Here is a 263,056-nt window from a genome sequence, read left to right on the forward strand (position 1 = left end):
GCCAACAATCTGACTTAGTGGGAAGAACCGGAGTTTGATCCCTGGATTCCACGGGGTGGCAGAAAAGGAGAAGCTCCAAGAGCTCTCCTCACGTCACTCGTGAACCTGGTGTGGTATAACACAAGACAAAGCAAACTGTAGTATATCATCAACCTGATAGGATATGGAATCGCCCAGAAGAAAACTGGGCACATCTAAAGGGAGATCTTAGCTTGGGTAAACTGTGCACAACATGAAGCCAAGGCTAGGGTCCTGCACAGTACAGCAAGGAGAAGGCTGGCCGAGTGCCAGGTCTCTCTCTGTGGCTGTAATCTGTAGGCCCCTTGCCTCCAAGCCCTCTCTGCTGGGGCACATTGAACCTGGACTGTAAGCCACAACAAACACTTCCTCCTTCTGCTAAGAATTTGACCACAGCAACAAGAAAAGCAAGGAAGCTGTGTGTGTGTGTGTGTGTGTGTGTGTGTGTGTGTGTGTGTGTGCACGCCTTTAATCCCAGCACTCAACAGGCAGATCCCTGTGAGTTCGAGGCCAGCCTGGTCTACAGGGTCTACAGAGTGAGTTCCAGGACAAACAAACAGGGCTACATGGTGAAACCCTACCCAAAAAAGAAGTATTTAGACATCATCAACAACAACAACAACAAAAACACAACTCAAGTTTGAAATGAAATGCAAACAAATGTTTCTCTAAAGCAGATTTATAAAAAGGGATAAAGAGGAGGAGGCGATCACAGAATTGTCTTGCTGAGTGCCTGGAACCCCAGCCTTGAAAAGCAGAGGCAGGAGCTGCAGGGACCCTGAGAGGGCACGAAGATGCGAAAGTGAAGCCTGGGTTTCATGTGGCCCAGGAGAACTGCACACAGCCCATGGAACCACCTGAAACAGGGCTGGTGTTGCAGGCGTCGGGGCAGGAGGGGCAACGCCGTCTAAGCCCTCTACCATCAGACATGGGCTAGAGAATTTGGAGTTTTCCTTGCTGGCTGTGGTCTTGCTTTAGTTCTGTATTTCCTCACCATGTTCATTGTAATCTATATTCTGTGCCATTGTATGTTGGAAGTATGTAATTTGACTTTTTATTTTATGAAGATTACAATTAAGAGATCCTTGAGTCCAAGAAGAGAGTCTTTTTGTTTGTTTGTTTGGTTGCTTTGGCATTTTGAGACAAGAGTTTTTCTGTGTAACAACCTTGGTTGTCTTGGAACTCACTCTCTACACCAGACTGGCCTGAACTCTGAGAGCCGCCTGCCTCAGCATCCCAAACTCTGGGATTAGAGGCATGCACACCATGGCCAACTAGCCTTTCTTGTACACGTTGCTTTGGTCTTGGTGTTTTATCACAGACAGAAAAGTGGTACAATTCCTTTCACCATTGTGATTCCATCTTTTTTTTTTTCTTTTTCTTTTTAAAACAAGGTTTCTCGGTAGTTTTGGAGCCTGTCCTGGATGGAACCAGTTGTTGTAGACCAGGTTGGCCTTGAACTCAGAGATCTACTGTAAGACTTTAAGACAATTCTGAAGCCATTTCTGACAATTCCAAACCCTCTCAGCCTCCATGCCTTGGTGCTTCCCCTCCTCCCCTGGGAACCAAGGACCTAACAGCTACACATGCACATACTCAGTTCCCTGGGAAATGGGGTCAAAATGACCTCTTACCTCATCTGATCTGACAATAGCTCTTCAGTCAAATATTGGTATTAGCCCTTTTCAAATAAGTCAATCATAATGATCAAAGAACAACCCCCTTCACCTTTAAAAGTAGACTGTACCAGCTATTCAAGGTCTCTCGACTTTCCGAATGCTGAGGGACCCTGTCATGACAGAATTAATAAAATCCTCATGCTTTTGCATTGGCTGTGGTATATGAGGTGGTCTCTGGGGGCGACTCCTTCTCAGTATTTGAACACTAGAGTCCAACACTACCTGCCTCTGCCTCTCTGAGTTTGAAAACAACTTGGTCTACAAGTGAGTTCCAGGTCAGGTAGTGCTAAATTGTGAGACCCTGTCTCTCTCTCTCTCTTTTTTTCCCCCGAGACAGGGCTTCTCTGTAGCTTTGGAGCCTGTCCTGGAACTAGCTCTTGTTGACCAGGCTGGCCTCAAACTCACAGAGATCCACCAGCCTCTGCCTCCCGAGTGCTGGGATTAAAGGCGTGTGCCACCACTGCCTGGCACAGTCATTGGTTTAATTGCTAATACTGTTTCCCTCTGAAAACTTGTGAGCTGGGCCTCCACAGACCACACAGCCCTCAGCACTGCTGTCTTCCAAGCCCTTGCTAGGATAGTTCATTAAGATCTCCTTGCAGCATTCAAATGCTTTTTTTATTCCAAATTCCCAAAGTCTTCCACAGTGCTCAAAACATCAAAACAAAAATAGACCTGCCCTTCACAGTAGCAGGCCACTCTGTGGTACCCAGCTGTCTTCCTTTTTAATTACTGTGATAAAATACCACAGCCAAGGGAACCTAGAAAAGAAAGCCGGGGCATGGAGGCAGGAACAGCCAAGAGCACAAGCAGAAGGCAGAGAGAGACAATGGGAATGGTGTGAGGGTTTTAAAACTTCAAAGCCCACCCCTAGTGACACACCTCCTAAAAAAGGCTGACATCCTAATGCTTCCCACACAGCCACCAACTGAGGACCGATTATCTAAATATCTAAGTTTATGGGATCATTCTCATTCAAAACACGGTGGAATCCCAGCACTGAAAAGGCAGAGTCCAGCCTGGCAGTGGTGGCACAGGCCTTTAATCCCAGCACTAGGGAGGCAGAGGCAGGTGGATCTCTGTGAGTTCGAGGCCAGCATGGTCTGCAAGAGCTAGTTCCAGGACTGGATCCAAAGCAACACAGAGAAACCCTGTCTCAAAAACAAAACAAAACAAAAAAACCAAAAAAAGAAAAAGAAAAGAAAAGAAAAGCAGAGTCTGTAGTGACAGTTGTGTTAGGGCTCTCTAGAGGAGCGAAATTTACAGAATAAACAGACATACATACAGAAGAGGGGTTTATTAGAATGGTTTACAAAGCTGCGGCCCAACTAGTTCAACAATGGAAGGCCCAAGAATTCAGTAATTGTTCAGTCTGAGAGGCTGGATGTCTCAGCCGATCTTCAGTGTATGCTGGAATCCCAAGGTAGGCTCTAATGCTAGTGAAGAAATGGACTTGCCAGAGAGAGTGAGGGCCAGCAGGCAAGGAGGAAAATCTCCCTTCTTCTGTGTCCTCCTTTATAGAGGCTGCCAGCAGAAGGTGTGGCCCAGATTAAAGGTGGATCTTCCCACCTCAAAAGATCTTGGTTAAAAGTGGACCTCCCCATCTCAAATGATTTAATCAAAAAAATCCCTCACAGGTGTACCCAGATGTTTGGGTTTTAGTTAATTCCAGAGTCACATTGGGGAGGGGGAGTCATGGTGGGGAGGGAGTCACAGTGGTATAATTTCCTTCCTTCCTTGGCTCTTTTTTTAAAAAAATAAATAAGCCCAATGTGATGGAGCACGCCTTTAAGCCCAGCACTCAGGAGGTAGAGGCAGGCAGAGCAGGCCAGCCTGGTCTACAGAGCTAGTCTCAGGACAGGCTCCAAAGCTACAGAGAAACCCTGTCTTGAAAAACAAAAATAAATAAATAATAGAAAGAAAGAAATTGGACTGCTAAGACAGTGAGATAAGGCCACCTGCACCAAGCCTGAGTGCCTGAAATGGATCCCCAGAGAGAGACTCCTGTCAGCTATCCTGTCGACGATAAATGCAAACACAGTGAAGGAAAGCAGGTTCCTCTGGGACCCTTCCCACTCTCATGAGTGTTTTCTCAGTTCTTAATGAATGTGCATTCACTGTGCTCAAATAAACAAATACCAATCATGTCCTTCTTGCTTTTCAGCTTTTTCTTTGTTTGTTTGCTTTGTTTTTTTCAAGACAGAGTTTCTCTGTAGCTTTGGATTCTGTCCTGGAACTAGCTCTGTAGGCCAGGCTGACCTTGAACTCACAGAGATCTGCTTGCCTCTGCCTCCTGAGAGCTTCACCCTGTCTATTCTGACAGGGCTCGTCTGTTCTCCACTGTCCCCACCATCATCGGCAGGGTATCTGAGTCAATCTGACCTCATCAGACCTCATCGGAGATGCTGCCGGGCTCTGGTGTTTGCAGGGGCCGTGTCCCAGTCCTGTCTCTGCAGTCTGGAGGTCTCCATGTAAACAATTCTTCAGATGTTTAGACGGGGCCCCCAGTCAGAGTTACTCCTTTGCTGCTCTGTCTGCTTCCCAGAGGAAGGGACCGGACATTCTGGCCTGAGGAGGAGTGGAAAGGACAACTGTCCACTGGTGGACAGTTATTAACGGGACTACTGGCCTCAGATGTCCCAGACAGGGCACAAGCCTCATTCCGCTCAGTCCTCACAAAAGCTAGCTCGCACTACTGTTCTTATTCATGGACAGGGAAACTGAGACCCACTAGAGTGACTGCCTCATTTAAAGGTTATTTTTTTATTGAAAAATGTTTTCTTCATACAATATATTCTGAACATAGTGTCCCTTCTCTCATTTCCTCCCAGACCCTCCCTACCTCCCAGCCATCTAACTCCATGATTTCTTTCTTTCTCTCTTTAGAAAAAAACAAACAGGCAAACAAAAACAAAACAATAATAGTAAAAAAGAAATCAGAAGAAACACATACACTATTAAAACACAAACTCAGAAACCATAATATATAAATTAAAAACCAGTAAGGAAAAAAATGCCCAGAGAAATCATTGTGAGGCAAAACAAACAAACAAACAAAAACAAAACAAAAAAAACTCTAAAAATATCATTGAGCTCTTTTTGTGTTGGCTACCTACTTCTGGGCTGGGGCCTGCCCCCTGTGGTTTGTGTATTCAGTAAGACCCTTTGAGTGGTTGACACCTGGGGACAGCCTCTGGGTTAGGGATGGAAGATGCTCATGCCTACTCCCCTCTCAGAGCTAGGATCCCAGCTGGTTGAACCTGCCCTGTGTAGGCCCCGCATAGGCCCCGCGTAGGCCCTGTGCATGCTGCCCGGCTCTCTGAACTCACACATCAGCTCTGCTGTATCTAGATCTTGTTTTCCATGGTCTCCTCCATCCCCTCTGGCTCTTTCTTACACTCTTTCTGCCTCTTCTTCCACAAGTTTCCTAAGCCCTGATGATGTGATGGAGACATCTGGTTTAGGACTGAGTGTTCCAAGATCTCTATTCTCTGCACATTGTCCACTGTGGGTCTCTGTTTTTGTTCCCATCTTCTGTAGGAGGAAGCTTCTCTGCTGACGGCTTAACTGAGTGATCTATGGGTACAGAAGGATGTAGTTAGGAGTTGTTTTGTTACTACATTCTTTTAGCAGAACAGTAGTATTTGGCTTTCTACTAGGCCCGTGGCCTATCTAGTCTCAAGTTCTAGGTCGTCTGAGCAATGACAAGTGTGGGCTTCATCTCTTGGAACTGATCTTAAATCCAATCATAAAGCAGCTAGTTACGTCCACAAGTTTTGTGCTCTGATCACATCAGCTTATCTCGCAGGCAGAAATCACCAGTGTAGATCGAAGGGTTTGTAGTAGGGTTGGTGTTTAAACTTTCTACTCTGGTTCACCTGCCTCTGTCTCCTGCATTTAATTTAATTTCAAATTTTGTTTGCATCTGCACATGTGTGTCCGTGGGGGGGGGGGCGCAGGAAAGGTGTACTATTTTAGAACATTTTATTTTATTTTTATTTGAGACAGTGTTTCCAGTTGTGTAGAACTTAGTCTAATTTCAAATTTTTTAAAAAAAATTTATTTATGTATGTATGTATGTATGTATACAGTATTCTGTCTGCAGGTCAGAAGAGGGCACCAGACCTCATTACAGATGGTTATAAGCCAGCATGTGGTTGCCAGAAATTGAACTCAGGACCTTTGGAAGAGCAGGCAATGCTCTTAACCACTGAGCCATCTCTCCAGCCCTTAATTTCAAATTTTTAAAGAATTTTTTTCTTTGTTTTTTTTGTTTTTCGAGACAAGGTTTCTCTGTAGCTTTGGAACCTGTCCTGGAACTAGCTCTTGTAAACCAAGCTGGCCTCAAACTCACAAAGATCCACCTGCCTCTGCCTCCCGAGTACTGCCTTTAGGTTTTCCAGTTTGGTAGAGTACGGATTTATTTATTTATTTTTTAAAATATTTCTCTATGTGACAACAGCCCGGTATGTTCGAGAACCCACTTTGTGGACCAGGTTGACTTTGAATGCCACCTACTTCTGCCCATCTAGTGCTGGGATTAAAGGTGTGTGCTGGCACTGCCCAACTTCAAACTTTTTTCTTTTTCATGCACATTCGTGTTTTGCCTATGTTTGTGTAAAGGTGTCAGATCCCCTGAAACTGGCTTGACAGGTAGTTATGAGCTGCCATATAAAGTGCTGGGAATTGAACCTGTGTCCTCTGGAAGAGCAGTCAGTGCTCTTAACTGCTAAGCCTTCTCTCCAAGCCCCCAAACTAAAACTACCTTTTTTCCTTTTGAGATAGGGTTTCTCTGAGCAACAGTCCTGGCTGTCCTGGAACTCTGTAGACCAGGCTGACCTCGAACTCACTGAGATCCACCTGCCTCTGTCTCCTCAGTGCTGGGATTAAAGGCCTGCACCACCACCCCTCGGTCAAATTACTTTTCTTAAACAGCCTAGTGGGTACCACCTGCATAGTGGGCTAGGCCTTCCTGCTTCAGATGGCAATGAAGAAAATGCCCTCAAGGCAATTCTTCCCACGAGAATTCCTTTTGCCAGATTTGTGTCAAGTGGATAAAAACTAACCAGCACAGTGGCTTTCGCGCGCGCGTGTGTGTATGTGTGTGAGTGTGCATGGAAGTCAGAGGACAACTTGGGAGAGTCAGTTCTATCCTTCCACCATGTAGGTCCTAGGGCTTGAATTGAGGTAATCGGGTTTAGCAGCGAGGGCCTTTATCCTCTGAGTCATCTCGAGGCCAAATAGATCCGTTGTTTCTGAAAACGTGCTAGTCTGGAACTATCTATGTATTCGAGGATGACCTCGAATTCAAACTCTCCAGAACTCCTGCCTTAGTCTCCCAAATGCTAGAGTTAGGGCTTGTGTCAGCACAAACGCACTAGGACCTCTTGGCCCAAAGGTTTGAGACCAATCGGATGCAGAGTGAGGGCGTGTTCTGCTCACCACCAAACAAGCACCCCCAATTTAAGAGACCCAAATCCTTCTAAAGTGATGATGTAAGGTATAAAGAGAAAGCAGAGCTGGCGTTGAGTCTGGGGAGGCCAGAAGCTAATATCGGAGTACCGCCAGAGCTTTGATGGACACCAACCGATCAGGATCCAACCCAGGACCCATCACTGAGCGGTTTCTTCTACACCAGCCTGAGCAATAGGCGACACGAGCCTTGCACTGGAGTAGGGAGGACAGCAGGTGGTGCCACAGAGGACCCGCAAACCTCCCTGTTTAGTCATCTTAACTTTTGCCTGTAAAAATTGATTCATCATTTCAGGCCTGTCATGTTCCCCATCCCCAACTCCAATGGCTAATAACAGATACGGAGAAGTTTCACAAAATTCTAATCAGTGTTAGTGTGCTTTCTAACAGATTAGGCATTCTCTCGGGCAGCTCCCCTCATTGGGACCCTTCACACAGCATTCCGCGGGTTTGGGGCCGAACATAAGCTCCAGCCAATGAGTTTTGCCGATATGAGAGGTGGGCGGGACCAGCGCTTAAAGGACCCGCATCCTGTAAGTAGAGAAGAGCGTGATACGGATAATGGCGGCCGACGCGGCCATAGCCCTGGCCCTGTGGCTACTCCTGCCAGCAGTAGGAGTGGGAGAGGCGGGGCCGCCGCCCATTCAGGATGGCGAATTCACATTTCTGCTTCCCGCAGGGAGGAAGCAATGTTTTTACCAGTCTGCGCCGGCCAATGCTAGTTTAGAGACAGAGTACCAGGTGAGAAGGTCCGGGGCTCGGGACACCGCGTAGGACAAGGGGGTGTGGCCAGCATGAGGGGCGTGGAGTGGGCGTGGCCGGGATGCCTATAGTCTTGTGGACTAGGGGAGTTCCCAGCTGGAAGCTCTTTGGGTTGGGTTCAAGGGAATTCTCTGGCAGCTAGAGGGTCGGTGACCACTGTATATTTGCAGCTAGGTAGACACCCACCTTGGACTGCTAAAGGGGGTGGCCTGATGAAAGACCTCGCGTGGAACGTTTTAGGGACCAGGAAGGAACCTTGCAGGTGTGGATGTCGGTGCTCAGATAGGCCTGAGTTTCCTAACTATGGTAGTGGTTGAGAACTGACACCTGCATGCTGTCCTATGATCCCCATAGTCTACCCTCCTACCCCAAACAAATATATGGTTTGTTTTGAAGATAGGCTCCTAGTGTTTATATAGGTATTTTCCAGTTCGGTTCAACCCAGGCCTTCTGTGGAAGATAGGCTGGGCTCAAACCTGCCTGTTCCCCAACTCTTACCTGCTCTTCAGGTGATTGGAGGTGCGGGGCTGGATGTGGACTTCACCTTGGAGAGCCCTCAGGGTGTGCTGTTGGTCAGTGAGTCTCGAAAGGCTGATGGGGTGCACACGTGAGTGAAGTCTTGCCCTGTCTTGGTTCAATTACAGCCCTGCAGCTCCCCAGTGGCCTCGGGTTACCATCCTACTGGCTTCACAGACCAGCTGGCTGGTCACTCCAGGGTCACGTCTGTGTCTCATCTGTCTGCCCAGGGTGGAGCCTACTGAGGCTGGGGACTACAGGCTATGCTTTGACAATTCCTTCAGTACCATCTCAGAGAAGCTAGTGTTCTTCGAGCTCATCTTTGACAGTTTCCAGGACGAGGAAGAGGTGGAAGGTTGGGCTGAGGCTGTGGAGCCAGAGGAAATGCTTGATGTCAAAATGGAAGACATCAAAGTGAGTTGAGTGTGGTGGTGCATGCTTGTAATCCCAGCACGCAGGAGGCTGAGGCAGCATTCCATTGAGTTCAAGACCAACCTGGGCTATAGCAAGAACCCATCTCACAAAACCAAAAGGGCTAGGGACAGTTGAGTTGGTAGCTTGATCCCCTAAGATGCATGAAGTTCCTACACCCAGCACTCCATAAACCCAGCGTAGGTTACGCGTGGATACAAGAGGATCACAAATTCAAGGTCACCCTTGACTTGCATATAAAGACCAACATTTGATATAAAAGATCCTATTTTAAAGGCTGGTGAAATGGTTTAGCAGGCAGGCAAAAGCAACTGCCACCAAGCCTAACTACCTGAGACCCACACAGTGGCAGGAGAAAACTGATCCCTGCAAGCTGTCTCAGACCTCTACATTAATACAGCATGTGCACCTTCTGACCCGTAAGAAAAAGGCCTCACCTAAAAACAAACAAGAAAACATCATGGGGAAAAATGGAAAAAAAACTGAAACTGGGTTTCTAGGAGAGGATGTGAGACATGAGACCAGAGAGGCAAATTAACTTGTTGACAGTCACACAGCCAGTGAACAGCATGGGTGAGGATTTGGCTTAGGCAACCTGACCCCGTCCTCTCTGTGCCTTGGCAGGAATCTATAGAGACTATGAGGACCCGGCTGGAACGGAGCATCCAGATGCTGACTCTGCTACGAGCCTTTGAGGCACGTGATCGGAACCTTCAGGAAGACAACCTGGAGCGGGTCAACTTCTGGTCAGCTGCCAATGTGGCTGTGCTGCTGTTGGTGGCCGTCCTGCAGGTCTGCACACTCAAGCGCTTCTTCCACGACAAGCGTCCTGTACCCACGTAGCCCCGGCCACAGAGGATGAGTGAAACAGTGGAGGGCATCAATCAGGCCTGTGTGACTTGTGGAGACCTCCCCAGACTCAGAGAGGACCCCATGTGTATCCATCCTTTCCTGGGTGAGCAGGGAGTGCAAGTGGATTGCAGACCCTTTTGGATGGGGAGGCTCAGCACCAGTGCCTGTTTCTCAGAAGATGAAGTGTTAGGTGCTGCAGTGTGGGGCTATATGGCTCACAGATGCCCTGGTTTCTCCTGAAATCGTGCCTTAGCTTAAGTCTTCCAGCCATCAGAATGGGTCAAGCTGTGCAGCTGCCCCTGGCCCTGACTCCACCCGCAGTGTCTCTGCTTGCTCCTGGGGAGAAGCCTACTTTGCTAGGGTCTGGGAAGGAGACACACCTGCAGAGTTCTTGCCAGGACAATCACTTTTATTTGATAGGAAAGAGCCCTGGCTACTCGGCCCGGTGGGAGCCAGCTGGTTGGGGGAACTGATGACAGTCTCTCTGGGTGCAGTCCCACCAGTCTACCTACGAGCCTCAAGGAACAAAGGGCATCTGTCCTGGGCACTGGGGTCAATAAATTATGGTCAGAAAAATTAATAGTGCCTGATGACTTGGGCTCAGGGACAGCAGCTTGGGACAGACCTAGCCTCAAGCCAGGGCAGCCAGGAAGGCGGGAGGGCACTCCCACGAAGCTCAGAAGAAAGGCCGGGCAGGAGCCGATGGAGGTGGTCGCCTGGCACGAAAGAAAAAGATCATAAAGCAAAGTTGAACCATGTCCCCTATAGAGCTAATGGGGGACCTGGAGTGGGCCTGGCCACAGTGCCGTTCGGGGCAGTGGCTAGAATCTCTGTTTCCTATGAGTACCGTGTGAGGGGTAGAGAGGTGTTCACAAGCAATGACAGGAGACACATGTAAAGGAGTAAGGTGTGGGCAGCTCCGTGACAGGGTGGACAGTCTCCCCCCTGGCCTGGCACAGACACAAAAAGCCCACACACAGCCACCAGTGGGGCTTCCCTTTATTTTAGTTTATTAATAGGATATACAGAGGCAGGCACTTAACAGTGGTCAAACCAAGCAGTGGGGACAGGATCTGCACAGAGGCACCAGGGCCCACCCTGTGGGGATGGGTCAGCTGGGAGCCAGAAGGCCCCTGATGTTTCCCCAGCTCACACAGCCCAAACCACACTGGAGCTGAGGAGAGTGAGGCAGGCCAGAGCTGAGGCGCTCCAGGCCTGAGGAAGGCACAAAGGCACCTCTGGCTGTCGACACTGGGCTGGGCTCAGGTTGTGTGATTAATATGGCCAAAGAAGATATATATATACAACTTGAGCCAGGCAGGTGGCCAGCACTGGGCCTGCTGGGCCTGGCTCACTCCTGAAGAGCCCTTAGGAAAAGTTGGACAGTTTCTGTACCCCAAGAAAGAACAAAGGCTTACAGTCTGTAGAGAAGCCCCTGGTAGAGTTCCCATACACCAGCCTGGATCTTTCTTTCCAGATGGTCCCAAGGACGCAGTTCCTACTGCCAACCAGAGATTTCTCCTCATCCCAAAGTGCAAAGCCCCCATGTCCTGTTGCCTGGGACCCCACCCACCCCCTCACTGTCATGTCCACCAGGCTAGGGAGGAAAGGGTAGGGGTTGCCCACAGGGAGCCTGGTCCCAGCATGGGGGGGGCAGTAGTGGGGCCCAAACCAAAGCTCTCCTGCACTGTGGGTGCACGAGGACCCCCCAGAACTCTGCCCACTGCAGCCTAGTCGAGCAGGGACGGCTCGGCCGGGCGGATAATGGTAGGCCGACTGGGCGCAGCGGGTGCTCTTCTGCTGCAAAGAGAGTAAGACACGGGGAGGTGGAGGGCAGTGAGGACCCCGTCCATCCAGCCCACCCCAGGTGCTCCCAAAGTTGGGGTACCAGGAGGAGTATTACAGGTATTTTCCTGGTATCTCCATGTCACTAGCTGGCGTGGGTAGCACAGGCAAGTTCTGGGCTTTAGGAGGAGCTGGTCTTTCCTTCACCAAGAGGGGTTTGGGGACTGAACTCAGGTCACGAGGCTTGGTAGCAAGCACTTTTACCAGATGTGTCATCTTGCCCAAGGACCTCAGAAATGGAGACCAGAACCTAGCTCACCTGGTATTAGGGGGACATGAAACCTGCTGCTTAGAGGACAGGCCAGGAGCCATGAGGTCAGCTGATCCATTGTCCTATGGCATTGGCTAAGTGGAATTGGCCCCTCTAGGGCTCAGTTTCTCAGCACACAAGCAGCAATGCCTGTACTACTCGATGTCTCGTTGGGGCTACACTGGAAGTCATCAGAACGGAGGCAGTCAAAGTCAACAAAGGAACCCCAGGATGCAGGCTGTGGGCCTTACCTGGGCACTCCTGGAGGGATACCAGGGGGAATCCGTGCTGGCCGAGATGGTATCTGAGGTGGCGCTGAGAAGGGGTCGTTGTTGGCAAACACGTTCTGTGGTCCAGGCCGGGATGGGATGGGGGGCGCTGAGAAGGAGGCTGCAGGCCCCACAGGCACAGGAATCAGGGGAGGCCCTGGTGTGGGACCCCGTACTGCGGGAGGCCGGCCCGGTGGGTGCACGCTGGACACAGGTCGGCGCTGTGGAGTGGGGCTGTGGAGGAGGGAGAGGCTGTAAGCTGGAGGAATGGTATTGTGAGCACCCACTGCAAGCGACTGAGATGAGGGCAGAGGCCCCGGGAGCCACCAGCCTGAGCTACAGCATTCCAAGTTACTGGGATTGCTGTGTCCTGACAGGAAAGCTCTGAGGGAGGTGTGTCCAGACTGCTGTACAGCCCAAGACCCTTCCAGAGCCTCTATCTGTGAGGTACCTGTCTGCCCTGTTCCTGATCCTAGAGACCTCGATCTTCCCAAGTCTGGGCTCTGGTCCTCTTTCTGAAGGATCCAGTGTCCTGAAGTTTCAGTAGGTCCAATGCACTGACATTCCCTTGACTGTGGCTGCTTAGATGTCCCTCTGGCCCATGCTTCCCATCTTGAGGCTATGGAGTCCTAGATTCTATGGGCTAGAGGGCTCTGTTTGCCTTCTAAATCTTCCCCTGTGCCCTTTGCTATGTCTAGGAGAACGACCTCTGTGGTAGCTGTCCCCTGGGCTCCTTGCTCTAGGTTTCTATTTGGATTTAACCCTTGGAGAAACCATTAGAAGCTAAAAGAGGTGGTGGGGAATTAGGATGTTTTCCTCCAAGGATGTGGCTCAGACTGGCCTTCGGAGGCCATGCCTCCCCTAGTGGCTTTAGGCAGGACAGGTTCTCAGGCCTGTGTGTTGTCCCATTTAGCTGTGACCTATCTCCTGATAGGACTGAGGAACAGGAAGGGTGGAGCTTATATGGGCACATTGGGGGACAAACTGCCCTCCAGACCTGTGTCCACTGGTGTTCTGGAGCCAAGTGTCATCAACAGGTGGGGGCACAGGCGTGGATACGGTGCTGGTACTGATGTCCCCAATGATGTTGAGTGCTTCTTTGAGCGCATGGTACATGCGCAGCATGTCGTCCCGACGCTGAGCCTGCTCTGCTGACTCTTCCATGAGGCTACTCTGGTCTGCTGATGAGTACAGGTAGGCCAGCAGCTCATGGTGGATGAAGGCCTTTGTCTGGAGACAATGGTGGCAGAGGTCAGACCCTTACATTAGCCAAAAACTCAGAAGCCTAATGTGACTAGAAAAACATCCATCACAGGCTAAGGTTTAGCCACAGAGACTGCCTAAAATCAACCCTCCAGTGAGAAGTAGGGGCGTGGCTCAGCTGTAGAGCCCCTGCCTAGACTCCCCTAGTGAAGGAGTCGAGGTGCAGCTCAATAATCCAATGCTTGCCTAACATGCACCATGCCTTGGGTTCAATCCCCAACATTACAAAACCAACTAACCAACAACAAAAACAAAACAAAAGTCACCTAAACAAACTTGTTCTAACTTTGAAGGACTTATTTTAAAATATTTTGTTGTTTTCTTTAAAGATTTATTTAATCATGTGTTTCACCTATTATGAGTGCTGTCTTCATGCAGACCAGAAGAAAACCAGATCTCATTACAGAGGCTGTGAGCCACCATGTGGTTGTAGGGAACTGAACTCAGGACCTCTGGAAGAGCAGCCAATGCTCTTAACGGTCGTCTCTCCAGCTCCTAATTTGTTCTGAGATTAATTTTATTTACTTATTTATTTTTTCTTTTGTTTTTTGAGACAGGGTTTCTAATACCTAGGGCTGTCATGGAACTTGCTTTGTAGACCAGGCTGGCCTTGAATCTCAGAGAGATCCACCCACTTCTGCCTCCCAAGTGCTGAGATAATGTTATGTATTATTAGTCTGGTGTGTTTGTGTATGCATCATGGTATGCATGTCAGAGGACAGCTTTGTGGCATTAGTCTGGTGTGGCGTGTGTGTATGTGTGTGATATGTGTATGGGTCATGGTGTACATATCAGAGGACAGCTTTGTGGACTGGCAAGTTCCAGGGCAAGTGCCTTTATCTTCTGAGCCACCTTGCCTGCCTTGGTTTTGGTTTTAGAGACAGGGTCTTAAATAATCAAGAATCCCCTCAAAGTGGCTATGTAGCTGAGGATGAAGCTACATCCCACATCAGAAGCTACATTTTGGTCTTCCGACCTCTACACTCTGGTGTCAGGCTGACAGGTGTACTAAAAAACGCCTGTTTTTTGTGGTGCTGCGGCTGGATCTCCAGCCCACCAAGCCTCAGCTAAGACCTTGGCTAATCTGGAACCTCCCACTTACATTGTTGATCATGAGGTGCATGATGGTCTTTGGCATGAGGTCACGGATGGACTTGTTGATGATGGCCACATAGGAGTCCACCAGGTTCCGGATGGTCTCCACCTGCCGTTCCAGCTGCGGGTCCATGGAGAAGGTGTTCTCTTGTGCTCCATCCTCATTCTCCGCCTGCAAGGGGCACAGAGACGGTGAACACGGCTGAGCAGCTGTAGCTAAGAACTACATGCTCTTGGAACTATGTGCCTACCCTGCTGACAGCCAACCCCCTCTCAAGTGGGTTCCTGACAGTCCTGTTAGAACAGCTGGTCTGTGCTGGGGTACACTGATTAAAGGCAGGCTGGACTCTTTTCCCAGGGGATGGGGACACACACCCAGGATTCTGTAGTGACTTCACCCCAAGGACAGCAGGAAAAAAGACAACAAGATGAGTACCAAGTCCACCTGCCTTTCAGGCCATGTATTCTGCGAAAGAACCTTCTGGACCCTAATGACAAACTGTGCTCACTCTGCCTTGCTTGCTCCAGTGGGTGTCAGCTATGTGTTCTGAGTTATGGTTTGACTAGGGGATGCTAGGGTTCAGGTGTTGGTAGTTTGCGTTGCAGGAGCTGCTGTAATTTTTAAGACTTATTTTCATTTATGTGTATATCAATGTTGGTACGTGTATATGCCATCTGTGTGCAGTGTCCACAGAGGCCAGAAGAGGGTGTCAGATCCCCTGGAACTGGAGTTACAGACAGTTGTAAGCTGTAATGTGGGTGCTGAGAACTGAACGGGTTCTCTGAAAAGTAGCCAGTGCTTTTACCTGCTGAGCCATATTTCTAGAACAGCACTTCACTATATTTGTGAAGCTCTTGAACCTTCAGGAAGTGTGGCTTAGCTGGAGGCTGCATCCCTGGAGACACCTAGCCCTGTCACATCTTCCCATTTCCTGCCTCTGAACCTCAATCACTGCCAGGATAGATAACCTAAGCAAAGCAGCCATGTACTGAGCCAAACTGGGAGCCAAACAGGATACCTCTCCCTTAGCTGTGTTTATCAGGTATTTACTGATTTGTGTCCATCTGTATGTATGTATAGTGAGTATCATCCCTACAAGCTGTTCTTATCTGTGTATGTGGTGGATCCCAACACAGATGTGTCTTTCCTTGACTCATCTTTACTACTTCAAAATTGTCTTTCTGTCTATCTGTCTGTCTGTCTGTCTATCTATCTACTATCTATATATCTATCACTCATGAATGACAGGGTCTCTTTATGCAGCTCTGGCTGTCCTAGAGCTCACTATATAAGCAAGGCTTGTCTTGAACTGGGATTAAAGGTATGCAACAACATGCCAGGACCTGTCTTTTTTTTTTTTTTTTCCTTTTTCCAAGACAGGGTTTTTTCTGTGTAGCTTTGGAGCCTGTCCTGGAACTTGCTCTCCATAGATCAGCCTCAAACTCACAGAGATCCTCCTGCCTCTGCTTCCCAAGTGCTGGGATTAAAGACCTGTGTCACCAACACCTGGCAATTTTTAAATTTTTAAAATTAAATTTTATGCCAGGTGTAGTAGCCCAAGTCTTTAATTCTAGTACTCAGAAGGCAGAGGCAGATAAATCTGTGAGTTCAAGGCCAGTCTGGTCTATGTAGTGAGCTGTGGGCTAGGCTGAGCCACACAGACACCCAGCCTCAAAAAATAAAACAAAACAAAAAATAACAACAAAACCCTCGAAAACTCCACATTTATGTTTTGTACATGTATATATTTGTATGAACATGTGTGTGCTGTGCCATGGCACATGTGTGTAGGTCAGAAAACAACTTGTGGGAATCAGTTCTCCATTATGTGGGTCTTAGGGCTCAAACTTACATCATACAGCTTTGCAGCAAGCACCGTCAGTCCCTTAATCATCTTACTGGCCAACACTTTGAGACAGGAAACTCTCTCTGAATTTGGAGTGCACTGATTTTTCTAGGCTGCCTATTAAGTGGGCTTCAGAGATCCATACACTGTTTTCATCTCAGGTGCCTGTACTGTGCAAGACTGGGGTTACAGGCAAACACACGGCTTGTGTCTGGCTTTCTACTAGGGTTCTGGGGATCCAAACTAAAGTCTTCTTACACAGCAGGTACTTTTCATCTGAGCTATCTTCCTAGTCTCTCACTGCATTAATGATTGATTGGCCTGTTTTTTGAGACAGGTGTGTAGCTCTGGCTGGCCTAGAACTCACTGGGAAGGCCAGAGTTACTTTTTGAGACAAGTCTCTCACCAGGACCAGGGGTACTGATGTGGCAAGGCTAGCAGGCCACTGTGCTGCAGCAGTCCGCCTCTCCCTGCCTCCCCGGCACTAGGAGTGCAAGCATGCACCACCATACTTAGCTGTTGTTTCTGTGAGTTGGAGGGATTGATCTCAGGTCCTTATGCTTGTACTGCAAACCCTGTATCATCTAAGACATTTCCATAGACTCTGGCAGGTATTTTTACCACTGACACTTGTGGCCTAGAAATGACTAGTCCCTTCTCCCAGGCAGCCTCTGGTATGTCATCTATGCAGGGAAGGTAGCTCCTCACCTGGTCCTTCTCTGGGTAGACCCCAGCTCGCAGGAACGAAGCCTTCCAGCTGTCCACATCTTCCTGGGAGTCACAAGCCAGTTCGATTTGTCGTAGGTCCTTGTAGACATTCCTGGAGTGGGCGGTAGAAAGGGACTTGGTTGACCACTAAAAGCAGGGGTCTGGGGGTAGGGTGTGTCTCTGCCTGACCTGGGCATAAAGGTACCATCCCCAGTTTGTTATAGGGCTTCTGGGTGTGTGTGCCATGTATATTATAGCGCACCAAGTACCATAAACACACACACACACACACACACACTATCAGCAGAGCAAGTGAGTATGGCACAGAAGTGTTGATAGCTTGTCACCTACCATGTATACTATAGCGCACCAAGTACCATGAACACACACTGTCATCAGAGCAAGTGGGTATGGCACAGAAGTCACCTATTTATAGGGCTGGGCTTGCTACACAGCCAAACACAGACAAAGCCAGTCTCAGGCTCCTGCGTACTGGGATTAGAGGTGTGTGCCACCATGCCTGTCATTCCAACCTGGTATCTGACTCAGTCATTTTGTCTCTGTGACAGCTGGCTTTAATTATCAACTTGACACAACCTAGAATAGCCTGGGAGTCTCCATAGGGACTGTTTGCAACAGGTCTGCCTGCAGAGCACAAGTTCATTGTTGTGGGAAGACTCAAACTCAGTAGAGTGGCACATGATACCATGCATTCCCTAGGCAGTGGGGAAAAGCCTGGGCCACCAGCAAGGGAAAGGGAATGAGTAAGCATGCAAGCCCTCATCTGTTTCTGATGGGGATGTGGTGTGCCTAGCTGTCTCAGGCTCCTGCTATCCAGATTGCCTCACTTTTTGTCCCCCACTCCACCCCGGTTTTTCAAGACAGGGTTTCTCTGGAGCCCTGGCTGTCCTGAAATTCTATCTGTAGACCAGGCTAGCCTCAAACTCAAGAGATCCATGTGCCTCTGCTCTGGCTTGGAAACTCCCACTGAGGTGTCTGCAGGAAAGACCACAGTAACAATGTCCATCAGAACTTCCAACCACAGCAGAAACAAACTCAACCTGCACTGCCTGATGTGGCAGCCCCAGACAACAGATAGCTGAAAATTCTCAATGATGATGATGATGGTTGTGTGTGTGTGTGTGTCTGTCCATCTGTCCATGCTCGAAGGCCATCTTTATGTCATTCTAGGGAATGAACTTGGGCCACCTCACCAGCTCACTCTCACTGGGGGACTCTGGGTAGGCACTGTCACCGAGCACCATGTCCACCTTCTATCCCTGAACGCTCTCTATACATGAGTGAAACCAGGGCAAGTTAGTAGGTCAGTCTGTGGGCGCGGAGGTGTGCACGGGCAGGTAGAGGCTAGAATCACTTTCTATGCACCTTCCTCTTTGAGACATGGTCTGTTTCGCTGGCCTGACATTTACAGAACCAGGGGTCCTCCTGTTTCTTCCCCCCAGGACTGTGCCAGTCTTCTTCCTGTGAGCGTGTGGGGTTGGACCGGTCCTCACACTTCATCCACTTCAATCGTCTGTATCCATGGTGCTCTGCCCTCATCTCACTACACACAACTACCCCCAGGACAGGACTCTGGAAACCTGTGCACAAGGTTGCCACCAAGATCTCCTGGGACCCGACCCCTGCAGGCTCCTCACCTCTGCTCCGTGTTGAAGATGGCAAACACGTGCTTGTTGGACATGAAACCCTTCTCCACATCCCGGATTTTGAGGTTGTCCAGTGGCAGCATGTACTTCTTCTCTTTCTCCTGAGGAGAGAGGGTAGAAGCCTCACCTGGGCTGACAGGGCAGAACCTTCAATCACCTAAAAGCTACTTTCAACACCTGACTTGATGTGATGAGAGCTGCCACCCCCTTGCTCACTTGAATGTTCCCTCAAAATTCCAGGTCTCATATATGTCCAAGGCCTCTGTCCAGAATGTTCCTGTCCTAACACCCTACATGGCCTCCTCCTTGCCTTCTTAAGGTCTCTCAGCAGAAGAGACCTTAGGGCTGACCCCAGCCCAGCCCACACTACCTGCTGCCACCTGCTGACTCAGCAGCTCCTAGATGGATGCCTGTCAGTTCTGTTCTCCATCTAGAGAACACAAGCAGTGGGCGCTCAAACTGCCCAGTCCTAACTTCATTCCCAGGTGGTCCTCCCACTTGTTGATGAGTAGACAGAACTGACAGTTAGAATCTGGTTCACACCACTGAGTTATGGTGACAATCCCACTCACAGGGAAGGAGTCTGAAGCACTGAGAAGCCACCTCAGGCGGCATACCTGGGAAGCTGATGCCGGGGCACCAGTGCCATAGAAGTATCACTGGCTTTGTGAGTCACCGTCTCTCTTGACTCTATGCTTGGAATCAAGCCCAGGCTTTGCTTTTGTGCATGTCAGGCAAGCACTACCACTGAAGCAAGCACTACCACTACCACTGAAGCCAACTCAAGCTTTTTTTTTTTTTTTAACTGCTGGGCCACTCAGGCAGCCCTCTTCTTTTCATTTCAGACAGGGCTCATTAAATTACCCAGAACCTCTTTAAGTTTCAATCCACCTGTCTCAGCCTCCCAAGTAGCAGCCATGATAGGTCTGTGCCAGCTAGCTTCTTTACAACTCTCAGTCATGTGACCAGCAGCCGTGGCCAAAGTCAAGGCCTTATCAATCTGCTCACAGAACTCTTCCTTTTAGTTCAGAGCAGGAAGCTGGCTGTCCAGGGACACAGCACAGGGGCTCACTGTGCAATCTAAGTAAGGCTGCAGATGAAGTCAGCTCTCTGTGGGGACTTTCTGCACTATTTAGACTTAAAACAAAACAAAAACAAAGTCTCAACATAGCCCAGGCTAGCCTCCAACTTGCTATATAGCTGAGGATGATCTTGAATTCCGGATCCTCCTGCCTCTGCCTCACAAGAGCGGCAATGAGATACAGGCCCAAACCACCAATCACACCCAGGTCATCCAGTACTAGGATGAACCAGGTTCTGTGCACACTAGGCAAAGCTCTAACAACTGAGCCCTAGCCTTAGGCCCTCACCTGGACATCTTCTGTGTGTGTGGTATATGCCCATGATGGGGGAGAAGCGAGATCTTTATGGAGAAGCCAGAAGACACCTACTTCCTTGAGACAACCTTATACTAAACCAGGAGCTAGGATGTCAGCCAGCAAACCCTAGCCATCCACTTGTCTCTGTCTACTACAGTGCTAGGGTGTGATCTCGGGTCCCCATGCTGCAGTGTTATTCTTCTCCACATAGTTAGCCCCCCCGGCTCAACCTAGTCATCTTCTGTGACTCTTTCTCAGGTTTCTGCGCTACCAAAAAACCCCAGAAGAATTTTGGAATACCACCTCTGAACCCGTCAGCAGCTCCAGTGCGAGTGCTTGTGTTAAACCCCACTCTGCCTGTCCAGGCTGAGTGCCTTAGGACAAACTGCTGCTTCTCTGTGCCCCTCTTCCCCACCTGTCCAAGGGCTGCTGAGTCTCACCATGGTGAGGGGAGTACGGTTCTGGCTCCAGGTTTCCTGTTGCTGCTCTGGACCGACTCCCAGTCGGCCTCAGCAGCTCTGACTGACTGACTGGAGCACAGCCAGAGGTCTGACACAGCTGGGGCCGTGTAGGGTGGAACACCCAACATATGCACTACATGCTGGGAGCCCCAAACAGGGAGCGCAGCCTTGAATATAAGAAACAAAGTTGGGAATTTAAGGGTCCCTGAAGGGGCTCCTGTTTCCTGAGGGCTAAGTGCCCTGAGGAACTCTGGCCTACACCCTATGATGTCATGAAGCAGGAAGCTTCCCACGAGCAGGCCAGGGCCAAGTAACTGAGTCACAGACATCCAGGCTGCCACATCTGGAACTGTTTATATATGATTCCGCCCAGGATCTGGAGGCTGTCATCTCACGCGCATGCGCCTGCTCACAGACTGCACACAACTGCACAGGGGCCGCCTTCTGTGGCGCTGGCCATTGACCCCCAAGCCCTTCACCATCCTGTCTTCAGATTTCCTGAAAACCCCAACTTTCTCTAGATCTGAGCCAGTCAACCTGGCCTTGCCACGTCAGAAGAGCCCAGGTGCAAGGATGAATGGAGGACCCCGGAAGACGTGAAGGCTCCTGTCCTGCACGGTGGCCGCTCTGAGCACTGAACTGCCATCCCTGCCATCCCAGTGTTCAGACTAGCTGTTCAGCAGGCTGTGATATGTACAGTAGTCTGCACATTGGTTAGGCTGGGCTTGGGCCAGCAGCAGCAATGGGAAAAGACCACCCGAGGTGAGTACCACCCTCTGTGCTACTGTCTCCACCATGGAAGATACTGGAAGGAAGAAGGTGGGAAATGTAGCCCCAGAATTGAGAGAGCCCTGGGCTGGGGAGGGATGTCCTCTGCTGAACTGAGCCTTTCTCCTTGCTTTCAATTGGCACTATTCTCCGTTTTTTGTTTTTTTATTCCTAAAATAAAGGTGCCATCTGGTCTTTACAGAGGCTTGCCTACAAAATGGTCTGCTTCTCACAGATGGCTGCTACCTGCGATGCCAAGGGCCCTGGATTCCAGCTTGTTTTATCTTCAGCACACACAGGGCTCCTTTTCACTGCTGTTGCTGTGGCTGTGGCTGTGGCCCTGCCACAGGACTGGTTTATAGAAGGCTTGAGTGCACGGTCCTTCCCAGCAAGGGAAAGAAGCTCTCAGTACACATCTTGTCAGTTAGGCCCAGAGCTGGGCTCCTCTGCAATGGCCTCTCCAGGACAGGCCCCTGGAAAAACATACACATACTTCTGGTCTGCCCATCTGTCAGGTTGCTTTTCTTAAGTGCTGGAGCTAGAACCTAGAAACTCAACACTGGGGTGCCTCACCCTGGGGGACACAATCCCTGACAGTTTGATGAGCTACATAGAAAAGCTGGTCAGGTCATGCAACTGGGCTCTCCAGGGAGCACTGTGTAGCCTGGCTTCCCTGAATGTCTTTGAGGCAGGGGTCACCAAGCTCACAGATGCAGGGACAGTTATAGGGATAAATACAATTACAGCAATAAGTGAAATAATCTTAAGAACAGAAAAAGGAGGTTGAAGAGCTAGGTAGTTAGAAGCACAGCCTGCTCTTTCAGAAGTTCGAGTCCCAGCATCCATGAAGCAGCTACCAGCTTTTGTAGTGAGTCCCTGAAGATCCGATGCCCTCCTCTCACCTCTGAGGGCAGAGCATGCACGTGGCAGACAGACAGACACGCAGAACACCACCCATACACATAAAGATGTAAGAATATAAACAAACACAAAATCAAAACAAATCAAAACAAAGCAAAACAAAAATCCCACAAAAAAGCCCTTGGGACCCACAATGTGGCTCAGTGGATAAGCTAGTGGATAAACCAGCTTGTTACCAAGCCTGATAACCTGGGCCTGATCCCTGACCAAAAGAAGCAACCACTCACTACAAGTTGTCCTCTGACCTCCATATGTATGTATACCATGGCACATGCATATCCGCATACACACACACATGCACAATAAATAAATGTAAAACTTAAGAAACAGGGAAGAGGAGGTAAAATCTCACCACCTCAGTCAGCCACAGAGGAGCAACCGGATCTACACCAATGGCCACTGGCAGGAGCCTGCAGTTTTAGAGGCTTTCGATACCCCAGAAATGTCCATGGTAGCTCACTGATAGAGTCCTTCAGGTTCTAGAATCATCCAGAAGTAAGCCTGTGGCCTTATGTGGAAAAGGGAAGCCAGGCATCATCTCCAAACACCCCTGAATAAACACATCTGCCTTGGGTGCAGGAATGGCCTGAACTCAGAGCAGAGGTGTCCCTCAGAGAGCCGCCATGAAATGTCTTTCCCCCAACAGGAACCCTTCCATATTCTGTGACGTGAGGCTATCCACCTTTCAAGGCCTCAGTTTCCTCACCTAGCCATGACAGTGCCAATCTCAAGGTGGTCTTGAGGACTTGTAAAATGGCTCAGTGGGTAAAGGGGCTGGCAGCCAATCCCACCCACCTGAGTCTGATCACCAGACACACATGGTAAGAGAAAGCACAAGTCTTGGAAGTTGCGTTCAGACTTCCATGTCCTCTGGCACAATTGTGCACATACACTCAGATAAATAAATGTAACACATTTAAAGTCTATAAAGAAATAGAGGAACATGCCTTCTGCATGTAGTTTTGTGTGGCCTTACCCAATCTGCAAGCCTGGCACAGGGTGAGACCTTGTGGGCATGCAAGCTTTCTATCTTTTCTTTCTGTTTGTTTTTTGAGACAGGGTTTCTCTTATATAGGCCTGGTTGTCCTGGAACTCTATGTAAGCCTTTAACTGACAGAGATCCTCCTGCCTCTGCCTTTTTTTTTATTCCATTTATGTACATTGATGTTTTTTGCCTGCATAGGGGCGTCAGGTACCCTGGAACTGGAGTTACAGACTATTGTGAGCGGCCACGTGGGTACTAGGAATGGAACCCTGGTCTTCTATAAGAACAGATGGTGCTTGTAGCTGCTCAGTCATCTCTGCAGCCCCCCTGCTTCTGCCTTCTGAGTACTAGGATTAAAGGTGCATGCCACCGTGCCTGGTAAGGCACACAAGCTTTCTGAAACTCCTCCTGCCTTTCAGTTGTCCGGCTGCCCCAGTTGTATCTACTCCAATAAGTCTCCAGAGTGGGTCACCTCCATCTTTGTCCTCCCAAACCTCATAGCAACAACCAGAGAAGCCGGGGGCTCAGTGGGTAGAGTGTCTCCTTCACACATACAAAGCCCTGAACTCCATTCTTGCCTCATAAGCCCAATGTGGTGGTGCATGCCTGTCTTCCCAGCATGGGGAGGTTGAGGCAGGAGGACCATATTGTCACCCTGAGCTACATAGTAAATTCAAATACAGCCTGTGTTCTATTTGTTTTAGTTTTGTTTTGTTTTTTTTAAAAGAAGTCTGGCCTTGCCATTGACAGTACCTATACTATTTCAGGGGCCAGGGTACCAGCTGGCCAGCTTCTAAGAAGGGACAATGAAATATGCAGGAACAGGTTTTCTGTCACATGTGGATCCACCATGCTTAAGTCCCAGCATCCCTTTGGTACACTGATGGTGAAGGGTCCCTCCTATATATGGTAGCTAGAAGACCCTACAGAGGTGACTGCGGATATAAACCACTGGAGTGCATCCTGAGAGCAGGGCCCTGTACGAGACCTGGGACTAGATCGTCCTCAGCTTCCTAACAGAGAACTCAGGGCACGGTCCACCCTCCATAGAGAAGTGTATGCACGGTAAAGTTTCAGGGAAACACGGCTACCTTTGAACTAGTACTGAAGGATGGGGCCGGGAACTCTTGATCCTGAGTGTTGGCATCAGAGGTACGTACCACCACGCCTGGTTCATGTGATGCTGAGTGAGGATGGAACCCAAGGTTTCATGTGCGCTAAGGAGGTATTCTACTGACTGAGCTATCCGATTTCTTTCTCTTTTGTGAAGGTCCTACGTACATTTCTATGTGTAGGCACACATATGTGTGCATATGGAAGCCAGACAACCACTTCAGGTATCATTGCTCAGGTGCTACCCTCTGGCTTTTTGAGACAGGCCTCTCATTTGCCTGGAGTGTGCCGGCAGGCCCTGTGTCTGCCTTACCTGTTGAGTCTATGAGCACATACTGCATAGGTTCTGGGATTGCAGTCAGGTCTTCTGTGGCAGGACAAGCATTTTACCCACTGAACCGTCTGCTCCTGGGCCTTGAGACAGACACTTCCTATGTAACCTGGATAGGTCTGGAAGTTACCACACACCCCAGGCTGCCTGTACTCCTTGCCTGACTGTAATCTCCCTTTCTCAAGTGACTGAGGAACAAATGAGTGCTGGCAAAGGGGAAGTGGTTTTGGAATCACCTCCTTCTCTCACTTTATCAGGTCACCCTTGTCCCCAAATGCTTACCTCCTCATCCTTGTACCAAGACAGGGACTCAGCCGTCAGCACAAACCAGTACTCCTTGGAGCCGCCCTTCATCAAGCTGATATTGTTGATGGTCAGCCAACCCCTGCGGATCACCTGGTGGGAAGGACTCATCTTAGCAGGAAGGACAGCCTTGTTGCCTCGTCCACCCTATGCCCCTCCCCAGAATGGATGGAAGCCTGGTTCTGTGGCAGGGTTACCTCCAGCCCCAAGTCAGATCCTAGCTCCTTATCAACCCATGCAATCCCAGCTGGGAATCAGACAGGCTGCTGGGACAGGGGTGGGGATGGATGGAGATACAGACAAACAGAAAGCAAATCACTAGCCCAGGGATAAAATTGTGAGCTGGGACCCTAGAAGGCCCTCTGGGGTTAGAGTGATTTAAGTGACATGCAAAATGAAATACACATCCTAGGAATGGCAAGGGTCTCGGGCCAGGAGGCTGGGACTAGGTCATGAGCAGTATGAAATTAAGGAACTGCACTTCCTTGGGTCAGACAAAGTAAGCAGAGATGTCTCGATGGAGAACCCACACCACGTGATGGCTGTCACAGAGGTGGCACCCTCACACAAGCTCTTCCATGTGCAGGTAACCAGTGTGGAGAAACAGTCTCGGGAGGACTGCTTCCAGGGACCCTGAAAGGGTCAGCAGACTGGGACCATGTCCCAGCTAACTTCAAGCACAGCGAGTGTACTTTTCAATGCATGACAACTCAGGGGTCTGGGCTGGGTGACACTCCATGGAATGGGCTCATTGGGCCATATCTGTCATCTGGATAGGGAACAGAAGCCACCTTGGGGACTCACCTGACTACTAGGCGCAGGCAGACTGGGGGGGTCACGTTTTCATGTTCCCGTGATCCCTGGGACACGGAGGCACATGTAGGCCTGAGCCCCCCACCTCCTGACCTGGGGATTCTGGGGGATAGCTGGAAGCACGCAGAAGTGGCAACAGAGATGCATGGGACTGAGCAGCAGCAGACGAGCCAGGCTGCAGAGCATATGCTGTGCATAGCCATGGGTAGTTGGGGAGGCTGATGTCAGGACGCCCAGATAGGATGGAGTAGGAGAACCTAAAACAGTCTGGGGCCTGGAGCTGAGGCTTCCCCTTCCTTACCCTATTGGCCTACAAAGCCGCCACACCTAAACAGGACCTGTGTCCACCTACAGTGGGTACATGTGGGCTCCAAGTTGCAGACCATGAAGGCTATAGCAGTCAATAAAGTTTCAGGGACCCCTGCAAACTACTGAAGTCCCTTCTCGGGTTGGGAACAGCATAAGCTGCCACTCGGCATCCCTCATTCTCCCTGGAAGGTCAGGAGACCTCAGACTCCTAGAGTTGCCTGGAGGCCCAGGGAGGGCTTGATGTCCATGCTAGGAACAGAGTGACTGCCTCATACTGACTTATTTCAAAATGCCCTGGGCTCAGCTCTGGAGGTTCAGCATTCCAGAAATACCCTTGACCCCAGACTACCTACGCTGGCTTGTGAGGCTGGCAACCTGTAGCTGTGTTCTGTCTTGCCAGCAATGGGTAGAGACCCTTTCACTTAGAGAAGAGCTTACTGGGCTTAGCCTCAGTCACCATATGTCAACCAAGGGAGAGAAACTGGGCTTAAGCTGCCACTGTACCCCAAGAAAAGTAATCTCACATGGTAGGGTCTCTGTACTCCTGCATTAACAGGTGTGCCATTGTCTCTTGGAGGTCTGGCCCAGCTGCTTCCACTAAGGGTAAGAGCAATCAGAGGGGCTGACTGGGCTTCAGGGCACATGGGCTGACAATAGGTCCCAAGGCACCCTTCCCTTCCAGTCCCCTGCCTGTGCGGACACCCCAGTACAGTCTGAGACAAAATCCCTGCCCTATGAGTAATACAGACTGACTCCAGAAAACTGGAGAAGGCTGTGCCTCCTTATCTCCTAGGCAGACTGGGAACCCAGGTAATATAATAGTTCTACCCAAGGTCTTGGGATGATAAGGAAGCAGGGGAGAGGTGTGGCAACAGGAGAGGCAACTAAGGCTCCCATTTCTGGGGCACCCAATGATTGGTATGCAAGCACACAGAAGAGAGAGGGCCCATCCTGGTGGCTTAGACAACAAGGTGAGCTCAGCAGGAGCCATGATGGTTTCCTCTCTGGGTGAAGATCACCTGGAAGTCCAAGTATGGCTTGGGTACTCAGAGGCTATGACCAGACACGCCCATGGCCCTGTGATTGCACATGGCTTTGTGGTCAGATGAATGGAATTAGGTAGGAACAATGGCTATCTGGGTTAGAGGGGAAAAGCAGTACTTGACTGATTTACTCATGGCCTGAGAATGACCTAGTCCCTGGCCCCTCTTCTCTAACACTGGCCCAGGCTTCAACCTTGACCCAGCCTGCTTTTGCCAGGACCCAAGCCCATCAAGGACCCACCACTGACACAGAACTGGCTCAACCTTTGCAAAGGCTCCAAACCCCAGGAATATCTGCAGAGGGCAGTGGTAGCAGCAGGAGAATATTCTGGAGAAAGGGGCCTGCCAGGGTTAGGGGCCAAGCCGCTCACAGGGAATACTTCCACCTAGAAAATCAGCTCTCAACAGAGCTGGGCCTCACACCCTTCTGACACCCCAGCTCCCAGCCCTTGTGCAAAGGGAAGAAGTTACCCACAGTTAAGATGGCAAATACAATATGTACCAACTGACTGATGGGAACTACCCAGGAACACAGCAACAATTCTGAGCACAGCAAAAATGTGCTGGGATTAATTAGTGATGTCTGTCCCAGGCAATGGATAAGAACAGGGGGAGAGTGGAACTGAACATCCACACTGATCATCCTATCTGCCACGGAGGCAGTAAGCTAGAGGTAATCTAATTATTTATGCCCGTCATGGGTACAGGAGTAGGATAGCACATGGAGAAATTAAAAAATTACAACAATCAGTCACAACAGCTAGAGAACGGGGGAGTTGATGGTATGCATATTAAGAAAGAATGCCAGGACTGATTAGCATTGTCTGCCCCAGGCACACTGTGGAGGAAAATCACAGGAAGAAGTGTTGGATCATTTAGTCATGTCTGCCATAGGTATAGAAAGGGCAAATCTCCACATGTGGTAATAACACAGGCTCTGGTCAGTCAGTGATGTCTGCACAGAAGGCAGAAAGGATAAGGGTGGGCAGTGGCAAGAATGAATTCCAGCAGGATCTGAGCAAAATCTTCCATGGTTAGGAAGCTGAGGGGGGATGGAGGCTATGTGTGAACTGCGTATTTGCCATCTCTGAACTATAGGACACCAGGAAAACCTGTAGGAATCAGCCAGAGAAATGTTCCTCCCAGAAAGCAATTGGGTTAGTATGTTTGTGAGAGCAAAAGATACCCAGGACAAGAGGTCCAGTGACAGCAGTGACATGTGGCTCCCCGGTTAGTTAATTTTTTAGTTGTTTGAGTAGAAGGTGAAGGGTGGACCTCCTTTGCTACTAGATTCTCTAAGTTAGCTACCACACTAAGCAGGTACTTACCAAGATCTCCCCCTTTGAGAATGTAAAGTTAGGGTTGTGGGTCAATCAAGAAAGAATAGGAAGGAGAGAGATGGAAGGGACATGAAGGGACGAAGAAAGAGCGGAAAAAGCACAATGACAGGAGAAAGAAGAGCAGAGGAACAAAAAACAGCAAAAGAAAAAATGACATGCTATTAATTATATTCATGGTGTTAATATTTAATTCATTATCTTCTTCAAAACAAAAAAAGCAACAACATATGTACTACCTATGGCAAGCGCAAAAAAAAAAAGAAAAGAAAATTCAAAACCATGCAATTGTTATATTTCTCCCCAATCTCGCTCTAAATCGTGCAAGATACAACAGCACAGCACCCCACCCTCACCCCAGCCTGACATGGGAAGGGGACTGGGAAACAGTAGCAGAAACTGGACAGAAAAAGCCCAACCAGACATATAATACTGGTATTTATGAAGCCATTCATAAATATACAAGGCCTCTGAAGCTGGGGTAAGATATAAAGGAAACTTGGGGGGTTTCCAGGTATGGATCAAACCACCTCCATCTTTCCTGAGCTGCCTGTGGCATGTTCCACGGCTTCTACCTACCTGATTCGTTCCTGGGGCCAAGAGTTAGGAAACACAATCTGCTTGCATACTCCTCGGGGTGACTGCTACACATTCCCCTACTTTGAGGGTCAACTCTAACTTTTACCTTAGATGTCAGATGAAGTCTCTGGGTGTTGGAATTTGGTCCCAAGGCCCTGTGGGAGCCATAGCCCTAACAGCTGTGTGGACCAGAGGCTGATAGAGTGAGTGGCCACTAAAGTGTCAGTTCCTGTATCAAGTGCTATGATGGGGGCTCAGTGTTTCTGTTCCCAGAAGGGAATGACGGCTGAGGCAGGGGAGCTACCTGATTGGGTATGGCCCTCTTCTTGTTCAGCTGCGTGCTCCTCTGCTGGGCACTGTAACAGAAACAGAAGGCATGTTCAGATGAGATACGGGAGGAAGGCAAACAGAGACCCCAGTAGTCCAGGCTGGGGTGTTTTCCCTAGGAGCACATTGACTCACTAAAGCTGGAGGCAAGGACGTGGCCCCTATATGCAGAGGACACTTAGAGTACATGAAACAAAAATAATGTATTTGCCTAACCCTAGCTTCTAGAACCTTCTCACAGTCACTCTAGAAGCACCAGCTATTTCCCACAAGTCACTGGGAAGTTAAAGCTTCAAAGAGAGGGTAAGATGCAGGGGGAATGGGACAGGGAGCTGGCTCCAGGGCGACCCGAGGCTTCTTCATGTTCTCTTCCAACCCCTGACTACATCAGTCTGGACATGGCTCTCATGATAAACCCTAACTCTGGGGTTCACATTGGCCAAAGAGGCTGGCTAGAAGAGCCTGACTCAAGCCAGAGACGTAGAGGAGGTCTCTGTATGTTTCCTCATCAATAGTCACACTCTCTACCCTCACTTTTTAAAGGGGATTACAGCAGACCAAACGCAAGACCTCATATATGCTGGGCTAGCTCTCCCTCACGGATCCACAGCAATTCTAGCTCCCCTTTCCTCCTCCTTCCCACCCCCCATCTTCTTGACAGGGTCTCACTAAGTAACCCTGGCTGTCCTAAATCTCACTATGTAGACCAGGTTGGCCAGTAACTAATTGAGATCTGCCTGCCTCAACCTCCCAAGTGCTGGGACTGTGCACTATCAGGCTTATGATCTGTCTTGTGTTAGGGCCTCGAGTAGCCCAGGCTGGCCTCAAACCCCACATATAGCCTAGGATGACCTTGACTCCTGGATCCTCTTGCCTTTACCAATCTAGTGTCTCTATACCTAGTTTTTGAGGGACTGGGGATGGACACAGGTCTCTGTGTATGTCGGTCCCTCTAGGCAGGCTATTCTAGTTCCTTCTCTTCACTGGCTTCATTTATGCACTGCTTTAACAATTGTATAATCACCTTTTCAGGTGTTATACAATGGTGTCCTGTCACTTCTCTGTTGTATTTTCTCCTTTTAAAAAAAGAAAGAAAGAAATAAAAAGAATGAAGATCCTGGGAAGAGATGGCACACACCTTTAATCCCAGCACTCAGGAGGCAGAGACTCTGTGAGTTCAAGGACAGCCTGGTCTACAGGGCGAGTTCAAGGACAGCCAGGACTGTTACACAGAAAAACCCTATCTTGAAAAACAAACAACAACAAAAATAACCTCCCCCAACAAAAAAAGATGTGTGTGTGTGCATGCCTGCATGAATTTATGTGCACCACATATGTGCAGGTGCCCCTGAAGGCAGAAGCCAGAGGCACTGATTGGATTCCCTAGAGCTGGAGTTGCAGGTGGCTGTGAGCCACCTGAAGTGGGTGCTGGAAAGAGCCCAGGTCCTCTGGTAGAAGCAGCCAGTGCTCTTGACCACTGTGCCATGTCTCCAGCCCCATCTTACAGCTCTAGCTGGCTGCAGAAGATACCAACAGCAACACGGCTTGCTTCACTCCCCACTGGCTGCTCTGAGACTGCCTACAGTGCAGATCAGCCAGGTCTCAAGTGGCAGTTAAGGGAGTGCAGGCTAGCAATCCCAGCAAGTGGGAAGCTAAGGCGGGCAGAGCACAAATCTGAGCCTAGCCTGGGTTACCTAATGAGGTCAGGTGGCCTACACTGGGAGCCTGGAACCCACAACAAAGTTTTCAGGCAGCTGTTGGACAGGTTGAGTGCATTTGGAAGGGATGGGCTCCTTATTCTAAATTGGTAAGAACTGGAAAACTAAGAACTGATGTAGAATCCCACCCAGTGCTTATCCTAACACTATTACCCCAGGACTTGCTTTATTTTAAAATTTTTCTTCATTTTTTGGGGGAGACATGCTATTGTGAATGTGGAGTTCTAACTAGTCATGTGACTTGTACACCACACACTTTTATCTGCTAAGCCATCTTATTGGCCCTAATTTTTAAATCTTTTTTAAGGGAGGGTCTCTTATGGTCCTGGCTGGTTTCTAACTCAGATATATAGCAAAGGATGACTCTGAACTGGTCACCCTCCTCTACCTCTCTTGTGGTAGGATGATAGGTGTGTGCTATCATGTCCCTTTGATCTGGTGCTGGACTGGCTGCACGCTAAGCAAGTGCTCTACCAAGCAGGCCACATTAGCAGCCCTCAGGGCTTTTCTTCTGGGCCCTGTCTACCATGTTTTGAGGCATTCAGGAGCCTAGGATATGAAGCAAAGGAAGGAGGTGAGACTAAAGCCATTACTCATAGCAAGACTGTCTGGTGACAAGGACCCAGATGTGGCACATCCTAATTGTATTGTGGCTCCCTTAAACAGCAGCACAGACGGTGACACCTTTCCCTGGCCCTAATCATAGATTTAGGGTACCATGGCAAGTAATCTAAATTCTTCTCCTCAGCCTACTTCCTTGGAAGCGTCTCTCCAGGTCCCTCATGCTTTTTGTTGCTATCCTCAACCATCCACTCACTCCCTAGTCTGTGTGCCCTATAGGGACAGGCACTTTGGGGCCTTATCCACTGTCCTCTTCACAAGACCTGGGTGGAGCCCTGACTCAGAGAGTGGCTCTGCTGTAATCCAGGGGCTCCTGGAACATCCCCCACAGACTTGAGACCTCCCAGGGAGGGCACCTCGGGTCACACACCAGGGAAAAAGGCACACAGCAGGCAATACCCACCCTGTGACCAGCTCCTCAGTATAGTAACAGCTGGGTAAGTGGGAAGGCCCCGGAATCCAGAGAAAGAAGTGAAGAGGTCAAAGGAAAAACAGGAGAGATTGTGAGAAGGAACTGTGGATGAAGTGTGAGAAGCAGAGACATTGAGGTGAGGAAACTGGCAACAAAAAATCAGTGGGGCACTTGCTGTCCATGCACAGCTGGGAGAACAAGATTTAAAGAGGCTGCACCCCCAGCACCTGGGTGCAACATACACCAGGGAAGAAATGACCCAGCTAGGGCCCTAGGCTACATGTCATTCATTCACTTACTTCACTCAGCTGCCCCGTGCCCAGCCCACAACAGATGTTTCATCAACTCTGCCTGGAGCACCAACTCACAGTTCAAGCCTTGTTCCTAGAAGGCTCTCTCTGTTAAGAGATCTCCAGAATCCTAAAGTCAGGCCCCAGAGCCACCCTCTGAACTTCCAGGATTCTTGAACATACTGTCCTTGACTGTCTCTGCACAGGAAATTCCTGTGGGCAGGCAAGTGAACTTGGCATGAAAGTACACCAGTAGTATACAGATAAACACAAGGGAGATGGCTTTTGGTGTGTGCTGGTGTCTTATTAACCACAGTTAAGAGAACCTGCATGAGCCACCAGAACACCCCCAGTGGCACTCAAGTCTGCCAGCTGGTCCAGTGCCAGATACCACGCTTGGTTACGTGGTCTATCGCGTAGCCGTGTGCATGCTAGGCAAGTGTGCTAACAATGGAGACGAATTTCCCAGCCCAAGATTCTGGTTTTAAATCTACAGTACGGATGTGGAAAGCAGAGTGTGTGAGGTGCTCTGAATATGGAAAGGCCAGGATTCGGGTGTGTATTGGCCAATGAAAGGTTCTGAGAAGTCTTGCAGGGGTGTGAACCTGGCTGGCTGCCCCCTTCCATAAAAATGACCACAGAACCCCCACTTTGACCCTGAGATATCCACAGATAGACTGCTGGGTGAAGACACTGTGACAGAAGTCATGATTAGCCCCCAAAAGTTTTAAGGCACTCTCAAATGACTCTGCACTTCGCCCAGCATTCCCACCAGCTAGACAGACACTCTGGTGCCGGAGGTGGGAATGGGTGCTGCCCCTGTGTATAAGTACATACTTGGCAAATCCAATGAAGTCTTCATGGTTCGTGTTGATGTAGGACTGCTCAATGTCAATCAGAAGAAGAATCTAGAGGGAAGCAGGGGTGGTTGTGAGTATAGAGTACAGAACAGCAAAGAAGGCAGCACACATACGCACACACACACAAATGCACACACGTGCAAGTGCGCACACACCAGCAGAGGGCAGCAGGCACACTTGCTGCATTCCCACAGCCCTCCTAGGCAGGAGCTCAGTAGGAAGACTGGATCACCAGGACAAGGGTGGGAAGAGCCCCACTGATGCACCTGAGCCAGCTTCCAATCACAATGCACTATGACTTCAGACTCGCCTTTGATCTAATCAGTGCTACTTTCAAATGGAAAAGCGCATGCTTGCTACCAGCACACCTTCATGACAATGTGTATATATTATATTGAACAAAAAATGGCGTGGACTGCACGGTGACCACTGCTGCTGGGCAAAGGTCCAGAATTTCGACATTGCAGATCACCCTTCTCTGCATCTTTTACTTTCACTTTCTTTTTTGAGTTTTTTGAGACAGGGTTTCTCTTGTGTGACAGCCCTAGCTGTCCTGAAAATAGCTCTTGTAAACCAGGCGGGCCTTGACCACACAGATATGTCTCCCATTAAAGGTGTGCACCACTACCGCCTGGCTCTATTTTCATTTTCAATGATTCGTAATATCAATGCATTTCCCTTTAGGAAATTTTGTGCAGGCTTTAGTAAAGGATAGAAATATGTACAATGGTAACCTCTCTATAAATAAAATAATACTTTGGGAAAAAAATCCCCGCCACTGAGGAACCAAGAATTCCATTGGGCCCTCCTAATTAATTTCACCAAGAATAGCAAAGTTTGAGATTTACTAGACAAAGCTGATCCCAGATCCAGAGCCTGAGCCCATGAAGAACAAGAGTTCAGTTAATAAGTATAGAGAACTCAGGATGGTACGGTATGATGGGAAAAGAGTAAGATAGCAGGATCCTTCCTTTTGGGAGCATTGTGAGGGGAGCAGGCCCACATAGTAAGATTAAGAAATTGTAGAACAGTGTCTGGTTCCCAGAAGAAGTCCTTTTCCCAAGGTCAGTAATTTGGATAAGGGTCTCCATTGTGGGAAGCAGAGTTTCTACTTCCTTTCTTTATCTCTGGCAAAAGGAACATATGGCCTTTTCGTTAACATGTGACTGGTGCCAATTGCCAATGTCAATGCTAGATTTCTTAATTCCAGATCTCAAGCCATACCTAAGCTCACATGCCCCCGACAGGGTATAATACTGTGCTCCTCCCCCCAATTAAATGCTGTTGGCAGCCATCTCAATTCACCCTCAGGCCCTGCCCGTTGTGTGTCAGCCCCCCCTCCACTCCATACAGCTGTCTTCTCTGGGACTTGAACTCCCACCCAACATTTACAGCTGCATTCTGAATTTAAGCCAGCCAGGGTAATGCTTTACTCTGTTTTCTTTCTTTCCCTCCCTCCCTCCCTTCCTTTTTTGGTTTTCAAGACAAGGTTTCTCTGAATCGCTCTGGCTGTCCTAGGACTCACTCTGTAGACCAGGCTATCCTTGAACTCAGAGATTCAGAGAGCCACCTGCCTCTACCTCCCAAGTGCTGGGATTAAAAAATGTGCGCCAGCACATCTGGCTCATGCGTAGCTCTATTTTCAACATACTCACATAAAGTTAAAGGTAAGGCTGGGGGCTGGGGGGATGTTGAGTGGATACAAGCTCCTCTAGAGGACCCAGGTTCAAATCCCAGCACCCACAAGGTGGCTCACAATTGTCTATAACTTCAGTTCCAGGTGATCTGATGCCCTCCTCTAGCCTCCACAGGCACCTGACAGGCATGTGGTACACTTAACATGTAGACAAAGTATTCATTCCCATAAAAAAAAAAAAAGGTGGGCTGGGGCTGTGGTTCAGTGGTAGAGTGGTAGGTAGAGCACTTGCCTGGCATGAGGATACAGCCCTGTGTGTGGGATGCTCCTGGTCTTAGTTTGAACAGGCTGAGGTTGCTCCATGGACATCACTCTCTCAGGCAGTGTTCCACCCTAGTTTCCATTAAGAATAGCCAGGCTGTCTGGGGAGAGAGACTCTAGTTCCCCAAAAGGTTACCACTGGCTCCTGGTCAATATGCCTCTAGGTCCTCACTGATAAGCAGGACGAAATACACAGACTTGGGAGGTTGTTGGGAAGGGTTGGGTGTTGTGCACAGAATCCTTGGAGCTGGCTCTGCAAGGCCTGCATGTTGTCATCACACAGCTTAGTGTCCACAGAGGGACAGCAGGGGTGGTGTGCACCAGACAAACAGCAGTAGCCAGAAGTGCTCATGCTCCTGGTGGTGTATTATTTTGACTTTGTTTTCTTTGGAGACCGGGTCTCATGAAGCCCAAGATGGCCTCTAACTAACCATGTAGACAAGAAAGACCTTCAATTCCTGATCCTCTTGTCTCTACCTCCTGAGCGATCTCACATGCACTGTCATGTGGTGCTGTGAGGTGGTTCATGAGGTGCTGGGGATGGGCTGTGGAATAATCTTTTTGTACGCTGTGAAGATGTGTCACTTGGATTGGTTTAATAAAAAGCTGAATGGCCAATAACTAGGCAGGATTTTCAGAGCAGAGATAACGCTGGGAAGAAGGGCAGAGATGGGAAGAGTAGCGAGCCAGAAACTGAAGAAACAGGGCAGCAGCATGAGCAGTACAGAGTAAAAGTAATACAACTACGAGGTAGAAAGTAAATGAATAGAAATGGATTAATTTAATCCTAAGCTAAATTATTAAATTATTAAGCCGAGCTTTCATAATAAATAAGTCTTCATGTCGTGATTAGGAGCTGGAGGAGGACAGAAAACCCACTTACAGCCCAGGGCTTTGTGAATGCTGGACAGGCTGCCCTTGTGTTGTTTCAGGACGTTTTCACTGTGGTTTCACTGTGTAATGTAGTCTGTCTGGCCTCGAACTCTTGACTGTCCTGCTTTAGACTCTTCCTACTGTAATGACGGGTATCTGCACTAAACCCACATCTCCCAGGCCACAGAAGCTAATCTAAGAGTCCCAGTGCTAAATGAAGATTTAAGGATAATTCTTTGTCATCAATGATGAAGGTGTTGCAGGGAAAATCTCACCAGAGTAATAAGCAGACAAAGCAGACACAATATGGATACTTGTACTAGTTTACATTTAAGCACCTGTAATGAGGCCCTATAATTATATTTCTATGTATGAGACCAGCATGGATTGTCTGTTCACCAAGTGCATGCCTGGGGCTTGCTACATCAGAACTAGTATTAGACCTCTGGAACTGGAGTCATTGATGGTTATGAGCCAACATGTGGGTGCTGGGAACAAAATCTGGGTCTTTCTGACCATGTAACCACTGAGGCATCTCTCTAAGCCCTGCACCTGAAGGATTAATGACAGCCTAGGGTATAGAAAGAGATAGCAGAGATTCTGCTGCAGAGGGAGCAGCAAGGCTGCAGGTCCACTTTCCTCCATAGAGTTCTAGTCATCTTCTGGCAGTCAAGGGAAGCCCTAAAAGTGTATAGTATATTCACCATAGAAAATACCCCCAACAACAAGGAAAGTCAACCATGGCCACCACAGAAAACACACGGACCCTACACATTGAGTCAGAGTTGGAAATCAGAGTCCCATGGTGTCTCCCCAAAGCACTGTGGGGAAAGGCCCTGGCAAACAAGAAACCACTTTAGTCTTTAAAAAAAAAAAAAAAAAAAAAGAACAAAGATTTAGTCGCAACACAGAGCAATCTAATCTGTAGCTGGACAAAGACATTAACATCACCTGAACAATCATGGTGGGAGACGGTTCAATCTGTGATGGGGAGGCCAGGACACAGGCTGGGCATGGGGATGGTGGAGACTGATAAATCTTTTTTAGGTGGTAGTGTGGGACACAAATCTCGTGCAGCCCAGACTGGTGGGCTTGAACTCAGTGTGAAGCCAAGGGAAGATGGCACTGAGTTTCTGATCCTCCTGCCTCCAGCTCCCAAGTGGTAGGACGGCAACCGTGCACAATCACAACCTGTTTACAGGGTGCTAGAGATTGAAATTAGGGCTTCACACATGCTAGGCAAGTACTACACCAACAGAGTCATGGTCCAGGCCTCGGAATGCATCTTTGGGGCTGGTAAGATAGTTCAGCAAGAGGCTTGCCTTGGAAGTCTGGTGACCTACATTTGACCCCTCCCCAAACTTCTACATAAAGAGAGAAGGAGCAACACAACTTCTTGGAGATGTCCTCTGGCCTCCACATGCATGTTGTGGAAAACTCATTTGAAATGAATAATTATAATAAAAAAAAAAACCTCACCGAACTATACTCTCAATATTTCCAATACGTGAACATATGTGGAAAAGGAAAGAGTAAATTGGTACATTACCTGGTCCTTGGTTCTCCCCTCTCGCTCCCTGATATAGGTGGTGACGATTCGCTCTGTCTCCTCTCGCAACCGGGGGTAGGAACTGAGCTGGGGGACAAGCAGAAGGGCTGAGCTGGCAAGGTCTTCATGGCCAGGCCAGAGAAAAACAAACCGAGTGCAAGGATGAAACAGGGAAAGAAATGAGGGGCCATTAGGTCCCCACTTTGCTCTTGTCTCCCAGCTTCTCAGCTGAGAGACAAGGGCAGGTCAGTCGGGGCTAGTGGAGTGAAACAGGGGAGAGGGTGGCAGTGCATGCCGAGAGCCGCTTTGCAAAGCCAGCAAACGGAGGTGGAGAGCAGAGCGGCAGAGAAAGTGAGTGACATGCTTTTGTCACCCCGAGGTGCCAGACATCCCCCTCCCGCCCAGCATTAAGTGAAGGCAGGACAAACTGAAGGCCCTCACTGAGCATTCAAATGAGCATGGTGCCCTGCTCCAGGGTAACAGAGACAGCATCTGGGCCATCGAGCTCAGGGAACCCTTTGCTAGAAACTGTCCCCTGATCATTATGAATTTGGCACCCATATGGACAACCTTCAAACCCCCTTCTGGGATACTGAATGATGTGAGCCTCGCGTGTGAGGAAGCCACATCTTCCCCAGTTGGTGAGAGATGCTGCTAATGCACCATAAGGCAGGAACATGCAGGTGTTCATGGTAGGGCAAGGGGGTAGGACTTAGGAGTAGGAACTGCTTCACAAGTGGGACTGTGCTTGGACATGCCAAAGGTAACCCCACTGGCCCCAAAACTGAAAAGGTGGGGCACGTGTGTGGTCTGCCATACAGTGTCTGAGGTGGCAGTTGAGGTGGGGATGGTGACAAGTGTGCCTAGCAGGGGTTCCCTCCAGCAGGACTGTCCAGATGCTCAGGGCTGATGCCAATGAAGAAATGATGAGGTGGGAACTGATGAGGACAGGAGGAGCAAGGCCTGTTACCTTCTCAGCACACTTTTTAATGACCGTGGCTAGCTCCGACACCACCAGGTCAACACACTTCAAACTTGGCTCTTTGAGTTTTACAAGCTGTTTTTTCACGATGGCTTCAAAGGCCATGTCGGGGGTGAAGAGCCCCGTCCTGGGTCATGCGGAGAAGGGCGGGACGAGGTTGAGAGACACCCAGGGGTAGTGCAGGCCACACGCACAAATGCACACACAGGACAAGAGATGGAGAGAGAGAGAAGAAACAAGAATGAGCCAGTTAGTGCATGCGCAGAAAAGCCTACACCCATTATATCTTGGAAGCTGTTGGAATCAACAAGGCCTGGGAGGGCAGAGGGCTGGTCTACTGGACACTGTCATCATAGGGACAGAGGTATGTGAGCACATCTCAAATGGTCACATCTGTGACAATGGCTCCTAGGATGACAGCCAGCAGCCACTCTAGTTTCTGGTTTTTCAAACAGTCCCACGTAGCACATGCTAACCTCCAACTTGCCATACGATTAAGTATGACCTTAAACTTCAGATCTTCCTAATTCCAACTCCTGAGTACTAGGATCACAGATATGAGCCACCATACCTAGTCTATGTAATGCTAAGGATGGAACCCCGAGCTTTGTGCATGCCAGGCAAATACTCTACAAACTCACCCTACCCCTTGCCTGGCTTTTTTGTTTTGTTTTGTTTTTGTCTTGGTTTTTCCTTTTGCTCTGTTTTCCAACTGGAGAAGCTGAGCACACGGGGACTTTGCTCCATAGAACAGGCAGCTCAAACAGAAATTCTTTGCCATTTCAGAGAGCTGGGGATGTTGATCCTGCAAGCAGATGCCCTCTCTTCCCCGCTAAGCACTTCAGCTGCTTGTCAGGAGTATACTGTCCTGAGAAATAACCCTCTCAGAGAAGCCTGGCAGGTTGGTTGGAATGGAGACAGTTGCCCATGAAGAGTAGGATATAGGTCTTCATGACCAGGAAGACTGAGCATAGATTTACCTGGGAGGGGTGGGGATGAAACAAAGACACCACAGGGCACAACAAAAACTGGCAGGGCCAATGAGAAGCCAAAGTAGCTTTGTGAAGCTGAGCACTGAACTCTCATTATACCATCAGTTTTATGTTCTTTCCAGTGCCAGGGGGACAGAGAAGTGGCTTGTTCCAGAGAAGCCAGGCATTTGTCATTTGTCAAGGGAGACAGCAGGGGAATTTCAGGGGTCTTGGCCTCCAAAGCTCAAGCAGAAAGCCCCGATCTGATTCCCTAGCAAGCAGCAAAGCAACACAGCCAGATGATACCCCCATTCCACCATATGCATGCTGGGCTTGGTATCAGGGTCCCAGGAGGCCTGTTACCCTCTAGCTGGTGCTCAGAGCCAGCGTCCCCCCACCCTCTCCTGAGTGGGTCCAGACTGACACATTCCCATCCCTTCAGGATTCTTGGAAATGAGGTAACCTGGGGCCTGATACCAAGCCTGCGGCCCCATGTCCGCGGGTGCGGTACCTTGCTGGTGCATTGCCTAACTGTACTGATAAGCTCCTGGATAACCAGGTCCACGCATTTCAGACAGGGCTCTTTCAGCTTGACCACCTGCTTTTTCACAATGGCCTCGAACGCCAAGTCCGGCGTGAAGAGCCCAGTTCTAAAAAGGTCCGGACCCAGTGGGGAAGCAGGGAAAGATAAGTCAGAGAGAAACAAAGGGCAGTCAGCCACTTTCTAAGCATGGCTAGGTCCCTGATGAGGAAGGCCATTCCATCAAAGCTGGGTTGGGATGGCCAAGAGTCCCTGATTAGGGAGCCCTTATAGTAACCCAAGAATCTTGAGATGCGAGAGAACTGGGTACACTTTATTGATTGTAATTAAGGATGAATACTAAGAGGCTCACAAGTGACCCATGATGAAACAAGATTCGGGTTCCCATGAACACAACTCAATTCTGTTCCCACCCAACCTCTGATTACTACAGATTTCACAGGGAATAAGGTCACACTAATCTACGCATTTCATCTAGAGGACAAAGTAGCTAAGAGACCCAGAATGGTCACACAGAGCCAACACATATACCCTCTCTGTCCTTGGAGACCAAGATGTTCAAATAGTGCTGAAAACTACCTATGAACCTTGTCAAGGCCTCACTACCAGAGACTCAGGAGATTGCGGGGCCCACATGGGTTGAGGGGAGGAGAACATGGGGACTTCCCATGTAACTTGCCTGACTCCATGGATGTTCTTAATAGCATAGCTGATCTCTCGTCGTAGATCTTTCTCATCAAACTCCATCTGAGAGAAGACAAGCAAATACAGGGAATGAATTCCCAGGGTCACATCAAGCATAAGCAGATTCTGGTACAGTTTGTTCTATTTATGACTGTACTTCACAAAGATGACCTAGCAGCTCAATATTAAAAACAACTGAGGGTCAGAGAAATGGCTCAGTAAGTAAGGCTGCCTGCCACTAAGCCAGATGATCTGAGTGTACCCCCAGAATCCATGTAGTGGAAGAACCAATGCCTGAAAGTTGGTTTCTGACCTCCACACACTAAATAAATACAACATCTTACACACACATACACACACAACTGGGTGTATTGGGCTGCAGAGATGGCTCAGCACTCACTGGCTGCTTTTGCAAAGGACCAGCACCCACATAGTGACTTACAGCTATCCATAACTCCAGCTTCATGGGCTTTGGGGCCCTCTTCTGGCTTCTATGGGCTATTACATACGTACATGGTATACTTGCACACATCAGGCAAAACACTCATAAACAAAAGAAAGTCTTTCCAGTCAGCAGACTTAGCCTGCTGGTTACATTCTAGGCTGGTGAGAGATCCTGTCTTGAAAAAGTATGGCTGGACCAGAACTATAGCTCCGTGGTAGAATATTGGCCACAGTTGCATCAACCCCAAATACAAAATAAACTAGATGTGGTAATGCATGCCTTTAATCCTAGCACAGGAGAATCAGAAGGTCATGACTGACTACACAGAGTTTGAGGTCAACTTAGGCTACAATGAGACCTTGCATTAAATAACAAGAGTGATGGCCAGGCAGTGGTAGCACACACCTTTAATTCCAGCATTTAAGAGGCAGAGGCAGGTGAATCTCTGTGAATTCGAGGCCAGCCTAGTCTACAGAGCAAGTTCCAGGACTCCAAAGTGACAGAGAAACACCCCCCTACTCAAAAAAAAGTGATAGCTGGGATGTGTGTGGAGGGGTGGTAGTGTACACCTTTAATCCCAGCACTTGGTAGGGCAAAGATAGGCAAATCTCTGGGATTGAAGCCAGCCTGGTCTACAGATAAGTTCCAGGATAGCCAGGGCTACAAAGAGAAACCCTTTCTTGGAAAAACAAACAAACAAGTGAGTGGCAACTGAAAAATGACACTGGAGGCTGTTCTCTGACCTCCGTACTGGCACATGTGTACCTCTGTATGTGAGACAGTCACTGCCTCAAAGGAAAAGGACACAAATGCATAGTTTGCTTTCCTTTTTTTGTTTTGAGACAGGATCCCCCTAAGTACTCCTGGTTGTCCTGCCTCTGCCTCCCAAGCGCCAGGATTCCTGGCCTTTTTGTTTTGATTTTGTTTCAGGTTTTGAGACCAGGACTCACACAGACATGCAGCTCCTGTAAGCTCTGGTATTACTGGAGTATGCCCAGACCCGCATAGTGGTTATTTGTTGTATGAGAATGTATGTAGGAGGGGTCTGAATTTCACCAAGTATGTGTGGGGTCAGAGGAAACCTCGCAGGAGTTGGTTCTGTTTCCACCTGGACATCAAACTCAGGTCATCAGGTTGAGCAGAAGGTGCCTTTACCTGCTGAGCCATCTTGTTAGCCATCATGTATCCTTTTTCCCCTCATCAGAGTAAGAAACAAACTTTCCTACTGTTCTTCCCAGAGCATCTAAGCTGTGAGATCTTAGAAGACAGAAACCATGGGGAAACGTCTTTCAGGCCATGTTTACTGACAGCAGCCTCCAGCATGATGCAGAGCTCGTGACACCTTGGTTTGCAAGAAAGTTTAAGGCCAACATGGAGAGCAAACATGTCTGGGTGTCTGATGCACCCTCCAGGCTGAGCACTTACCTTTACCAGCTCAAAGGGAAAGCGCTCATGAAAGATGCGATTGATTCGGGCACCCCCAGACAGCTCCAGTGTATCCACTTGATCTCCAGAGCCCTCAATTCGCTTCTCAAAGTCCACTCCAAACTGCTGGACCATCCTTCAAGGAAAGAAAAAGCAAAAGGTCAAGATGGAAGTTTCTGCACAGTCCTGTAATTACATGAGTTGTGAAGCAAACTGTCTTCTTAAGTTACATGTACTTATTGGGGGGAGGCACGCCACAGTGTATGAGTGGAATCACAGAGTACTGTGGGAGTCAGAACTCTGCTTCCACCATGTGAGTCTAGGGGATAGATCTCAGTCTTGGCAGCAAGCATGTTTACCCCCTGAGCCAACCTGTCAGTCTTGTGACTCATTTTCTTGTCTTTCACGTTTTGTTGTTTTTGAATACAAGATCTTGCTGTGGTAAGCCCAGCTGGCCTTGAAGTAAAGACCTTTCTGCCTAGGCCTCCAAAGTGCTAGTATTATAGGTGTATATGCCATCATGTTTGGCTATTTTTTTTCCTTTTAAATACAACTGTTTAGTTGGGTGGTGGTAGCTTACTCCTTTAATCCCAGCACTCAGGAGGCAGAGGTAGGTGGATCTCTGTGAGTTCAAGGCCAGCCTGGTTGGTCTACAAGAGCTGGTTCCAGGACAGGCTCCAAAGCTACAAAGAAACCATGTCCTGAAAAACCAAAAGCAAATAAATAGACAGATAGATAGATAGGTAAGTAGGTAGATAGATAGATAGATACATAAATGTGATTGTTTAACAACCAATGCATACATGGTTCTTTTTCTTTAAGATTTACTTATTTATTATGTATACAGTGTTCTGTCTATATGTATGCCTATATACCAGAAAAGAGCATCAAATTCTGTAATAGGTGATTATGAGCTACCATGTGGTTGCTGAGAATTGAACTCAGGACCCCTGGAAAGAGCAGCCAGTGCTCTTAATGACTAAATCATCTCTCCAGCCCACATGTACATGCCTTTTTGTTTTTTTAAAAAAAAAACAATTTATTTATTTATTTATTGGTATTTTGCCTGCATGTATGCCTGTGTGATGGTGTCAGATCCTCTGGAACTTGAGTTAGACAGTTGTGAAATGCCATGTATGTAGGTGCTGGGAACTGAACCCAGGGTCTTTGGAAGAGCAGCCAATGCTCTTTCCCACTGAGCCATCTCTCCGGCCCCACATATGCATGTTTTTTTAAAAACAAGTAAAACAAGCAGGCGAGGTGGCAAACACCTTTAATCCCAGCATTCAGGAAGCAGAGGCAGGCAGATCTCTCTAAGTTCAAGGTCAGCCTGGTATAACAGAGCTAGTTCCAGGACAGCTAGGGCTGTTACACAGAGAAACCCTGTCTCGAAAAACAAAAACAGAAAACCCGACAAGCCCTGGACACCATCCTGGTTGTTCTCATGAACTCTAATGATCTGTTATTTCCAAGTTTCTAGATGGAATTCTGAGGTTAACAGCTATGCAGCCCCTCCAGACAGGCCAAGGGCATCTGTAGTTTCTACTATCTCTCTACCCTAGTTGCACAGGGCCCCACCCTGGACAGGCTGCAAAAGCTTGAATGGGCTGCACTGCACTGGGAGCCTCAGGATATACAGAGTAGACCAACAGGATGACACACTGTGGAGGTTGGCAACCATAAGAAGTATTATATTGATAGTTTGTGTAATAATATATATATTTAGAGGGGAATGGTGGACAGCAATATGGAATAGTTCAATGAGTAAAGGCACTTGTCATTGAGTCTCTGGGAAGTAAATGATACAAGGAAGGAACTGACTTTTCAATGTCACCCTTGGACCTCCACACTCTGGGCTACAGAATATGCACTCCCTCCAAAAAAAAAAAGGGGGGGGGATAAAAGGGTGCAAATAATCATTTCAGATTCTGATGTTACAGATTGTTTCTAAAGCAGGGCTGGCCTTGAACCCAGAGCTCAACAGCCCTTCTGCCTTCAGCATCCCAAGTGGCTAAGGCGTGTGTGTGTGTGTGTGTGTGTGTGTGTGTGTGTGTGTCAGCCAACACACTCAGTTGATCACAACATATTTGCTTGTTCTCTTGCTTCTTCTTCTTCTTCTTTTAATTAGACAGGGTCTCTTGTAAAACATGCATGCGCATGTGTTTCTAGTGTCTTCCTAAATCCTTTCCAATCTGACAATTTCTCACTGAGCATGATTTGGCTGGACAAGCTGACCAGTGAGCAAAGATCAATCTGTCTCCCCACTCCCCGGTGCTTGCAGTACAAGTGTGTGTTAATGTGTTTGTCTTCTTACATGGATGCTGGAGACCCAAAACTCAGGTCCTTGGGTAACTTTACCAATTTAGCTACCTTTCCAGTCCCTGGCTTCAAACAATTTTTATTTACATGCACATGTGTCTGAGTGAAGACAAAGTGGGCATCAGGTCCCCTGGTGCTACAGTTCTAGATGGTTGTGAGCTACCATCTGGGTGCCCGGAACTGAACTCAGGCCTCTGAAGAAGCAGCAGTACTCTGAATAGTCACGTGTGTGTGTCGCAGTGCACATGTGGAGGACGAACCATCAAAGTGGATTTTCTCCTTCCACTATGTCAATCCTGGGGATGGAGCTGAAGCCAGACTTTGAGGCAGCACTTTAACTTGATGATCCACCATCTCAGCTCAGGAACTTTTGATTTATCTTCCTGCTTCCACCTCCCAAGGGCTGGGATGATGATCTTAACAATATGTCAATTTTGATGTGTCTAACTTACATGCCACAAGCCACAGCCAACTACAGCAATGAATGTAGAACAATACAAAATGATAATTTATTAAAACAATGTGATTTTTCACCTTTTGCTGTAATGCAAGTGCATGACTTCTAAGCATGTACCCTACAATGGCAATGTCATGTTGAAATGTCAAGAGTCTGACCCCCAATCATGGGCAGCTTAGGACAGGGACTGAATGGAGAGCAGAATGAATTGGACAGGCAATGGGGTAAGGCAGGGAGCGGGTACATACTGCAGCAAGGCTTTGGTCTTGCGTGTGGGGTCATCGGGCCGGAAATTTTTGTACTCTTCTACTTCCTTCTCCAAGGACAGAAGCTGGCTCTGTAGTTTGCTGCGCAGGGTTGGCAGTGACTCCCGTATGTGGTTGGTCAGTTGCTGTAGGGAACAGGTAAGTGTCAGACAAGGTAGCCCAGGCCTAGAGGCCAGGAAAGAACACAATTCACTCTCAGCCACAACACCCAGAGCTGTGGGTGCAAGCGAATGAGAGATACAAAACTCTAGACAAAAACATCAGGACATGGACAGAAGCTGGATGGATGGCACAAGGTGCTGCAGAAAGCCCGTAGGCAGATGCCGAATAACATCCAGGGCTATAGATGGTCCAACTGAGACCCAAAGGTATCCTAAGAAGTAGTGGGGGCACAGCTGCAGGGAGATGGGAGGGAGAAGAAGGGACAGAGCAAAAGCACGTCACAGCAGGTGGATTCCCATCAGCAGAGAAGACAAGGATTCTGAAGACACAACGCTAGAGGAGGGGAGTAGAAGAGGTTCCTGCTTGTGCTGAGTTCAAGTCCTGCTGTCCTCAAGGGAAGCTCCGGGCCTCAGGCAGGCCGGGTGTGCACAGCTCTAGTTTTTATAGCACTTCTTTGCCTATTATTGTGGGGGTGGGAAGTGCACATGCCAGGGAGCCTGTGTGGAGTCAGAGGACAGTTTTATGGAGTCCATTGCTTTCTTCTACCTATCTATGACTTTTGGGGATGGAAATCAGGTCCTTAGGTACAAGTGGCAGGTGGCTGTACCTGCTGAGCCACCTGTGGACCATAATCTTGGGCTTACAGAGAGGAGCAGGGACAACCAGTGCCCCACAAAACACCCTTCAGTTCAAGAGGACTGGCCAGTCTACACACCAGGCTCACAAGCAGCCCCAGGGCCTGTGGAGGGTTTTCCTTCCTATCTGTCCTTCCTCACTCTGCCTACGCCCAATGGGCCCCTGCCTACAAGACACACTGCCCAATTCCTGTTCCAGTTGCTCTAAGGATGAGCATCTTGCAGTGATCCCCAGTTGTAGCTAACATGGAATTTATCTGATAGCTTGTTTAGTGATTGGCACAATGGATGTTCTCAAAGGACAACTGCCCTTGTACACAGTGCCTCTGCCCCAGTCCACGCACAACTGAGGGACTTGGCTTGTTTTTTTGATTCAGGCAGACTCTCATTTATCCCAAATAATGTAGCTGAGAGAAGCCCCTGGATTCCTGATCTGAGCTGAGCGCTGGGATTACAGACGCAGAACAACACTGATTTATGTGGTGCTGGAGAAGAAACCCAGGGTTTCCCACATGCTAGGTTGGCACTATACTGCTATGCAACACTCCTAGCCCCTAACAAGTAGATTCCAGATAGGTGTTCTAGCATGGAGCCAGAGCCTAACACCCTCATTGGGGATTCTGATCTCTGCCTCTGTCTGCACTTACCAGTTTTCTGTTTCATGACTGTGAAAAACATGGCAGTCCCTGAAGACTGTTCCCTTTCACACAAATATGTACCCTGTGCTGCAGACATGTGGCCTCACTGACTTCTACCCTAGGAAACAGAAGGAACAGCTATTCTCCTTTGGTGGGTAAGAGGAGGGAAGCATGGGAAAGCTGGGCCAACTACTGCTTGCTCTGAGGCTGGGAAGGGTTTTAGATTCCAATAGTCCACACTGTAGCATCTTCCCACTTAGCTGCAGTCACCAGCCTGGACCGACTGTTACCAACCCCAAGATTGCAGTGGCCTTTTTTTTTCTTTTTTTAATATTTATTTATTTATTCATTATGGATACAATATTCTGTGTGTATGTCTGCAGGCCAGAAGAGGGCACCAGACCTCATTACAGATGGTTGGAAGCCACCATGTGGTTGCTGGGAATTGAACTCAGGACCTTTGGAAAAGCAGGCAGTGCTCTTAACCACTGAGCCATCTCTCCAGCCCCCTGCAGTGGCCTTTAAAACAACAGTGACACTAATAGATTAAAATAGTCACAACACCAGCTCATGACTCACCTGGTCCTCAACAGGCCTGCAATGAAAAACACATAGGATGGGAATAACAAGAAAGAGTGACAGCCTTGTTACTTGCCGGAGCCCGAGAATGGCACAGTCTAGATCCATACTCTTGTACAGTGCAGATTGCCCCACTCTACATGGCAGCCTCAAACCTCGGCTGTACCTGATTCAGGGTCTTCTGTAAGTGTGGGGTACCCATTCGGTCAGCCATGTGCCGGTAGGCTGGGTGAGAAAGGAAGAACTTCCTCTCAGCTGCCAGGGCAGCCCGTATGTCCTTTTTGCCCTCGATGTCTTTCTGGCTGCGGTTAACCACACCAATGTAGCCTAAAGAGAGAAGGTCAAGGCATGCATTACATTAGGAAGGACACAGTGCTGTGCTCCCAGTGTTGACCTGGCTTGGCTTGGGCCAGTAAAAGTTAGAAACAGACTGGCCCCATAAATTACTGACCAAAGAGGGCACAGGATGGCGGAGACCTCACTAAGGATGGAAAACAATGGAAGGTAGCTGGGGAAAGCAACTTGAAATGTGGAAGGAGGTGAAGATGGGCAGAAAAGTCTCCAGACTGAGCTTCAAAGATAACTATGAGGGGCAGAAGGGACAGCTCAACAGGGACAGTCCTGAACAACACTGGAAAGCCCTGGCTCCCACTCCAACACCACAAAATAAAGACAGTTGTGTAGTTACAAGCACTTCCCCCTTGTGCTGGGTAGTGTTTGTCGTTACTAAGAGCTAGAATCATCTGGAAGAGGAACTTTAATTGAGGAACTGACTCTATAAGATTGGCCTGTAGGCATTTTCTTTATTAGTGAGTGCTGCAGGAGTGCCCAGCTCACTTTGAGTAGTGCCACCCCTGAACTGGTGGTCCATGGTGTATTAGAAAGCAGGCTGAAGATGGGTGTGGTGGTGCACGCCTTTAATCCCAGCTCTAGGGATTAAACTAGAGGCAGGCCCTGAGTTCATGGTAGCCTGGTCTACAGAGTGAGTTACAGGACAGCCAGGGCTGCACTACACAGAGAAACCCTATCTCAAAATCACTCCCCACCACACAAAGAAATGGGGCAGAGCAGGTTACTGGGTGAAAGCAAGCCAACAAGCAGCGTTTCTCTGTGGCCTATGCTTCAGTTCCTGACTTCAGGCTCCTTCCATGATGGGCTACAAACTGTAAGCCAAATAAAGCCTTTTTTCTCCAAGTGGCTTCTAGCCATGGTGTCTATCACAGTAACAGAGAGCACACTATGACACTACTTCTCCCAATACCTATGTCAGTGGCTCATGGATGTCTCTAACTTCAGCCTATGGCCTCCAAGAAGGCTGCACATACCCAAACAGTGAGTTTAAAAAGAATTAAATTAAAAATAAAGACATAAAAACATTCCAAAACAAAAACACCATCAACAACAAACCCCTGGAAAACAAGGTAAAGAGAAGATAGCCTATCTTTTCATATTAAAATCCACTACAGACAGCACATGGCTCAGCAGTAAAATGGCTAGCTGCCAGGCCTGATGACCTGAGTTTGACCTCCCAGAATTCATGTGATGGACAAAGAGTTGACTCTAAAATGTTGTCTCCTGACCTCCACACCCAAGTTGTGTCACTTCCCTGCCACAAACATCATGCATACCCCCATAGTTACATGCAAATAATAAATGAAGCAAAACCCACGAGACTCAGGCTTGGTGGCCCCTGACTGAGATGTCTGAGGAGGAAGGTGCTAAGTTAAAGGTGGCCCTGCGTTATGTCGTGATAGTCACTAGGCATGCAGTCCTTAAAAACAAAAACATGTCAAAAATGAAAATTAACAAAAATAAAAAATATATATGCATATGTAAGTGAATAAGCCCAGTGTGGCAGTACATATTAGAATCTCAGCTGAGGCTGAGGCAGGAGGCTCATGGCCAGCCTGTCTCAAACAGCACCAACAAAACAAAGCACTATATATACAGTAACACAAAAAGGATGGGTGCTCAGGGCAACAGTCACACGGCAGCTGTCTGAGTCTGTAAAGTAGGAGGGAAGACGCAGTGGAAGAGTCAGGGTCAGAAGATACCTCTCACAAGTGGAGAGGAAGGGAGAGATGTCATTCTTGGGAAGACAAAGAGAGACAGAGGTCATGTAACTGCCATCATGAAGGAAGAAGAGGATGAGGTCATGAGTCCAAATGCATGGATTCTCAATACAACCAGTGCCTGGAGATGCTGAGCAACCCCTTGGTCTAAGGAGGAGCACTCCCAGTTGTGGAGCAGAGTAACAAGGCCTCACTTCCTCTTTAGTCCTAGCATTCCATCCCTCAGCCTCCACTAGCTAGGGAAGCACTTCTCAGCCCCACTCCAAGGAGCCAAAAAGTTTTCAAAAATGTTCTCAATAATGGAGGTAGGAGGACAAATGGAGTCAGTTCCTCCTTCTACCTTTATGTGAATTCCAAAGTCAGGTCATCAGTGCTTTACCCCAAGCTGTCCTCAAACTCATGATCCGTCCACTTCAGGCTTTTAAATGTAGGACTGACAGGTGTGTGTCCATGCCTGGTTATTCTCCAATGCCTAAACATCACCATCCACATATTGGAAAGTTACGGCTCTAGGGTCCTTCAATAGGCAGAATCAAGCAGTATGAGTCTCTTTGCTGTGTTCTGTTTGTGTAGCTGGAGAATGAACCTTGTTCCTAGCATATGCTGGGCAAGGGCTCTACCACTGAGATTCATTCCTAGAACCTTTTGAAAAAGCATTTTATATTTGTTTGTTTGAGATGAGGTCTCATGCAACCCAGGCTGGCATAGAACTTGCTATGTAGCCAAAAATGACCTGGAATTTCCGACTCACATCTATACCTCCAGAGTGCTGGGATTATAGCATGCACCAAGTCTGGCTGCCTACTTGCTTCCTAAGGTTCCAGAAGACAGCTGTAATTCAGAATCACTGTAGGTCCACCCCAGTCCTGCATACCTCTTCTCAAGGGCAGTAGCTTGTTTTCCAGGACATCCCTGGCATCTGTGCCTTCATCCATCAAGTCCAGCTTGGTGATAACACCGATTGTCCGTAGGCCTGAAAGAGCCCAGAAGTCAGAAGGGGTCACGAGGAAGGGCCCCTGGGGTCCTCTGACGGGCCATGAGATAAGAGACAAGTAAGTTATTGTGTCATTTGCCTGCGTGCCTGTTGGCAGTGTAAAATGACAATTAGAGCTCCAATGACTATCAAGAGGCAAGTGCTTTCTCAATAAACAGTGGCCAAGAATGTAGGTGGGTCACAGCAGAACCAGGGAATCTTCCCCTGCCCATTCCCAACATCACACTTGAACCCGAGCAACTGTTTCCAGGGCTCCTTGTTACCTGGCTCAAGTTCCACTCCAAGGACCACACCAAAGTTTTCACCACGTCTGCCAAAGTTAGTACACCCCACAGCAAAGCGACACCCCCAAATCCACTGTGCTTCTGGGCCCCACCTCTACTCATTAATCCCTGCAGCCAAAATTTTTTAGTTTGGGGTTCTGACCACAATTCATCCAAACAGTTTGTAAGCTGAGCTTCCAGGCCAGGGTAGGGGATGGTGCAACTCCATGGACCATACTTACTTTAGCATTCACAAACCCTAGGTTCCTCCCCAGTGCCAGCTAAGCTGTAGAGTACTTGGCAAGGAGCCTGCAGCTCTTTCCTAAGCACCCAATTATAATGGGCATGTTGGTACACACCTGTAATCTTAGTACTCGGGAGGTAGAGGCAGGAGGATCAAAAGTTTAAGGTCATCTTTAGCTACACAGGGTTTGAAACCAATCTGGACTACACAAGGTCCTGTCTAAGTGAACATGAACAACCTGACACATCAGAAACCCAGCACAGGCTGGGTACACATGTGCACATGTTACCTGTATGTACCACACGACCAAGACACATCAGGAGCCAACAGAGGCCCACAGAGACTGGTATCAGCTTGGAAATAAGAGGTGACTGCATTAGCTGGCACTACTCTGAAAGGGACTGCACCTAAAATATTCACAGAGCTAATAGGGAACAGGTCACACTACAAAAAGAAATGAATGGGAGGGGCCTGTGGCATGGACACCAGTGGAAACATCTGTTGATAAGAACAGATACAGTGAGGATAAGGAGCAGGTAGTTAAACAATGGGGCTTCCACACTGTCACTATAGTATAAAATAGGGCGGGCATGGCGTGAACCTGCAATCCCAACACTTGGGAGCACAGGCAGGTGGCTATCTGATACTGGAACTACCTTGGTCCATATAGTGAAGTCAGGTTAGCCAGAACTACATTCTGAAACCACAACTGAAAAATAAAAAGCACAAAAACCAAAGCAACAACCACAAAACAAGGGCACATTACAGATACACACACAAAAATAATGACAGACTGTCCCACTTTAAGAAATAACAGTTTGCCCAGTGATAATGGAATAGGCCTTTAATCCCAACACTTGGGAGGCAGAGGCAGGTGGTTCTCTGTGAGTTTGAGGTCAGCCTGGTCTACAAAGCAAGTTCCAGAAAAATCAGAGCCGCTACTCAGAGAAGCCCTGTCCTGAAAAACCAAATAAGTAAAAAAAAAAAAAAAAAAACCACACACACACACACAAATAAATAAATAAATGAGGTTTACGTGTAAGAGGAAGTTTGTCCAGGGCTATCTACATGGAAGCGGCGAGCTCTGGGGCTCTGTGGGCTCCTGGCTTTTCCACGGTAACTTTCTTTTCCATAATAACCATGAGTACTTTCAAAGGCAAAAAAAAAAAAAAAAAAAAAAGGAAAAAATAACTAAAGGAGGTCAGTGTGCTCGCAGAAGACACCTCACCATGGTGATGTCCACTTTGCATTGTCTCATTACATTAATACCTTCTTGTGGCCATGCCCATTCTGTGTGTGGACAGTGGGTAACATGACTGACATGTGCTGGAGGCCCCTTAGGAGGACCAGCAAAGCCTTGTACTTTCAGCTCATTCTGTATCCTCACAATCCTCCTCCTTCTCAAAATCCCCACCAGATTGTCCATGCCCTTTTCCCAGGTTTTATTTTCCTTTTTTTTTTTTTTTTTTTTGTTGCGAGAGAGAGAAAGTTCTAATGCAGCCAGGCTTGCTCAAACTCGTATGCAGCAGAAGATAAGCATAAACTCTTGAACCTCCTGCCTCACTTCTGGAGTACTTGTATTGCAGGTGTGCAGCACCACACCAAGTTCATGTAGTGATGGATTCTGTGTACTTGGCAAGCACACCACCAAATGAGCTATAGCCCAGGCCACCCCCAAAATGTTCCCACCTCAACAGGGAAGACTGTACGCTGCAGACAGATGTGTCTGGAATTATAACTGTCCTACGAACGCTGCTGCTAAAGACTGTGTCTTGCTGATTTACATTTTCTATGCCTTTTTAATTTTATTAGATCAACTGTTATTTTTATGAACATAAGTGTGTGGTGTGCACATCTGTCCTGTGCATCATGTGCATGTCTGTTGCCCACAGAGGTCAGAAGAGGGTGTCAGGTTCCCTGGAACTGAAGTCACAGATTGTGGCGAGCCACCATGTGGATGCTGGAAACCAAACTCATGTCCTCTGCAAAAACAGCGAATGTTTTTTTCCTTTCTCTTTTTTAGACAGGGTCTCACTATGTAGCCCTGGATGGCCTTGCACTCACAGGGATCCACCTGCCTCTGCCTATCAAGTTCTAGGTGTGTGTCACCATGCCCAGCAGAAAGTGCTCTTAACAGATGAGCCCTTGGATGGAACCTAGATCCTCATTCATGCTGGGTTGCATCTCCAGTCTGTCCCTAGGCAATTCTACCAGAGAAACAGCTGTAGACTAAAATTCAGACGTTAAAGATCCACCAAAGGTTCATGTGCTAGACTATCTGCCTTTATGAAGTAAGGTCTCCTTGAGGATTTCTGGTCACTGGGGTCCCACATCCCTTTTCTTACTCCGTTCTGTTCCCTGGGTATGAGGTGAGTGGGTTTGCTCCCCATATGCACAATGAAGTGCTGTCTTCTCACAGGCCACCAATCACAACCAGGAACCTCTGAAATGAGCCTAAATGTATGCTCTTTAAAGATGATGCCTATGTCCGGGTGTTGGTTCTACTGGTGGAAAGTTGACTAGCACAGGCAGACACCACCCTCTAGGGCTGGCAGAGTGGACCCCATCAATACTTAACGATGAATGTCTATTTTAAGTGGTGCAAGGGATGCCCACCACACAGGGGAATCCCAGGAGACCTCTTTCTAACACAGTCCTGGGCCAGAAAGAGCACTAGGGAAGGGACCTAGCACTACTAGAGGGAGTTGCTTCCCTGGGGCTGGAGGGTCACCTTGGGGATCCACCTCCTTGGCCAGTTTGAGGGCATCTGAGTTGGCCAAGTCCATGTTGGCTGGAGTGACGGCAAGAATGAGGCTGCTCTCTCGGCTGATAAACTGCAGGATCATATCCTTGATCTGGTACTCGATGTCTGGTGGCTGGTCCCCCACTGGTACCTTAGTGATTCCTGGGAGATCGATGAGGGTCAAGTTCAACACTGAGAGCGAAACCAAAAAGCAAAAGTGGTTAGAGACTGGAAAGGGTTCAGAGCACACACATAGCCCAGCCCTGAAGAGATCCAGTGGACATCAGCAAGTTCCCAGGGGGAGTCATATGTTGGGACCACTCCTAACACTCCTACTAGAACACACTTCTGTGTGTACTTTGCATGTTTGGTGTATCCCCTTATGGGCACATGCATGTGGAGGTCAGTTCACCCACATATTGTTCTCTACCATATTTATTTTTTTTTTAAATTTATTAATTTTACTGAGAGAGAGAGAGAGAGAGAGAGAGAGAGAGAGAGAACACGATGTATACCAAGGTCCATAGATGGAGGTCAGAGAATATGTAGTAGACAGCTCTCTCCTACCACATGGATCCTGGGAACTGAATTTGGTCGTCATGCTTGCCAATAGATACCTTTACCTGGTGAACTATTTTGCTGGTTCCTACACCGTATCTTTTATTCTCCTCATTGGGAAGAGCTACCTAGAGCTACTAACTCAGCTCCACATTATCTGTCCCAGGGTCCTGGTTCCAGAACTAAAGACACACAGACACAATGCTGTGCTGTTCGCTGCTGTGGGAGAACGCAGTCTTCACACTGGAACAGCAAGTCCACTCACTGAGCCATGTCCCTTCTTCTCACACCTTCTCTGTGTTTGAAGCAGAGTCTGGGTGTGAACTTATTATGTTGCTCGGGCCAGGGCTGGAGTTCAGTTGGTAAAGTGCACACCTAGCACCCCCAAAGCCCTGCATGCCATTCCTAGCACCACATAGCCATGTCTGGATGCGTGTGTCTATAATCTTAGCACTGGTGAGATAGGAGCACGAGGATGAGGAATTCAAGGTCATCTGAACCATATAAGGAGGCCAGTCTGGGCTCCTTATGTATTGTTTTAGGAAGGAAGGGAGAAAGGGAGAAAGGGAGGGAGGAAGGAAGAGGAGAGAGAACGGGGCCAGTGAAATAGCTCAGTGGGTAAAGATTACTATCACCAAATCTGATAACCTGAGAGCGATTCCTGGGACTTACGTGGTGGAAGGAGAGATAGACTCCTATAAGTTGTCCTCCAACCTCCACATATGCACCATAAATGTGAGAACACACACACATAGAAAAGAAAATTTGAAGAAATATATTTAAAAACAAAATGAGCCAGGCAGTGGTGCACATCTTTAGTCCCAGCAATCGGAAGGCAGAGGCAAGCAGATGAGTTTGAGGCCACCCTGGTCTACAGAGTGAGTTCCAAGACAGCCAGGGCTACACAGAGGAACTCTGTCTCAAAAAGACCAAAAACAAAAACAAAAAAGGAGTTGAGCAGTTACCAACACTGGCTCTTGAAAAGGACCTGGGTCCAACTTCCAGGACCCACACAGTGGCTCATTAACCACCTGTAATTCCAGTTCCATGGGATATGACACTTTTTTCTACACTAGATGTGTGTGTGTGTGTGTTTGTGTGTATGGTATGTATACAGACATCCAGGCAATATACATATACATAAAGTTAAATTTTAAAAACTTTTACTTTTTACAAAAATTTAGCTACTTTCAGCATCAAATACAAAGTCCTTATGTCTTAGCATACTGAGTGCTGGGGTTACAGGTGTATACACTGCCACGTCTGGCCCATTTTTATTTTAAATGTGGTACTGGAGACCAACTTCATGCTTGCTACACAGTGCCTGACCACAGAGCTCCAATCTCAGTCCTGTGTTTTTGCTTTTGTTTGAGATGGAGTCTTAATATGTTTTCTGGCCCTTGTCTCACAGAACTGAGGTAAAGGCATACGTCCATGCCCACTCCTGACAACCCCTCCCAAGGCTTCCTAGTCATGATGCATCTCTCAGAAGCTCGGGAAGAGGAACAATCCTACTGAATAGGAAAACTATACCGGCTCCCCTGGTCCCCATCCAAGCTACCTACCGTGTGGTGAGTAGACCCGAAGGTTGATGGGCACTGGGGAGATGCCTTTGTTGGTCCCCGTGACCCGGTCAGTCTCTGCTTCGATCTCCTGCCGGACTTCATCGAAGTCTGTAAACTTTTTGGACTTGCAGTGCAAAAACTCCGCATATTCTGACACAGAGATAAGAACAGATGTTCAAGGTGAGAAAGTGGTGGTGTAGTGGGGTGGAGGGTGCCAGGCAGAGAAGAAAGGAAACCACTTCAGTTCCTACAGAAACTTGAGGAACATGGCATTTGTTCTTTCTTTCATTTTATTGAGTTGGCTTATATTTTGAGACAGTCTCACTATGTAGTTCTGGGCTTAAATTCAGACATTTGTCTGTCTTTGCAAGGATTAAAGGTGTGTACTACCAGACTTGCCTCATTCTCCTTTTTTTTTTGTTCTGTTTTTCGAGACAGGGTTTCTCTGTGTCGCCCTGGCTGTCCTGGAACATACTTTGTGTACCAGGCTGGCCTCAAACTCACAGAGATCCATCTGCCTCTGCCTCCCGAGTGCTTGGATTAAAGGTGTGCACCACCACTGCCCGTCATTCTTTTTAAATTCTATTTTTATGTATGAGTACCCATGCACATATGCACGCATGTGTGTGGCAGTTATTCACTAACCTCAGATGTCCTTCCTCGACTGCTCTCCACCTTACTTTTTGAGACAGGGCCACTGAAAGGGGCCCAAGGTTTGTCAATTGGGCTAGGCTGGCCGGCCATGAAACTGCAGCAACCCTTCCTTCCATCTCTACCACTGCAGGGCTGCGGTTATAAGTGTGTACCCAACACCTGACCTTTTACAAGGGTACTGACGACAAACGTAGGTCCTCATATTTTGTGACAAACCCCTCACTGACAGACTTTTTTCTTCTTTTTGATAAAGGGATTTGGTCCCAGGCTAATCTGGAGCTCACTGCAGTTCGGAGAAGGACTGACAGTTGAGATCCATTGCCTCAGGCTCCCAAACGTTGGAAGAGCTGGGTACTGCAGCAGGCACCTGTGATTCTGGCACTTAGGAGACTGAGGAAGGACAATGAGATGAAGGCCAAACTGGGCCACACAGGATGTATTAACAAAACACAAGATAAGCAGGTGTTGTGTTTGGACTACAGGCATCAGCCACTAGGCCGGGGTCTGGATGCCTGATTTTGTCAAGGAAAGGCTGAGGAAGTGTCAACACTCACTCTTAAAGACTGCATGACACACTCTAGGTAATACTGTGGGGTAGCGAGGCACCCTGCAGAGAGGAGCCAGGATGGGTACTGGTGTGGAGCACCTGAGAATGAAAACCAAAATAACTTAGCTGTCCAAATCACAGAACCACAAGGCAAGTGGCCTCAGAGAAGAGCAGCCACAGGGAGCTTGAGACCAGAGGCCTGGGCAGGGAAAAGTCTCCATAGGTAGAGCTGTCTCAGCAGTGCATTTGGCAGAACCCTCAGCAGGCATGCAGGAAGCCTGGGAGACCCCAGCACTTCATAACACAGCATGGTAACAAGGGTCTGTTATCCTGGATCCAGGGATGTGGAGGCAGAGGGTTAGGAACGGGAGCCCAGCCTGGGTTACAAGAGACCCTGCCTTAAGAAAAATAAAGTATGTAATGTAGCCAGAGATGACTCAAAAGTTAAGAGCCCTTGTAGTATAAACATGAGGATGGGAGCACCCACATACCAGCCAGGTGTCCCCACAAATGCCTATAAGCCGCAGCTCCAAAGGGCATCAGGGAGAGGAGGCTCACTGGGGCTTGCTAGCTTCCAGCCTAGCAAAAACAAAACAAGCCCAGAATAGTGGTGCACACCTTTAATTCCAGCACTCAGAAGGAAGGCAGAGGCCAGGAGAATCTCTGTGAGTTCAAGGCAGGCCATTATATTGTTTCAAACAAAACAGAACAAATAAAAGTCAAGCCCCAGAGAAATAGGTGGAGAGGAAAGAAGAGGACACCTGATGTCCTCCTCCTTTAGTCTCCGCACGTGTGCAGGTGCACATCAATACACATGTGCACACTCATGCACACAGATAACACAAACATAATGTTCATTTCACAGACATGCAGAGAAGGCATAGGAGCTCAGAGATGGCACTGAGACTGGGTAGACCAAGTCAAACCACCTGGCAGGGATAGTGACTTTCAAATTCAATGACCTCAGCAGGACCACGTCTGTGTCTAGCATAAATGCTGGCCACCCAAGAGCAGAGCAAGTGAGGGTGTGGGCAGAAGGCTCTGGGACACATTATCAGCTGACCCATTTCCCAAGGGCAGCCTTTCTCTGGCCTTCCAGGGGACAAGCGGAAGCACTCTTCCTGCAGCTGCCACTAAAAATGGATCAGTCACCCAGCCCCCACAAAACATCAGTTCTCTTCCTGATCAGGCAGTCAGCAAGTATGAGATGGTGGCAGGGTAAGGTAGCAGAGACAGGGCCACAGTCGGATCCGGCTCTTCTCCTTTTCTCTCTCCCTGCAGGGTCTTTCTGCCAGTCACCCTTTCCATCTTGGCCTCCTTTACCATCTGCATTATTTGATGGGGCTGGAACCTGCCAGGAGCAGCAGCAGCACCAGGTGCCCAGTGTTTGCTGCAGTTGTTAGCTTAACCAGCCCTGGAGGGCCTCACCTAGGTCTTAGTTCCCTTGATCAGCAAAACAGACGTCCCAAAAAATCTGTGTGAGAACAAGAAGATTGGCAACCAGCATCTCTGCCATTTAGGAAGCAGAGGACCTGAAGGAGCAATGTGGAGAAGTTCTTGGGGGAGAGGGCTCTGTTATCCCCGTTTTAACGCGAGAGAATCCAGAGAAGGTATGACATTCATATACGCCACATAACAACTTTGACATAAATGCCTATTTTAAGTTCATCAGGGCGGCCAACACCTACAGGAGCAGTCCAGTCGCCAAAGGCAGGATCATGAGTTAAAGGCCAGCCTGGGCTACACAGTGAAGACTTGCATAAAAAGAACCTCTCACTGGGTGGTGGTGGTGGTGCACGTCTTTAGTCCCAGCACTCGGGAGGCAGAGGCAGGAGGATCTTTGTGAATTTGAGGCCAGTCTGGTCTACAAGAGGTAGTTCCAGAACAGACTCCAAAGCTACAGAGAAACCCTGTCTCAAAAAACCCAAAAAACCAAAAACCAAACCAAAACAAACAAACAAACAAAAAAAACCTCTCACTGGGCGATGGAGGCGCACACCTTTAATCCTAGCACTTGAAAGGCAGAGGCAGGTGGATCTCAGTGAGTTCGAGGCCAGCATGGTCTACAAAGTGAGTTCCAGGACAGCCAGGACTGTTACACAGAGAAACCCTGTCTTGATAAACCAAAAAAAGAACCTCTCAAGGCTGAGGACTCAGTCAGTGAAATGCTTGCAATGCAAACATGAGGACCTGCATTTGATTCACAGAGCTCACACTAGTAAGACAAGTGTGGTAGTGCACGCCTGTAACCCCAGGGCTGGGGAGACAAAGACAGGCCTCACTGGCCAGTCAGCCTATGTCAAACAGCTAGTCTAAGACAAAGAGAGCCTCAGATAAGTTCCCTGTTAATGCACATGCTCAAATGTTAAATCAAAGAATGTGCTGGATGCCTTAAGGTTGAGCTGCCTTGCCAGTTAGTCCTAAACAGCCTAGGTCACACCTCTAAGCCATTGCCAGCTCTGCCAATCCAGGTACCCACGTTCCCATGGTGACAAAGCCAGTCCTCTGGTCCCTGTGCCAATACTGCAGCATTCTGACAGTCACATACCCACTGGAAGCAGAATGTATTCTCCCAGACCCTTCCCTGCACAAGGCTTTCCCAGTGGCTCTCAGCTGGTTACACAAGTCCCACTTCAGGGTCTGGCGCACGGCAGGGATAAGGGAAGAAACCAAAGGTGGGACTTGGTCAGCAGTCATACTGCTAATCCTGGTGGGCCAGCCAGCCTTCAGATGGTTCTGAACCACCATGTGATGGGAACTGAACTCAGAACTCCGGAAGAGCAGCCAATGCTCTTAATCTCTGAGTCATCTCTCCAGCCCAGGAAGGGGGTTTCTAATGAGCTTCAATCTGCCTAGATAAAGCTATAAACAAGGGCTGGGTGTGGGTCACTACACTCTCCAGCACAGGGTTCTGCTTCCTAAGATGTACGTAGGTATTAGGAGATGGAAGCAGTGAGACTTCACCCACAGTCTGGCAAAAAACGAAGCCATTGTGGCCAGCTCCTGATGCCCAGGACCACTACATCTGCCTACTTTAGATCTAGCATTGGTATGCATGTCTGGACAAGAATACCTGGGAGTTCAGACACACTTTGGAGACCCCTGGATACACCAACAATCAAACAGGATCTGTCAACCTAGAGGATTTGCATGAATGGAAGGCCAGCCTAGGTGAGGTAGTAAGTTCCAGTCTCAAACAAACAAACCAACAGGGCGCTGGAGGTGGCTCAACAGCCAAGAGTGCTGTTCCTGAAAAAGACTGAGTTTGGTTCTCAGCACCACATCAGGTAGCTCACACCTATAATTCCAGCTCCAAAGGATCCAACACCTCTGAATTCTACAGGCATCTACATCCATACACATCCATCCATCTATACACACACAAATGCATGTACACATTTTAAAATAACAAACCTAAAAGAATAAGAGTGGGTTTAGATAAAACTCAGTTTGGTAGAGAGCCTTTTGACCCTAACACTAGAGAGGTAGGGAAAGGAGGATCAGGAGTTCAAGGTCACCTTCAGCTTCTTAGTGAGTAGTGAGGCTGGGCTCAGTGACACACGGCCTCAAAAACAAAACAAGCAAACAAACAGGCTGTGTGCACAAGGCTACTCAGAGCCTGGGGCAGGAGCTCTGCACCTCAGGTCTGGGACAACAGGAACTGCCTCTTGTCTAGGATAGACAGTTACTCTGAAGCAGTCAGTCCAACTAGGCCCCAACTTTTTTAAAAAATTTATTTATTATGTATACAATGTTCTGTCTGTGTATGCCTGAAGACCAGAAGAGGTCACCAGACCTTTTTACAAATGGCTGTGAGCCACCATGTGGTTGCTGGGAATTGAACTCAGGACCTCTGGAAGAGTAGGCAATGCTCTTAACCACTGAGCCATCTCTCCAGCCCCACTAGGCCCCAACTTGAACTGCACCTGCTTCGAGCTGTTTTTTTTCTTAGACCAAGAAGCACCCCAAAGTGCTACCGATGACCACCCAAGCCTTGGTCTTCTACCAGTCTTGCACAGATGGAAGACATGGGTTCAGGAAAGGACCCCCATGGTCAAACAGCCTGGGGAAGGAGGTACTGGGTAAGAAATGGTGGATAGTTCCATGCACTTTCTAGTCCTTAGTCCATGCAGATGGAGCACGGATGAAGGATCCAAGGCCCCAAGAGGGGTGTCAGGCAAGAAAGGACAGCAAAGTATTTCAGCATCTCCCTGCCTCAGTGTATCTCCTGTTCTAGTGAGGAAGAGACACAGGGAGAACACCAACAGCACAGCTGGACATAGTGAGGCACATCTGTAATCTCAGGATGTCGGAGGTAGAGCAAAGAGGATCATAAGTTCAAGACTAGCTTTAGATATAAGCAAATTCAAGGCCAGCCTGGGCTACACGAGATTTGTTCTCAAACAAAACTCAATTTGACTCAAGATAGTACAGTTTTATCTAACAAGGAATCCAGTGGGACATGGTTAAGGGCCAGAGTGGGAACATAGACGTTTGAGGTGCAATGAGGAGGCATGGCTGTCTCCAGGGAGGAAGAGAGGCTGGGCTCTGACAACGTCCTGACATCTCTTTTCTGGCACAGTGATCATAGACCAAAGTCAGGGTGAAGGCTGGGGATGGGATGGGAGTTCTCTCCCACTCCTGTACCCACAGTTTAGCAGGATGATTCTGGGTGAGGGCAGGGTTCACTCATGGGCCACTAGGCTTCCTGAAGCCTGTGGTCCTAGGTAATTTTTAGACAGCATTAGCTACTAGTCATGGCTCAGCAAACCAGCCTGAACAAGAAGCCACAAGGCACTTGGGTGTCTAAAGTTCTGAAGGGGAGGGCCTTAGTCTGGTCTCACGAAGCCTATCTTTAGATTCCTGAACCTCGAAGAGCAGTGGTCACTGGGGTATGGAGAACACGGGTCTGTCCAAATCGCTAGCTCTGCAGCTTGGTTCCCAAGCATCAGTGTGAGGAACTTGATGTCTAGGGCTCGCCTATCCCTCTCCCACCTCTCTACCCACTATTCTATGACCTAGAATGTGCTCCCAGGGACCCTTGCCTAGGATCCGCTCTCTAACCAGCCCAGCTGAGTACAGCAAACGTATGTCTGCAGCATCTACTCGGACAGGGTGGGGAGACGAAGTAGCATGGTGACAACACAACACACCTTGAAAGAAACACAAAGGCTACCTCTCCAATAGACACCAAGGCCCTGCACAGCATGAGCATCTACCTGAAGCAAGGAGACTGGCAATGCCACTTTTAGGCAAAGCGTCAGGGACACTCAAGCTTAGGGGACACAGGATAGGACAATGCTGAGACACACTTGCCCACCCAGAGCAACAGAATTCAGCGATGTCCTCATCTCCTCAAATGTCATCCTGCCACAAACAGTCACACCTAGTAACCTGCTCCAGCCTCCTCTCACGTGCCTGGTCACATCCCTAAGAGCAGCCTCAACAAGGATCTAAATAACCCTCCTGTGGGACCCAGGCAAGAGGTGGGAAAGTTTGGGTTCCCTCCAAGAGGGAGAAAGATCAGGGACTGATCTTACCCTTCACTAAGGTCAGCTCTGGGCAGGTGTCCCCACCTCAATGGTTCCTTTTGTGGGCTTTCCCCCATTCCTACCCAGACCCACAGAGCCTCAGGTTTCCAGTAGACTTTGGCAGCCCAGGAACCTCCATACACACCAGGTCTGTTAGACACCAACACCCCCTCTTCCCTGCACATTCCAATCAGGCCTTGAGGTATGCTGTTCCAGCTATCAGGGAGGCTGCAAATGGAGGATCAAAAGTTCAAGGCTTACCTGGAACAGAGTGAATTTAAAGTCTACCTAGCCCACAAAATGAGAAGCTAAAAAAACACAGTTGGAGGGACTGGGAACATTGCTCAGCAAGGTGCTAAACTAGTTTGCATGAAGGTCCTGGGATCCATTCCCAACACCCCATAAACCAGGTATGGTGGTGCATAATTAAAATCCCAGTACTTGGCAGGCAGGAAGGCCAAGAGCTCAAGATTGTCCCCAGATACAAGTGGAGACCAGCCAGAGCTAGCAAGTCTAAACAAACAAACAAAAGCGGCTAGGGATATAGCTTGGAGCACTTGCCTAGCATACCCAAAGCCTTAGGAGCATTCCCCAGTACCAGAAACACATAAAGTAACTGTCAGCAGCAGTTCCAAGGTCGCTCCTGAAATGCTGCTGTCCATCACCTTCCCTCCCTTCCCAGTATCTTTTCCCTGGGAGCATAGGGTGGTACTCAGTCTCTGGACCAGCCTGTGATAAACTGTGAGTGCTCAATGAACCACTACTGGTGGCAGCCAGACAATCTAGCAATAGCAAGCATAAAACTACAGTGAATGGGCCAGAAGGATGACTCAGCAGGGAAGACACCATCCTGACAACCTGAGCTGGATCCCAGGGACCCACATGGAGGAAGGACAGGACTCCTGCAAAGTTGTCTTCTGATTTCCATGCATGTGAGCACGCACGCGCGCACACACACACACACACACACATACATACACACACACACACACACACACAAAATAAGAAGATGAATACAAAGAAGAGGGCTAGAGAGATGAATCAACAATTAAGAGCATACACTGCTCTTACAGGACCCAAACTTGGTTCTTAGGACCCAGGTAGGGTGGCTTAGGACCACCTGAGCTCCAGGAGATCTGGTGGCTCCAGACCTCTGTTTCCGTATCTGCATTCAGATGTATACACATGATTTAACAAATAAAATAAGGGGCTGAAGAGATGGCTCAGCGGTTAAGAGTACTGGTTCAAGTCCCTGCACCCATACAGTGGTATGTAACTCCTGTTCCAGGGGATCTGATGTCTTCTTTGGACTGCCACAAGGACCAGACACACATGTGAACAAATATATATATGCAGGTGAAATATCCATACAATTAAAAATAAAGATATAAAAAATTTTAAAAAATAAATTAAAACTACAGACTACAGTAAAATTAAGCATGGTGGCTCACCTAGTACTGTCATCCTAGCGCTCAGGTCCAAGAGAGCTGGGGCCAGTCTGGGTACCAGCTGTCCAAACAAGCAACCAACCCTGCAGGTATAAAGCTAGCACTGCTCATCAAGGGCCTGGCACATGATTAACTGGTTTTCCCATTATCTTTACTTTGCAGACAGGGTGCCCACAGAGAAGCCAGCACAGGAACCTGGAAAGGCTTGGCTTCCTTCTCTGCTTACCCAGGCAGGCTTTCTCAGGGTAGCCAGGGACCAGAAGCAGCAACAATGCCAGCTGGTATCCCATGAAAAAATGCAAAATAGGGATTCCTAAGGTGAGGCAGAGCCCTTCAGGAATTGAGAGTAAGTATAGGAAGAGTTGCCTTTCCCAGTATAGCTGACTGGAAGCCTGATCCAAGAGGCAGCAGCCTATCCTGTAGCCTTTAATGAGGCAGAACCCGGAAAGGGGCACTGTGCACCAAATCTCCAGGTCTCAATGGGATAAGGGTAAAGAAAAACAGCAGGCCTTTGGAAGGCAAGGTGTCAGGTCATGAGCATCCCAAGTCAGGGGCCCACCAGAAATGCAGGGAGCCTGGCTATGCCTCAGTTTCCCCAATTGTAAATTTAGTTATAGGGCATGTGGGGGGAAACTGGCAGCATGAGACCATGAACTGGGCCTCAAATGACAGGGCACAATGGTTCTTTTAATTGGGCCTGGTCTGTGACTGCACAGAAAGTATAAGGAAGCAATTAAAAAAAAAAAGATACAGAAAGTAACCATGGCACCTGTGGCCTGGTCCTGGTTGGGGATTCAGGGCTGCAGCTGGGGTGTTCACCGAGGTGTTTGTCAGCTTCCTTGTACATGTGGGACCTTCAATTCCAACCAAGCCCCTATCTGCACCCAGATATGACCCCCACGTAAGACTTGTTTGTTGTTGTTTGGAGACAGGGTCTTGTATACCACAGGGTGATCCTTCTGCCTCTGCCTCCCTAGTGCTGGGATTACAAGTGTGCACCCCCATGCCAGGTTTATATGACGCTGAGGATGGAACCTGGCCTTCCCACATGCTAGGCAAGCTGTCTGTGAACTACGCTGCCTCTGTATCCCTTATTTTACTAATTCATTTTTATTTTATTTTTACTTTTTCTTAGTTTTTGTTTCAAAATTTCTTTTTCTCATACCTGTTTTGGAAAAGATGAGCTGCAGAATGAGAGGCCTCCGGGTGACAATTCCTGATCCACGTGGAAGGAAGTCCCTGGGAGAAGAGAAAGCAGCAGAAGTGACTCACACAGTCCTGCTAGAGAGGCAGGAAGTGTGACCACAGGCAGTGAGCAACTGTCTGTTGCAAACCTCAGCAAACATCAACCCCAGCTGCCCCCGGACCCCCAGCCCTCAGGCTATGGAGGGTCTGTGAAGAAGGCTGAGGACTCAGAGCTGTGTGGACAGTGTTGCTCTAGCACTTCCACTAGGTCTTCTTTGTATTGTATTCAGACAATGTTCCTGTGGCAGAGTCCCAGAAGACTGAAAGAGGATCAAGTTCAAGGTCAGTCTGAACTAAAACCACCAACCACCAACAACCCAGGATGCTGAAGGCTGAGAGGCAGGCAGATGGGATTACACAACAAGATGCTGTCTCAGAATAAAACAAGGGCTGAGAGGTGGCTCAGTTGCTAGAGTGCTTGCCCAGAACACAGGAGACTCTGGGTTGGATTCTCAGCACTGAAAGAAATGGGAATGGTGGCTAAAAGCTTGTACCAGCACACAGGGTGGCAAAAGCATCCTGAGTTAGGTCATCATCAGCATCATCACATAGCTGGTTCAGTTCTTGCTGTCTGGCGAATGGACATCTGTGTGGTCTACCAAGTGGGGATAGAAATGAGTACAGTTGTCCTGGACACCTCATACACACCTGTTACAGGCACATGGCCCAGGCTAAGCTGGTATACAGATGGACTTGAACCTGAACAGGCAGAGCTCTCTTGTGATAAGATCAGGGCAGAGGCTTCCTTTGGAGGAACAGACAGGAAGACACATGACAGAACTTTCTGAGGTGGCAAAAAAAAGTCCTCAATGCTGATCTGTACAGTAGTCAGCAGCTTTTTAAAAAAGTTATCAGAATAATCAGGGTGTGTAGTTAAGATGTATGCTTTACTGTATCTACATTAAATCTCAGAAAAGGTCACCAGCAGGGCATCAGAGGCAGAAGGATCAAAAGTTCATGACCAGCTTGGGCTACATGTGACCATATGGAAAAACAGAACAACTCAGATCTAAAGAATTTGCAGAGCAATACAGGATGGCAGTGCACTTGCATAGTGTGTATGAGACCCAGATTCAGTCCTTTACATAGCACAAAAAGAACTTGGGCTATGTGGCTCCAGAGACCTATGTGGGAATTTTGCAGGGGAGGAGGGGAAAAGCAGTAGGAGGATCAGAATGTCAAGGTCGTCCTTGGCTGTAGTACAGGTGCCAGGCCAGCCTGAGCTACATCAGCTAGGGCTATAGCTCAGGAACACAACACCTGACTAGTATGGGCAGTTAATGAGCTCATCCCCAGAAATGCAATAGAAGGAACTAAAGACAAGAGAGCGCGGTGAAGGCACTTGCCAGCAAGGTTGATGACTGAACACAATGCCTAGGATTGGCATGGAGAAGAAAGCGCCAACTAACAAGTGGCCTTCTGACCTCCACACATGACCACAACACACAGACACACACACACACACACAGATACACATGTGCATAATAAATAAATGAAACGTAACCTGTTAAGTGTTTCACGGAGTAAGTTAAACAAAAGCTTCACAACTCAGCAAGAGGGGCTAGTCAATACCAAGAGCCCATCTAGAGGCTCATGAAGCCAGACACATAAAAGAAAAAGAGCCTTTTATCTTCTCACAAGGAATTTCCTCCTGGGTGGACCAGGTAGGGAGGATTTGTTTTGCTATTAAAGAAAACACAAATGAACTACAACAGAGCCCACGGAGCTGGGTCCACTGACTGTCCTCAGACGTTGCTGACTATGTCACTGGGTGCTGATTTGCAAAAATCGTTATGGTCAGTGTGTTCAAGGTCATGTCTGACTAGATAGTAAGTTATGGATTAGTCTCAGATATCTGAGACTCTGTCTCAAAAGTCCTAAACTAAATCAATTCATTAATGTAGTTAAACACATATCCATAGGTATTGTAGAGCAGCCACTATGGTGTGACAAGTGAGGAAGAGAGCAAGTGCACTTTGCATGGATTCACCAATTTAATAGTGATAAGATCCTGACAGGTTGCTCAATTCCCCCATCTCACAAAACTGAGGGACTCAGAGACTGGGTCCTGCCTAAGGCTGCAATGCATCATCAAAGCCAGCAACTTAAGAATGAATCACATGAGGTCCACCTGAAGATGCTGACCACCAGCTCCCAGAATCTCAGCCCCTATCCCACAATGCAGCATCTCAGTGGGGATCACTGAGGAACACCCTCTGCCTCCAGGACCAGGTCTTACAGTGGGAGCATCTGAGGTGATAAGACACACTGAGGACAATGGTGATATTCCAAACATCAGCCTCTGTCCCAGACAAAGGACATAGAGAGTTTCAAATGATGATATATGGGATACCCTGGCCAAACTCTAGTTCTCACAAGAAAAGCGGCCAACAGGGAGGGCAACAAAGAAGGCAGAGCCCAAGGAGGAAGAGGCTAAGCAGGAGATGGCCAGTCATGTCACAGGCCAGACTGGGAGCTAGCAGCCCAGAACTAATATAATGCTGCTTTCATGAGCCCTGGAACTGAGTGCACAGCATCCAAGCCCCCAAGCTACCCATCTTAAACCCCTCAGGGGTTTGGTCTAGAAAGGTCTACTCAAGATGATTTCCACAGGCCAGTGAAATAGTCAAGTAGGTAAAGGTATCTTCTGTCAAATCTGAAGACCTGAGTTTGATTCCTGGGTTTCACATGGTGAAAGGTCAGAACTGACTCTGGAAGGCCGTCATCTGGCCTCCACTTGCATGCCATGCCAAGAGTACCACCACCACTATCCCACACACAAAATAAATAAGGAAATAAGGAAATAAATGTGCTTTAGATTTTTTTCCTGCTTTCTGGAGTTGGAGTAATTGGCTCAGTGGTTAAAAGCACTGGCTGCTCTCCCAGAGGACCCTGGTTCAATTCCCAGCACCCACATGGCAGCTCACAACCAACTCTAATTCCATTCTTTGGGGATCTGACACCCTCTCTGATCTTAAGCACCAGGCATATAGGTCATCAGTACACAAACACACATGCCAGCAAAACACATATACACATTAAAAAAAAATCTTAAAAAAAGAAAAGTGTTCCCTGCACAGAGCAGCAGAACACACCCAACAGGCCTGCTAAGCAGTTCTACCACAAAGGCCAACTGTCCACAGCTGGCAATGGAGATGGCCTCTAGCTTCATCTAGTTCTTCCTTCCCCAGGTCACCTGCCTCCCAAGGCATGAGTCCTTTTCTTTGCTGTTGCTATGACATTTCCTGTGTGCTCTGGCTGCCCTAGCATCCCAGTTTCTCACTTAGCTAGTTCTGTGCTACGTGACTTGGGTTCACTTTCAGGTCTGGGTTTCCTGGTCAGTAAAACTCTGCCAACTGTGGGGGATGGCAACAAAATATATGGAGATGGGAAGACTCCGGCTCAAAGCCACCCACACCTCCATATCTAAGCACAGGTATCAGTTCCCCAGGCCAGGTTTCACTTTTCTGTGTCTCTAGGCCTGGTACAGTGATAGCACATGATCAGTTTAGTGTAAAGGGTGACATTTCTCACTGCCAAATGGAGCTGTTCCCCTTCTGTTTCCTTCCTTTCTTTCTTTTTTTTTCTCTTTTGGCACAGGGACTCTTGTAGCCCAGGCTTGCCTTGAACTCCTGATTGTCTTGTCTCTACTTCCCAAGTGCTGGGATTACAGATATGCACCACCAATGCCTGGTTTATGTGGTACTGATGAACCCCAAGGCTTTCTGCATGGTAGACCAGCCCTCTGACTGAGCCACAACCCAACACCTCAACCCCACATTTATTTCTAAACACAGACCTCCAAAATGCTCCCTACAAAAGTGTTCACTCACAGCTGCCAATCCAGTCCTGGTCTCCAGACTATCTAGGTCCCCCAGTGGCCCTCTGAACCCTTGACCTTCGCAGGAGTTGTTCTTTCTGCCAGGAAACCCTTCCCTAGGGAACTGCCTACCTATCAATGGTCAGAGGCTACAGCTTGAGTCCATCCTTCCTTCCCACTGCTGCCAGGTCAGCCTCAGAGGCCAGAGCTGCATTTGGTCAGGTAAACAGCAGCCTGAACACAGTCTCTCAAGCAGCAGCTATAATCCAGTGTGTTGAGGAGACAGAAGGTATATGGGCTCTTGGGTCAAATGTCTCTGTTGACTGGTTCCCTGTGCTATAAAAGGCCATCCCCTGTTCACAGGACTAGTGACAGGATCATTGTGAAGGCTTCTCCCCCTCCAGTCTGTCGTAGGATGAAAGGGCTCCTGGGTGGGGTCAGGGAAGCGGTAGCACAATGGCAGGCTTATTTACCTTTTTCTGGAGAGAGACCTTGGCTTCACCCTGAGTGGAGAGGGTGGGGACAGCTTGTGAACCAACAACTGAAGGCTAGGTCTCCAGGCCTTCTAGGGGAAGGAGACCCGGCACAGCAGGAAAGGTGAGCCCTCACCAACAATTGAGTAGCCTGGTTTCTGGCAGGATGGAGGCAAAGGCCCTGGATGGAGACCCCTTCCTCATCACCCTCATTCCCAAAATCTCAGAGCCTAAAGTTACTAGATTAGAGGTCACACCGGATCAGATCCACTTTCTGTCCCTCGGCAAGCTGATTAGGGCCTGGGGAGTTGGGAGGAGTAGTGTTTCCCTCAGACTCAGACCTTCTCGGTGGCCCACTAAGCTCTGCATAACCTGCTCCTATCAGCTCCTGCCCCTCCCTGTCAACACAGACCTGCAAGCTCCCTTGTCACTGGCCAGGCCCCACTTCTTCCTGTAGCACTCCCAGACCCGACTGATGACTCCTATCTAAGCTGTTTCCTCCCTGCCTTCCTGTCTGTCCCTTACTGTGCTCCCATCTCAGCAGCAGCCACACCAAGGCTGGACCCAAACTTAGCTCTCTCTCTCTCCCCAATCTCCCCGACCAGAGTCTGGCACACAACAAGTACACTATCAGGGTGGGATCAAGGGCCGACTCAGCCATTTCACAGAACAGGACACTGAGCTCAGGTGGAGGGGGTGGCAACCTGGCACCTGTTTGGCCTTGTGAGCTCAGGCCTGGTACTGCTCACCTCCCAGCTTCTGCCCAGCAGTCCCTCCCTAGTCAGGAATCCAGCAGAACCCAGTTCAGTCCCACCCTTGGCACTCAGGCCTAGTGTCACCTGCTCCTGGTCATATCTGAGGGCCAGTTTGGGCGAGGATCAAGAGCAGGAAATAGGGTGACTTGGTGGCTACAGCTGTGGGACTTGTCAGTCTGTGGATTACTTTTAGAACCTTTCTGGACATCTAGAGAGAGTTGGGTGACCTCTTATGGCCTCAGTTTCTTTGTTGGTTAAGTAGGTAAGACACCTGCCTCAGAAGAGGGAGAGTCAGTTACAAAGTTCTCACCATAGTATCCCACAATACAGCATTCTTGGCTTGGTCAGTAATGTGTCTAGCACACAATCTGAGGAAGGACCCAAGTGTGGGACCCCAGCACCTACACAAGCTAAGCAATGGTTTACATCTGCAATCTCAGCACTTGGGAGGCAGGGAGAGAAAGATCCCTGGCTTACTGGCCAAGCAGTCTGATAAACTCCAGGTTCAACAAAAGAACCTAGTCTCAAAAATATGGCAATAGCTATCCACTATCAGTTTCTGGTATGCACACCCGCACACGTGACAGCAATGGTCTACACAGGCAAAGTAAGGGGTAACCTTAATCACTACTCCTTTCGTAACTTTCAGGGGCTGTCATGCCATCACGCAACCATCGCCCTCCCACCCTTCACTTATTCCCTCTTTCTTCCACAGTGAAGGCCTCTCAGAGGAAACCAGCAAATTTCTGCCTCAGGGCCTCTGTTTGTCCTCACACAGTAACCTTTCTTATGACAACTCTGGCTGCCTCTGCACACTGAGGGTTAGATGCGATGTCCCCTTTTCAGAGAGCTCTAGCTGCTTCCTGGTGAGTTTACACCCACCCTGCACTGCCTGTTTTCGTTTTCCTCACAGAGATGTCCTTACTAGCTTGCACTTTCTGGTTCATCTACTTCTCAAATGAGCGGTTCCAGCTGGAACATGAACACCTCCAGGGCAGGTAGGCGATGGGGCCTACACCCATCAGACACTGAGAGAGGGCAGAGACCCCACAGTCAGAAACCAGTCACTGCCTACATGAGTTAATAAGGACAGATGCCAACACCTGCCCAAGAGAACATCATTAAAGACCTAAATGTCCAACCAGCAGGGAATGGACTAAGTCAACTTTGGCAACTGTTCTGAGAAGCAGTCCAGGGCCAGGTGCCCTCCAGAGTGCAAACACAGTGCGGGCTTTTTACAGAGGAAAGCTGCACTATATGGAGGAAACCTGCGTCATATTTAGGAAGTTTTGTTGTTGATGTTTGTTTTCTTTGTCTTGAGGTAGGATCTCATATAGCCCAGGCTGGCTCTGAAGCCTCTGGGTAGCTGAGTATGATCCTCCTGCCTCTTCAAGTGCTAGAATCACAGGCATGCACCACTATGCCTGGCTTGTAGATGGAGCCCAGGGATTTGTACATGTCAGGCAAACACTTTAACCACTAAGCCCTAGCCCCAATCAGGGGGTTTCATCCGTTTGTATCTTTCTGCACAGAGGCAACTGGCTTGATAGAGGTCATCCATGGATTGGGAATAGCAAAGTATCTGTTTCCCTGGGTGTGGTGACCCTCATGTGATCCCAGTACTCATTGGTAGCAGGCGGATCTGGAGTTCAGATCATCCTCAGGTACATAGTAAGCTCTAGGCTAGCCTGGACTCATGAGACTCCGGCTAAACAAGAACAAATGAGAAATCCAAGAGTGGCGGTAAACGTATGAAATTCTAGAACTCAGGAGCAGGATTACTGTTAGTGAGACCAGTCTGGGCTCCATGAGACTTTCTCACGAACAAAGCGAAAGAAAATAAAACAAAACAAAAGTATGTTTCAGTCTCCAGGTGATATGAATTCCAGGCAACAGGTAAATATTTAACCTGTCACCATCCAGTTGTATGGAATAGCCGAATAACATTACCCAGAGTGACAGGGAAGCTGCTTGAATCACGGAACCATGGGTCTCATCTCCACCCTTCCAGGCCCTCTGATGGCCCAGAACTACTGGTGGAAGAGTTGTGGCCCTGCCCTGGCCTGCTGTGTGTCAGCTAAGTGCCCTCAGCAGAGGACTCTTTCATATCCTGGGTGTTGTGTAAAACAGGGTGAGGTGAGGATTGAGACAATGACCCCAAGTCTATACAGCCTCAGCATGACAGATGCCTGGCAACATATGGATTCCCACCTCTGTGGGCCCAACTGTTCCCTAGGAAGGAAGAAAAGGCACACAGCCTTCAATCTACCAGAACATTCCAGAACCATCCTTCTTACAAGCTGATCCCTTTTGCAGACCCCTCCTCTGGCAGCTCAGCCTCCCATGACCCAACAGTGTCTCTGGATCTTTTTCCTTCAGCAACAGCCATATAGCCTTCTCCCAGCTCCAAAGTAGCCTGTCAGCTCCACAAGGACCAGGAAGATTGTCTGCTGTGTTCAGCACCATGTCCCAGCAGTGCCTGCCACTTGGTGAGCAAAGTGTTTCCCTGAGTTCCATCCCCAGAACTGCATAGAACAGATAGGGTGGACATGTACGCCCCAGCACTAAGAGTTGAAGGCAGGAAGATAAGAGGTACAAGGTCATCCTTGGCTACGTACTGAGGTTGAGGCCAGCCTGAGCTACATGAGACCATTTCAAAAACAAACAAACAAATCACCCCCTGTTAATAAACAGCCTGTGCAAAACATATATACCCCACAGGAGCTGGGCTGACTGTGGGAAGGCAGTCTTGCTGTGCTACCACGGGGCTCTCCTGTCCCCAGTTGGTCTTTTGGTTGTTTAAGGGTATCCAAATGTAGCTCTAGCGGACCTTAACTCCTAATCAATCCCCCTGCCTTGGTATCCTGAGTGGTGGAATTCTATGTTTTCTCACTCACATTTGGTAGATGTGGAAACCAGGTATGCGGGGGTAAAGTAACTCAGACCAAGGCCACACAGGTAAAAGTGACACTTCTGACTGCTGAGGTGCCTACCTAAGTAGCAGCGATCCTGCTCGCAGCACACCTGGGAGCCAGAATGAAAAGAAACCAGAACTCTGAACACAGGAAGAATGGGGCTACTGCAGGCAGAGTCTGTACCCTGACAGCTGAGCCACCGCCACACTAGCACAAGGACATCAGTGTCCCAGTTCTCCATCTGTAAATGGGGTCCTAATACTTAGTCAAGCCCTGAGGCAGAAGCAGGCAGAGGAGGCACAGGAACTGGGTGCTATCACAAAGGCCATGATGTGGGGGAACCATAAGAACCACACAAGCAGCACAGACCCTTCTCCTCAGCACCCCTGTGAGGACACTAGCAGAGACCTTCCGTCATGTGAGGCAACACATTCCTAAATCCACTTCCTCAGGCACTGATCCCTCAGCACAGCGCTCATACAAGCCTGGTGACCCTCAGGCTCTGTCAGGAGAATGACCCCTAGAAACAGAAGTCCATGCAAGATAACGATGGGAAGTAATACAGAGTCAAGGAATACTGTGTGCTGACAGAGAAGAATGGGGCAGAGGAATTAGGTTATTCTATAGGTGTGGATGTCAACACCCCACTTTATTCAGCTTGTGTGTGGGCAATGTGCATGCATATGCCATCTGTGTGGGTGCACATGTTACGTCAACATTCGGAATCAAGGCTGATATCAGTCTTCCTCCATCACCCTTCACCTTATTCTCTGAGGCACTGTCTCTTGGAAACCCAGAGCTGTAGTTCAGCTAAACCAGTTAGCTTACTCCAGGGCTTCCTGTCCCTGCCTCCCTCCTGATGGAAGCAGACCACCACACCTACAGCTTTTTAAGTGAGTTCTGGCGATGCTTTCAGTAATTACACAAATGGCAAGAAAGGGTCCCTGTATTCCAGGGGCTTAAGGGCAAAAATACTGGAATTTCCAGACTAGCCTGGGTTTATATAGAAACAGCCTATCAAAAGAAATCTGGGTGGGGGGTTGGGCGGAGAGGTAGGTCCTCAAATAAGAGCACTGACTGTTCTTGCAGAGGACCCTGGGTTGGTCTCTAGCACGCACAAGAAATATCACTCTAGCTCAACCCAGCACTCTATTGGTCTCCCCAGACACAGGCATGCATGTGGCATATACACATAGATGCAGGCAAAACACACACATAAAATTAAGAAAAGTCTTTGTGGTTTTGTTTATTGAGACAGAGATTTTCTGTATTGTCCTGACTGTCCTTGAACTCCCTCACTTGCCTCTGCTTCCTGAGTGTTGGGATTAAAGGTATGCACCACCACTGCTCAGTTTAATCTTTAAAAAAAGAAAAAGAAAGAAAGAAACAGAAGAGGCTATGCAGGTTGTCGCAAACCTTTTCTACTAGCACCAGAAAGCAGAGGCAGAAGGATCTCTACGAGTTTAAGGCCAGTGATCTACATAGTAAATTCCTACCAAGATGACATAGTGAGATCCTGCCACTCGCCCAACCAAAAGGAAAGAAAAATAAGTGAAAGATGAGCAAGAAAACAGAAAACATTTAGAGTAAATACTACCAAGAAGCAACAAGGTGGGAAGAAAGACTTGTGCACATATCCACCTGGCAACAGTGAGGCCTATACTCTCTAGGGGTTTTGTCTATCTACTTTTCCTCCTTTTCCTTCATGGTGGGCTACAACTCAAGGCTAAACTAGTGCTTTCCCACTCAGCCATCTTCCCAACTCGAGTATATACAGAACAACCTTCAAGAGACTGCAGGTTTGGCCATGGCAGAGAATAGCAAAGACTGGAAGCAAGGAACGTATGCCCCCAAACTTCAGCAGAAAGTAATAATTCACAAGAGGGAATTGGCGAATTATCAATATTACGTGGACACCAGCCACTGTGTGCCTGCAGTCTGTAGAGAGGGACCCAGTGATAAAAGGCAAACTGCTGGGTGGTGGTGGCGCACACCTTTAATCCTAGCAATCAAGAGACAGAGGCAGGTGGATCTCTGAGTTTAAGGCCAACCTGGTCTACAAAGCACGTTCCAGGACAGCCAAAGCTGCACAGAGAAACTGTCTTGGCAGGGGTAGCGGATGGGGCAAACCAAAGCTTCAAGAAATGGGGTTCCATGGGTAGAATGTTCCCCTGGGATGCAGAAGTCCTGCTGTCTCCAGCACCACATAAACCAAGCATGGTGGTACACACCTGGCATCCCAGCACGGGGGAGGTAGAAGCAGGAGAAGCAGGAATTCAAGATTTTCTATACAGTGAATTTGTGGCTAACATGTTTTTTTAAAAAAAAAAGTGAGGGGAGGAGAGGAAAAGGAAAGAACCAAGACTTCCCAAGGGGCAGGGGAGGGGGGACTCAAATGACTAATATTTGGAATAAATGTAGGGAGATCAAGACTAACCAAAAAAACAAACAAACAAATAAATAAAAAAGAATGAGGGGCTGTCAAGATGTCTCTGCAGGTAAAGGTACTTGCTGTATAAGCCTGAAGACCTGGGTTTGATCCCCAGAGCCCATGTAAAGATAGAGTAAAGCTGACTCCAAAGTTGCCCTCTGACCTCTATGTGCATAACACACACACACACACACACACACACACACACACACACACACAATAATGAATGAATTAACAATTAATATTTGTAAAATTTTTTATTTTTAAGATAGGGTCTCATTCTGTAGGCCTGGCTAGCCTAGAAATATTGACTAGGCTCATCAAGAACTCACAGAGATCCACCTGCCTCTGCCTTCTGAGTGTTGGGATTAAAGGTCTGCACCATCACACCCAGCTAAGATTGGTTTATTTTTATTTTATGTGTGTGTGTGTTTGCCTGCATGCATGCACCGTATGTACAGAGGCTGGATGAGAGCATCAGATCCCCTGGAACTGGAGTTACAAAGGATTGCGAGCTGAGGATGTGGTGCTGGGAACTGAATCCAAGTCCTCTGCAAACAACAAATGCTGTTAACCACTGAGACTGAGACGTCTCTCCAATTCCATGAAACAATACTTTTTGTTTTTCAAGATAGGGTTTCTCTGTAGCTTTGGATCCTGTCCTGGAACTGTCTTGTAGACCAGGCTAGCCTGGAACTCACAGAGATTCACCTCCCTCTGCCTCCCAAGTGCTGGGATTAAAGGAGTGTGCCACCACCGCCTGGCTGAAATACTATTTTTAAAGGACTATTTTTTTTTTAAATCCTTCTGACTTTTTTTTAAAACATTTATTTATTTATTACATACACAATATTCTGTCTGTATGTATGTCTGCAGGCCAGAAGAGGGCACCAGACCCCATTACAGATGGTTGTGAGCCACCATGTGGTTGCTGGGAATTGAACTCAGGACCTTTGGAAGAGCAGGCAATGCTCTTAACCTCTGAGCCATCTCTCCAGTCCTAAAGGACTATTTTTTAAATACTATTTTTAAAAGAGAACACTATGAAAGAAATTGAAAACCTTGGAGGAAATGGGAAAAAAATTTGAAATAAACTAAATGGCTGAAAGTAGTAAAATCTCTTGAGACTTCAAAGGAAGAAAGAATCTGAATTAGTTCTCAAAAATATTCCCCAAAAGACATCCCAGAGCCAACAACTTCATGATGAATTCTAAGAAACACTGAAAGGGAATGAACACTAATTCTTCAAAGATTCTTTCAAGGAAGGGAGGAGGAACACTTCTGAGCTCATTCTGCAAGGGCAGCACTATACTGCTCAGCAAGTCAGACAGCAGCAGCAGAAAGTTCCCCTCCTCCTAGAAGCTGGGAGAATAAATGCAGGTTCAGCCCGATGCTGGCCAGGGAGGCCCTTGCCACATTACAGGCTTCTGCTACTCGACTGCCCTTGGCGGCAAGCAGAGCTAGATGTTAGACCTATTGTTGAAGACATCACACACTGGACTGAGCGCTATTCCCTGTTGACTAGTGGCAGGTATTACGTGCTGAGAGCAGGGCCATGGTGACGCATGCCTTTAATCCCAGCTTCTGGAAGCAGAGGCAGGTGGATCTCTGTGTGAGGCCAGCCTGGTCTATATAGTGAGGTCCTAGATAGTCAGGGCTACACAGAGAAACCCTATCTCAAAAAAAACAAAAACAAAACAAACCCCAGTACAGTTTTGGGATGAGGAAAATGGCTCAATGATTAAGAGCACTGGCTGCTCTGCCAGAAGACCTGGCAGCTCACAATAACAGTCTGCAACTCCAGTTCTAGGGGATCTGGCACTCTCACAAGGATAAGCATGCAGATAAAATACCAATGCACAAAAAAATAAAAATAAATAAATCCTTTAAAAAAAAGTGCTGAGAAAATCATCAGTGGTCCTACCCAGCTGTGCCTACAAGCTACAGTAACAACCTGGCTGGGAAGATATATTCACTGGTGCAGCAATGTTATCAGGATTATTATTCATGCCTGTCTCTGTAGTACTAGCCAAAAACTGGTAGCTAGAGAGGTCCAGGATTTGGGAGAGCACCTACTACAGGTTTTGGTTTTGTTGTTGTTTTCTTAACAGGTCTCTATATGTAGTTCTGGCTGTCCTGGAACTGTCACTGTAGACTGGGCTGGCTATGAACTCAGAGATCTCCAGCCTCTGTGTCTCAAGTGCTGGAATTAAAAACATGCACCGCCATGCTACTACTGTTGTTTAACTGTCAAACTGGACTTAAAAATAACCATCAATCAGTGCTGCTCTTGGTCTCCATCAGAGAAGCCTGCCTCTGCAGTGGGGTCGGCAGCACTTCGTGTAGAGATAGATACACAAGGGGTCAAAGTGGAGAGTGACTGAGGGTGCTCACACCAGACCTAAATAGGACAACTACAGCAGTGCCTCCAAAGATCCAGAAACATCTGGAAGCAGGAACAAAAAAATGTTAAGAAGCCAGGCATATGCCTCTAATTCCAGCACTCATAGGCAGAAGCAGTTAGATCTCTGTGAGTCTGAGGCCTATGTAGGGAGTTCCAGAATAGCCAAGGGTACATAGAGAGAATCCGCTTCAAAAAAAAAACAAGAACACACTCATAAGTGGATTCTAACCATAATTGAAGGTCTTTGAGCCTATTATTCGTGATCCTAGAGAAGCTAAATAAGAAGATGAACCTGATGAAGATTATTTAGCTATCCGCCAGAAGGTAGGAAATAGACAAGAGTCCCAGATCCTTCATCTGGCGATGGATGGAGATAGAGACAGAGACCCACATTGGAGCACCGGACTGAGCCCCCCAAGGTCCAAATGAGGAGCAGAAGGAGGAAGAAAATGAAAAAGTAAATCAGGACTGCGCGGGATGCGATCACCCACTGATACAAGGGGACTGATCTAATGAGCGTTCACCAAGGCCAGTTGGACTGGGACTGAACGAGGACGTTATCCAACCAGATTCTCTGAATGTGGCCGGATTCTCTGAATGTGGCTGGCCCGGAGTCTTTCTGAAAAGCCATTGACAATGACACTGGGACTTGTTTCCTCTGCATATACTGGATTTTGGGGATCCAGTCTGTTTGGATACTCACCTTCCTGGACCTGGAGGGAGGGGGGAGGAACTTGAACTTCCCACAGGGCAGGAAACCCTGACTGCCCTTAGGGACAAAGAGGGAGGAGGAGAGGGAGTGGGGGGAGTGGGAGGGTGTTATGAGGAGGGGCGGAAATGGAAACTTTTATAATTTAATAAAATTACTTTCTAAAAAAAAAAAAAAAACAAGAACAAGCTTGGTGTGGTAGTACAAGTCTTTAATCTGACCTACAGAGGGAGTTCAAGGACAGCCAGGACTACACAGAGAAACCCTGCCTTGAAAAACTAAGAATTAGGGTTGGAGAGATGGCTCAGCGGTTAAGAGTACTGACGTTTGTCCAGAGGTCCTGAGTTTAATTCCAGCAACCACATGGCAATCACAACCATCTAAAATGGAGTCTAATGCCCTCTTCTGGCATGCAAGCACACATGCAAACAGAAGATACACACATACAGATACACACAGACATACACACACACACAGAACAAATAAAAAGTAAATAAATACATAAAAAATAAAATAAAGATTTTAAAAATCAGAGAGCAAAAAGTGATAAGAGGCAGTGTCTTCTGGACAGGATGGAGTTGCAGTTACTGGCTCAATTCCTGCACAGGTTGCAGCCTGCCAACATCGCATTATACACGGAGGAGGGGACTCATAAGGCCCCACCCCTCACTGAGGGACTACAGGCAAGGAAAGGGTCCTAGGGTGCATTATCATGTGCAGTAAATAACCCAATACACTCATGCCTTTGCAAGCAACCATAGCTAAACAAGACTAGTGGGAGGGACCTGAAAAGGGCATCAGTGGGAGGGGTAGTGTGAAGATGAAGGGAAAGCAAAGAAAACTGCCTCAGCTACCCTCCCCCTTTTATTTCTTCCCTGAGACAGAGTCTCTCTACATACCTATAGCTCATTATGAGAATCAGGCTGGCCTTGAACTCACAAAGATCTGCCTGTCTTTGCCTCTGCAGTGCTGGCATTAAAGACGTGCACCACTATGTCCAGCTCTTAGCTACTTTTCTATTGCCATGACAAAACACCATGAGAAAGGTTAAGTTTTTATGGGGCTGGAGAAATGGCTTGGCAGTTAAGAGTACTGGCTGCTCTTCTAGAGGACCCTGGTTCAATTCCCAACTATCTATAACTCCAATTCTAGGGGACCTGGCACCCTCATACAGACAAATATACAGGCAAAACACCAATGCACATAAAATAAAAACAAATTATTTTTTTTTAAAAAAAGCAGCATTTAATCTGGGACTCACAGTACCAGAGGTAATGGAGTCCATGACCATCACGGTGGGAACATGGCAGCTGGCAGGCAGCCAGAGCACTGGATCAGTATATCTGATGTAGGCTGCAAGCTTCCATCTGATCTACAAGCAAGAGGCAGAGAATGAGGCAGAGAGAACTAACTGGGAAGAGTGTGGGCTTTTGAAACCTCAAAGACCACCCTCAGTGTTCTGAGCAAGAAGACAGATATGCAAAGTTTAACAAAAGTTCTATTTTATTAAAATGACAGTCATCACTCAAATTCAAACTCTAAACTCCCAATCCTGGTTGTTCACTGGTGTGACATATCTTAGCTGAAGGTCAGGTTCAGCCTCTAACAACAGTTTCTGATTTGAGGGTCAGGATCCTGGTGGAGACTCTCCAGCCTCAGGAGAGATCAAAGCGGTGTCTCTTCAGATGTGCAGAGCAGAGCTTTGCTCTTGGTCTTTGTTTATATACTGTACTGCGGGTGTCATGGGGTTCTAGGCCTGTGTCTGGTTATCTTGAGTGAGTGATGTCACTGTTCTGGCTCTCAGGGGCAGGTCTGGGTGTAGTGGAGCTCCTGACTAAGCTATTTTTACAATGCCAGTGACTCAACTCTTACAATAAAGCCACACCTCCCAATCCTTCTAGAACAGTTCCATAAACTGGGGACCAAGTATTTAAAAAATGAGCCTATGGGGGAGAGGGCATTCTCATTCAAACACCACAACAATCAAGCATTCAGTATATACACGAATGAAATTGCTGAAGTATTTTTTTTTAAAAAGCATCACTAGAAAACAAAGATAAAGCTGGACACAGAAATGCTCCCCTGTAAGACCAGTGCTCAGGATGCTGAGGAATGGCAATCTAAGTGCCATGTGGCTAACCTAGGTACAAAGGAGAGGCTTATGAGGCCCCTGTTCACAACCTATGGAGCTACTGGCTGAAGAGGCTGCTGGGGAACCAAGGGTCATTTTCCTTTAGACATGTGGCCACTGTTAGTTAGGCCGCCCATGCTCCAGTAGATGGCCCCTCACACACCTATGCACATGTGGGCCATACTAACTGGACTCAGCAAGTCATTAAAGAAAGAAGACATGAAGCTTGGAGAGGAAAGTGTTCCAGTGTTGCAGGGAAGTTAGAGGAAGTAGGTGTGAATACAATTAAAACATGTTGTATGGCCTAGCATGGTAGCACAAATCTTTAATTCCAGCTCTGGGAATGAGGCAAAAGCAGGGGCAATCTGTGAGTTTGAGGCCAGCCTGGTCTACATACTGAGCTTCAAGCCAACAGGGCTACACAATGAGATCCTGTCTCAAAATAAATAAATAAATAAAATATTTAAGGGCTGGCACTGTGGCTCTGTTGGTAGAGTGCTTGGCTGGAATGCAAGAAACCCTAGGTTCCATTCCTGGCACCAGATAAAATAGGGTGCAGTAGTGATACTTGTCACCTTAGCACTGGAATTAGAGGCCAGGCTGAACTATATGATAAGATCCTGTCTCAAAAACCAAAACGGAGGCAAGTGGTGCACACCCCTAATCCCAGCACTCAGAAGGCAGAGGTAGGCGGACCTCTGAGTTCAAGACCAGCACAGTGTACAGAGTGAATTCCAGGACAGCCAGGACTACACAGAAAAAGAAACTGTCTCCAACAATAGCCACCAAAAACCAAAACAAAACAAATCAGAAAGGAGAGCTGGAGCTTAGTACAAGAATGCTTGCCTAACAGGCATGAGGGTCAATCCTTAGCACAAACAAACAAACAAATCCATGCCCTGGAATTTGGTATGGCTTGGAGAAATGGTGATTCCTGAAACCATTAGGAAAGAATCCCAACATACCACTCCTGGGAGTACAGATCAATACACCAGAGACACCTTGCACCTTGGTTTATGGTAGCAGCCACCACAATTTGGTTATGAGATGAGCCAAGGAGTCCATGCACGGGGTGGATGGGTGACAAGCTATCTACACACAAGTTGAATTCTCGGTCATGCTCCTGCCTCAATGGCCCTACCCCAGCACTGGGTTTTGTCTACAAGGCAGAACCATTCATTCTCTTATAGGTACATGGGGGGATGGGAGTTGCTTTCAGGCTCTGGCTTAACTGTCTTTCTGGAAAGTGTGTCACAGGCCTTGTGATCCACTGGTTTTAAGTGGCCACTAGAGGTTTTTATGGATTCAGACTGTGAAACCATTTCCATTAATTTCAGGAGATTTTAATCTTCCCCAAGCTCCTTGTCCACCAAGTATTCACCCCCACACACACACCCCCGACACCTCTATAACCACTAGTCTATTTTCTGTCTCTGGGAGCTAGCCTGCTCTGGACTGTTCTTCCAAGTGGATTTATGTACCATTTGTGCCTGGTTTCTCATGTCTCTCTTTCCCTTACATTTTTTTGGTGGGTTTTTGCTGTTGTCTGCTTTTACGGTTTTTGAAAAGGTCTTTACACGATCCTGTGTTCTGAGAGGGCATCTTCACACATGTGTGTACTGGACCTTGGTTATACCCCCTCCTGGTCCTCTTCTATTAGTTGGTCACTCCTCTAAACTTTTATTGGTTTATATTTTCATGTCATACACACATACATGACTTTATGTCTCTGTATAAACTCTAGGACCATAGCTGGTGCTGGTGGAGAGCTGGCAGACCATTTACCCAGCACAGAGGAGCCCTGGGTTCTATCCTCAGCACCCCATAAAGCAGATGTGGTTGATACTGGGTCATCCTAGCACTGGGGAAGTAGAGGCAGGAAGATCAGAAGTTTAAGGCTAGCCTCCTCTACGTTTGAGGCCTGTGAGGGCAAACATGAGACGCTGTTTCAATAAAAAAAAACAAAAACCTCACTATTGCCAACACTAACACCTCAGGAAGGCCTGGGTCTGCCCATCCTCATTTGCCTGCCTGAAGTCTTGTCCTCTTGTGATCCTAAAGTCCTCACCTCCTTTTGCTGTGTGTGGCTGCAGTGTCTCACTGTGACCCAGCTATACAAAACACTAAGCATGTTGGTTTGGACCAACTGGGTGGGGTCCAGGTCACAGTGTGGCAAAGAGCAGGCCTATCTCCTTTGAATGGTGACTAAAGCATAGGTGGATATAAAGTGACACAGGGCGTGGGCCAGGCAGGTGCACATCCAGGAAGAGAAGCCTTAGGTCAAACAAGCAGGGTGTATAAGTGCTTCCAAACCAAAATGCCAAGTGGACAGAATGACTAGGTGGTGACACAGTAGCAGAGTGTCGGGGGAATGCTCTGGAGGGACCAGCAGTGGTCAAGGGAGTGCAGACAGCATGTCCAAAGATCCTGAGATGGGTTCGTCAAGTTGAGGAACATCAAGGCAATAAAGGAGGGACTATGAGATGGCTCAACAGGTAAAGGTGCTTGCAGCAAAGTCTGAAGACCTGACTTCAATACAGAGGAAGGAGAGAATCAACTCCTGCAAGTTATCCTCTGACCACCACCACACCACACGCACACACGCACACACACACACGCACGCACGCACGCACGCACGCACGCACGTATGCACTTACCTCAAGTTTTTATGAATGGATGTGGTGGCTCACACCTTTAATCCCAAAACTTGGAGGACAGGCATGTGGATCTCTATAAGTAGTTTTAGGCCAGCCTGGTGTACATACAGCAAACTCCAGAACAGCCAGAGCTACCCTGTCTCACAATACAAAACAACAACAACAGGGTTTTAAAAACAAATAGAGACTGGAAAGAAGAGTCAGAGTCCGGCGCCCAGCGGGCTCACAGCACCCGTCACTCTAGCTCCAGGAAGGTCCAACACTGCGTTCGTGGGCACCTGCATTCCACTCTCAGGTATATAAACAAAAATATATAAATAAGCCAGGCACAGTGCTATAAATCTTTACTCCCAGCACTTAGCATTCTCTGGGAACTCAAGGCCAGCCTGGTCTACAAGGTGAGTTCTAGGACAGCCAGGGCTCAGAACAAAGTAAAACAAGTGACCTTGAAAGAGCAGCTGTGGAAGTTCCTGGGGGGAGGGGGGACACAACAAGGGGACACCCAGTTAGTTCCTTGTATCTGTAGCTTCCATTTTTGCAGATTCAACCAACTACTTGAAAAACACAATCACATCTATAGTGAACAAGTACTGCCGTTTTCTGAGTGGCTCTTTCCCAAGCAATACACTTAGCCCATCTCCAGCATTCCTGGTCCCAGTGCTGGAGCACAGGCCTATGCACCACATGGCCCAGGGAGGCAGGCTCCTCCTATGGGGGCGGGGTAGCCAAATGAACAAGGGTAAGACAGCAGGCAGTGAGGGACCTGGACAGCTAATGGAACAACACGGCAATCAAAACTAACAGGAGGCTGGGGTGCACAGTCAGGAGAATCCCCAGAAGATCAGGGGTCACCTGGCCTGTCATACACAGCCAGAACCCACACCTGGGACTATCCTCTGACACCTCCATTCACAAACACATGCACACATAAACATAAACATGAATAAAGTAAAACCATGCCCTAGCAGAGGCTCCCTTGGTCAAGTGCTTGCCTGGCACACATGGAGTCCTGAGCTCTGTCCTCAGCACCACACAAACAAGGTGTGCGGTGGTGCTTGTCATCCTAGCACTTGGGAGGTAGAGGAAGGAGGGTCAGGAGAGGAGCAGTGAGTCTGATAGGATAGTACATTGCTCCAAAAAGATCAAAGTAAACACCAAATAACAGGTCTTCATAAACAGAATCAGTCTTTCTTTACTTTTTGGTTGTGGTGTGTGCTAAGGATGGATTCTCGTCCATGCTTGACGAGGACCCCATCACTCCATCACTGAGTTTTTATTTTTTTAGTTTGGTAGAAATCCACAACATAGCTGGGGGTGGAGGCCCACAGCTTTAATCCTCAGCTGACATTGAGGCTAGACTGGTCTACATATTAAGTTCTAGGACAGCCAGAGTTGCTTAGTGAGGCCTTGACTGAAATAAACAGGAGGTGGTGGACACCTTTAATCCCAGCACTTGGAGGCAGAGGCAGACGTATCTCTGTGAGTTTGAGGCCAGCCTGGGCTACAGAGTGAGTGCTAGGACAGGCTTCAGAACTACAGAGAAACCCTGTCTCAATAAAACCAAAGACGAAAACATAAATAAACAAATAAAGCCGCTGGTAGTAGTGTGTACCCTTAATTCCCAGCACTCAGGAGGCAGAGGCAGGTGGATCTCTGAGTTCAAGATCAGCCTGGGGCAAAGAGTTCCAGACAGTCAAGGCTACACAGAGAACGCCTGTTCCAAAAAATAAATAAATAAACCGATCCACAAGCTAACTGTAAAACAGACATTTAGAGCTGGGCATGGTGCTACACCTCTGATACCAGCATGCACCAAGCTTAGCAGAAGTGGCTCCTATTCCAGGTCAGTGTGAGCAAAAAGCAAGAGTCTCAAAACAACAAACAGAAACAAATAAAATTATTATTTAAAGGACCTAGAGCATCCAAAACAATTGAGAAAAAGAACAAAGAGTGCTCACAGTGTCTGACTTCAACACTGAGCTGAGAGCTGCAGTCATACAAACAAATAGATGTGGCTTGGGTAGATGTGGGAACCACTGGGCAGTGCTCCAGCAGCAAACATAAAAGACCATGGCCATCTGACAAAGGCCATCCAATGCAAGAGAAAACTGAACACCAAAAACAGCTCACAACTTACACTTTATAATCTATGTAAAAAGGCAACAGACAGCTAGGAAATGTGCTTCAACAGTAGAGGGCCTATTTAGAAACCCCAAGGAGTGGCTGGAGGTGTGGCTCAGTACTGAATCCCTCCCTGCCTACAGTAGTTTCCCTCTATGCCCTAATCAAAGGGATGGAAAACTTAATCAGCAGGAGGGCACTTGCCTGGAATCTATCAGTGAGAAACTAGGGGTATTATTTAATGGTGGAACTCCTGCCTAGAATCTCGCACCCACCCCCAGTGAGGTGGTAGAGCCCATGCCTGGCTTGTATGAGGACATGAGTTGCATCCCTGGTCCCAAGTGCATAGAGTCCGCATGTGTTCCTGCCTGTAATCCCAGTATTTGTGGCGAAGAGAGAGCGAGCCCTGGAACACATACTCAGGCCAGTTGGATTGGATTAGGATGTGGACAGGCCACGTTTAACTCAAAGATTCTTCCACAGTACTTAGGGAGACACTTGATACCAGACTCTGGCCTACAAACACAAGCACATACACACAAACTCACACACATGCGTCACACACATGAAACCTTTAGGGTCTGGATACTTACAAAGTACAGAAAAACAAAACAGTGACTTTCAAGTAGGGAAATGTGGCAGATGCCATGCTCAACAGGAGGCCACAGCCATCTCCCTGGTAACATGTCTTGCTGACTGACATCATGAAGCCCTAGAGGATGGATAAAGGGAACCTAAATAATTTTCTTACCCAAAATGACGGAACTCACAGTTTACTGTGAGAAAAACCTAGATAACCGGAATAAGTTACTGTTGCTCACTCTCTATCAAAACTCAAGGTCATGAGAAACTAGGAGAACCTGAGAGCCTTGGGATCCAAGAAGTGAAGCAGCTGGACATGTGATCCTGGGTCAGAAGGGTGACAGGGTGATGGCAGCCACATGACAGGTGGCTGCCATTGACAATGACAGCGATGGTCTCAAGAGTGTGCAGTTAGAGAGAGGCGAGGCAGACACAAGCAACCTGTTCTATACATTTTTAAATAATTTTTTTTTTTGAGACAGGGTTTCTCTGTATATCCCTGGCTGTACTGGAACTTGCTCTGTAGACCAGGCTGGCCTCGAACTCACACAGTTTCACCTGCCTCTGTCTCCCAAGTGCTGGGGTTGAAGGTGTGCACCACCACCACCCAATTTTTAAATTACATTTTATTGATTTGTTTGAAGGCAGGATTGCTATGGCCTTTCACAGGGGTCACATATCAGACATCCTGCTTATCAGATAGTTACATTATGATTCATAATAGCAAAATTGCCATTATGAGGTAGCAACAAAAATAATTCTATGGTTGAGAGTCACAACATAAGGAACTGTATTAAAGTGTCGCAGCATTAGGAAGAGTGAGCACCACTGCTCTAGAAAGACCTCATCTACTAGTACACAAGTCAGAAGCCCCACAGCCAGGCAGACAGTTGTGTAGTGAGGCCACCTCTGGGGCTTTCGGTGGGGCTGGCCTGGCTGTGCCAGGGTGTATCACCACCCAGCAAGCACTGTCACACCAGCTAGGACAATGTCTCCCTGCTCTACAGCCCTAAAGTCTCCGGGTGCCTCCTTCTTCACCAGGGAGTGGGAATGTTCCTAGATAGCCTAATGGCCTTGCTTCCACACCTGTGGACCATAGCTAGCCTTCAACTCAGCATTTCTACAGGAGGAGGACAGTAGGGGGCCCAGGTGGAGTGGTACTGCCTGTAATCCCAGCACTCAGGAGGCTAAGGAAAAAGGATTGCAGGTTTGAAACCAGCCCGACCTGTGAATAAACTCTGTATCAATAAAACGAATGATAGAGGCTGGGGACTTGTCTTCATGGGTAAGGCACTTTCTCCACAAACATGAATTCAATTCCCAAAACCGAGAGAAAATCTGGGCATAGTGATATATGCCTACATCCTAACTCTGGAGAAGGGGAAAGACAAGGAGACCACGTTCAGTGTGAGACCTTGTCACAAAAAATAATGATTAAGGGTATTAAGGGTCTGGAGAGATGGCTCAGTGGCTAAGAACACAGACTGCTCTTCAAGAAGACCAGGGTTCAATTCCTAGTAAACACAAGGTTGAATCACAACCATCTACAACTCCAATTCCAGGGAATCCAAAGTCTTCCTCTGGTCTCTTTGGGTACCAGGCATACACATGAAACACAGACAGATAAAATACCCATACACATAAAATAAATAAATAATCCAGGCATGGTGGCACACAGCTTTAATCCCAGCACTAGGGAGGGAGAGGCAAGTGGACTTCTGTTGAGTTCAAAGCCAGCCTGGTCTACAGAGTGAGTTCTAGGACAGCCAGGGCTATACAGAGAAACCCTGCCTCAAAAAACAAAACCAATAAATAAATATTTGAAAAATAATATTTTAAAAGATGAAAATAGACCATGGCTTCCACACCCTCCCTCCACACAAGTGTGTGTGCACGCACACACACACACACACAAATAACAATATAATAGTGATAATAATAGGACTAGGGATAGGCTGGCTATAAACTGGTAGAGTGCCTGCAGAGCACACATCAAGCCCTGAGTCCCATCTGCAGCACCGCACAAACCAAGTAAACCAAGTAGCGAGCACCTGAAATTCCAGCACTCAGGTGGGGTGTAAGAATGCAGAGTTCAAGGTCATTCTCACAGGTGGAACTCACCAACAGAAAGGCAGCCATGAGACAGTCTTGAAGAGAGGATGAGGCACAGGGGTGAGAATGAGGTGGCAGCTCCCTCACCTTGAGGGGAAGAGGAAGAAGGGGAGGGTAAAGGAGGTACAAGCCTGCCAAGGTCTGCAGGTTTATGCAACCACCAGGGTGAGACTCAAGAGTCTGCACCAACCACCAACCCTTCCACATCCACCTCACCTGCACTCTAGAAGGGTTCCTACCTGAGAAGTGCATTTTAGGCAAAGGAAAAAAGAACTCTGATGTCTGTCACTGAGAGACAGACACATAGGTGACAGCATTTTACAGCCAATATTATTCAAAAAAGAATGGGCTGGATAGCCAGCAGCAAGGGCACAAAGCACAAGGTCAGCAAGTCACTTGCTGCTTTGCTTTAGGTCAACAAGACAGCTGCCTCCTCCAAGATGCTCTCCCTGATTGCCATTCCTGCTTCCAACAAGTAGGTATCTGGAGACCCTTTATCAGCCTGACCTACCGCTTCCCCTCAGCGGCCCTGTCTATAAGTGGAGCCACAGCCTAAGTCTCCATAGACAGAACTCTGGTCCTGAAGGAAGGTTGGAAAACTCCTCTCTGTTAGGGGGGTCTATAGGCAAGCCAGCTCAGGCTAGGACCTGTGAGAGAAGGCCATGAGGCTGGTCTCCTGACGCCCACTCCAAACCCAGTATTCATGGTTTTGTTTGTTTGCCAAGGAACCCTTACTGGTGAGTGGGAGCACACACAGGGCTCCAGGGGTGTGGATAACAGCCCACCGAAAGGCTACTCTCACCTTAGCTCTCCAGCGTTGCCCCAGTCTACCTCCACTCCACATGCTGGGGTGAGCAGGATGTTCCAAGCCACAGCTGGAAACTACCATGGAAAGATTTCTAAGAGTTGCCTCTGGCTAGGAAGCTAGTTATGGACTCTGTGGTTAAGCATTTGCCACACAAGACTGAGGACCAGAGTTTGGCTCCTAGAACTCACATAAATACTAAACAGGTATGGCGGTCCACTTGCAATTCCGTTCTAAAAAGACAAAACAATGGATTGGTACCTAGAGCTCGCTGGCTAACCTAACCAGACTAACCATATCAGTGAGCTCTAGGTTTGATTGAGAGGCCTCGACTCAATGGCTGTAGTGGGAGATTTCTATTATCAACCTCAGGCCTCCACATACCCTCACACTCTCACACATGCAAATACACATATCACATACATCTGAATAAATGGAAAAGAAAACAGAAAGTTGTTTTTATAGGCTTTCTCGTGGTTATACTGTTTTGTTTCCTTTTGGTTTGTTTGGGTTCTTTAAATAAGATTCCTGCAGCTCAGGCTGGTCTCCACTTGGCCAAGAGGATAGACCACTATCCTCTTCCTGAACTCTCAGGTGCTAGGACCACAGCTTTTTTTGTTTTCCTTTTTTGCTTGTTTGTTTCCTGAGACAAAGTCTCACTCTGGGCTTGAATTTATAGTAATCCTCCAGCCTCAGCCTTTCAAGTGCTGGGATTATAGGAGTGAGCTACCACACACTCAGTCTGGAAAACTAGCTAAGCAATATAAGCAGTGATCCAAGATCCAGAAAAATCCAGGGTGGAGATAAGGAATCAGCCTAAGAACAGCATGTATACTCCACTATCAAAGAGGTGCCTGTAGGACAGACTCCAAACAGACAATGGTGTAAAAACATGAAACTGGCAGAAGGGCAGGGTCTGTCACTGGTTCCCACTCTACTCACTAGTTAAAAGTGGACAGGCGGTGTCCCAAGTCCCATAGGCCCCAGGCTATGCCAAAACTGCATCAGGCAATCAGCAAACCAGGTGTGTGTGCTGGGGGAGGCAGGAACCCTGTACCTGCTGTCACCTCCCACCAGTTCCCAGCTCAACTGAAGAGCATCTACAGGACAGTGGGCACACAACCCTATCTCTCACTTCTGACTCCACGTTATCTACTGTCACACTTCTCATTCTCCCAGAATATTCTTTGTTCATTTACTTTCTTGCCCATCTGTTTAGCTAGGTCCAGATCCCTGTCAAGTTTCCAGCACCTGACCCAACTTAAGGCGCACACCTGATAACCTTGCAGGAGTCTGACCTTCATGATAAACTTCTGCTCCCTCTCTAGTCTCAGTCTCCCCACCTGGAAGTCAAGGCAGTAAAAAAGCAGCAACCATCTTCCAAGGGCTGTAGAAAGCTCCTATTTTGCATCAGAGTAAGACTTCACCCAGGGCTGGGGTGGAGCTCAGCTGGTGGAGTGCTTCAGCTGCCTAGCATGCAGCAAGCCTGGATTCCATTCCAACAAGGAATAAACCAGAGTGATGGCACACATCTGGAATTCCAGTGTGTGCTTGGAGACAGGAAGGTTGGGAGTTCAAGGTCATCCTCAGCTATTTAGGAACTCCCAGGCCAGCCTGGGCTACAGGAAAAACAAGAAGGTGTGGGGAAATGACCACTCAGTAGTCACGAGCACTGACTGCTCTTGCCGAGGACCCAGTACCACATGGCAGTTTACAACTGCCTGCAACTCCAGTTCCAGAGGGTCCAATGCCCTCTGGCCTCCAAGGGGCGCTGCACACGTGTGGTGCTCATAAACTCACGCAAGCACACACACATATACATAATAAAATAACAAAGTATGTCTTAAAATGAAGAGAAACTCAATGAAACCAAAGTGTTCACCTAGCCTCTGGCTGAATACGAGGGTGAACTCACAGGAACCCCACATACACCTGGATGCAGGAGTCTTTCTTAGTGTGTCACCTGGTCAGAAGGCGCGACAATATTCTCCATTTGCTCAGTTTGCAGAGGCTGTGTTAAATAGCTCATTACTGACTGTATTTTCTCGAAAAGCATTGACACTTTAATAAAGGCCTAATTACAGCCAGCACTTCGCCCCTCCCCTGTAAATTAGAGTTCAGCAGATACCCAAGTTTCTCCCAGCAACCAAGGAGTCTGTCATTTCAGCATTTGTATTCAGACCTGGCACAGCCTGGACCAGCTGCAGCTCTGAGCAACTGCAAGTGTGAGGAGAGGGATGAGGTTCCCTTTGGTGACCAGCCCTTACCCAGCTCTGGAAAATGCTCAACTCAGTCCAGTGTGCTGCTACAGGCCTGCCATGGCAGCACTGCGGGGGTGGGGAGGGGTGGGGGACGGGGAGACAAGGAATCACAAGCTTGGGATCAGCTTGGGCTACATATCAAAGACATCATGTATTAAAGGCAGAAGAGCTGGTCAGTGGTGGCTTGAGCCTTTAATCCCAGAACTCAGGAAGTGTGTGTGGGGGGGGGGGGATTGTCTCTGTGAGTTTGAGGCCAGCCTGGTCTACAGAGCAAGTTCCAGGTGTAGGAGGGGAATGGGGAAACACAACAGAAGAAAAAATACTGGTAAGATGGCTCAGTGGATAAAGGTACCTGCTGCTAAACCTGATGACTAGAATTGGATCCATGGGAACCACCAATAGGAAGGAAAGAAACAACCCCGCAAGCTCTCCTCTGAGCTCCACATGCACTGTGCCACACACAGACACACCCAACACCAACCTCTAGTGTCCACATGCATAGGAACACAAGCACATGTAACTGCACACATGAACACAAGCACATGTCACCAATGCCTCCTGATGCAAGGAAAATGGGACCAGGCCTTAACAGGTGAACTGAATAGAGAGAAAACTGCCAATCAGGAGAGCAGAGCATCCTCAGCCCACCCAAGCATCTAATTAGAGATAGGGACAGTATCTCCAGGCCACTTTCCCTCCTTGACCCTCCCAGAAGGGGCGACCTGTGCCAAGCCACACACCAACTCTTTTCGAACCTCACCTCACAGTTCTAGCTTCTTGGCACTCTTGGGTGAGTTTTCAGCATGGAGCCTTTACACTGGCTATTCCCACGTCTGTCTTCAGGACACCTCTGTCAAGTTCTCCTAGCCTCTTCTCCAAAGTCGCGTCACCTGGCTCCTCTGAGAGCAATCCTCACGGCTCGCCCCATGCTATCCCCCCTCCCCAAACACTGCTATAACCTGCACCTAGTGGTTTTTATCTATTTGGCTCAAGGCCAAATCCCTAGGCACACTGGAAAATTGTGCTAAGCACTGGGAGACACTGTCATTGTCCTACAAACACTCACTAGGCCTATGGAAGAGTTGTTGCTACCACCCCCACCTCAACTTTGTTTACTAGGTGGGTTTCCCTACGGAGCCCAGACTGGCAATTCCTGCATCAGCCTCCTCAATGCTGGGGTTTCAGGCTCTTTTATTTTTTCAGGGAGCAGGGTCTTGTACAGCCCAAGTTAGGGACTACCTATGCTGCTGAGCATACCCTGAACCAACTCCTGATCCCTCTGCCTCCACTTGAGTTTAAAGCATGTCCCAGGTTTATGCGACGCTGAGGGTGGAATCCAGCCGGAATCCAGAGCTTCATGCAGGCTAAGTACTCTACCAACTGAGCTACAGCCCTGTAGTTCCCTTTTTGCTTTTCTTTAAAAACAAAACAAAACTTTTTAAAATCCTTCATTTATTTATTCTCTTTGGGTCTGTGTCTACATGTGCATGCACCACACAGGAATTGTTCTACTGCTTCCACCACTGGGTTTTGGGGATCAAACTCAGGTCATCAGACTTGGTGGCAAACCCTTTACCCACTGAGTCATCCTGCCAGCATGACCATAGGTCTTAAAGAGGTAGGATGCAGTCCCTTGCCAAAGGCATCAATGGCAGGCACAAGATGTGCCTCTACTGCAATGACAGGCACCAGGTTTCTGCATTAGCTAGCAGGTGAAACACTCTGGAATGGTAGCCCCACTGCCTACTCAGCTAACAGACTTTGAAAGGCAAAACACTCACAGGAAGGAGCCCAGCCTCAGCTTCCCAGGCTGGAGCCCCAACTTCCTGGGCTCCTGTCCAAAGAAAGAAAAAGAGAGAAAGAAAAAAAAAATCCAGCTTCTCTTTGTCAGACCCCAAGGCTAAATAGCAAAGGTTAGTTAGGGACCAAGCCCTCCTGAGATCCACAAAACTATGGGCTGGTGCACACAGCTGGTCAGCCAAAGGTTTCAAATGCAAAAGCTTCCAAAAGGTTATGAGCAGCCCTGGGTAGAGGACCCAGTGAGTTATCCATCAATTCAGGTCATCCTAAAGAGGGTTTTGGTCTTTCTTTTAACTCCTGGAGCCTTAGCACATGACGGCAGGCACTCTACTACTGCCCTGCACTGCACTGCCCAAACTACAAACAGCCTCCACCTTGTAGAGGAGAGACCTAAGGACTGACCGCTTCACCTACTATGCACCAAGCTCTGGGTTCTGTCCCCAGCACTACAGAAACCCAAGTATAGTGGTGTGCACGTGCAGCACCAGAACTCAGGAGGTGGAGGCAGGAGAGCAGCCCTAGGTTGCTACAGACATTTCAAAGGCAGCCTAGAATTTACTAGTTTTGCTTTTGTTTATAAAAGTTTGTGTGGTGCTGGGGAGTTGGCTTACTGCCCAAGCGTAAAGACCTGAGTTCAACCTTTGGCACCCATGTAAAAAGTCAGGCATCATAACGAACACTTGTCATTCCAGCACTGTGGAGGCCCAGAAAGGTGAATCCCTGGGGTTTGTTGGCCAATCAGCCTAGATTAATCAACAAGCCCCAGGTTCTAGTGAGAGACCATGTCTCAAAAACACCAAGCAGATGGCTCCTGAGGAACCATACCTGAGAGTAGCCTCCGACCTCCATACAATCACACAGACACACACAAAGGAACCTGGGAACCAAAAAGCCCAGTCCACTTGACTAAAGACACAACGTCAATCAAGGCAGACCTGTGCTTGGGGCCTCATGCCGCCACAACACCATTATTACGCTTTAGATCCTTCTGGGCAGTTTCTGGCTCTGTAGAATATGAATACATTTCAAGTCCTTGGTCCCCAGGGCCAGCAATCTGCATGCACACCCCTGCAAGAGCCTGGGCCAACTGTGTCATCCACATGTATACCAACATTCTTTGAAAAATCCAAACGCAGCACTAACAGGAAGCAGCCCGAGCTATCCCCAGGTGCCAGACTAACCCAAGCCCTTGGCACACTCTCTCCTTTACTTCTGGGTGTCAGCCAGATGCCCACTAGACATTCAAGAACAGCAGGGGAAGGAAACAGACTCTCAGTTCTGACTCTGTTTAGTCAAATTCACAGCAGGAAATACAGAGTAGGGTTGAGTGGGACCCGCCAAAGGACCCCTCTTAGCAGGGTCCTGCAGCCCAGGGGCTTTAAGACATTGCAGAGCAAAAAGAATTAGTGTCAGGCATGGCAGTACACGCCTGTGAAACTAGCACTTGAAAAATGGAAGCAGGAAAAGACTGCTACAGCTCTAGGGGCCAACCTGTGCCACATGGTGAGTTCCAGTTCAGCCTAGGCTACAGTATGAGACTATTTTTTAAAAAAAAAAAAATTTCCAGAAATGGTGCTGGACGCCTTTAATCCCAGCACTCAGGAGGCAGAAGCAGGTGGATCCCTGAGTTCAAGCCCAGTCTGGTCTATAAAGTGAGACTCCATCTAAAAAATTAATAATTAAAAATGGGTATATACATATACATGAAAAAATTAATTCAGTACCTAAAAGCCACAGTCATAGAAAGATCTCTGAGTATGAGCAATCAAAGAGACCATAAATGGCAATAATATTTATTATCAGTTTAGGCTTAGGGCCTTATCCATGCTAGGCAAATGCTCTACGACTGAACTACATCTATAACCCTCTCACAGCTTCTTCTGAGACAAGGTCTAACAATGTAACCCAGGATGATTACAAACTCAAGAACTGTCCTGCCTCAGACTCCTGAATACCTAAGATTGCAGATGCAGCTAATTTAGCCTAAATTGACACTTCCAACATCCCAGTCCCTGTATCCTTAAATCAACCTTTATGTTTTTTTGAGACAGGGTCTCACTATGTAGCCCTGGCCGCCCTAGAACTCTCTCTCTATGTAGAGTAAGCTAGCCTCAAATTCAAAGATGTTCCTAGCTCCCCAAAAGACTGCTAACAATAACAGGCAATAGAGAAAGGGAAGGAGGGAGGGAGGGAGGAAGAGAGGAAGACTGTATACATGTTTGTGTGTATGTATGTGAACAAGTGTGTAGCCCAATGAAAGGGTGAGAAGCTCACTGCCAGTCAGTCTAGCCGATCAGTACATCTCAAAACTTTAAGATGGAAAGACAATGAATGATATGGCTCAATGGATAAAGAGGTATGCTATATAAACCTGATGACTTGAGTTTGATCCCCAGGATCCACATAAATGCGGAGGGACTTCACAAAGATGATATCTTCTGACCTCCACAAGTGCACCGTGGAACACACTTGGACAAACACACACACACACACACACACACACACACACGATAATGTCCACAGCAAAGCAAATGTTATCACTGGGCACACACAGAAGCATCATACATGGAGCACTTCCTGGAATGGAGAAGTAGTGCTGTCTGAGGCAGAGGGGGAGGGGACAGGAGTAAATCAACATCGCTCCTTCACTCACTTCCTGGACCATAGAAACAGCTGCAAGTGGAATTTGCCCACTGGACAGATGGAACAAGCTGAGGCTCCCAAGGCTGTCTGGGAGAGCTCTCCCACTGGGAAGCTTTAGCTTAGAAGCCAGCTAGTAGGTTCTGGGATCCTGAACCAGGAAAGAATCCTAAAGAATGTTCCTCCCGAAGTCCCCACCTTCTGTCACTCGGAGAGGATAGGACTGCCTGGGTAGTAACAGAGAACAGCAGGGCGGACTAATGGAATGGATTCACTTGGAACACTGGAGCCAATGGCCCAAGACCAGACAACAGAGTCCCCCCTAAAGTTCAGTCATTCAGATAGTAGAGGCCAATTTGAGTAAGCAAGGGGGCACAGATGGGCATTTGCACATCAGAGGTCACCCTAGACAGCTAGCCAGACAACAGTGAACTTCAGGATGGGTCCGGACAGATGGGACAACCAAATGGTGCCCGTAGGAAGCCTGTCCAGAAAGGATAAACAGCTAATCAGATGGCAGAGAAGGCTCCAGATAAATAACCGGCCTGACAGACCCCAGGGGTCATCCCCCATGGATGGCCGGGTGACAAGTGTACCTTCAGCAGCACGCACACTAACTTAAGATTTTCAGGTAGCAAGAGAAAAGGGGAGTGGATCTATCCCGGATCACAGGCAAAGCGATGTCAGAGTTCACCAGTGATAGCTGGGACTACATGCACCAAGAAGGGTCTGCATTGACCGTCTTGTCCCAAACCTCTCCGACTATCACCGACCAGTCGCGGACCTGGGTCTGCAGCTCCGGTCCCTAGGGAGTCAAGGAGACTCTTGCCCCAGACTTTACCCACTGCCACCGGTACTGCGACGTCCGCGAACCGCAGTTCCGCCATTCCCCACCCGCCCTCCGCGCCCTAGGCCGCCGCCCGCCCTCTGTGCCGGAGCCTGGGAACCGCCGTCGGCGCGCTCGCTCACCGGCCCACGAAGTTCTCGAGCACCGAACTCTTGCCGGCGCTCTGGCCGCCCACCACGGCGATCTGAGGCAAGTCCAGGTGGCAGCTCTGGCCGATGGAGCTGAAGGCGTCCTGTAGCTTGTTAACCAGCGGGATGAGCTCTTCCATCCCGCGGTTGCCCATGGTGCCCGCCTCCGCCCGCTGCTCCCCCGGCTACGACACGCGGCCCCGAGGCGTCAGTGGCCGTTGCTTCTTCCCGCTCCGCTCTGCCAGCCCGCCCGGGCTCCCCTTCGCCGCGACGCCCGCTCCCGGCTCGGTCTCACAGTCGCCGCCTCATCCGGTTCTCAGGCGACACCCGACCCGAGCGACCTCCTTCGCTCGGCCTCCGGGGCGGAGCCCAAAACCATAAGGCTACTCTCAATTGGTCAAGATTGCTGCCAATCAAATATGGAAACCAATAAAAAAGACACGAGGAAGGGCTAGTCCCACAACTTCATTGGATCATAGAACTGTCATTAATATGAACAAGCCAATAGAAGTAGAAACCGGGTTGTCACGCCCAAAAGGCGGGATCTCTGGAAAAGACACTAAGACTTCTGCTCACTAGGTTAATCTGGACTGTCTTATTGGTCTCTGAAAACGTCAGCCTGCCAATGGTGTGAGAAATCGATCCTTAAACACTGGTGTGTCACTTGACACTAGTTAGTTCCGTAAAAATTTCTCATTGGTTGGTATAAACATCACTTCGTTCCTCCAACCAATGAGAGAAAAAGAGAACCACAACCTTTTTTTTCTACTGTTTCTGAATCATAGCCTGGCCACAAACGCGGTGATCCTCCTGTCTCAGTCTCCCTCCTGCTAGGATTATACATACTAGCGTCCCAGTCCTGATTCTGATTTACACCTGTGTCTGTCAGTCATGGAAATTCTTCCCAGCTTTCCTAAATTTTGTTGTCAGATTGTGATATTCTTTTTAAGCAGAGGGCCACAGTACTCGGGGAAGCGCCAAACACCGTAGTAAACTTAAGTGCTTTGGTCACGTCTGCGATTTTATGTGCTAGAGAAAATTTGGCTCTTAGAAAGCATTAGATTCCCGTTTTGAAAGTGTCCAGTGGAAGATGAATTTCACAGAAGGTTGAGCTTAATGTTTGAATCCAGTCGTTCGGGGGTGCATGCTTGCGTGTGTGTTCCTGAATGTTACTGGGTAACATGAGTACAGCCTCATGAAACGAAGCAAGTCTTTTACCAGTAGCTACAACCCTAGGTTTATTTTTACTTTGAAAAAAAAAACAAAACTTTTTTTTTATTGCTTCTAGAGAGCATTTGCTGCCTTTGGAGAGAACCAGAGTTTGGTTCCCAGCACACGCATAACAGAACACAACCATCAGTAATTCCAGCTCCAGGAATCCGATAATCTCTTCTGGGCCTCCACCAGGATCAGACACAAACATGAAGCACACACTTATATGCAGGCAAAACATCCATATACACAAAAAATTGACTTTATGTAAATTTTGGTTTTTTGAGTTTTTGAGACAGGGTTTTTCGGTGTAACAACCCTGGCTGTCCTGAAACTAGCTCTTGTAGACCATGCTGGATTCGAACTCACACCTGCCTCTGCCTCCCAAGTTCTGGGATTAAAGAATCCACCACTACTCAGTCATAAATAATTTTAAATTTACATAAAATAACATTTTAAATTTAAAGATTTAAACAAAAAACTAAAAAAAATTAAAGATTGATTTTATTTTTATGTGCGCCACGTAACATGCCTGGTTCCCACAGAAGTCAAGAAGTGTCATATACCCTAGAACTGGAATTCTGGGTGGTTGTGAACTACAATGTAGGAGCTGGGAACCCTCTGTGAGAGCAACAAATGTTCTTAAATGCAGGGCAATCTTCTATGTATAAGGGGTTTCTCATGCATGTCTGTTTTGTTCATGCATGGTCCAAGAAGACCAGAAGAGGGCATGAGATCACCAGGAACTGGAATTACAATTGAAGTTGCCATGTTGATGCTGAAAATTGAACCCTGAATCTCTCTGCAAGAGCAACAAATGCTCCTAACTGTTGAGCCAGTTCTCCAACCCCCTTATTTTTCATTATGTATATGTATGTTATGTGTGTTATGTGCACATGAGATGAGGATATGGGATATCCTGAATCTAGAGTTAGAAGCAGTTGTCAGTCACTTGTGGATGGGTACTGGGACCTGAACTGCAGGCATCTTCAAGAACAGCACCCTAGCTGGGCAGTGGTGGTGCACACCTTTAGTCCCAGCACTCAGGAGGCAGAGGTAGACGGATCTCTGTGAGTTCGAGGCCAGCCTGGTCTACAGAGCAAGTTCCAGGACAGGCACCAAAGCTACAGAAAATCTCTATCTCGAAAAAGAAAGAGAGAGAAAGAGAGAGAGAGAGAGAGAGAGAGAGAGAAAGAACAGCACCCTAAGTTGTATCTGCAGCCCCCTGCCCTGTGCACGTGGAGGCTATAGTTTGATATTAGGCATTCCCCACTCTTACATTTTGGAATAGGATCTCTTAGAGACTGGAACTGGTGAACTCAGCTAGAATAGCTGCTGACTAACCCTGCCAGAGCTGGTTACACATGCTCACCACCATGCTCAGGTTTATATTGGGGTCCTGTGGATCTGATCCACCATCTCTCCAGGCACCCAATCCACCCACCCTCAGCCATCTTAAAAAGGAAGCCAATATTCCACAGCTGTTTCCCTATTTCTTCAACTTTACTACATTCTAGACCTTTTAATTGCCCAGTGGAATTTGGGGATCTACTCCCTAAAGCATGAATGCAGGCCACACTATTTTGCAGGCATAACTGGGGGTCCTGGGAACTGCATATTTGGGGGAGTGATGGTGTTTATTTTTGACAAAGCCTCATTTACTCAGCCTTGACCTAAGGCTGTCTGTGTAGCGGAGGGCCTTGACTTTTAACACCCCTGCCTCTAACTCTGAAATGCTGGGATTACAGGACCTGCCACCACACCAGTTTATTAGGGACAAAGCTCTTTTACATGCCAGGGTCCCAGTCACATTTGTTTCCTTTTAGTGTGGTTTTGTTTACTTGAGTCACAGTCTGTGTAGCTCAGGTTGACCCTTCTTACTATGTATCCCAGGCTGGCCTGGAACGCCCAATCCTCCCGCTTCAGCCTCCTGGACTTAGGGAAGGATTATGGCCATGCACTGCCAGAACAGGCTGAACTATCTGAGTAGGAAGTCCAGCGAGGAGGCCGACGCAATGGACACTCTGGAAAGCAGCTGCCGCCGTGAGAGAGATGATGACAGAGGGAAAACCTTAGCTATAAAAAAGGATAAAATCAGAGCATTAAAGTCCACCCACTTAATCCCAGCATTTGGGAGGCAGGAGGATCTCTGTGAGTGTGAGGCCAGCAAGTTCCAGGACAGGCTCCAAAGCTACAGAGAAACCCTGTCTAGAAAAAACAAAACAAAACAAAACCTCACCCTCTTTTGCTTTATTGGCTGGAGGAATGAGATGGTATTTGGTTTTTGTTTGTTTGTTTTCTGGTTGTTTGAGACAGCCTTGGCTCTCCAGGAACTTGCTCTTTAGACCAGGTTGGCCTTGAACTCAGAGATCCACCTGTCTCTGCCACCACCACTGCCTGGCATGAGATGCTATCTATGTAAGTCAATGAGACACACTTTTAGGAACTAGGTAGCATCAATTGACAAGTCATTGTTCAAGGAACATGATCAATCCCAGGTCCTAAATACATAGAGTTATAGTTGGCACATGGTGTTGCAGACTTTATTAGAACTCCAAGAACCTTGTTCACAAAGGAGTTGGATGGATATTTTATGGAAACTATACAAAAAAAAAAAAAGAATAGGATTAGGGATTTGATTCAAAGGGCACAGCGCTGGTCTAGGAGGCCCAGCACCATATGAACCAGCTGTGGTACTGCACACCTGTCGTCCAGCATGTGGGAGATAGAGGAGAGGCCAGACGCTGGTAGAGATGCAAAGTCTCCTGAAGCTTAAGGCCAGCTTGGATTACAGAGAAAATTCTACGACAGCCAGGGCTACATAGAGAAACCCTGTCTCGAAGAAAAAAAAAAGTAAAATGGTATCTGGTAGATAGCACATGCTTTCCATCCCAGCACTGAGAAGGCAGAGGCAAACATCTCTGTGAGCAAAGGTGAGGGACAGAGTGTACATCAAGCAAGCTTGGCCTTGGGCTTGATCTCCATCATAAGTCTGCTATGGGATGTTTAAATACTGTGTGATGATGATTGCTGTGATTGGTTTAATAAAAAGCTGAACAACCAATAGCTAGGCATGAGGTATAGGCAGGGCTTCCAGGCAGAGAGAGGAAGTAGGAGGAGATAATCAAGGTGCAGAGAAAAAGCCAATGAGACATGGAGGAAGTTGGACATACAAAATAAAGGTAAAAAGTCACATGGTAAAACATAGAGTAACAGAAATGGGTTAATTTGTTATAAGAGCTAGTTAGGATTAAGCCTAAGCTATAGGCACAGCTTTCATAATTAATAAGTCTCCATGTCATTACTTGGGAGCTGGCTGGCAGGACAGAGAAAGATACGTTGCACATGGTGTGAACATCTACTCAATCACACCTTTTATCAGCAAGAGCACTGAGAGCTACCAGAACCAAGCATGTGCCCACTCGATGAAGCCTAGAGCAGAAAAGCCAGCTGCCACTCTATTTTGGTGACCTTGGCCAAAGCAACTTCCTCTCCTGGAGCCAGTTACACACCTGGCAACCAGGGAAGAATAACAGTGATGTCTTCCAGGGTAGCTGCGACATCCTGACCTCAAGAAGGAGCCCCTAGACTGGTGGTGGTAGAGCACACCTTTAATCCCAGCACATAAAAGGCAGAGGCAAGCAGATCTCTGAGTTTAAAACCAGCCTGGTCTAGAGAGAAAATTCCAGGAAAGCTAAGGCTATATAGAAAAATCCTATCTTTAAAAATAAAATAAAGGGGGCTGGAGAGATGGCTCAGAGGTAAGAGCATTGCCTGCTCTTCCAAAGGTCCTGAGTTCAATTCCCAGCAACCACATGGAGGCTCACAACCATCTGTAATGAGGTCTGGTGCCCTCTTCTGGCCTGCAGGCATACACACAGACAGAATATTGTATATATAATAAATAAATAAATAAATATTTAAAAAAATAAAATAAAATAAAATAAAATAAAGGGGGCTGGAGAGATAGCTTAGTGGTTAAGAGCACTGGCTGCTCTTCCAGAGGTCCTGAGTTCAATTCCCAGCAACCACATGGTGGCTCACAACCATCTGTAATGAGATCTGGCACCCTCTTCTGGCGTGTGGACATACATGGATAAATAAAAAAAATAAAAATAAAAGGAAAGGAAAGAAATAGGAGCTGGAGAGATAGCTCCTCAGGAGTTAAGATCACTGACTGCCCTTTCAGATTCTCAGCACCCACATGGATGCTCACAATGTCCATGACTCCAGTTCGAAGGGCTCCAACACCCTAACACAGACATATATGAAAGCAAAAAACCCAAAACAACCGGGGCAGTGGTGGCGCACGCCTTTAATCTCAGCACTTGGGAGGCAGAGACAGGCAAATCTCCATAAGTTCGAGGCCAGCCTGGTCTACAAGAGCTAGTGCCAGGACAGGCTTCAAAGCTACACAGAGAAACCCTGTCTCAAAAAAAAAAAAAAATCAAAAAACACCACTACCAACAAAAAACTCAATGCATATAAAATTTTAAAAAATAAAAAATAAATAAAGTTAAAAAAATAAATGAAGAAAAAAAATGGTTCACACCTTCTTTAATCCCAGCACTTGGGAAGCAGAGGCAGGTGGTAGATCTCTATGAGTTCAAGACCAGCCCGGTCTACAGAGTGAGATGCAAGAAAGCAGAGCTACACAGAGAAACCTTATCTTAAAGTTAAAAAAAAAAAGGGTGGGCTGTGTGTGCCTGGTAGTTCCCCAGTACCCCACTGATGCTATGGTTATTTTTTGTTTTGTTTTTGTTGAGAAAGTACCCCTGGCTGGCCATGAAAACCAAATTGGCCTTGAACTTGCAGCTATCCAACAACTAATGCCTTTCTCAAGCCAGGACTGCTGCTGAGAGCCATCAGACTCAAGCTCAAGCCCTCAGGGCCACCTCTCTGACCCTGTCTGGCTCTGCCTTTCTCTGGGATCCCACACAGACCTCCCCCCAGAAACCCCCCCACAGACCTCCCCACACAGACCCAATCAATGGAACCACCTCCACTCCCTGTTACTTCTTCCTGAGAAGAGAGACCTCCAACTACAGTGAAGCTTGGGACCAGGAAGAAGATAGACAGGCCACCTTCCCAAGAAGACACCAGATCTCAGATGAAAACAAAAAGCAGCAATGTAAAATCTTTTTTAAAAAAACAATCCTTCAGTACCCCCACGCCCCAGCGTCCTCCCCAGCATCCAGGTCACGTGAGTGTGATTCCCACAGAGGCCAGTGCTTCAACAGCCCAGGCAGGATAGAGGCTGTGGTCCCCATACATGGTGTGCATGAAGTTTCGTACAAAGTCAGGAAAGCGCTGCTCCAAGATGCTGCTTCGCATGGTGCTCAGGAGCTGCAGCTGCAGGGGAGGGCATCAGTATCACCTGGGTGTAGGCCACCAGTAGTTCAAGAGTACCCACAAGGCACCAGATGTGCCAAGAGCCCCCCTTCATCATAAACCCAAGGCAAAACAGGTCATGCTTGAGGGTTCTGCCCATGTCACACCCTCTAGATGAAGCATACTCACAAGGTCCTTATGGCCCAAACTCATTATACCCCCAAAGAGGGAACTTGTGCCACTGACCCACACCACACCCTCAAATAAAAAGGAGCCATATTAGGCCCCCATCACAACCTCAGCATACTCTGTCCTCAGAGCCAATGCCCCTCCCTCCCCTGTTCCAGTGCCCACACTACCCTGTCCCTGACCCCATCCCAAGGCCACCTGATAGGCAATGTTATGCACGGTGAGGTGGTGCAGAGCTGCGGTGTTGTCGCTATGCAGCAGGGTGTGCAGGAAAGCGCGGCTGTGCCTGTGGGTCACAGAATTCGTGGCTATATGTAGCCTGAGCCCCGCCCCCCTCCAGCCCCCAACTTCTAAGACCTACTTCTGGCAGGTGGGACAAGGACACTCCGAGTTTATAGGACTGAAATCCTTGGCGTACTGCTGTTTCTTCAACTGCAGGTTCCCAGTGGGTACAAGAGCGGAGCCAAAGCGCTGGAGGCAAGGAAGGTCAAGATCATGAATGGCATGGGCTCCCAAGCCCTCCAGTCCCCTGCCCGGGTCGGGCCTCACCGCTGTCCGTGTGGGGTATACACAGTCGAACATGTCACATCCAAGAGCCACGCAGACTACCAAATCAGTGGCATAACTGGGGTGCAGCCATGGGAGGATAAGGAACAGAGAGTGAGCCTCAAGAGGGTTTCCCAGGCCTCCCTTCACCCCCAACTACATCTCAGATGACAGCCAAGTTTCTCTCTTACTATTTTTGTACTGAGACTGTGTTTCATGTAGCCCAGGCTTGCCTCTTATTCCATACATAGCTGAGGATGCCCCAGAACATTGTTAGCATCAGGCAATAGCCTACCTGACCACTTCATTAGTTCCCCAGTAACGCTATACCCTTCTTCCCAGAAGGATCCACCAGAGTGGGATGGGAACCCCAGGATCTGCTCCCCACAGCAGGGCTTGGGGTTCTGTCTCCTTCACCCCAACATACCCAACCCCCATCAGGTATCTTGGCTTGTCCTTAGGCAACATGGAGGTGCTTAGTGCCACCATCTTCCAGAACTGCGCCTTGCTCTCTCCCCCACTCAGTCCTCCGATGGCGAAGCCCGGGACATCCCTCTTGGTCATCTCTGAAAGAACACATGGCCCCAGCTTAGGAGGATTTAGGATTTTGTGATGTTACCAAAGGTCAGAGTGTACTCTAGTCACCACGCTGGATTTCCCTCAGCGGAACATTCCACTAATTTACCATAAAACCATAAAACAAAGCCTTGAGCCAGTTGTTTGGATACACCCTGGAATCCCAGCCACTCAGGAGGCCATGGCCGAAGGATCAAGAGTTTGTCCCAACCTGGGCTACACAGTGAGTCCCAGAACAACCTGGGTTACATAACGGAGGAAGGGAAAGCTAGGCGGTGGTGCCACACGCCTTTAATCCCAGCACCTGGGAGGCAGAGGCAGGTGGATCTCTGTGAGTTTGAGGTGAACCCAATCTACAGAGCAAGTTCCAGGGCAGCAGGGCAGGCAAAAACTGTTACATAGAGAAACCCTGTCTTGAAAAACTAAACAAAACAAAACAAAAAAAGAGGAAGGGAGAGGGTAGGGAGACGATGGGCCAAGAGGACAAGAGCACTGGCTGTTCTCTCAAGAGGACCAGGTTCAGATCTCAGCATCCACATGGCTCATAGCCATCTGCAATTCCGTACCAGAAGATCCAACACCCTCCTCTGGCCTTCTTGAGTCCTGCATAGATATGGTATACACACAGAAAAAAATTATACACATAAAATAAAAATAACTTTCTCCAGGCATGGTGATCCTGTCTCAAAAATTAAATGACAAATTTCAAAAATTGTAAGAAACAAAGATTAGAGATAGGAAGAAAGAAAGGGGGCGGGGAATGTTGTAACAGTCTCACAACCTCAGGAAGGACTAGGATGCTCAGCAGTTTAGATGTAGTAAACCCATGGGCAGGGGTGTAGCTCAGTGGTAGAGTGTTCATCTAGCAGGGGCAAGGCACTGCATCCAATCACCAGCAAACATCCCCTCAAAACAAATCCCATTTCCAATAATAGTCTTTCCAACTATAATGAGGGTGACCATCTGAAAGCCCTGCCACACTTGCTCCCTAGGAAAGACCCTGCCCCGAGACACAGCCCTACAAGGAAGGGAGAGACAGAAGCAACGAGTCTTGCTGGGGACCTACGTTGCCACTGCTGAATGCCCTCTGACTGAACGCAAGGCTCATTTGTATTACATTTGTTTATGTAATCATGAGATATGAATGCATCACCTAGTGCTCAGGGCACAACCTGCAGAACCCGTGAGTTCCAGGGATCAAACCGAGGCTGTGAGTATTGGCAGCAAGCTTCTCCAGCCACTCAGCCAGCTCATCGACTTTGATCATCAGAAGAGGCCCATGGCCCACAGTTCACACAGGAGAAAGCCAAATGTACTCTTGAATTTACCGTTTTCTAGAAACAAGGTTCCAAAGCCAGAGAACAAATGTACCCCTGGCACCCTAGCACTCGAGAGGCAGGAGAATCAGGAATTCAAGGCCACCCTGAACTACGTGAGAACTAGTCTCAAAAAGTGGGGAGGGCTGTGACTCGGTAGTGGGCTTGAGTATTATGCATCAGGTCCTGGGTTCAGCTCAGCAACAAATGGTCTGAGTTTGGTGGTGCATGCCAGTGATCTCAGCATTCAGAAGTGGAGGCAGGAGGATAAGTACAAGACCGTCCTCTGCTACACAGTGAGGCCCAGCAGCCTGGGCCACATGAAAGCCTGTCATAAGTTGATGCAGTATTTCAACAAAATATGTGAAAAGGGCTCAGTGGGCAACGGCACTTGCTGCCAAGCCTGATGACTTGGGTTCCATCCCCAGAATCCACATGGTGGAGAGAACCAGAGGGGAGATAAACAAAGACTCAACTTGGGACCAGTATTTGTCTCCATTACTTCCACTTTCTAGGCCGGCCCTACTGCACACTGCCGCATGCATCTGGCACTTGCAGCGTCCTTTGCCAGTTAACAGCTATGGCCAAAGCATCGTCCTTTGCCTGGACCTGGGCCACCTTTACCTGTACCCGACTCTACCTTTCAGGCAAGTGGTCCGAAGGTCGGCATTCAGTCCACCCTGGATGATAGCAAAGAGGTTCTGCTTGTCCTGATGCTGATGGGCTGCAATGCATCTGTCCAGCCAGCGCACAGACCTGCAAGAAGGTCCCAGGCAGGTCACTAAACCTCTAGTGGCTAGGGAGACGTAAGAGAAGCACACGGCCCAAATCCTTCACCCACGCACACACAACCCACACATACACAGACCTCTGCATGGCCTCCTCCACTCGAGGGCCTGTCACTGTGCTGCTCACCACATCGTCCAGCTGCATGATGATGTCAGAGCCTAGGGGTGAGAGGGCACTCTGGTGAGGGGCAGGGGGAGCAGAGGACCCTTGCAGGGACCACCACCTACTTGTCATCATGCTAATATTAGGAAACCTCTTTGGGTTTTTTATTTGGTTTTTGTTGTTGTTGTTGTATATATAGCCTTAGGGACCAGTGAGCTGGCGCCACAGTTAAATGTGCTTTCTTCCAGGTCTAACTACCCAAGTTCAACCCACAGAACCCACATGGTGGAAAGAGGAGACTGATCTCTGAAAATTATCACCATAGATCCCAGACTGTTCTCCAGCTCCCAATCCCCCTGCCGCTACCTGCACTGCATCCAGTTTTATAGGGAACTATTGAAATTATGCTCTGGACCCTGGGGCTATAGCTCGGTGGGTGTACAGATTGTCTAGCACACACAAGGACACGGGTTCCATCCACAGCACTGCATAAAGTAGGTGTCGTGGTTCAGGCCTGTGATCCCAGCATTCAGAAGGTGGAGGCCGAAGAATCAGGAGCCTGAGGCTGGGGCCTGGAGGGTTGGCTGCTCTTTCAGAGAACCTGGATCCTGAGCTTCAGTGCAGCCAGCACAGCATAGGGAGACCCTGTGTCTAAAATCAAGAACTAGGGCCATGCCTAGGGGTAGAGCCCCTGCCTAGACTCCCTGGATGATAGACTAAAACCTGTAATATGAAATTAACTTTTCCTCCCCAGGTTGCTTTTGGTCAAGATGTTACCACAGCAATAGAAAGCAAAACAGGACACCACACCAAGAGAACAGATTTGTCTTAAGATCAGTAGAAGGACCCAAAGAAACACATGTCACACAGCCAGGTAGGCTCCACTTAGTATAACAGGTACAGTTTCCATAAGAAGGCTCTGGGACAGAGACTGTAATAGACAAAGGAGAGGAGCTAGAGCTCATGTGTCAAGGCTCCAGCATGATGCGAAATCTAAACAATATAAATTGTCCTGGACTGTAGATCCAGCTCAGGAAGCAGAGTGTTCATCATATAGCGTGCATAGAGCCCTGCCTGGTCTGAGCCCCAGCTCAGATTAAAACTGGGCATGGTGGCGTTTGGCTGTACACCCACCACTCTGGATGTGGAGGGAGAGTTCAAAGTCAACTTCAGTTAAAGAGGGAGTGAGTTCCAGACCAGCCTAGACTACATAGGACTCTGTCTCAAAAATAAGACAAGAAAACAAAACTATATATATGGAAAAAAAAGAGGCCTAAAGCAATCCCTATCTCATGTTGTTGCCACCATTATTTCATTAAATTCAATTTGTTACTAAGAACAGTAACAGTTGGGTGTGGTGGCAACTGTCTTCAATCCTAGCACTCCAGAGGCAGAAACAGGGGTATCTCTATGTTTGAGGCTAGCCTGGTCTACCATTCTACATAACAAGTTCCAGGCCAGTCAAAGCTACATAGTGAGACCCTGTACAAAATAATAATAAAAAAGTAATAACAACATATATAGATATTGTGGGGGCCAGCCATGATAAGCTAAGTATGGGCAGGTCACCCAAAGGATGTTCTTTACTTCCAACCACTATCACAGCCAGAGTAGAACTCTGGCCATTGATTTAATAAGAGGCCTGAGTCTCAGTAGTTTACCCTGAAGCAATGCCTGGTTGCAGGAGTAACCACAAGCTGAGATTACCTGAGCTCCACCCAAGAACAGACCATTCAAAGGAAATACCTAAGGTTCCAACCTCTGTAGACTGGATCACCTGCCAGAACACACTCACCAGAACACACCTAGACAAATGTCAGCCAATCAGGGGTCCTAAAACCTCTGAAACCCCTCACCCCCACCTTTACTACTATAAAAACCTAAGTCTAACTGAGCTTGGGGCTCTCTGTTTATTCCAATACGTTGGATGTGCAGAGAGACCAAGTTTGCAAACTTGATTAAAATAAAGGCTCTTTGCTTTTACATACAGGACTCAGTCTCCCTGTTGGCTTTTGCGAGGACTTCGTGAATTTGGGCATAACAGATATAAACAAAAACAAATCAAAAAGGACAACTACATATCTGGTACTTTGTTTACACTACAGATATCACAAGTCAGAGATGGAAACAGGTTCTCACTGTGTAGCCCAGGCAGGGCTGGAACCCGCAACAATCTTCCCGCTAAGCTGCCACCACACACATTTTTTTTCATGTGTTTGTTTTGTTTCGGTCTGTTCACTGTGCTGGAGACCTAGTCCAGGGCATCGGCAAACACACCTAGCACAGGACCTATTCTTTATTCTTATTTTAGCTGGGTGAATGAGTCAAATTTGTAGATTTCCCAAACCACCTGTGGGTCTGAGGCCCTGAGGCTATTGGCAAGGTGAAGAGGGATGCAGCAACGTTTTCTTACCCAGAGCGTTCTGGATCTCCACAGACCTCTCTGGGCTCAAAAGTGTCTCTTGGCCGTCGTAGGGCGAGCGGAAGCGGACGCCCTCCTCAGTCACCTCGGACAGGGAGAACAGGGACACCATCTGGAAGCCGCCGCTATCCTGGGACAGAGACCACGCCGAGAAGCTGTCAGGAGATGGAGATTGGGGACCTCTCACCACAACGCAGCGCCCTAGGGCGGCGACCCCAACTCACCGTCAGCAGATTGTGCGGCCAATTCATGAAGCCGTGGAGACCCTGGGCTTTCTGGATCAACTCCGGACCCTGGGATACCGGAAGCAAGTGCCAAGTTAGGCGATAGCCCGCAGCTCTCGCCAGACCAGGCGGAGCCCAAGCACTGTGAGCCTCAGGAGGCTGGCTTTTTCCGAGGCGCGACCCGGCCTGGCTGCCCCCTCGCCGCCGCCCCCGGATCGAGTCCACCCACCGGCCTCAGCCCCAGATGGTAGGTGTTTCCCAAGCAGAGGCGGCAGCCCAGGCTAGCCAGCTGCTCCGCCGTGATTCCCTTCATGGTGGCCTGTGTTCCCACAGGCATGAACACAGGAGTGGCAACAGTTCCATGCGGCAGCCGCAGCTCGCCCGCCCGAGCTCTGGAACGACTGCACTCAGACACCAGCCGCATGATTCGTGGAGCGGACTCAAGCGAAGCAGGACTGCCTGCCGCCGCCATTTTCCGTCCCGGAACCACGTGGGCTGAGGCCACAGTGGACAGCGCCATGTTGCCTCGCATCACGTGACCGGGGAGCTACAGGGTGCTATGGCAACCGACGCCTAAAACCACCCCTCTCCGGGGTGTATTGCTTCCTGATGGCAAGTGAAGATTACTTCTAAACCGATGACCTGAGTTAAATCTCTGGGACCCACAAGAATGGGAACTGATTCCTGCAAATTCGCGTGTGCGGACACACAATAAATGCAATTCTAAAACACTTCAAGACATGTTTTTGTTTTTGTTTTTTTCCTACTGTATAAAATACAGCAGCTCGGGAGGCAGAGGCAGGTAGATCTCAGTGAGTTCAAGGCCAGCCTGGTCTACAAAGGGAGTTCCTGAACAGCCAGGACTGTTACACAGAGAAACCCTGTCTCAGGGGGTGTTCCCCAGGAATTCCAAGATTTGAGAGGCTGAGCAAAAAGGATTGTGTGGAGTCAGAGAACAGACCCAACACTACACAGTGAGTTTCTGGCCAGGCTGGGTTACCTAGAGAAGCAATCTCAACAACAGCAAAACCTTGAGCTGGGCCAGTTGTTGCACACCTTCGACAGCAGTGCTGGGAGGCAGAGGCAGGTGGAGCACTGGAAGTGGGAGGTTAGCCTGGTCTATATAGCAAACGTTAGGAGACTGAGCTGGAGGGGGGTGGGAGGCATTGTAGAGCACACGTGCAATCCCAGAACTTAGGAGCTAAAGACAAGAGAGTTAGGGGTTCAGCAGTTAAGAGTACTTGTTGCTCTTGCAGAGCATGGGTTCAATTCCCAGCACACACAACCACTTGTAACTCCAGTTCCAGAGAATCTGATGCCCTCCTCTGACCAGGCAGGTAGGTAGTGGTGCACATACATGTAAGCAAAATACTTATGTACACACACACAAAACAACTTTACAATTTTTTTAAGTAAAATAAAAAGCTTCCTGGCTGGCATGCAAAAGGCTGTGGGTTCTACCCCCAGCACACATACGCACATACACACAACACGGACACAGCATGAGAGTTGATATATTTCTGTACATGTATTTCATACATATAGTCCTAACTAGCCTCTGTCATTCTGTGTTCATTCTTTTCATTCATTCATTTTTTTTGCTTTTTTTTTTTTTTTAATTTCAAGACAGGGTTTCTCTGTGTAGCCCTGACTGTCCTGAAACTCAGTAGTAGAGCAGGCTGGCCTCAAACTCACAGAGATATGCCTGCCTCTACTTCTTGAGTGCTGGAATTAGAGGCACGGCTCATTAATTAATTAATTAGAAGAGCTTAGAGGAAGACCCAGCATACAATCAAGAGCTCCATACACCAAGAGCTCCAGCCATTTTTTCAAAGGAATCCTAGCATTACAAAAATCCTAAATCCCAGGAACTCGTCCTCCATGATTACTTTATTCCCACCGTGTGAGATGCATAAGTGTGTGTGTATATACTCATGTTTTCCTGCGTCAGCCCTCTCCTAAACAGGAATAAAGCCAGGTGAGTTCATAGCCACATAAAGCTGTCACCTCTGCCAGCAGATGGCGCCATCGCCCCACATTCCCAACGGGCTGCAATGGGGAAACAGCTCTGGGTAGGGCTACTTTCACCATGAAAAAGGCTAAAGAACAAGTTTCCAGGGGTTGTGGGGATGCGTTTAGTGAGAATGCCTCAGAACACCAAACTCGAGGCATCATTCAGAAATACAGAACCTGCCCAGCATATTCAAGACCCTTGTGTTTGTGTAAGAGCAGAAGCTAAAGGATGTCCAATGTGCTCTATTACTCTGCAATTTTTTGTTGTATTTTGTTCTTTTGAGACAGGGTTTCTCTGTAGCTTTGTAGCCTGTCCTTGAACTAGCTCTTGTAAACCAGGCTGGCCTCAAACTCAGAGATCCACCTGCCTCTGCCTCCCGAGTGCTGGGATTAAAGAGAGGCCTGCACTAACACTGCCCGGCTTACTTTCCACTTTAACCCCTTAGGACAGTCTCTCACTGAACGAGAAGCTAGGCAGCAAGTCCCATTGATCCTCATGTCCACCATCCCCCTCCACACTCAAAGTGCTGGTGGTACAGGTCAGTCATTTTTAAAATTTTACATTAGTTATTTAGGTGGGTGGGTGTACACGTACCCACACACTTGCCACAGCACCCTTGGGTAGGTCAGAGGACCACTTTAAGAATCTGTTCTTTTGCCGGGCAGTGGTGGTGCATGCCTTTAATCCCAGCACTCAGGAGGCAGAGGCAGGTGGATCTTTGTGAGTTCGAGGTTAGCCTGGTCTACAAGAGCTAGTTCCAGGACAGGTTCCAAAGCTAACGAGAAACCATATCTCAAAAAAACAAACAAACAAACAAACAACAACAAAAATCTGTTTTCTTATCATATGGGTCCCAGAAAGTCAAATTCAGATAGTCACCTTAATGCACTGATCCATCTCCCTAGAACCCATAGCAGCTACTTAAAATTGTTTGTTTTCAAGACAGGGTCTCTCCATATAGCCTTGGCTGGCCTGGAAATCAATCTGTAGACCAGGCTGGCCTCAGACTTAAGAGAGATCCACCTGCCTCTGCCTTCTTACCACTGGGATAAAGACATGCACCACCACCACCCGGCTTAAAATTTTTATGTACATATGTTTTACCTGAAAAACATCTGTGCACTGAATACATGCTATGCCTATGGAGGGACTAATCTCCTGGAACTGGAGTTAAAGCATGAGCCACCATGTGAATAATGGGACTAGAACCTGTCGAGCCATCGCTCCAGTTCTGTATTGGTTACTTTTTGAGACAAGGTAAGCTCTCACACAGTTCATGCTGACCTCAAATTCACTATGTAGCCGAGGCTGATCCTTCTACTTTCACTTTTTCCCCCTTTGTCAAAACAGGGTTTCTCCAGGTAGCCCTGGCTGGCCTTGAACTCAGAGATCCACCTGCCTCTCTCTGCCTCCCAATTGCTGGGATTAAAGGTGTGTGCTATCACTGTCCAGCTCCTTTCCTTTTCTTGTTGCTGTAGTCAAAGGCCTAGCCAGGTTAAGGCGACTGATTATGCCCCTCTTAGATGGTTTTGTAGTGCACGCTGGCCTCAAGATCCTTAGGCTCAAGTAAGCTTATTTTTTAGCCTCCCATGTTCCAGAAGCATAGAAACAAGGAGTGAGCCTGGTGGAAGATCCAGCTTGAATTAAGACCTGAAGGTTGGTGCAGAGACTGGAGAAGAGCGTGCTCAAGGAAGCAGGGAGAAGTAAGTGCCAGGAAGCTTGAGCAGTGATGTCAGAGTGGGTGGTTGAACCGAGGTGATAGGGCAGAGGGAAGATGGCACAGCAGAAGCTGATTCATTGGGTGGGAGATGCAGGCTTTGTTATGGGATAAGTGGGCAAAGGAAAGTGGCAAAATATGACATCATCTATGGGAGGGCTGGGGATGCCCTGAGCCCTCCCTGTTACTGACATCATGGGGAACTCAGCTTCAGCACAAGGGACAGCGCCAGGACTGTTGCCTGGAGACTGGCAAAGCCGCTGCTCAAGAGGCGGGGCTGAGCAGCCAGGGGAGGGGACTTGGGGAGAAAGCAAGCTGAGTTCCCAGTGTGGGAAAAGTCCAGGCATTACCTAGGAAATTCTGAGGGGGAAGGGGAGTTGGGTTGGAGGAGGTGTGTGGTGCACAGACCGTCTGGGAGAACTTCCCACATAGGTGACCAATCGTCTCAGACTGTCCTCATCCAGGATTCTTGTGGAACCATGGAGTTCCTCCAAAGTGGAATTAAGAGGCTGGCATGAGAAGACAGGGGTCTAAAAACAGGCATGAACTAGATAGGATTATGGGTTCAGAGAAAAGCAGAGAACTTTCAGAAATGTAGAATTAAGGTTTCAGGACGTTAATGAATCCTAGACCCACCATGAATTCTGGTGGGTGCTATTTAACTCCTAGACCTGGTAAGCTTGTTCAGCCAGTCAGAGTAGCGTTGTCCCATGAAAAACTACAATGCCTAGGTGCCAAAGCGGCTGGGATATGGTGTATTTCCTGGTGGGGAGAAGGGGTAGCGAGGCCTGGGTCAAGGAATTATAATCACCATAATTCAAGCAATCATGCCTCACAGCAGAAAGGAGTCCTGGCTCCCACCTTGGAGTTCTTCAAATCCAAGAGATTTCAATTTCAGAACCTTCCAGAACTTCAGCACCTCAGGACCTGCAATCCCTTTTCTTTCCAAAGTCACTCATCTTGCTCCATAACTCAAAAGGACTGAAGTGCAGCCATCCAGGTCTGCCCAGCTCAGAGTGATCGATCCATTCCATCGCCCTCAGGACAAGAGTTCATTCAGGTGACCCCCGCCAACCAGTCACACTGCTCATCATTCCCTTTTGCATACTTAGTGCTTCAATCTATGTATAAACCCAACTCTGTATCCCTGGACTGTGCCTCTGCCTGGCATACTCTTCCCTCACCCGTGAACATAACCCATCTTCTGACTCCAACTCCCTTAGCCTGTCTTGTTTGAGAAGATTTCCTTGACATTTGTTATCAAACTGGGCTAAGCCAACGAGGCCTGGAAGCACAATGTCTATAACCAGTAAACCACATAGTGAGAGGACAAAGCACCAGTCAAGGGGAATGGCACATGCACACTACCCCAGTACACAGAAGGCAATGGCAGGCCCCACCACCAGTTCCAAAGCCAGTCATTGAAGTAGAATTTTAAAAAATTCAAACACACAAAGTCTGTTTATTCTGGGAAGAGTGCAAGGGAGCCCTGTACCTAAACCTCTGTTATGATTGATCTTGTCACTGAGTCTCAGAGCAGGTCATGTGCACTCCCAGACTTGATCTCACACCCTGCCTGGATGTTTAGCTGAAGAGGACAGAATCTATCAAATGGATAGTAAGTTGGTAGGTGAGACTGGCTGTCACAGTCCAGGGAGACATGCCAAGTCCCAGGGGCAGTGCTCAAGTATGTGGAAGGTCTCGGTCGCAGCCCGGTTAAGAGACCAAATGTGGCCTTTCGTCCCCTCCTCTGGAGTTCAGGCCTAGGCCGACACACCAAGTACGAGGAAAACCATGACTCCTGCCCCGTCCTGCGGAGACTCCTGATGACCACTGATCATAGAGGACACGAGACTACACCCAAAGCAACCTGGAGAACAGAGCCCAAGGAGTGTGTCCATCATAAAAGAACTCCTGTCTTCTTCTTACTACTGGGGAGGGAAGGGGCAGCAGCTCCCTGGGTTGGCTTCCTAGGTCTGGAGGGCCAACTGCCAGGAAGGCCTCCCAGCACTGCACAGATGAAGGGCCAGCAGCAGGCTCCCAGGGTTCCTGATGGCAGCTTACTGCATTGATGAGCTTGGATTTGTTGCTGGCTGAGTGTCCACTGGGAAACTTCAGTGTGGTAGGAGGGTGCCATTACCCAGATGGTAGCTCGACGGGAAAGTCAGCTGGCTGAGGGTACAATTGCTGTTCTGGTCTTCAGAGTAGTTCTAAAGGACTCTTCCCTCAGCCTATTACTTCACCTAAGCGACCCTTGTGTCCCTTTCTTGCACCAGAGAGATCATCTCCCTAGCTGACTTCCTGCAATGAAGCAGGAGCCTGGAGCAGCATACAGATCTTCTTATGAGTAACCTGTTACATATGAAGCCAAGGGACACCAAACTCAGGCTGGCAGCAGTGTAGGTGCTCGGAAGAGAAGTGGCTGACAAGGCGAGGAAGGGTCTGATGATGGTGCTTGGGCTCCTCCCAACAGCGTGAATTGAAGTCTGGATGCCCTCTGTGAGCACAAATGAGAGGCCTTCCCTGGTACAGGCATGTGCAGCACTCCAAGACTCTTTCAATGTAATCGGGACTTTGGGCAGCATCCCACCCTACAGTCAGAACTTCACCTGGGGGCAAAGACCTCTGACATTGACAACCAGTACCCTTAGGAACTCAGGAAGTCCCAGCCCATTTTCACAGTACCTCCAGGCAGGGCTGAAGCTGGGGAAACTTTACCTAGCTCTCCCTTGTGGTTTCCCAACTGAGTTACACAGCTTAAGAGGGACAGTCTGCCTGCCACGATGTGGTATTACACTTAAAATTCCATCAAGGAGCTGGAGAGATGGTTCAGAGGTTAAGAACACTGCCTGATCTTCCAGAGGTCCTGAGTTTAATTCCCAGTAGTGGTTCACAACTATCCATGAGATCTGGTGCCCTCTTCTGATGAGCAGGCATACATGGACGCATAATGTTGGATACATAAAAAACTAAGTAAATTTTTAAAAACACAAAAGAAAACAAAGAACTTCAGGGACTGGAGAGCTAGCTCAGAGGTTAAGAGCACTGCCTGCTCTTCTAGAGAACCTGGGTTCAATTCCCTGTACTACATGCCAGCCCACTCCAGGTTCCAACACCCTCACACAGACATGCATACAAGCAATAAAAGAAAAGAAAGAAATTTCATGAAGAACCTGTCATCTCAGCGCTCGGGAGGCTGAGGCGGGAGGGGTGCTGCAAGTCTGAAGTCGGCCAGGGCCACAAACAGTGAATGAGAACCAGGAGCAGAAACACCATCCAAAAAGAGAAGACACGAGAAAGCCTGCAGCTGGACTCTCCAGTAACCAGGGTCTTCTGTGCCCTACTTCCCCACTGCTTAGAGACACCCAGACCTGAGACAAGCACAGTTTTGTTTCTTTATTTGTCTACATTCAGCAGAATTCAAATGTACTGCCTGAATAATCCAGACACACCAAAAAAAAAAAAAAACACCAAAAAAACAAAACCAAAAACAAAAAATCAAAACAAACAAACAAAAACCACTCTTTCCCACCGTTTTTTAAAATAAAATTTTCACTTATAAAACTGAAACACTAAAGCATTAAAATAAAGAAAGCTCATTTAACTCACTTCACAAAAAGCATTAACAGATGATGTATCCCTTCTGCAACTATTTAAGGACACCCGATGGAATTCACACCAGGCAAAAACAGACAGAGGGATACCACACGGCAAGAACTCGAACACTACTCAGACAAGGTGTAATGGCAACTAACAAACCACTGAAGACACGGAGTCCCAAACACAGCTAAATAGGGGTCACGGCACGGGTCCCAAGGACCACCACACCTCACAGCGTGGCAACGTCGGCAACGTGGACGGGTGGGCACTGCGCCAGTGGACATGGCAACTGGTGATGTGCAGACTCAATCTCCCAAGACGAGTTGGAGGCAGAGGTGCAGGAGGTGAGAAGGGGCAGTCTGGGCCTTTATCTGTACTGGTAGTTCATGCTGTGCTCTGTGTTCCGACTGTAGCCGCCTTGTGAGGACTGGTAGGAGCTGGAAGGGCCACTGTAGCTCTGGCTGGACCCAGGAGAGCTGTAGTTCGACTGTGATGAGTAGCCTCCTGCAAGATGGAGCTAGCTTAGAGAACAGAGGTCCAGGCAACACTTACACACTACTGTACCCCAGGGTGGCAGTCCAGTGGGCTCCTGCTTTGATACACAGGCCTATCACTCACTGCTACCCCAAGATGTGGAAAAACTTTGCCTTTAGGGGCTCATGTCAAGTGCTGACTGACGGACCAGAGATAGGGGTCCCACAGCTCAGTTCAGTCCCTCTGACACAAATGGCTCTTCAAGTTGGTGCCAACATTTAAGAGTTGGGCAACTTGAGGTCTCTGAGAAGACTGAGCAGTAGGTGTGGCCAGAGCCCAAGTCCAGCCCCCAAGGGAAACCAGCAGCAGTTGTCATATAGCCCCCGTCACAGTGGCCCTGCTCCTGTAAAGTTCTGTGCCTCTAAAGCTCCGCCCCCACCTCCCGCCGGGCCACTTGCTCTCCAGGCCCACCTTGTTTGCCTTGGTATGAAGAGCTGCCCCCAGAACCTCCGCCGTAACCCCCATGTGAGCCTGTGTTGTAGGATGACCCACTGGAGCCATAGCTGTTCCCGCCACTGCGACCTCCACTACCACTGTAGTCTGAGGGGGAAAAAAAAATCAGTGTGATTAGGGCCTGGGTCCAAGGACAGATAGGTGAGGAGCTTTGGTGGCAAGCCCTGTCACAGTCACCCACTCTGAAGTCAGTCTGTCTCATCTTCCCACCTGCCTCTTCTCCCCTGGGACATAATGCTTTACTGTCCTCCACCCCCACAGCATATTAAGTCCCCAATCCTTCTGATGGCTGCTGTTCTGTCCTAAAGCCAAACTTGCACTTACTCAAACCTATGGGGTGACAGTGCACACGAGGCTGAGGCCAGTGCATGAGGCTGGTTCACTGAGGAGCTGGATCTAACACAGCCCCTGAGAAGTTCCAGGAAGCAGCCTTGCAACTTTCATGCTGGTACCTAGCCACAGCATAGAGGCAGAGGCCTCAGCCATAGATGGAGACAGGGAAGGGACCTATGACCCAGGGTGATGTTTCCAGATTTCTCCCTATACTCAGTCTTCCAGAGTGCCTCACAGTTAGTTCCTGGCTAGAGCTGAGCTTTTAGCCATCCCCAACCAGGAGGTGGACAGTGGACGCCAACTCACTGAATTTGCTGTCGTAGCTGTAGTCGGAGCCCCCACCACCACCAGGGGAGTTGTAGGAGTTGGAGTAGGAGTAGCTGCCCTGCCCGTGGCCATAGCCTTTCTGCTTGCCCTGCGGCGTGCCGTAGCTGCTGTACTGGCTCTGGTTGTAGGGTTGCTGCTGGCTCTGGTGGGACTGGTAGCCCGAGCTGTAGGAGGGTTTCTGCTGGCCCCCATGCAGCGGCTTCTTCCCAGCATTCTTCGGGGGCACTGATGAGTTGTAGCTGTCTCCTTGGTAGTAGGAGCTGTAGCTGGATGAGCCACCACCGCCCCCGCTGCCTCCACCACCGGAATTCCCAGAATGCCCTCCATTGCTGTAGAACTGACCTAAACAGGGAAGCAGCAGATCAGGTGGAGGGTCCCAGGGTGCGGGCTGGGAGGGGAGAAAGGCAGCAGCTGTGGGCCCTGAAGGCTGGCCCACAGCTTACTGCTCAGAGCAGCGAGGAACAGATTGGAGCACGAGGCTCTGCTGGTCAAGGCAGCCTGGCTTAAGCCAGCCCAGCCTTCAGCTCCACTCACCCTCAGCTGATGACAAGGGGTCTTTGCCAAGCAGCAGCACGACAGCAGCTTTGCAGATGTCAACATTACAATGAGATGGGCTCCGAGCGTGGATGACATTCAGGACTAGCTGACGGCTACCCAGATGTCCCCAACGGTGACAGGAAAAGCAAAGCACCCAAAGCAGTGAGCCACCCCCTTTCCCCTCCGTGCAGGAAATGAGCTCAACAGGCACAAATCTTGAGGACCCCAGGAGATGCCTTGCCATAAGGTCCCTAAAACCATCATGGTCCTCAAAGACGAAGTGCTCTTAAGACAATGACTTGAGACTCAAAACACTTGCCCAGTCTCCTTCCTTGGTGTAAACAACACACAGCTAAAGGCATAGAGTGTGTCCTTAGTCTCATGAGAAGGCAAGCACAGATTGAGGTTAAATGTTTGAATCGGGGCCTCAGTAGCAAAACTGAGGAGCTAGCACTGTGGCTGCTACAGTCTCTAGCCCCCATTTCTGATCACTGGGTCTATCAATGTGTTCCCTATTGGAGACTTTGGATGGAGTGAGGGGGACAGGGCAGGGCAGGGCAGGGCTTCAGCCTCACTGCAGAAAGAAGTTCCCGCCCCCAGGCTCAGGAGAAGACAGAACATTTCCCAGTGCTCAACAGGGGTCTTGGGAGCTCCCAAAAGCCTGAATTCCCAGAGTAAGTAGCCTCAGCATGCAGACCTTTAGCCCAGTAAACCTCATCAGCCCCAGACAGGAAGAAGGGAAAAGAGATATTCCCATTCAGCCTGTTCTTCCTCCCCAGGTTGAGAACTAAAGGCACTAAGCCTTCCCTCTACCCACTGGTGGATATACACCCCCCCACACACTAATGTCCCTCCCTCCCCCCTGCTAATGGCACAAGCACTGGGAGAGGTAATACCCCTGTGAAAGCTCTTCTTTAGACAGACCTCTCCCACCCCATCACAAAGCCACAACACTGCAGAGGAGGAAGTGTCCCACAATGCAAGAAAGCAAACACATGGAGGCTCAGTGAGGATACTGGGAGGCCCAGGGCTCCAGATCACTCCCAATCCCAACCCGAGCACCTCCTCCAGGCCCCTGCTTTGGCTTCCCCAGGGTCCTATGCTGAGCAACTGAGTTGCCTGCTTGAAGCTGGGCATGAATGAAGACGCCAGTACGGAGGGCTCATTACTTTAACATGTATTCATTTAAAAAATAAGAATAGTAATAAGGAAAGGGTAGGTTTTCAATGTCATTCAGAACTATTTCTTGGTATAAAAAAGCATTATTTGCAAACAATAACTTTCTAAAAAATAAAAATAAAATAAAATACATCATGCAAAGTCTTAGAAAGTTTCACTGACTTTTAAACCTTGGGGAAATCACACAAAAACCATTTTGGCCATTTTTTGCCTGAATAAACGTCAAATCTTGCAAGTCAAAGCAGGGGCAGATCTGTAGCAAAGACTACAGAGCAGAAGCCTAACCATTAGTATCACAAGGATTCCCACCAGAAAGAAGGGGCCTTGCACTTTACACACGGGGAGAAATTTCTAGATGCCAAGCAATGTAGATCCTCGTTGGGCCAAAACCAGTTCTGTTAGAAAAAAAAAAAAATCTGAGGATGTGTGGGCCTCTTCCAGCTCAGTTTTAAAGGCTCATTGTGAAAAAGAAAACCTCAAACCCAATCCAGGAAGTTCATGCATTGATAGTTGTGATCAGACTTGCAAAATTTCACGTTATTCTCTCCTTTCAAGCCTGTCTCATTTCTCACACAGGTAACGGAAGCGCAGTTTTGATGCCTTTGCAAGTTCACTCTTTTAACTAAAGCAGCCACAGAACCGCTTCACCTTACTGATCCACCAGAGCATTTACAAAAGGTGGGAGGCCCTGCTCTGTGCAGTACACAGTCCCGGCCATCCCAGAGGTTACATGCTCCTTAAAAGGGCAAGGAAAGTCAGCTGCTCTGTACCAGATATGCTGAAATGGTTTTCACACTGCCAAAGGCATCAATGAGATGTGAAAGTTGGTGAAAAGGTTAAAAATGCATACAAAACCTGCTGTAAATTAAGACAAAGGTAGATTAAAACGTGCCATTATCTGTCTCTTTAAATAAAGAAATGCTTTCCATAAAAAGCAAAGATGGGCTTTTGCCTTGATGCTGAACAACGCTGGCTCTACAATTCTGAATTCTGTGCGAGGATGCACAAAAAAGAAAAAAAAAAAGAAGAAAAAAAGAAAGAAAGAAAAAAATCTGAGAAAAAGGTTTTTTTTTCCACTTAGTGTGAACTTCGAAATGACCAAGTTCAAAGGCAAATTCATGATAGACACTGCCATTGTCTTAAGTCTGCAGGCTAACAGTTTCAGACAGGCTGCGGTGGAAAGCCACGGTTGAGAACCCCAGTGAAGCACAGGGACACAGCACGGACACTTTGGGTTTTGGAGTTGGAGGAAATTGGAGTAAAAAGTTGATTTTGTGTCAATACTTTTAGACGCTCTAGGAAGCCCCAAAATCATGATAGCCGTAGCAGTCTGTGAAAAAGTCACCTACAAAAGGGGGAGACAGAGCAGAGAGAAGAAATTAGAATTCTTTTGAAAAAGGGCACAGAGCGCCACATTTGAAATTCAGGTTTTAGATTTCTCTGCTCATGTGACCCCCCAATGAAGGCTCCTTCTCACGACAAAGAGCAGTGCACGGGCAGGAAGGCGCATTCTCAAAGACTGGTGCTTAAAGCAGAGAAATTTAAAAAGCCGACTTCAAAGGAACTTAGGCGGTACACAGAGTGTGTTAGCATTAAAACTGTCAAGGACACACTTTGGGGATAGGGACTTGAGGGCCGGTTAACCTAATCACCGCAAAAAGGTACGGCTGGTGGCCCTGAACCTCAGAGATGCTGAGGTCAGCACCCTACCCTAACTCAGACCCAGACTACGCTGCCGCAGCTTCCCAAGTGCAGACAGAAAGATCTCACACTTACTGTAGCCTGCTGTGGCCGAATTGCTGCCATACCCATAGCTTCCATATCCAGCACCTGCAAGAAAACAGACAGGTTCCAGAACAGATATTCACCCATCCTGCACCTTCCTCCCAAGGAAAGGTACACTAAACATCCCTAAAGTATGCCAGTAGTGTCACAGAGGAGGACCCTCACCAGCATTCATGTAGCCTCCTCCATGGTTGGCGCCACCAAATCCTCGCCCTCGTCCTCGTCCACGGATATTCCCTCCTCTGCCCCGGCCTCGAAGGTTGGGAGGTGGGGGTACCTCATTATGCATGGGGCCTCCCATGCCGAAGCCAGGATTGTGTGGCTGAAAGAGATTGCATAGGAGTGGGTTTCACCCCACCCTCAGATCAACCAAATTCCTACCCAAGGCCAGAGGGGTCAAAGTTGCATCCTCACCTTGGCAGCAAATTTAGGTCCACCTCGGACAGGTACAGGGGCTCTTTTCTTTTTGCTGGCTTCAAGGGCCAGGGGGGCATCAGGAAAAAGCTTTTCTAATGCAGCAAGAGCAGCATAAGCCTTTGCCACCTTTTTGTTTGAACCAGCACCTTGAAACTTCTGTCCATCCACTTCAACCTGTGGAAAAGACACTGTGTGGGAACTGAGCTAACCCAGTACCTCCCTCCTCTCATTGTAAGGGTCTAGCTTAAACCTTTCCACAGAGGCCCAGGCCTCTCCCACAGAACTGATTTCCCAGGAAGCTCAGGGTTTCCTCTAGCCACCAAATTACTCACCTCCATAACAAATCGTTTGTCGTGGCTGCCCCCAGTCTCAGAAATGAGCTCATATTTGAGGCCACGCCTCTTCTCATTAAGCTCCATAACCGGATTCTTGCCATGCTTAGTCAATATTGGCCCCTGCTGCTTGACGTCCTCAGGGAAAGCACAAAGAAAACCCACTAAATTAGATTTGGGCACTTCACTACCCAGAAGCCATAGTTACTGAGCCAAGCCCTCTCACTGGATCTGGACCAGCTGACATGTCTCAGTGATACAACCAGCTCCACCCACGCTGTTCTGGCTTCCTGGGTACAGGTCTGGGCTCCACAGCTCCCTTTGCAGGTCACTTAAGATCCGGCAGGTGAGTCAAACCTTTTGACATTGCAAAACATTACTGTATACCAAGCTTACACACAAGGACCAGAAAGATGGCTCGGCTCAATGGGTAAAGACGCTTGCTGCCAAGTCTGATACACAAGTTCAGTCTCTAGAACCCACACAGTAAAAGCAGACTTCTACAAGTTATACTATGACCACTAAATATGCGCTGTGGGTTCTCATGCCCTTGAGCATGCACATAAACACAATAATGAATGTAATAAAAATAATAAAAAAATGAAATTGCCATGGGGCTTATTATAGTAAAGTGGGAAAATGATTCAGGGGCTAGAGAGATGCCTCAATGGTTAAAAGTACTGACAACTCTCTCAAGACATGGATTTGGTTCCCAGCATCTACATGGTGGCTCACAACCTTTGGTTTTTGTTTTGTTTTTCAAGACAGCATTTCTCTGTGTAGCTCTGGCTGTCCTGGGAGTCGTTCTGTAGACCAGGCTGTCCTCAAACTCAGAGAAAGATCCACTTGCCTCTGCCTCCTGAGTGTTGGGATTAAAAGCATGCGCCACCATCAATCACCTGGCCTCAACCTTTCTAAACTCCAGTTTCAATGAATTTGAATGCACTGCACACATGTGTTGCATAGACATACACACAGACAAAAGATACACATACCTAAATGATAAAATGGGGGAAAAAAAACAAGTTCAAGTTTGAGAAACATTCACTCCAGTTACAAAAAGACCCAAAAACTGCAAAACAATCTCAGAATGTCTGAAGTAATTTCAGGATTTCACGTTAGGCCACAGGTTGGACATCCCTGGCTCTGTCCTGCATATAAGGACTAGTGACTACCTGCTCTGTCCCGGTAATATCACCCACCATGCACACAGCATCATTCCCAGCACCCACCACAGGCTCACCTCAGTAGTGGCATCTGAAGGGAAGACAGAACTAGGGTTGGAGACAGCTTCTACCACAGGGGGCGGGGCCACTACTGTTGGCTTCCCATCTGACTCCTCAGCTGAGTCCTCTCCCTTGCTGGATTCTCTGCCTTCAGCGCCTGTTGGCAAGCCCATGTCTTGTAACACCTGTAGAGCAGACAGACCCAGGGCTCAGATGACAGAAGGCTTTCAAGGAACCACCTACAAAAGTCCTCCCCATACTGCAGAGCTTCCTAGGATAACTTGCAGCACAATCTTAGCTACCTGCAAAGGTTTGCTTGTTTGTTTATTTTTTTTTCCTCTTAGTTTCTCACATTGCTTCTGAACATGTGACATGTGACTTGGCAAACAATCAAAAAATCTAACTCCCTGTGTTTCTACAGACTTTCTGAGATGCACACAGTCAGTCTGCAAGCGGAAGCCTAGAGGGAAGTACGTTTTCTGTTCAGCAAGGAGTATCCATCCTACTTACCTTTACAGCCACATGTAGTTTGGCGGTCTTTTTAGATGGCCCTGAAGCCTCAAAGGTACTCCCATCTACCTCCACAGACATGGTGAATATGGGGGCATGAACAGGACCTGTCTGGGAGATCAGCTTGTACTGCAGCCCTGGCTTCAGCTGGTTCAGCCTCATCAGGGCATTCATAGCTTGAGGAGGTTCAGCCTTCTCCTCTAAGAAGAGAACAAAGCAAGACAGGATGAAACTTCCAGAGCCCAGAAAAGCCAAAACTAAAGACTACTACATGACTCTGTGGCACATGACCTGGCCTGAGTCGCTCCTGCAGCCAGTAGAGGTGCAACTTACCATGGGACCCTATCACTGCACCTGTGCCAGTTACTAGTTTTGGGAGAAAGTGGGGTGATGAAAAAGGTTCTCTCTCACTCTGTATCTCAGCACAGACTTGAAGTCACAGCAGTTTTCTCACCTCATGGGCTCTGGGATTAGAGATGTGAGTCACAAGACCCAGACATTAGGCTTTTACAATAATTAAACATCAAGGGCAGCCTGGTCTATATAGCCAGTTCAAGGACGTCTAGAGCTACATGATAACAGAGAACAAATGGTCTCAACAAACCAACAAACAAATAAACAAATGGATGAACGAATAAATAAATATCAAAGGTTGAGAAGATGGCTGAGAGGCCAAAAAGCCTACTATGAATCGCCTGAGAGTTCAGATCCTGAGTGCTCACATTAAGCCACATGGGATGAAAAACATCTGTGATCTCCACACTCCCATGGCTAGACAGGAGGTGGAAGCAAAAGAATCTCCAGGAAGCCCATGAGGCATCTAGCCTGGCCTACCCAGCAGGAAACAACAAAGAGACCCTGTCTAAAAAAACAAGGTGGAAGGCAAGGACAGGCCAAGGTTGTCCTCTAGCCTCCCATGAACACCACACCACACGTACACTCACACCCACACAAATTCTTTTCAAACACACACAGATTTTTAAAAAAAGTAAAGGAAGGTTTTTAATATGACCTACCAGGAAAAAAAAAAGACAAAGCAAAAGCAAAAGAGCAAACTTATCACTTCCAGACGTACAGTGACCAGGCAAAGAAAAGGGGGCACAAGTCAGAGCATGTTCCTACCTTTCTTCTGGATCTTCTTTTTCTTTTTGCTGGGAGACTTCTCCTCCCCATCCTCTTCAATGGGGCGTTTCATGGGTGTGATGGCATAGGTGGTGCTGGGGGGGATTTGAACTGAAAAGAGACCAAGAAGAAGCACCTGAGATATGCAGACAGCACTATGGAGAGAGCCCTGTCATCAGTGCCCACATGTCCTTACCAGTGTAGTCCACTGGGTTCTCGTTCTTTGGTTTCTTGGGCATTTTGGAAGGCAGGGGGTCCATTCCTAGGACTTTATGGAGTTGACCGAAAGCAGCGAGCCGCAGAGCATGCTAGAGAAAGGAATAGGAATCTGACTCAGTTGCCTCATGCCACAGGTACCATATGTGCGCTCACTAATGCCTTCTGAGATGGGATGGGAGCTGGGGGGGTCTGCTAATAGTCTCCCCTAGGTCAGCAAGGGGTCCCCCGACAGCCAGGGCAGGGCCTGACAACTCAGGCCCAACCTTGCTGTGGGGGAGTGCCAGCCTGTGACCACCCCCCTCAAGATGAGTACAGGAGACCCCAACCTGGGGGCTGGCTGCCACATGGAGTCAGGTGGTGGAGCTGCGGGGAAGAACCCCCAGAGCAGTCCTCACAGCAAAGCTGTGGCTCACTGCCCTCGCTGTGCCAACATGGCAGTAGGGCAGGGCAAGAGACAGACAACAATCCCATGTGGCACCAGAACAAAGAAGCAGTCCAGATTGGGGCTCCCTGTATCAGACACCATGCCTTTGCCTTGGTCCCCAACCTGAGCCTATGTTCCAGGGGCTGCCCTTCAAATGCCCAGTAATGGAACTGGGAGCCAGTGAGTGCAGACTGGGTAAGGGCTCATGTTGGCAATGGCGACGACTATACCTGCGCACTCTGTGTGATATCTTCCCGTTGCTGTCTGTCTAGATGCCCAATAGCATCAGTGGCTTCTTTTTCACAAGGGTCATAAATGCCAGAACCATCTGAAGGCAGGAAACAAGGAAGATATGCAGAGGATTATCCCTTGTCGTCTCATAAGAGTTGTTGGCTGAGGGAACCAGGTGTGTTACCCCCCCGCACCCCATCCACACCCAGCTCTGGAAAACATACCGAGCTCGGTGACCCACTCGGCATCCAGCCCTTGACAGAAATAAATCATGTGTCTTAGAGCAACAAAGTCATGTGGGAGTGGGTCACCACTGGCCCTGGGTCCGCCCTGATTCACGGCTGCGGACCCGGCACAGGGCTGGATATGATGGTGCAAGAGGGTAGTCACGTGCTTCGGCCCTAGCAGGGGGGCATGGAGCTGCTGTGTCCCTAACCCAGTCAGTGGACCAGTGAGGCAGTGGCTATAAGGCCTTCATCCCTATCCTTGTCCCTGTCCCTTGAAAACCACAAGGCCCCAACCTGGCATTACGATGCCGGATGCCAGGCACTCCAGCACTCTTCGTAGGGCTTCACCAGCACCCATTGGCCTATTGGCAGTGCCGATGGACTTCTCACATAGCAGCTCCAGAGGCTGAAAGGCAAGAGGGACAATGAGCTTCCAGCTGTAAAAGGAGATACCCTAGGAAGCCCTGTCACTGGATTAGAGGGGTTTAGGGGTCCTGAGATTCAAAGGCAGCAGTGAGATAAATGTGCAACATCAGACATCTAGGCAGGGGTTAGAGGACTTTCATAAAGGCAGCATGGGCCAAGGGACAGCACTGAGGACCTAAGAAGGTAATTAGGCTTAAACCATGTAACCAATCAAAAAAAAAAAAAAAATTTTTTTTTTTTTTTTGAGACAGAGTTTCTCTGTATAGCTTTGGAGCCTGTTCTAGAACTTGCTCTGTAGACCTGGCTGGCCTTAAATTCACAGAGATCCGCCTGCCTCTCTCTCCCGAGTACTGGGATTAAAGGCGTGCACTGCCAATGCCCGGCCTGAAACAATATTCTTAATAATGGCCTGTTGAGAAACAGACAGTTTTAAAAAATAAAATAATAAAAAGAAAGAAAACCAGGCAGTTGGGAAGAACAGGCCTTAGGTCCCTGCTGGGAGGTTGTTCAAGAACACTGACTAGTCACAGCAGACAGCCTAGGCAGGTCCCACCTCCTTTCTAAACTACTACAGCTCCACTCCAACCTAGGATCTGATGGATGACAACAGCCATCCAAATCAACAACTGGGAAGCTATGGAAAGGCTGAAAGTGCCTGTCTGGACAAACACTGCCCTCACCTCTAGTCACAAGGTGACTTACCCATCCTCTGAGGGGACCCCAGGAGGGCACTCGGGTACACAAGTCCCTTAGGACACGGATGACAATGACGCATGACTTCAGCCCATTGGCTCTGGCCTAGAGAAAGAAAGCACAGGCTCTTCATACTCAGGGCACCATGGAGAACAGCAGGCAAACATGAACAACACAAGTCTCATGGCACTGCTTTGCCAAGGGTAAACGGTTGCAAGGGTGCACAGCCACCAAGTGTGTGTGGCCAGCACTGAGCTCCCTGTGTGTGTGGAAGCCTGTTACTCTTACTGCAAAGCAGCCCACTGCTCAGCATGAGCCTCCTCAGGGTTGTCAAGTCAAATCGATTTAGGCACGCTCCTTTAGCAGCTGCACGTTGCAGGTGCTAACAAGATCGGCACGGCTACAAAGTTATGGACACTTTATGGTCAAAGTTAGCCATGTCGTAAAGCTTAGGCATTCTCTACCAAAAGACAAAGAGAAGAACAAAATGCAAACCTGGAACCACTTGGCGTGTCGGAGGGACGCCAAGGCAGCAAGGCATTTCTGCCTGTCCAGAACGTCCGGGGGGTCGTTGACTGATAGCGTTTCTATTCATGGATGGAATAAGAAGACAAGGCACAGTTTGACCAAGGGGTTCTGTCAGGTGCAAAGGGGATGTGGCAGCTTCCTAAATAAAGGGCAGCTGAGTCTCCCATAATCTCAATTTGTGTCCACCCTGGACAAGGGAAGGAGAGGCTAAATTGCCATCAGCTCTGCTGAGAGGAAGTTAGAAAAATTAGGAGGCCCTCTCCAAAATTTTAAACCACTGAAACAAAAACCAAAATCAAAAAAGAAAAGTTACTCTAAAAGGCACAATCGGTGGGGAAGGGAAAAGATAGGCCGACCCTATCTTCTAAGATACCCATTCCCTTACTTCTTCCCCATAAATTAGCTAGGCTAGAATTTATAATAGGAAAAACAAAAATAAAAACAAAAAGGTGGGGGGAGTGGAAATGAACTCCCTCTCTGCTTCTCAAACAGGTATCCACCTGTATGTAGCACAGGGGACCACCTCCGCACACCAGGCGGGACTGCCCTAGCCCCAGGCCTTGACAGAGAGAGTCCTGTTGGTCAAAGGTCCAGCGTCCCTGAGTGGATAAGCTAAGAGGGCTTTCTTTGGTCATTGGCATCAGATACATGTGCCAAAGGAAAATCAACAAGTCAGCCTCCACTGCGGTACAGCTAGCAATGCTGTCGTTTGGCTCTGCCAGCTATCAGGGATTTGGATAAGGCCTGACAGCAGGCCCAGGAGGGCTGCAGGGAGACCATGAATTGTGGATGAGTGCAAAGACTGGGCTGGAAGACAGCACAATGGTTTAAAACCTTATCCAAAAGTCTGCTGCAGCTCCTGGACTCTATAAAGCTCAGAGTGCCACAGGCAGAGGCCAAACGAAAACACCCAGGCTGTGCTGCAGGGCTAGCCGATCGCTACTCCTACGTGCCGTTCATATAGAAGTCATCTGGTTGCTGCTAAGCAATGCAACACTGTAAGATTCCCCGGGACATACTTTTTTTCAGAGGGAAACAAGTTTAACAAAGAGGTTCAAAACAATTCAAGGCAATGAGAAACGAAATGGTGCACACCCTATGCAAAGTGCTACTCACTTTTAGTGCCACTGTTGGGTCAAACTCCCAAGAACACAGGGCCAAAGGGAGACATAAATTTAAGTATAGGCAGTCAGAGCTACACCGACATCCTCGAATCAAAGCATTCTAAAACTGAATAGCACATTTGAGCGACAGGGAACACCAAGTCTGCAATGTTCTGCTGGCCTTTCTCGGCATCCCTACCTCCGGCTAATACTTTCTCCATTTCTTCTCTGACAACAGGGGAGGTCAGGTGGATGGTCAAGGACAAAGGGGGTTCTTTTGTGTTTTTTATCAAAATCGCAGCATCATCCACAGACTGGAGTATTTCATACTTGTCTTCTGTCACAGTCTGGAGGAGGAAAAGAAGGTAGTTTTCAAAACACTTTTTCTGTGCAGCAATCAACAGTTCTGACAAACTCCATTGGGTCTCAGGCTATGAATCCGAGAAGAACCTCTAATCCTGCAGTCAGAGAAGCTATTTCCACCAAGAATGTTAAAATGTAAAGGGAGGAGTCAAGTGTGGTGGCTCATACCTATAATCCCAGCAGTTAGCAGTTAGAGACTAAGGCAGGATAAGCTAACACAGACCACAGAACAAGACTATCTCAAGGGCAGGGAGTGAAAGGAGCAGTGGCAGCCACTCCAGTGACTTAGGAGACTGAAGTCAGAGGATTGCTTGAGCCCAGGAGGTTAGGGCAGGCCTGAGCAGCATAATGACACCAACAACAATCAATGTTAATTTAAAAAGAAACAACCAAACAAAAAAGAAATCAAATGTAATTCAAGCCTAAGATCAGAGTACATGCCTGAAATTCCAGCACTCTGAAAGCAAAAGCTAGACAACACAGCTGTTTGAGGCCAGCCTGATCTACAGAGCAAGCTCAAGGTAAGCCACAACTGCCCAGTGAAATCTAGCATAAAAATAAATAACTTCAATAGCTAGTCAACCAGGGAGGCACAGACGTATAACCCTAGCTCTCAGGATGTTGAGGTCGGAAACTGAACTCAAGGCCAGTCTGAGATACAACAGAGAGCTCATCTGGAGAAAAACAGGTCTTCTTTCTCATTTTTTAAGACAGGCTCTTCTTGTCCAGTGGCTCTCCTGCCTCAGTCTCAGTGCTGGTTCAAGGCTGGGGCTTCTAATTTCTAACATGGACTTAACATGCACACACTTCAAGGATGTAGAACAAAGCCCATGTCACTGGATACTGTGTGGGACACCCAGTGTCCATGACAGAGGGTGATCCTCAGCCTGAACAAGTCCATGCAGGGAGAAGCAGTCGGCAGACTCCATGGGAGAGATGCACATGTATTACTATAGCTTATAGCCAATGGCAGACATGGGTGTATATGCGTCCTGCAGAGAATATCTATGGGTGTTCGACAGTCCAACCTCAACTTCTTTATAAGCTAGCTTCTATTAACTGGGAAAAAAATCCAGTTTCTTAAACTATTTTTGTTAAAGGAAGGAAAGTGGGCCGGGCGGTGGTGATGCACACCTTTAAGCCTTTAAACCCAGTACTCAGGAGGCAGAGTTCAAGGCCAGCCTGGACTACAGAGCTAGTTCCAGGACAGCTAGGGCTGTTACACAGAAAAACCCTGTCTTGGACAAGCAGAGAAAATAAAAATAAAAATAAGAGAGTGGGCTGGGCACTGGCGGTGCACACCTTTTAATTTCAGCACTCGGGAGACAGAGGCAGGCAGATATCTGAGTTTGAGGCCAGTCTGTGCTACAGAGTGAGTTCCAGGTCAGCAAGGGCTACACAGAGAAACCCTGTCTCAAAAAAGGAAAGTGCATATACTGTAGAGAGGATATATGCCCCGGAAATTGGTATGCAGATTTCTCAACCTTAGCATGGCTCACCTGCTGGATGAGGTAATTCTTGCCTAAGAGAGGAGGCTGTCCTGTGTCATACAGGGTGTTCAGAGTATCCCTGGTAACCACTTATTAGGGGTAGGAGTACCTCACTTCTCCCAGTCTCAAATGGCCAAAGTGCCCAGGAAGGGTGGAGATGTCACTGACATAATGAGCATGGCCTAGTGTACATACTAGGGATGGACTTGGGCAGGCTCACTAAACACACCTATATGCACACGTTATAAGGCTCCTCCTACCACATCCATTACAGAGCCTAAAGAATACAGAGCTCTTTCTTTCAAAATATTTACCAAAGTGCTCCACATAATAATATTTGGAAAGAGACAATAGTAATCATGAAATCACATCTATGAGAAACCATCTGAGGGGATAACCTTCAGGAGTTCCTCAAGTTTCTAACACTTGCTCTTTCAGATCTCAATTCATACCATTCTCTGAGCATGTACCCAAAAAGCCTTATATTATGGAATGTTTACTGACACACAAAGACATTTTTCTTAACAGAGTAACATAACAATACTTAAAACCAACTTTGAATTTCTGTGCGCTTATCTTTTAAGTTAAATCTAGAAGAACTTTTCTGGAAATGCAGAATACAATAGTAAAGAACCTTTGTTGTCTCCGGTGGCCCCCACTGGGGACAAAATGGACAGACTATCAAAGCAAGTGGGGGAGATAGATACATATAAATCTGACCTGGGGTCTGGCTCAGTGAATGTTCAGTAAATATCAAAGAATTATTTATGCAATATTTTAGTAACAGAAGAAATGATTTGATTGAGGGTTTTTGGGTTTTTTGCTTGCTTGTTTGTTTTTTTGTGGTCTTACTCTAGGGCCTAGGCTGGACTTAAATACTCATAGTCTTCCAGACTCAGCATCTTAAATGCTGGGATTACAGGTATAAACCACCACGACCATACTATTCCTCTTTCTCTCACTGAACTGCACCACTGAGCTCAGTCAGGTGAGTGGAACTTTAAGTATGTACAGGTCTGATCCATGAAGAATTAATGCCCTTCCTTCATCCCATCCAGCCGACACATGATATTTCTAACCCAATACTCTAGGCTTCACACATGAGGGCACAGGCTTTCACTAACTAGCAGAACGGGCACCACTATAAACAGCAGATGCCACAGACCCTAAATGGCTCTGTGGTGACCTGCTTCTTATCAAGGTGAACACATGGCAAATACAAGAGGTGCTCCCTGGCACATGGCACAGATGATCCCTCTCTTCCTCTGATTATCTTCTCCACAAGTGCTAGAATCCCCTCTGGCATGGTAGTGTTGCTGGTGACTCACAGTGAGCTGGATGGCCAGGTTGTCAGCCACCTTGTCCAGAAGGGCGGTTGTGGGCTTCTCCTTACAGAGCAGAACCAGCTCCAGATCCAAGTCCCCCTTGAGCAGAAGACCCTTGGCTACCAGGCCGACCCGCATCACGCCCCTCAGGGTCCTAGTCATGTGTTCCGCCTTCTGTTCCCTGTGTGACAGACAAAAGTCGGGCTCAATGGGAAGCCAACCTAGCCAGTACCCAGAGAGACTGGCACTTCTTAAGAGAGATGCTAGCTTAGCTGTGCTACATGGTAACAGAGACCTGCAACTCAGGAAGCTGAGGCAGAAGAACCTCTGTGATTTTGGTGCTACAAAATAAGCTGAAGGTCAGCATAGGCTATCCCATAAGATCCTGTCACAAAACAAAACAAACACACTACAAGGCCTAGGCAAAGCAGAAGGCATCAGGAATTCAAGGGCAGCCTTTAATACACCGTGAAGAAGCAAGTCTGGGCTACATAAAACCCTGCTTGAAAAGACCTGCCTTCCTCAACAAACACAGGGAGAGAGAGAGAAAGAGGGAGAGAGAAAGCACCTGAGACTCACCCAGCCCCTTCTTTGCTCTCATCGTCTGGGGGCGTGTCCATATTGTCTGCCTCGGTGAAATCGCTGCCCTTCTCCTGCTCATCAATCCAGTCAGAGACAGCCTTGAGGGCCCGTTCAGTGTGAGATACCATATTCTGTACGGCCTCCAGCTCCTCTTGCGTTGGGTATACTGAAGAATGTTTTGCCATGACATGGCGATCATCATTCACAAAAATTCTCATGGGACGCTGGAAATGTGAAAACTACGCTAAAAATGATGCAAGGACAGCCAGCAGCCCGCCCCTTACCACTTAGTACCATTCCATCCTCCACAGAAGATAGACTATGGGGATGTGGCCAAGGGCCTGAGAAGACACTCTCCACGGAACAGCAGAAATAGGGTACTTTACGTATCGCTCACTATACTACAGTAGTCCCCCCTTATCCGCGGGGTACACATTCCAAGACCCCAGTGGATGCCTTAAACCGCGGATAGCACCAAAACCAAAATATGGTCTGGATTTAACCTCTACGCATACTGGTATGGTGGTTTAATTGGTCAATCAGGCACAGGAAGGGTTTAGACAGGACGGAATGTGAATGTGCTCTCCCTCCAAGTAGCTGATCATCCTACTCACCCTTCTTCTTCTTGTGATGAAGTGATGATGATACAATGCCTACGTGATGAGATGAAGTGAGGTGAATGACGCAGGCATCAGGACGGTGCACAATTTAAAACTTAGCAATTTTTTCTTTCTGAAAATTTCCACTTAATATTTTCAGACTGCGGTGGACCGCAGGTAACTTAATCCGCGGGAAGCCAGAACGCGGCTAAAGGGGGACTACTGTATTCACATTGTGACACGTAATTACTTTAGAAATTCAAATGTCTAAGACAAAAATGCTAACAGCATCAAATACTTTGGGGACAGGCTACAGGCATCTTTGTATATAAGTGAAGAAATAATGTTTATGAGCAAAGAAAAAAACTGTCTTACCATTTTTCCTTCCTTTTTTCTTGTAGTGTCTGGAAATCAGTCCTGGTTTATCTTTTGTGACAGCTTTCCTTGGTGTTACCAATACTTCAACTATCTATAAGACCAGAAAACCTTTTTAGTTTTAAATACCCCAGAGACAGATGATCTCAGAAGCCATATACTTGGTTGTAAAGATGAAGGAGCTAGCTCACAAAGAGTCTGCTCACAGCAGGACACATCTGTCTTCCCAGGTAGCCAAGTCAAGGCACCAAACAACTCACTTCAATTTCCCTTCATATGAAAACAGCAGGCTTCCAGATGACCTATCTGAATCCAGCCACACACTGATGGGGCACCTGTTTCCCTGTGATCCGGTTCATTTCTTCCTATATAGCATGCAGGGAGTTGGGAGGGAGCACTGCAGAGAGGGGTATCAGGATTTTATGCAACCCAGGCTGGCTACAAAGTCCAAAATCTTTCTGCTTCCACCTCTGAAGTGCCAGGAATACAGGTGTGCACCCTCAAACCGAGCTTGGACTCTTGCAATTCTAGAACAGGGACTCATACAGGTCTATGTTACACCATTGACTATAACCCTCAACCCCAAGTGTCAATCATGCAAGTGTGTGATATATGCACACAAGTCTTTGCCAGTTTTTCAAAACAGAGCTTCTCTGTAACTTTGGAGCCTGTCCTGAAACTTGATTTGTATACCAGGCTGGCCTCAAACCAGAGATCTGCCTGCCTCCTGAGTGTTGGGATTAAAGACATGCATCACCACCACCCAGCTATGCACACAAGTCTTTGTGGTACACAGAAAGGACGAGAGGACTTTAGGTGTTCTGTCCTATCACTCCCCACTTTATCCCCTTACAATAGAACCTCTAACCAAACCTAAAACTACGTTGGCACCCAGAAAGCCCCTGATATCCTCCTGTCTCTGTCCCACCCACAGCACTAGGGTTATGTCTTTCATGAGGCCATGTTCAGCTTTTTACAAGAGCACTGGGAATTCTTACTTTGTTCATTTCTTTTGATTTTGGTTTTCGAGACAGGGTTTCTTGTGTAGCTTTGGAGTCTAGCCTCAAACTCACAGAGATTCGCCTGCCCCTGCCTCGTCCGTGCTGGAATTAAAGGTATGCACCAACACACCTGGCGACACTGGGAATTCTAACTCAGGTCTTCGCAAGCATTTCTATTCATCAGGCCATCTCCCCAATCACAGGGTTGGTTTTTCAAGACAGGATCTCCTATAGCTCAAGCTGGCCTCAAACATGCTATACAGAGAAGATGACCTTCAATTACTAATTCTCCTCTAGCCCTACCTACCTCATAGGCATTTGTCACAGAAAGCATGATTTTACTTAGTCTGTAAGTAGTTCTGGGCTCAATCAGAGAGACTCAAGCTCAGAGTTAAGTACATGCTCATTTCACTAGCTATACTTCAAAGCATGCTGGGCTTTATAAATGAACTAGAGCAGAAGGTGAAACAGTAGTACAGCATGCGCTTAACACACTGCAGTCACTGAGTGTTATCCTCAGAACTAAAAACGAAAACTCAAAACATAAGTTCAGAATGGTAGCACACATAAGTGATCCAGGCAAGATGTCTGGAGTTCAAAGACAGAAGGAGTTACATAACAACTCCTGGCAAAAAACAAAAGCAAACAAACAAAGGAAGGCTGGTAACATGGGTTGATAGGCTGCCACCAAGCCTCATGACCTGAGTTTAAACCCTAGGGCCCACACAGTGGAAGGATAGATCCATAGGCTGTCCCCTGACCAAATGATTGCCACAGCATATCCCTCTCCTGTGCAAATAAATGCAATAAAAAATTTTGAAACATCAGTTAGGTGATGATGGTTCATACCTTTATTCCCAGCACTCAGAAGGCAGAGGCAGGCAGATCTCTATGAGTTTGAGGCCAGTCTGGTCTACATAGTAAGTTCCACGACAGCCAGGTTTGTTACACACCAAAAAAAACCATAAAAAAACAAAACCAAACCAAAGCAAAACAAACCCAGCCCTATCTCAAAAAACAAAGTAGTAAAACTCAAAGAAAGTAAAAGTGAAAAATCAAAGAAGTAAAACATAAGATTAATAAGCTACCAAAAAGTGTTCCAAGTAGAAATGTTCATCAAAATATGAGGGCTACTCTTGTATGATCCTAGCAGTTGGTGAGGACGGAGGCAGGAGTACTGTGAAATAGAGGCTAGCTAGATTAGTCTACAGAGCAAATTCCGTGACAACCAAGGTTACACAAAGAAACCCTGTCTCAAAAAAAAAAAAAAAAAAACAAAACAGGAAGGAGAAAGAAAACTGCTTGTTAGAAATGGAAGTACTCCTTGTAGCCCTGTATTCAACAAGCAGAAGGGGTGAAAAAGTTGAGGCCAGCCTAGGCTACCCAGCAAAACTCTGTCTCAATAAATAGACAGGGCAGGTAATGGCACTTCCTAAGCAAGCATGAGCACCAGAGACGAATCCCTAACACTCATGCAAGGAAGTCTGCAAACACAGCAATTGTGTTGGTCAGAGACAGGAGGACGGCTGCAGCATTCTGCTGACAGTGTAGCTCCAGATTCAGTGAGTGAGCCTGTGTAAAAGGTTTTAAGGTCTCTGGACTGCCAGAGCCAGACACATATTATCCTCCTCTGGCCTCCTCTCCCCTCACACACACAGGCATACAAAGAAATCAAACATGCACACATATACATACAAATAGACCAAAATATCAACTCTAGGTGTTTGAAGAAAAAAAAGGTAGGAGCACTGACCCTAAGGACACTACAGTGACAGAAAAAAGGTCCTAAAGAGCTTCTGTCACATAGGAAAGAGAGCTCTCAGCTTTGTTTGCAGAGAGCCTGGGTTGATGCAGACTCTTAACCAGTCCAAGCACTGAAGATAAGTGATTATTGAGTGCCTGACCCTAAATGGAACATCAGAAGAGAGGACAGAGAGACAGTAGAGCTGGAGTGGTAGGAGTGCTGTGAAAGCATGTCTTCTGGATGGCATACACTGTACTCATGAGCCAGTCGCTGGAGCTAACTGGACAAGATCTACACTATGTGGGGATTGTCAACATTTTAGCAAGGATGAAGGAGCTGCTTATGAGGCTCCACCCTTGCTGAGGAACTTTTGGAAGTTAACAGAATCATTTTCTTCAATGATATAATGTGATTGTTAAGTTGCCCATGCTCTGGTCTGAAACAAGCCCCCCCCCATCACTACACAATACACACTTATACAAGTAACCCTAATTAAAGATAATGGTTACAAAACAACAAATAATGCCTAGGGCAAGAGGAAACTTGTTGAAAGGAATTTAGCAGGAATATGACAATGTGATGAGGGCAGTGAGACTAATCAAAATGTATTATATACATGTACATAACTGTTGAAGGAAATTTCTAAAAGGAGGACCAACAAGATGGCTCAAGGGGTAAGGGCGTTGACAACCAATTCCTCCCTTAAGCGATCCTCTGAACCTCTTCAGGCATATCATGGCATGTGTCTACCCCCAAGCAATAAAAAGTGAACATAATTAAAAGACAAGGTAACATTTGGAAAAGCTAAAAGGTAAAACAAGTACACCAAATAGATACCCCCATGGAGTTTGGAAAAGTTAAGTCACCCAAACGCGGGAACAGTCTGCAGGGCAAATGCAGCTATACACCGACCCTCTAAACAACATGCAAACTGCAACATACTCAAATCCTGCAATATGAACAGCCTGTCCAGTTTGCAATGTTGACTTGTGTCAACAGCTGAGCCCCTCCACAGCACTCTGTGCTCCATCACACCAGTGAGGTCCTCCATCCACACTGTTACAGCAAACACTGTAGGCACAACTCTCAAGAGGTGTAAGGTACAAGGACAAACTGCCAAGACTGGCCAAAGAGACATTCCCAAAAGGCTGCAGGACTGACTGCCCACCAAATACTGCCAAGTCAGAAAATTAAACTAACACCAGAGTGGTACTCGAGAATGTTGGAGAGGTGGCTACCTGGAAAGAGGAGCAGAAAGGCTTCATAGGAACACAGTAGGGAAAGGGAAGAGTGTGGGAGTATGGAATGCTAAGAGTTAGGAGACCAAGCCTAGGCTGTAACTGCTCCTAAGCAGCCACAGACGGGAGAAACCACAACCCTGTGAGTTCACAATTGTTTGCCTGGCTTTCAACTTCCTATGGAGCTTCCTTTTTATACCTGCAGCACAGAGGGACCTCTGTACAACATCCCAAAAACCAAGCAGATAAGTCATGAAGCCCAAGTCCCTCTGATCCCTAAAGTGGCAGCAGCACCTACTCCGAATTGTTACTGTCACCAGCTAATCCAAGTTATTTCCTTGTCAAGGTAGAGACTGGAACTCAACTAGAAGTCAGCTATACATAGCTGTGCTGAAAAAGGACACCTATGCACACCTGTAAGTTCAGCACTTGGGAGGTAGAGGCATGATCAGGATCAGGATTCTGTTAGAGAGGCAGGCCTAGGTTAAGAGAAAATTTATCTCAAAAACCAATACTTAAGATTGGGAGAAGTAGCCGGGTGGTGGTGGTGCACGCCTTTAATCCAGCACTCAGGAGGCAGAGAGGCAGGCAGATCTCTGTGAGTTTGAGGTCAGCCTGGTCTACAAGAGATAGTTCCAGGACAGGCTCCAAAGCTACAAAGAAATCCTGTCTCGAAAAACCAAAGAGTTGGAGAAACAGCTTTGTAGTTAAGAGCACTGGCGCTCAACTCCCAGCACCCATATTGAGCGATTTACACCCTTCTGTAACTCCAGTTCCAAGGGACCTTTTTCTGGTCTTCACAGACGCCTGTACTCTCATACTTATCCACACCCACACACAAGTAAAAAGAGAATTTTTTTTTTGTTACTTGTTTTTGTTTGGTTGGTTGGTTTGTTTTGCGAGACAGGATTTCTCTGTAGCTTTGGAGCCTGTCCTAGACCAAGCTGGACTTGAACTCGCAGAGATCCGCCTGTCTCTGCCTCCCAAGTGCTAGGATTAAAGGCACGTGCCGCCACCACCAGGCTGAAAAAAAGAATTATTTTTTTAAAAAAATATAATGCTTAGATGTGATAACAAGGGGCAAGATGGCTTAGCAGTTGCTGCTCTCAAAAAGACCCAAGTTAGCCAGGTATAAGGGAGCATACCTTTAATCTCAGCACTCAGGAGGCAGAAGTGGGGGGAATCTCTGAGTTTGAGGTCAGCTTCATCTACACAGCACACAGTCAAGGCTATGTCTCAAAACACAAAACGAAAGACCCAAGTTCAGCTTTCAGCATCCACATGAGGCAACTCACACCCTCCTGCCTCTTCTGCCTCCAGTTCCAGGGAATCTGACATCACTCTTATGTACTCCACAGCTCCACAGTACCTGTATATAGGTACACATACTAAAACATAACTAAATACACACATAAATAAAAAACTTAAAGCAAATCTTTTAAAAAAAAAAAAAGATTCCTTTAATCCAGCAGGAGACAAGGCAGGTAGATCGCTCAATTTCAGGCCAGCTTGCCTATACAAAGCAGGGTTCAGACCAACCAGAGGTACACAGTGAGAGCCTGTCTAGGGTGAGAGTGGGAGAAGAACAATTATGGTATTTTGATGCCTTGAACTGTAAGAAGGGGAGGAATAACTCAATCTACCTGCTTGTACCCAGAACAGATAAATACAAGGCTGAAATTACTACATGCCTGTTGTTTCCCAGAAACACTCTAGGGAAAAAATACAAAAGGATGAGTAAAACTGGGAGATGCTGGCAGGGGTAAAGCTGGGAGGTAGCTGTCCTGGGCTTCAGTTTCAGTTTGCAGTACTGGGAATGAAAGTCAGGGCTGGGAGACTGCTGAACAAGTGCTGGTCATGCCCCCAACCCCCTTTCACTTTTTGAGAAAATCTTAACAAATTCCCCCATGGACCTTCACCTCACCTCCTCCATGCTGCGGTTCCAGGTGTTCAGCAGTGCATACCACTAGTTGTCGTTTTATTTATTTTGTGTGTCTTTGGTGAAACTGGAAGGCAGTGGGCACATATGCATGCCACAGTGTGCCTGTGGTGGCTCTCTCCTTCCACACCAGACCTATTAGTTTACTTTACTGCATAACAAACTTAGGTATTTTTAATAAAGCACAGTCAGTGGCAAAGTAACTAAAAACAAATCCAAAGACCTGAAAACCAACCACAGTCTGGATTCTTCCAGGCAAAGGAAATATCAATCCGCAGTAGCTGGCTGTCACCCCAGTCCCATGTACACTACTATCAATCAAGCCAAATCTTTGTGATATCTCGTGAATGCATGACCATGAAGCCTCTATTTTTGGAAGTATAATTACGCAGGCTGGAAAGGAGGCTTGACAGTTGAAGAGTACGGGCTGCTCTTCCAGAGGACCCCCGTTCAATTCCCAGAAAATCATGGGGGCTCACAACCTTCTATAACTCCAGTTCTGGGGAAATCTACTACCTTCTGGCCTCAGGCAGCAGCAGGTACAAATGTGGTACACAAACATACACGAAGGCAAAATACTTGTTTACACATTAATTTTAAAAAAAGTTTACTTGTGTGTATGTGAATATCAGTATGCAGGCACAGCATAGTTAGTGAGAGGACAGCTTCAAGTGTCAATTCTCAAATACCACCCACCTCTTTTCTGAGACTGTCTCTCACCAGTCTGGAGTTTCCCAAGTAATTGTAGGGCTGCCTACCCAGCAAGGCCCAGCAATCTTCCTGTCCCCAGTTCCCATACCTGGGATTATATAAGTAAGTAACACTATACCTGGTTTTTAAAAATTTATTAGATTTATTCATTTTATTTTACATGTATGAGTGTTTTGCTCACACCATGTAAATGCCTGGTGACCAAAGAGGTCAGAAGAAGGCATCAGATTTCCTGGAACTGGAGTTGTAGATGGCTATGAGCATGCATATGGGTGCTGGGAACCAAACCCAGGTCCTCTCTAAGAGCTACACATGCTCTTAACCACTGAGCTATGCCTCAAGCCCCCAACCTGGCTTTAAAAAAAAAAATTGTTCTAAGAACAAACTCAGGTTTCTCCTTGTAAGAACTTTACCAATGGAGCCATCTCTGCAGGCTTTAAAGTCATATGTATTTAAATAATAAGTATTTACATCTCTTTTATATGTTTTAAGTCAGGATTGGGTCAGATGACAGATATGGCAGGCAAGTCCCCTGTTCCTAGGACCTTGGCCACCTAGTCAACAGTAAAGAAGAAAAACCTTCCTTCCCTCCACATGTAATCTGGTACCAGGAGTCAAGGCTTTACTCCCACACTGAGTCTTTGGGACTCTGGGTTGACCTCCACTGTAAGAGCAGGCCCTTTAGCCAAGGTACAGAGGCTAAGACTATTATTTCATTAAGGGGTTTGTGGAACTACGTGGTGATTCATGCCTGTAACCTCAGCCTTCAAGAAACTGAAACATGAGGACTGCTCCAACTTCAAGTACAGCAGAGCTATGGAGAGAGACCCTGTATCAAAGAAAAAGCCAAACAGGCACCAGTGAAGTGGCTCAATTGGTACATGCTATACGTATGAAGTTCAGAGTTCCATCTCAAACACCACAGGAACTTTGATGTGGTGACACACACCTTTAATTCCAGCACTCAGAAGGAGGCAGAAAGTCATCTTCTGTTAATAAGGTGTTTGAGGCCTGATGTGGAATTCCCGCCTGTATGCTGTGAATACCATTGGTTAATAAAAAAAACTGTCTTATGCCTACACAGGACAGAATAGAGGTAGGTAGGAAAAACTAAACTGAATGCTGGGAGAAAGAAGGTGGAGTCACTGAGAAGCCATGTAGCCCCACCTAGACAGTCGGAACTTTACATGGTGAGCCACAGCCACCACAGCCATGTGGCAATACAGATTCATGGAAATGGGTTACTATAAGATATGAGTCAGCCAAAAATACGCTTAAGCTATTGGCCAAACAGTATTGCAAATAATATGGTTTCTGTGTGATTATTTCTTGGTTGAGCAGCCGGGAACAGTCTCTTACAACAGGGGCCAACCAAGGTTATGTGAAACTCTGGAGGTTGAGGCTGGAGTACATTCTGAGGCCAACTTGGGCAAAATGGCAGAAAGCCTGTGGGGCGGGGAAGAAAAGAGAAAGCAGAAAAACAGCCTAAGGGGCATGGCAAAGGCTCAGTGGATAAAGGACCTTGCTATGTAAACCGAGCCTGACACAGTGCAAGGAGACACTTCCAGGTGTCCTCTGATCATCACACACACTCACACTTTCCCAAACATCAAGCATACATACACAATAATATATGAAAAATTTTAAATTAAAAAAAAAAAAACGGGCTGGAGAGATGTGGTTAAGAGCACTGCCTTAAAGGTCCTGAGTTCAATCCCCAGCTACTACATGGTGGCTTACAACCATCTGTAATGAGATCTGGTGCTCCTTTCTGGCCTGTAGGCATATATGCAGGCAGAATACTATATACACAATAAATAAATCTTAAAAAAAAAAAATCAAGAGCTAGCTGCTCTCCCAAAGGTCCTGAGTTCAATTCCCAGCAACCACATGGTGCCTCACAACCATCTATAATGGGATCCCGATGCCCTTTTTCCGCATTCAAGCACACAGAGCACTCATACCTTAAAAAAAAATAAAGCCGGGCAGTAGTGGTGCACACCTTTAATCCCAGCACTCCAGAGGCAGAGGCAGGTGGATCTCTCTGCGTTCACTGCCAGTCTGCTCTACAGTTAGTTCTTGAACAGCCAAGGCTATACAAAGAAACCCTGTCTCAAAAGACAAAAAGAGAGAGAGAAAGTCCAGCAGTCAGGGACAAGAAACAGGGTCTCTCCCTTTATTTCTGAAGCAGGGTTGCTAGTCTACAACACAAAACCTTAAGCTTACTGTATGTTGGTGAGGTTTGCAACACTGTGCTGCCAAAGAACAAACCAGATAATAATCAAGCCTTCCCAGACACTGGGGAATGGTCCTGAAGGAGAATGCTCGTCTTACAGAAAACGTGGCTTTAAGCTGACAGCACTGTGCAGCACTCAGCAGGTCGTTCCTTCACCTTGGACTCCACTACAGATTCCCCCAAACAATCTGAAAGCAGCTCCCAGCCCGCTGCCTGCCACCAATTTAAACGGACAAGTCATGTCACTCTATTTTTGTTATTAAAACATTCTGAAGGAATGAGCTGTGTGTAATTCCAGCAGTTCAAGGCAAGCCTCAGGTACAAGAGACCTTGTCTCAAAAGATAGTTGTTGCTCTTGCAGAGGACCAGAGTTCAATTCCCCGCACCCACACTGAGTGGCTCACAACCTCCTATAACTCTAGTTGTAAGATCTGTCAAGTGTGGGGTACAGGCCTTTGAGCCTGGCATTCAGGAGGCAAAGGCAGGTGGATTTCTGAGACCAGTCAGGTCTACATAAGGAGTTCCAGGCCAACTAGAGATACACAGTAATACCAGAAAAAGAAAGGGGGTGGGGGGGTGGCCTAGAACATACCTTAATGGTAGAGAGCTTTGTCTAGCATATATTAAGACCCTGAATGCAATCTCTAGTACCACCAAAATAAATAAGCCAAAAAACCTGAACAAAAAACTAACAGAGGCTGAAGAGACAGCTCAGTGGTTAAGAGTTAAGAGCACTTACTGCCTGCTCTTGCAGACAACCAGGGTTCAGTTACTGCACCCACATGCAACTTACAACAGTCTGTTCTTCTGGCCTCCATGGGCACTGCACACATACGATGCACAAATACATACATGCAGGCAAAACACACACATAGATAATATTACTTTTTTTTTTAAAGGAAGAAAACCCAAAAATGAAGGGAGACAGCTCTGGATCAGAGGGTTAGACTGTAAGGATCAACAGGATAACATGGGACAGAGGCTGTGGGGCAACAGTGTACAAACCTGAACTCAAAAGAAGCCAGTGTACCCATTACTCTGCTGTCAGAACCTCAATACACAAAGTATGATGTAGCAAAATTACCAACCATTCTTGAACTGTGAAAGACCACAATATTATAGAAGACATTTAACAAAACTCCAAGGGGATTTGAGGAAACCCTCTTCCCAGTGTGCTGGCAGGCAGGGAGAGCAGGCAACCTTACCTCCCTGTGTTCAGGGCAGAGGCACACTGCAGCAAGGCCTTATATAAAGGTATCTGTTTGTTTGTTAGGCAGAGTCTCACTGTAAAGTTCTGGCTGGCATGTAACTCAGAGATCTGCTTGCCTGTCTCCCAAGTGCTAGGATTAAAGGTATGTGCCACCTTGCAGAGATAAAAATTTAAAACAACAACAACAAAAAGACTCACTGCCCAATTGATTTACTAAGTGTACTTCTTTGAAATGTACTTTCTTCTTGCTAGAAGAAAAGAAAACAGGACCACTTTTCAAACCATGTTACTTTGCTAACACACAGCTGTGTGATTCTTACCCATAAAGATCACCTTTTCATTGTTCTGGAGGTGCTAGGGATGTTCTTCAGCAAATTGGTAAGATTTTTTTTTTCCTGGTTTTTCAAGACAGGGTATCTCTTTGTAGCCCTAAGTGTCCTATACCAGACTGGCATCGAACTCAGAGATCTGCCTGCGTCTGCCTCCCCAGTTCTGGGAATGAAGACATGCACCGCCACTGCCCGGCTAAACTGATAAGACTGCTAAGAGCAAAACATACTCCCAATGCTTTGTGCTGGTGTTGTTAAAGAGAGAGTCTTGAGCTGGGGAGGGGACTCAGTGCCAAAAGTGTTCGCTATGTAAGTGTGAGAAACAGTCTGGATTTGCAGATTCCACACAACAGCCCCGTAATCCCAGCACTTGGGAGGCAAAGGATTCTCTGAACAAACTGGTTAGCCAGATTAGCAGATCTGTTCTGGGTTCAACTGAGAAACCCTGTCTCTATAAAATAGAGAGTAAGTAAGACGCCTGCTTTAAACTTTGGCCCTCCATATTCACTTGTGTACACATGTGGACAAGCACCTACACACATGCAAACATGCATACAATACCACACATACATGCACACAGGAAGACTTGTTGTGTTGCCCAGGTTGGGTCCGATGGACACAAGAGGACCTCCAGCCTTAGTCTCCCAAGCAGCTGAAAGACAGAAGCCTGTTCAGTGTGGTAAATGAAACTTCATTCTGAAATAATTGCAGATACACACGCAGCTCCAAGAAGCCAGACAAACACAATGAGCCTTAGTCCTTCCACAGCCACAACTCAACAGACTGACTATGATGCTGACACCAACATGGTGGAAGCAAAGAACACTGCCCAGGCATAATGATCCCACCCCTAACCACTAGCAACCACTTGCCCAATTACTATGTTAAGAATGGCACATGGGCCAGGCGGTGGTGGCGCATGCCTTTAATCCCAGCACTCGAGAGGCAGAGGCAGGTGGCTCTCTGTGAGTACAGGGCCAGCCTGGTCTACACAGCTAGTTCCAGGACAGGCTCCAAAGCTACAGAGAAACTCTGTCTCAAAACACAAACAAAAAGGAAAAAAAAAAGTCATAGGAAACAAGGTGGTGTCTGCACATGCCTTTAATCCAATTACTTAGGAGGCAGAGGCAGGCAGATCTCTGAATTCAAGGCCAGTCTGATAACAGTTCCAGGACAGCCAGGGCTATACAAAGAAACCCTATGTCAAAAAACCAAAAGAATGTCACAAGGGGTGAAGGCATAGCTCAGAGGTAAAGTAAGTAAGATACCCTGGTTCAAACTCGATCACCACAAAAAGGAGAAAGAATATCACAAAAACAGAATTGCAGGGCTGGGGTGATGGCTCAGTAAGAACACTTTCTATACAACTATAAAGGACCAGAGCTTTCATTCCTGACATGGCCAGTCAAGACATGTTCCTGGAGTCCCTGCACTGGAGGCAGACAGAGCGAGCTAATAGGCTCAATGGCCAGTCAGTCTAGCTGAAATGGACAGCTCTGAGTTTACTATCTCAAGAGAACAAGGCAAGAGTGATACATACAGCAGAACATGCAACTTCCCCTCTGGCCTCAGTGGACATGTGCATAAGTGTACACACAGGCGCACACATAAGCATATATCTCACATAAAGTGAGGTCAAGTCAGGCAGTGGTGACACATGCCTTTAATCCCAGCACTTGGGAGGTAGAAGCAGGCGGATCTCTTAGTTCCAGATCAGCTTGGGCTACAGAACCGACACATGACAGTACTGTTACACAGAGAAACTCTGTCTCGGAAAACAAAACAAAACTCAGGTCATTAGGCTTGTGTAACAAGAGCCATCTGCCCTTCAAGCCACCTCACAGGTACATTTGGTTTTAAAATGTGTATGTGGACTCTCACAAAAAGAACCACACTACACTGTCTGTCTGACTCTGAGGCCTGCTTTAGAAACCCACTGTTCCTACTGGATTACTTCATTCAGCCTTGAGAAAAGAGGAAAAGCCTAGTCTCACTGCAACTTGATATACCTTGGTTGGCTGATATCCATGGGAGGCCCGCCTGTATCTGAAGAGAAACAGTGATTGAGTGAATGGGGGGAAGGGTAGTGGGGGAAGAATCTGGAGGAGGGGAGGGAGGGGAAACTTTGGTTGGGAACTAAAAACAAAACAAAAAACAAACAATAAAAAGAAAGAAAATGTGTATGTGGGTACCAAATATGTTCAGGTGCCAGCAGAGTGTTGGTCTCCAGAAACCTGACTTTAAGTAACTGGGAGTCTCCAGACCTGGGTACTGGGAGCTGAAATTGAGTCCTCTGGAAGAAAACAAAGTGCTTTTTCTGGTTTTGGGGTTTGTTTGTTTGTTGTTGCTACTGTTGTTTTGGTTTTGATTTTTTGATTCAGGGTTTCTCTGTGTAGCCTATCCTGGAGCTCACTCTGTAGGCCTCGAACTCACAGAGATGCACCTGCCTCTGTCTCCTGAGTTCCAGGATTAAAGGCATGAGCCAGCCACCACCACTCAGTTTTTCTTAATAACCCTTTTAAGATTTATGTATTATGTATACAATGTTCTGCCTGCATGTATGCTTGCAGGCCAGAAGAGGGCACCATATCTCACAATGGTGTGAGTCATCATATGGTTGCTGGGAACTAAACTCAGGACCCCTGAAAGAGGAGCCAGTGCTGTTAACCACTGAGTCAACTCTCCAGCTCCCACAAAGTGTTCTTAACCGTAAGCCATCTTTACTTCTTTTTTTCCACTTTGCAGGGGATGGGCGGGAGTATGCAGAGATTCACTGTGTATCCCTAACTTGCCTGGAACTCACTATGAACGAGGTTGATCTCAGAGATCCACTTGCCTCTGCTTCCTCCATGCTAAGATTAAAGGTATCACTATTCCCAGTCATTTTTGCTTTAAAACAGTGTATCACTTGGTAGCTCAAGTTGACCTCAAACTTGATACTTTCCTGTCTCAGCCTCCATACTGCTGGCTTTATGAGCTTTTGCCAACATTTGGGAGGTAGAAGGAGGATCAGCAAGTCAAGGACTACATGAGATCTTCCTTTGCCTTGCATGTATGAGGCCTTGGGTTTGATTTTTAATGGCACAAGAAAACTAAGTGAATAAATAGAATGAAGTAAACATACCAAAACTAACTCAAGCTCCCTTCCCACTTGGCAGATACAAACCTGAGTTATACAGCTGAGTTGTACAGGCACCCTAGAATACCTCTGAGGTCACTGAAGAGACCCCTTCTGGTAAGGCTGCAAAAGTACCTGTGTGCAGAGACCAAACAGCTTGTTTCTGAAATGCTGGTACCTATACTCTGGTACCAATTTAAATGGGTTTTATTCTGCTCCCCTCCAACTCCTGGGCTCACAACATCCTTTGCTCCAGCCTTAGGCTTTTTAAATAAATTATGAATTAAGAGAAAGAATTAACCTACAGAAACTCCAAAACAGTACACCCAGAGGCAAATTTAACTGGCAACATTGCATTAAAACTACACACAAGTGAGGCATGGTGACCAGAGCCAGAAGTCTCAGCATCTGGGAGTTAGAGGATGAGGTTTGGAAGTTCAGGGACAATCCCACTCACACAGCAAGCTGCAAGAGACCGTCTCAACACACACACACACACACACACACACACACACACACACACACACACAGAAAGAGAGAGAGAGGGAGAGAGAGAGAGAGAGAGCAGACACTGAGATGAAACCAAGTGTTAGCAGTCATAGGGCAAGCAGCAGAGCAAGCAGTTGGAAAGACCGATGACCCCCATACACACAACTAAGTGCTGAGCCAACCAGGCCTCATGAAGATGAAATGACAGCTGTGCAGCATGCCTGAGAACTGCATCATGCACTCCAAAAATGCCAGTAGAACCACTTCATACCAACCACCCAGGGTCATACACAATTACATACTCTAATGACAGTATACAAAATTAAGTGATACTTGGTGCAATGACCCTGCCAAGCATAATGGAAGATGCCAGTAGACATACTCGAGAGGATGAGGCAGGAGGACTACTGTGAGATGGAGAAGGGCAGCCTGAATTAGAAAATGAGACACAGTTTAAAAAGTTAAGATAAAGCCGGGTGATGGTATACATCGGGAAGCAGAGGCAGATGGATCTCTGAGTTCAAGGCCAGTATGGTCTACAGAACTAGTTTCAGGACAATTAGGGCTGCTACACAGAGTAAGGGGGGGGGGGATGAATAGTTACTGGGGAGTGGGAGTTGGGCATGTTTCTTATCCCAACAGCAATCTGAAGGATGAGGAGGCATATGTATCTGAGCTCATGAGTTTGCAACCAGTCTGGTCTACATGATAGTTTAAAGTTTGCCCGAACTACAGTGAGACCCTGTCTGAAAAGAGAGAGGGAGGAGGGGAGGCAGGATGATTAAAGAGCATGTACTGCCCTTGCAGAGGACCTGAAATCAGTTTCCAGCACCCTTGTAACTTCAGCTTCAGGGTATCTAGCATTCTCTTCTGGCCTCTGAGACTACCAGTACTCATATTATGCATGCACACACACAATCAAAAATAAATCTTTTAAGAAAGAAAGCCTGGGTGTGGTGGCCCACGCCTGTAATTCTAGGTAGGTGGATCTGTGTGGGTAGATTAGGTTAGCCTCACCTACATAGCAAGTGCCAGGGCATTCAAGCTTTCAAAAAAAAAAGCAATAGGAAGAAGAGGAAGGAGGAAGGAGGAAGGAGGAGGGAGGGAAGAAGAAAGGGAAGAAAAAGAAAAGAAAAAAAAGAAAGGTGGCACACACCCAAAACTTAACAGGCAAAGGCAGGAGCATCTCCTGAAGTTGAGGCACAAAAGTCACAGACCAGCCAGGACTACCCGGTGAAACCCTAACTCCATAAACAGTGCAGAGAGACCTTGGGGGACTGGAGAAAGATAGCTCAGTGGTTATGAACTCATACTGGTCTTGCAGTGGACCCCATGCTTGATTCCCAGAACAGCCACAATGGGCAGTGGCTCACAACTGCCTGGGACTTCAGCTGCAGGGTAATCCAATGAACACGTCAGGCCCCTCAGCCACCAGCACTCACTTGCACATACCCACACACAGACATTAAAAACTAACTAACCTAGTTGTCTTTTTTCCTTTAATTTTTTATTACATTTGTTCATTGAATATGTGGTGTGGATATACCTATACTACAAAATATATGTGCAGGTCAGGGAACTTTTGAGAGTCCTCGTTTATGTGAGTTCTAGGGCCAGAACTAAGTTGTAAGGATTGGTGGCAAGTACCTTTACCCACTGAGCCATCTTGACTGCCCTCAGTTGTACTTTCAGTATCTTCATTATTTGGACATAAATAAGAGAAAAGTTTCAACTGGACATCCTTACCACAAGACATTAAAAAAGAGAAGGTAGAGGTTGGAGAGATGGTTCGTGTGTTCAGAGGCTCATGTGCTGTGCTTATAAAAGACAAGGATTCAATTACTAAGAGCCACATGGTGGATCACAGTCATCCATAACTCCAATTTCACGGGATCCAACATCCTCTTCTGTTCTCAAGTACCAGCATAGACATAGTGTTGCAGAAACATACATGCAGACAAAAATACACACACACACTGAAAAGCTGAACTTCAAAGTATCTAGCTTTCCACTGCTATAAATAGGATCATCTATGACATGATGTCTTGTAAAATCTCAAGGACCTAACATATTCAAACTGTTAGATACTTTAAAAATTTAGTACAAATGAAGCTCACACACCCTTGCCTTCCCTACCATTTCCACACTGTTAAAGAAGCAGGAAGGTGAGGCAGGGCAACCACAGCTGCAGAAGGCTGCAGCAAAACTCAAGTCCATTCATCTCTCCAGAGACCACAACCCTCTTCATTCACTGTGGAGATTTCAGTCAAATCTCTTTCTGCTCTAACTCTAATCAACTGCAAACAAGAAATAAATCTTTCTCTCCCAAGACATTATGAGGGGGGGGGGGGGCACCAAATGTATAGAATATAGGAAAATAAGTTCTAATCCCCTCAAAGGCTTAATTGTTGCAGGACAACATATGATCACACTGTGAACCCGAGGTTGCATTTACTGTAAAAAAAAAAAAAAAGGTTTCTGGTTGTGGTGTGGCTCAGTCCTAGCACACACCTTTAATACAAGATCTTTCTGCTTAAGTAATGTAAACAAGATTAAATAAGGCCAATCATATGTCAAGAGGCACACAAAGCAACCATTTGACACAAAGCAAGCAGATTAAGAAAAAACCAGCCTTTAGTCCCAGCACTTGGGAGGCAGAGTCTGGCTATCTCTGAGAGTTCAAGGCCAGCCTGGTCTACACAGTGAGTTCCAGGACAGGCTCCAAAACTACAGAACTACAGAAACACCCTGTCTGTTTCTGTACAAACAAAACAAAAAACAAACAAACAAAAAAAAAAAAACAGAGCAAGATTGGGTCAGGAGAATGGATAGAAACATACAGAAGTTAAAGAGAAGGACATTCAATTTGTGGAACTTGGTTTAAGAAGGCGTAGGAGAAAAGGCTTTTTTTTTCCCAGTGGCATCATCTGAGGAGGAAAGTCAGCCAGGTACTTTCTCTGTCTCTCTGAGCTAGCAGGCTCTTACTGGTAAAATTCAATGATTGAAATTTTATTGAAAACAACACATTATTTTATATGACAAACATGTATAAGCTTACCATTTTAACAACTTAATTGTATAATTCAGGGGTATTAAGGACTTTAAAATACTAGTGAGACAACCATCACCATTCTCCATCTATACAATGTTCTCATCCCAAATGGTTACACGGTGCTTTAATAACTTTAATTTTTTTCAAATGAAATGAACAACAGCTTCAGAGACAATGGATAATAGAAAAAAAAACTAAATTAAATTAGTCTATATATTTTAAAGATGTGTTGACCTCAGAATGGAAACCAGGATATGTGCTATGTTGGGGAGGAGGTTTTTGCCTTTGTTTCCACAGAAGAAAAGCTGTGAATACCATCAAGATTGATCAAGATTAGATTTGAACAAGGAAAGGTGATAGTTCATCAGACAGCTTGGCCATCTGAACTAACTTATGAAGACTAACAAATACCTTTCATTTGATCAGGTATAAAAAATAAAAATTAAGCCAGGCGGTGGTGGCACACACCTTTAATCCCAGCACTCAGGAAGCAGAGGCAGGAAGATCTCTTTGGGTTCGAGGCCAGCCTGGTCTGGAAAAGCGAGTTCCAAGACAGGCTCCAAAGCTACAGAGAAACCTTGTCTTGAAAAACCAAAAACAAAGAAAAAGAAAAAATAAAATTAATATTTTCAAACAATAATTTACAAAGGCACACTTACCTTACTGACTTGAAACAAAAAATGAGTTATCTAAAACTTTTGTGTGTGTGTTTTTAGAGACAGGGTTTCTCTGTGTAACAGCAACAGCGTTAGCTGTCCTAGAACTAGCTCTACAGATCAGGCTGGCCTCAAAGGCACAGAAATCCACCTGCTTCTGCCTGCCAAGTGCTGGGATTGAAGTCAAGGGCCACCACCACGGGGCCCTTAAACCGTCTTTAAGTCCTTTTTAGGATGTTAGACTGTAGACTGCCACGTGGCCCACATCATCTGGAAATCAGCTTTGGAGTTTTTTTCTTAAAGGATATTTTTGTTGTTTGGTATTAAAAACACAGTTAAGAGATTTAAGATGTTTTAAGTAAACTCAAAGGATTACTATAGTTTAAAATTGTTTTCTAAATCTCTAAGTCTGAAGTGATTTGGAACTAAAATAAAATATTGGAGCAGGGCTTTGGTAGCCCTTTAATCCCAGCAGACACAGGTGGATCTCTATAAATTAGCTATTCTCTATATTCTAGAGTTTACAGTGAATAAGGTGGCGGTAGCGCACACTTTTAATGCCACCATCCAGGGACAAAACTCAGATACAGCTCCTAATTTGGGTATTTACACACTAGAGAAATCACATACCATATTTAAAGATTATTATAAAAACCCTCTCCAGGGTTTCTAGAAAGGCAGCTAATTTCCAATGGGGACAGGAACAAAAAGCAGCTTTTGTGACTGCCAGTAAAAATATATGCAATCCTGACCAATACTGAATCAGAGAACAGCCTAGTTCTGGGTATGTTTATTGGTGAATTGGAAACTGGGGACTCTTCATAAAGTAAAAAGGAATCCACCAACATTTGCTGTTGGCTTCTATTGTATATATTGTATATATTTTCATATATGGAGAATAAATATTCTCTCTTTGAAAATAAAATCTGACCTGGGCAGTGGAGGCGTAAGCCTTTAATCCTAACACTTGGGAGGCAGAGGTAGGTGGATCTCAGTTGAGTTAGGCCAGCCTGATCTACAAATCGAGTTCCAGGACAGACAGCAGCCAGGATTGTTACACAGAGAAACCCTATCTCGATCACCACCACCCCCAAAAGAAGTAAAAAAGAAAAACAAATGCAAACATTTTATTAGACATGGAGAAAGCTATATTCACTCAGTCATTGCTAACCACCCTACAGTCATAAGAGCTCCCCGTAAAATGATGGATTGAATCCATTTCACAGGCTTAGCCATGGAAAGAAAGGTGTTTAGTGGAACTTGTACCTATCTGAATTTCATTGTGACCAGGATGTGGTAAGCAAAGGGGTCTGTGCCTTCCCACCCTGAGGAAATAGCTCAGTTGCCCATAATCTTCAACCCTAAACTGCTCACCCCTCCCCTCAAGAGAGGTTAACTGTGGGGATCAATGCTAACCCACGGTTTACTGATAGTTCATCAACCACTGATTGAACCAAAACTGGAAAGTGCAGTCTATAGACAGAGGAATGGAATGGCCAATATTGAGGAAGGATCCACAAAAATTAGCATGGCACTATTGGCTGTAAGACAAACAACTAGGAAAGCAAAAGAAAAATATCTACTTGTTCCAATTTATGGTGCCATGTACAAAGGTATAGTTAGTTATATGAACATCAAAATGGAAAACCACTAAATGGCAGATAAATGGCAAATATATCTGGTCATGAGAGGCATGAATGGAAATGGCAAAACTGAGCAAAGACAGCAAATTTTATGTAGTTCATACAGGAAGACAAATAAAACATCTGAAAATAATGAAATAGTGGACAAATTGACATCATGTTTAATAAAACTATAGGATTTTTTTTTGGGGGGGGGATAGCGTTTCTCTGTAGCTTTGGAGCCTGGCCTGGAACTAGTTCTTGTAGACTAGGCTGGTCTCGAACTCAGAGATCCGCCTGCCTCTGCCTCCCGAGTGCTGGGATTAAAGGTGTGTGTCACCACTGCCCGGCTAGGGTATTAAATTTTGACAGGGAAAAAAAATCAGAATAAATCAGCAAGAATGATAGATTACAGATTTAAAAAAATTTGAAAGTTTGCCCCTCACACTAAAAACTAAGGGGAAATGGAGAAGCAAATTAAACTAGCACATAGGGTTGAGGTGGGGTTTTGCATTCAACTAAGAAATCCAGAGACCACTGGACAAGTGAAACATCTTTAGACAAAGAATCATCAAGATCATCAAGAGAAAATATCCCCCAAAAAAGGGTAAAATGAACAAATAGTATCACCTACCTCCAGCTAACTGTCCTGAAATTCTGGCTTGTAATCGCAGACTAGCTAACACTGGCACCCATTCCACCATCTTGCCTGGGGAGCTAACCCTTTCTGACAGACAACCTTCCCTTCAGATAACCATGGGGAGTTGGGGGCAGGACAGTCCAGGAGGGCACTCTCTTTTTTCTTCCCGCCCTGTGACTGGCCAGTTTATGGCAAATTCCCAAATGTTTGTAGTTGCTGCCCTCTATAGATATTAAGTGGCAAATGGTTTTTATGTAGTACCAGTTCAATTAAAAACTAAAGATGGTGGGGTCTGGAGAGATGGCTCAGAGGTTAAGAGCACTGGCTGCTCTTCCAGAGGTCCTGAGTTCAATTCCCAGCAGGCACTAATCTCATCATAATCTTTTTGTTTTCATTTGATTCTCTAAAACTTCTTAAGGTATATATGGTCTCAAAACCTGTAAGATCATATTCATATAAACTTTCTACTGGAATACTAATGGTCATACAGAATACTGACTAATCTAGAAATAAGCCTCATCTAGCTTCCTGAACATGTTTTCAGGTTTGAGTCTGAAGCAGGTAAGTAGGAACCAAGTTGATGTACCTCAGATGTACTTACTAGATTGTGGTCCTCAAACCTTTCAGAGATCTGCTAAAAATGTTGTAGTTTTCTACGATAAACTGTGACCATTCCTAACAGTAACCTTTGAAGGATACAAGATGATGGGCCCTGTAATGACAAATCTACCTTGAGTGTGGTAATGCTAACCACTAGGCAAACCTGCTTCATGCTTCTTATGCTGCCAGGTTCTGTGCAAACAATGGACACCTTTGGGTTGACTGTTGTGCTGTATCCAGCCAGGATTGCCACTAAACTGACAACCACTGCCCAAAGACCAGCTTCGGACTACAAACTGCTCAGGATATTCAAATTGCTGAGTTCATGAGACAGACATGCACATTTTACAGAACATCAAAATTAAAAAAAAAATCCTAAAACTGCCAAATATAACCAAGCTAGACATTGTAAATAGTTTTACTATGTTAGAGTTCAAACCTTTCCTTTTTATTTAGACCAAAAGGGGAAAATGTTGCATGATATTTGATCGTAGTGTGAACCCCGAGACTGCATTATCTACTGGAAAAAACTGTTTCTGCTTGTGGTATGGCTCAGCCTTATCACACACCTTTAATCCAAGTGCTTTCTGTTTGAATATTGTAAACAGGATTAAATAAAGTCAATCATAGGTCAAGAGGCAGAGCAAGAAACCAGATGATAGGGAGTAAACCGGATTATTAAGGAAAAACCACAGAGTAAGACTGAGTCAGGAGGATGGATGGGGGACGCACACGAAGTAGAATGGAAGGACATTCAGTTTGAGGAGTTTGGTTTAAGAATGTGTGGGAGAAGAAAGGGGCTTCTAGGACACTGGTTGAGGAGGGTCGGGTGCTTTCTCTGCCTCTCTTGAGCTAGCAGGCTCTTCACTCTAGCGTCTTTCTCCCAAATCTTTATTGGTAAAATTGAGCAATTGAGATTTTGTTAAAAACAACACTTAATCACCTGCAGGATGGCAGCCCCACCACTGTAAAGTCTAAATCAGGAGCTGAAGCTAGGCTAAGCTGGCTAACACATGACTACATAGGAAAAGGTGGGGGTGCGGGGGTGGGTTTATGGGCCACATATATTGATACAGAATAGCTCAAGTAATCAAAGAACTGACAATATGTAGCAGATCCTGACTCTAAGCAAATAAATATACAGCTTATAATAAAAAAGTAGCAGCAGTGTGTTAGCTGGGCAGTGGTGGCGCACACCTTTAACCCCAGCACTAGGGAGGCAGAGGCAGGTGAATCTCTGTAGTTCGAGGCCAGCCTGCTCTACAGAGTAAATTCCAGGACAACCAGGGCTCCAGAGAAACCTTGTCTCAAAAAAAACCAAAAAAGTTGCAGCACAGGCAAGAGAAAGAAAGAGAAATCTACATTCCTTGAGGATAAGAATCATTCCCCCAGAACAAGAAAAGTAACAAGGAACTAAAAAAGGACATTCGGCACAGCCTGCAATCCCAGTACTCAGGTTAAGGCACTTTGCAACCAGTCTAGACTTCAGTGTGAGACTCCATCTAGGTGGGGAGAAAGCCGAGGAAAGCTATCTGAGCCCAGAGAAGAACTTCTGGTCAGATGTGACACACACCGTTGATCCCAGCACTCAAGAAGCAGAGAAAGGCAGATCTCCAAAGGTTAAGAGGCCACACAGTGGGACCTTGTCCAAAGAAAGACTTGTCTAACTCACATCTATACCTTACTCCCACAACAGATCCTGACCATAACTAGATGCCTTCTCCATAGAGCAAAATCCTGGGGGGGGGGGGGGGTCTGGTATGGCGGCACACAGATATAATCCCAGCCCTCAGAAGGTTGACGCAGAAGAATTCCAAGTTCAAGTCCAGCCTGGGATACACAGTGAGACAATACTTCATAAAAGAAAGAAAAGCTAGGCGTCAGTGGCACATGCCTTCAACCCCAGCTTTCAGGAGGTAGAGACAGCTGATCTCTGATTCAAGATCAGCCTGGTCTACAGGGTAAGTTCCAGGACAGCCAGGGGTACACAGAGAAACCCTGCATCAGAAAAAAAAAAATCAAAAGGGGGGGGGAGGAAAAAAGTCTTAGCAAGTACTCTTGTAGGGCTTTGAGACCAGAAGAATTTGAACAAAATAAGTAAAGCACAGTTTATTCACAGTGACATGAGTCGAGAAAACAGAACTAAAAGAAGCCAAAGGAACTTTTGCTTACAGGTATCCATCAGAAAAGCTGAAAACAATCAGGCGCTTTTCAGCTCCAGAAGGAGGGGATCCCCACCAGATTGATGCGATAGAGCGCTCAGTGCTGCAAAGACTGGTCTCGCACCAATCAGCAGCCTCCAATCAGGATTGCAGACTTCCAGGACCTGCAGAGTCCATTCACAAACCCCAGTGACCAGCAGCTACCCACAATACAAGCTAAAGGGCAAAGACCCTCAGCTCTACCAGACAAGAGCAGTAGCACCTGCCAGTGGCCATTCTCCTTTGCGGCTGTGAAGGAGGCTCTGGTTCCCCACACTTCGTTCACAGACTGGATAATTGCAGTATCTATCCCAGGCAGAAGGCCACACTCAAACAACAGTGTCAATCCACAATGGGTCTCCACCGCAAAAACCTGAGGGAAAGACAGCGGGGAAGTCTCCTAAACATGAACCCTAACTTTGAATAGAACCTCTCCTTTTCCTGTGGACACATCATCATACTGAACATTTCAAATGGAACAGAATTTTGAACCAAAAAGACACATTTAGAATACTCAAATCCCAACAGAGAAGAATATCACAGAAACTGAGGCCTCCTTGCTGATCCACCATGTATCCTAAGTAGCAACTTACCAGCAATTTTACTAAGAGATGACTTACTCTTCCCCAGTTGGGATACATAACGGGGGAATCAAACAGACCGTTATACACTCCAAATAGCTTATCCGAATTGTGGAATAACCTGAGGTGAATTCCCATCATTCAACTACTTTAATAAAGAAAATCTAAAGCACGCACGTTCGAAAGACTTCAAACATGCTACTCCTGCAGATCAGCAACACCACATCACCGTTTTGGGGATTGGAGGCAGAGCCTGAACAACCTGGGAAACATGATCAATGAAAATCACCTGGTCTCAAAGAAGGGGAAACTCAGTCTTAAGTTTGGGTCTCGAGCTGGAGGTAACCTACAGATCTAGGCTTTTAAGGACCCGATGAATCCATTAAATGCTTCCCTCAACGATCGTCTAAGGAGAGGACCGTGCTCAGGACAAAGAAGATATGTTTCCCGCCTTGGGAACTGGGATGACCTGGCAGGCTCCTGGAAGCCAGAGATGTAGCTTAACAAAGAGAGAACGCGGGTAAAGGAGGGGGATCGACCCTTCTGCGCCCGCCGGGATGCCCGGGATGTGAGGGGGTGTGTGCACCAACACGTGCGCGCGTGCGCAGGGTCGAAGCAACAGACAAAAGCTCGGCCTAGGACAAAGTAAGCGGCCTGGGAAGCGGGGGATATCACAGTGCTTGCGCACCCCCAGAGAGTGGCGCCCAGGCCCAGGCCGAGGGGGCCACGAAGGGGGAGCACGGATGCGCGCGCACAGGGGCACTCCCGCCGCCATTTTGTTTCCTCGGCACAATGGGGGAGAGTAACGGCCAAGCGCGGGAGCGAGGCCGGAGGAGGAAGGAGCGAGACGCCGAGAGGAGGAAGATCCGTGCAGAGGGGAGGCTCGGCAGGATGGCAACTGCCCTGTCACTAGCGTTCCCTCAACCAGCCTACGCTGACAAGTGGGAGAACGGACGGGGGGGAGGGGCGGAGGCGGGAGACGCCACATTGCCGCTTACCTTGTCGGCGTTCCGGTCCCTCGACCTCAGCCGCCACCGCCCTCTTGCCCACGAATCTTCACAACCCCCTCAAAAAAAAAAAAAAAAAAAGGCCACGCGGTTTTCGCAGGGACTGCTCCAGTCCCAACTGCAATGGCGAGAAGAGGAGGAGGAGCCGGGGGCGAGCGGCGGGCGGGCGCGCGCCGGGGAGGTGCGAGGCCACGTGACTGTTAGGGCCCCGCCCACGCATCACGTGGGCGACGGACCTAGGCCCAGCCCCCAGTGGGCGGTGGGACGGAATGTGCTCGAGGAGGCGGGGTCATATCACGTGACGTTAGCCCAGGGGCTGCGCCTAGCTGCGTGACGTCAATGCCTGGCCTCTTCTCGTGGGTTTGCTGAGTCACATGACAATGGCTGGCTCCGCTTTTGTCATGTGACAGGGACTTTTTGTTGTTGTTTCTTGTCTCATTGTCCCTATTGGTAGACCTGTATCACCTGATGAGACGCATATGTTTTGTTTTGTTTTTTTTCCCAATGGCGGTTTTTCCGAGTGACCGTTATCACGTGACGCAATGGAGTAGGGTGGGCCCTCTAACTGCGCCAGGTCCTTACGCGTGCGCACGCTCCACGTTCCCCCGGTCCGCCTCAGTACGTTGACTGTAACCGGAGTGAAAAACTTGCTCGTGTGCACGGTTTTCGCACTGACCGTCTCAACAGCTATAGGCCGAGAGGCTCAGACTCACGCCGACTGGCTACTGAGCCATCTCACCGGCCCTCATTTTTGTATATGTAAGATAAGCAGTTTTGCCGTGATGCCTAGGCTGGCGTTGAACTTGACGATTGTGCCTCCACTTTAAAATAGCTGGATTACAGACAAGGCCATGGCATCAGGCTACTGAGGGTTACTAGATTGCCTTGATGTTGGGTGCTTACTTAGTTAGCATCAGGCTACTGAGGGTTACTAGATTGCCTTGATGTTGGGTGCTTACTTAGTTAGCATCAGGAGGCCCTGGGTCTGACCCCAGTACCAAACACACACAAAAAAGTCAAACTCCAGACAGGATATGAAAGAACAAAACTCTCAAAACACCCTGCCCCTTCTCCATATCCGTTGTGTATCTACAGGAATTTATTTTGCCATCATACCAATAAATAATAGTTAACATGAGTTGGTGTCCGGTTTTGTTTTAACTCGGTTTTTAGATATCTGTCTCATCCAAAGGCTGAAATTGATGGAAAATTTATAAATAAGCCAATTTGTAGGTTGTTTGAGATCTTAACCAGACACACCTAAGATGCTTCTGACACAGAAGGGAACCACGGCTTGTCTAAAATGACATACCTGTTCTGACAGCGCCACCAAGTGGCAGTAAGGCTTTCCTGAGGCTTATTTTTAATGTGTATGATTAGCTTGACTGCATGTATGTCTGTGCATCCCTGGGTGCCCTATGAGGTCAGAAGAGGGTGTTGAATCTTCTGGAACTGGAGTTACAGATGGTTGTAAGCCTTCATGTGGGTGCTGAGAATCAAACTTGGGCCCTTTGCAAGAGCAGCAAGTGCTTTTAATTTCTGAGTCACATTCTCAGCCTCTCTGGGCAGATATTAGTTTGTTTGTTTGTTTGTTAGGGTTTCTCTGTAACTTTGGAGCCTGTTATGGAACTCATTTAGTAGGCCAGGCTGGCCTTGAGTTCACAGAGATCCACCTGCTTCTGCCACCCTAGTGCTGGGATTAAAGGCATGTGCCACCACCACAATGCTGTGACAGATATTACTGAATTAGCATTTTCTCTCAGTCTTTCTCAGTGCCTGTGTCTCTCTGTCTCTCTCTCTCTCTCTCTCTCTCTGTCTGTGTGTGTGTGTGTGTGTGTGTGTGTGTGTGTGTGTGTGTGTGTGTGTAAAGTTCAGAGACCTTCACAGAGTGGACTATCTCCTTCCATCTTTACGTCTTTGAACTCGGGCTGCTTATCTGCTGCGTGCATGTAAAAAACTGAGCAGTGGTGTGCTGCCCTGTAAATCAAGCCTGAGGAAGTGGAGACAGAGAAGCCCTTGGGCTCATTAGCCAGCCCACCTAGCTGAATTAGCTTCCTCTAGGATTAGTGAGACAGACCAAAGAAATGGTGACGACAGCAAATAGACATGGACCTCTGGCCTCCAAGTGCAAAGTGGAACATGTGAATCAATGTATACCATACAAAAAGAACCAGTCTCAGAAAAAGTGCACCTTTGTTGGGGCCCGGGCCACCTAGCTGTGAGCTGTTGAGTACAAGGTGCTGGCCACTGTGGTAAACTGCTCCCTTCACTCTCCTTGTTCATGCCATCCCCTTGTAAGAAACCTAGGTGCTGTTTGCCGCCGTCCTGCCTGCATCACCTCCTCCGGGCATGGACACAGCAGTCCCCATGTGCCATCCTTTCCCTCTTGCCCCTAACCAACTTTCCCTGTCGCCAGGCTGTTCCCCTTTCTCCTCACGTTCCTCACTGGTGACAATGACCGTACATGCCCTCCCTTTTGCCTTTTGGTTCACCTAGTCTGCCTTCATGAACAGCTACACCCCAGTTACAGCTTTCAACTGCAAGAGCTCTCCCACTCCCCCGCTGGAACTCAGAGAGGTCTTCCTTGAAATTTTTATATCACATGTATTTATATAATGTGCGTGTGCACTTGAGTGTACAATAAATAGTGTGTTCATGTGGAAGTCAGAAGGCAGCTTGTTGGTATCAGGCCTCACTTTCCCCCATGCAGGCAAGGATCAAATTCACTTCCTCAGGCATGGCAGCCACCCCTTTACCCACTGCGCTGCAGTTTTACCAAGCTCCAGTCACCTGGGAAGAGGAACCCTCAGTTGAGGAGTTCCCTCCATCGAATTGGCCTGTGAGTATCTCTGTGATGCATTTTCTGAATTGGCAATTGAGCAGCCCATGGTTGGCAGAGCCATCCCTTTTCTAGGCGGGTGGTCCTGGGCTGCATGAGAGAGGTAGTTGGGCAAGCGGAAGAAGTTAGTCAGTGAGCAGCTTTCCAGCCAGCGCTCTGATTCAGCCCCTGCCTCCTGGACCCCATGTTGAGCTTCTTACCTTAGCTTCTCTCAGAAACACAGACTATAACGTGTATACCAAATAAGCCCTCCCAACCCCAGTTGCTTCCAGCTAATGTTTTTATCACAGGGATAGAAACCAAACTGATGCACTGACTGAGCCATCTCCCCCATCTGGATGTGTTTGAATCCTCTGATGATTTTTTTTCTATGCTTGTCGTTTGGGGTTTGCATTTTGGTTTGGTTTTGTATTTCGAGACAAGGTTTTTCTGTGTAGCGCTGGAGGTCCTGGAACTCACTCTGTAGACCATGCTGGCTTCAGACTCACAGATACTTGCCTGCCTCTGTCTCCCAAACATTGGGAATAAAGGTGTGCACCACCCACTGTCCAGCCTGTTTGGGTGGTTTTGGATGGTGTTTCATTGCTGTGTTTCTGTTTATTTGTTTCTCCTCTGTGCTCACTGCTTTCCTGACCTTTTAGTAGAATGAACAAATGTAAGGTGACCACGGCAGAATGCTACTCGAGTGAGAGTGACTAAATATAGAAGCTCGCCAGGCAGTGGTGGCACATGCCTTTAATCCCATCCAGCACTTGGGAGGCAGAGGCAGACAGATCTCTGTAAATTCAAGACCAGCCTGGTCTACAGAGTGAGTGAGTGAGTTCCAGGACTGGGACCACAGCTACTGAAAAACTGTGTCTCAGATAGAAAAATAATAATTTCATTGAAGACTGCTCCCTGCCTAGTCTGGCAAGCTCATGAACCAACCCATCTGGAAAAGCTTACCTGTGGTGGGATGGGTGTGGTTCATTCAGGTCCTTGGGAAGAGGACAGAGGCACTCTAAGGATGATTGTAGCCTTTCCAACGGTAGGGGCACTCAGCCTCACGCCGCAGACTGACTTCTTTCCCTCAGCCAAGGGCTTCTTTATTCTCCAATTTACACCTTAGCAAGTTGATTTCCATATCCTAAAACATCTTAATTAAGTTTCCAAAGGGACAGTGCCAAATGAAATTCTCTATCAGGAATACTGTGATTTTCCAGGTTTTTCCCAACAAAGTTTGGGTTTTGTTGCTGTTTGTTTTGTTGTTTGTTTGTCTGTTTTCGAGACAGGGTTTCTCTGTAGCTTTTGGAGCCTGTCCTCGAACTTGACTGACATTCCATTATCAGAGAGTATCGATGCTTACTGGTTGTGATGTTTGCTTTTTAGAGGCAGAAACCTTTGTTACCCACACAGGGAATTAACTTGGAACTTGCACACATGGTATCCACCTTTCATCTTCATGCCAAGTTGAAAGAATAAATAGGACTTTAAAAACAACACTGAGCCAGATGGTGCTGGCTCACACCTTTGATGGCAGCACTCAGGAGGCAGGCAGAGGCAGGCAGATCTCTGTGAGTTCCAGAACAGTCTGCTCTATGTAGTGTGTTTCAGAACAGCCAGGACTACACAGAGAAACCTGTCTTGAAAAAAATCAAAGAACAAACAGCACCAGCCCAACATTGCCAAGAAACAGATCTCCCTTGGCCAGAATCCTGTCACTTGTACTGTTTAGGGTACATTATGAGATTGTGCCTGGCCCCCACCTCCATGAACTACTTCCCAAAGGACTCAGGGAACCTCCAAGACGATGATGAGCACACCCACATCTCGTGGCTCCTGAAAGATTTAGATGACACTTCTTCCTGCGACAGCTGTGCTACGTGACGCACACTGAGCACTACTTGTACTGCCTTTGCCAAGCATGACTTATGGCATGGACCGTATGGCAGTCAGTGCTGCTGGATGAAGTTCCAGCGTTTCCACATTGCAGACTACGGTTCTCCAGCACCTTTGGCTTTCTTTTTTTGTTTGTTTGTTATGTTTTGGGTATTTTTTTATTTTATTGATATTTATTGAGCTCTACATTTTTCTCTGCTCCCCTCCCTGTCTCTCCCCTCCTCCCTTCAACCCTCCCCCAAGGTCCCCATGTTCCCAATTTAGTCAGAGATCTTGTCTTTTTCTACTTTCTACTTCCCATGTAGATTAGATCTATGTAAGTCTCTCTTAGTGTCCTCACTGTTGTCTAAGTTCTCTGGGATTGTGGTTTGTGGGCTGGCTTTCTTTGCTTTATGTTTAAAAACCACCTATGAGTGAGTACAGGTGATAATTGTCTTTTTGTGTCTGTCTGAGTTACTTCACTGAAATAATGTTTTCTAGCTCCATCCATTTTCCTGCAAAATTCAAGCTGTCGTTATTTTTTCTGCTGTGTAGTACTCCATTGTGTAAATGTACCACATTTTTCTTATCCATTATTTAGTCGAGGGGCATTTAGGTTGTTTCCAGGTTCTGGCTATGACAAACAAAGCTGCTATGAACATAGGTGAGTACATGTCTTTGTGGCACAATTGAGCATCCATTGAATATATACCCAAAAGTGGTATTACTGGGTCTTGAGGAAGGTTGTTTCCTAATTTTCTGAGAAATTGCCACACTGACATCCAGAGGGGCTACACACCAGCTTGCATTCCCACCAGCAATGCAGAAGTGTTCCCTTTACCACACAAAACCTCTCCAGCATAAGTTGTCATCAGTGTTTTTGATCTTTTTTTTTCAAAGTCTCTCTCTTTTTTTAATATTTATTTATTTATTATGTATACAATATTCTGTCTGTGTGTATGCCTGCAGGCCAGAAGAGAGCACCAGACCCCATTACAGATGGTTGTGAGCCACCATGTGGTTGCTGGGAATTGAACTCAGGACCTTTGGAAGAGCAGGCAATGCTCTTAACCTCTGAGCCATCTCTCCAGCCCAGTGTTTTTGATCTTGGCCATTCTTACAGGTATAAGATGGAATCTCAGAGTTGTTTTGATTTGCATTTCTCTAATGACGTTGACCATTTCCTTAATTGTCTTTCAGCCATTTTAGATTCCTCTGTTGAGAGTTCTCTGTTTAGGTCTGTGCTCTATTTTTTTTAATTGGATTATGTGTTCTTTTGGTGTCCAATTTCTTGAGTTCTTTGTATATTTTGGAGATCAGACCTCTGTCTGATGTGGGGTTAGTATAGATCTTTCCCCATTCTGTAGGCTGTTGTTTTGTCTTGTTGGCCATATCCTTTGCTTTACAGAAGCTTTTCAGTTTCAGGAGGTCCCATTTATTAATTGTTTCTCTCAGTGCCTGTGCTCCTGGGATTCTATTTAGAAAGTGGTTCCCTGTGCCAATGCGTTCAAGTGTACTTCTCACTTTCTCTTCAATAAGGTTCAGTGTGGCTGGCTTTATGGTGAGGTCTTTGATCCATTTGGACTTGAGTTTTGTGCATGGTGGTAGATATGGGTCTATTTTCATTCTTCTGCGTGTTGATATCCAGTTATGCCAGCACCACTTGTTAAATATGCCTTCTTTTTCTCATTTGATATTTTTTGGTTCTTTATCAAAGATCAGGTGTTCGAAGATGTGTGGATTGATATCCATGTCTTCTATTCTGTTCCATGGGTCCTCCTGTCTGTTCTTATGCTAATACCAGGCTGTTTTCAGTACTGTAGCTCTGTAGTAGAGTTTGAAGTCAGGGATTGTGTTGCCTCTAGAAGTTTTTTTTATTGTACAGGATTGTTTCGGCTATCCTTGGTTTTTTTTTTTTTGTTTTTTTTTTTTTTTTTTGCTTTTCCAAATGAAGTTGAGTACCGTTCTTTGAAGAATTTTTCTGGGATTTTGATGGGCATTGCATTGAATCTGTAGATTGCTTTTGGTAAGATTGCCATTTTTACTGTTAATTCTGCCTACCCAAGAGCAAGGGAGGTCTTTCCACTTTCTGGTGTCTTCTTCAATTTTTTTCTTCAAAGATTTAAAGTTCTTGTCATACAAGTCTTCCACCTGTTTGGTTATATTTACTCCGAGATACTTTATGCTATTTGTGGCTATTGTGAAGGGTGTTGATTCTCTGATTTCTTCCCCAGCCCTTTTATCATCTGTGTACAGGAGGGCTACTGATTTTTTTTTTTGAGTTAATCTTGTATGCTGCTACGTTGCTGAAAGTGTTTATGAGTTGTAGAAGTTCCTTGGTAGAATTTTTGGGATCATTTAAGTAAACTATCATATCATCAGCAAACAGTGAGAGTTTGACTTCTTCTTTTCCAATTTGTATCCTCTTGATCTCCCTTTGGTGTCTTATTGCTCTAGCTAGGACCCCAAGAATACTGAATAGGTATGGAGAGAGTGGACAACCTTGTCTTGTTCCTGGTTTCAGTGGAATCGCTGGGAGTTTCTCTCCATTTAGTTTGATGTTGAGTGTTGGCTTGCTGTATATTGCCTTAATTATGTTTAGGTATGTTCCTTGTATCCCTGCTCTCTCCAAGACCTTTATCATGAAGGAATGTTGTATTTTGTCAAATGTTTTTTTCGGCGCCTAATGAGATGATCATGTGGTTTTTATTTTTCAGCTTGTTTATATGGTGGATTATGTTGACAGATTTTCATATGTTGAACCATTCCTGCGTCTGTAGGATGAAGCAGATTTAGTCATTGTAGATGATGGTTCTGATGTGTTCTTGGATTCGATTTGCTAGTATTTTTTTTAAATATTTATTTATTTATTATGTATACAATATTCTGTCTGTGTGTATGTCTGCAGGCCAGAAGAGGGCACCAGGACCTCATTACAGATGGTTGTGAGCCACCATGTGGTTGCCGGGAATTGAACTCAGGACCTTTGGAAGAGCAGGCAATGCTCTTAACCACTGAGCCATCTCTCCAGCCCCCGATTTGCTAGTATTTTATTTAATATTTTTGTATCAATGTTCATGAGTGAGATTGGTCTGTAATTTTCTTTCTTAGTAATGTCTTTCTGTGGTTTGGGTAACAGGGTAATTGTAGCCTCATAAAAAGAGTTTGGCAATGTTCCCTCTGTTTCTATTGTGTGGAATAATTTGAGGTGTATCGGTATTAGTTCTTCTTTAAAAGTCTTGTAGAATTCTGAGCTGAAACCATCTGGTCCTGGGCTTTGTTTGGTTGGGAGACTTTTGATGACTGTTTCTATTTCTTCAGCAGCTATAGGTTTGTTTAATTTGCTTATCTAATCTTAATTTAATTTTGGTAAGTGATATTTATCCGGAAAGTTGTCCATTTCCTTTAAGTTTTCCAATTTTGTGGAGTACAGGTTTTCAAAATATGACCTGATGATTCTCTGTGTTTCTTCCGTGTCTGTTGTTATGTCCCCCTTTTCATTTCTGATTTTGTTAAATTGGATGTTCTCTCTCTGCCTTTTGGTTAGTTTGGATAAAGGTTTGTCTATTGTGTTGATTTTCTTGAAGAACCAACTCTTTGTTTCATTGATTCTTTGTATTGTTTTCTTTATTTCGATTTTGTTGATTTCAGCTCTCAATTTGACTATTTCCTGCTGCCTAGTTCTCTTAGGTGAGTTTGCTTCTTTTTGTTCTAAAGTTTTCAAATGTTCTGTTAATTCACTAGTGTGGGATTTTTCCAGCTTCTTTATGTAGGCATTTAGTGCTATGAACTTGCCTCTTAACACTGCTTTCATTGTGTCCCATAAATTTGGGTATGTTGTGTGTCATTTTCACTGAATTTTAGGAGGTCTTTAATTTCCCCCTTTATTTCTTCCTTGACCCATTGATGATTCAGGTGAGCATTGTTTACTTTTCATGTGGAATTAGTATTGCTGTTGACTTCTTTTTTTAAAAAATATTTATTTATTTATTATGTATACAACATTCTGTCTGTGTGTATGTCTACAGGCCAGAAGAGGGCACCAGACCTCATTACAGATGGTTGTGAGCCACCACGTGGTTGCCGGGAATTGAACTCAGGACCTTTGGAAGAGCAGGCAATGCTCTTAACCACTGAACCATCTCTCCAGCCCTTGATGTTGACTTCTAATTTTAAACCATGGTGATCTGATAAGGCACATTAGGTTATTCCAGTTTTTTTTTTGTATTTGTTGAGGTTTATTTTGTTACTGAGTATGTGATCAATTTTTGAGAAGGTTTCATGAGGTGCTGAGAAGAAGGTATATTCTTTTCTGTTTGGATGGACTATTCTATAGATGTCTATTAAGTCCATTTGAGTCATAATATCTGTTAGTTCTCTTATTTCTCTGTTCATTTTTTTGTCTGATTGACCTGTCCAGTGGTGAGAGGGCAGTGTTACTTCTCCCATTATTAGTGTGTGGGGTTTAATATATGGTTTAAGCTTTAGAAGTGTTTCTTTGACATATGAGGGTGCCCTTGTATTTGGGGCATAGATGTTCAGTATTGAAATTTCCTCTTGATGGATTTTTCCTGTTACTAATATGAAATGTCCTTTTTTGTCTCTTTTGACTAATTTTAGCTTGAAGTCTATTTTGTTAGATATTAGGATAGCTACACCTGCTTGTTTCTTAGGTCCATTTGATTGGCGTATTTTTTTTCCCAACCTTTTACTCTGAGATGATGTCTGTGTTTGAGGTTGAGATGCATTTCTTGTATGCAGAAGAGGAATGGATTCTGTTTTCTTTCTTTCTTTCTTTTTAAATATTTATTTATTTATTATGTATACAATATTCTGTCTGCATTATGCTTACAGGCCAGAAGAGGGCACCATACCTCATTACAGATGGTTGTTAACCACCGTGTGGTTGCTGGGAATTGAACTCAGGACCTTTGGAAAAGCAGGCAATGCTCTTAACCACTGAACCATCTCTCCAGCCCCTGGATTCTGTTTTCAAGTCCAACCTGTTCTATAGAGTGAGTTCCAGTATAGCCAGGACTACACAGAGAAACCTTGTCTAGAAAAAAATTTTAAAAATAGGTAAAACTAAAAACATTCTGATAAAACTCTCCATTTTGCCTTCATCATAAACCAAGTAGTCCTGGAGTTTCTTTCTTTGTTTAAAGATAGCATTTCCATGTGTAGTTTTGGCTGCCCTGAAACTAGTTCTGCAGACCAGGTTGGCCTACATGGGGAATCCTCCCGAGTGCTGGGATTAAAGGTGTGACAACCACCGCCCAGCTGAAGTCTCTTCCTGCAGCAGAGTCACAAATGCCAAAGTGGTTAATGTAATGGAGCCCTTGGCTTCCATCCCCACATCTGAGAAAAGGAGCCAGAGAGTAGACACCTTAGAATTTCCATATGGATGGCTCTCTGATTCTCATCATTGCCCCCAGCACCACACCCAGCTTGCCCCTTGTTCCTCTGCTCCTGGAAATTCTGCTTGTTGTAAAGGACCTGGGCACACACAACAGACATACAATCCTTTGGCATTCCTTCTTCCAAGCCACCTATGTTTCCCAGACAACTAGATGATTGCTGGAACTTTCTTCCTCACTCCCAGCATCTCCTCACCACTAAATAATGGCGTGTGACCTAGTGACCTTACTGTTTCTCTTTTCAGTGATGAAGATGGACTCAAATCTGGGTCTCTGGTCTGCTACTGCCTCTTTCCCTCTGCTTATGCATTTAAGACAGTGTCATGCCTCTCAGTGTGAGAGACACAGGAAGCAGATCTCTGTGCGTTCAAGACCAGCCTGGTTTACAAAAGCTAGGTCTACAAAGTGAGTTCCAGGACAGTCAGGGATACATAGAGAAACAAAAATACCAAAACAATAAAAAATCCAAACTATGCCTGTGCTGTGTGTGGCATAGTGTTCTCCTGGAAGCCAGGAAAGGGTGTCAGAGCCTCTGGAACTGGAGCTCCAAATATTTGGGTGCTGGAAACCTAACTTGGGTCTTCTGTAAAAGCAGCAAGCACTCTTTGTTTGTTTGTTTGTTTGAGACAGGGTTTCTACACATAGCCTGGGATGCTGGGATCAAACCCGTTCTTGCTAGGTAACCAACTACTAGGTAACCAACTGAATGACAGCTTCAGCCATTGTTTCGTTTTTCCTCGAGTCATTGTTTTAAATATTTGTATATATTTATATATTATATTCTATATGATTTATGTATTTTATTTTTGTACATATGCATGTTTATTCACCATGTACCTACCTGGTTCCAGAGGAATGTGAAAGGCATCGGATGCCCTGCAGCTGGAGTTCCTGGTGATTGTGAGCTGCCGTGTGTGTAGGTGCTGAGAACCAAACCTGGATCCTCTGCAAGAGCAGGGAGTGCTCCTAACCCTGAGCCATATCATTAGCTTCCACAGCCATTCTTAGAGGTTGTATCTAAAGCCAGATGTGATGGAGTGTGCTTGTACTCATCCACCACGGAGCCTGAACTAGGATTGTAAATTCAAGGCCAATCTGGGTTACTTAGTAAATTTCAGGCCACCTTGAGCTACATAAGTATACCGTATCTCAAAAAAATAATTAAAGGTCTGGGATATTGGTACACACTTTTAATTCAGGGCTCAGGAGGCAGAGACAGGTAGATCTCTGTGACTCTGAGGCCAGCCTGGTTTACATAGTGAGATCCTGTCTCAAAATGGTTTAAAAATTGGGGGTGGGGTACGCCAGAGTGATGGCTCAGTGCTTGTGAGTGAGGTTTGCTTCTGCAGAGGACCTGTGATTAGTTCCGGGCACCCACATTAGTTGGCTCCCAATCACCTGTAACTACAGCTCCAGGGCATCCTACACCCTCTAATGGCCTCTGTATACATAAATGCATACATAAATTTTTTTGCGGGGGGGGGGGGGTTTCAAGACAGGGTTTCTCTGTAGCTTTGGAGCCTGTCCTGGAACTAGTTATTGTAGACCAGGCTGGCCTTGAACTCACAGAGATCTGCTTGCCTCTGCCTCCTGAGTGCTGGGATTAAAGGCATGCGCCACCACTGCCTGGCTACACAATTTTTTTTGAGACAGGGTTTCTCTGTGTAGCTTTGGAGCCTGTCCTGGAACTCAACCTGTAGACCAGGCTGGCCTTGAACTCACAAAGATATGCCTGTTTCTATCTCCTGAATGCTGGGACTAAAGGTGTGCACCACCATTGCCCGGCTTTGTAATTTTAAATATAAAACCTTAGGGCTGGAGAGATGGCTCAATTGTTAAGAGCTTTGCCTGCTCTTCCAAAGGTCCTGAGTTCAACCACATGGTGGCTCACAACCATCTGTAATGAGGTCTGGTGCCCTCTTCTGGCAGAACACATGCAGGCAGAACACTGAATAAAAAAAAACTTACAAAATAATAAAACTAAATTTTAAATTAAAGAGATAAAAAAGGAGGGCTGGTGATGTGCTCAGTTGGCAGAGAACTGGCCCAGCATACACAGAGCCCCATTTTAACCCCAGCATCATGAAAATGCAGCATGGTGTCACAGGCCTGCCTGCTGTCCCACTGCTGGGGTGACAGAAGCAGGAGCATCAGATGGTTATCTTCAGCTACACACTGAGTCAGAAGCCATCCTGGGCTTCATGAGACACTGTATCCAAAAGAAAAGAAAAAATAGGGCTGAAGCTATGACTGAGTGGTAAGACATTTGCCTGGCATATGCAGAGGTCCTGTTCAACACCATACTTTGTACTGAAAAGGAGACAGAGGCAGATGATGGCTGCAGTTGGCAGATTGTGAAATTTTCCAGGAGTCAAAAAATTTGCTAGAAACACTAACAAAATCAGACAGCAGGGGGCAGCAGTACTGAAGTCTGGCAGTCACAGGACCCAAAGACTGCCAAGGGGAATGAAGCAAAGCTGGCTTTGCTGAAGGCACTTGCTGCCGAACCTGGGGATCTGAGTTCCACCTCTGGGACCCTCTCTCTCTCTCTCTCTCTCTCTCTCTCTCTCTCTCTCTCTCTCTCTCTCTCTCTCTCTCTCTCTCTCTCTCTCTCACACACACACACACACACACACACACACACACACACACACACACACAAGGAATAAATGTAGCTGGGCAGTGGTGGCTCACTCCTTTAATCCCAGCACTCCAGAAGCAGAGGCAGGCAGATTTCTGTGAGTTTGAGGTTAGGCTGGTCTACAGAGAAAGCAAGTTCCAGGACAGCCAAGGATACACAGAGAAACCTTGTCTTGAAAAACCAAACCAAGCCAGTCAACCAAACAAACAAACAAAAAAACAACAGCAAAACAACAACAACAAAAAGAATAAATGTAAGGTGCTAGAGAGATGGTTCATTGCTTAAGACTCTTACTGTTCTTACAGAGGACCTTGGTTCAGCTCTAAGCAGCCACAGATGACTCACAGCCACATGTAACTCCAGTTCCAGGGGATATGATACCCTCTTCTGGCTTCTGCAGGCAACAACTATGTACTTGCTACATAAACATCATACATAGACAAAACACCTATAAACATAGTTTTTTTTTTATTAAGAACACTTTTAAAATAGCTATTATTTCTTAAAATCACTCGTGCTTGTATCTGTGTGTGAATTCAGGTGTCCATGACGCCCAGTGGTGTCAGTGTCCTTGGAGATGAAGTTATACGAGGTTGTGAGTTACCTGACGAAGATGCTAGGAGCCAAGCCAGGTCCTTTGTGAGAGCCGAATGTACCCACAACCCCTGAGCCATCTCTGCAGCCCCTGTAGTTTTGTTTAGGGGTTGTTTTTTGTTTGTTTGTTTTTTAAAATTATCTTAGATATGTAGGAGCCATTTGGGTACTGGGCACTGAACCCAGGTCCTTTGGAAGAGCAGCAAGTGCTCTAACAGCTGAGCCAGCTCTCCAGCTCCCCAACCTCTCTCAGCTTGTAGCTTGAAAAACAAAAAAACCAACCCAGTGCCCTTTTAGGGCTCACAACTGTCTATAACTCCAGAGGACCCAAAATCCTCTTCTGGTCTTCAAGACCAAGGAGGCACACACATAGTGCAGACATACTTGGAGACAAAATACCCAAATGCATACAAGAAACTTAAACAATAAATGCATCCTGCTCTTGCACATGGCTCTTGACCCGCTCCAAGGGTTCCAGCACCCTCTTCTGGCATCCATGAGCAACTGCAACTGCATTTGCATACACATGGCATACATGCACAAATTAAAAACATTCACAAGGGGGCTGGAGAGATGGCTCAGTGGTTAAGAGCATTGCCTGCTCTTCCAAAGGTCCTGAGTTCAATTCCCAGCAACCACATGGTGGCTCACAACCATCTGTAATGCGGTCTGGTGCCCTCTTCTGGCCTGCAGACATACACACAGACAGAATATTGTATACATAATAAATAAATAAATATGAATTAAAAAATAAGAGCAGCTCTCCTCGATTGTGAGACATCAGGTACAGGGGCAGGAAGACTGTGTAAGAGGCTGTTTCTGGACTCTTTGGATCAGTTCCTAATCAAAACCTTTTGTTCATTAGGGGTGAACAGGAGACCCAACAGAAGCTGCAGAGGTGGCTCCTCCCTTTGAGCAAACTGCCATAACTCAGAGATGCCCAGACCATCGGAAGCCCTTGCTAACCCAGCTTCCCACATTTCCACTACAAACATGCCAGGTCAGGATCTATACAAGAGGCACTTTATTAAATGGTTGGAATGCAATTATGTAAGCACAGGGCTGGGCGTACAGGAGGAAGGGCCAGTGATGGCACACACAGGCAGGCACAGGAAACTGCTTCCACGATCCTGGTATCTTACTGATAGGCAAAGTAGGGGTGAGGGAGGGTCTGGGCAAAGACAAAGTGGAGGGTCAGTCAAATGGCTCCCAAGTTCAAGAAGTTTGGCAAAAAGATTCTAGTGTCAGGTGAAAGAACAAGGTAGGCCTAGTTAGCTCGGAACACAGAACACACCCACCTCATCCCCGGAAGCCATCCCTTGGGTGAACTCAAGTTTCTTTCCTCTTACAAAGACTGAGTGTGGATTCCTGGCAGAGAAAGGGGTGGGGCAGCAGCCCTGTCCTCATTCATTTTCCAGCGTGAACAGGGAGCCTCAAGTTTTCCATTAAGAAGCCATCAGGAGGCCACTCCGGAGGCTCACACAGAGGCCTGCTCCCCACCTCCAACCACCACTCTCGCTCCTTGCATCAGCCCCCCTCCCCCACAGTCTCTTTATCAGGAAGAGTCCTTCAGTTCTGGGTGCACACTCTTCCTTCCTGTGACCCCAGCCACCTCCAGGCTAGAGGTGGGGTTACAAATGAAGGCACTCGGTGGCTCCAACCAGCTGTGGAGCCTGATGGAATAAAAGCAGATAGACCCCTTACTGTGTGTCTACATTAAAACGTAGTAAGAATGAGAAAAGCATTTGTCAGCCCTTGGGCTGAATCAGTCATAGAGATCCAATTCTGTCCCAGCAGGAGCAGGTAGGGGAAGCTTGGATCTGGGGTTCATTGAGCCCACCTACAGAGGCTCTTTCATCCATTCTTTCCCTCTGGCTGGAAGGGCACAGGAAGTACAAAGAAGCTTGCTGCAGACATCCTCGGGCCATCTCCCGCCCTCGACTTCAAGTCACTTCACCATATTGGCACCATCTGAGCCAGTGAGAATTGGAGGCACCCATTCTGTCCCATCTCCCAGGGCTTCACTGCCCTTGGGTATAGGAAAAAATGCCCCAAATCCTCTAGGTCCCTGGAAATGGGAATTCAGGGAGGGTAGCAGAGAGGCAGTGATGTGACTTTAGGCAAGCCCGATGAGCTGGGGAATCTGACCCAAGCACCGATCACAGCTTCCTGAGAGGGCCAGGAGGCAGATGTCTTTAGGATTCTGCTACCTTCTTGTTGCTTTTATTCAAGAGTTTCTTGAGGGTGGAAGACATGAAGTAAGGCCTCTCAGCTGAACCGTCATTTCTCTCCAGATCCTCCACTGTGGACAGAGCCCCAGAGCAGGTGATGTGAGAGGGAGCCAACAGGCAGGGGTTGGGATAGGGAACAGGGAAGGGAACAGAGGGTCATAGAGAAGCCTCAGGGGTTAGGAAGCAGCATATAGAGGAGCAGGGCCTGGCAGCAAAGGCCGGTTACCCAAGGTGCTTAGGAAGCTGAGACAACAAGCCCAGGCTCAAGACCTGCTTTTATGGTGGTAAGTTCAAGGCTAGCCTGGGCAACTGAGTGAACCATTGTCTCCCAAAGAGAAAGTAAACAAGGCTAGGGGCATAGTTCCAGGGGTAGGGCCCCTGCCTAGAATTCTCCAGCAAGGGGCTGGGGCTTGGCTCAGTTGTAGAGCTCCAGCCTAGAATCCCCCCTGTGGGAAGATGGGGGTGTGACTCAGTGGTAGAAAGTGAAGGAGGGGTAGGAAATGACTACAGGAGCCCCACATTCCCAGTCAGGGGAGCCCCATCACATGCACAAACCCGGTCTCCAGAGGCCCCCTGGCCCGCTTGCCAGTCTCCCTCACTCTCTATTCCTCCTCAACTTCCTCCTGCTTGCCCTCCTGCGGACTCCCCTTCAAAAGGATGTCTCTCAGCTCGGGCGACATGAAGTAGGGTCGCTCCTGAGAGCCGTCATTCCTCTCAAGGTCCTCACCTGGGCCCCCCAGGAACCAGCAGGGGGTGAAAAATGGGGTGGTCAGGAAAGGAGGGGGTGGAAAAGAGGGGCAGAGGAAAAACAGGGAAGAAGCCAGCAGGCGTGGGGAGAGAAGAAGGGGGTGGGGGGAGAAAAGACATGTGGAGACCAGAGTTAGTGGCAGCCATGGACCCGCTCTAATTCCCAACAAAGCCAGAAATTTCAAAGCCAAAGACCCAGGGGCAGAGTGTCCCAGCTACAGCTCGGGGATAGGAGGGTGAGGAACAGTTAGCTTGGAGCATGGTGAAGAAGCCAGAAAGGCATGCGTGGCCTAGTAGAAGGAATATCCAGGACCCAGGGAACTCTGGGATGATGGTGGTGCTTTCGTGGGAGGAGGGATTTCCTTGTCCATTGGGGAGAAGGGAGTCAGGGCCCCTGTTGGGCTGAGATAAAGGGGTCACTCACAGAAACAGAGGAACAATGTGTCCACACACATGCCGTAGACGCTGAAGAAGCCATGTGCAATCATATAGGAGCCAATGATCACTGTCTATACAAGAGGAACACCTTGTTTTAGTCCAGCTCAGTTCAGAACCCCACTCTGTTCTCTTTAGGTTGAGACCTCTCATTCTCATGAACCCAGAGGCTATCTGAGGTTGTAGCACTTAACGGCAATCTTCCTGCCTCACCTTTTTACCCTTTTCTTAAAAAGACTTGTTTGCTTACAGTGTTCTGCCTGCATGTATGCCTGCACACCAGAGGAGGGCGTCAGATCTCATCACAGATGGTTGTGAGCCACCATGTGGTTGTTGGGAAATGAATTCAGGACCTCTGGAAGAGCAGCCAGTCCTCTTAGCCTCTGGGCCATATCTCCAACCCTCTTTATATCTTTTTATGTGTATGAGTGTTTTGCCTATATGTTTGTATGTGTGTGATTTGTATGCCTACTACCCAATATCAGGAGAGGTCATCAGATGGTTGTAAACCACCATGCGGATCCTGGAAACTGAATCCAGGTCCTTTGCAAAAGGAACAAGTATTCTTAACTGCTGAGGCATCTCTCCAGCCATTTAAACATTTATTTTTGTTTGGTGTGGTGGTAATTAACCCCAGCACCTGGAAAGCAGAGGCAAACAGGTCTCTGTGAGCAAAAGATCATCATGGTCTACACAGAGTTCCAGGTTGGCCAGGGCCGCACAGTGAGACCCTGCCTCCAAAAAAAAAAAAAAAAAATCGGTTATTATCATGTCAATGTGGCTACACTGAGTAAATCTTTTCCTGTTGTTCCTCAGTGAAAAAGAATTTTTGTTTTGCTTTGTTTTTTTCAAGACAGAGTTTCTCTGTGAAGCAGGCCTGGCTGTCCTAGAACTCACTCTATATGACCAGGTCATAGAGATCCGCCTGCCTCTGCCTTCCAAGTGCCTTTGCACGTGCTGTCCAGGTTATAGACAACCACTTTCTGCTTTCAGCTCTAAAGCAAGTCCTCAGGGACACGGCCTCTGGAAGCTGTGTCTGCTGTCTGATCCTGCGTCACACTGTCCTAGCACTGTGTGTGCCCCCTTTAGGCTTCACCCAGCCACAGTTTTATGTGTGTTTGGGACATTGTGGAGTTGAATCCCACATTGCACTAGGCTTATAATCTCATCATTTTGGAGGCTCCAACACAAGGAGAGCCTGAGTCTGGGGCCAGCCTGGGCTGCACAGCAGGGATACCTAGGAGATGTCAGTGGGTAAAATGCTTGCTGTGCAAACTGAGGGGTGGAGTTCGGACCCCAGCACCCATGCCCCATCTGTAATTCCACTACCTAGGGCCGATGACAGCCGATCTCCAGGGCCAGCTGGATATCTAAACTCGCCAAAAATCAAGGGGCCCCAGTTCCAGTGGGAGACCCTGTCAGAAAATAAAGTGATCCATCAAGAAATTCACCCTGATATTAACCTCGGGCCTCTGCCTGCACACATATGCGCTGTCATACGTGTAAATGGTCCTACACATATGGAAAAAATAGGAGTTATTCTTTTTTTCCCCCACCCTTTTTTGTTTTTGAGAGAGGGTTTCTCTCTGTAGCCCTGGCTGCCTGCCTCTTCTGTGCTGGGATTAGAGGCGTGTGCCACCGCTGCCCGGCTTGAGCTCCTCTTTGGAATCACGCATAACCTGCAGACAGGAACTAATACAAACATCTGCGGTCTGGCTTCTTATCCTTGGTTAGTCTCTTGACTTTCCACACAAGCCACCGCAGTCTTCTCACATTTCTGGTAGAGCCAGACCTCGGGGTCTCCACTATTCCTCTGCATAGATAATCCCCACTTTTTTTTTTTTTTGAAAGTCTTATGTACCCAGGGCTGGCCTTGAACTCCCTACAAAGCTAAGGATGACACTGAACTTCTGATTCTTCTGCCTGAAATTCCTAGTGCTGGAATGACAGGTGTGTGTCATCAGTATCATCACTAGGCAACGCACCTATGTATCTAAACTGTAAACTGGCATGACAAGATTTAGCTGTAATCCTAGGGTTTGGGAGGCAGGAAGATCAAAAGTTTTTTGCCAGGCTAGGCAGATCTCTGTAAGTTCAAGGCCAGCCTGGTCTACATAGTGAATTCCAGGTCAGCCAGGGTGACACAGTGGGAAAATGTTTCAATCAAGGATAAAAAAAAAAGGCAGGGAGGAGGGCTGGAGAGATGGCTCAGCAGATAAAGAGTATTGGGTGCACTTCCAAAGGATCTGGCATCAATTCCTTGGATTAACACGGCAGTTCACAATCATTTGGTCCAGAGAATTATATGCCTTCTTTTGGCCACCATGGGCATCACACATGCATGTGGTATATAGACATATATTCAGGGAAAACACCTATACCCATAAAATGAAAGTAAAGAAATCTTAAGAAAAAAAAATTAGGCCAAGTGGCGGTAGTGCATGCCTTTAATTGCAGCACTCAAGAGACAAAGGCAGGTGGATCTCTGTGAGTTCAAGGCCTGCCAAGAGAGCCGAAAACCTCTCTCAAAAAAGAAACCCTGTCTCAAAAAAACCAAAACAACAAAATGAATAAATTAATATTTAAAAATTAAATAAAAAAACCATCCCACTACAACAATAATAAGACCTATAGGGCCAGGCAGTGGTAGCACATAACTTTAATCCCAGCACTCAGGAAGCAGAAGCAGGCAAATCTTTATGAGTTTGAGACCAACCTGGTCTACAGAGCTAGTTCCAGGACAATCAGGGTTGTCCTGTCTCAACAGAGAAACCCTGTCTCAAAAAAAACAAAAAAAAAAAAAGAGAGAGAGAGAGAGAGGAAGGAAGAGAAAGAAAGGAAGAAAAGAAAGAAAGAAAGAAAGAAAGAAAGAAAGAAAGAAAGAAAGAAAGAAAGAAAGAAAGAAAGAAAAAAGAGTGGAGGACCTGGAGAGATGGCTCAGAGGTTAAGCGCACTGGCTGCTCTTCCAGGGATCCTGAGTTCAATTCCCAGCAATCATATGGTAGCTTACAACCATCTGTAATGAGATCTAGTGCCCTTTTCTGGTATAAAGGCAGACATACAGGTAGAACATTGTATACACAGTAATAAAAATAAAGACCTAGCGGGCTGGCATGGTGGGTGAATGCACTTACCACCAAGCCAGATGACCTGAACTCAACTCCTGAAACATGTATGGTCGAAGAAGAGAAGCAATTCCCACAAGTTGTTCTGACTTTTCACAAGTGCACCCGCCACACAAATTAAAAGTTAACAATAACACTAGCACCTGTTAAAGAGAAGTCCATCCATCCCTGTGCTTGTATGCAGCAGGTGAATATTTAGGGATAAATAACTAATGACTGTCCCACCTCTTTTACCAAAGAAATCTAAGCAAATCCCAACTCTCCCACCCCCTGCTTCTACCCAGACCCTGATTTGTACCCAAAGGTCCTCACCAGTATCGGGACCCAGTAATAATTGAGAGGCGGGGCTGTATCTTGCACGATTCTGATCCGATGGGTGAAGAAGAAGAAGGCTAGGATGCCTACAATGGAACGATGCGTGATGGCTGAGTCCCCAGGAAGACTCAGCGGAGACAACCTGAGCCTGACACTGGTTCACAGGTCACTCCCACCAGGCTTCCACACCCAGCAGGGACACCCAATGGCGACACTTACCCACACTACCCACAATCAGAAGTTTGCCCAACAGGAAGAGGAAGTCAGTAACTTTGTCCAGGACGGCCACCCTGTAGGGGAGATTTAGGGAATAAGTGTGAATGTGGGCTCAGAGCCTGGGAGAGGAGGCAGATAAGTGGAAGGCTGGTTGAAAAAGGGGCCAGGAGAGGGCTGGGGACAGAGGTGTGTCCCCTAACCTGATGATATTTCTCATAAGCAGGAAGAAGGCGTTTCTGGCTGAGGTGCAGAAGTTGGTGCCGTAGATAGCAATCTGGAATGAAGAGAAAGTCCAAGGTCCATGCAATGGACATGGGGGACTAACACACACACACACACACACACACACACAGAGATACACACACACACACACACACACCGCAGCACACAGTCCTACCGCTCACCATGATATACGCATTCCTATTCAGGAACTTGATAAACTTCTCTAGGCACCAGAAGCAGCACTTGAGACAGACCATGAGGAACTTGGCAAACTTGTTCTGTGCAGCTGAAAGAGGAGAAGGGACGTAAGGGTGGCAAGAGACTAGTCTGGTTTGGTAGAGACCCCGGAGTCCAGCAAGACAGTTAAGGATTACAAGTCTGGGGCTTGCCTGAACTACTAGGCTAACAAGACAACTTAGCAAGACTGCCTCAAAATCAATCAATCAATCAATCCAGGTGCTGACCCACAAAAGGAATCTCCAAGGATCAGGAATTAAGGTCATCCTTGGCTATTTAGTGAGTTGGATGCCAGCCTTTCAAACCAAGACAGCTGGGAACCAAGACAGCTGGGGATGGCGACGTTGCCTTCAGCCCTAGCACTGTTGAAGGAGCAGGCAGACCTGTGAGTTCTAGGCCAGCCAGAACTGCACAGTAAAGCTCTATCTCAAAAAACAAGACCAGAAAGCCTTAGTCCAGTCTTGCTAGCCAGATCCAACAGTCCACAGCTCCTGCTGGACCTGCCCTTCGACAGTAGGAACTCTAAGCAGTTCAGTTGGCTGTTCTAGCTGCTCCTCTGCCACCCCTTCCTCTAACAGAAAGGTAGAGGCTTAGCTCTGGCCCTGCCCCTCAAGCAAGACCCAGCCCAGGCCCTAGCTGAAGCTTCAGGCAGGGCAGCACCTTTCAGGCGCTGGTCCAGGTACTCCAGCATCACTCGGATGATCTGCACGATGGCCAGGATAAGCGAGCCGAAGGCCAAGGAGCCCGTGTGGTACCTGAAAACAAAAGGGGTGATCAGTAGCCCAGCCAGAGGAATTCCCTGCGTCCCTTCTCTTCCCAACCCGACTCCCCCTTACCTGAGCGCTCTGCCAAAAGCAGAGAAGAGGGGAAAGGCAGGCATGTCATCCGGCTTACGCAGAGCCCAGTAATAGGAGGCAAAGGCTCCGGCCAAGGTCACCTGGCCCAGCGCCAGCACGAAGTTGGCCAGCCAGAAGAACATGAATGCATTGAAGATCTGCAGGCCCAGCAGGGCACGGTGGTAGGCAGACTCGCCACCATAGAAGGCAAACTGGCAGCGGCCACTGGGACACTGGCGGCTTTCATTCGCTGAGGGGAAGGTCTGGGGAAGGGGTGAGAGGCCCCGACAGAACACAGGGTCAGAAGTTCAGAGTAGGCTGATGTTGGACCACAGGGCAGGTCCTAGAAGCAAGACTACCCATTACAAAAGAGAAAGGTGTTGTGGGGCCCTGAGGAGATGGCTTAGTAGGAAAGGGGTCTTAAAAATGAGGACTTGAGTTCAAGCCTCCATCACTCACTCCCATAAATAAGTGGGTGTGTCCTGTACTAGCTTGTAGCTCCAGTGCTATAGGGAGCAGAGATGCTGTCTGAAGGGAATAAGGCTGAGAGATACAGAGTAGGGCATTACCACAAACACATATGTACAAATACCACACCACACGCATATGTGCACACACACACACACACACACCCCATAAGTCAAGAAAAGGGTAGAGGGACAAAAAGTGATCCCATAGAGGGGAAGATGTATACAGTTCAGCATGCAGGGTGGGGACAGCCAAGTTGATCAGCTCCTGCCTTTCCCTGAAAAACTACCAAATCCAGCAATGGCTTGAGAGCTCCACTCTACCAAGCTGAACACACAGAGCAAGTGTCACACGTTTGCTGAAGTATCTTCAAGGGGAGGCTGCTGGGGCAACGCCTGTCCTCCCACAGGAATGCCTACCTCTGGGTTGCAGGTTTGCCCCAAAAGCGGGCAAGATGTGTCATCGAAAATCTTGTACACAGCTACGTTAGAGGTAGACAGGAAGCTGCACACTCATTAAGGAAACTGAAATCTGGGGCTGACAATCCAAGGAGTCGGGGGAATCCAGGAGTAGTGGCTCACCCTGTAATCCCAAGACTTGGGAGGCAGAGGGAAGAGAATGACTGCTGCACAGTGAACTGCAGAGTAAGGCTCTGTCTGAAAGAAGCCGCAAGGGCAGGGAGAGGCTCATCTGATAAAGGCACCAAGCCTAATGGCCTGAGCTGGACACACAGAGGGTCACTGACCTTGGTAAGTTGTCTTATGACCTCCAAATACTGCTGCCCATTTACCCAAAATATATAAACGTAAAGAATATTTTTTGTTTGCTTTGTTTTGATTTTTTGACAAAGGGTTTCTCTGTGTACCTCTGACTGTCCTGGAACTTGCTCTGTAGACCAGACTGGCCCCTGAACTCACAGAGATCTGCCAGCCTCTGCCTCTTGAGTACTGGGATTAAAGACGTATACCATTACTGCCCAGCCTAGAAATTTTTTAAATAAAGAGAGCCATGGGAAAGGACCACACAGTCCAACCCTACCCTGGGCTGCAGGACATTTAGGGACATTTGTCCGTGGGGATCACAGACTGACAGTTGAGCAGTGGATACACAGCGGTGCTGGCCCAGTAGGCAATGCAGAGACACAAGAGGAAGAAAGTCACCAGTGGGTAGAGCATGGAGCACATGACGTGTCCCACAGCCCTGGGGAGAAACAGATAGATATCAGGGCCAGATGCCCCAGGTTGAGACCCCAGGCACACCCCTGGCTCCTCAGGCTACCTGCTGGCTTCTTTGATGAGAGCTATGGCGATCAATATCCTCTTGCGAAGAAAGATGAGTAACAGGATGATAACCACCTCCAGGATGCTTAAAATGATCACTGTGGAGAAGGGTGGGTAGCCACCAGGAGGCTCATCAGCTGAAGGCGCTTGCGCCAAGCCTGATGCTCTTAGTCCCATCCCCAGGACCCACAAGTGGAGCAGAGAACTAGTTCATGGCAGTTGTCCCCTGACCTCGCACAGAAGGGCTTTGAGATGTCCCCTCCCAACAAGGAAATATTATACATAATTTTTAAAAATTAAAAGTAATAAGAAATGAAATAGATTTAAAAATAAAGTAACATACAATTAAATGATTTCTATAAAAACTGAGAGTGAACTTTTTGGGAGTTCCATCCAATCCCTCCAAGCTTTCCCATAATGCAACATGGGGGGGGCAAATGACCCAACTCACTGAAAGCCATCCAGGTCTGCCGCAAGTGCAGGTACACTCGGAGGTCCGTCTGGAAGCCAAGGTCCACCAAGGAGATGTCCGAGCCCGCCTCTCCCCTGAGTCTTGAGTACTCCATATAGCAGTGAAAGATTCCTGCAGATAGCCACAACCCAGATAATAATTTTCTTTTTTGTCTAATTTTTGAGACAGGGTCTCACTAGGTAGCCCTGGCTGGCCTGGAACTTACTATAAGACCATGCTTTCGCTTGATAAATGGGTGAAAGAATAAATGGATATTAGGATGCTCCCCACCTGATGTCAACCTGAAGCCATCGAGGTGTGGTGGCACACCCTTTTAAAGCCAGTAGTGGGAGGCAGAGGAAGGCAGATCTCTACATACACTTCTAGGCCAGCCAGGGCTAGATACACTGAGACCCTGTCTCAAAATATAAATAAAAATCAGGTCACCTAAATTATCAACAACAGTTCGAACCATAGTTAACATGAACAACTTTTGTTCTTTTTATTTTTTGAGACAAGGTCTTACTATGTGGCAGGATCTATATTCAAATTTATGATCCTCTTGACTTTGCCTCCCTTGACAGAGGATAATAGGTATTGCCACCATGCTAACACAAGTGTTTCAGTATCTGGATCTTCAGATTGAGTTCCAAGGGAAAAAAATCAGAATAAGGGCCAGCAATGGCTCAGTGAATAAAGGCACCTGCTGACAAATCTAATGACCTGAGTTCAATCCCTGGTACCCATAAAGTAAAAGGAGAAAAACCACTTTTGCAACTTGTCCTCTGATCTCTATATACATGGTGTGGTACACACACAATAAGTGAACATAATACAAAAATACAAAAGAAGTGTCAGGCGGTTGTGGCACGTGCCTTTAATCCCAGCGTTCAGAAGGCAGAGGCAGGTGGATCACTGAATTTGAGGACAGCCTAGTCTCCATAGTGAGTTCGAGGCCAAAGCTACACAGAGAAACCTTGTCTCGAAACCCCCCAAAACAAACAAACACAGAAGAAAAATTAATCAGAACAAGAACCACTGGTTTGTATATTAGGCCTCTGCCCTGCACAGGCCTCCTTTGATATCATCACCATGCTACTACATCACTACCTTCTCACTGAGTCTCCAAGTAGGAAACATTAATTATTCCCATTAGATAGTGGAAGTAATTATGCACAGGGAGGCTTAGTCATGTGCCTGAGGACAGAGCGAGGAAGCAGCAAAGCTGGGATTTGAATCCAGCATCCTGGCACCACAGGACACAAGTCTACTTGCTAGCCTAAGCAGATGTCTTCATTACTGTCTTTTGTTGTTGATTACAATATCAAACTGAGACCTGGTTCTCAAAGTTCAGAGGAACTGTGGTAGGGGCCTTGTGTGTGCTAGCATTGTAACACTGAGCCAGTATGCCAACCTCTCACTGGAGGATTCTATGCAGGTGTTCTACCACTAAGCTAAGCCCTCAGCCCCTCACTGGGGGACTTTAGACAGGGAATCTATCACTGGACCACACCCCGGCCCCTCACTGGAGGGAAAGAGTAAACAAGCTTAGCCTCAGCTAGTTATATCTCATCCATCTCCTCTTGATGGGCTCTGGCTGCTTCAAAGTGTCTACAACAGTAGTGTGAACAGCTTCATAAACATGTCAGTTAAACAGTGAAAAACATCTGAAAGCTTCAGATGACATTGATGAGCTGTCACCAGGGCAAAAGGCATTGGCATGTTGTGCACATTAAGCAGGGAAGAACCTAGGAGGAAGGGGAAGACGCACCATAGCCAAGTACCAGGATCACCATGACAATCATCACCCAGACCATAATGCCTGCCAGGAACCGTAGCAGGATGATGAACAGGAGACTCAGCACCATGGCAATGACCAAACCTCTGGGGGATAAGACAGGAGCATGAGTGACACTGTCCTTAGGCTCACAGATGTAGTAGCCAGGGGACAGCCACCTTCCTTCCAACTCACATTACAATCCAGTACCAGGATACAGTGTAATCTTCAAATATCTGCATGGCCAGCTGCCGGGCCTCTAGAACCATGTTGGCCCTCCTAGGAGCAGAAGAGACTCAGATTATACCCAGAGAAGGCCAGTTCCAGTCCCACCTACCCCAGGAAACCCAGGCACTGTATACTAGAGGACTGCCTTCTCACTTGGCGCCCTCCACTAGCTCTGTGATGTTCTTCCTGGTGCCATTTCCATCCTCATAGGTTGTCTCATTGCCCACCATGAGGACCCCTTTGTTGGCGTGGATGGCCGGGAAGCACCGCTGGGCCACTGTGGAACCATAGAGACTATCAGATGAGCCCTTACAGATTCGCTGATCCTGTGGGATCCCCAACACTCACAAGGTTTGCTGGGGGTGATAACTGCTGGACAGTCCCCATCGCGGAGCGCCTCAGCCAGCCCCTGCAGAGAGAGTGGGAAGTGAATCCCTGAGCAGGGTGACTTCCCATTCCCCTTCCGTCTTTCCCTCCCTGGGTGGGAAGAAGGGGCCTTTCTGCTCACTTTATTGTTCTGGAAGCCAGGCACACAGAACTGCTTGTAGTAGTCAAAGTCTGGAGAGGTGCGTGCTTTCAGGAAGGTGAGATAGCGATCCGGGCACTGCTTTACACAGATCTGGGGGAGTGGAATGAAGGGGGTGTAGAATCAGGACATGGGGACCCCACAGCAGAGGTACCCCGATGTTCGTGAGGAGAGCACTGTGGGAAGAGGTGAAACATCTTACCTGAGGGGTGGGACACTGAAATTCCAGCAGGACCAGGGGGCTGGCACACTTGACGATGTTGAAGTAAAACAAGAAGGGCTTGTTCCTGGGGTTGGAGGGGGTGAATGGAGTTGGTAAGGCTTCTCACCTATTGGGCCCAGAGATGGCTCAGAGGGTGCCACACTTGACATCAAGCTTGCCAACCTGAGTTCCATCTCTGGGAATCACATGATGGAAGGAAAGTACAAATTCTCTGCCCTCCACATAGGGTGTGGTTTAGTGCACGCACACAAATAATAAACTCACGCATTTTTTGTTCCCTTCTGTCCACAGAACTCGCCCCGGCTATCAGTAGGGTAGATCACCTTCCGAGGGTCTCCATGGGTCCAGGCTGTGGGGAGACCCAGGGACACTGAGGATCTGTCACTTTTTAGCCACAGTACCACCCTGTGCCCCAGAGCCTGTGCCGGTCCCTCCCACCGGAGAAGCCTAAGTCCTCTCCCTTCCCGAGCTCACCTACGATGCCCACAGCCACATAGCCTACGATGGCCAGGAAGAGCAACACACAGCAAATGACATCTGTGCAGCCCCTGGGGAGCAGAGCAGCATCAGTACACGTGACCTTAGACACACCCCTTTTTACGAGACATCTGAAATGTGGGCTATGAAGCAAGTGCCTTCTTTTTTCTTTTTTGAAAAGGGGTCTCAACAGGCGGTGATAGTACACACCTTTAATCCCAGCACTCGGGAGGCAGAGGACAGAGGCAGAGGCAGAGGCAGAGGCAGAGGCAGAGGCAGAGGCAGAGGCAGGCAGTTCTCTGAGTTCGAGGCCAGCTTGGTCTACAGAGAGAGTTCCAGGACAGCCAAGGCTACACAGAGAAGCCCTGTCTCAAAAAAACAAAACAAAACAAAACAAAACAAAAAAAAAAAAAAGAAAAGGAAAAAAAGAAGAAGAAAGAAAAAAAGAAAACAAAAAGAAAGAAACGGGGCTCACCATGCAGCCTGGCTGGCCTAAAACTTGCTATGTAGCCCAGATTGGCCTCAAACTCACAGAGTTCCACCTATCTCTGCCTCCTGAGTGCTGCTGGCCTACGTGCATTTTAAAATTTTTTACTTTTATTTATGTTTATGGGTGTCTTACCTGCATAGTATGTCTGTGAGCCATGTGTGCGCCTAGTGCCCATGGACTCCAGAAGAGGGCATCAGGTCCCCTGAACTTCATGTGGTGTTGGGAATTGAATCTTGAGTCTTCTGAAAGAGCAACCAGTGCTCTCAAAGGCTGAGCCATCTCTCCAGTCCCAAGTCTTTGCATTTTACTGCGTCTACATTTCCCGATTGTGTGTGTGTGTGTGTGTGTGTGTGTGTGTGTGTGTAGGAGGACAACTTTGGGAGCTGGTTCTCTCTTTCTACCGTGTGGGTGCCAGGAATAGATCATCAAGTTTGGGGGTAGGCAGCTTTTTTTTTTTAGCCATTCCTCCAAGACTTATTTTTACTTTATGTGTAAGAGTGCTTGCTTGCATGCATGGATGTGCATCATATGTATGCCTCATGCAAAAGGCCAGAAGAATGTACTAGACAGATCCCCAGAAACTGGAGTTACAAGTGGCTGTGAGCACCACTATGTGGGTGCCAGGAACAAACCCTGGGCATCTAGAATTGGAACAAATGATCTTACCTGCTGAGCTGTCTCTGGCCCTACATTTTTATGTGTGTGTCTATGTGCCTGTGCACAGGCGGAAGCCAGAGCAGTGCACTGGGGTCACAAGTTATCTGTGAGGTACCTGGCTTGCTATGTGGGAGTTGAGACCCAAACTTCAGTTCTAATGATTGGACAAGTGCTCTCTCTTAACTGCTAAGCCATCTCTCCAGTCACCCAATGGCCACACTTCTCAATCCACCACACTTTAAAAAGAAATTCAACCAGCTGGGTGTGGTGGCACCCACCTTGAACCCCAGCACTTGGAAGGCAGAGGGAGGCAGATCTCTGTGAGTTCAAGGCCAGTTTGGTCTAGCGTGAGTTCCAGGTCAGGGCTACACAGAGAAACCCTGTCTCAAAAAACCAACTCACCCAACAAAGCAAAACGAAACAAACAAAAAGCACTGTTACTCTTCCAGGGGATGCAGGCTCAGTTCTCAGCATCTACTTGGTGGTTCACAACCATTGGTAACTCTAGTTCCAGGGGATCTAATGTCCTTTTCTGATCTCAGTGGACAGCAGGCATGCATATGATGTATATACATACAAGCAGGCAAACACACGTATAAAAATCAATAAAACAAACCCATTTAAAATTTTGAGAAAGAATCTCTGAAAGTCACCTGGGCAAGACTTAAACTAACTTTCTTTCTCTTTCTCTCTCTCTCTCTCTCTTTCTTTCTTTCTTTCTTTCTTTCTTTCTTCCTTCAGTCACTAGCCAGACAGTGGTGGCACACATCTTTAATCCCAGCACTAGGGAGGCAGAGACTTGTGGATCTCCCTGAGTTAGAGGCCAGCCTAGTCTACAGAGCTAGTTCCTGGGCAGCTAGGACTGTTATACAGAAAAACGCTGTCTTGAAAAACAAAACAAACAAAAAGGAAAAGGAAATGAAATAATAATCACGAATAAAAAGAGGGTGGCTAAAGTACTAGCTCGAGGTTTAAGAGCGCTGGGTTTGTTTCCCAGCACCGACCTGGAGACTCCCAGTCCCAGGGGATCCAATCCCTCATTCTGGCCTCCTTGGATACCAAGCAGGCACACAAACCAGACATAAATGCAGGTAAGACAACCATATAGTTCCAGGAGATCTGAGCCCTCTTTCAACCTCCATATGGCACACATACACATATGCAGACAAAACATTTATACACAAAAAATTAAATCTAAAATAATTTTAAGTAAAAGTTGGGCATAGCAGTACATGCCTTTAACCCAGAACTCTGACAGGGTTTTACTGTGTAGTCCTAGCTGTCCTGGAAATCACTCTGCAGACCAGGCTCAGGACTCTCTTTTTTAAATAATACTTGTATTAATAAGTTGAGAATTCCATGCAATATATTATGAGTGTATTAATCCCCTCCCCAGGCCTTGAACTTCCGATCCTCTTGCCTTCCAAGTAGATGGGATCACAGGTTTGCGAAGCCACATTCAGCTCAAATAAAATTTTATGTATAGAAGGCTTATGCAGAGACAGGTAGATGGATGGATGGATCTCTGTGAGTTCAAGGCCATCCTAGTCTACATAGAGGGTTCCATGACAGCCAGGGCTACAAAGAGCCTGTCTCAAAACAAAACAAAACTACAAAACTAAACAAACAAACAAAAAGTAGGGGTGAAAATGTCACCCACTGGTAGAGCCACTGTTTAGTGCGAGGCAGAGAGAGGGAGAGAAGCCAGAGTGATGGCCCAGCAGGACAACTGTTTTGGATCCTTGGGACCCCATGATAGAAGGAGAAAGCCAACTCCTGCAAGTTGTCCTCTGACCTTCACACTGCACAGTGACAAATGCATACCACACCCATACACACCAGCATACACATCCATACACACCAGCATACACACGCATACACACCAGCATATACACACATACACACACATACATACCAGCATACTTACACATAAATAAATGTAAATTAAATTAAATTTAAAAAAAAGAATCCATATAAGGGCAGAGGCATAATATATGCCTAAGGTTTGTGAGGCTCAATTCCGTTCTCAGCTCCAATGGGAGGAGTCTAGAACCTTAAAGAAACCAGCTCTTGAATCACATTGCAATGGTTTATCTTGCTTTGCTGGAGAATACAGAGACACATTCTCCCATCCTTTCCCCTCTTCCCCAGGAAGGCAGGGAATCCTACCTGTTGTAAATGGGTCCTTTGAAGGTGGGGTCGTATTTCTGAGGCGTCCCTGAAAGTCAACAAGATTAAACATGAGTGAATGAGAAGTTGACACAGCCAAACCACAAGCAGTGTTGAGCTGTGTCTGCATCCTACCTCCGGGGGACTACACCCAAGGTCATCAGAGACCACAGCAGAGACTAGAGTCCCTGGAGGTGACCAGCTGACTGATCAGCTTGCTGTCGCCCATGGAAAATGCCTGGAAGGGTTTACAAGGACCAGAGCAAAGAACGTAAAGTTCACTGTGGAGAAGTGCAGGTGCTCTAGGGATGGGTGTCGGCCTGGTCCTAGGTAGAGGAGAGTGGAACGGTGTCTGAGGCAGCAGTGGGAGCTAGTGCAGGACGCTGAGGGGGACCGCCGGGAGGTGGGCGGACTACGTGCGATTCAAGTGCAATTACTCCCCCTCCCTTTTGCAACCTTTCCTGACAGTCCAAGGTCCCCGCTGGTGTCCTCGGGGTGCACAAGAAGGGTTCGCATACCATGCTTCCCGTAGTAATGCTGCGAATCCTTCCCCATCACTGCAGTGCGGGCCCCGACGGCGCCCAGACCGTCCGTGCCCTCCCGGACACAGCCACCACCGGCAGCAGCTCCTCCAGAGTAGCAAGTGGGACGGCCCAAACCGGTCAGACAGGCCCCAGCCAAATAACCAAGGGAGGGGGAGGGAGGGACCGACCTAAGGGGCCGGGCCGGGCGGGGCCGCAGTTGCTCCTGCCACTCACTGGAAGGCCAGATTTAGCTCTCCCAGCCCCCCACCTTCACCCAGCCTCCATCTAGGAGCCTGAGGTGGCTCCTCCGGGCTCTGGCCTCACCCTCCACCCACCCACCTTCCACCGACTCACGCAACAATGCATCCAGGAACTCTAAAAGATCACCCCAACTGCTCTATCATGCAAGATGGAAACTGAGGCACAGGGAGGAAAGAAAGCAGGCAGACATCTGGGCGGTGGTAGCGCTAGCCTTTAATCCCAGCACTCAGGAGACAGAGGCAGGTGAATCTCTAAATTAGAAGTCAGCCTGGTCTACAGACGAGTTCTAGAACAGCCAAGGCTACACAGAGAAACCCTTTCACGAAAAACAAAACAACAAAAAAACAAGCAACCAAAAAGAAATTATTTGGGCTAAAACTCAAATACATGAATGAAACCGGGGGGGGGGGTATTGGTGCTTTTTTTTTTTGAGAGAGAGAGTCTTCTGTAGTTTAGGGAGGTATACAACTCACTGTCCAGCCAATTTGATGTTTTTTGTAGTGACCTGGGTTCAATTCCCAGCACCCATATGGCAACACACAGTTGTCTGTAACTCCAGTTCCTGGGGTTCTGATGCCCTCCCACAGACACACATCCAGGCAAAACACCAATGCACATAAAATAAACATAAATAAAGATTTAAAAAAAAGATCAAGTTCAAGACCAGTCTGGGATTCACAATAACAACAGAAAATGCCAATCCTGGCCTTGCAGATCGGGCACAGAAAGCCAGGGTAGCAGCTGGCAGTAGGGCTTAAGAATGCACTGTCAGGTGTTCAATAAGGTGGGGATCAAGGGCAGGTGTCAGCATGGGGCACAGCTGGGATCACGTTATACAGCAGGCAAGGAGGTATATAGTGTGCATTTCCATAAGGGCACCCATCCACCAGGAAGCATACTGAAGAAGCAGGAGAGCCAGGTGGTGGTGGCGCACACCTTTAATCCCAGCACTTGGGAAGCAGAGGCAGGTGGATCTCTGTGAATTTGAGGCCAGCCTGGTCTACAGGAGCTAGTTCTAGGACAGCCAGGGCCTACATAGAGAAACCCTGTCTCAAAATGAAAAAGCAGGGTATACAGTTGGTGTGATATGTATACCATCATAGGCATATATATACCCATACCCACACACACACACACACACATACATATATAAAATATGAGGGTATCCAATGCACATGGTGAAAGTCCCAAGTCCCTGTTTGTACCCTCATCACTACTGCACATACCCAAAACAACCACCCACCAAAACCAAACCACACTGAGGTGTGACTCAGTGATAGAGCTGCTACCTAGAATCCGCCTCCCCAGTGAGTCCTCTCTCCCCAGTGAGGGGCTGGGTCGAGGCTCAAGGGGTAGAGCACCAGCCTAGAATCCCCTCCCCCCAGTGAGGGGCAGGGGTGTGACTCAGGGGTAGAGCCTAACCCTAACGTGTAAGGCATGAGTTCTAGCTGAACACCCTCACACAAAAACTATTAATACCTGCAGTTGCCACCACAAAGTCTAGCACACGCAGTTGGGCTCTGCTCTCTAATCAGCTGTCCCCAGAGAAGGCCAGTTCCCCTCCTCTGGCTCACTGCAGGGAGGCCAGCCTTGCTTGACCCCGGAGCCACAGGCATCAGCAAACAGGCGGGGCTAAAAGCTCCAAGCCATGGCCTAGGCTGACCAGAACTCCCAAAGAAACCCTGTGTTTCTCGAAAGCCCCACAGCCCTCACATCATTGGCCCTCGCGAAGGCCCTCACCCAGATTTGGCAGTGGACAGAGTAGATTGGTCCTGGGCAACAAGCTGCTTCTGTTCCGAGCTAGACAGTGCCTTGAGGACAGTCAGACAAAGAGTCTCCCCACCACATCCTCAAAGGCAGCCCTCAAATGGCTTCCTCAGGTAGGCTCACCCGACCCCTGCCACTCTTCATGGAGGCCTCAATGTCATCTCATTCCTGCCAAGGTCATTTCAGCCTGACCCAGCAGGGTGCTGGGCTTTGATTTGAGCCCAAAGGAGGCCTGTTTCAAATCAGTTCCTTTATTTGAGGCAGAGGGCTGAGGGGTCTGATTTCTGTAAAGTCCTAGGCTCAGTCCCAGGCAACCTCTTTCCCCTAATGATGGGCTTGGTGTCTGTTCTACAAGTGTCACCCAAGCACTTGAGAGACTGAGGCAGGACTGAGTTACATAGTTACATAGTTGAGTTGAGGCCACCCTGAGTTACATAGCTAAATCCTGGCTAAAAAATTTAAATACTGAGGCTCAGTGGCTGAAAGCACTTGCTGTTCTTGCAGAAGACTGGAGTTCAATTTCCAGCACCCACATAATAGCTCCTCCTGAAGTCCAGTTCCAGGAACTGAGACTCCTCCACTTCCTACCACTAAGGCACCAGGTACATGGTGAACATATACACATACAGGTGCTCATGCATACACATAAACAAAAGTAAATAAATATTTGTAAGCATTTTCAAACCTTGAGTAGGCCACTGTGGCACGCACTTTTACTCCCAGCACTCTGGAGACACGCTAAGTGGACCTCTGTGAGTTCCAGGCCAACACAGCTGAGACTATAGGCCACACAGAAAAACTCTGTCTCTAAAAACTTTAGGAAGACCAGAGATCACATAGGAAACTAAGGACTATCAGTCCACAGATAGAGCAAAAATGTTTAAGTCAGTATACTTGATATGTAAGTGGAAAAAATAGCCCTGACTCAGAGGCAGAAAATTCCACAGGAACTAATCATGCAAATATATAAAAGCTCAAACTATTAGAAGCATGAAAAAGCTACAAGAAACTGTGTCTCTGATAGGAAGGCTGGTACGACAAGTGGGAGACAAGATAAGGGAATATTAGATGTTTTCAGGGTCAACTGGGGTAACCCACCCCTGCCAGGGCTCCTAAGCTGTCCACCCCCAATTTAGGTTTGATGGGCAAGTGGGGGTCACCAAGGAGGACTCAGCAAGAACATAAGACCTGTCTAGGGAAGAGAGCTTATGGGAGACTATACTGTCCAGCAGCTGACAGCTCTCTCAGAGAAAGATGGACCGTGGGTTAACTTTTAGACAGAATTGAAAACGCAGAGGAGGTGAAGTGGATCAGAAGTAGAGGCACTTGCCGCCAATATTGAAGGCAAAGAACTGACTCTTGCGAGGATCCTCTGGCCTCTGCGTGCCTGCTATGAAGTGAGCTGACTGCCTGCAGCCCACACACATAATAAATAAACGCAACTTTATAAAGGACAGCAGCTGCAAAAGCCAACAGTTTCTGATCACGGAGGTTGATTCAATACTTGCATGATGGGAAAGGGCTGGGTCTTTGCAACCACAATGCTAGATAATATGAACAGAAAGCAGAGTGTGAGAGAGGGGAGGAGGAAGTTGCTAAGGCACCTGCCTAGGAGGCATGAAGTCCTGCTCCACTCCCAGGGCTGAGCCCTTGGGAATAGGATGTACAGCTCAGCCCTTGGGAAACAGAGATAGAAGAATCGGAAGTTCAGGATCACTGACTGGGCCTACAGCTTAATGGGTAAGAGCACTTGATGTGCAACCATGGCGACCCAAGATAGAATTCTAAGAATCCATTTAAGAAGCACTCAGCTGGGTGTGGTGGTGTATGCCTTTATTTCCAGTACTTAGGAGGTAGAGGCGGGTGGACTCCTGAAACCCTTTGGCAGGACACACACACACACACACACATACACACACACACATACACACACACACCACACTGGAAGGATGGAGGCATTGAAAACATTCTATCCTGTAGGGAAGCTCCTTAAACAGGGAGGCAAACAAAAACAAAGTAGCTTCAAAAACTCCGAGGGCTCCACAGCCACTCCCTGCCAGAGCAAACAATTAATGTGTGTTGAGGAGAGGAGAAAAGCTACAAACACTCAGATAAAAAAAGCTGTCTGGAAGAGGGTTAGACAACCTAGGCACCTGGAAAGGACGCTCTCCAACCTGCGCAGCTGCCTGCAGGCTGTGCAGTGTGCTCCAGGTTCCCACTGTGTGAGCTGTCACTCCTGCTGGGGTGGGCCTTGGTGATGCAGCTGGCTTAGAGTCCTTTCTGCTGCTGTTAAGTAACCCCTCACCCATGTTCCTGTAAGCAATCCCCAATAAAACTCATTGGTTCACCAAGTTGGTCTTTGGTGTTCTCTGTACTCTGGCCTGTTGTGGGCTCCCTGTCTGGGGTGAGTGCTTTCTTTTTTTGTTTGTTTGGTTGCTTGGTTGGTTTTCTGAGATAGGGTTTCTCTGTAGGTTTGGAGCCTGTCCTGGAACTAGCTCTTATAGACCAGGCTGGCCTCGAACTCACAGAGATTCACTTGCCTCAGCCTCCTGAGTGTTGGGATTAAAGGTGTGCACCACCATGCCTGGCAAGATACAATTTTTTCAAAAGCTGCCTGAACTATGTGAGACCTTGTCACAGTAAAACAGGGGATTGGAGATATGATTCAGTAGTTAAGAGCTCATACTGTTTGCACAGACATCTGACTTCTGGTAACTCTAGCTCCAGGGGATCAAAGACCTCTGGCCTCCTCTGGTGCTCCCTGCTCACTAGCTCTCGCTCACGCAGTCACCCGTTCACTTCCTCCCTCCGTTTCTCTCTCTCTCTCTCTATCTCTCTCTCTCTCTCTCTCACACACACACACACACACACACACACACACACACACACGGTGCGCAGTGAAAAACAATGAAACTAAAAAAGGCTAATGTAAGTGTGATCCCACTTGACAGGAAGGTAAACTGAGGCTAGTGACCACCATAGATTGGATTAACAGAAAAGCCCTCTCATGTCTAATCCGGCAATTGTCTGGTAGCTCTGGCCTGTAGGGGTTTAAATGCAGTCTGCAGCCTCTATAGCTCTAGCCCCACTGGGAGGTATTAAGACAAAGACTAGGGCCTTTGGGAGGTGATTAGGGAACTGGAGGTGTGCCTCTGCACTGAGTCCTGGTGGCTTTAAAATAAGAACTGGGTGTGGAGATGCAATACTGTCACCCTTGCTACTGAGGAGATTGAGGAGGGAGGATGACAAAGTCAAGCACAGAATGAGCACAAGGCCACCCCTAATGCAGTCATCACTCTCTTACCACACAGTGGACGCCATGTGATCACTCAAGCCCTGCTGTTTTACCCTCCCCATGTGATGGACTTGAACTGTGATCCAAAATAAACCATTTCTCTTTGTACACCCACCCAAAAAAGGTCAGCTTTGTCACTTAGTGAGAGCCTGTCTCAAAACACACACACACACACACACAGAGAGAGAGAGAGAGAGAGAGAGAGAGAGAGAGAGAGAGAGAGAGAGAATGATTCAGCAGTAGAATCCTTGTCTAGACTCCTTCAGTGAGGGCTGGGGATGTGGCTCCATGGCAGAGCTCCTGCCTGGTATCCCTGTGTGCACTAATTTTATGTCAGCTTGACACAGCCAGAGTCATCTAAGAGGGAACTCCAATTGAGCAAATGCCTCTGTGATGGCTGTTCTTGGCTATCAACTTGACTATATCTGGAACTAAAACCAGAAAATAGAGGGCACAGCTGTGAGGAATTTTTTCTTAATTTGAAGTAGGAAGATCCACTTCTAATCCAGATCTTTGATGTAGAAGACACACCTTTAGTCATATTTAATCTGGGCCTATAAAAGGACACTGAAGAAAGAAGATTTTGCTCTCTGATTGCTTGCTCTTGCCATGCTAGCAAGTCTGTTCCTTCACAGGCACTGGAGCCTGTTCTTCGGGATTCCAGAGTATGCTGAAAACCAACCGAGACGTCCAGCCTCATGGACTGAGCAACTTCTGGACTCTTGGACTTTCCATTCACAGGCAGTCATTGTTGGATTAGCTGAACCACAACCTGTAAACCACTCTGATAAACCCCTTTCTATACATATGGAGAGATCCATATAAGTTCTGTTATTCTAGACTCTCGAGTCTAGAGAATCCTAATACAGCCTCCATAAGATCTGGCTGTAAGGCATTTTCTTAATTAGTGATGGATGGAGAAGGCCCAGCTCATTGTGGGTAGGGACAGCCCTGGGCTGGTGGTCCTGGATTTTATAAGCAAGCAATGAGGAGCAAGCCAGTAAGCAGCACCCCTCCACGGCCTCTGCATCAGCTCCTGCCTCCAGGTTCCCCTGTTTTGACTTCAGTCCTTCAGTGGACTGTGATTCAGGGTATGTAAACTAAATAAACCCTTTCCTCCCCAAGGTGCTTTTGGTCATGGTGTTTATCACAGCAGCAATAACCCTGACAAGCCCTCAGTAAGGTATGGGGTATGATTCAGAGTTAGAACTCCTGAGTAGACGCCCTCAGTGAGGGGCTAAGGTATAGCTATAGAAAGAGTATTTGCCTCCCACGGCAGAGGCCCTGGTTTCCAACCCTAACATAGCAAGAACTAAAACACAGTACACACGTGTGGGCTCACGGACTCTTGAACTTCTTCTATCATCAAAACCACCAGATAGGGGGCTGGTGAGATGGCTCAGTGGTTAAGAGCACTGACTGCTCCTCCAGAGGACCCGGGTTCAATTCCCAGCACCCACATGGCATCTTGCAGCTGTCTGTATCTCCAATTCAAGAGAATCTGACATCATTATACCAATGTGCATGAAATAAAGTTAAATTAAAAAAAAAAACAGATAAAGCCTGGTGACCATGAATCAAATTAGAAGTTAACTCTTGTTTTGTGTAACTTACCTAGTCTCCATGGGGTTAAGAGCAAACAAAAGAAATTCGACCAAGACTCAGGGAGAGGCAAGGGTGGTGGGGGAGGCGGGGGTAGCTGGACTGTGAGAACAGTGGGGGCAGGTCTTGCCAAGCCAGGCATGAGGGCTCATCCACTGTGTGGGAGATAAGGGAACTCAGACAGGCAGTCTGTCATAATGCTTTTGCCAGGACATCAAGTGACACCCAGCCCCCACAACTTCCAAACACTGGCTAAGTCAAGGGCTCCAGTGTCCAAGGCCTCGCCTACAGAGTCCCTGCCTTCCCAGACATCTCAGCCACTCACACAAGTCCTTCTGTCAAGGATTTGGGGGCAGTGCCCATGCAGTGTGAAGGTACGGAGACAAAAGATGGAGAAAGGGCCAGGTGGCTAACGATCCCAGCACTCAAGTTACGGAGGCAGGAGAATGGTGAAATCGAGGCCAGCTGAGGCTGCAGAGTGGATTCTAGACCAGCTTGAGCTTACATCAAAAAAAAAAAAAAAAAAAAAAAGAATAATAATAATTAATTAATTAATTGAAAACTGGGTTAGTGGTACACGCCTTTAATCCCAGCACTCAGGGAGTAGAGACAGTCAGATCTCTGTGAGTTCGAGGCCAACCTGGTTACATATTGAGCACCAGAGTATCCAGGATTAAGTAGAGAGAACCTGTCTCAGAAAATGAATGAATGAGCCAGTGATGGTGGTACATGCCTTTAATCCCAGCACTCAGGAGACAGAGGCAGGAGGATCTCTGTGAGTTCAAGGCAAGTCTGGTCTACAGAGCAAGTTCCAGAACAGACTCCAAAGCTATAGAAAAACCCTGTTTCATAAAACCAAAAAACAAAACAAGAAAATGAATGAATGAATGAATGAGTATAATAAAAGCTACAGGTATCATGGGTGGAGCCAGGCTTCACTGGCTTTGCGTGCCTGAGAAACCTGGGTCCTTTCTCTGTACCACATCAACTGAGCAGGGTCCCCCAAGTCAGCAGAAGGCGAAGGGAAGTGGGCTAGGAGTTCAAAGTCAGTCCTGGCTCAATAGAGAGTTTGAGGGCAGCCTGAGCTGCAAGGGGTCCTGTCCCAAACACACACGGACACTTCTATTCAGAATTAAACAAAAAGAAAAAAGACAGAAAAGCAACTGTCATTACCTCACTTCCTCTCCCCGCATTCCAGATGCTGTCTATAGGTCACAGACCACGCACATCTAACCCTCTGTCCCCTCTACCACGGATGTCACCCACACCTCTAGTTTCCTCTTCCACACCACTCCCTCTGGGCAAATTCACAGGGTACAAAACTGCATATTGTTCCACCCCAGCAAAGCAGGGCTAATCTCATCCTTGGACAAGGCTACAAAGTACACATTTCAACAATCTTTTGTTGTTGCCTAGTTTATTTGTTGGCTATGGTTGTCCCCCATCCCTGTGTCCGTCCGTCTCCCACTCTGCACAGACAGTTTCTCTCTGTAGCCCTGGCTGTCCTAGAACTAGCTCTGTAGCCCAGGCTGGTCTTGGACTCCCAGGGATCCACCTGCCTCTGCCTCCCAAATGCTGAGATTAAAGGTTAACAGCATGCGCCATCACTGCCTGGCCCAAAACTTTTAAATTAGACCTATTCATTTTATTTTATACAAGTGTCTGCCTGTATGTATTACATCTGTGCACAGTGCACATGCTTGGTGCCTGCAGAGGTCAGAAGAGAGGACCAGGTCCCCTGGCTGATGATAGCTGTGAGTCACTACAGGGTGCTGGGGAAGGTAGGGGCCTCTGCAGGAGCAGCCAGTGATCTTACACTGAGCGCTGGTCCCCTTGTAGAGAACCCAGCACCACAGAGTGGCTCACAACCATCCACAACTACAGTTCTAGAGGACCCAGCACCCTCTTCTGACGTCTTTGGGCACTAAGCCTCCACGTGGTACAGACACACATCAGGCAAAATAACCATACACACAAAATAAAAAACCATGACTAAAAAGATATAGATGTGGGGAGTCCCGAAGAAACAGCTTGGTGGGTAAAAACCTTGGCCATAAGGACCTGAGTTCCAGTCCCCAGAATCCACATGAAATCTGGGGGTAAAAACTGTACCAGGCTTAGGGACAGACAGTGTCACAGAAATTAAGAGCCGGAAGGCTCAAGTAAGGGCCTGATGCCCTGAGCACTATCCTCCAAACTCAAAGTGTGAAAGACAAGCTGGGCGGTGGTGTTGCACGCCTTTAACCCCAGCACTGAGAAGGCAGAGACAAGTGGATCTCTGTGAGTTCAAGGCCAGCCTGGTCTACAAGAGCTAGTTCCAGGACAAGCTCCAAGGCTACAAAGAAACCCTGTCTCCAAAAAAAAAAAAACAAAAAGAAAGAAAAAGAAAAGAAAGAAAAGAAAAGAAAAAAAATTGAAAAATTGTGAAAGGAGAAAACTCACTTCCACAACCTGTCCTCACACACACTATACATGAGTAAATGCGCTTTTTAAAAACTTACAAAAGTGGCCGGGCAGTGGTAATACACACCTTTAATTCCAACACTCAGGAGGCAGAGGCAAGCAGATCTCTCTGAGTTTAAGGCCAGTCTGATCTACAAAGCAAGCAAGTTCCAGGACAGGCTCCAAAACTACAGAGAAACCCTGGCTTGAAAAAACAAAAACCAAATACCAAAACAAAAACGAAAACAAAAACAAACAAAAAAACCCTTACAAAAGTGAAGAGCAACAGAGAGAAACACTAGGTGTCAACCTGTGGTCTCCACATATGTACACATAGCACACACAACCTCAAAAGAAATATATATGTGGGCTGGAGAGATGGCTCAGTGGTTGGCTGAGAGTGGATGGCTCTTCCAAAGGTCCTGAGTTCAATTCCCAGCAACCACATGGTGGCTCACAACTATCTGTAATGAGGTCTGGTGCCCTCTTCTGGCCTTCAGGCATACACGCAGAAAGAATATTATACACATAAATAAACAAACAAACAAACAAATAAAATTTTTTTTAAAAAAAAGATGTGTGTGTGTGTGTGTGTGTGTGAGAATGGGACTCACCAGGCCCTGCCCTTCTCTGAGAATTCACTAGTAGCAACCATGCTGGGAAGGAAGAGATATTTTCTCACTGGTGTGGCCACTGGTGAGGAGCCCACAGCTTTGTGAACAACCCCCACCCTGTGTCTCTCATACACAAGTTAAAAAAATACATAAACCAGAAAATACATGGGGTGGGTTGTGGTGGCTCACATCTTTAATCCCAGCACTTGGGAGGCAGGCAGATCTCTGTGGATTTGAGACCAGCCTGGTAAAAACACAAACATGAAAGTAAAGGGGGGCTGGTTGGAAAGAGGGAGGGGTCAGTGGGAGTGGGAGGGGACGAGAGGGGTGATGGGTGAATATGGTCAAAGTATATCATATGTGTTATAAAAATTTCATAGTGGGGCTGGAACTAAAGATGTACACCACCACACCCGGCTTTTATTTCTTTATTTTTATACATGTGCACAGTGTGGTGTGTGTGCCTGAGTTTACGCGCACTGTGTGCTTGGAGGAGGATGTGACATCTGGGTGCTGGGAATCACACTCAGGTCCTCCGCTAAGGCAGTGAGCACTGACCACTGAGCCATCTATCCAGGTCCCTAAATTACTTTTTTTCTTTTTTGAAACAGGCTCTCATGTAGCTTAGGCTGGCCTGAAACTCCTGTGTAGCCAATGATGACCTCCAGAGAGCTGGAACACCAACATTGGTTTATCAGATGCCAGGGAGGGAACGTGGAAATCCATGTGTGCCTGGCAAGCACTGTGCCAACAGTTACAAACCCAGCTGAAGAAGCCTGCTCTTTAGTCAGCCTTCACTATGTGCTTCCCCTGCTCTGGGTTCTAGAATCTTCTCTTGCTCATGCCAAGACTGGGCTGGCAGGAAGGCTGTGCCATTAAGGACCCCGGCCAGGCCCTGAACCATTTCCCTTTCCTGTGGAGCTGCTACCTTCTTCCAGAATCATTTTATTTGCTGGGAAAGGCACTTCCTGCCCTGCCCAGTCCTGCCTCACTCTTCCCAGACATAGGTTTGCCTGTCCATTAGTTCAAAGAAAAGCTATGTCCTCCACGCTACCAGCCCCAGGGTCACCTGAGCATACAAGGCCTTCCCAGATATCATTGAAAACAGTAGTCCGAGCTGGGCAGTGGTGGTGGATGCCTTTAATCCAGCATTTGTGAGGCAGAGGCAGGCGGATCTCTGTGAATTCGAGGCCAGCCTGGTCTACAAAGCAAGTTCCTGAACAGCCAGGACTCTTATACAGAGAATCTCTGTCTTAAAAAAAATGACAACAGCTGGGTGATGGTGGCGCACACCTTTAATCCCAGCACTTAGGAGGCAGAGGCAGGTGGATCTCTGTGAGTTCGAGGCCAGACTGGTCTATAAGAGCTAGTTCTGGGACAGGAACCAAAGCTACAGAGAAACCTTTTCAAAAAAAAAAAAAGGAAAGAGAAAGAAAGAAAGAAAGAAAGAAAGAAAGAAAGAAAGAAAGAAAGAAAGAAAGGAAGGAAGAAAGAACAACAAACAAAATAGAAAACACTAGTCTAGGCAGTGGTGACACATGCCTGTCATCTCTGCACTTGGGAGGTGAAGCAAGATGATAATTTTGAAGGGCGTTCTTGGCTAGGTAGTGAGTTCAAGTCTAGCCTGCACTACATGCGATCCACAAGCCTTATACATAATGATGCAGGCTCAGAAAGGTCGTCCAGTCACCTAGAGTTACAGAGCACGTAAAGATCAGAACCTTAACAGGCGGTGGTGGCGCATGCCTTTAATCCGAACTCTTGGGAGGCAGAGGCAGGCGGATCTCTGAGAGAGACCTGATCTACAAAATTAGTTCCAGGACAAAGAGGGCTACATAGAGAAACCCCGAAATCCTGTCTCAAACAAACAAAAACGAAACAAAAATCAGAGCTTTGATTTAAAGCTGGGTCTATCTGAAGCCACTCCCATTGGACACTGTGACAAATGGGAAGCCACTATGCGTAGGATTAGCCATTATGTCCAAGAGAAAGCTGACATTGAGCCCAACTGATAGAGTGCTAATCCAGGATACAGGAAACCCTGGGTTCCTTCCACTGAATAATGGGTTCCTTAGCACTGAATAACTTGGGTGTGGTGGTGCACATCTATAATCCCAAAATTTGAAAGTTGAAGGTAAGAGGATCTGTCATTTGACTACACCGTGAATCTGGAGGGAAAGCTTAAACTATTTTGCAGGAATGTTATGGGGATGCCTACATAGTTCAGGTTTTTCATTTTGGTGAAATAGGCAAAACAAAGTTTCAGACAAAACAAGATCCTACCTAAAGGAAGGCATAGCGGCCTGAAATCCCAGCTACTCATAAAGGTTGCAGCATAAAGAGAAGACCAAGTTTAAGGCATCTGAGTTACATAGCAAGACCTATCTCAGATTTGTATGCTTGAGGCTCTTGATTCATTCAATCCTCAGTATCCATAAGGAAGAAAGGAAAGGAGAAGGGAAAGAGGAGGGAGGGAGGGAAGGAGGGAGAGAGGAACTAAGGACAGAAGGAAGGAGGGAGGGAGGGAGGGAGGGAAGAAAGGAAAGAAGAGAGAAGAGAAAAATTCCACTGTCAAGTAAGATGGCTCTGGCTGCAGAAGCCAGGTAGGGCCTCTTTCACAGGTTCCCCGAGTCTTGTAGGGGAAAATATTAAGCAAGCTTGTGGTTTGTTTTCTGTTCCTTCTGCCTGGAACACACTTGTCTCACTCAATCCATCTCACCCAGCTTTCACTGTCCAACCTTCATCTCTTAAAATAGACCCTAGTGGCTCTTCCGTGCATGACGTCTTGTCCGGTGCTCTACAACCGTAACAACCTACAATTACATGTTAGCTCTCTTGTCCACCCTAACGCGGTCTAGGGTTTCTCTGCTTGGTGGACTGCTGTGTGTCCCCAGGCAGACCACTGCCTGTGAAAGGTCTGATAAATTCTTGGGGGTCTGAAATTGGGGGTGTTCGGTTGAGCATCCGAATGAGGTCTAGGCCCAACCACTTGCTGAACATGCTTGAGGACTTGGGTTTTGACAACACACCCACAAAACCTTGAGGGTCCATTCCCAGCCTGAGCATGGCATTGCCTTGAGTTCCAGTCTGTGCTTGCAGAGCTTGCTCTGGGCCTTGGGTTCCACAACCACCCACCCCTCAGTGCTTTCTGAGCATGTGAGACCCCATTTGGGTTCCAGTTCTTGCTAAACACAAAAGAGCCGGCAGCTTTCAATCCCATGGCTTACCGACCAGGAGTGAGGTCCTGAGTTCCATCCTTGTATACAACATACAGCTTCCCTCTGCACCCACACACCCACACACCCACACACCCACACACCCACCCACCCACAGTCTCACCCTTTAGCCAAATTCAAGCCTGGGCAAATCAAAGCCTTGTTCACTCTGCCCCATTCTTATTCCAAACAGACTTCAAGAAGACCAACTACACATACTCTCAGATGTGACACCCAAGCATACTCAGACTCCCAGACTGAGATTCCCACACCAGAGACAGACAGCCACACCCAAGAGTTGCACAGCACGAGCGACTCCAGAGCCTGGGGCTTCAGACAGGGAGCCCCTCTGGTGGTCTGGGGCTGGCAACTCAAGTGCCCCAGAAGTCCCTGGGAGGCTAGGTCCTTTAGGCTGGGCAGGGTGGGTCGCAGCCTCTCCCATCTGCCCATTCATTTCTTTCTTTAGGGCACAGAACCAGGGAACAAGAGGAGGCTCAGGGAGAGCCTACTCGCTTCTCTAGTTATTTTTGAGCCGTTTCCGGCCCCCTCCCCACGACTCTAGAGTCTAGCAGTTTCCAGGAAGTTGCTTGCTGTCACACAAAGTGGAAGACGGGGGCGGGGTGGGGGGGACTAGAACCCCTCTGCCATAGTTTCAACCATGCCACTTAAGGCTCGTGACAGATTTGGGCCCCCAGGGAACTCAAAATAGATAAGAGGAAGGAGGCTCAGAGTTCAACACCCAGTTCATGGGAACCCGGAGTTGGGTGGGGTGAGAAAGCCGCATCCTGGCCCCACCCCCAACTCCAAGTAGCGGAGGCAGCCCTCAGGCCTCACAGAGGGTATGGTCCCAGTCTCCTTAACCCCTTAAAATTATAGGCACCAGCAATAATCCGCTTAGGCAGGGAAAGTTTTTTAATTGCTCCCCGCTTGCTCCTCATCAAAGGCACCCTTGTTTCTGCCCTTCCCTGAACTGGTGTGCGCCCAACCCCAATATACAGGTGCGTCCAACCTTGCCTCAGTTTCCCCAGCAAAGCTTGGGATCACTACTTGTGGGTGTAAATGGCAGAGATGCAGAGAACATTTGGCTCTTGAGGAAACGGGACATGTGGAGAGGGTCCTGTTCCTGCCCAGACCCCAATCTATTACCGCCGCACATCCCCTCCCCCGCCCACCATCTAATCCGCCCAGATAACGGGACCTCCAGGGGAGGAGCATGCGCCGTACTCCCCGGCCCATCGCTCAGGAGGACTGGAGTAAGCTTGAGGATCCTAGGGAAGGGATACGGAGGACAACCTGGGCTGGGGCCAAACGCTCCGGATTAACCAGCGCAGGATGCAGAGGCCTGAGGGCGCGGACAGAAGGGCCTTCGTCCTGGCTGCAGCCACGAGTGTTTTAAGGCTCTCAGATGTTGTCCCTCCTCAGAACCCCCTCCTTCCCAAGTCACACAGGCGACCTCCAGGCCGGAGGCAGTTCCTACCATAGACTCCGTCCTTCCTATCGTCCTCCATGGCCGCAACCGGAGGGGAGCCGAGACCGAGGCCAGCACGACCCCAACCCAGCCGGGCGGGAGGCAACGCGCGCTGTAGGCCCCGCCCTACCCTGGCTGACCCCGCCCCCAGAGCGCACACCAATGGGAGCCCTGCGCCTGAAGGGCGTGGCCAGGACCGGGAGTTGGGGGGCGGCCACCTTCCAATTTCCAGTCTACTCTCGCTGCTCGCTCCTTTCGGTGAACCACACCTAGTAGGTCGCATCTGCTTGTCAGTGGTTCTTGTTTGTTTGTATGTTTTTTGTTTTTCGAAACAGGGTTTCTCCATGTAGCCCTGGCTGTCCTGGTCCTCTGTAGACCAGGCTGGCCTCGAATTCAGAGATCTTCCTGCTTTTGCCTGTGTGCTGGGATTAAAGCCATGAGTCATTACTGCCCTGCAAGACATTCTTTGTCCTGAGTACTGATCTCTGACTGTGAGCTAGAGGACTGAGAAAAATTTGTCAAGTGTCCATTCATGAGATTGTCAAGAACTTGGGAGTTTGAACACAGATCAAAAGGGAATAAAAACTGAGGAGCGGTTAATTCCGTGGCAGCCAGGACCAGTGGTTCACTTTAATCCTTAATCCCAGCACTGGGGAAGCAGAAGCAGGAGGCTCTCCTTTAGTTCTGGGTCAACTAGATAGGACTATACATAGTGAGACCTCGGGGAGAGGGGTGCTGGCAAAATGGTTTCCTGGCTAAGAGCACTACCTTCTCTTCCTGAAGACCTGAGTTCAACTCCCAGCACCCACATCAAGAGACTCCAGCTCCAGAGGATCTGATGCCGTCTTTTAGCATCTACAGGCACTTGACTCACATATGTGCACACACATACACATAGATAGATAAAAACAAAAGGAAGAAAATAGTCAAGCGGTATAAAGATGAAATTCCAAACAAGTTCATCCTGGAGTAGTCTCACTGGCGAAATCATGAGAGAAGCCATGGAAAGTAAAGGAACCAAAGGGTGTCAGTGCCAATGTTGATTCTATAAGAACTATGGGAAACACATGCCTGCACAGACACATAAATAAAAAGTAAGTCATTAGTAAAGATTTTTAGATTTTTATTATTTTTATTTTATGGGTATGAGCAACTACATGTATGTACGCACTCCAAGTGCATGCATGCAGTGACCTTCCTCAGAAGCCAGAAGAGAGTGATGGATCCCCAGGAACTGGAGTTAACCCAGTGGTGAACCGCCATGTGAGTGCTGGAAATTGAACTCAGGTCCTCTACAAAAACAGCAAATGTTTTTAATTGCTGAGCTGTCTCTTTGTCTTAGGGTTACTGCTGCGATGCTGGGACACCATGACAGAACAGCAAAGGCAACTTGAGGAGGACAGGGCTTGTTTCACTCCCAGTTCCATACAACAGGCCATCGTCCAAAGCCGTGAGGGCAGGAACCCAGAGGCAGGAGCTGACGCAGAGGCCATGGATGGGTGCTGCTTACTGGCTTGCTCTCCATGGCTTGCTCAGCCTGCCTTCTTATAGAACCTAGGGCCACCAGCCCAGGGATGGCACCACCCAGCATACGCTGAACCCTCCCCCATCAATCTAATTAAGAAAACACCATACAGGTTTACCTACAGCCCAATCTAATGGAGACATTTTCTAAATTGAGGTTCGTTCCTCTCTGATGACTCTAGCTTGTTGTTGTCGTTGAAACTAAGTCTCGTACAGTCCTGGCTGTCCTGGAACTTGCTATGTAGACCAGAATAGAAGAGATCCTCCTGCCTCTGCCGCCAAGTGCTAGGACTAAAGGTATATGCCACTATGTCTGACCTTAAAAGTATATTTCGTAAAGAAGAGACCTGAGAATGCTAAGCACACTGTCACCTCACACCCTAGCACTCATGAATCAGGCGGGGGATCAGAATTTGAGGCCATCTTCAGCTACAGAGCAAATCTAAAGCCAATATGGACAACAGACTGCCTGAGAGTGCAAAAGGAGAAGAGATCTAGGCATGGTGGCACACTCAGGAGGTCCAGGTAGGAGGCCTGTTTTACATAGTGAGCCCTTTTCTCTGTCTGTTTGTCTCTCTCAAAGAGAGAGAGAGAGAGAGAGAGAGAGAGAGAGAGAGAGAGATATTTGTGTGTGTGTGTACAAATATATGCTGGGCGGTGGCCATGCACACTTTTTTGGGGGGGGGGACAGGGTTTTTCTGTAGCTTTGGAGCCTGTCCTGGAACTAGCTCTTGCAGCCCAGGCCTCAAACGCAGAGAGATTTTTCTGCCTCTGCCTCGCAAGTGCTGAGATTAAAGGTGTGGGCCACCACTGCCCAGAGCCAGGCACACCTTTAATCCCAGCACCCAGCACACAAGAAAGGCAGAGGCAGCTGGATCTCTGTGAGTTCAAGGCCAGCCTGGTCTACAGAGTGAGTTCCAGGATAGGCTCTAAAACTACACAGAGAAACTGTCTCGAAAAACAAAACAAAAAAACTAAGGTGGAGGAGCTAGAGAGATGCTCAGCTGTTGAGACGTTGACTGCTCCTGCAGAGGACCCAGATTCCGTTTCCAGAGCCTAAATGGCAGCTCACAGCCATCTATAACTCCAGTTCCAGGGCATCTGACCCCTCTTCTGACCTCCGTGGGCGCCAGAGTGGGTGCACTCACAAAGGAACAAACAAACAACAACAAACAAACAAACAAACAAACAAAAACCCTGCCTGACTGTGAGGCCATTTTTAAAAAATATTGTGGCCAGGTTAGGGTCACACACGGACCTTCCCAACAATCTGGAGGTGGAAGAAGGAGGAGCAGAAGTTCAAGGCCAGCCTCAGCTACACAGAGAGCTTGAGGCCAGCCTGGGGTATATGAGACCCTGTCTCAATAAACAAAAACAATTTTCTTTGGGCAGTGGAATGTTTGAAACATTGACAGACACCTTCTAAAATAAAGAAGTGTTAAAGACTTTATGGTGAATGGGAGAAGACATCTTTTCCATGACATTCTAGAATAAGGATGGTTAATGTTCCACAGAACTCAGATCAGCAGCTGTCTTTGCAGGTGACGGTGCCTGGTTGGGTATCCGGGTGGCAGGAAGCGGAACATCATTGTGGGGACTTGACTTCTGCCCCTCTTAGTACATATGACATTTAAGAAAGGAAAGTGGAGACCAGCAAGATAGCTCAGCATCTAAAGGCATTTGCCACAAAGTATAAGATCTCTAAGACCCACAGGGTGAAAGGAGAATGGAAACTCCTGCAGGTTTTCGTCTGACCACCACACATGCACGGTGACACAGACAAGTTTTTAAAAATGTGAAAGTGCCAGGCAGTGGCGGAGCATGCCTTTAATCCCTCTACTCAGGAGTTGGAGGCAGAAGCAGGCGGATCTCTGAGTTCGAGGCCAGCCTGGTCTACAGACAGTTTCAGAACAGCCAGGGCTATGCAAAGAAACCTTGTCTTGGGAAACAAACAAACAAACAAACAGAAAAAACAAACAATCAAAAAAGTAAAAGAAATAGTTAAAATGGAAAATGTTTAAAAAGAGAAAGGGAAGAGGGTGTGACTTTGTGGTAGAGTACTTGCCTAGCAAGTGAGGCTCAGGACCTCCATCCCCAGCTACTGCAGAGAAAGAAAGTGAGAAAAAGACAGAGGGAGGTAACTGTAAGAGAGTCTGTTAGTATAGTCTGGCACTTCGTGGACCATGGGAGGAAGGAAAGAGCTGGGCACAGTGTACAAATAGATCAGAACTTCCAAGTCATCCATGACTAGATAGCCAGTTTCAGGAAACCCTGGGCTACATGAAAACATCTCAGAAACTTAGAGAGCTGGGTGATGGTGGCAGACACCTTTAATCTCAGCACTTGGAAGGCAGAGGCAGGTGATCTCTGAGTTGTACACCAACCTGATCTACAGAGCAAGTTCCAGGACCGCCAGAGCTACACAGAGAAAGTCTGTCAAAACAAATAAAACAAAACACACACAGAGAGAAAAGAAAACTTGAATAGGGGTTAGAGAGATGGCTCCACTTAGCACTTACTCTTGCAGAGAGCACTTCAGTCCTTCCACCCATGTTGGACAACTCACAACTACCTGTAACTCCAGATCCAGTGGATCTAATGTTCTCTTCTTCCGGACTCTGAGGGCAATGAACTCAAAGGTTCAAATACAAATACAGATAAAACTATAATAAAACAAATATTATTAAGAGGCTAATTAAATAAGGAGCTAGTGAAATGACTCAGAAACTGAGAGTATATACTGCTCAGCAGTGTGTGTGTGTGTGTGTGTGTGTGTGTGTGTAGACTACCATAGCCAACAGAGCAATGTTCTTTTTTAAAATTAATTAATAAATTAGTTCAAGACAGGGTTTTTCTGTAGCTTTGAAGTCTGTCCTGGAACTTACTCTGTAGACCAGAGATCTGCCTGCCTCTGCCTTCCAGGTGCTGGGATTAAAGGCATGCGCCACCTCCGCCTGGCTAAAGATAGGCATTATAGATTGACAAGCTCTTGATAAGGGTCTGGTGGAGGATCGAGGGTGGTGCTGGTCAGGCCACACAGTTATCACCGTGGTTACCGGGCTATTAACCATGCCCACTCCCAGTGTTCTGGGCGGATAACAGGGTAAGCATCTTTTCCTTTGCAGAAACAACTCCCAGTGCTTAACATTCCAAGTTCCCCCAGTGCTCACCCGGAAGCACAAAGGTTTCTATGCCTCCTAGCCCCCCTCACACACTTTTTTTTTAATTTTTAAAGAGAAAATTGTGGCTGTAATAGAGACCAAGGTTTAATGCACTGCCTGCATGACTAGGCTATTATTAGGAAATAATATTATTAGGAAAGCATAACAGAATTCCCAGAGCAGCTAACAGGGGCTAAGGAAGGGGGAAAGTCATCGTAACCATGGTGGCCATTCGAAGGTCACTTGAGAGATTTTGCTTACATTTTAATTTGAATCATTAATTTAACCATAAAAAGTATAAGAAAAATAAAACTGACACATTAAAGCAACACATGCCAGGAAAAAATTGACAACCAATATTGTGCATGAGCAACAAATAATCTCTAGAAGCTCTATTTTGTAAAATTGTGGTTCTTGGGGACTGGAGAGATAGCTCAGCAGTTAAAAGCACTGGCTGCTTGACAGCTCATAACCGTCTATAACTCCAGTTCCAGGGAATCTCACACCTTCACACCAATGTACATAAAATAAAATTAGCTATTTTTTAAAACGTGGTTCTCGCTTTACCCATCTCTTGACTAATTTCTGCTGTTTTCACTGTGGTATCAATAGTTTTACTAACCATTCAGGCCACTTTTGAAACCTCTCTTTGTATTCCAGTAATCATTTCTGGTACTGAAAATACAAAAGCGGGGCTGGAGGGATGGAGCATTGCCTGCTCTTCCAAAGGTTCTGAGTTCAATTCCCAGCAACCACATGGTGGCTCACAACCATCTGTAATGAGGTCTGGTGCCCTCTTCTGGCCTGCAGACAGAATATTGTATACATAATAAATAAATATTTTTTAAAAAAATAAGGAAAGAAAATACAAAAGCCTAAAAACAGCCCTTAGCCTGGCAAACCAATATCGTACTGTCTCTTACTACTGGCATGCCTTTTATCCTCCCTGACAAAAGGTATTTTTTTTATTATTCTTAATCTATTTTTTTATGATCATTCATGCTCTGCATGCATGTATGCCTGTGTGAAGGTGTCAGATGTCCTGGAACTGGAGTTACAGACAGGTGTGAGCTGCCTTGAGTGTGCTGGGAATTGAACGCAGGCACTCTAGATGAGCTGCCAGAACTCTTAACCACAGAGCCATCTCTCCAACCTACAAATGACATTTATTTAGATTCTATGTTGACAAACTGGGAATTAACATGTAATATAGTTAGTAAACGTTAACAACATCAAGTCGTGTTGTGTCCTTGATGTCTCCCCAAGTCATCGGCTTGGTTTCTCTCTTGGAGCGTCTCCTCTTGATGGGTTTGTTGTCTATTTTCAGACTCTTCATTTGTCTGGGGGTCTCTGGGATGTTATCCTGGTTAGATGCATTGCAGCAGGAGCCATCTGGGTCTTCATTCATTTTCTGGAAAAATACAAGCATACTGTCACCCTGGTCTTAGAACATCTGGCCCTTCCCATCAATTAGTTTCTAGATCTTTCCATGTAGCAATATTTTATGCTGTGTATCTTTTAGGGAAAAATGCTTTGGGGCAGCAGAAACCTTATCTTTTTTTGTTTGTTTATTTTTAGAGACAGGGTTTCTGTGTGTAGCCTTGGATGTTCTGGAACTCTCTCTATAGACCCAGCCGGCCTCCAACTCATAGAGATCCTCCTGCCTCTGTTTCCCAAGTGCTGGAAGTAAAGGTGCGCACCACCTCCTCCAGGATAAAAGCTTTATCCTTTAAAGTGAAAATATTGAAAGTTAGTATGGCTCGACCTCTGCACCCCCCCCACTACTCCGCAGAGGACCCAAGTTTGACTCCTAGCACCCCCGTAGGTGGTGCACACATGCCTACAGCCTTAGCTCCTCTGAATCCAAGGCTCTCTTCTGGCCTCCCCAGGCTCCCACACTTCGCATGCACACAGATGAGTAGTGTCTTTCCAGAACAGATGAAAAATGGAAGGGGGAGTTAATGTTTTTTTATTTTATGTGCATAAACATTTGTCTGCATATATGTCTGTGCATCTCGTGCGTGCCTCCTGCCTGTGTGCATGCCTCCTGCCTGTGTGCACGCCTCCTGCCTGTGTGCACGCCTCCTGCCTGTGTGCACACCTCCTGCCTGTGGGCATCATCCACAGAGGGCATTGGATCCTGGAACTGGAGTCACGGACTGTTGGGAGCCAACATGTGGGTGCTGGGAATTGAACCCAGGTCCCTTGGAAGAGCTTTAACTTCTGAACCATGCCTCTTGTCACAACAGCTGTTTTTTGTTTGGTTGGTTGGTTTTGTTTTTTTTTTATTTTTTTATTTTTTTTTTATTTTTTGGAGACAGGGTTTCCCTGTAGCTCTGGAGCCTGTCTTGGAACTAGCTCCTGTAGACCAGGCTGGCCTTGAACTCACAGAGATCTGTCTGTCTCTACTCCTGAGTGCTGGGATTAAAGGTGTGCGCCACCACTGCTTGGCAAGGTACAAATTTTTATATGAAGTCTCTTTTTGTTTTCATTTATTTTACATACCAACCACAGTTTCCCCTTTCTCTTCTCCTCCTGTTCCTGTCCTGTGTGAAATCTTTATATCAACTTTCCAGTATGGAGAAGGAACTCAGAGAGGTTAGGCAATTTCCCCACTGCCACACAGTGAGCTTGGGGAGGAACAAGGCCTTGAATCTCAGGAAGCGGGACTGTGAAGTCCCTATCCTCTCCAAAATTGTACGGCAGATTCCTGGGCATATTTTTGTCAAATTATATATTTAGTCCTTTGGTCCCATATAACATTGGAGGTGGTGGGGGATGAGGAGAAAGTGAGTTTTGTAAGACATCACATGTGGGCATACATTTGTAAGGAAATAACATGAACCAATGATAGTTTTCAGAGAGACAGGGCTGGGCGTGGGTGGTGGCACACACCTTTGATCTCCAGGGCTCTACACAGACAAACCTTGTCCCTAACAAAAAACAAAAAACAAAAAACCACCCTTATTTTTATTTTATCTTTTCCAGAGCACAACTGTAATCTTAGCACTTGGGAGTGAGTAGGTGTCTCTGAGGTCAAGGCCTCCCGGCTAACATAAGGAGTTCCAGGCCAGCTAGTGGGATGGGGTAAAACCCTGGCTTAGCCACAAGAACAACTGGGTGTAGCCGGGTGGTGGTGGTACTTGCCTTTAATCCCAGCACTCGGGAGGCAGAGGCAGGCGGATCTCTGAGTTCAAGGCCAGCCTGGTGGTCTACAAGAGCTAGTTTCAGGACAGGCTCTAAAGCTACAGAGAAAGCTTGTCTCGAAAAAGAAAGAAAGGAAGGAAGGGAGGGAGGGAGGGAGGGAGGGAGGAAGGAAGGAAGGAAGGAAGGAAGGAAGGAAGGAAGGAAGGAAAGAGCACTTGGGTGAACTCCAAGAATCCGCCATGTGTCTACCATGCCTGGCTTTTTCTGTGGGTGCTCGGGAAGGTTCGCAGGCTTTACCCACCAAGCATTCTCCTCATTCCTCTACCACAAAAGTCTTCAAATAATGGTGAGGTGGGCTCAACAGGTAAAGAAGGAGCTTAAGGCAACCAAGGGAATTTGATCCCTGAGACTCACCTGGTGGGAGGAGAGAACCACCTGCTGCAAATCACCTGCTGCAAGTTGCCCTGTGATCTTCCCAGGTATTGCCCTGGCACAGGCACCACCCCCAATAGGTAAATCAAAGAAAAAAATGTAAATGCTTTAAAGTAGATATTGAAATTCAATATGTACAATATGTACAAGCATAGGCTGTCTTTCCAGCACTCAGGAGTTCAAGGCCAGTCTGGGGTGCCGGAGACCACAACTTAAAACCATCAAGAACACTCATGGTTACAAGCCTGGTGGGCGCAGGGAAGCACAGAGGAGGGCCCTGCCCAGAACACAGGGTGGATGAGGGTCGGAGGCTCTACTCCACAGGGAAACCTGAGACAAAGAAAGACCAAAGAAAGGAAGAGGGTGGGTGCCACCGGCTGAGGTGCCTATTTAACATATCGAAGAGGACCTGACCTCCAGGATCTCCCAGCACCCTCAGTCCCTACCTGTTACAGGACTGGCTGGCATACCCACCCTCTACCCTGAACTCTCAGGCCCAGCAGCTGGGCTGCCCTCCCACAGAGGCTCTTCCCTATTTAATCCAGACATTTCGGTTAGAATATTTTACAATGAAGGGGCAGGGGCAGGAAGGGGAGGATAGTCACTAAGTCTAGAGCCCTTGTGGAGTGAAACCCTGTGCCCGAGGCCAGCAGAAAACTAACCGTGCAGGGTTAGGGGCCACAAAAGGTAGGAGAGAGACAGCAGGCCATCATCGCGGTGAGGGAGAGGAGAGGAAAAGGGAAGGAGGCTGATAAGTAGAAGCTGGGGCCTGGGGGAGGACAAGATATTTGGGACAGGCTGGGACAAGGCCACCAACTCTGGGGGATGGTGATGGCTAGGGAGCCAGAGTGGGCTGGGCCCGGCCAGGCTGGGCTGGGTTGGCTGAGCTGAGACAGAAAGCTAGTCTGTTCTCTGCTCCCGCTGAAGCACTCGCTCGGTTTCATGAATTTTTTAGTTAAATAGGCCTTGGGTTTCAGATTCCAGGGCAGGGCGCTGGGCCCAGGCCTCTGGGTTCCATTTACCCTGTGAAAGCATCTCAGGCCCCAGGAGACTGTTGCTGGCTTTGTGCCATGCACATTTAAGTCTGGAGGCCAATTCCAGATGCACCGCTCCTTAGGAGGCATCCACCTTGCTTTAAAATTGTATTTGATTTATGTTTTGTGTATGTGTGTGGAGGTCAAAGGACAAGCTACAAGATAATCCATTAGTCATGTGGGACCTGGCGATTAGATTGGGGTCCTGAGGCCAGTGTCTTTGAGTCATTTCATCGGCCACCTCCCTACAAACACACCTTGTTTTTTATTCCTGTTTTGTGTTTGTTTGTTTGTTTTCGAGACAGGGTTTCTCTGTAGTTTTTAAGCCTGTCCTGGAACTAGCTCTTGTAGACCAGGCTGGCCTCAAACTCACAGAGATCTGCCTGTCTCTGCAGGGAGATAGAGTGCTGGGATTAAAAGCTTGTGCCACCAGCTGGGTTCCCCACTTTGTTTTTTGAAAGTGTGTGTGTGTGTGTACATGTGCGCGCACCTGTGTGTGTGCATGTGTGAGTGTGTGTGTGAGTGCTTGTGTGCACCCGTGTATGAGTGTGTGTGCACCCGTGTGTGTGTGTGCACTCGTGTGTGTGTGTGTGTGTGTGTGTGTGTGTGCACTTTGTCTCACAGTGGCCCGGCTAGGCTGGCAGGGCACCCTCCCTCCCCAGCACGGATGAGGTGAGCCCAGGTTGTCCTGAGTAAGCTGATGATCAGGAAGGATCCCATTCCGTGAACAGAGGCTACCTAAAACCTTAAGGCAGGAGCTCAGTTGGTAGAGCATGGGCCTAGCAAGCAAGAAGCCCTGGACTCCATCCCCAGCACCATAGAACTGGGCATGATTGTGCATTCCTGTGATTCCCTCCCACTACTTCCTCTTCTTCCTCCTCCCCCCTCCCCTCTCCCTCCTCCCTGTTCTCCTCTCTACCCCCTCCTTCTCCTTCTTTTTTTTTTGTGTGTCAGGGTTTCTCTATGTAATAGTCCTGGCTGTCCTGGAACTCACTGTGTAGACCAGGCTGGCCCAGAACTCACAGAGATTCCCCTGCCTCTGCCTTGGGCATGTGCCACCCTGCCTCAGGTATTCCCTTAGAGAGTGGAGGCTGTAGTTAGCTGGTAGAGTGCGTATTTAGCATACACAAAACCCTGGGTTCTATCCCCACCGCGGCACCCCCCACACCCCCACTCCCCACAACGTCAATGAACTGTGGTAGGGTATGTACATCATCTTTCACTTGGGAGGTGGCGCAGTCTCAACAGGAGTTCAAGGTGATTCTTGGTCATATGGAAAGGCCTGGGCTACATAGGTCTTTAAAAAAAGTTGTATGCCTGATTATCTGTCGGTAATGATAGCAAGCCTGAAGATGGTGCAGCTATTCGGAAGGGTGTGGTGAGACTGTTGGGAGTTTAAGGTTAGCCTGGGCTTTATATGGAGGCTCCCATCAAAAACTTTTTTTTTTTTTTTTTTTTTTTTTGAGACAGAGTTTCTCTGTATCTGTAACTTTGAAGACTGTCCTGGAACTAGCTCTTGTAGACCAGGCTGACCTCGAACTCACAAAGATCCTCCCGTCTTTGCCTCCCGAGTGCTGGGATTAAAGGTGTGCACCACCACCTCCCGGCACCCATCAGAAACATTTTAAGGGCTAAGAGTGTAACCAGTGGTACAGCACTTGCCTGGTTCACGCCAAGGTGGGACTTCCGCCCCACAGGACAGTAAAAACAACTAGAACAACAGAATTGTGACTTAGTAACCAGGCTATGTGGCCTTCTGATTGTCAGTGCTGAGATTCCTCCGCCGTGCTGGCTGAATAACTCTACCGACAAGCGTCCTGCCTCTGCCTTAGGACAATTCCCGCGGGGCGGTTCTCGCTGCTGCTCTTTGAGTCCTCCAGACTCCCGGCCAGTTAAAAACTGCGACAGGCTGGCTAGCCGGCGGGGTGGGGCGCTAGGGGAGGGAAGAAGTGGGGTGGCTGCGGCAACGAGGCCCAAGCGGGCTGTGTCGCCCCCTGATGGCCGTTCAGGAAACGTTTCTTCCCTGGTAGAGCATCACGCCGCTGGCTCCCCACTCAACGAAACCGTAGTCCAGCATTTGGAAGGTAGACAGGATGATCTTGCATTTAAGGCCAGCCTGGGCTATTAAATAAATAAATGAAGTTAGAAAACATAAAACAAAGTCAGGCGTGGTAACTCGTGACCTTAATTTCAAGACTTGTAAAACTGAGACAGGTCGGAACCGCATAATGACTAGGTCATCCTCGGTAATCTCAACCTTCCTTCTAGAATTAGAAATATTACAAAAAACAGGTCAGGCGGGGTGGCACCTTTAATCCCAGCACGGGGAAGGCAGACATGAGTGGATTTAGTGCCAGTCTAGTCTACAGAGTTCCAGGATAGCCAGGGCTACACAGAGAAACCCTGTTTCCGGGGGGAAAACTAACAAACAAAACAAAGTAATAAAATGTGTAGTGTATGGGGCTGGAGAGATTGTTCAACAGTTAAGAGCACTGGCTGCCCTTCCAGAGGACCCGTGTCAATTCCCAGCAACCACCATGGCAGCTCACAACTGTCTGTAACCCCAGTTCCAGGGGACCTGACACCCTCACACAGACATATGGGCACATAAAATGCAAATAAATAAATTATTAAAAAAATGTATAGTGCGAGTGAGTGAGAAGGACTGACATTACTGAACATCTGTCGGGTGGCACCAACAGAAACTGTTCGTGCCTCCCTGAGTTGGGGCTAAGTCCCGTAGAGACTGGCATTCGTGGGTGAGAGAGCAAGGTCCATAGATATCTGAGCAGATTAACACCCTAGTGGGTGTACGGAAGCTTGTATGTATGGGCGGGTTGATGGACGCTGATGTGTGTGGATGTTTGTGGGAAGGGGTGATAAATGGTTGGCTATGTGGATAGGTGGGTGGATGGATAAATGGGTAGGCGGATGAGAGGATGAATGAATAGACATAAGGATGCACGGTGGGTGAGTAGACAGATCAATGGACACGTGTCCTGGGGGCCTCACCATCCACCCAGGCATTCTTTTTTTAAAAAAAATATTTTTAATGATTTATTTTAGCTTTATTTTATGTGCATTGGTGTGAAGGTGTCAGAAGAAATGCAGGTGGAACTGCATTTTCACGTGGCAGTTGTGAGCTGCCATGTGGATGCTGGGAATTGAACCCAGGTCCTGTGGAAGAGCAGTCTGTGCTCTTAACAACCGCTGAGCCTTCTCACCAGCCCCCCGCCCCCCAGGCATTCTTGATCACCAAAAGAAAATTAGAAAAGAAAGAAAAGAAAAAAGAAAATCAGAAAAAAAATAAAAAAGAAAATCAGGAAAAAAAAAAAAAGAAAGAAAGAAAAGAAAATCAGACAGGGCAACTGTCACACCTCAAGTTTTGCCTTTCCCAGCCCCAGAAGCGGTATCAGCGTTGCTGCCGACAACGCCGTTCACCTGGCGGCCTCCCCTTTAAGACGCGCTCACCTGACGTCCTCCCCTTTAAGACGCGCTCACCTGGCGGCTCACCTGGGTAAGGACGCTTCCGCAGGAAGAGGGAAGCATTGCTGCCGCTCCCTCTTGTTCCCGCCTCTCAGCTTCACTGACTGCCACCATGTCGGCCTCGGCAGTCTTCATTCTGGACGTCAAGGGCAAGGTGAGGTAGGGGGCAAGGGATCGAGGGACCCCGGGAGAGGCCGCGGGCGCAGGTCCCGGAGCCGGGGACCCGCCCTCTCCAGCCAGCGTCTGCGGCAAGGGGCTTTACTTCTTGCCTTAGTGTTTCCCTATATGTCAAATGGGAATAAGAAAGATCCCTACCATATGAGCGCCCTGAACCAGTGAGCACAGCCCTTCTGCAAACCATAGAGCTCAATAAATTCACACAGTGTTACTATCTGGAGTGGAAGGCCTTCACCCTCTCCTTGCAAGTTGCCAGTCCCTTCTCCAGTGGCAATCTTAGCAGTAGATGAAAAAAGAGCCCTATAATAAAATGATAAAATGTAAAGTAATAAAATTGACAGGGCTGGGCATGTGCCTCAGTTGTGAACTGGCTAGATTTGATCTCAGAGCAATGTATAAACAAACACCTGTAATTCCAGCACTTGGGGGAGGGGTGGAGGCAGAAGGCTCAGGAGACAAAAGAATTTGAGGCTACCTGACACACTTCCTCAAAATCAAGCAGCCACTGGCTGCTCAGCCTTGGTGACCTGAGTTTCAGCCTCAAATCCAAATAAGGGAAAAGAGACAACCCATAAAGTTGTCCTCTGACCACACACACACTAGCCACGGACCCACACTGCCTCACACACATCATGCACATACAAAAAACAGTGCATGTGAAAAAAAAAACAATAACAACAGTGGAGCCACGTGTTGGTGGTACAGGCCTCGGGAGGCAGAGGCAGGCGGATCTCTGTGAGTTCGAGGTCAGCCTGGTCTACAGAGCTAGTTCCAGGACAGCAAGGGCTACCCAGAGAAACTTGTCTTGAAAAACAAAAGCAAACAAGCAAAAAATAAGGACAGTGGAAGGAGCCATTTGAAGTACCGTGTACCTGTCAGCCTCGGTACTCTGGAAGGCAGGAGTTCAAGGCCAGCCTGGGCTACAACAGCAAGACGAAACAGAGAAATAAAATGCTCTTGAACAAGAACAGTTTATAAAGAATGGTTCAGTTCAGCTTGTCTACTTTTTGTGGCCATGGTTTAAAGCCTCTGCTTTCTCAGTCTAGAGAATGGAGACAATGACACCTGCCTTAAGACTGGGGAGGCGTGGAGGGAGTACTGTGTTGGAATGGAAAATGAAATGGAAAAAAAATTATATATATGTAAAAAAGCCTGAGACAGGCACTGAACCCCTTAGCAAAGGTTCCTCCTCTTCCACAGTGGTGGGATGGAACCCGAGTTAACCACACAGCACCTCTAGGCCACATTGTAATCCTCTTCTTACTTGTTCTTGTTGTTGTTGTTTGGTTTTCAAGACAGGGTTTCTCTGCCTGGGAACTCTCTCTGTTGATCAGGCTGACCTCGAGTTCAGAGATCCTCCTGCCTCTGCCTTCCTAGTGCTGAGATTAAAGATGTGCGCCACCACTGCCTGGCACTCTTCTTACTCGTCCTCCTACCATGTGGGTGCTGGGGACAACCCTCAGGCCATTGGGCTTGGTGGCAAGCCCTTCTTCTCCCACTGAGCTCCGTCACAGCCCCCTCTCTACTTTTTGCTTTGAGATGGTTATCCAGGCCTGCTTCAGATTCACTCTGTAGCTTAGCCATCCTCCTGTCTCAGACGCTCCTTGGTAAGGCAAGGCCCAGCACATCCAGCCTCCCTGACTGATGCTGGATTGACTTTTTTTTTTAAATAATTTATTTATTTTGTGTGCCTTGGTGTTTTGCCTGCATGTATGTCTATGTGAGGGTGTCAGATGTTGGAGTTACAGACAGTTGTGAGCTGCCAGGTGGGTGCTGGGATTTGAACCTGGGTCCTTTGGAGAGCCATCTCTCCAGCCCCTGTTTTTTTTTTTTTTTAATATTTATTTATTTGCTTATTGTATATACAGTATTCTTTCTTCAGTCCAGAAGAGGGCACCAGACCTCATTACAGATGGTTGTGAGCCACCATGTGGTTGCTGGGAATTGAACTCAGGACCTTTGGAAGAGCAGGCAATGCTCTTAACCACTGAGCCCTCTCTCCAGCCCTGGATTGACTTTTGCAGTGCTGAGGATGAAGCCAAGGACTTCATGCGTGGTAGGCCAGTCCTCTACTGCCGAGCTCTACTCAAGCCCCTCATCCTTTGTTGTCTTTTCTGTTTTGAGGCAGAATCTCATGTAGCCCAGGTTGGCTTTGAACTTCTGTACAGCCAAGGATGGCCTTGCACTTCTGATCCTCCTGCTACCACCTCCCACTATCCCCAGCGCAGCACTCAAGAGTAGAAAGTTGTTTGAGCTTCATATGGACCCAGGATACTTTTAACTGTGGGTCTTGTGTACCCATTTAACAGGCACGGAAACTGAGGCATACAGAAGTGGAGCCTTACCTGCGCCACTTGGGTAACAAGTCTGTGGGAATTAGACACTGAGCATGACATGGTGGCAAACATCTGTAATCTCAGCATTCAAGAAACCAAGGCAGGAAAGATTAAGAGTTTGAGACCAGCTGGGTCTCCATAGAAAAACTGTCTAAAAATAAGAAAAGAAAAAGAAAGATAAGCTAAGGATGTAGTTTACTTGGTAGAGGTGTTTTTTGTTGTTGTTGTTTTTTGTTTGTTTGTTTTTTTGTGACAGGGTTCCTCTGTAGCTTTGGAACCTGTCCTGGAACTTGCTCTGTAGACCAGGCTGGCCTCAGACTCACAGAGATCCACCTGCCTCTGTCTCTCAAGTGCTGGGATTAAGGCGTGCGCCACCACTGCCCGGCTGGTAGAGGGTTTGTCATCATAGCTCTAGCTAGGCAGAAGCTGGAGCAGCGGATGTCACAGTCACCCTCGGTTACAAGGCTGGCCTGGGCTATGTGAGGTACTATCTCACTATCCCCTCCATAAGACAAAACAGAGGCCAGTGTATATGGGGAAGAGGGAGGGTTAGAGAAAAGAGAATACGGCATCCTAAGGCCTTTCTTCCTACTCTTAGCCCCTGATTAGCCGGAACTACAAAGGTGATGTGCCCATGACGGAGATTGACCATTTCATGCCACTGCTTATGCAACGTGAGGAGGAGGGTGTGCTGGCCCCGCTGCTGAGCCATGGCCGAGTACACTTCTTGTGGATCAAACACAGCAACCTCTACTGCATCCACCCCATGCTGGGCAGGAGTGCCAAGAACTTAATCTAGAGGGCGGGCGATGTACTGAGACCAGTTTACACAGTGTGTGTGGTAAGGGGTAGGAGAAATGGGGTGGGGGACATCAGGGGACATGTAGCACCCGTCCCTCGAAAATAGCTTTTTCCTTAACCTTACTGTACCAGTGGTGGCCACCACGCTGAAGAACGCCAATGCCTCTCTGGTGTACTCCTTTCTGTACAAGACTGTGGAGGTAGGTACTGGCCTCTCATTGCTAGCTGGTCTGTCTACTTGTGCTCCCCCTGTGACCATGCCCATTAAAGCCTTCTCTCTCCTCTCACTACTGGATTAGGAAGAGTCACCCCCAGATTTTAGTTTGGGGTCTAGTCCCATTTCCCTGCTGTTTCGGTGCCTGCAAACCCAACAGGAATGCTGTTGTAATGGGAAGGGAAGAAAGGGATACGAAAAGGGGGCCTTGGAGGTGAAGTAATACAGAGAAAGTGTCCCCCACAGAGGGCAAGGTGAACAAAAAGGCCCCGAGGTGTGGTTAGACTGGAGGCTAAGGGGTTTGAGCAGAACAAGGTTCAAATGAGGAGATGCAGGTTGAGAATCAGTGTGTTCTCTGCTGGATGTGCCCTGATGTTGCTGGATGTGCCCTGATGTTGGATGTTTCAGATGTTAGAACCTCTGTAGATGTGTAGTGAGGCATCCCAGGGATAGAGCAAAGACTTCAGGAAACGAGTTTGTGTTTCATGTATACATGTATGCTTTATATACATCTGGAAGTTTGTTTTATTTTATTTTGTTGGTTTATCTTTTCAAGACAGGGCTTCTCTGTGTAACAGCTCTGACTGTTATGGAACTTACTTTGTAGACCAGACTGGCCTCAAATTCACAGAAAGCACCCTGCTGCTGCTTCCCTAGTGCTGGGATTAAAGGTGTGCACCATCACTGCCCAGCTGAAAATAATTTTTAAATTCGTTAAATTTTTTTTTTTATTTGTATGGGTGTGCTAGAATGTAAGTCTGTGAACCACGTGCCCAAGCAGGCTGGAATAGATCATTGGATCCTTTGGGACTGGGGTTAAAAGATGGTTTGAGCTGTTATGTAGGTGCTGAGAATCAAACCTGGGTCCTTGGAAGAGCAGCCAGTGCTTCGAATGGCTAAGCTAGCTCTGCAGCCTCTGGATGGTGGTGTCCCAGCCTTTAATCCCAGTACTTGGGAGGCAGAGGGTGGTGAATCTCTATGAGTTTGAGATTAGCCTGGTCTACAGAGCAAGTTCCAGGACAACCAGGGCCATGAAGAGACACACACATACAAAAAAAAAAAAAAAAAAGAAGGAAGGAAGGAAGAAAGAAAGAGAGAAAAAAGATGTCTTCCCACTTTAGCAACCATTAATGGCCTATAGATCCCCGGAAATCGTGGTGTCTCCTATATCCCTCTCCATAATAGGATGCTGACTGCTCAATTTAGTTCAGGTAGTCGTGTCTGTGTATTTATTTTTGAGACAGGCTCTCTTGCAGCCCAACTGACCTTGAACTTCCAGGCACAGGTACACCTAGTTGTTTCATATTGGGATGTTTTACATGTATTCAGTTAGTTCTTTGTGCTTGTGTGTGTGTGTGTGCGCGCGCATGTGTGTGAGGTATGGGTGTGGAGGTCAGAAGGCAGCTAACCTTCAGCACATGGGTTCCAGGGTCATCAGGTTTGCTAACAAGTGACTGCTTGCGAAGCCGTCTGTCTCGTCTGTTTTGATGTTGGTTTTTCATGTGCTGGAGAATTACATCCGTGTACTCTGTTTTATTCTCTTCTGTCTGCATCACATCACTGACCCTACACCCCTGACAGATACACAGATTCATGGTGCAGAACACAGATTCGTAAGATATACACTTTATTTAAGATGTATTTACTTTTAATTTTATGTGTATGGGTATTTTGCTTGCTCATATGTCTATGTACTTCAGGGATGCAGTGCCCACAGAGGCCTGAGTGGAATGTTACATCTCCTGGGACTGGAGTTACAGACCGTTGTGAGCTGCTGTCTTGGTGCTGAGCACTGAACATGGGACACAATGCTTTTAGCCCCGGAACGTCTCTCCAGCCCCAACTTTTTTGTTTGTTTTGTTTGTTAAGACAGGGTCTCTCTATTTAATCCTGGAACTTACTAAATAGCCCAGATTGACCTTGAACTCAAAAAGACCCACTTGTCCCTGCCTCCTGTGTGCTGGGATTAAAGACATGAACCTGGCCTCCACACTTTTTTTTTTAGGGAGAGCAAGATGGATCAGACCTCTCATTCTAGAGCTTTGAAGGCTACAGCAAGAGGACGGAAAGTTCATGCCCAGCCTAGGTTCCATAGCCAGACTCTGTCTCAAAGCAACAGTCCGGAGTGTTGGGGTGTAGCTCCTCAGTAGAGCCCCTGCATAGAATCCCCAGGGAGGGGTTGGGGTGTTGCTCATTTGTAGAGTCCTGACCTAAAGCAAGGTGCTGGTTTCTTCCGACCCCTGTACCATACCCACACCCAGAAAACCCATTTTAACCCCCTCTAGCTGTCTGTCTAGATTCTTCAAGGTGTAGGTTTCCACTGCTGTTTCCTTCCCATGCTGACATGCTGGATATGATTGACCCCATCACCAGTGGCTCTCACTTTTCCTCATAAATTGCTGCATAGGAGAGAGCCTGCCTCTTTGCTTGCAACCCAGGCACATAGTAGGTGGCCCATAATTGCTTACTGGCTGACTGAGTGTGTTCCCTGGGACCCCACGCCCAGGTCTTCTGTGAGTATTTTAAGGAGCTGGAGGAGGAGAGCATCCGTGATAACTTTGTCATTGTGTACGAGCTGTTGGATGAGCTCATGGACTTCGGCTTTCCACAGACCACAGACAGCAAGATCCTGCAGGAGTGAGTACGAGAAGGTGCCTGTGACCGGGAGGCTGCTCCCTCTGAGGGGTCCCTGGTTTAGCTGCAGACCCTCACTGCTCTTCCCAATAGGTATATCACACAACAGGGCAACAAGCTGGAGACAGGCAAGTCTCGAGTACCATCCACAGTCACCAATGCCGTGTCGTGGCGCTCTGAGGGGATCAAGTACAAGAAGAATGAGGTCTTCATTGACGTCATAGAGTCTGTTAACCTTCTGGTGAGCTTCTGTGCCTCATGTCTTGGGGGCAGGAGGGGGGATTCTGTACCTGTTGACACCCCATATTGGGATACCCCCTTTGCAGGTCAATGCTAATGGCAGTGTCTTGCTCAGCGAGATTGTGGGCACCATCAAGCTGAAGGTGTTTTTGTCTGGGATGCCAGAGCTGCGGCTGGGCCTCAATGACCGAGTGCTCTTTGAGCTTACTGGCCGTAAGATTGGGTGGGGGGGACCCCTTCCCAGGGATGGGCTACTCCTAGACGGAGGCCAGTTCTGAGATAAGTGTCCACATGCTCTCTCATAATGGAGCCTTGCCTCTCAGCAGCAAAGTTCACCTAGCAAATGCAATCTTTGTTAATGAGGGCTGGTGCTGACCAAGCCCATTTCTGGCCTTGACATTCTAGTGGGAGCAGACAGGTTAATAATATTTAAACATCTCATAGACAGATAGAGTAATCCATGTAGTAATGTCAGCACTCTGGAGGCTGAGGCAGGAAGGTGAGGAGTTTAGTGTCATCTGGCTAGGGTAGCAGACGGGTTATAAGAAGTGGGCAGAGACAAATGGTTGCCGCACTAAGAATTCCAAGGTGGCCTGATCAACAAGTTCCAGGCCAAAAGAAAAATGCTGTCTCAGGAAAAACAAAAACAAAAACAAAAAAATAAGGTGGATGTCACCTGAGGAAAGACACCTAGTATTGTCCTCTGGTGTCCATGTGTACATGTAGATATGCATACAAATGTACACACACACACACACACACACACACACACACTGTAAAATAAAACCAAAGAAACAAAAGCCAAGTCAAGCCAAGCATAGTGTTACATAAGAGTAATCCCAGAACTTGGGAGATAGAAGCAGGAATTCAAGGTAATTCTCAATTCCTTAGTGAATGTGAAGCTATTCTGAGCTACATAAAACTCTGTCTCAAAAGATCATACCAAGCACACCTTTAATACCAGCACTCAGGAGGCAGAGGCAGGCTGATCTCTGTGAGTTCAAGGCCAGTCTGGTCTACAGAGTGAGTTCCAGATCAACCAGGGCTCCACAGACAAATCCTGTCTTGAAGAAACCCCCCCCCAAAAAAACCAGCAACAACAACAACAACAAAAAAAACCAAAAAAAAAAAACCCAAACAAACAAACAAACAAAAAACCAGGCATTGGCGACTGGAGAGATGGCTCAGCAGTTAAGAGCACTGTCTGCTTTTCCAGGAGACCCAGCACCCACATGGCAGCTCACAACTGTAACTCCAAGATCTGACATCTTCACACAGACATACATGCAGGCAAAATGCCAATGCACATAAAATATAAACAAACAGATAAAAAGCAGGCATAGAAGCCAGGCAGTGGTGGTGAATGCCTTTAATCTCAGCATGTAAGAGGCAGAGCAGGTGGATCTCTGTAAATTCCAGGCCAGCCTGGTCTACATAACAAGATCCAGGACAGCCACGATTACGTGGTGAAACCCTGTCCCCAAAACAAATCAAATACACAGGGTGTGCATGGTAGTGTTTATCTGCTCTGTGACACTGGAGGAGATCCCCAGAGTGCTCTGGCCAGCCCTGCTTGCTAGTTTGTGAACTCCAGGTTTAATGAGACACGTTGTGTCAAAAGATAAGACAGTGGGCTAGAGAGAAGGCTGAACAGGGAAATCACTGGCCACAAACACAGTGACCTGAATGAGATCCCTAAACCCACACAGAAAAACCCAGAAGTGCATCAGAAATCTCAGCATTCCTTTTAAAGATCTATTTTTTTTATTTATTTATTTATTCATTCATTCATTAACTTATTTATTGGTTTTTCGAGACAGGGTTTCTTTTTTCTTTCTTTCTTTTTTTTCTTTCTTTTTTTTTTTTTTTGAGTGGAGTCTGTTCTGGAACTTGGTACGTAGACTAGGCTGGCCTCAAACTCACAGAGATCCACCTGCCTCTGCCTCTGCCTCCCGAGTGCTGGGATTAAAGGTGTGTATTATCATTGCCCAACTCCTTTTAAAGATTTTATTTACATGTTTATTTGTTCATTTATTATGTATATGAGTATTTTTCCTGCATGTGCACCATGTCTATGCAGTACCCACAGAGGCCAGAAGAGGGCGTCAGATTCCCTGGGACCTGAGGAATTGCATACATGTCAGCCCCCATTAAGGTACTGGGAATTGAACCTAGATCCTCTACAAGAGCAGCCAGTGCTCTTTTCCCCTGAGCCGTCTTTCCAGCCCCATGAAGTCTAAGCACTTCTGTACGCAGTGGAGGCTGAGACAGGAGGATTTTCCAGAAGCTCACAGGCTAGCTAGATTGGATGGCGTGGAGCCTTGACAAGGTGGAAGGGAAGAGGTGTGGCAGCTGCACATCTGTGCTCACACATCAGACACATCCACAGCAGTCTGTTAAACATGAAAAGGGCCGTGGCTCGGTAACCAGGACCCACATGGTGGAATGAGAGAGCTGACTTCTACAAGCTGTCTTCTGGCCTCCACTTGCCCTGTGGCACGCATGCCCCACCTCCCAAGTAAATAAATAAATGTAATAATAATTTAGGGAAGAAGTTAGGGAGTGATTAACCTCTGGTTTCCACATGTACACGTGAATTCATATAATACATACATACACAAAATATACTCACAGGGGCTGAAGAGATGGCTCAGAGGTTAAGAGCACTGGCTGCTCTTCCAGAGGTCCTGAGTTCAATTCCCAGCAATCACATGGTGGCTCACAACCATCTATGATGAAATCTGGTGCCCTCTTCTGGCATACAGGCATACATGCAGGCAGAATGCTGTATACATAATAAATAAATAAAATCTAAAAATAAAAAAATAAATAAATAAGAGAATATACTCACAGTACAAAGGGAAAATTAGGGTCTGGAGAGGCTTCCAGTGTCTGAGGACATTTCTCGCTCCTGTAGAGGTTCTGAACTCAGTTCCCAGCACCTACTTAAGGTGGTTTTCAACCATTTATAACCCCAGCTCCAGGAGCTCCGACACCATGTTTGACCTCTGTGAGCACCGCACACGCAATCGCTCAGACACACAAACCTCCATCTAATTAAAAGTACTAAAATTTGTGCTGGGCATGGTGGCTCATGTGTTTAATTCTAGCACCTGGGATGAAGAGGTGGGTGGATCGCTGTGATTTGGAAGCCATCCTGGTCTACATATGGAATTTTAGGACAACCAAGGCTATGTTAGACCCGGTCTCAAAAAACAAAAACAAAAACAAAAATTAAAAAAAAAAGTTTCTGCTAAAATTTTCAGAAAAATAAAATGAAAATAGAAAACAGAAGGTTGGGGTGGGAGCCAGACTCTCAGGTCCCTACCACTACCACTCAGCCCTGGGCCTCCTCTGCAAACCTGGAGAAGGTAGCAGCCAGTAGGAATGGTGGGGTGGAGCACACTCCTCAGCCCCAGGGTCACTCTGCTTGCTCCACTCCGAGTTTCAGGGAGCAAGAATAAGTCTGTGGAACTGGAAGATGTGAAATTCCACCAGTGTGTGAGGCTTTCACGCTTTGACAATGACCGAACCATCTCCTTCATCCCCCCGGATGGGGACTTTGAACTCATGTCTTATCGCCTAAGCACCCAGGTGAGATGGGGCCCAGCCTGACACAAAGGAGATGGTGGGCAGTGGATCAAGGGCTGGCGTCAGAATCTCTGAGCACTGCCTCCTCTGCCTGCAGGTCAAACCCCTGATCTGGATCGAGTCAGTCATTGAGAAATTCTCCCACAGCCGAGTGGAGATCATGGTCAAGGTGAGCTGTGAGCTCCGGGAGGAGTCTTTCTCCGCACAGGCACCAGGCGCCTTCTGACCAGCAGGGCTCCTTGCTGGGCGTCTGGCGTTTCTGCTTGTTTGTAACTCTTTTTTCCTTTACTCTGTGTGTGTGTGTGTGTGTGTGTGTGTGTGTGTGTGTGTGTGTGTTGCCTGCATGCATGTCTGATATGCAAGACTTGCCTGCTTGCTGCCCACAGAGACTAGCCGAGGGCACCAGATCCACGGGAACTGGAGTTATGGATGGCTGTGAGCCTCTGTGTGGAGTCCTCTGGCAGAGCAGCTAATGTTCTTAACCCCTGAGCCATCTCTTCAGATCTTTGCAAGATCTCACTGTGTAACCCTGGATGAATTCTCTGTAGACAGGAATGGCCTCCAACTCAGAAATCTGCTTGCCTCTGCTCGGCCTCCCAAGGGCTGGGTCTAGAGATGAGTGATCTTCGCAGCCCTTATTTGTTTATATTTTGTTTTTATTTTATGTGAATGGGTGTCTTAGAGTTTCTATTGCTGTGAAGAGACACCATGACCACAGTAACTATTTTTTTTTAACCACAGTAACTCTTACAAAGGAAAACATTTAATTGAGGGTGGCTTACAGTTCAGAGGTTTAGTCCATTATCATCATAGTGGGACATGGCATTGTGTCTGCAGACATGGTGCTGAAGCTAAGAGTCCTACATCTTGATCCACAGGCAACAGCAAGTGATCTGAGACACTGGGCATGGGCTGAGCATATATGAGACCTCAAAGCCTGCGTCCACAGTGACACACTTCCTCCAAGACCACACCTACTCCAGCAAAGCCACACCTCCTAATAGTGCCACTCCCTATGAGATTTATTTATTTATTTATTTGCTTTTTGAGACAGGGTTTCTCTGTAGCTTTGAAGGCTGTTGGAACTAGCTCTTGTAAATCAGGCTGGCCTCGAACTCAGAGATCCACCTGCCTCTGCCTCCTGAGTACTGAGATTAAAGGCATGCACCACCATCGCTTGGCTAATTTTTTCTTTCTTGAGACAAGTTTTCTTTGTGTAGCTTTGGAGCCTGTCTTAGAACTCACTGTGTAGAATAGGCTAGCCTCGGACTCACAGGGATCTGCCTGCATCTATGCCTTCCAAGTGCTAGAATTAAAGGTGTGTGCCACCACTGCCCAGATAATTTTTTCTTCCTTCCTTCCTTTCTTCCTTCCTTCCTTCCTTTCTTTCTTTCTTTCTTTTTTGTTTTTTTGAGACAAGTTCTCTCTATGTAGCCCTGGGTTGTCCTGCAACTTGCCAAGTAGACCAAGTTGGTCTGAACAGAGGCCAGCTCACAGAGATCCGCTTGTCTTTGCCTCCTGAGTACTGGGATTAAAGGTGTGCACTGTTATCACCACCACCCAGCTTATGACTTCATTTTCATAATTTATATGATGTGATAGTTTGAATGTAATTGGCCCCCATAACCTCATAGGAAGTGGCTTTGTTGGAGTGGGTGTGGCCTTGTTGTGTCACAGTAGGGGCAGGATATGAGCTGTCACATATGTTCAGTCCATGCCCAGTGTTAGCTCACTTCCTGCTACCTACAGATCAAGATGTAGGGCTCTTAGCTACAGCACCATGTTTGCCTGCATGCCACCATGTCCCACCATGATAATAGAATAAACCTCCGAACATAAGCCATCTCAATGAAATGTTTTCCTTTGTAAGAGTTGCTGTAGTCATGGTGTCTCTTGAAGCAATAGAAACTCTAAGACACATGATGTATCTACCATATCCACCCCTCACTCTCTCATCCCTTCCCAACCGTTCCCATTTCTGCTTCCATGTCTTTTTCTTTTTTGTGGCCCAGTGAGTTTCATGGGAGTTGTTTACAGGGCTGTGAGCTCCTTTCCACTGGCCACAGCTCTGGAGAATGTCTCTCTCTTCTCAGCAACTGTTAACTGTACAGAAATCTTCAAGGAGGGTTATCGACCCATTTCTGGTTCAGAATGACCCTCCTGCTTCTGCTTCCCAGGGCTGCCATCATGGTTGTTTGCGCTCACACACGGATCCTTGTTTGTTTGTTTTTGCTTTTTTTTTTTTTTTTTTGAGACAGGATTTCTCTGTGTAACCCTGACTGTCTTGAAACTCGCTCTGTAGACCAGGCTGGCCTCAAGTTCACTGGTATCTGCCTGTCTCTGCCTCCCGAGTGCTGGGATTAAAGGCATGCGCCACCACTGCCCGGTTTGAACTAGATTAATTTGTCATTCAGTGCCTTTATCTGCTGAGCCATATCAGCAGCCTCTTTTCCCTTTCTCTGACCAGGGATGTCATCAGGGCCTCTTGAATGCCAGGCATTCACTCTACACTAAGCTATATTCCCATCCATTTTTCTGTTTTGTATTTCCAAAAGAGATCTCACTTAGTTGTCCAGGCTGTCCTTGACCACTGTCTCTATAGTCCAGGCTGACCCTGAACACTGTCTCTATAGTCCGGGCTGACTCTGAACACTGTCTCTATAGTCCAGGTTGACCCTGAACACTGTCTCTATAGTCCAGGCTGACCCTGAACACTGTCTCTATAGTCCAGGCTGACCCTGAACACTGTCTCTATAGTCCAGGCTGACCCTGAACACTGTCTCTATAGTCTGGGTTGACTCTGAATACTGTCTCTTATAGTCCAGGCTAGCCTTGAACTTGCCATCCTCCTGCTTCAGCCTCCAGAGTAGCTGGGATCACAAGCATCCAACACTAATCTTGCTCGGGTTGAATTGTTTTTGCCTCCTGCTCTCTTCTGGCAGGCAAAGGGGCAATTTAAGAAGCAGTCAGTGGCCAATGGCGTGGAAATATCTGTGCCCGTACCCAGCGATGCAGATTCCCCACGCTTCAAGACCAGTGTGGGCAGTGCCAAGTATGTGCCTGAGAAGAATGTTGTCATTTGGAGTATCAAGTCCTTCCCTGTGAGTATTAAGAAAGGTGGGACCCAGGATGAGAGGGACTTTAGTGGTGGTGGGACCTGCCTGCACCACATGAGGTCAAGGTGAAGGAAACCTCAGAGGACCTCATCAATATGCACATGGCTATCATGGAGGCTGATGAAGGGGGTACACTAGCTGTGTGACTGTGTCTGCCTTCCTTCCAGCTGGGAGGGGGAGGCAGGAGGATAAAAATACATAACTACTTCAAGTCTAGCCTAGGCTACATGAGATTCTGTTTGAAAATCCAAACCAAACCAAGGTGGAGAAACTGAACCTTCCTGAAATAGCATCTTCCTACCCCATAAGTCTTTAGGGATATGGCTTTGGTTCCTGGTGTTTCCTTCATAGACTCAGCTCATCTGTGAAATGGGATGGATGACAATTGGCCCATATTCTTTTTGCTGATATTGTTGTTTTTGTTTTTAGACAGGGTCTCACTGTGTATCCATGGCAGGCCTAGAACTCACTATGTAGAGCAGGCTGGCCTTGAACTCACAGAGATCTGTTTACCTCTGCCTCCCAAGTGTGTGCTGTAATGTCCAATTATGACTACATTCTCCACATTCTGAGCACTGGTGGCTTTATTCTATGGTTATTTCATGTGTGTGTGTGTGTATATGTGTGTGTGCACCATGGGGTACAGGTGGAAATCAGAGGATAACTCTTAGGAGTTGATTCTCTCCTCCTCAATGGATCGAACTCAGGTCGGCAGGCTTGGTCGGAAGTGCCTTTCTTGCTTCATAATCTTGACAGTCCTTTATTTTTTTTATTATTGACTTTTTAATTTGTTTGTTTGTTCGTTTTTTGTCTTTGAAGATAGGGTTTCTCTATGTAGACCTGGCTGTCTTGGAACTCACTGTGTAGACCAGGCTGGCCTCGAACTCACAGAAAGCCACCTGCCTCTGCTTCCAAAGTTCTGGGATTAAAAGCATGCGCCACCACTGCCCAGCTGACTTTTTAATTCTTTTCATATGTGTAAATATTTTCCCTGTATATAGTATGTGCATCATGTGTGCACCTTGTGCTCATGGAAGTCAGAGAAGACACTGGGTCCCTGGCACTGAAACTGAGCTGGTTGTGAACTGCCTTGTGGCTTCTGGGAACCAAACTTGGGTTTTCTGAGAGAGCAGCCAGTGCTCTCTCCCACTGAGTCATCTCCAGTCACATCTTTAATTTTTCTGAGACAAGGTCTCATGTGACCTCCCTCTCCTATGTGCCAGGAGTACAGGTACTGCCACACCTGGTTTATGTGGTGCTGGGTATGGAACCCAGAGCATCATGTGCGCTAGACAAGCACTACCACCTATGCCGTAGCTGCACCTCCGGGTTAGTGATTCATGCGTCTGTGCCTGTGTGAGAGTGAGACATAGGTGGCTGAACACCCTATTGTTCTGCCTCTGTTCTGCGAGCCCTTGGTTTCTTTTCTTTTCTTTTTTTGGTTTTTTGAGACAGGTTTTCTCAGTGTAGTTTTGGAGCCTGTCCTGGAACTTGCTCTGTAGATCAGGCTGGCTTCAAACTTACAGATATCTGCCTGCCTCGGCCTCTGAGGACTCTTGGTTTCTTGACACAAGGTCTCACTCTGTACCCCAGAATGGTCTTGAACTTGTAATCTTTAGTTTCCAGGGTAACTGGAACTATGGGCCTTTGCCACTGAACCCAGCCACTGGAAGATTTGACCTGTCTGTTTTCTCCAGTTGAGGGCAAGAGTTAGACTTTTCCTATGGGTCTCAGCAAGATCTCTTAACTTTGAAATCTGTATAATGGACGATCCTCTGTGGAGGCTGCTGTGAGGGTTATCTGAGAGACAGAGGCAGAGCACTCACAGAGTCTGATGCCTCTGTGTGTCCACAGGGTGGCAAAGAGTACTTGATGCGTGCCCACTTCGGACTCCCCAGCGTGGAAACTGAGGAGGTGGAGGGTCGGCCACCTATTGGGGTCAAATTTGAGATCCCATACTTTACCGTTTCTGGCATCCAGGTGAGAAACAAGGGTAGGGAGGTTCCCTACTTTCTTCCCTCTTGGCTTCAATCACCTCTCATCTCACATCTTATTTATTCATTTGAGCTTTTATTTATTTTATGCATATCAGCATTTTGCCTGCATGTCTGTGAACCACATGCGTACAGTCCCTGTGGAGGTCAGAGGTGTCAGATCCCTTGGAACTGGAGTTACAGAGTGTTTTATTCTAACCCAGAGTTCTCTAAACCACTGAGACATCTCTCCAGCCCCCTTTTTTTGTTTTTTTGAGACAGGATCTCACTGTAGCCAGGCTGACTTTGTAGACCAACTGGAATTGAACTCAAACAGAGAGTTGCCTGCCTCTTTCCAGAGTGCTGAGATTGGAGGCGTGCACCACCACAGCAGGCATTATTTTGTTTGGACCCCAAGCTAGCCAAGGACTCAGAGTCTGAGTCCAGACTGGTCTCAAACTTACTACACAACCCAGGTTGGCCTTGAGTTTAGAATATCCTTCTGTCTAGATTCCCAAGCTCTAGGATGAAAGTCCTAGGATGTGTCCCCATGCCAGGTTCTCCACTTCTTTGTCTTCTGCTGTGAATGTTGCCTCTTCTGTTCTCAGGCTGGGGCTCTCCCCTCTCTGCCTCCCCTTGCTCAGTCACTATTCGCCTGCCCTCGCCTGCCTACAGAGTATTCTCTATTCTCTTGTCCTGTCCCCAACTCTGTCCTGTATCTTCCCTCTGGCCTGGATCCCTCCCTCTTTGCGTTGTCATGCCGGCTTGTGTCATGTTGTATCCTAAAGTATGCGGAGTGTTCTCTTGACACAGGCCATCACTTTTTCTTCCACCTCTAGTCACCCCCCCCCAATAATCCCCTCCATACCAGGACTGAACCCAGGGACTGGCTAGACAGGGACTATCCCATGACTCAGACCCCAGCTCCTCACCAGTGACTCTGGAAGGAAGCTCTACTGCTGAGCTACATCCCTAGTTCTTGGCCACTCCTGTTTTTGCTTTCCAGGTCCGCTACATGAAGATCATCGAGAAAAGTGGGTACCAGGCCCTGCCCTGGGTTCGCTACATCACCCAGAGTGGGGGTAAGAGTCTGGCTCTCTGGGGCAATGAACTTAAGGAGATGAAGGGCACTGATGACTTCGGTGCTATTTGGGACAGTTCCAAAACAGCATGTTTTGCCCAAACCCTTCCCTTACCACGCATGCTTCCTTGGGCTTCAGCTTATACATCTTTAAAATGGGGTGTCTGGCTTGCTTCATGGTGACCATAAGGTCTGAACAAGCTGGTGACATTTAGCATCTCCTATGATGCCTGTATATGGTCCTGGCGGTCAGAGGAAGGTGCCATGTGGAACTCATTCTGATCTAAGCAAGATTTTTTTTTTATGGTAATAGGATGGAAACCAGGGCTTTACACGTAATAGTTAGGAACTCTACCATCCATCCACCCATGTCCCAAGCCTGTAAGCCTTTAGCATTGTGAAACATTTCCAGGGGTAATTTTGTGTGTTGGGACCCAGGATAGATTTTGTGGGTGTTGGAGGACTCTCTTTCCCCTTTCTCGGTTCTAAGATGGTCCCTGCTCATCTTTTTCTGCAGATTATCAGCTTCGTACCAGCTAGAGGGAGAAGAAGTGGGGATTTGAACATGAGGCTTCCCACTCCCCAGATCCGAACTGCAGACTGTAGAGAGATGGTGTGTGTGTATGTGTGTGTGTTCATGCTGGGTTAGGGCACTGACAACACATTCTGGCAGCCAGCACCTGGTACCGCTAACTCAGCTGTCTAGACTGGAGCTCTCTCATCCTGATTTTACATGTAGAGGGCCAAACAGCCCTTCCCCTTCCACGAGTGCCTTCTTGCAATGACCTGCCTTGAGCAGCTCTGGGCTGCTGAGCCGAAACCCTGCTGGCCCTGCTGACCCTCCATCTGAGCTTTAGGCGTCATTGAAATAAATCTAACAGCTGTGGATGTGCTTCTTGGTTATGGACTGAGACTGACCATAAGTGCTTAGGTGGAAGTGTCCACTCGCCAATCTTCCACCTCGCTTCCTCTGCACCCTCCCCTTCATTCCTTAGCCCTCTCTGGTCCCTCTGTAGGGGCCAGAAGTCACTCTAAAATCCCTGTCCATAATTGCCCACTTAACCCTGGTGCCCTTCCCATCTTGTTAAAAGTGGAAGGTTACTATAACCCCAGGTCTGTTTTGCACACCACTCCGCCGCCACCTGTGCCACCCTCCCACTCTCCCTTTCCATCTCATCACACGCTTTGAACCTCAGGGCGTTTGCTCATCCAGGGACCCTACATTCGGCTGACATCCTATTTTATAATATTTTTCTTTTGATTTTTTTTTGGGGGGGGTGTTTCAAGACAGGGTCTCTCTGTGTAAAAGTCTATGCTGTCCTGGAACTCGGTTTGTAGACCGGACTGGCCTTGAATTTACGGAGACTCACCTGCTTCTGCCTCCCAAGGGCTGATATTAAAGGTGTGCGCCACGACTGCCCGGCTGGTTGTTTTGTTTTTGTTTTTTTTTAAAGACATAGTCTGACTGTCTCCAGTCTTTCATCACTCCTCTTGCCTCTGCCTGGTGTAGGTGCTGGGAACCAAACTTGGGTCCTCTGGAAGAACAGGATGTCTTTCAATGAATAAGACTTGTCTTCTGTCTTGTTTTCCTGGATTTTTTTTTCTTTTTGATTTTTTGAGACAGGATTTCTCTGTGTAGTTTTGGAGCCTGTCTTGAACTCACATGGTAGGCCAGATTGGCCTCGAACTCAGAGATCCGCCTGCCCCTGCCTTCCAAGTGCTGGGATTAAAGGCCCCACTGCTGCCTGGCTCCAGCTCCAAGACCCTTTCTTTCTTTCTTTTTTTTTTTTTTTTTAAAAAAAAAGCCCCTTCCTTTAATCCCAGCACGGATGGTAGAGGCAGGCGGATATCTGTGAGTTGTTCCAGGCCAGACAGGGCCGTAGTGAGACTCTGTCTCATAAATTTAAAGCAAACAAAAAAAATATTTGAGGCGCGCACCTGACGGCCAAGAGGCCGTTCCTCTTGCACAGCAGTAAAATGAATGAACTAAGTTCCCCGACCCATAGTAAGAGCTCATTAGGACTTCCGGGGTATATAAATAAATAGAACGTTTCAGTTCTGAGAGCTTCCAATCCTGCCTCCATTCCTCCCGGAGGCGCTGCATCAGCCCGCGCCAGCCTGTCTCCAACCTCTTTCCTGGGGTCAGTTAAAGCTTCCCTCTCTTTCCCGCCCGCCGGGTTTGAAAAACCAAACACCCTGCGGTGGCGGGCAGCCCCACCGGTTGCCGCTCGCTGGCCAATCACGAGGCGCACCACCTCTATGGGCGAGACAAACCTTCCCGGCAACGAGCTCTGATTGGCTGAGTCCCTGGTAGGCGGGGCTTATGGAGGTCGGGCGCTGGGCAAATCGGCTCCCGCTACTGTGTTGCGAGTTCGTAAGAAAACAAGGGCGCTCTAGGCGGGGCGTGTGACGCGCTCCTTCGCCTACTGACGGCTGACTGCAGCGGCCGGTGAGAGCGGCTCGGAGCAGACCACGCCCGCCCAAGCCGAGGAGGGAGGGTGAGTCTGGGGAGACCCGGCCCAAGGGGCGGGCGCCCAAGGGCTGGGCGGGGTTCCTCGCCGCCTCTCACGGTGACAGGAGGAGGAGCCGGGTGCGAGAACGGGGTCGTACGGGACCGAAGGGTCTGCGGCCGGGGAATCACCTTGAGTAGGCCCCAGTGGCTCAGCAGCCCCAGGGAAGGGAAGCCCTAGTGTTCTGATCCAGCCCTTGCTGGTTCCTCAGCCTTGACCTGGACTGAGCTTGGCACTGGGTGGGTTTCACAGACCACCCGTGTCACGATGCTTCTGGAAGAAGTCCGCGTCGGCGACCGGCTGAGTGGCGCAGCGGCCCGTGGCGACGTGCAAGAGGTGCGCCGCCTCCTGCACCGGGAGCTGGTGCATCCTGACGCTCTGAACCGCTTCGGCAAGACGGCCTTGCAGGTGAGGCCTGGCTGACAGCCGACTCCCACACCGCATCCTTCCTAGTCTCCTGACCCGGGTTGGTGATTCCCTGAGAGCACCATTCCTTGTTTGCACCAATGTTGGGTGGGGTGGTGCGGGTGGGGTGGGGGAGGGGATGGCTTTTCAGCTCTAAAGAATTCCTAGTCTTCAAGTCTAGAAGATTCAGTTTCGCTGCAGACCTTTATTCCGTGGGTGGGTTGGGGTTCAGCTTCTTTTCATGCCAGTCCTTGGTGACAGCTCATTTCTTGGGACTTCTAAAAAGACATTCGATCTCAGAAAAGTAGGAGATAGCCATTTTTTTGTAGGAGTCCTTTTTAAGGGTCTCAGGTTATTTTGGGGTGAGAAGTCTTCATTTCTGAAGGTGGTGTGGATTTTTTTCAATCTTCTGAGTGTCCCTGTTACAAAAAAAATCCCTATGTGGGGTGGCATTTATAGGGGGTTCCACTTTTACATGGGTGCTCATACATTCTGAAGATCATGCCTATGTCTAAAGAAGCTTTCCCTGGACAAAGGGAATCCAAATTCCCTCGAGCATCTCTTTTCTCAAAAATTCTAAGTAGTTCTCAGAAAACGGGTGGGGTTGCATTACCTGGAGGGATTTAGCAGTTCTAGGATCTCCCATAGTGGAGTGCCGTGTCCCTGAGAATGGCTCCTGGTTCCTCCAGAGTTTTCTTTTTGTCGTTGTTTTTGTTGTTTGTTTTGCCTTTTTCGAGATGGTGTTCCTAAGATAGCTTAGGAAACTGTCCTAGAATTTGCTCTGTAGACCAGACTGGCCTCGAACTCACAGAGATCCACCTGCATCTGCCTTCCAAATACTGGGATTAAAGGCGTGCGCCACCACCACCTGGCTACTTCAGAGTTTTTATCTTCCCTTCCTTTCCCCATTCCCCTTCCTTTCTATTCTTTTTGTTTTTGTTTCTTCTTCATTACTTTTTACTGAGAGGTCTCACTCTATATCAGGCTGGCCTTAAATTTGAGGCTATCCTCCTGTTTGGGCCTCCCAAGTGCAGGGATTATAGGAGTGATCACTATGCCTGGCCCCTTAAGTTTCATGAGAGTCACTTTTGTAGTTAGGGTCTTTGAGCTTTAGGTGTGGGTGATCCGGGTCCTAACAGCTCCCTGGATGGGGGGTCCTGTCTTTCCTGGGGTGTCCCTGTTCACTGAAGGACCCCTTCACTGGCATTCTGGATTTCTGGAAGACCTCTCTGCCTGACTGTTTCCAGTGGGAACCTCCTAACTTTCTGCTCCCTACTCCCACAGGTCATGATGTTTGGAAGTCCAGCAGTTGCTCTGGAACTACTGAAGCAAGGTGCTAGCCCCAATGTCCAGGATGCCTCTGGTACCAGTCCAGTGCATGATGCAGCTCGCACTGGGTTCCTGGACACCTTGAAGGTCCTTGTGGAGCATGGTGCTGATGTCAATGCCCTGGATGGCACTGGTTCGCTCCCCATCCATCTGGCGATACGAGAGGGCCATAGCTCCGTGGTCAGCTTCCTAGCTCCCGAATCCGATCTCCATCACAGGGACGCTTCGGGTCTCACCCCCCTGGAGTTGGCCCGGCAGAGAGGAGCTCAGAACCTCATGGACATCCTGCAGAGGCACATGGTGATCCCAGTGTGACCCGGGGTCACTATCTCCAGCCAGGGAGCCTCACTGGGTTAAGAATCAACAAAAGGAGGAAAGAAACTTTCGCTCCTCACTCCTTCCATTGAAGAAAGGAGTGGGAGGAGCTGTCTGTGGTTTATTGGTGTTGGTTTCTTGAGTGAGTGTGTTTGGGGGACGTTTCTCTTTGTTTTTCTCATCCCATTTGGTGTGTTTGACAGAGAAGGGGCTCCTACAGGCAACAGCCCCCTAAACGGTTCAGTTTTTCCTGCACCCCGCAGCAGAGACCTCAGGGCAGAGCTTTAAAGCCCTAGCCTCAGAGTGAGGTCATCACCTCCTGAACTACTGGAAGCTGGTGACCTTGGCAGGCTGTGCACAGAGACCTGAAGTGTGAGCCACCTACTTTGGGCGTTGGGGGGGAGGGGAAAACATTTGGAATCAGTTAAAAGAATTGTGAGTGTTAATCTTTTTCTTGGAAGTTTGTTTTCCAGTCTGTTGTACAGAGTTTGAAATATATATATTTATTGCTTTATGGAAAGAAACTTTTGTGTGGTCATTTAGTGTTTTGGCCCAATACTTTAAGACTTAGGCATGATGACGGTGAGAATGACTTCTGATTTGGGAGTCTGGGATGGGGTATTCGGAGTTTCAGGACGTGGGTGTGGTGGGTGTGATGAAACTGGGGGATGGCGTGACTGTGGGAGTTGTGGGGCGAAGGGACGACACGGTCATTCCCAGGGCGTCAGGGTAACTGAGCTGGGTGGGGCAGCTGTCGGCTGCTGTCGGAACGGAAGGGAGGCAGGAAACCGCGAGGGGAGAAAGGGGCCCCAGATGTCAGCTGGGTGCCGGGAGCCGGCAGGGTGGAGAAGGGTGGGCGGTGGCTTGTGGCCTTTCCCCGCAGAGGCTTGGCCCGTGGGTGTGGCCTGCAAAGCAAAGGCCAACAGGATCCCGGAAGGGTCGGGGGTGGAGCAAGGTTCGTCTATCGGGGACCTGCTCCTTTAAGAGACGTTCTCAGTGGGCGTGCCTGGAGGAGGTCACACCGAGAGGGGAGGGGAGGTTGCGCGCGTGCGCACTAGGCCGCACAGCCGCCATGCCGGAACCACACGCTACTACGTCCCTGAGGGTGAACGCAGCTTTTGCCGCACGCTACAGCCGTTACCGGGAGCGTGAGGAACTGCAGCGGCGTGAGTGAGGGGCGCCTGCACAGGGCGGGATGTGGGGCCCTGGGGGAGAGTGCATCAAGTGATGGTGGTTGTGGGGAACCCGTGTGTACCCCACAGTGAAGGATCGCTATGGGGATCCGGACGGCGGCGGCGACTCCAGCTCAGAGTCTGACTCCAGTGACGAGCATGTGGTAAGGTTCCGCCACCAGGCTTCCCATCTTACCTAGATGTACTTGGGGCTTTCCCTGACCCGACTGGGTTGTCTGGGAGCGTTCAAGACCCGCCTCCATCCTTTGAGTGACAGGCTTTTCCCCCAACCCAGAAATCACCCTTCTTTCTGGAAGAGATCTCAAACCTCCCACCCACTGAACTCTCGCTGGGGTGCCATATCCTAAGAGTAGATTTATCTTCTAACCCCTTGAGTGACAGATAGTCCCTTCCTAGTAGTCACTAAATCTTCCTATTTTCCTAACTTGGCTTCAAGCCTCAAGCCTCCCACAGCACTCCTACTTCCATACACAGAGGGAGTCTGGCCCTACGCTCATAGGGTCACATAGGGGCACATCCCAAGACCTGCATCCCAGTCCCTTGAGTAACAAGCAGCATTTTCCCTGTACCTAGGGAATTGCCAAATCCTACCTCCTCAAAAGGACATAGCCCCTTTAATCACATAGGGCCTTATGGGGCACCCGCCCCATGTCTAGAAGACACCAAATCCTCACTACTTGACTCCAGGCCGCCCATCAATTTGCAGGAGGTAGCTTGCCCTAACTCAGTAGAGTCCTAAGGCAGTTCCAAGATACCTCTCCCATCCCTTAAGTGACAGCCAGTGCCTTACCCATCCCTAGGGATTGTCACATCTCCTATGATATGACTTAGGATCACTTTATCCTCCATCGTCACAGACTGACCCCACATCTTGATTAGTGATCCAACCCTTCTGTCCCCTAGGGACCACTCTTCCCATTCCTCAGGGAACAGCCCTGTCTGTCCACAGCAGCTCTAATCGTGGGCTTCTAGTGGTCCACCCAAGAGCACTCAGTGCACCTGCTCTGTTGTCCACCCTGTCCTTTTCAGGATATACCTCCTTGTCCCAGGCCTCTGTCTGGCCACACGCACTCAGCGCCATACCTGCCTCTCTTCATCTGGACTCCTTTTCCTCCCCATGGGCCCCGCTGTATCTGCCCTCCTCACAGTCCCTACTCACGCTGTGCTGGCCTTCCTTCTGAAGTCAGCTCCACTCCTTTTCCTGCTCTAGGAATTTGACCCCCAGCAGGAGAGAGACTTTTACAGGACTCTGTCCTTGCTGAAGAAAAAGGACCCCCGAATTTACCAGAAAGATGCTACCTTCTATCAGAGGACAGGTATGGAGGGGGCTGCTTCTTTAATGCTTCTCTAATGTTGTTGGAATTCAATTGTTTCCCATCCTGAGTGAGGTGGTAGACACCACAGTAGCAGTGAATAGCCCATAATCCCATCACTGGGGAGGCAGAGGCAGGCGGGTTTCTGTGACTTTGGTCTACAGAGTAAGTCCAGGACAGCCAGGTTATACTGAGAAACCCTGTTTGAAAAAACCAAACAAAGCAAAGTGAGTGGATGCATTTGAGGAATGTCATGGGCAAGGTGACCTCTGGCATCCACGTGCACTTAAAAAAGCTATCTCTATGAATTTATAAATCTAAAATACCAGGCCAGAAATGCTTGCTCGCTTGCTCTCTCTCTCTCTCTCTCTCTTTCTTTTTTTCTTTCTTTCTTTCTATTTTGAGACAGGGTTTCTCTGAAGCTTTGGAGCCTGTCTTGGAACTAGCTCCTGTAGGCCAGACTGGGCTCGAACTCACAAAGATCTGTCTGCCTCTGCCTCCTGAGTGCTGGGATTAAAGGCATATGCCACCACCCCCCGGCCTGCTTTTTTATTTTTTTGTAAGATCATTTCTCAAGCCGGGCAGTGGTGGTTCTAGGACATCTCCAAAACTGCAGAGAAACCCTGTCTCGAAAAACCAGAAAAAAAAAAAGATCATTTCTTATGTAACCTAGACTAGCTTCTAACTTATTATTTAACCAAGAATGTGAATGAACTTCTGATCCCCCTGCCTCCACCCTCCTGAATACTAGAATACTGAATAGGTGTGTGCCACATAACTGAAATTGAACAAAGAGCCTTGGACTTGATAGGCAAGCATATCAATTTAGCTATATCTGCACCTGAAGATTTTGTTTGGTTGATTGGGTTTTTTTCTTTTGTACTAAAATCTTAGTATAGGCTAGGCTAAAACTATAGTGAGTTTTAGTCTAGCCTGGGCTACATTATACTCTGTCCTTGGAAAAATAAAGGGTAGAATTAGGATGATTTACTATTTTACAATTGGAAGTGACTGGCAGGGATTCAGAACGCATGTCTGCTCCCAGTCCTGCCGATGGGATTCTCTGCCTGGCGAAGGAGGCGGTTAGGGCAACAATTGGTATCTTTTCACTGGCCCACAGCCGAAACCTCATCTTCAGAGAGTGAAGAGGAGCCAGCAGCCTCGGGCAAGCAGAAGAAAGTAGAGCCCATGTACCTGAAGGACTACGAGAGGAAGGTCATCTTAGAGAAGGAAGGGTAAGGAGACCCTCAGCCCACCTGTTAGCCGCCAGCTCTCTGGGGACCATGAGGTGTTTTGGGGTGGTTTTGCTGATGGTGGTTTTTTGTTGTTGGTTGTGGTATTTTTTTGTTTTGTGACAGGGTTTGTCTGTGTAGCCCTGGCTGTCCTGGAACTCACTCTGTAGATCATCAGGCTGGCCTCAAACTCAGAGATCCATTTGTTCCTTCCTCATGAGTTCTGCCTGATCTTTTTAATTTTCTTTTTTTATTTTATGTGCATTGGTGTTTTGCCTAAATTTATTCCAGATCCCCTGGAATCAGAGGTATAGACAGTTTTGAGCCACCATGTGGGTGCTGGGAGTTGAATCAGGACCTCTGGAAGAGCAGCCAGTGCTCTTAGCTTCTGAACCATCTCTCCAGCCCACAATTTAACATTCTGAATTTATTTATTTTCCATAGTACATGTACAAGTTGGACAAATTCTGGAGTCTGTTCTCTGCTTCCACCATGTGGGTGCCAGTGATCAAATCTCAAGTCTGCAGGTTTGGCATTAAGAGCCTTTGCCTGAGCTGGGCATTGCTGGTGCACACCTTTAATTCCAGCACTCAAGATGCAGAGGCAGGTGGATTTTCATCAGTTTGAGGCCAACCTGGTCTACACAGTTTGTTCTAGGACAGCCAGGACTACACAGTGAAATCCTGTCTCAAAAACCAAACAAACAAGCAAGCCTTCACCTGCTGAGCCATCTTGGCAGCTCTCACTGTTTATTATTATTGTAGGGAGAAGAGTGGGTGGGCCCATGTGCTCATCCCACAGCATGTATATGGAGCTCAGAGGACAGCTCTGGTGTCCATTCTCTCCTGCCTTTATATGGGTAGGTCCCAGTTCTCAAATTCAGGTCCTCTGACTTGCATAGGATATATCTTTCCAGGCAGAACCATCTTACTCGCCCATTATTTAGAGTTTTACAGGTAGAAAAGCCCACTGTCTCCAGGTTTGATGGCATCAGCATATAATCCCCGAGCTTGGGAGGCAGAGGCAGACTGATCTCTGCTAGTTTGATGTCAGCCTGGTCTTCATATTAGACCAGCCAGGGCTACCTAGTGAGAGCCTGTCTGCAAAAAAAAAAGAGAGAAGAAAAGCCCAAGGCTACATAGTAAGGGGAATCCCTTAGAGCAGAACCTCAGTGTTCCTGCCCTCAGTCTTAGGTCCCTCCCACCAGGAGCTCAGAGCAGTTCCTCACTGCATGGGGACAGAGACAGCAGGGCCACCGAGAATATATATGTAGGTCTGTGTGCTGCTAAACCCATTGCAATTAGAAATCACTGAAGATTGAGGTCAAACATGGAGATCTCAACTCTTAAGAACTTAAGAGATAAAAGTAGGAAGATGAAGGGGGCTCAAGAGCTGATTCAGTGGTTAAGAGCACTGAATTACCTTCCAGAGGATCCAGGTTCAGTTCCTTGCACCCACATGGCAGCTCCCAACTGTTTCTAACTCCAGTCCCAGGGTATCCAACACCCTCACATAGACATACATGTAGGCACAACACCAATGCATGTGGTATAAAAAAGCAAAAAATAAAAATTTAGAGCTAGGCTGTGGTGGTGCACGCCTTTAATCCCAGCACTTGAGAGTCAGAGGCAGATGGATCTGTTGAGTTTGAGGCCATCCTGGTAATGGTGCTTACTGCCCAGCCTGACACCCTGACTTCAGTCCCTGAACTGACTCCCACATGCACATGTGGCATGCATACACACATAAACACACAATAAATAAATTGAAATTAAAATTTTTGTCTTAGGCTAGAGAGATGGTCTTTTCTGTTGTTGTTGTTTTTTGTTGTTGTTGTTTTGTGTTTTTCGAGACAGGGTTTCTCTGTAGCTTTTGGAGCCTGGAACTCACTCTGTAGACCAAGCTGACCTCGAACTCACAGAGATCCTCCTGCCTCTGCCTTCCAAGTGCTGGGATTAAAGGTGTGTGCCACCACCTCCCAGCTGAGAGAAGGTCTTTTCCAGAAGACCAGGATTTGTTCCTAATCCTCAGGCCAAGCAGATCACAACCATCTATGACTCCAGCACTAAGGGATCCTCCACTTTTGTCCTTCCCAAGCATTGCACTTACATACACAACCCCACCAGACACACATATACACATGACGAAAGGAGCAAGGAGCAACAAATGACCCAGCAAATAAGAGTGCTTTATGTTCCAGAAACTGTTGATGCAAAAAAAGAAAGAAAAAAAAAAGAAACTGTTGATGCACGCCATTAAATCTAGCACTCAAGAGGCAGAGGCGGGTGGATCTCTTGAGTTTGAAGTCAGCCTGGTCTGTAGAGTGAGTTCTAGGACAGCCAGAGCTGCAGAGAGAGATCCTTTGGGGTGGGGAAAGTGAGGAGTGTTTGCTGTTATTCTAGAGGACACAAGTTCACTTCCCAGAATCCAAATCAAGCAGCTACCACTTGTCTGTAGTTCCAGCTCCAGGGGATCCAACACCCTCTTCTTACCTGTACTGGCATCCACACACATGTAGTATATAAACACATGCACATATACATAAGTAATATTAAAAAACACGAGGGTCGGTGCTCAGCAGTTAAGAGCACTGACTGCTTCTCCAGAGGACCTGGGTTCAATTCCCAGCACCCACATGGCAACTAACAACTGTCTGTAACTCCAAGATCTGACACCCTTGCACAGATATACATGCAGACAAAGCACTAATGTACATTAAAAAATTAAGAATGGGGCTGGAGAGATGGCTCAGCAAGGTCTGGTGCTCTCTTCAGGCATCCACACAGACAGAATGTTGTATGCATAATAAATAAATATAAAAAAGAATAAATAAATTATTTTAAAAAAATACGAGGGAGGCTGGAGAGATGGCTCAGAGATTAAGAGCACTGCCTGCTTTACCAGAGGTCCTGAGTTCAATTCCCAGCAACCACATGGTGGCTCATAACCATCTTTAATGAGATCTGGTGCCCTCTTCTAGCATGCAGGCACACATACAGGCAGAACACTGTATACATAATAAATAAACATATATTTAAAAAAATAAAATTAAAAAAAAAATACGAGGGGCTGCAGAGATGGCTCAGTGGTTAAGAACATTGCCTGCTCTTCCAAAGGTCCTGAGTTCAATTCCCAGCAACCACATGGTGGCTCACGACCATCTGTAATGTAATGGGGTCTGGTGCCCTCTTGTGGCCTGCAGGCATACATGTAGACAGAATATTGTATACATAATAAATAAATAAATAAATATTAAAAAATACAAGGGTCAGGGGCATAGGCCTCAGTGGACTGCTTTGTCTTCCATGTGCAAAACTATTGGTTTGCTCCTCACATTGTTTAAATAAATAGGAAAAAAAGAAAAGGAAGGAAAATATTGTGAAGTAAAAATGCATTTATAACTAAAGAGTTCTAGCCAGTCTCTGGAACACATACCTATAACCCTAGCGCTCAAGAGACAGAAGCAGGAGAGTTGTCATAAGTTTGAGGTCAGACTAGTCAGGTAGCAAGTTACAGACCAGGAAGAACTACAATCTAAAACCCTGCCTTGGGAGCAAGGGGTGCAATAGACTAAATGACTCTGGATTAGAACACTTACATTAAAGCTAGAGGACTTTGTTCAGATCCCTAGCAGCTGCGTTAAATGTTGGGCATGGCCAAGCATGTACCTGTCACCCCTATGGATTGCAGGAGCTTGGTGGAGCAAGCCTCGCAGCAGTGAGCAATGAGAAAGGCTGTCTCAGAATAACATAGTGGAGGAGGGCTGGGTGTGGTGGCACAGCCCTTCAATCACAGTGCTCTGGAAGTAGAGGCAGGGGACTGTCAGCTCTAGGCTACTATGGTCTACATGGGCCAGTCAAGACTACATATATCCTTTATGGCTCTCTATTTTTTTTTCTATTGTTTTTGACACAGCCTCTGCAGCCATGTACATGCAATGTACCTACACACACATACACACGCACGCACACACATTACATACATACACTCACTTATAAAATATTTCCTTGGGAAAAGGAGATACTAAATAGATATCAATGCTTAGTAAAGCCATTGTGAAGTCAAGACATTGTTGAGCTCCTGTGCCTGAGCACTGCATGCTGAAGTCTGTACTGTTCTCCGCACAGCAAGTATGTTGACGAGGACAACTCTGATGGGGAGACTTTTGACCAGAGGCTCAAGGTGGGTAGAAAAATGGCTGGCTGAGGGCTTGAGGGCTCATAGCGGGCTTGAGACCCACATCAATTCCTCCTCTGCAGGAAACATCAACAAAGAGCTACATAGAAGAACAAAAGCAATTGAAGGAAAGGTGAGCTTGGGTTGGGGTTGGTGGCTGCGGGCACAGGCACTAAGGTGGGGACAGGACAGCTGCTGCAGTGTCACTGAGCGTCTCAGAGCTCAGGGCTGGTCGTGCACCAGTGCTGAAGTCTCTTCCATGGCGTGTGTAGCTTCCGAGCTTTCGTGGAGGACAGCAGTGATGAGGACAGCGCTGGGGAAGGTGGCTCTGGTTTGCTGCGGAAACACACTAAGAGTAGGGAAGAAAAGGTTAGTGCCTGGGACCTGCTGGGACGCCTGGACTGGAGACGGGGTAGCTGGACTCCTGAGGAGCTCACTGCTGGCTTTCCACAGGCCCAGGAGGAAGTAGACTACGTTGAGTGGCTAAAGGGCCAAAAGGAGATCCGCAGCTCTGAGTCCTTGAAAGAACTGGTGAGTCCTCAGATGTGGTCCCCAGGGCCGAATTACTTGATACAGCTTTGTCTCACCCTCCACTTCCAGATACCTGAGGACACTTGAGGGACTGGGGTGTGGCTCAGTGGTAGAGAATCTTCCCCGAACCCTCCAGTGAGCAGCTAGTCATGGCTCAAGGGTAGTGCTTACCTAGCATGCACAAGCCCCTGGGTTCCATCCCCAGCACCAAAAACAAAGGACATTTGCTGAGGATGAACATGAACAGTGTCTGTGCTTCGGTTTCTTAGTGAATAAAATGAGGAAAATGTAGGTCAGGTATGGTTGTCCACATCTGTAACCTCAGTGCTCAGGAGGCTAAGACAGGATTTCAGTTAGTGCAAAATCAGCCTGGGCTACACAGCAAGAGCTGATCCCAAAACGGGAAAAAGGCACAGAATGGTGCTACTCTATCTATTCTAGGTCAACTATCAAAGTACAGTTCTTGAGGTCCCTCCCCAAGGTACTGAGCTTGTTACACCCTCTCTCCCCATAGACACACCTCAAGGAATACTGGAACAACCCAGAACTGGATGAGGGGGAACAATTCCTGAGGGATTATATTCTCAACAAACGATACGAAGAGGAGGAAGAGGAGGAGGAGGAAGAAGAAATGGAGGACGGGTGAGCAGCCACTTCTCAGCGTGTTCCTCAGTTATTCTCCAGCATCTCCACTGAGCTTGGGTTTTGTTTTTTTGGTTTGTTTTTTGAGAGGTTTCTCTGTGTAGCCCTGGCTATCCTGGAGCTCTCTCTGTAGATCAGGCTAGCCTCAAACTCACAGAGATCGGCCTGTATCTGCCTCCCAACTGCTGGGATTAAAGACGTGCGCCACCAACTGCCTGGCTTTTCTTTTTTTTTTTTTTTTTTTTTTTTAAATATCTGTTTATTTATTTATTATGTATACAATATTCTATCTACATGTATGTCTGCAGGCCAGAAGAGGGCACCAGACCTCATTACAGATGGTTGTGAGCCACCATGTGGTTGCCGGGAATTGAACTCAGGACCTTTGGAAGAGCAGGCAATGCTCTTAACCACTGAGCCATCTCTCCAGCCCCCTGCCTGGCTTTTCTTAAATTATTATTTCTAATTTCTTCATTACATTTATGTATTTACAGGGGTAGGGCTTCACTCGTGGAAGTCTGTTCCCTCCTTCCATTGTGTGGTTCCATCAGATGGAACTCAGGCTCTAGGGCTTGTCAGCACACACCTGCTGAATCAGCTCACCAGCCCGTTCGTTGTAGAGTTCTTGTGATAAAACAAGTTAGTGTCTGACCCAGGATCTTTGGTGTTCCTGAGCCTTACAACTCCATCATATCCTTCAGGGTTCCCGGACCCCCAGTCCAGCTGGCAGTGGACGACTCCTCGGATGAAGGGGAGCTATTCCTGAAGAAGCAGGAAGACTTTGAACACAAGTACAACTTCCGCTTTGAGGAGCCTGACTCAGCCTCGGTGTGTGCCAAGACCTGGGTCAGGGAGGACATGGCTGCCCAAGGGTCTGGAGCTTCAGCCCCATATGATCACTGAAGTCCCTCTGAGCTCCTCTCCTGCCCACAGGTCAAGACGTACCCACGCAGCATTGCATCATCTGTGCGTCGCAAGGATGAGCGCAGGAAGGAGAAGAGGGAAGAGACTAGGGAGCGGAAGAAGAGGGTGAGTGTGGCTAGTTGTGGCAGTGTGTGCCAGAGATTCCCAGCCCTCCAGAGCCAAGGCACAGATACTGAAAATTTTGGGCCTGCCCCAGCTAAGTCGAGAGTTCAAGGCCAACCTGGGGAACATAGTTACAGAAGAAAAAGAAGCTGGTGATGCACACGTTTAATCCCAACATGCAGGATGCAGAAGCAGGAGAATCTCTTGAGTTTTAGGTTATAATGGGCTATGTCAAAATAATAAAATAAATAGTAAAACTAAGCTGGCATGGTGATATTCACCTGTATTGCCAGTACTGGGAGGCAGAGGCAGGTCACCACAAGGTCAGCCTGGTCTACAGAAAGCGTTCTATGCCATCTTCAGCTACTCAGTGGCTAGAACACTAGTGTGCACAAAGCATCAGCTTTTGCCTAAGCACTGAAGGGATCCCTGCAGGACCAGGCATGGCATTCAATGCCTGTCTTCTCAGAGCTCAGGACCTGGAGGCAGGAGTATCCCTAGTTCAAGGTCAGCCTGAGCTACCTGAGACCCTGTCTCAAAGAAAATGGGAAACTGCTTGTATTGGGAGGCCCCATTTGCAAGGTTCTGCCTCTCAGGAATGCTGAGCTTCTTTGTCCCACAGGAGAAGGCCAGGAAGCAGGAGGAGCTGAAACAGTTAAAGAACCTAAAGAGGAAGGAGATTCTGGCCAAGCTGGAGAAGCTGCGGCAGGTCACTGGCAACGAGACTCTGGGCCTTGAGGAGCAGGACCTGGAGGATGACTTTGACCCTGCCCAGCATGACCAGCTCATGCAGGTATGACTGCTCGGGAACTTGTTTGTGGGACTTGAGAGCACCTGGCTATGTGCTCTCAAGAAATGACTTGACCTCTCAGGACCGTTCCCTTGCTTTAATGTAAGGCTTACTGGAGCACTGCCTTGGACCAAGGACAGGACGGGAAGAGCTGGCCTGAGAGGAATGGTGGGCTACATATAAGGCTCCTGCATGACTTCAAGGCATGCCTGGGATACATAGCGGGCTGGCTACATAAAATCTGGCATGTGAAGGGAGGGGCATGGTTCAGGGGTAGAACCCTGCCTACAGTCTCCCAGTGAGGGTCTGGGGCATAATTATGGTAGAGCAACTCCCTCCCTAGCTTTGGGTTCTAGCCCCAAGTACCAAAAAAATTGAGGTGTGAAAAAAAAACCCACCCAAACTAATGAATGACCCAGATTAGCACATGGCACGTGCAGTCAGTTGTTTTCTTGGTGACTGGGGCTGGGAGCCTACAACTCCCTATAACAGTCACCACCTGTTGGCTATCAGGAGCGCTCCAGACAGTGTCACAGATACAGAAAATGGTCACAGTTCTGTCAGTCTGATGTCATGGTGCAAGGAGCATAGGAGTTTGAGTCATGGACATATTATCAGAATGTCTTCCTTTTGTTGTTCTGAGAAAAGAGTCTCACCACATATCCAGGCTGGCCTCCATCTTACCACCTCCTGCCCCTGCTTCTCAGGGTTATAGGTGTGTGCCACCATGCCTACCATACTGTAGCCTAGGCTAGCCTCCTTAATGCTAAGTATAGGTGTGTACCCTATCTTGTATAGGTGGGATCTTGGATGATGGCAGCTCAACTGTGTCCTGACTAATGACTTGGTCACAGGTGATGGGCACAGATGACAGGGTTGAGTCCTGCAGAGCTAGAACACAGTATAGTTGTGTGAAATGCAACCTAGACAACAGGTGGCCATGTGGAGGGTTCGAGCCCACAGGAGACCTTTTCAAGGAGCTAAGTCTTGGGAGGCTCAGGAGCAACACAAGTTGGGCATGAGTTTATAATCCTAGCACTTAGGAATCTGAAACAGAAGGATCACCAGCCTGGGTTAAAAGACTGTCTCAGTAAAAGCAAAAAACTACCATTCATATACCTGTAATCCCTGCACTCAGGAGGTGGGGCAAGTGGATCACAGTGTCAAGGCTAGCCTCTACTACATAGTCAGTGTAGGCCAACTTGGCCTACATGAAACCCTGTCTTCTAAAACCAAACAGCAGACCGGTCAGCTATGCTAGCGTTGGCATGGAGAAGCTGAGCTGCAAGTGTGTGGGTTCTGCTGTCTTAGGCCTGGCCTTCCCTTGCAGAAATGCTTTGGAGATGCCTTCTATGGCACGGTGGAGGAAGAGAAGCCACAGTTTGAGGAAGAAGAAGGCCTCGAAGGTGCGTGTCCTTACAAAGCTAGGGGACCAGGGCTCGGTATGTAACCTATGTGCTGTCCTTACTTTGCCTTCTGTGGAACCAGATGACTGGAACTGGGACACATGGGATGGACCTGAACAAGACGGAGGCTGGAGTCAGCAGGGGCTGCACTGTGAGGACCCTGACTTTAATGTAAGTGCCACTGATCTGAGGTCCAAGTAGGGTGCAGTTGGCAGAGCAGATTTCCACGACCCTGTGCTCCATCCCAGCCTCTGAGACTGAGTGCAAGGCTGGCTGCATAGCATGTTTGAGGCCCGCATTGGCTGTGAGACATTAAGAATAGTGAGGGTCCCAGGTGGATCTGGAGCCTCCACAGGGTGTTTAGGACTGGCCTGATATGACCAGCGCTTCCTGACAGATGGACGCTGACTATGACCCCAGACAACCTCGGAAGAAGCTTCGTGAGGCCCCCTCCACAGGCAAGAAGAAGCGCAAATCCCCCTTTGCAGCTGCAGTGGGGCAGCAGAAACCCATGTTTGATCCTGGTAAGGTACAAGGCATGACGGGCAGCATGAGAGCATGGCTGTCAGGGCCTTGAACATTCAACACCCTGGCTGTATCTTCTGTGCAGGGGACAAGACTTTTGAGGAGTACCTGGATGAATACTACCGGCTGGACTATGAGGACATCATCGACGACATGCCTTGTCGCTTCAAGTACCGCACTGTGGTGCCCTGTGACTTTGGGCTCAGCACCGAGGAGGTTAGAACCAGGGCTGCCAGGTTAAGTAGAGGAGCCCAAAGAATGGGAGGTGAATATTTACTGTGGAGAGGCAGGGTCTGGACTTCAACTAAGAAGAGTTAAATAGTGCTAATGAAGGCCAGCACTAGAGAGGGTGAGGTGGGTAGGGCACTATGGTGAATTACAAGCTAGCCTGAGCTGTGTAGTGACTTTCAAAAAAAGAGCCGGCATGGTGGTACAAGCAGGAGGAGAATCAGGAAATCCAAGACCAGCTTGAGCTACATGAGACCCTGCCTCAAAAACAGGGAAAACACTAAACTCAATTGTCCCCAACTCTGAGCGACTGAGGCTCAGGCTCGAGGCAGACCCCAGAACCACATAGCAAACACCTTTGTCATGCAGATCCTTGCAGCTGATGACAAGGAACTGAATCGCTGGTGTTCCCTAAAGAAGACCTGCATGTACAGGTGACAGCAGGGTGATGGGGGTGGGGGAGCCCTCCAGTCTGGATAGCTTCTGGAACACCCCTGACCCACAGGTCAGAGCAGGAAGAGATGCAGGAGAAGCGGGCGTACAACCAGAAGGCCCAGAACGTATGGAAGAAGAGACAGATCTTCAAATCACTGTGCCAGGAAGAGTAAGCATGGGCCTTGGGAGGATGGTAGCAAGCCTGGCCAGCTGACACCCAGCTGTGGCATCTTAAGACCATTACTGTTCCTCTCAGTAAGGTCATTTTATGGTCCACAGATTGTGCTCATGCATGACACACTCAGAATAAGGATCAGTGGACTGGACACGTGGTGCACACCTATAGTCCTAACACTAGGGAGGCAAAGGCAGGGTTTATGAGTTGAAGCAAGCCCGACTCCACAACAACAGCCTGTCATTATGGGGTGAAGATTGTGCTTATTTCATTAAAGACTGGTTGTCTTTGGCATTCCCTATGTAGATCAGGATGGTCTCAAACTCAAGAGATTTCCCTCTGCCTCACAAGTGCTAGGATTGGAGGTGTATGCCATCACTTCTGGTGAGACTGTTTAGCATGATTGAAGTCCTGAGTTTCATCCAAAGCCTGAACAGAATAATTCTTAGAAGCACCTTACAGGCTTGTTAGCTGTTATAAGGATGATTGTCATTCCTTACTGGACTCAGTTGAGATACACTCTTACTGCACTTAAGTTACAAGGAGCTGACTAACATAAATGGCTTCAGCTAGTCCAGCTAATTTGTAGCTGTCGTATTTATGACAGGTGTCTCAGGAAGCTGAGGCCATCCGGGTTCCATAGTGATACTATGGGCTGGGGAAGGGTTACTTGACAGTAGAAAGCTCTATCCCAGCACTGTATAAGCCAGAAGGATTTGTGTTCAAGGCCAGTGGTGTGGTCTACAGTAGTGAGCTCTGGAACAGCCAGAGCTATATTAGTGAGACCGACTCAACACCTCACCCTTATCCCCCCCCCCCCAAAAAAAAAAGCAGGATCAGAAGTTAAAGGGCATCTTTCAGTACGCAGAGTTTGAGGCTAGCCTCAAAAAAACAATGAAAAAGTGGGGGATCATTGCCTGTTTTGAACAGCAAGCTGACCTGAACTTTGACTTTTTCTCCTATAGGACAGACATGCCCACAGAAGCCACAGGGAAGTCACAGGGCAAGGCCAACCCACAGGAACAGCTGCCCGTGCCTGATGGAACCTGTGGGAAGAGGCCCCAGTCTGAGAGCCAGGTAGCCAAGGAGCCGGCACACACAGCCAGCCCAGAGAAGCCAGCTTTCCAGAGGCAGAAGAACAAGAAGGCCAGGCTGCTGGGTCCCACCGTGACACTCGGAGGTCACAAGTTCAGCCGACAGAGATTGCAGGCCTTTGGTCTCAACCCCAAAAGGCTGCACTTCCGCCAGTTGGGTCGCCAAAGGAGGAAACAGCAGAGCCACCCATGAGGGCCACAGGTTACCTCCACAACCAAGTGTCCCAAACCTGTGTAAATGCCTGCAGGCGAGGATGCTGACTGTCTCTTCTCAGTGTGGAACAGGCTGTTGGAGCTGTGTACAAGACAGCCTGAAAAGTCCAGCAATCCCAACGTGTTCAAGTCTGCATCTTTATCAGCTTCCACCCAGCAGTCAGTGGGTTCTCCAGGACAGGGGCTTTGGGACCAGTGAGTACAGTGATCCAGTGCAGCCTACAGAACTTGAGTCAGGCCCTGAGTGAGTGCCCTGGAACTCCTGAGGGGGGTTGGGGGCAGCTAAAGGGCACAGCCCCAACCTGGGGGCCTAGACAGGTCTCAGCTGTGTTGGGGAGGATGGGGGACATGAGGACAGGGAATCCAGCACTGCCATCGGAGTTCCAGATCCCATACCTGACATGACATAAATAAAAAAATAAATAGTCTGGCATCTTTCCCCATCCCTTCCCACTATAAAAACACAAAGTCCTCAGAGCTGGGCCGTTTGGCCTTCAGGAGGCGTCCTGTGCAAGGCAGCCGCAATGTGGGCTGTGAGAGCTGGGTGCAGAGGGCATCCAGGCTGTGGTCCTGAGCGTGGCCCTCAGCCACAGTGAACATGGGGTATCGCTCTGTGGCTGAGGAGGAGCTGAGGATCTGCAGGATGAAAGAGAGCAGTCTCAGTTCAGGGTCATCCAGAATCAGCTGCAGCAACTGAACAATGCACAACTAACTGCTCAGCCTATGAACAGCTGCCCTGGAACTTATGATGAGCACCCAGGTACCCTACCCCCACCCCCAGCAATGACCCAAGCTTTTCAGGCACCCTTCATTTTGATCTTATCTATTCTGGGCTGAGCTTCTTGGTGGTGGACAAAAGAACCTTGATGTCAAGCACAGGCAATATGTTACTGTCCCAGAACCATGTGTTTGTCAGCACACGGTAGGCCAGGGACTCCACTGCTAAGACAACCCCACAATTATAGCTTACCCTCATCAGCTCTGAGCAGAGAGTCTCAAACTCCTTCCTGTTCCCAGCGTAGAACCCTACAGTACAGCTGGGGTCCATCTTGGCAAAGGCCATCTTGCGAGGTGAGGTGCAGTGAAAGGACTGGGCAGATGGGAGAGGTTTGAGGTACCCAAGTTTTGTGACTGCCTGCAGCTCCCACCCAAAGCCACCAGCTCACCTCAAGGGGAAAGTCAGCCTGGCTGACGTCCACAGTAGGCTGGCAGTAGTGGGGATCCAAGTAGAGCAGGAAGTCATCTGTGGGGGAGGTTGAGGAGGAGCAAATGTAAACTGGGGTGGGGAAAAGGAAGGCAGAAGGCTGTGACCCCGAAAAGGTGCCATGACTTACCCTGGTAGCCAATGAAGTACAGTGAATGCCGGGGCTTGCCCCCCATGATGCCCAGGCAGAATTCTGACCGCAGAAGCTCCTGTAGAGAGAAGATAGCTGGCCTCAAATGGGTTCAGCAAACTGAGCCGGTCTAGGCGGCTACAAAGCCAGGGGACTCATTGAGTGGCCACCATGCTAAACAAACTAGCCTAACGGCACTGACATTCTACAACAGAAACTTAGCTGCCAGAAGTGAAGACTATAGGAAGGGCTACGTACCTTAACAGGTTTTTCATTTCTGTTTTTCTAAGAGGGTTTCACTATGTAGTCCTCACTATTCTGGAACCTGCTGTGTAGACCAGGCTGGCCTCAAACGCAGACATCTATCTATCTGCCTCTGCCTCCCAAGTGCTGGTGAGCCTGTATATGTGTCTTTCTGTACATTGGTTGTGCACCTTAGTGCAGTGTGTGAAAAAGAGGGTGATAGATTATGTGTGCTATAAATCAAACCCTGGTCCTTTCCACGAGCAATGTTCCCTCCTCACCACTGAGCCATGTCTAACCCAGTGGTTCTCAACCTTCCTAATGCTGCGACCCTTTAATACAGTCCCTCAAGCTCCCCAACCATAGAATTATTTTCATTGCTACTTCATAACTATAAGTTTGTCATTGTTATGAATTATTATTATTGGTTTTTCGAGACAGTGTTTCTCTGTAGCTTTGGAGCTTGTCCTGGAACTAGCTCTTGTAGACCAGGCTGGCCTCGAACTCACAGAGATCTGCCTGCCTCTGCCTTCCGAGTGCTAGGATTAAAGGTGTGCGCCACCACTGCCCAAAACTTTTTTTTTTTTTTAAGATAGACTCATTATAGCCAGGCTTGCCTTAAACTTCTGATCCTCCTCCTTGCATCCACTACCTTCCAAATACTACCTATAGTACAAGGAGTATAGCAAGGGGACAGACAGATCTTGAGTCGGTTTCCCTGTGGAGACCAGACTGGCCTTCAGCACTAGATTTTCTTGTCTCAGCCTCCAGGACTACAGGAATATGACAGGACCCCACACCAAGTTTTATCGATTTACTTCAGTGCTGGGAGGAAAGCCTGGCCTTGCAAATCCTAAAGTGCTCTACACAGCCAGCACTGTTAGACAAGCAAAGAGCTAGCAGGGCTGGGTTTGTGTGTGTGGAGATTCCCGTGAAGGCCTTTGAGCAAGAATGTTGTGCAAGCCAGGCAATGGTGGTACGTACCTTTAATCCCAGCACTCAGGAGACAGGCAGGTGGATCTTTGAGTTCGAGGCCAGCCTGGACTACAAGAGCTAGTTCCAGGACAAGCTCCAAAGCTACAGAGAAACCCTGTCTTGAAAAAACAAAACAAAAGAATGTTGTGCAAACACCACACTGGTCAATGTAGCTGGGAATGAACAGTACAGAGGGGTGAAAGTGACAGATGAAATGGTGCCTTCATCTTACATAAAGAACTTGGTTATCTTGAGTGCAAACACGCCAGGGGCTTTCTGGTTGAGCCTGTCATGCTGTCCCCTTTCCCTGAGAGATTTCTCTAGCTCCTCAGTTAACTTCTAGAAGGCCAAGGAGGGAATTTCCTCTGGCTCTACTGGAACCACCCCCGGCCCTTTGAAATGCCAACTTTTTTGTTTGTTTTGTTTTTCTAGACAGGGTTTCTTTGTGTAGCCCTGGTTGTCCTGAACTCAGAGAGATCCTCCTGCCTCTGTCTCCTGAAAGCTGAAATTAAAGGTGTGGACCACAACTACCTGGCTCAAGTGTCAAACTTTTGTTAATGGGGCCTCCCTCACAACTTAGGCTGGCCTTGAACTTGCTAAGTAATTGAGTTTGGCCTTTGAGTCTAGCTCCTCCTGCCTCAGCCTCTCAAGTGCTTGGATTCGGGAAGACAGGTCTGTTTTTAATAAAATATATTTACTTGCTGGGGATTAAACTCAAGTGTGAGTGTGCAACCTGGCACAGAGCTCCACCTTGAGCTCCTTCCCCAATCTGCCAGAACATTCTAGCTTGTTCTCAAACAGAATGTTCACTCTACCCAACACACTCAGAATTTGGCTCATCTCACTGGGTTTGAATCCCAGCCCCCAGGATAGTAAACAGATCAGCTGCAGCTGTATACATGACCTGCATTTGGTCCCCAGAACCTCTATCAAAAAGCATGGTAGAATGTGCCTATAATTGTCTCATAAAACAAGGTGGAGTGGGGAGACAGCTCAAAGGATAAAAGCACTTGCTGACATACACAAGGACATGAGTTCAAAACATTAGTACCTATGTAGAAACCAAGGTACAGCCATACATGCCTGTAACCTGGTACTGTCAGGGCAAAAATGAGGACTGCTGGCTGCTACCCCAGCTCCAAGGCTAGTGAGAGACCCTGTCACAAAAAAAAGCAGAGTGTCTTCTCTCACTTCTGCATATACACACCACATACATTTACATAGACACACACAGCACACAGGTCCAAAGAATGACACCCATGGTTGACCCCGACTGTTAAGTGTGGAGCCGCCAGGCAGAGGTGCACCGGGAGACACTTACCTTCACACAGGGCACATACACGGGGTTAAGGGTCTCACCACCCAGTCGTACAGGCACCAGGATAACCACAGACTTCCACTCTGCTGTGGGGTCTGGCCACGACACTAGGCGTGCCACATCTGCCTTGTACACTGTGGGGACAGGGACAGGTCAGCAGATCACTTTTCTACCCAGCCTTCAAGCCCCAGGAGCACATCACACTTGCAACCCTAGGTGAGCAAAGAATGCTCATCAACAAAGAAGTACTCCTAGTGCACCAAGTTCCAGCCAGGCATTAAGAAAAAGGGTGAGGACCTGAGGAGTTCATGTGTCCCAGACCGGCCTAGAACTCTAGGTAGCCAAAATGACTGAGACCTGACCATCCTGCCTCAAGTGCGGAGATTATAAACCAAACTCAGCTTATACAGTGTTCAATATGCATGCCAGGGAATTGCTCTACCAGCTGAGCCATAATCCTAGTAATACAGGGATTCTGAGCATGTACCAGCACACCTCACTTTAAACTTGGGGTGCTGGGGATCAATTTCAGAGCTTTGTGTGTCAGTGTAAATAAACCCTTTACCATTAAATCACATCCCCAGCCCCACCCAGTCCCTCATGTGTGGCTGGATATTCACGTGTGTATGGATGTCTATGCCTATGTGTGATCTCTTGAGGTCAGAGGGCAACCTTCAATATTGTTCCTCAGGACCACCCCACCTTAGTTTTTGAGACAAGGTCTCTGGCCTGAGGCTGGCTGCCGAGGGTCTCAGGGATTGCCCCGTCTGCACCTGCTACCATGCCTAGACTCTGGTGATGGAACTCAGTTCTTCAGGTTTTTGCAATTGAGCTATTTCCTCACCCCACACAAAAGTGTGTGGTGTACACACCTTGGTTTTGTTTTGAGACAAGGTTTCTCTGTGTGGCTGTTCTGGAACTCGCTCTGTAGACCAGGCTGGCCTCTAATGGAGTGCAACGAGTTTTGTTTTTTTAAAACAGGGTCTTATGTAGCTCTAGCTGTCCTGGAACTCATTATGGAGACCAGGCTGGCCCAGAACTCACAAAGATCTGCCTGCCTCTGCCTCAAATATTAGGATTAAAGGTGTGTGCCACCACTCCTGGCCTAAAAGGCCCCTTTTAAACTGCAATCTTCTACAGGCAGAAGGATCTGGAAGTCAAGGCTATTCCCTTCTTACATGACTTTGAGGCTAGGTTGGACTATGAGACCTTAGCTCAATACATGCAAAGCTATATAAATATAGTCAGCAGACCTGGAAGAAAACAACAGCTAACATCCGGTCAATCTGCTGTGAGCACTTTTTTATTATGTGTCAGTTCTCTTCCTTCAACCATGGGGGTTCAGGAATCCAAGCCACTACCTCAGGCTCAGCAGCAAAAACCTTTGCCAAATGAGCCTTTACCTATCTGGGCCTTTTGTAAAAAAAAAAAAAAAAAAAATGCATTATTGTGTGTCTGTATGTGATCATGAAAGGAATGTACATTTCACAGCACACAACTGAGGTTAGACAACTCAGCTGCAGGGTCAGAGTCTAGCTGCCAGGCTTTGCCACGCCTTCACACACTAAGCCATTTGCCGACCCAGTAGTTTCTTGGATCACTGAGTCACTAAACCCTGACACCTGATGAGCCCAAGAAGCCCAGACTTCAGACACATCAGAATAGTTTTTAGTTAAGAGTGAACTGGGCTCATGGGATGGTCGAGCAAGTAAAGGCACCTGCCACCAAGCATAATGACCGAAGTTTGATCTCTAAAACCCACAGGAGAAAACCCACTCCCCTACGATGTTATGTGCACCATGACATAGGCCCACCCCAAACACATAAATGTAGTTTTTTATTCTTCTAAAGTGAGGCTGGCATGAAGAAGTGTGAAGAGAATCTCTTGTCCTGAAGCCCTCATCTGACTTTCTAGGTTCTGCAAGAGAGGGAACCCTGACTACACCTCCACGGATTATACCTAGAATCTATATCCAAATGTCCTTCACCCCAGAACTTGCATTAGCCCCTGAGGAATGAGGGCCTGGGGTAGCACTGGCTCCAGGTAGAAGCTTGCTCCCAGCCTCACCTGTGCAGTCCTGAGAGACGTACACCGCCAGGTGGGTGACCTCCGAGCAACTCTCCACAGCTTTCCTGAGGGCAGGAAAGCAGACAGGCTTGAGTTCCTGGGGTAACCAACAGCCCCATCTGCCCTGCAAAGGCTCTCACCTGAGAATGTGTGCCACCACAGAGGGCCCGTACCAGTCTCCTGCCTTCTTGCCAGAGCTCTGCCCATGCTCCACTAGCCGATGTAGCCCAAAGGGGGCCTGGGGATGGTCAGCAAACCAGGACACAATCCGCCGGTGCCAACGATCCTGCTCCATCTCCAGTGTACCCTGGGTCCATCGTGGGGGCACACGACGACCAGGACCTTGGTAGCGGCTGGGAGAGGCAGGCCCTGGCATCCCAGAAGAAGCTACTCCTGTGCCCTCCACCCACCTCCAGTCTGCAGAAGAGATGAGGTTTGTAGTTAAAACATGTAGTGTGTGGGAACAACTTTCCCATTCCCTCTTATTTGACACGTAATCTTAGCTCTCATGTAAGTTCCAAACTGACCTACCATTTTCAAACACACACAAAACTCATTTTTTAAAATAAAATTTTATTTACTTTTAGCTTCTGTACAGGGGTGTTTTGCTTCCAAGTACTTAAGAGCTCTGCGAGAGCCTGGCACTCAACACTAGAAAGGGGTGCCAGACCCAGAAACTGCAGTTCCCTGGGGTGCGAGCTACAGCTGAGCCATCTTCCAACTCCTAATTAGTTATTTATTTGGGGTTTTTGTTGTTGTTGGTTTTTGTTTTGTTTTGTTTTTTTTTTTTTTTGAGACAGGGTTTCTCTGTGTAGCCTTGGATGTCCTGGATAACTCTCTGTAGACCAGGCTGGCTTCAAACTCCCAGAGACCTGCCTGTCTCTGCCTCAAGTGTTGGGTTAAAGGTGTGGTGGCACATGCTTCTTAATTTTTTGAGAAAGATTTTCATGTAGTCCAGGGAACTGAGCTTGCACTGCTGTCTCTAGGGACTTGCTTCATGCCCAACTGAAGTCTTACTTTACTGACATATACATACATACACACACAACTCACCTCTAGGCAGAAAATGCAAGAGCAGGCCCTGGGCCAACATCATCTGACCACTTCGTAACATACATCCCCAGCCACAGTCTGAGGTCAGGCTGCCCCCAGCTAAGGGTGGGAAGTCCCGGCGATATGTAAGCCATAGTCGAGATACAAAGTCTCTTTGAAACCGCTGGATGTCACCTATGAGAGTCAACTAGTCAGCTTGTCGATCAAGGAGAACCCCATGAGAGACTCCCCAACCTTTGCCCCAGGCTGGACATCTCACCCTCTCCCTCGAAATGGTAGCGTCGCCCACAGAGGTGAACATTGGAGATCTTGCTGAAACTGGTCCGGCTTTTAACTGCCCAACCTGGGGAGACACGAGGCAGCACCCAGCAACTTAAAGCACTCAAGTATCAGCAATGGGCCTTCCATTCCCCAGCTGTGAGGTGGGCCTGGTGCTAGTTGGGAATCTTGGGGCAGCTGTGCAAAATTCATGCCACACCTGTCTAAAACACCCTCATAAGGGGCCACCACTAACTCAGGGAATCAGGGCCATTCTAACAGTCGCTTATTGTTGTAAAACGTGTAAAGTACATTATACTTTTTGTGTGTGAGCCTGTGTATGTGTGTGGACAAGTGCCACACCTTGGGCCTGGAGGGTAGATAATTTGCTGGAGTTGGCTCCACCAGGATAGACCTGAAGTCCACAGGCTTGGTGGCAAATGCTTTTAACCACTGAGGCATCTCACTGGTCTTTTTCTGATTTTTTTTTTATGTGCTTTGGTGTTTTGCCTACATGTTTGTCTGTGTGAGGGTGCTGGATCCCTGGGACTGAAGTTACAGACAGTTGTGAGCTGCCATGTGGATGCAGGTAATTGAACCCAGTCATACAGAAGAGCAGTTAAGGCTCTTAATCTCTGAACCATCTTTCTAGCCCCCGTTTCCCAATTTTTTAAAGGCAGAGTCTTATGATGAGCTCAAGTCAGCCTGGAACTCATTATGTAGCCCAGACTAGCCTAAAACTCTTGGTAATCCTCCTGCCTCAGCCTTCCCAGTGTTGGTACTACAGGCGTCAACCACACCACCTGCTAGCTCTGTTCTTACCAGAACACCTATTTTAGGAGGGGAGTAAACAGCCCGCCAGAAAGCGAAGAAATCTGGCCAAGGTCAAACAGGAGCAAAGGGCGGGGCTTGAAAAGGATTCCTAACCAACCTGTCCTAGGTCCCCGACTGAGCAGGGAGGTGGACCTGCAGGTGACTCCACCAGGGTGGGGTCATTGTCAAGACAGGGTTAAGGTTTGGTTTGCTTCGCTGACCCTTCTGACACCCACCTCTGCACCCCCTCCTCACCATACTTGACGTTGTTCCAGGCTGTCAGGAACTTGACTTTGAACTTGTCCACCTCGTCAGGCTCGGCAGGGTCGGTTCCTGATGAGCCTAGAGCTGCCCCGCCCGACCCCGAAGGTCCCAGGCTGTTGGGATCCGGGATCCGGGTTTGTCCCCTCGGCCGGCGACCCTCGGGCCGGCGCGCGTCCTCCGGGCTCCCGCTGCGGCTGCGGTACTGCGCCGCGGCCGGCGACACGGAGTTCATGGACGCGCCGGGGAGGAAGGACGTAGGTGTCCCCCGAGGTCAGGGGAACTGCGAACGCTCGAGCGCAGCCCCGTGGCTAGAACAGCGCTACTCGGTACCCGGTGTCGGGCTCCCGGGCCCAGCTCCGGCCACTGCGGTTACCCGCGTTTCAATAACCAGCGCCATCTTGGCGACCCGGAGCACCCGGATACGGGTGGGCGTGGTCATAGAGCAAGCCCCGCCTCGCCCTGCACTTGCCCACCTCCCTTCGGCTCACCACACCCACCTTATCTCACCGCGCAGGCGCGCCAGCGAGCCCCTGCGGGCCCTTATCTGAGACCGCTTTGTCATAGCCCTGGAGTCCACGCCCATTGCCACACCTCCTGAACGTCCCCTCCTGAAGTCTTGCTGACTGTTTTTGACCTCAAGCTGTGAAAACTGGGTTTTTTCTAGCTCCAGCTTGAGATTCCTCTTCTGACCACTCAAATTCCACTGCAGCGGCGGTCACAACTTCTGGGTGAGACACCTGAGGCTTGTCATGCCTCTGGTGGGCTCGAATGTATACGCACAACTTGCTGTAGTCTCTTTTCTCCTTCAATCCTGAGCTCAGGTTCCCAGGCTTATCAACAAGCACTTTTATCCACTGAGCCATTTGAAGGTCCTTTTCTAGTGTTTGGAAGCACTTAGACCTCTCTGGCGTGAGGAGAACAAGCTCCGTGCAGTCAAGCCATCCATAGGCATGACTGGTCCCAGGTCTCACACCCTGAAGATGTAACCCCAGCTGCAGTGAACTTTATAAAGATGTATTACTGTTTTACCTTGCCTGCCTAAGGCACCTGATTGGTCTAGTAAAAAGCTGAACAGTCAATAGCGAGGAAAGAGATATAGGTGAGACTTCCAGGGAGGGAAACTGTGGAGGAGGAGGAGGAGGTGTTTAAGAGAGGGAGAAAGAAAAGAGAGAAAGAAAAAGAGACGACATGAAGACACCAGGGGCCAGACAGACAGACATGGAGAAAGCAGCAAAGTAAGATGTACAGAATGAAAGAAAGGTGAAAAGCCCCATGGCAATGTAGATGAAACAGGTTAAATTAAGTTAAAAATGCTAGTGGGACAAGCTAGTGGGACTGGACTAAGTCAGGCATTCATAACAATAATAAGTCTCTGTGTCTTTATTTGGGAGCTGGTTGGTCAAAGAAAATGCCAACGACAAATCTCTGTGAGTTCAAGGTTAGTCTAGTCAATGGGGTGAGTTCCAGGACAGTCAAAGCTACACAGAGAAACCCTGTCTCGAAAAACAAACAAACAAACAAACACAAGAAAACAAAACCCCAAAACAAAAACAGTGAACAATCAGAACGGTGCAACAGGGGATTTCTAAATATCTCAGAGTGTACAGGCACTGGCTGCTAAAACTGATGACCTGAATTCGACCCCAGGACCCACATGGTGGAAG

General features: G+C 47.7%; 9 protein-coding genes and 1 long non-coding RNA gene across 41 annotated transcripts; 4 read left to right on the forward strand and 6 right to left on the reverse strand.

Annotated features, from left to right (window-relative positions):
• Positions 1–7,699: 7,699 nt before the first annotated feature.
• On the forward strand, positions 7,700–10,311 carry Tmed1 (transmembrane p24 trafficking protein 1). The gene is made up of 4 exons (XM_048446506.3): positions 7,700–7,910; positions 8,441–8,538; positions 8,678–8,861; positions 9,504–10,311. Exons 1-4 carry the CDS (start codon positions 7,731–7,733, stop codon positions 9,720–9,722), a joined length of 681 nt encoding a protein of 226 aa, XP_048302463.1. The 5' UTR covers positions 7,700–7,730; the 3' UTR covers positions 9,723–10,311.
• On the reverse strand, positions 10,120–97,483 carry Dnm2 (dynamin 2). Of its 14 annotated transcripts, none has more exons than XM_085689849.2 (22): positions 97,178–97,483; positions 65,513–65,586; positions 56,168–56,317; positions 54,033–54,236; positions 50,675–50,773; positions 47,895–48,055; positions 45,697–45,839; positions 42,673–42,808; positions 40,798–40,865; positions 40,089–40,227; positions 37,625–37,711; positions 33,223–33,293; positions 32,087–32,116; positions 29,322–29,373; positions 28,430–28,441; positions 24,916–25,029; positions 18,667–18,776; positions 17,009–17,120; positions 14,461–14,625; positions 13,093–13,325; positions 12,078–12,329; positions 10,120–10,447 (listed from the first exon to the last, which is right to left on the reverse strand). In XM_085689849.2, the coding sequence occupies exons 1-22, from the start codon at positions 97,336–97,338 to the stop codon at positions 10,408–10,410; spliced, it is 2,613 nt and encodes an 870-aa protein (XP_085545975.1). In that variant the 5' UTR covers positions 97,339–97,483; the 3' UTR covers positions 10,120–10,407. The 14 variants fall into 14 exon arrangements, with proteins under 14 accessions (XP_085545975.1, XP_048302459.1, XP_048302462.1 ...); XM_085689845.2 differs by lacking the exons at positions 10,120–10,447; positions 40,089–40,227 and adding exons at positions 10,713–11,531; positions 38,595–38,733; XM_085689846.2 differs by lacking the exon at positions 10,120–10,447 and adding an exon at positions 10,713–11,528.
• A 6,018-nt stretch (positions 97,484–103,501) lies between these two features.
• On the reverse strand, positions 103,502–110,420 carry Qtrt1 (queuine tRNA-ribosyltransferase catalytic subunit 1). 2 transcript variants are annotated; one of them, XM_048446494.3, is made up of 10 exons: positions 110,120–110,420; positions 109,891–109,959; positions 109,658–109,796; positions 107,222–107,300; positions 106,994–107,109; positions 104,889–105,027; positions 104,465–104,540; positions 104,277–104,386; positions 104,114–104,201; positions 103,502–103,747 (listed from the first exon to the last, which is right to left on the reverse strand). In XM_048446494.3, the coding sequence occupies exons 1-10, from the start codon at positions 110,408–110,410 to the stop codon at positions 103,595–103,597; spliced, it is 1,260 nt and encodes a 419-aa protein (XP_048302451.3). In that variant the 5' UTR covers positions 110,411–110,420; the 3' UTR covers positions 103,502–103,594. The 2 variants fall into 2 exon arrangements, with proteins under 2 accessions (XP_048302451.3, XP_085545978.2); XM_085689852.2 differs by lacking the exon at positions 104,114–104,201.
• A 6,583-nt stretch (positions 110,421–117,003) lies between these two features.
• Positions 117,004–159,100, reverse strand: Ilf3 (interleukin enhancer binding factor 3). 11 transcript variants are annotated; one of them, XM_048446484.3, is made up of 21 exons: positions 158,927–159,098; positions 134,562–134,655; positions 134,202–134,240; positions 133,585–133,811; positions 133,009–133,186; positions 130,027–130,174; positions 128,692–128,783; positions 128,206–128,301; positions 127,372–127,483; positions 126,850–126,947; positions 126,173–126,284; positions 125,977–126,087; positions 124,855–125,054; positions 124,362–124,529; positions 123,119–123,256; positions 122,784–122,960; positions 122,535–122,691; positions 122,361–122,414; positions 118,848–119,210; positions 118,167–118,295; positions 117,004–117,725 (listed from the first exon to the last, which is right to left on the reverse strand). In XM_048446484.3, the coding sequence occupies exons 2-21, from the start codon at positions 134,562–134,564 to the stop codon at positions 117,589–117,591; spliced, it is 2,739 nt and encodes a 912-aa protein (XP_048302441.2). In that variant the 5' UTR covers positions 134,565–134,655; positions 158,927–159,098; the 3' UTR covers positions 117,004–117,588. The 11 variants fall into 11 exon arrangements, with proteins under 11 accessions (XP_048302441.2, XP_048302439.2, XP_048302442.2 ...); XM_048446482.3 differs by having other exon boundaries at positions 133,585–133,826; XM_048446485.3 differs by having other exon boundaries at positions 123,119–123,244; positions 158,927–159,096.
• A 14,184-nt stretch (positions 159,101–173,284) lies between these two features.
• On the reverse strand, positions 173,285–204,719 carry Slc44a2 (solute carrier family 44 member 2 (CTL2 blood group)). Of its 5 annotated transcripts, none has more exons than XM_048446478.3 (23): positions 204,591–204,713; positions 189,394–189,442; positions 186,075–186,148; positions 185,865–185,949; positions 185,580–185,664; positions 185,360–185,470; positions 185,200–185,260; positions 185,005–185,128; positions 184,819–184,902; positions 184,618–184,730; positions 182,847–182,978; positions 182,394–182,493; positions 182,223–182,315; positions 181,535–181,619; positions 180,648–180,910; positions 180,472–180,566; positions 179,757–179,860; positions 179,553–179,626; positions 179,356–179,426; positions 179,134–179,222; positions 175,686–175,770; positions 175,070–175,241; positions 173,285–174,585 (listed from the first exon to the last, which is right to left on the reverse strand). In XM_048446478.3, the coding sequence occupies exons 1-22, from the start codon at positions 204,619–204,621 to the stop codon at positions 175,117–175,119; spliced, it is 2,133 nt and encodes a 710-aa protein (XP_048302435.1). In that variant the 5' UTR covers positions 204,622–204,713; the 3' UTR covers positions 173,285–174,585; positions 175,070–175,116. The 5 variants fall into 5 exon arrangements, with proteins under 5 accessions (XP_048302435.1, XP_048302434.1, XP_085545982.1 ...); XM_048446477.3 differs by lacking the exon at positions 204,591–204,713 and adding an exon at positions 189,912–190,064; XM_085689856.2 differs by lacking the exon at positions 186,075–186,148 and having other exon boundaries at positions 204,591–204,719.
• Positions 204,720–210,413: 5,694 nt separating this feature from the next.
• LOC146894730 (uncharacterized) lies at positions 210,414–213,574 on the reverse strand. Its single transcript, XR_015001578.1, has 2 exons — positions 213,508–213,574; positions 210,414–210,677 (listed from the first exon to the last, which is right to left on the reverse strand). It is a non-coding gene; the product is annotated as an uncharacterized LOC146894730 (long non-coding RNA).
• Positions 213,575–217,360: 3,786 nt separating this feature from the next.
• On the forward strand, positions 217,361–234,414 carry Ap1m2 (adaptor related protein complex 1 subunit mu 2). 2 transcript variants are annotated; one of them, XM_087905809.1, is made up of 12 exons: positions 217,361–217,519; positions 220,477–220,633; positions 220,812–220,879; positions 223,400–223,530; positions 223,621–223,768; positions 223,854–223,980; positions 227,213–227,361; positions 227,456–227,527; positions 230,301–230,459; positions 232,329–232,454; positions 233,454–233,529; positions 234,046–234,414. In XM_087905809.1, exons 1-12 carry the CDS (start codon positions 217,478–217,480, stop codon positions 234,066–234,068), a joined length of 1,278 nt encoding a protein of 425 aa, XP_087761935.1. In that variant the 5' UTR covers positions 217,361–217,477; the 3' UTR covers positions 234,069–234,414. The 2 variants fall into 2 exon arrangements, with proteins under 2 accessions (XP_087761935.1, XP_087761936.1); XM_087905810.1 differs by having other exon boundaries at positions 227,219–227,361.
• A 1,457-nt stretch (positions 234,415–235,871) lies between these two features.
• Positions 235,872–238,611, forward strand: Cdkn2d (cyclin dependent kinase inhibitor 2D). The gene is made up of 3 exons (XM_048446475.3): positions 235,872–236,026; positions 236,291–236,446; positions 237,728–238,611. Exons 2-3 carry the CDS (start codon positions 236,306–236,308, stop codon positions 238,085–238,087), a joined length of 501 nt encoding a protein of 166 aa, XP_048302432.1. The 5' UTR covers positions 235,872–236,026; positions 236,291–236,305; the 3' UTR covers positions 238,088–238,611.
• A 487-nt stretch (positions 238,612–239,098) lies between these two features.
• Positions 239,099–253,494, forward strand: Kri1 (KRI1 homolog). The gene is made up of 19 exons (XM_048446469.3): positions 239,099–239,253; positions 239,350–239,423; positions 240,491–240,596; positions 241,714–241,828; positions 245,953–246,007; positions 246,085–246,134; positions 246,274–246,370; positions 246,455–246,532; positions 247,047–247,174; positions 247,876–248,002; positions 248,108–248,203; positions 248,823–248,993; positions 250,321–250,396; positions 250,479–250,567; positions 250,794–250,920; positions 251,007–251,137; positions 251,519–251,583; positions 251,655–251,753; positions 252,725–253,494. Exons 1-19 carry the CDS (start codon positions 239,160–239,162, stop codon positions 253,044–253,046), a joined length of 2,100 nt encoding a protein of 699 aa, XP_048302426.3. The 5' UTR covers positions 239,099–239,159; the 3' UTR covers positions 253,047–253,494.
• Atg4d (autophagy related 4D cysteine peptidase) lies at positions 252,596–261,818 on the reverse strand. Of its 3 annotated transcripts, none has more exons than XM_048446470.3 (10): positions 261,384–261,818; positions 260,317–260,400; positions 260,058–260,231; positions 259,145–259,421; positions 259,005–259,069; positions 256,940–257,070; positions 254,401–254,479; positions 254,233–254,309; positions 254,037–254,156; positions 252,596–253,702 (listed from the first exon to the last, which is right to left on the reverse strand). In XM_048446470.3, the coding sequence occupies exons 1-10, from the start codon at positions 261,622–261,624 to the stop codon at positions 253,520–253,522; spliced, it is 1,431 nt and encodes a 476-aa protein (XP_048302427.1). In that variant the 5' UTR covers positions 261,625–261,818; the 3' UTR covers positions 252,596–253,519. The 3 variants fall into 3 exon arrangements, with proteins under 3 accessions (XP_048302427.1, XP_048302430.1, XP_048302428.1); XM_048446473.3 differs by having other exon boundaries at positions 261,365–261,501; XM_048446471.3 differs by lacking the exon at positions 254,037–254,156.
• Between the last annotated feature and the right edge of the window lie 1,238 nt (positions 261,819–263,056).

Source organism: Myodes glareolus, chromosome 4 (genome assembly GCF_982192425.1).
Source record: "Myodes glareolus chromosome 4, mMyoGla1.1, whole genome shotgun sequence".
Classification (NCBI taxonomy): domain Eukaryota; kingdom Metazoa; phylum Chordata; class Mammalia; order Rodentia; family Cricetidae; genus Myodes; species Myodes glareolus.

Coding starts and splice junctions, on each gene's coding strand:
- Slc44a2 (XM_048446477.3), bottom strand. CDS start 189,948: ATGGGGAAGGATTCGCAGCATTACTACGGGAAGCATG. Junction 181,620..182,222: donor TACTGGGCCAGCACCGCTGT/GTATCCACTGCT, acceptor ATGAGTGTGCAG/CTTCCTGTCTACCTCTAACG. Junction 175,242..175,685: donor CACATTGTTCCTCTGTTTCT/GTGAGTGACCCC, acceptor TGGGGGGCCCAG/GTGAGGACCTTGAGAGGAAT.
- Dnm2 (XM_085689845.2), bottom strand. CDS start 97,338: ATGGGCAACCGCGGGATGGAAGAGCTCATCCCGCTGGTTAACAAGCTA. Junction 38,734..40,797: donor AAGAACATCCATGGAGTCAG/GCAAGTTACATG, acceptor CGCATGACCCAG/GACGGGGCTCTTCACCCCCG. Junction 32,117..33,222: donor GACTTCATTGGATTTGCCAA/GTATGTACTTAT, acceptor CCACTTACCCAG/CTGTTACTATACTGAGGAGC.
- Ap1m2 (XM_087905809.1), top strand. CDS start 217,478: ATGTCGGCCTCGGCAGTCTTCATTCTGGACGTCAAGGGCAAG. Junction 217,520..220,476: donor TTCTGGACGTCAAGGGCAAG/GTGAGGTAGGGG, acceptor TCCTACTCTTAG/CCCCTGATTAGCCGGAACTA. Junction 227,528..230,300: donor GAGTGGAGATCATGGTCAAG/GTGAGCTGTGAG, acceptor CTCTTCTGGCAG/GCAAAGGGGCAATTTAAGAA.
- Atg4d (XM_048446470.3), bottom strand. CDS start 261,624: ATGAACTCCGTGTCGCCGGCCGCGGCGCAGTACCGCAGCCGCAGCGGG. Junction 259,070..259,144: donor GTGGTGGCACACATTCTCAG/GTGAGAGCCTTT, acceptor TCCTGCCCTCAG/GAAAGCTGTGGAGAGTTGCT. Junction 253,703..254,036: donor TCTGCTCAGAGCTGATGAGG/GTAAGCTATAAT, acceptor TTCATCCTGCAG/ATCCTCAGCTCCTCCTCAGC.
- Tmed1 (XM_048446506.3), top strand. CDS start 7,731: ATGGCGGCCGACGCGGCCATAGCCCTGGCCCTGTGGCTACTCCTGCCA. Junction 8,539..8,677: donor AAGGCTGATGGGGTGCACAC/GTGAGTGAAGTC, acceptor CTGTCTGCCCAG/GGTGGAGCCTACTGAGGCTG. Junction 8,862..9,503: donor TCAAAATGGAAGACATCAAA/GTGAGTTGAGTG, acceptor GTGCCTTGGCAG/GAATCTATAGAGACTATGAG.
- Cdkn2d (XM_048446475.3), top strand. CDS start 236,306: ATGCTTCTGGAAGAAGTCCGCGTCGGCGACCGGCTGAGTGGCGCAGCG. Junction 236,447..237,727: donor TCGGCAAGACGGCCTTGCAG/GTGAGGCCTGGC, acceptor CTACTCCCACAG/GTCATGATGTTTGGAAGTCC.
- Ilf3 (XM_048446482.3), bottom strand. Junction 123,257..124,361: donor CTTCAGATGCCACTACTGAG/GTGAGCCTGTGG, acceptor GCTTTCCCTGAG/GACGTCAAGCAGCAGGGGCC. Junction 118,296..118,847: donor CAGCTACGACAGCAAATTCA/GTGAGTTGGCGT, acceptor TTTCCCCCTCAG/ACTACAGTGGTAGTGGAGGT.
- Kri1 (XM_048446469.3), top strand. CDS start 239,160: ATGCCGGAACCACACGCTACTACGTCCCTGAGGGTGAACGCAGCTTTT. Junction 248,994..250,320: donor AGCATGACCAGCTCATGCAG/GTATGACTGCTC, acceptor CTTCCCTTGCAG/AAATGCTTTGGAGATGCCTT. Junction 250,397..250,478: donor GGAAGAAGAAGGCCTCGAAG/GTGCGTGTCCTT, acceptor CTGTGGAACCAG/ATGACTGGAACTGGGACACA.
- Qtrt1 (XM_048446494.3), bottom strand. CDS start 110,410: ATGGCGCTGTCCACTGTGGCCTCAGCCCACGTGGTTCCGGGACGGAAA. Junction 107,110..107,221: donor GTGGAGGAGGCCATGCAGAG/GTCTGTGTATGT, acceptor ACCTTCTTGCAG/GTCTGTGCGCTGGCTGGACA. Junction 105,028..106,993: donor TCGGACCACTTGCCTGAAAG/GTAGAGTCGGGT, acceptor GTGTTCTTTCAG/AGATGACCAAGAGGGATGTC.